This window comes from Uloborus diversus, chromosome 3 (genome assembly GCF_026930045.1).
Source record: "Uloborus diversus isolate 005 chromosome 3, Udiv.v.3.1, whole genome shotgun sequence".
Lineage (NCBI taxonomy): Eukaryota > Metazoa > Arthropoda > Arachnida > Araneae > Uloboridae > Uloborus > Uloborus diversus.
In genome coordinates, this window is record NC_072733.1 from 10515908 (window position 1) to 10720350 (window position 204443).

At 33.6% G+C, this 204443-nt stretch overlaps 1 protein-coding gene across 1 annotated transcript; it reads right to left on the minus strand.

The window, feature by feature from the left end:
* Nucleotides 1–74950: 74950 nt before the first annotated feature.
* On the minus strand, nt 74951–194971 carry LOC129218223 (ATP-dependent RNA helicase DDX3X-like). The gene is given in 15 exon segments (XM_054852444.1): nt 74951–75364; nt 78563–78734; nt 85945–86062; nt 87344–87525; nt 88994–89304; nt 102356–102615; nt 103371–103450; nt 124572–124707; nt 126638–126737; nt 146247–146426; nt 147613–147715; nt 152324–152444; nt 152446–152501; nt 168532–168583; nt 194836–194971. Coding segments are annotated over 15 exon segments (2109 nt in total). The 5' UTR covers nt 194881–194971; the 3' UTR covers nt 74951–75171.
* Between the last annotated feature and the right edge of the window lie 9472 nt (nt 194972–204443).

Genomic DNA, 204443 nt, shown 5'->3' on the forward strand with positions numbered 1-204443 from the left:
CAATTGGATTCATCATGGCAGGAAGTGGCTTGGAGGAGTTATACAGTACTGTCTATGCCAAAAACAGTGTTCAACAAATGATGAATGGGAAAGCTTATTCCAGGGTCATTCGTGCCCTATTCCTAGTGGAAGAGGCACTCATTACTATATTTTTGAAAACTAGAGAAGCTCTCATTAGTGTGGACAAAGATGAGCTTAATGTTGTCTATTCATATCTCAAGTGTGGCAATGCATCTTCCGAAAAAATTACGCAATCGGCTGCAGTGAAGAGCTTTGTAGAACTTTTGGAAAATCATCTTCAACGTGCAAAAGAATCAGGACGAACACAAAAACTGTGGATTCAGTTCATAGAAATGGTAGAGCTTGTTCGCATGTTTATTAGAGCTGAGAGAAGTGGAGACTTTCTTCTTCACCTTTACTGTATCCAGCAAATGCTCCCCATTTTCCATGCGTCTGGTCACTTAAACTACGCAAAATCTGCACATGTTTACTTGCAAGACTCGCTGGAACTTCTCAACTCAATGAGCCCAGAAAACGATTTGTTCGTTAATTGTGGTTATTTCACCATCCGACGTACAGAAAAGTTTTGGTCTGGAGTCTGGAGTGACATGACCATAGAACAAGTTTTAATGAGATCCTTAAGTAGCATTGGTGGATTGACCGGAGGCAGAGGCATTACAGCAACAACTGTTGCAACTTGGATTAACTCCATGCCTACTTGTTCTCGCGTGTGTGAAGCAATTGAAGAATTTGCAGGTGTGCGTAGCGTATCTGCAGAACAGCACATAGAGCTAAGAGAAGCAAGACAGAAAAGAAATTGCAAAGACTTGCAAACTTTTATTTCTTGGCTTGAGCAACACAATCCTTTTTCTAAAACATCGGAACTCTCTTCCTTATCAACTGGAGTTGTAGCGGATGAAAACGTGAATTGTGATAAAGCACTTCAAGTTGGACTACTAGCTTTAAAAGAGATTGAGAACAAAGCATTCAGTGATATACACTTGAAACGAAAGTTAGCCGTTAAATCTCTAGCTTCTATTACTAAGTCTATGACAATAAACAACGCCACTGTATGTGTGAACCCAAATACTCTCTTACATCGCATGGTGTGCACTGTAAGAAGTGATGAGAGACTTCAAGAAATATTTCAATTCGAATTGTGTGCATATCCTCCATCCTTGTTCGACGAATCTGGCTTAATGAGGAAGGGGAGCAAATCTTCAATAGTGTCTGTTTTGGTTCCAGATTCAAATGACTCATCAGTCACCAATAATTTAGAGAAAGTGTCCTACGTCATTGATGGAGGTCACCTCCTTCATCGTGTTGTCTGGCGACGCCCAGCTACTTTCAGACAGATTTGCGAGCAGTACTTAGATTATATAATTGGTCATTATGGGCCAGCAACTGTTGTTTTTGATGGATACGAGCAATCAACCACAAAAGATGAAGAACACTTACGCAGATCCCGTTCTACCACTAACATTGAAGTAAAAGTTGAAGACTCAATCGATGTAACTATCAACCAAAGTGAATTTTTAGCTAACGCTAAGAATAAAATGGGCCTTATTTATCTCCTTAAGATGCACTTGCAAAGAGGCGGTTGCACAGTTCACCAAGCACCGGGTGATGCTGACTTATTAATAGTTTTAACAGCGATTGATAAAGCTAAGAATGGAGTTGAAGCTTGTGTGATTGGTGATGACACGGATTTACTAGTCTTGTTGACTGTTCACGCACCAACAGAAAACAAATTGAAAATGGTGGTACCAAAGAAAGGCAATCAGCAGGAAAAGGTGTACACTATTTCTGACATTCAGCGAGGCATTGGAGATATGAAAGGTGTGCTCTTGGCGATATACGCCTTCACAGGATGTGACACAGTTTCATCTATCTACAAGAAGGGGAAAATTTCACCGTATAGGAAAGTACAAGTCAACGAAGGTCTTCGCACGAAGCTTCTAATCTTCAACGACCCCAAAGCTGACCCCAGTGCAGTGGCTGACGCAGGAAAGCATTTCCTTCTTGCAATGTTTGGAGCCAAGAATACTGAAGATCTAGATAGCTTTCGCTACCAGTCTTACTTGCAGGCTATTGCAAATCAGCCTATACATTCATTGTTCAAGTTAGCTGCACTAGCCCCCACTTCAGCAGCTGCCAGGCAGCATTCATATAGAACCTATCACCAGGTCCAGCAGTGGCTGGATGAGAAAAAGAATCCGCTCCAGTGGGGGTGGAAGAAGATTGGTGAACACCTGAAACCAGTTACAACAATGCGTTCTGCAGCTCCCCAGGAATTACTTTCCCTCATAGTGTGCGTTTGCAAAGACGAATGCGTACGTAACTGCGAGTGCAGAAATAGTGGTCTAAACTGTTCAAGCATGTGCAGTAATTGCTCAGGACTAGGATGTCATAACAGGGACACTAATATCATAGACGATCTAGAAGAGGACGGTGCCATGTTTGAAGAGGACTGAATACTGGTGAATACTTTACATCAATATGCCACATTTAACGTTCTACAGTTTTATTAAATGATGTAATTCTAAATCATAACTGTTATGCATGTGATATTCTTATATTTTAAAATCATTTATGATGAAAATATATGTATTCTTATTGCGGCATTGTCCAGAGAAAATTTGGATTTCACCGTGCCGCAGATTTATTTAGCCATGACCCATGAAAGCCTCTTTTCCCTTAAAAGTAGAGCCCCTTAAGTAGGTGGTGAGGCTTTCGTTCCTTCAAGGGCATATCACAAATACAACCACCGGCCCCTAAAATCTCAATTTGCTTTTACAAAACACAATTCATGCAAAAAATTAGTTTTCTTATTGATATTGAATATTTTTTTCGAAAAATCTAAAAAAACCCGAAAAATTTCTACTTTTACACCCTCCGTAACTCTGGAACCGTTCACTTAACAAAATAATTCTTAGGACCATTTTGTTTGTAATTTAATATAGATTATTTTGTACATTGCACTTTTTGCGATAAACACCATAGTTTTCTAAATATTTTCGAAAAACTGATAAAAACTACTAATTTACCAACTTCTTCCCCCCCTCTCTCCAAAACCCGACGCTGTAAACAGTGTAACTTTTTACCAAACAATGTGTGGACAGTATGCAACAATTTGGAGTTAACGGGAAACTTTTACTTTGGATGTTGGGGTTACGCCTTTTTTTGATCTATTTGCACCGTACTATTACTACTGATATTTCTCCAGGGTTAGTACGCCTTTGAAAAACCTTAAAAACCTTGACAGTTTTAAACGTTGAAAAAAATGTGGAAGTTTTTTTGTGCTTGAAATCGGTAGAAAATAATTGAATTGTGCTCTTTTTTTTTTTTTTTTTCAAAAATATTTCATCAGTGCAATTTTCTGAACTTGGGTGCGTTCAGAGTAACGGCACGAGGCACGAAAAATTGCTTCCTGTGCTTGTGATTTCAAACTTTTTGCATCTTGTAACAGTGGCATAGCTAGACCCGACTTTCGGGGGGGGGGGGTTACTTCTTTTATATATATATATATATATATATATATATATATATATATATATATATATATATATATATATATATATACATATATATATATATATATGTATATTTATATATATATATGTATATAATATATATATATATATATATGTATATAATATATATATATATATGTATATATGTATATAATATATACATATAATATATATATATATAATATATATATATATATATATATATATATATATATATATATATATATATATATATATATATATATATATATATATATATATATATATGTATAATCGCTTGGAATTTTTTCCTTTTCTTCTTTTTTTTTCTTTCACTTCTCTCTTCTTTTTCTCTTTTTTTTTTTTTTTTTTGAGACTAACTTTTCGGGGGGGGGTTTTGTCCCCAAACCCCCCCCCCCCTTAGCTACGCCCCTGTCTTGTAAATATTTTGATGTTTTTGGCAATCGGAAGTTATTTTGACACACGCCACAACAGATTAGCTTATTTTATGTCTAATTTCAATAGATAACAAACTACGTTTTTTCGGAACCATGTCAACATCGAACTTGCTCGGACTTCGCGGAAAAGTGCTTGAAGTATTTGAGATTTCAATCTTTTTGCATCTTGTGACTATTTTGATATTTTTGGCAATCGGAAGATAGTTTGACATACACCACAACAGATTAGCTTGTTTTTTGTTCAATTTTAATACATAATAAAGTTTCTTATTTTTGGAACCATGGCAGCGTTTCAATTACTCGAACTTCGCGAAAAATTGCTTCTCGTGTTTGAGATTTCAATCTGTGTGCATCCTGTAAATTTTTTAATGTTTGGGGTAATCGAATGTTATTTTCACATATGTTATCTTAGACTAGCATATTTTATGTTTAATTTTAGTTTTATTTCGTTTTAGTAAATAATAGATAAATTTATTTTTGGGTAATTCCATACGAAATGAGCAAAATTCGCAAAAAAGTGGTGGCCGCATGGTAACAGATTTTCATGAAATTTGGTATACAGGTTCCTTTTATTAGGGCTCGACCGATGGCATTTTTTGGCCGATGGGCCGATGCCGATTGTTGGCCGATTGTTCAAAGATGGCCGATGGCCGATTGTTTTCCTCCAAATGGCCGATTGCCGATGGCCGATGCCGTTGGCCGATGGCAAAAAAAAAAAAAATCAAACAGAAATAAATTGATAAGATTGTGTGCACTTGACCTTATTTTTGTCTTACAAGGTCGTGTGAAAATGGAAGAAAAAAGTCGATTTTTGGTTTATTTTATGGTTTTAAAAAAATAAGAAGTTAGTCTATCGACCTAAAACTTTTAAAAGATATTAACCTTACATAGAGTTAAAATTTGCACCTCTAAGCATATCCAAAATTATATATTTTAAATTTCGTACAAAAGTTCAAAAAAGATCGATTTTTTGCAATTTTTGAACTTTTTTGATGCGATTTTGGAACTTAAAGATATTATCTTAGGAAGCTAATATTTTAAGGGTACCATATTGATGCTAAAACACAACTTTTCAGACCACAGGCGTTTTGAAATTCGAAAATGTATTTTTTTTCACTCCACCCTACTGTACATGCATATGTACCTATAAGAACATATAGATGACCGAAATATTCATTTTGAACGCCTACTCAGTTAATGGGTCTTTTCCAAAATTTTAAAAGTATTTTTTTCTGAAAGAGCGTGTTTTAAAACACAGGATCTGACCATTTTTTAAATAGTTTGTTCAAGTTTAGTATTTTGAAAAAAATACTTGAATCGGTACACTTTCATTGTTTACGTTTCTGTCCGATGACATCACAAATGATGAAAGGCGATTCAGTGTTGCCATTCACAGCGCAAAATATTTAATTCGCATCTTTACTCACGTGTATTGGCAACGATATGGCTGATAGCAAGCGTAGAGTGCAATCTTTATTCGCTTCTTGATTATCATATCGTGGAAACGCAGTAGAAAGATGCGCCAAAGAGCATCATTTGTGACTTCATCAAGACCACGCCTTGTTTGAAAAATCAGATATTTTAAAAAATTAATTAAAAAATAACTGTTGGGAAAATAAAAATATTTTCTGGGTCCATGTTATTTTTATTTTTTATTTATTTTTTTTTTTTTTTGCTTATTCTATCAATTTCAGTGACAAAAAGTGCTACTTTTGACTGAAGGAAACAACCCCATTATCGCAAATGCTCTTGGGATGTCTTCATGCGCGTAACCTTGCGTCACTCAAAAACGTTATGTAATAGTAAGTTGAAAACTCATACGTACGTAGTATGATCTAAAAGTTCCAGGACTAGTTGTATAAAACGTTACTCTGAATAGTTCACATTACCGAAGCACATCTATCTACAAAATAGTCATCTTGAATGATTATGCACTCTGCCAACGTTCGTATAGCTTTTAGAAACATTCCTGGAAGACTTTTTCGCAATTTCCAGTAAGACCTCTTGCGCTACTGCTTTAACTTTGTCGTGGGGAAGAAGGCGACTTTCATGTTGAGGATGAACGGTTCGATTGGTCAATACTCTGATATGACAAACAAATAACATAACGTTTCGTCGGACTTAGCTCCGTGTGACTTTTACCTGTTCCTAGCAAAAATACATTTGCAGGGGCGCCGCTTTCTTCCGTCAGGAGAAGATAAAGCTGCATCAAAAAAGGTAGCGAAAAATGGCTTCCAGGAGTGTTTCCAAAAGTTATATAAACACTGGCAGAAGTACATAGTCCCTCAAGGTGAGCCTTTGAAGGTGGATGTGCTTCGGTAATGTGAACTATTCTGGGTAAGGTTTTATATAGCTTGTTCCCGAACTTTTGGATCGTACTACGTACAATCTGTATAGAGTGTAGTTATGCTTCTCCTTTTTTGACTGCTGTATGATGAAAGAGAAAGAACAACAGCCAAAAAAAAAGAAAGAAAGAAAGAAAAAAAAAAGAAAAAAGGGAAGAAAAACAAAGAGACTGTTTAATAACCAATTGATTTGTTTTTTTTTTTTTTTTTTTTAATTGAACATAAAACTAAGATTTCAGTAATATTGTAATAATGTATGGATTTAGGGACATTAACATAGTTAAAAAACATTAAATTATGTTGTTTAATCATTAAAAAAATAATAAGAAGAATAAAACTATGAAACCGTCAACAAATTACGCAATTAAAGTGGAAAGATTGCACCTAGACATTTTTTAGTCATCAAATTAAACAAAAAAGGTAACAGAAAAATTACAACATTAAATCAAAATAGGAATATTTTTATACTTATTTAAAATTTATGAATAGAAAAGTTTGCATTTTTCATAAAAGCTATAACAGTGACATAACTTTTGCTGAAAAAAAATAGTCATAAAAAGAGCGAAGTTTTTAAAACGCAGCTACAATAAACAAACTCAATATTTACACCAAGTTAATAACCGAATACATATACTACTTGATCTGATGTTTGCACACATAATATTGAACAATTTGATTGTTTAATCTTTTATGAAGCTTTACAAACAAGTTCAAATTAAATTTTTCAATTTAACAACAATTTTCTGAAATTTAAAAAATTGCATAATAGAAAATCCTTGAAACTTTTCTATAAAAAACGAAAATAACTTATTCATTGATTTTATATATATACATAAAAATAGATACTTACAACAGAAAAAAAAATCGATCGCAATTAATGATGCAAAAAAAAAATGGCGCATTACGAAATATAGGTGAAACAAGTATGAGAAATACGCAAAATGACATTTCTTGACCAAAATAAATAATCGCTAAATATTTAAGAAATGCTTGAAACGACGAAGGAGGGTTAGGGGGTGGGGGGTCACGCTCTTTGGAGTAACTCACACTTCGGCCTTAACTTTGGCTTCTTTTTTTTAGTACAGAACCGAACCGCTACCACCAACGCCTAGGAAGAGTTTCTGAATCTACTTCAGCACTTCGTAAGAAAAAATTCAAAACTCTCCTTGATTTCCGAATTATGTCACCATTCATAACGACTTTAATCAATTTCTTACATTAATGCTCTAAATTCTTTCTAAACAATAGATAAAGTTAGAAAAAAAAATTCTCTAATTTTATGAATGGTGTTAGTTTTAAACAACTCAGAAGTAAAACTAGAATTTAATTTCAGAAATTGAGGGAGTGGGAGGAGGGGGACGCAAGTGTTCTCGGAAATTCAAAAAAAAGTCGTAAAAAATAGAGTTCAAAATAATCATAAACATTGAGCAGAAAAACCCTTTCAAAACTTGCACTCGAGTTTGTTTTGACGTGCAGTGGCAGATTTAAAATATAGCAAATGTTGCAATTGCGCGAGAGGCCCCATAACCATAGGGGCACCGTAGGAGTTACAAAAATGCTTATGATAAATGTTCTACAACTTCTGTGATAGAGAAATAGGACCCCAAAATATATTTCGATGGGCAGCAAACTTGTAACTCCACCGAAGCGATACAGAAAAGACTGCATTACTGTGATTCATATTACAAATACCGAAAAATCAAAAATTACCGTCGGTTCAACGGGAATCTAATAAAATGACACAAAAACCGGTTTCGAAATCTCATATTTGTTTCCATGGTCTCCAATTCGGCAATATACGTACGCACACCCAACATGCGAAAATTTGTCCTTCTACAGCTTACAATTTTTGAGTTATGACTTATGAGAGATACATACGTACATCCTGCTGCAAGAAACAACGCAATAATTAACTTGTTTGGTACCTGAATGCAGTATTAAAAACTATTTCAGGGGTGATTAAAATAGAAATTCATACTGAAATTTAAGTAAAAATTTTATATGAAAAGAATTCTCCCTTTTCTTAAAAAGTAAAACAGCAAAGGTAATTTATTTTCCAAAACATCGGCCAATTCCATCGGCTTTTGGATGTTTTTGAAGGCCGATGGGCCGATGTTTCCTGCAAGTTAGCATCGGCCGCCGATGCCGATACCGATGGCAAAATTGTTGAACCATCGGCGCCGATGCATCGGTCGAGTCCTACCTTTTATGCCAATATAAAAATATCTAAAATATTTTTGCTTAAAATTTTTTATTTGAATAGTTACATGCGATTGAAAATTGGTCAAAATGAACAGCATTCTCATAAATGCTAAATGTTGCATTTTGAAGGCTTGTATCTTATTAACTATTTAATGAAAACATAAAAGTTATATGGTGTTGCAATCTATGGAGTAGGGTAATTAATCTGATGTCAGTAAAATTTTCAAAGTTATTATAGTTAACTTTTAACCGAGTTTCAAAAACTGAAAATATTTCAATTTTCTCATAATTAAGCATTTTATTTTTTAATCTCAATCATTAAGGAATGCATTAGCATTGATGAAATTAATACCCAATAATGTGCTAAGTATCATTAAAGAAATACCTTACTTTTGAAGTTGTATTTTAACTCCTTTGTCTTCAAAATCAGTTTTAAACTTAGTGACAGTTTGTAAAATGATGATTTTCCCCTTCACATAGACACAAAAATTCAAATGAGGGAAAATTCAGACAACTTTAAAATTTTACAACAATATAGAGCTGTGTTTCTACTATTTGCTTGAAGAAACTCAAAATTGGTTTTTGATTTCCAAACGTAAAATAAAATTCAGAAAAATAGCATTTTCTTTGTGTTTTATGGGTCATCCATACTGGTTCGACGGATGGGTGCGCTCGACCATTTTTAATTTTTTTGAAATTCATATCCTTAAAAGCTGGATATGAAAGATGTTTAAAACCACTTTTATTTTTTCTCTCAACTGGACCTTTGATTTTTTAGAGGTTATCAAAAGTGATTTTCGTAGTCAAAAATGGGACTTTTAGACCTTTGCATTTTGGCAAAATCTATTTGAATTACATTTATGACAGTTAATTTAATGCTTTGATGTTAAAGTGCATGAATTGATAGTCTTACATGCTGAGTTACGTAGCTGTAAGTTAATAATTAAAATAACGGCAACAGGTTAAAGTTCAGGGTAAAATGAAAATTTCATTCATTTCAAAGGGGATAACTCGCGTAGGGGACGGAAACATAAAATGAAATACGGCAAAAACTAATCACTGGAACCATGCTAAAAAGAATATGTAACTGTTGGCTGTGTGTTTGTGCACCCTTTATAGGTTACAGCCCCTCAAAAATCGGAAAAATGACATTTTTAGACCCCTGTAAACCAAAAGGGGATGGAATTAAAAATAAAATTTCTTGGCCAATTGAATATTCCATTCAAGTACTATACATGTTATACATATTATTTTTTGTATTTGGTTTGTAAAAAAGATACAGGTCTTTGAAATTGAGCAATTTTGCTAGTCAATTCACACACTAAAACAGAAATAAAAAGTGTGAAAACTTCCTTGCACCTTCTTAAATTACGTATATTGTTCCATTTCTAATACATTATACTGAAAAAACATATTGTAATTTTCATAATAATTGTTTTAATTTTATGACTTGGAAATATTTGAACATGAATGAGTAGTTTATACTGTATGGAACCTGTATGGATTGATCCTTATGTGAAATTACGAGAGTTCAAAAAACTAGATAAACGACTCAATGATGCAAAAGCAAGTAAATCTAACATTTATTTCGATTTTTAAAAATGTACATTTTAGCAAGTACTTCATAAACATGCTATTGAGAAAATGAAACACGAAAGAAATGGTTTGTTTTGCTAAACTTACAATAAAAAGAACTAACTAATGAAATTTTGCCTTAGTTCAAGTTACTCTAGTGACAAAAATACTCTGATACCAATGTTTAAAATTTAGTAGCATCTAAAAGACACTTTAATATGTTACGTAAAAAAACTTGAGTAAATTTAGAGCATTCCCTCATCTTCAAAAAAACATCTGAAATAGAAGAAAAAATGAAATTTTCGATTTTTTAAAATACGACTTCGTCATCGAGAAATTTATAAACAGTTACTAAATTAGAGCAGATAGTTATTTATATATAGTTTTTCAATCTGAATCATTTTTACTGTTATTTTTTCATTAAAAGAGCTAGAAGGGTGATTTGAAATCTGAAGTAAATTGGCAAAATTTTAATATTTGTTAATATCTCAGATTCAAAAAAAGATCCGAATAAATTTTACTTTGCTCTTTCCCCAATAGAGATTTGTTTATAGAATGAGGAAATATTTATTTTTTAAGTGTACGTTTTATAACTTACGGAGTTATTAAGTCAAAAACTGTCAGGAATGAACTCTGGAAATTTAGGTTTAGCGTAAGCATCAACTTCTAATTTCAATAACAAAGCAACAAACAGTTTTTAAACTTCCATACTTTGCATTCCCTCATAGATATGCATGGTTTACCTAAATAAAAATTTTCATTGAAATCTGTGACATGTCAGCCACAGCTGATTTGCTCATTTCACATGGAATGACCTTTTTGGGAAACATGCCAACAGTGAACGTACTTCGCGAAAATTCTCGTGTTCGAGATTTCAATCCTTTTGCATCTTGCAATTACTTTAATATCTTTGGAAACTGGAAGCTATTTTGACATGTGCTACCTCAGATTATATCATTTACTTTTATTTTAAAATAACTAAAAACTGAAATACTTTTGTATTTCTTTTTATCCTTATTTATTATTGAAAATACTCATGAGCATTTTCAATTTGAATATATCTCTATGGTTTTGAACTTGCACATTAAGCTTTTCAGTAAAAGCAGGCTCAAATTTACATTCAGTGTTTTTATCACTTAAGCAGCATTTGCATATTTTTGGGTGTGGGGACTTCAAAAAAATATTTTCTTTCTTACTAATTTTTATATATACTTCAAGACAGTTACATTACCTTGGTAATAGAACAACTAATACCTACATATGAAGAAATGATTTGGATACTTAGCATACTAATAAATGATTTGGGCTAACCTCTAATATTTTTGAACTTGGGCAGTAGCATAGTCAGAAATTACCTCCTGGGTTGGATGTTTGGTCATAAACCCTCATATGTACATAAACTACCATATTAGGATTGTAAATATGTGTTAAAACCAAGGGCTCTGGGGGGGGACTATATCTCCCTGTTCTGCAGTATCTTTTATCAAAAGCAATTCTGTTTAAACTGGTTACGTGAAAATTTTTGTAAATGACTATGTGCTAAGGTGTTACTGTAAGAACTGTATCTAAAAGGACTTAACTAGGTATGCACTGATTCATCGATCACTTCGCTGATTATTTATAATCAACCAGTTTTCACCTGTTAATTAGTAGAAAATTTTATTTTTCAATTAAAATTACTCTGTAAGATGGTTAGTTACATGCTTGCTTGTCGTCCCCCCCCCCCCATCCAAATGTTCGTGTAACTATAATAGTTCAATGAAAAAAAAAGTTCAGTTCCACAGAAGGTGATAAAGAAAGTGTATCATTAAAAATCATTATTATGGTTAATTAACGAATTTCCTTCACGTATTTAGCATCAGGCAGCTAATTTGCCTTTTGGTGCTTCCCTGGGTTTAACTATGAATGGTCCTCCCATGGTCCTCTTTTTATTCCTAGCTGGTCCTCTTTGGTCTCCTTTTTGACTGAAAATGGTCCTCTTTTAGCCTTTTCTATGGCTAAAATGTGTTGGGAGCCCTGTACAATAGATGACGAAAATGGCAAAAAAATGAAAAATTTGCAGTTACTGCCCTTTACCTGCACACGGGCAGTGCACCTTTGTAAATAGCATATTCATTTTGAAGAATAGGTAAATGTTCAGTATTATATAAATCTTATATAAATAACTAATACTTTTAATAGTAATTTTTTTTTAGGGGTTTTCTATCAATGACCAAAAAATAATGGATAGCAGCAGCTTTATGTTCTTATAATAGGTCCTGAAAAAATATTCCGGCATAGAGGAATGTGGTGTAGAGTGAAATAGCAGGGCAAAAATTAAATGTTAAAATATTTTCAGTCTGCAATTCCACTTATCTCGCAATAGTTCAACACTATGTCCTGAAACATAGTGTTGATTCCAGTTGAAAAATAAATAACTCTAAATATCAAGGGAAATAATAAGGCAAGATAGTAAAAGTCAATAAAAAGTTCACGAATTACAAAAATTATTGCTCGCCGTAATTGGAATTCAGTCTTTAAAAGTGGCCCCAATCAGAAGGGCACAGTGACAGTGCCCCTACCACAGAATGCTGAATTGATGTTTTTTCTTTTTTAAATCATTCTCTATTAAAAGAACGATGTTGGGAAAACATCTTAATTTCTTTTCGAAAGAAATCTCTAAATTTAAATTTTTCAACAGGTGCAGATTATTGGTCAGCTAATTGTGTCCCCCTCCCTCCTCCGCATGGTCTTTTGTTTTTTCCCCATTTTCTTCCTTTTTTCTAGTTCGTCTGAAAATAAGAGTCTTTAAAATGTTACGCCTCCGAAGTCTTCTCCCCCTCCAAAATCTCATCCCGGAGCATCTCATATTTCGTTTACTGCACTTCAAGTTCCCAATATTTCCAGGAAAAAGCCTCCAAACACCTAAAAACATCGAAAATCGTATAAAATTGCGTTTTTGGAACTTCAATTTCGAAAAACTGTCGTGCCCTTTACGTTACCAAATATGGTCTTATAATCATGCTTTTAAGACTTCTGTTTCGGAAAAGATTCTGGCAAAGGTTTTTAGAACTAAAATTTCGAAAAATTTAAGAGGGAGAGCTTCTGAAACCCTCCTCCTAATACCGTGGAGTCATTGCAATAGAAACTTCATTTTTAGGACTTGAATTTTGAAATTTCTCCAGGGAAGAGCCCCAGAACCTTCCTTCCAATAACATCATTAAATTTTATCTACCGTTTCGTTTTTGGAACTTCAATTACGAAAAATTGGAAAGGTCGGGAACAGATTTCAATCTGTTTTATAAAAAAATCGATCGGAGACAGCTACTGAACTTCATCCCTTGCCCTAGCATCAATAAATATACACTGGTGTGCAAAAATTAAGGACGAGCCGGTTTTTTCAATATAACTTTGTACAAAAGCTTTCCAAATCAACACATTTAATACCGTAAGATCCCCAATACGTAAGGACATGTGTAATGTAAGCAACACTTACTAAAAGAGAAATCAGAGGGATAAAAAGAAGCTTTATTGAAAAAGTCGCATGGAGCGCAATGCGACTGAAGGCCGAAACATCCCTGTGATGGGTGTCCAGCAAGAAACATCCGGTCTTTAGTAGGGGATATGATCTCCCCCGACTGCTAGGCAGGTTTCACAGCGTCTGCCCATGCTGAGAATGAGGGTGTCAATGAGTTGTTGAGGCATTGCTGCCCATTCGTCTTGCAGCGCCAATCGAAGCTCCCGAATCGTTACTGGTGGTAAGGTACGAGCTGCCAAGCGTCTGCCTAGAAAATCCCATACATACTCGATGGGATTGAGATCCGGAGATCGTGCCGGCCAATCCATACGTTCAATATCCTCACTCTCTAAGAGCTGTTCGGCAGCTACTGTGCGATGACATGGTGCATTGTCGTCCATGAAAAGGAACTGCCGACCCATAGAGCCTCTAAAAAGACGCTCATATGGAAGAAGAATCTCGTTACAATAACGGGTCCCGTTGACTGAACCTGCGTCGAAGATGTGAAGGTCTGTACGACTACCAAGCATGATGTCTTCCCCAAACGAGAACACCGCGACCTCCATACCTGTCCCTTTCAATGATGTTCAAGGGATGATTGCGGCTTCCCCGCTCTCTCCAGATGAGTATGCGATGAGAATCGCTACTCAGACTGAATCTGCTCTCATCTGTAAATAGTACTCCGTACCCATTCATTGTCTCTCCAATTCCGGTGTTCCCGGCACCACAGAGAACGCCTTCTCCGATGGGCAGGCGTTAAAGGTACACACCGTATAGGCGTTGTGCAAACATACCATCACCGTGCAGTCTTCTGGCCACGGTAAAACGCGATATCGTTCGTCCAGTCGCCTGTGTCTAGCGATTTCTCCCACTGTCTACCGCCTGTTTCTTCTGACCTGTAAGACAATATACCGGTCATCTGCGGGTGTGGTTCCTCGTGGACGACCGCTACTGAACCCCCGGATAGCTGTTCCTGTAGTTTGAAATTGTCTCCAAAGTCGTGAAACGATGCTGTGAGCAATTCCGAACTCTGCAGCCACACTTGTCACACTGCGGCCTTCCTCCAACTTCCCAATGATTCGACCTCGGGTAAAAGCATCCAGATGTCGTCTAACAGATTGATTATTCGCCATTTCTCGCTGAGGCAGCAACTCGGTGTGATTTTAAACTGCTATACGGCGTGCAATCTCTATGCCAGAAATACTGATCTTACACCGACAACATGCTTTATACTACTCAGACACTCCCCCATTACGTCTGCCTGCATATCTGCGCATGTGCTACCGTACATCACCTTACTTAATCTCCTGATTGGTCTTTCTGTCCGCTCTGCCTCTTCGTTCAGCTGATATGCTATTTTTTCGACTTCGTCCTTAATTTTTGCACACCAGTGTATAATAGCGCTTATAAGACTTCAATTCTTAAAAATTGCCTCGGGGCCCCTCGTACCTTTCTGCTCTCTAACATCCCCAAAGACTCTAAAACTTGCGTTTTTGAAATTGCAATTTCGAAAGTTTTACGGGAGAGAATCCCCGGACCCCCCTATCCGTTGAGATTTTTTCCCCCAAGTGCCCCCCCCCCCCTCCTAAAGCTATTTTCTAATTGCGCCACTGAAGCAAGTGGCGTAAATAGAAATACTTGCTTCAGTTTTTTACTATGTCAAGTCTTCCATTGACTTGACATTGTACCAAACAAGTATTTCTAATTTCGTTTCTCGTTAAATCAGGGCTCGTAAAAAAGCGAGTCCAAGAGTAAATAAATAAAAGAGAATAAGAAGTGGGAGAACAATCCTTATTCTCCCCTCCCCAGTCATAGAATTCGAAAATTTGGAGCAACTGGCTAGAAATGCTTTCTCTTGATATTTTCCTTCACGAAATATGTTTTTTTCTTTAATAAAAGGAGTTCATCGTAGCTCGAGGCGACCTTGAACAGTGAACGATGTAGGTCACCGAAAGTCGGTTTCGTTTATCACGGTCAATGGCACTAGAAGTTTTTCCTCTGATCAGTACACAGTGAGTTACCGCAATGTATACAACTTCGTCTGGATAGTGAGAAAGTTAGCACCTGTCAAAAGCGTGTCTAAGGAATTGTCGTGGACCCATCCGTACAACAGGTAAGTACCTCTGCCATTAACCCATTTGCATTCGCAAACACGTTTAACGATGATTACCATCCTGCCTGAAAAAATTAAATCTGAATAATTCACCTCCAATATATTTTAATAAAAATATTTGATCTTCACCAGGCCTATCACATGGGGGGGGGGTCAATTGCCCCCTCCATGACTTTGAAAAATTAATGGTTTTACATATAAGTCGGCCTGTTTTCTGTTGTCTTCCGAGAAATTTCGTGTTTAATATACACCCTTTAGCCCCCTTAGATAAATTAGAAACGACGGGCATGGTCATTACATTTGGCGGAAAATTTGAAATATTTACTGTTATTTTTCGAAATGAGGAAACAGTTGGGAACCGATAAACAATTTGATTAAAACGAAAACGAATAATTCAATACAAAGTAGCATTCTTCACCGGAATGTTTACCTAAAGATCAGACCTCGCAATGTAAAAGTATAAATCGAAAATTGGTTTTAAATCTCCTCTTATTCAATTTTCAACGAATATTTCCGTAGTCCCTGCGTTTTATTTAATTATTTATTCGTCAGTTTAGTACAAGCATTAGGTGTTTTTCGTGGAGCTCGAGGACAAAGAAAGTTTTTCCTTTTTACCTTCATTTCTGTTTAGAGTTACCAAACCCAAAAAAAAAAAAAAAAAAGATGAAAAAAGTAATATTTCTACTAAAAAAGTAATATAATTCCAAAATACATACATGAAGTTCCTTCCGGCAGAATATTGATCAGATTTTTATTATTTTACTTAAAGTAAATTTTATGACGATATTAAAAGCTTTTGACTGCGTTGATATTGAGTTTATCTAAAAACGCCTTCACACGCACACAAACACATACTTTTTTAAATGATGTTTCCGCCAGCCGTTTGCTGACACCAGTCTATAATTTATCAACCGCCTTTAAATTTTATTCACTTTTGGATAAATTGTGAGCCTTTATTTTAAATCGTCAAACAAATTAAAAATAACCGTCAATTAATTCAAACCGTCTGTTTTTATTTTTTCTGCACCAAATTATTTTATCGAGATTACATAGCGTCGCATTGTCTTTGCCAAGGATTTTCAACCGCTGATCCAGCGGAACGGTACCGGTCCATGGAAAAACTTGATCGGTCCTCAGGGATTTTTTGCTCATCCACATCAAAATAAATTTCCTGACTTAAAAAATACAAGACACCCTATGCGGTATTTTGTGATTAATTTTAACAACTTTTATGATTCATCTCAAAAGTTTATCAACTTATATATAATTATTACAATATTTTCTAATAGATTTTAAAAAAAAAGTGACAGTTCTATAATAATACGAAAATTTTTATTTATTTATTTTGTAAAACAAAAAAAAAAAAAAAAAATAATCCTCAACGGCCCGAAGTCCCCCCCCCCCCCCAGAAGTTTTCACCCGTCCACCGACTAAAAAAGGTTGAGAAACGGTGATCAGCTAGCATGCCAAAAGTTGACCTTTAATCAAACATGCCCGCCTATTGTAAGAAAGTTAAAAGCTCTAACAAAAGATGGAAACAAAAGTAAATAAAATAACAAAAGTTCTTCTTTTTAAATATATTTAAATATATCATTTGAATATTTTCCCTCTGAATTTCAGGTATTTATTTCGTGTTATTGGAAGTTAAAAAAAAAATATAAGGAACAGATTCAGATTTTATCTCTACACCGTGTGTGTATTATGTACAATATCATTTTTGGGTTTTTCACAGACTGAAAATAATGTTAACACAATCCACTGGTTCACTCAAAAATGTGAGATTTTTTTTCCATAGTCATGATTGCTCATTGATCTCACTTTCTCATGCCTTGACGTTAGCCCCTTTTATTTGCTTTGTGAATTACAGACAGCGAGTTATATGAAGAAGATAGTCTAAGAGCCAGTGACCGGCAGATTTACGGTATTTTAGCAAGCTTCATATTTTCTTCAGACATTATCCTACACCTACTGTTAATGAAATGGAAACTTATTAAGCTGACCTGTGGATCCTATAGGGGTACCGGGGTGCCAAAAGTGCCAAAAAAGGGCGACAATTTACGTTATTTTAGCAAGCTGATTTTTTGATATGCTAAAATAATCGATTATTGCTATGGGAAAATAACAATGGTAGACGTCCAGGCTAGTTCCAAAGTCATGGCAGACGACCTTTAAAGTGTAAAAAAAAAGTTGAAAATTTACGTCATTTTAGCAAAGCTCATTTTTTGGTACGTTGAAGTAGTCAGTTATTACTATTGAAAAGTAACAATGGCAGACGTCCAATCCGGTTCTGAAGTCATGGCACACGGCCGGTTAAGTCCCAAACATTTTTTTTTCTTTTTTTTTTTTTGACAATTTATGGTATTTTAGCAAAGCTGAAATTCATATTTTTTACTAATCTCGGTATTCTAAAGGCTATATCCAGAACGGCAGACAACTATAGCGGTTCCAACATTTTGGCAGAAGACGAAATTTTGCCGCCGTTGTGGGAACGCATCATACGGTGGGATATTTTTTTTAATTACGGACAAATTAAATTTTTAAAAATTAGTTTTTGAGAACAGACGATAAAAAAACCTTTGAAAGTAGTTATTTTTGATAGCAGACGACAAAGATTCCGTGAAATAAAAAATCTGAATCATTTTTGCTTCATGTAGAATACGGTTTTTTTTTTTTCCCCGGATGGTTAACTCCTTGAATTGGCCACGCATTTGATTTTATTAAGAATATTTTTAAAACAATAGTGCATAATGGTTTTAAGTAATATTCTAACTCATTTTCACAAGCAGATACAGAAGTATCATAGTAAGTAATAAGATATATTTAATAGTGTGAAGTTTGATTTCCTTTTGCTTTTATTTATGTATCATGCTTTCTTTGCCGATTAAATCATGTCGACTGATTTAAAATGTGCATTTTTCCCCCTTTTTCAAATATATATATATATATATATATATATATATATATATATATATATATATATATATATATATATATATATATATATTACAGTTAGACCTCGATGTAAGGTCACTTCTGTCTGATTTCTTTAAATGATTTCAGTGCTTTATAGAAAATCGCTTCTAAGAATTGGCCGCAATATACGATCCTTAAAAAAGTGAAAACCCGTATTCCTATTAACGTAGCATGTATTGCACCGAATGCAGTAGAAAGTAGGTAATACGACAGTGACGCTAAAGTATAAAGTACGATTGCATTTAGAGTGTACTTTTTTACCAATCATGAGAAGCCGAAGCTGCAAATTTTCAGAGAACATTTAGAAAACCATTGTGCTTAAATTAAATAAAAAATCTATCGGCTCAGTATTAATGATAATTTTTGAGTTAGATGAGCTGCACATTGGTTTTCTGCTTAGGTATATTTGTTGGCAGTTTTACTCTACATGAAATTTCTAAAAAATCATTTTAAAATTTCTTATCGATTCCAAAACCTGGAATCGATAGTACCTTTCAAACGTTTTTTTTTAAATTTAAGTAAATTTTATATTTCTTTGAAACCATAACATGCATACTTATTTCTTAACCAATAATTTATTTTCAAAATTTAAAAATATTGCCTACTTTTTTAAAAATTCAAAAAATTGAGGAAAATTTCAATTTTTTAAAATCCCTAAGGCTTTTTTATTTTTGCACTAATTTAAAAAAAGTTTTTTTGCTGAACGATCACTATAATCATCTCTAAAAATCTGCATTCATTTCCTTATGAATTTATTAGAAAATTTTCTGTGATTAATTGTGTAAAAAATCGAAGTTTTTTTTTTTGAGTTTTTAAAGGTTTAAAAAAAGGGGTAAAAAAATTTGGTTTTTAAAGGTTTAACATGCTCTAAACATTTGAGTAATTTATAAAATGCTTATCCAATGCACAGGTTTGTCAAATATGTTATCCCAATTGCAAAAAGTATTACTTTAAAGCTGTATCTTGAATAGAAAAAAATCCTTAGGGATTCTAGTGACATGAAAACACAAAAAAAAAACATCATCGATGAAAAGCAATTTAAAGTTTTTCTTTTTCATAAGAACACATAGCGAGCATTGCCTAAAACCACGCATAACTTTTTTTAATATTTGAGCTAAAGCAATGAAGCTTTTCCCCTGTGTTCAGAATAGTTTTTAGTTTTGAAATAAGCGAGAAATTTTTTTTTGATCGGTTCATCATTTTTAAGGTACTGTAACCCCTTAAACTATTATAACCTAATGACTGATAATTTTGAACGTTTTAAATTTGAAAAGAATTAATGTATATACATGTTTATTCCTTAAACACATGGTATAAAATGTACATTGTTCGGTTATAAGGTCACCCCGCTTATAAGGTCTGAAGTCTCGAAGGGTGACCTTATATCGAGGTTCGACTGTATATATATATATATATATATATATATATATATATATATATATATATATATATATATATATATATATATATGCACAATTATTTTCAGAAGAAGCTTTTGAAAAATGTAAGGACATCTTCTGTTTATGAACCAAAATGCAATATATAAAATTTACCGCGTGAAAAGATTTACCGCTTGATGCAAGATATCTTCGTTCTTGCCACAAGGAATTTACAGCATTGAAACGAAAATTTTAATAGTCTAATACGAAAAGAAGTTTTTTCATTATCAACTCAATTCAGCGTCCAAATTTCACAACCGTCATTAATTCAGCTGACATCCTACCTCAGAGTGAAGTCTGAGCATCCTACTGCCATGACTTTGGAATCGGCCTGAACGTCAACCATTGTTATTTTTCAATAGTAATAACTGACTACTTCAACATATCAAGAAATGAGCTTTGCGTAAATGTAATTTTTTTTTTCGCTTTAAAGGTCATCTGCTATGTCATTGGCACCGGCCTGGACTTCCGTTGTTACTTTCCTACAAAATAATTGACTATCATGGGCGGATCCAGAGGGGGCGCCATGGGGGCCATGCCCCCCCCCCCGAGAAAATTTCAAGAATAATTAAACCCCCTTTTTTGAGCAAAAATGTAAAAAACTTCCCTTATGATGCATACAAAGTCTAACAATAAGGAAACAATGAGAGGGGGGCCATCGCTACACTGAAAAAATTTCAAAAATAGTTAAAAACCTTTTTTAGAGTTGAATATTAAAAAAAATCCTTATTATTCCTCAAAGTCGAAAAACAACGCCGAGGAGTCATCCCCATAAAACCACACTGAGGAAATTTTAAGTATAGTTTTTAAGCCTCTTTCCTCGCTTAAATTGAAAAACAAAATCATTGCAATTCACGTGAAGTCTAACATGAATGGAAACAATGCCAGAGGGAGGGCATGGCCACCTCACGAAAATTTTAAAAATATCAAATGTATACCAAATATTTGAGTTCATTTAGCACTTATGACCGCGGTGTCTCCCTTAAAGCGAGCAAGAATAGCCGGATGGTTTCCAGTCTCTTTGAAAGGTACGCATATTTTTTGCTGTTAATGGCAGAAAAAAATAACCACGATTTTGAAATCTAGAGAAAATTTCTGTCTAGTTTCATATGTAATTCGATATAAAAATATAGTATTTTGAGAAATAGATAGATTCACACACCCAACAAGTCAATATCTCACTGCTGGATAAAACGAAAACTATTTTTTCAAATCCCTGATTTAGGAAATGGTAATTATTTTAGTAATTAACACCTGCACAGATTAACTATATCGTATGCAATATTAAGTTGAAACTAAAGGAAATTCCAATTTGAGAATAAAACATAAGCGCAATTAGATCCGAAGATTTTGTATGATATAACGCTTTTGTGTTGTTCTTTTTCATATTTTAAATGTGTTTCATTTCAAAAACTTAGTTTTTCTAATTTTCAAACTATAAGTATGAATTTTGCTTACAAATTTACGTTGCAAAAAACCTACGCTTATGTACATTGGAAATAAAAGCAACTCCTAGCTTAAGCTTCAAAGAAATTTGTACAGAAATTTTTAAAGTAACACTTTTTATATATATAATATTTTTAAAATATTTTTTACTAGCCTGTCAATAGATTGCAATTCTTAGACTACAATTTCGAAAAATATGCAGGGGAGCGCCACCGATTCTCTTCTCCCCTAACATTACCAGAGATCGTCTAAAATGCGTTTTTAAGACTACAAATTCAAAAAATTTTCAGGGGGAGAAACCCTTGGACCCCATTTACTTCGGAGTTTACATTATACTTACGGTTGGTTCATATCGGATTCCTCTTAAAACAGAAGTCCTATACAATCGCCTCAGAAACTAACAGTACTGATTTACAGGAATACCACTTTGAGGCGACGATATATGCACACGTTTGTTAAGAAAAGAGGAATATTATTGGAAAGGTTGAAGCCTTTATGTTCAACTTGTGTTGCCTAGTGAAAATTCCTAAAAAATGCTCTGGTTAAAAGGTATGCTCTATATTGATATTTGTAAAATTCTAAAATATCAAAAGTATTATATTTTTCAAAATAGCCCCCTCCGAAAATTCTGTCTGGATCCGCCCCTGTTGACTATTTTAACGTATCAAAAAATCAGCTTTGTTAAAATAACGTAAATGTTCACCCTTTTTTGACCTTTGGCACCCCTGTGCTACTATAGGAACCTCCGGTCAGCTAAATGAGTCTCCGTTTCATGAACGGCAGGTTAAAGATAATGTCTGAAGAAAATATGAAGTTTGCTAAAATACCCTAAATCTGCTGGTCACTGGCTGTTAGACTAAGAGCTTTAGTTGGGAGTGGACCTAAGAAAGGGCAAAGCGGTGCACAGTGGGGCCGAATGGCCAAAAAGTGGAAAAAATTCAATATCTCGAGAACGGGTTAACATAGCAGGCTGGGGCCGGTCTCATTCAAAAAAGAACAAAAAATACATAAAGTTCAACTGTTTTTATTGACATTTTGAAGTTAATTAAATAACTAATTAGGAAATGAAAGACTATTGGAAATATATATATTTTTTTTAATTTCCGAAACAGGTTGTACTTATAGAAACAAGTTGCAACAAGTATTTTGAGCATATATTTAAATTAAATATTGCTTAAAATGATTCCTTCAAGGAAGCTTAAAGACCCAGAGAGTTTTAAAAATAATAAAGTTTGAGATTCTTAGTCAATAGTTGTTTAAATTGAAAGAATACATACCAATTCAAATTCAAGGAAATTAGATTAACAGTTCCTTAGCTGCCTCACTGATTTCCAGATGCTTTTTCTTTGGTTCGGGTCTCATGTTCGTAATAAAAGGATCCGAAGTCTCCAGTAGCTTGTGGAACACGTCTTCGTTGGTGGATATACGAGACATTTTCCGCGAGTTGGTGATCCTGAATGCCTTGTAATCTTTATTCCTACTTTCTTGTGCCTCTTCCGACAATATTCCGACTGGGAGAATTGACTTCTGCACTATTTCAGCACCGTGTAACAAAATCTTATGTACTGTGGATGGCATGTAGTACCATGAATACTTCTCAATGGCCAGCTCTGCTGTTTCTTTTGAGAATAGTCGGAATTTCTCTGGGTCAATCATTGCATTGCTGTTTATGACTTCCAGAATGGTAGCGATCCGGTGGATTAGAATTTCGTCGCCTCCCGTTATTGCATTTGTGACCCTGCAATCATTGAAAAAACGTCTGGCTGTGTTGCCATTATTTGAAGATCCGCAACCCTGCTTAACAAAGTCCACTTTGATGCCGACTTTCTCAAGAAACTCTTGTTCAATACGTTTCTTTTCGTTTTCGTGCATGTCTCTTGTGTCTTTTGTAGTCCTCCATTTTTCGAATTTTTTGTTGTATGCAATGTGAAGGATGTATTCCATACACTTGATTCTGGCGTGTAATGGAGAGATACCGAATTCGAGAGCATTCACATTAAGAGGTTTCTGTTTAATTTTTGCTAAGTTGTTCATTTCCGAAGGTAAAGCATTGCATATGTACCAGGCACTTGCAGACTTTGTATTTGTGATGGCTTGAGTTACCTTGCCGTCCAACATTGTCATCACCAACGTGTGTCGAATACGGATGACGTTAATGCCGATCACTATCTTGTTTGGCGGGAAGCTTTTCAAAGTGAAGTGGTTGCTTGGTGAGCAAAAAGCTTCCCGCCTAACAAGATAAACAATTTAAAAGATCTATCCATATTTCTGAGGAGTTGAAGGTGGGAGGAGGTTCTAATGGAAGTAGCTGTGATGAAAAAGGAGAAGAGGGAGGATGATAGTTTGGCAGATACTTGGCGGGCAAACTAGATATCATAACTTTTTATGGCTGAGGGTTTTTGGGTTTAGGATGCAGGTTTTCTTTTTTGTGCGGAAAAGTTAAAGGTTTTCTTGGCGGGGAAATTTTTACAACAGGGTTGTTTTTGATGAGATTCACTTTGACCTGATGCACCGCCGAATCCCCATTTCGTTGTCAATATTAATTCATGTTCATTTAATTTTTCTAGTTTTTCTAGGGGTTTTGTTACCCAGAATTCGTTTAGCTGTATGGTCAAGCAAATTCTGCAAAGGGACAGCTGTAGATGTTTCACTAATTAACATAGTATCAGGGTAGCATTGCTTCTTTGAGATGATTAATTTTTTATAACTTGGAAAAACATGGCATCCAAGGTCTTTTAGTGTTTGTCGAATCACCTCGTACTGATATTGTGTCAGATTGGCCTGGAGAAATATTGCTAATGCTTGATCGGCTGACAAAGCTTTGGGTTTATAATGCTTTTCATGTGTCGCAGCTGCGTTAATCAAGCTTTGTTGGTACGATGCTTGAAGTTTACGTATTTTATTCTTTTTGCTTCGTTCACCAGAACCATCAAAGTCTTTACTTGGTCTCCCAACACATCCTGTAGATTCCTGCTCCGGTATGTTGAAAACGTATTCATTTTCCATCCACTCGCTGAACAATTTTTTGAACCTCTCCCGGTCTCGATTTACTTCATCTTTTTTTTTATTAAAATGAGGCAAGAAACTCTTGCTAAGAGCTGTCAGCATTAAAGATATGTTTCCTTCGTCAAGTTCAGGGTGATTTTGTCAAAGAAATACGTCGAAATTTGTACCACTACACAAGCACTCACACAAATCACGGTATTTAATTTTGATAGAGCTCATGACTAGGCAACGTTAGCAACTAGACTGAACTCAAATAAAAAAGGTTTTGACGTGGGGAAATGTTTTGTCTGAGCCAATTCTATTAACAAAATAGTGCAACAAACAAATACGTACTCTAACCCTTTCCTTTCTTTTCTGTGTTATGATCGGATAGGCAGATAAAGGCAGGTGATTTGTGTTCTAATGTTTACTAAAGCACTCCTAGTTTGATAAATAACCTTCCCCGTCGCGGAGGAAGCAGGAGCTTTTTTTGTTATCTTAGCTGTTCTCAATGCTAATTTAAAATTCGTAACTTATAACGTTGTAAAGCGCTGTAATATTTTTTTGCACTGTTTGACCGATGAGAGGTTTAATTGACCATCGTAGAACAGGGGAAAAAATTTATTATTTTTTTCTAACTATTTTACACTTTTTTATCACCCATCTTGAGTAGGGTGGAATTTGGTCAAACTTACATAATTCTGACTTTGAGCCTAAATTAATGTGAATACCCTCGATACAGCGGAAAAAATCATGCCGTTCCTTAATCCTGTATCTTATATAGTGTGAGAATCATACACCAGATAATCGAAATAAGCGCTTTCGAAAATCGAATTTTTTCCACTCTGGCACCACTGTGCGGTGTCGCGTTGGTAGGATTTGATCACTTATGTTTCTGGAACCAAGACCCGACTAACTTAGAGTGAGGCCCTATGCCCACAATAATTTGGAGGCCCCCTGAAGACTCTATAGCGGGATACGGTGGTTACAGATTTGGTCCCCGTCGAAATTCATTTTTGGGGACTCTTTGTCTATCCCAGAATTACGTAAATAATTAATCATGTGCATTTATGAATCCCTTCAGGGCCCCTCATAGTTGTGACATGATAAATTCGCTAATAGCAAAATGAATTAAAGTTCTCCTTTAAGGAAGTTTTTTGCGATTAATAAGTTATTATTTTTTTAATTATTATGCATAATTTCTGTAGGAAATTTGAGGCCCCTTAGGAAGATGGGACCTCAGGCCTAGGCCTAGTTGGCCTGTGCTATAATCAGGCCCTGTTTGGAACGAACGACTCACAAAATAAACTTCATGAAAGTTAAATTATTTGAGGAAAATAATAGCATGATAATAAATATGATTGTCTGCTTTCCTCACATGTAAAAACAGTGCTTATTTTTCCTTCTTTCTTTCATTTCTTTTTTTTTTTTCTTTTTTCCGGAATGGATATTTTTTGTACTTGTTACTATTTTTGCATATTTTTGGATCATTATTTAACTTTAAATGCTTCAATTCGATAAGCAAGAATGATTGCTCTCTAAATCATATGTAACTTAAGAATTTAGTGGAACAAATTTATTTAAATGCAATTAGATTATGCTTTCCTTTTCATTTTGTCTGTTTTAAAATGAATAGGATTTCTTTTCTTATAACTATTTATAACCTTTTTTTTTTTTTTTTTGTATCACTACAATTGGTTTATATGGATTTAAAAATCGTTGAGAAAAGGGGCACTTGGGCCACTTTTTGTTTGCACACTAGACATAAAAATGACGCCCTAACGCCTTAAGCTTGGGAGTTTCGAAGAGCAATAGTTTAGCTATAAAAAAAAAAAAATACTAATTAGAAACAAAGGTAGACTCAGGATCTCTTCTGTATCTTGTAGTGGATAGACGTAAAGATGGTATTGGCCATTCTCTACTGAAAAGGAAATAAAGCGTCGTTGTCAAGAGAGAGTTGCAAAAGATAACCGCAGACACATACTGTAATAATGCTACAAAATACTTTGTTAGGCTTGCTTTGGGCCATTCCACGAAGAATAAAGACAAATTTAACTGAAAATAAAACTATCGTGTACATGAGAAAGTATTCGGAAAAAGTAGAACTTTATGCTCGGAAATTGCTTTTTACTAATGAAAAGTACGCTAAAAAAAGGCAAGTTCATATTTTTTCCCCTTTAAAGCAGCGTCCTATTCGGAGGACGGATCAGATTTGTTTTAACATTTTATTTATTGATTTATTTATTTCAAATTTTGTTGTTATTAGCTTGTTTAGGTTTAATTTACCTTAAAAATAGCATCTTCTCAAACTTAATAAGAATAAATTAATTGGGATAAAACATCTTAATATTGCAATTGCTCATATTTCTTGATGTGATTCTCAAATTGCTCCGCGACTTCCTGGGAACCTGAAGCTGTGAAGTCTTTACTGGATCGCCCCAAAATTCTTCGGTAACTTCAAATAGTTAGATGCTTATTAATTTTGAAACTTAAGCAAGATTTCGCTGCTTCCCTGTACTATAAGTAAAGGCTATGCAATGCAGGTACACGAGTTTTATTTATTTCTGTCTATTAGTTGCAATTAATCAATTAAGATGATCTAGGCGCAAAAAGAATGGTTTTTACTGGTCCTACCAGCGGCGTAGTGTAGGTTTCTGCCGCCCGGGGCAGGCACCAAATTTTCCGCCCCTCTTACATTGTCGTGCTGTATGCCCCCGCCCCCCCCCCCCACACACACAACAAAAAACGACATGCTTAATATTTTGCAGAACGCTAACAAGATTTTATTATCTGAAACATGTTTTACATTTTGATATAATCTTACTTCAACAGGAAATACTGCTAATCAAAAAATTCAATTAAATACTTTCAAAAATTATTGCATTATGAGAGATAAGATATGAGTTTTCCCTAGATAAAAACATTTAAAACATGATCTAAAACTGTGTATACTGGTAGTATTTCTTAAACATTTTATTGAAAAGAAGAAAAAAATATGATTATAAATTACCTGATCGATACATTTTTTTATATTTGAAAAGATTTTTTTCTTCTTAACCTAAAATTTTGATTTTCTACTTTTTATCAATAGAAATTCTTTATCAACACTATCAATATCGATTGTATCAGTCGTTTCTCTAAAACGTTGTATAAAATGACTCACTGAATCCAAATATACAGGCCCGAATCTGCGTACCCGCAGACCGGGAAAGGGCACGGCCTTAAAGGACCCGACGGCCCAAGAAACTGAAAAAAAAAAAGAAAGAGAGAGAGAGAGAGAGAGAAACTAGCACTAAGACTTATTAACGTTGCAGATATACACTGCTGGCCTCTGGGGAGAGGCCCTGCAGATTTAGTTGCAGGCGGTCCAAATTTTATAGATCCGGACCTGCAAATATGACCACTGTTTCCCCCTATTACCCACCCCATTTTGGAGTTCTGAAGATCAACCTCCTCCCCCTCCCAATTTTTTCTAAGTCAATATTTTTATTTGGAGTGGGAGGGAGCGTTATATTAATCGTTAACATTCTTCTGGGGGAAAGAAAAGTTTAAAAAGATGAGCATTTGTAGCAAGGAGGGACCCTCAGAGTGTAATTCCCCCCCCCCCCCAATATTTAAAATATCATCAAAACGAACTGTTTTTTCTTTTTTCCCACAGTTTGTTTTCGATTGTACTTTTTGATGTACAATCATTTACTTTTCGATGCAAATCCAAGTATCGGCTTCACTTCTATGAGCCCCATGTCCGAAAAAAAGGTTGAGAAAAAAAAATACTAAAAATAAATATAAATAAATTACTAAAATGAAATAAATATAAATTTTAAAAAATAATAAATCTTGAAGCACCGTATGTTGCATATAAGTTGCATCACAGATTTTCAGTCACAAACCTTATATTCCCGGATTACGTATATTTATTGAAGTTACGATCACACTGAAGATTACGAATGAAATTAAGTGTGCCTATAATTTAGCATTAATACCTTCTTTAAACAAATAAAACACAAAATCCAAATGTATATGTGCGGTGTAAATTCAGAAACTACAGGACTGATTTTGTTAAAATTCCCAGTTTATCTATAGGTTAGTGCTGAGAAGGTTTATAAACATTTTCGAAAAAATTTTAATGAATAGATCCTTTTTTCTTCGAAATTTACGTTTTGAACCTACAAATGGATCTTTCTACCAAGGCCGGACTAGGTCCCCTAAAAGGGTGCCAACCTTGACTCTCAAAGGGTGCAAAAAAAAGGGGGGGAGTTCAAAGGGCCAAATAAAAATATAAAAAAGTCGCACAGGTTTGAGGGAGCAAAAAGAAACATGCGCACAGGTTCGAGAGGAGGGCACAAAGAAAAGAAAACGAAGGCGCACACGTTCGAGGGCACAAATAAAATATTTTTAAAAAAAGTTTCAGGACGCAAAAAAAAAAAAAGAAAAAAAAAAGAAGAAAAAGAAAAAAAAAACGAAGGCGCACATGTTAACGGACGCAAAAAGTGAGGAAATGCGCTCAGGTTTGAGGGAGCAAAAAAAAAAAAAAAACGAAGGCGTACAGGTTTGAGGGCGCAAAAAGAAACAGGCACACAGGTTCGAGGGGAGAGTGGCAAAAAAATTAAAAAATGGAAAAAAAACCCCGAAGGCGCACAAGTTCGATGGCACAAACAAAATAAAATTTAAAAAAAAAGGTCAGAGGACGGCGCAAAGTCAAAAAAAAAGCGCTCAGGTTTAAGAGCGAAAAAAAAAAAAAAAGATTTCGGAATCTAGGGCGCAAAAAAGAAAAAAAAATATTCCAGGGCCCACAATGTATACCCGTAAAAAAATTTAGGTCAAGAGATTTTCTCTTTAGAATCTTGATCTGTAGGTATTTTAATGGGGGAAATCTTGGGTAGACATGTTGAATCCTGCGCAAAATAATTTTACAGGCCATCAAAGATAGCGGCCATTTTGGTTCACTTGCTCATTACGTTTTTCGCAACGTACGTTTCTGTAAATTTAATTTTATTTTTGAACTGAGATTTTTGGGGCTTTGAAAGTCAATTAATGTAATACTTACGTCATAAAAGCCGCTCTGGCTATTTCCACAATTTTTACGTAAGATATCTCTGATGTTTTTTGTTTAACGTACTAGTTACTAAAAAGTGTACAAAAATTAATAACTCTTAATGAAACCAAATGATTTTAAACTGTAATCTTGTGTAAATCAATATTTTTCAAGGTCACTAGCGCAGCCAGCAATACCTTCTGGAGGGGGGTTTTTGATCAAAAATGCCTTCTGAAGCGGGCTTTTGATGAAAAGTACCTTCTGAAGGGTATTTTTTGATCAAAAATACCTTATGAAAGGGCTTTTTTGATCAAAACAGCCCTTTCATATGCATAAGCTACTGTATTAGAATTTGCATTTATATTAAAACCAATGGCTCTGGGGGGAGGGGGTTTCACCCCCTCCCCCCTTCGCTGCGCCACTGTTCAAGGTCATTTATCGTCTGCTATCAAAATAATTGTTTTCGAGAAAAAATATTCCACAGTTACAAAAACTTTTTGTATCTTATTTCCTCTGACAATAACTTTTTAAACAGTGGCTATTTCTAAACTGATTTCAGAAAGTTTTGGTGTACAATTTTGACAAACGAAAATGTATTGCATGTCAAAAGGAATCAAGAGAAATATTCTGTTCTCTGGATAAAAACGAGTTTTCGAGGTTGCTGAAATACGCAAAGACGCAATATTTAAAAACGCTGCAAGAAAATACAGTGTGTCATTGCAGCAACCAGTGCTACAAGAAATACACGCTAGAAAAAACGCTAAAATAAAAAAATGGTAGAAAAAAATGCACAGACATGTTATTTTGAAAGTGAAAACAAAGTTTTAGAAAAATCAGAAAGTACTGAAGGAGGTCCAAATCAAGACGAAGTTTTTGGCAGAGTAGTAGATCTTAACATCTATATGAATGTTTCTGCTGCGAATTTATACGCACATCTAAACTGTATAAGTTCTTATATTCGAAAGTATGAGCGAGAAACAAATACACATACTGTGCAACATTCTATCCTCAAAATTTGAACTGTTTAAAAAGGCAAATGAAATATTAAAGCCTTTTTTAAACTCTGGGCATGAATTTATTCTTTCAAAAAAAAAAAAAAGAATTGATGCTCAATGTTCAATGTAGATGAAAATATATTGGTTTATATTAATGAAATAAAACTATTTCTCGTAATAACGTATAAGAAAATGATTCTTTTCTGCGCTTCCGAAAGAAAGAATAAACTTTGTTGCTTTTTTCTAGTCATTTATCTCCAAAAGTGTTTGCTGTTGCTATTCGCTCACAAGTAGCTGTGAAGACTGCAAAATGCATCTTGAGAAAATCATTATAAGACGTTGATTTTAGACTACGAGAGAAGTTCTGCGATGTGAGTCAAGATGGTTCAGGATGCTCTTGGCTCAAAGGATGGGGAAAAAAGTCAAATAATAATTCAATCGCTACGCACAAATATCGAATGCTTGAAAACAGAGTTAAAAGTTTTTGTTGAGGGATGTAGTGACAAATCGGAACTGCGCAGGTATTGGGAAGTTTTTCGCTCACTCGTATCACTTGTAAAGCACTTGATTATTGCTGATCGTGAAGAAAATTACATTATGCGTTCAAACTGTTGAGTTACTGTTTCCAGTCTTTCGTAAATTGAATAACTCAAAAATACCAGAAACTAGAAAGTTTTTGTACACAAAGAAAAATTACTAGTAGGTATTTAAAATGCTTAAATTAACAAATTACTATCACAGCTCACCAAAGAAATATGTACCAATAGAAATAAAAGCTATTTTCCAACATGCATTTCATCGACAAAAACAATTCTCATACTCTACTAAAAAAGAGCAAAGCGATTCAATATGCGATGTTTAAAGCAGAAAACATCCCCAAAATATAACTATTTCAGCCAAAAAACGCTTAGTTATTCAAATTTCGATGTATGAAAAATAAAAATGTCTCTACAGAACATCCCAAACATAAACAATACAAAAATACCATACATTAATTTGCTATCTAAAAATGCTTTCAAAATACCTACTAAAAATATCTACTATATTTTACATAAAATAACACCTTCATATTTTTATAAAATCGTAGAGTCAACTTATTTTCAGAAATTCAGTACCTAGAGGCACGTTTACAGAATGTGCTTGAATAGTTCTTCGCATTGATAAGAATTAACTTTTAGAATAAAATAACTGTACTTTTTTGTAAAGTAAATTTACATGCAGTAAATATAAAGTTAAAAACTACAAGAAACCCTCAAGGTTTTGTAAAAACAAAGAATTTCCGAAGTGAGAGTTTTTTTTTTTTTTTTTAATTCTATAAATTACTTTTAAATAAAAAAAAACCGCCTTCAAAAAATACCAAGGAACTAAAAAGCAAAAAATAACTGATTGCACTTACATTCTATTTCCTACCCAAACATAGAAATGAAATTTATTTTACAATTCCAGTACAAAAATCAACTAAACTAAACATCGAATTTTAAAATAAACACTGATTTAAATTACTGTACGATGAATTATTTTAAATACCTAATTATATACGATCTCTTAATTTTTAATAAACTTTTGAAGTCGGGGCCTCCTATAAACAACTACGTAACGTAACAACGTAACTGACAACCCACCGAATCCTTAATTAAACACTAATTTAACTATACGCGAAATTAGTCTTTAAAACTAAACCTACTCAGCACACGTGAGCTCCATTACCCTTCATCGTCATGCTGGATTTTAATACATTATAGTTGGCGTAACAAAGCACTGCAAAAATAAATGTAATCATGAACGTGCAGCTAAATGTGTACTTTTCATAGATGTAATGAGTAAATTATCATTTGAAAATAATAGTGTACATTTACATTCAAGTAAGATGTTGTAGAATTTTATAGTAAAACAACTGAAAATTATAACGTGAAACCACAGAAACAGTTTACTTCCGACTAGACTTTTCTGGGTGTTCCGTTTTAACCTGCAAGACCTCTATTTTCGCAACGTCCTAGATGCATACTTCCAATTGCAAAAATGTTTAAAATCAGATGCAGGGTCAATATTGAAAGTTTGAAGCAAAAATAAAAATGAGTCAAAAAATACAAAATTTAACTTTTTATATTAGCTCTAGATCCTCTAACTTATATTCAGGGAAATAATCTCCATTAAAAAATAATTCCAACACAAAAAGTTTGACATTTGTAACGGTTGCAAAAATATAGGTCTTGTAGGTTAGAACGGAACACCCTATATCTCCTTACTGGATACTAACAATGATATTTTCTATGCGGGATACCGTTCGCAGGTTTTCAATGTAGTTCTGTTTAGATATATTTAAGTGAGCGGGACTGCCCGCTGGAGCATCATTACCCAACTTTCCCTTATTAGTTGAAACATAAACTGAATTTATCACATTTTTTTTCTTTTCTAGGAAAGATGAAATTAGTTAGCTTATGTCTTATGTCTACCCTAGTCCCTCTCCAGTTTTTCCTATGCAATGGATTCCAAAAAATCATCACGGAGCAAGAAACAACCTCTTTGCGTCCTGGCAGATTGTTCGTGCAAGTTGTGACTGAACCGGAAAGCCTCATTCGGTTTTTTGAAGGTTGGAATCTCTCGTTTCAAATGCTCCGCCACTGGGCAAGAACTGGTTCTGCTCTAATACGCTTGCCATTCAATCAGCAATTTCTATCGAAGGACTCCGAAGATTACACTTATTTGGACTACTGGAAAAGACCCTATTACGCCCGTATGCCAACCGTATACTCAGCTGAAGCTCCTCGATTTATCCGAATGCCATCTAGAAGTGACAATGAACCTTACATTACTTTCGATGCTTGAGACACCGCTTCCCCGTATCGGAAAATCATTTGATGTCATGATCATGAAGCTTAACTTATTTTTTCTTCGTGCAGCACAGACACTTTACTTTTCAACATTTCATGGAACTGTCAGTGCAACAATGGTTCAAATCCAAGCAATAAGGTTATCCATGATTCCCTACTAGAGAAGTGCTCTAGTGCAGTGATTCTTAACCTATACAGTTCAGTCAATAGATACATTTTACCTTGCAAAAAATGGGGTAGAATTTTTTTTTTTTTTTTTTATTTGTACACATGGTCCCAACATGAAAAAACCAAGTTATCCAACACGAAAGACCCCGGGAGAAGTTTTGGGGGCCGAAAAACCGAAAAAATTCATGACTTTTTTGAGTTTTTTCAAAATATCTCAGAAATGGTTAAACTTAGCGAAAATTCTCAAATATAAAGTTTAAAGAACATTAAACTTCCTACAACTTTTGTAGCATGAATAGCAAGCTCTCTGCAGCTCTTTGAAAATAGGCAATTTTCCTTTACTCCAAAGCAAAAAAAAAAAAAAAGCATTTCTCATTAAATAAGGCGCATTAGTCATTAAAACTTGACTAGAACCTTTAGTTTGAAAAGTTTAGCAACATTTTTAGTTACTTGATTATTTTTTTCCCCCTTTCAATGTCTGATTGTCTCAATTGTACTCCAGAGTCCCCCTTACTTACCCCATACCACACTGTTAAAACTACAGGTTCCATTTGGCACCTTTCAGGTGTGAAACGCTTGCTCACCAGCGGCACCCAATAGAGAGCCGAAATTGCACCCTTAGCTAGGGTGGAAAACTGGCTCCCTTTACCCAACGTGAACCGGAGGTGAAAGATCGTGCCTTAGGTGAGAAAATTGGCACCTTTAAGGCTTCCTATAGCGATTTTTGCCCCCCCCCTCCCCATGTTGTGTGCGTTTTTGAATACAATTGTGTTTGATTTATTTTGATTGATATATACGAAGTCTTGATACATTTTTCACATTGGATTAGATTGTGATATTAAAACTTGTAATTTAAGGCATTTGATCACATTTCAGACTTTCCAACATAGTTTAGAAGTGTTCATGACTTTAATTTGTCTGTTCGTGCACTAACTTTCGTATATCCACTTGAATTCCTCAGGAATTAATATGTTGTTGACATCTACTACAGCATGATCCTTAACGAAAATGAAGAGGGTAGGTATTTATCAATCATTTGCCGGAACAATCAGAAATATTAAGTAACATTAGAATCATGGGAAAATAAAAGCGTTTCATAAATGTTTAAAATTTTAATCGAGAGTAACATATCAATGCTTATTATAAGACTCCACATTTCAGTATCCTTATGCATACAAGATAAATAATCTAAAAGCCCTTCTTTTCAATGTCAAGTTTTTCGTCAGATTAAAAATAAAAACAAGAGTAGATACTGCATTTGCTTCATGCAATAACGCCAAACAAAAATATTCAAACCAAAACACGATGTGAAAGTCATGAGTCTAACACTGAGAGAGATTTCTTTTCAAACTTTTTTTTTTCCGTCTTTGCTTCTTTGTTCGTTTCCTAGTTACTTAATTGAGAAGAAATAGACATTTAGTACATCTGCTCACGTCGATGCGTTTTTATTCCGGAATTAGCTATTCAATTATCAGCTGATTTAAATGTTTTTATTAATAATGTTGTTGTTTTAAGATAGTACTGATAGATAGTTTTAAGTAACGGTTTTGCAGGATATAAATAGCAAGACATTAAATGTTCACTAAGGTAAACGGAACAATAAGCAGTTGTCAATATACTTTAAGCACTTTTAAATATGTTCGAAAGCCCTAAGAGCTACAATATGATCATATGCCTTTACTTACGCGAGATTTCGAAGATTAATTCACGAAATTTTCAGTTTTCTTCTTCATTCCATGTGAAAGTAAATTTCGTTGCAACTCCTTCGCCCGCCATTGAAATTGAAGTTGTCGTTGGACGATATGTCAGAGCGCATGCGCAAGCAGTCGCCCTCCTATTGAATGATCTTTTAGCACTTTTGTTGACATCGTTCACCCACTGAGGAACTAAAAGCACCTTAACGACGATCCTAGCCTCCGTTGCACTTTGAGGCACCGTTTTTTCACTCTAGGGTGAAATTCTCTACCCCTGAGGCACTTCGCTTGGTTTTGACAGTGCACTATACGGGGCTTAACCGGTTGAATGGCGCCCTGAAAGCGGCTCTGTTTTATTGTTCCTGACCAGGAGTTGAGCAACCCCTGATCGAGCTCCCCCAGAGGTATTGATTTCGACTTTGTGACCACGAACATTCCACATTTCAGTTGACCTTTTCATATATTTTGTTCTTGTTTTGTCCTTATTTACTCTCAGATTCAGTGCTGCTAATGATATACGCCTTTAATGCACACATCCAAAAGCGATCACAAAAGCAGTTTTGCCTAATGGGGCATGCTTGGGACAAACTTGGTCACTAAGTGGCGCAACATGTACAATTGGTATTCTTTACTTCCGGTCATTCCGTTAGCGTGCTTGAGCGTAAGCGAGGAAGAAATCTTATTTTTTCCAGTGCTAAATACGCGATGTTCCATACGCGAGGAAGCTAAATTAATTTTAAATTTTATGTATAACAAATAAAAAGATTGCTGTTTAAACTTTGAGAGAAGAACTAAAAGTTACGGACGTTAAAAAAGAGGTCTAAAGCTGATTTAAGGACCGGGAAGTATGGATAGTATTGAAATGATGGTTAAAATTATCAATTAAAAAAAGTTATGATATTTCAATAATTCTGCGGCAAACATAAAATGTTCTCACATTTTAGTTAAATATTTTCTCATTAAAGAACAACTATTTAGTAATTATTTGTTTTTAAAAATATTTATATCTTTATTTCAACGTTCAAAACTGCAATATTTGACACTAGAATAAATTTTTATATGCTGCAGCTTAATTCTTTAGCAGAATGTACGTTTCTCTAGTTGATGGTCAAAATGTAACGTGTAAGAAAACCTAAAACGTTACCGCTCTCATATTTTTCAAAAATTTTATTTTCTTTTTCTTTCTTTTTTTTTACATTCACATATCAAACTGTACATAATTTCCATAACTATTAATCGTTTTTATCCAAATTATAATTCTATTCCCCCATGAAATGTGAAAAATTTGACAATAGAAGAATGACAATTTTATTGTTATACCAGATTGAAAAAGAATTAGATATGAAAGCTATGTTAGATTTTTATACCTTATCAAAGACTTGTTTTTACTTTTAAAATTTGACAAAAAATAAATTATTCAAAGCAGTTATGCTGAAGAGTATTAAGCAAAGGGTCCACCGAAGTACATTCAAATTAAATACAAAAATCACGTGCTTTAAAAAAAAAACGTAATAATAACGGTAGCTAAATATAATAACATTGCACCCATTTTATAAGGATGAATTTTATATATTTTAGTTAAAACACAAAATATATTTAAAGGTTATGCAAACACTTATACAGATGTGAAACATGTACCAGTAGTACACTAACAATATAATCATGAATAATTTTATGCACTGTAGCAGACATAAATTACTTTCGGGGGGGGGGGGTCTAACAGGCATCACATGCAAGGAAAAAAAACTACTGTACTGGTACTGGCCATGCATGTTAAGATGAAAGGCTCTGTGGGATTGTTGACCCTCAAATTCACCCCTCGGTGTGCAACTAATATTATATACTTAAATACATTTCATTTTTTTAAGTTTAGTGGAAAAGGATTTTTAGCAGCTGCTCCTCAAGATGGCTAATTTATTCATTAACTTATAACTAAGACTATAAACTAAAGATAGACAAAAAGTAATTTTAACAGCTAAAAATATATTGGTAGTATTATGCATATGATTCTGATTTCAGTTGACTAATAAAAAGAACTTAATATGTACGTAACTAAAACAGAACATTTTCAGATAATAATATAAATGATAAATACTTTTTTTTTAATATAATTTGAAATTAAGTAATACAAATATTCAACATATTAATTCAAAATATTGATAAAAACTAGGCAAGACAACTTTATCTTCAAACTAAATAATGCAAATGAATAAAAAAATAAAAGTACACTACTATGATTTCAAACATACGTACACTTCTGTCAGTAAGGTGCAGTATAAATGGTATTGTTATTCATTTCATCTGCATGTTGTATAAAACAATTATAATTCTTTCCAACCCTAACTATTTAGATTTACATTCAATAGAAAACTACAAAACGGAATAGACCTTGTAAGCAGTATGCCCTTACTATCATCATAATTATTAATAATCAGTTTTTATTTTTGTTCGATGCATTTTTTTTTCTTAAAATGTTAAACATCGAAAAAGCATTAAAGGCAAAACATCGATGTTAATCTTTTCTAACCTGAATTTTTAACTTATTTCAACTCTAACAGCAAAAAACAACAGTAGGTATAAAATAATTAAGTTTCGTAATATGTAAGTCGACTCCCGCTACAACTCGATTCGACTTACGCGAAATGGTTCTAACGCGAATTTTTTTAATTTATAGCTAACGCTAATTCGTCATCCACAACACGAATAATTTTCGAAGGAAGTATCGGCTACTAAATGCTGATTTCGTGAATATTATTACATACGTTTAGCATCACTGACAGCGAAAGTTCCCACACCAAACTAGTCTACACATCGCGCTGTTAGTGCATCAAATAATTACTCAGTATCTTTCATTTATCTTTTTTTCATTCTAAATATTAAAGTTGATAAAATATAATGGCATCTAGTGCGCGGTTTCATCTAAAGTTTGTGAAGATGGGAGAAAAAACAAAGTTTTTCTGACGAGAAATGGTTAAGATTCTAGATATGCTTGAACAACTACCAAACGTCAACGGTCGCACGACACAAATATGAGTGAATCTACCATACATAGGGTAGACCGACCAGTGAATGAACAGTTAAGCACTATTTCATTTTTTAAAAATCCTAGTAATTTGAAATTCTATACTATACAGATTGTGATAGCTAAAACATTTTAATTGATCTATGTAAATATCTCTAAAAAATCGTGGGAACTTAAATGGTTCCGCTTCCGACTTTTTTAGGTGTTTAAAGAAAAAATGGCCCGAAGACCCAGTGAATGAACACCTCGAACCAGTAAATGAACACAAATTGGTCCAGTGAATGAACATGATAAATTTTGATTCAAAAAGAAACTAAGTTTCTTTGAGAACTATCTATCTATCTATCTATCTATATATAGATATATATAACTACTATATCTATTTATCTATCTATCTATCTATCTACTTATTTATCTACTTATCTATCTATCTATTTATATAGCTATCTATATCTATCTATCTATTTATATATCGTATCTATCTATCTCTATGTCTATTTACCTATTTATCAATGTACTTATCTATTTTTCTATCTATCTACTTATCTGTATCTAGCTATGTATATCTATATATCTATCTATCTATCTATCTATATAACTACTATATCTAGTTACCTATCTATCTATCTATTTATATAACTATCTATATCTATCTATCTATCTGCTTATCTATCTATATATCTATCTATCTATTTATATATCGTATATATCTATCTCTATATCTATTTACCTATTTATCAATGTACTTATCTATTTTTCTATCTATCTACTTATCTGTATCTAGCTATGTATATCTACTTATCTATTTTTCTATCTATGTATCTACTTATCTGTATCTAGCTATGTATATCTACTTATCTATCTATCTATCTACTTATCTATCTATCTATCTACTTATTTATCTACTTATCTATCTATCTATCTATTTATATAACTATCTATATCTATCTATCTATCTCTATGTCTATTTACCTATTTATCAATGTACTTATCTATTTTTCTATCTATCTATCTACTTATCTGTATCTAGCTAGCTATATATATTTATCTATATATATTTATCTATCTATCAATCTATCTACTTATCTATCGATCTATCTATCTACTTATCTATCTATATACTTATTTATCGATCTATCGATCTATCTCTCTACATATCTATCTATCTATTTATCTATCTACTTATCTCTATATATATCTACTTACCTGTCCTCTTATCTACTTATCTATCTATGTATGTATCTATATATCTAACTATCTACTTATCTATTTATCTATCTATCTACTTATCTATCTATATGTCTACTAATCTATATACTTATATACTTATCTATCTACTTATCGATCTATTTATCTACTTATCGATCTATTTATCTACTTATCTCTCTACTTATCTACTTATCTATAAACTTATCTATACATCTATCTACTTATCTATCTGTCTATCTACCTAACTATCTACCTATTTATCTGTCTGAACATCTAAATATCTACCAATCTATTACCGTTCCTCCTAATCAATCTATTTATCTATCTATCTACCTGCTTTTTTACCTGTCTATCTACCTATCTATTTATCTATCTCCTTATCAGTATATCTACCTATCTATATCTATCCACCAATCTATATCTATCGGTCTATCTACCTGTCTATATATCTACCTACTATCTATCTCTATATCAGTCTCTCTACCTAGCTATCTATCTCTATATTAGTCTCTCTATCTACCTATCTATCTGTTAACCACTATCTATTTATCTATCAATAAATCTATCGATCTATCTATCAACCTACCAATTCTATCTCTATATTTTTCTACCTATATATCTATTTACCTCTTATTTTTTATATATCTATCTCTGTATCTTCCTCTATCTATTTATCTATCTATAAACAAACATACATACATATCTACCTATCTATTCTCTCTCTTTGTATATATATTTCTATTTCTCTATCTCTCTATCTATCTGTCTATCTATCAGGAGAGATAAAGATATAGAAAGATAGATGTGTAGGTAAGTAGGTTAATATACAGATATAGATATAGATAGATAAAAGATAAAACTCAGTAAAAAGTGCATTGTTTACAAAGACAAAAATAAAGAAATTATAAAATATATAATGAAAGCTTTACTAATAATAAAGCTGAAAGTCTCTCTGTCTGTCAGGATCTCAGTGACGCGCATAGCGCCTAGACCGTTCGGCCGATTTTCATGAAATTTGGCACAAAGTTAGTTTGTAGCATGGGGGTGTGCACCTCGAAGCGATTTTTCGAAAATTCGATGCGGTTCTTTTTCTATTCCAATTTTAAGAACAAAAATATCATAATATGGACGAGTAAATTACGAAATTATCATAACGTGGAACCGTAACATGGGCACAAGCCAATTGGCGAGATACGAAATTATCATAACGTGGAACCGTAACATGAGTACAAGCCAACTGACGATAAAATTTACCATACATTATTTGTAAATATACAGGCGAACCAAAAGACCTTTTAATTTTTCTATTACGGGCAAAGCCTTGCGGGTACCACTAGTACATAAATAAATAAGCATATAAAATTATCTGCATTACAAATAAGTAAGAAAATTAAAATATCTCAAAGAAACTTCAAATTTCTTTTTAAATCAAAAGAAATTTTGCCATTGTTCATTCACTGGGTTTTCGCAATTTTTCGAACCCAGTGACTGAACACCCCTCTACCCGAAAATCTACGCATTTTGCATTGACTGAAACAATTTAAATCCATAGCCTAAATATGTATACTTAATTTTTCTTTCGTAAAGTTAAAAAATAAAATTTATCAATAAAAATAATATTCATCAAAATAATTGCTTGCGCGAAACCAGCCTTATTATTTTAAAAGAGAAAAAGAACGATTCACGGCAGTAAAACTTTCAAATTTTTTTTCAGGAAAAAAATACGTATCCAAAGTAACTAATCAGATGTCAGATAACTTAGAATATCAATAAAGAACACTTTTGTAGTGAATTTATTTAGAAAAAAAGTTTGGAAGCTTATTTTTTTTTAAAAAAATGACGCGCTGTTCATTCACTGGGTGGTGTTCACTCACTGGTCGGTCTACCCTACAATTAAAAAGTCGAAACAAAAAGATATCCGTAAAAGTTCAGAACTTAGTTTCAATATTGAAGCTTGTAGAGTAATGTCTAAGAAAGTAAATATTATGAAAATGGGAAGCTGCTCTTGTATTGTGGTTTAAAGATAATAGGAAGATGAACTGTTGCCATAAATGGAAACGTATTAAAGAAAAGGCAAAGCAACCGCATTTTAAAATGTTTAAATAATAATCTGATGATGGAAAATAAATCATCATCTTCATTTTTTACTCATAATTATTATTACTAATCCACTGTGCGTACCGTGTTGTTTTATTTAAATCTTTGATCATTCACTTTGTGCTCCTTAAAGTATTACATGTTGAATAAAACAGCTTTGTTTAATTTTTCAAATTCAGTAAAAGTTTAGTTCTTTAAGTAAGAAGCTGTATTTTACACTTGAGGAATGCTTTAAAGCAGTCTAAGGGGTGTTTATAAGTGTCTAAAAGAATTTGGTATTCTTCTAAAAAAATAAATTATACCTACATTTTTCCACAACGCGAAATTTCGACTTACGCGAGGAATCTTGGAAAGAATTCCTCGCGTAAGTCGAGACTCGACTGTATACATATTTATCTATACATAGAAAAATGCACATGTCCCCCAGAGTAGAAATCCTTATGCTATTCCTTATTTGTTTGGTAATCAGCGATTCACGCTCAAAGCTTATTGTACTAAGTGACACTTTCAGCTACAGTACCCACCACTAATAAAATCACTGGATTATAAAAATAGCCGCTTTTTAAAATCAAATTTGGAAGAACAGAATCATCGCAATATCAAAACATGTTAAAACCATCCTTTAATAAAATCATTATCGCCGTTTTATAAAATCAAACTTTTGGATATAATACGCCAAAAATTGATGAAGATGCACCAAGAAGCAGTGGCGGATCCAGCCGATTGTTTTGGGAGGGGCCATCCGAAATTTTTGATCCAACTCCCCAGGGCCAAATTTAGCTCCATCATGCCCCTAGGCAAATTTGAAATCTTCCGCCCCCCCCCCCATAAAAGAAGCAAAATATCCTTGACTCAAAAAAACGTAAAAAACTGTTCCCCAGATTCAAACTGTCAAACTTATGAAGAAATGATGGCGTTTCACATTCTGAGGCGCCCCGACGAAATGATCACAGTGATCTCCCCAAAAAAATTTTATTCGGCAAATTTTGCTGATGATTCGGCAAATACCATGATTGAAAAACATTTGACTTTCATAAGATGTGTGAAAGTAATCATTATTAAATTACAAGAAAAATTGTCTCTGTGGAAAATGAAAGAATGCTAATATTTTGCTTTCAAGAATAAAAATTTAATTCAAAAAATGTGTTTTATAATAGAAAATTTGCCACCCCTGAAAAGTTTGCCGCCCTAGGCAGTTGCCTACTCTGCCTATTGGGAAATTGGGTCCTGATAACTCCTCAGATATTTTATTAAAATGAAGTTTTAAAAACTCAGTTTGCAGGGTATCGAGACATTAGGTGAGGGGGTGGATTTAGGAATCTCCCTCGAAAATGTTTCAAAATTTAAATTTCCGAGTAATTTTTGAAAATTAGGAAACTTAAAACGCATTTTGTCTATTTTTGATGATGCACGTTTTTGGGCGCTGGCCGCAAAATACTTTTTGAAAATAAAGCTTAGAAACCAAAATATTCTGTCATTATACATTGAGAATATGGAAGAGGAGGGAAGCTCTTCTAGCTCTTCAGCTGTCCAGTCTAAAAATGCACCTTTAGGTAATGTTTGCTTACATTAAAGTGAGAAGGTGCTTAGAATCCTTCCTTCCTGGAAATATTTTTCCTTTGTATCTCTAAAAAAATTCAATTTTTAACTATATTTATACATATTTTAGAAAGGGATGGAAGATTCGTGAGCTCCTCTAAAAAACCTCCTTTTAAAGTTTTTATCACTGTATAAAATAGGGAGGGAGGGGGTCCTATCAAAACTCGTTTGTAATTGAAGTCCCAAAAAAATTCATTGAAGTTGCTTTTAAACAAGTTAAGTGATAAGGGCTGGATAAGCTAGTTTCCGTTGACATTTTTTCCAAATAAAAGACTTAAGATGCAATTTTTTGCTACGCATCAAGGCATTTGTGAAAGGGCATCGGAAAGGGGGGTTCTTCTTCTAGTTTCGAAATTAAAGCCATAAAAACGAAAATTTAGGCTTTCTTTGTTCTTGTGAACAATAGGTATACTCTGAGAACCGCAGCATTTAGAGATCGTCCAAGTTTCTGTAGTTGGAATCAAGAAATAATGTAAAAGATGGAGAAAAATGTTGGTAATAAAAGTTTTCTTTTGAGGATAGGGATATAATTTATCTCCCAATTAAGGCCTATACTCCTTTTTCAGTAAAATACATGTGTTAAATTTTGTTATCTTCTCATAATATTTTTTTTCCCTTAAAAACATTCCTACAATTACAAGGCTTTGGGAGGGGCCATGGCCCCCATGGCCCCCCTCTAGATCCGCCCCTGCCAAGAAGGGAAGGAATCGGTCTCTGAAGATGAGGAAATATCACAGCCAAATTTGCTCTCTTCATTAGATATCAGAAAAGTGCTTGAGATTATACGATGCACTTTTGAGCCAAGAGGAAAATATAATGTTAAAACTTATAAACATTTTGTAAACTTTCAAACGATATTGTTCTTGACTCTGCATCTCTGTTAAAATATTGGCTATTGTTATTTGATTAAGACCCTTGTGCAAATTTTAAAAAAAAAATGTACATCATACTCAAAATAACTGTATTTTGAAGCACTCGAAACAAAAATAAATGAAGTAATTCATTTCGTTTTTAGAGTATTTGAACTTCAAAATCTATATTTTTTTAAAGTGAGTTTGGGTATGCCGTTTTATAAAATCAGCCGCTTTATAAAACCAAATATCTTCTGAACCAATGTGATTTTAATAAGCGGCGAGCACTGTATTTCAATCGGAATTGCGACAGGGAGGGTATTAAAAATTTCGTCTATGGTTAAAAGATATTGATGTTTTGAGAAAATATTCTTATACATCTTTTAGCGAAAAAACAAATCTCGTCGAAAAAAAAAGCATCGTCCGGGCGCGCAAGGAACTATGGGAGTTTTAGCATGCCCCATATCTACATGAGATTGGGTGCAAGTTGAATACAGTGTTAAGAAATTTAAAAAGTATTTTATTGCTCAAGTTCTAGAATGTTTATATACTTGTGCTTATATTGTAAAAATTCTTAAGAAGTCTTTGATGGTAAATCTTTTGACCATCCCCAATAATGCGAAAATAGAGATTGGAGAAGAACAGATCATCACAAAACCTAAATTAGCCAATCCTGAATAATCATGGACATTATACCTTCAATTGCAGTGAAATTAGAGACTACATTGTTCAATAGATTTTTACCCTTATACAGTGGTGGACATAATTATAAACTCAAAAAAAAATTTTTTTTTGGTTTAATCATAGCTTAACTCAATTTAACTTTTTTTCACTAAAGTAAAGATGAATGGTTAAAAGAAAAGTTCTAAAACTAGTACAACTCATCAGTTAAATTAAAAAGTTAATGAAGTTAGAGAATATGAAAAATTAATATCATTACGTAATTTTATTATTACGTGAAACATGGACAAAAGTATAAACTCAAAAGTAAAAAATTCAGGATTATAAAAAAAATTTCTTCGAAAACATTGATTTAAAGCTATCGAACGAATAAATGTTGCCATCAGTGATTGCTAAATATTTTGTTTTTGAAAATTAATGAGAAACATTTAAATGTACTGCTGGACAAAATTATAAACTCAAGACCTTTTTTCATTTTTTCAATCATAACTTCACAAAGTTTAATTTAATTTTTTATTTAATAAAACAAATAATGCAATTTAAATGCTCTACTTTAATATATAAATAAACTTTAAGGGCTCTTGTGTAGTATATTCAAAGTTTTGGATTTTCTCATGATTAACTTTTTTTCTGAAGAATAAAATAAAAACATTCTTGTCATTAGCTACTGCTTATTTTCTTTATCATTATGTCAAACGAAAAAAATGCCACTGAAAAAAAAGTAATAAAAAACATTTATTTTCATTTCAGACGACATTTTCTCCTCAGATTAATTTTTCTTTATTATTCAAGTGAAACATTTTATCGTCTGGTTTTCATGTTCAGAACGATTTGAGCTTTTTTAAGTGCAAGTTTTCATTCTGTCGAGTTGTTAAGTTCTTCGTGCTTTGGTATTCATTGAGTTTTGAAATGCCTCAAGGTTTAAAACTTACAGAGCAACAAGTAGGAAAAATTGTGGCCTATAGAGATGCCGGTAAAATCCAGCGCCAAATTGCCTATTTAGTTAAATGCTCCCAAGGGGCAGTAAAAAACGTACTGAAGGATCCCCCAAGTTATGGAAAAAGAAAAAGAACGGGGAGGTATTCGAAACTAACTGAGAGAGATTGAAGATATATTTTTACGCACAGCATCAAACACTGGAGCTTCTTCCAGCAAAATTGTGAAGACTTTAAAACTCAAGGTGAGCTCTAGGACAGTTAGAAGAGTCCTACAACAAGCTCAGAATAGGAAGTGGAGAAAAATGAAAACACAGCCAAAACTGGAGGTTCAGCATATTGCTGAAAGACTACAGTTTGCACAGAGACATATGTCTTGGAAAAAAATGTGGAATACAGTTGTTTGGTCCGATGAAAAAAAATTCAACTTGGATGGTCCAGATGGCTTAAGATACTATTGGCATGACATTAGAAAAAAAGAACAACACATATTTAGCCGAAACTTTGGTGGAGGTTCTGTAATGGTTTGGGCTGGTTTCTCTCAGCATGGTAAAGCAGGATTGGCGTTTCTTAATGGAAGACAGAACGCTGAAGATTACCAATTAATCCTGGAAGATCATCTCTTACCTTTTACTCATCTAATTCCTGGAGGTAACTGGTTACTTCAGCAAGATAACGCGAGTGTACACACAGCGAAAAGTACAAAAGAATGGTTCAAGCGCTGGGGTATCAAAGTTATCAAATGGCCAGCTCGTAGTCCGGATCTTAATCCGATTGAAAATCTTTGGGGGACCATGGTTCGCAAAGTTTATCATGATGGGCACCAGTACCAAACCACAGAGGAATTAAAAAGGGCAATACTTTCAGCATGGAACCATATGCCACAGCAGCTGTTGGAAACTCTTGTGAAATCTATGCCCAGCCGCATATTCGAAGTAATTCAGAAAAATGGTGGCCCAACTCGTTTTTAAAAGTTAGTAGTTTACACGAATGGCTAGATTTAATGCAGTGTTAATTTTTAAAGCATTTCAAATATTGTTTTGTTTTTTTTTTTCAATTTATCCATGTTAATAGCAAAATTACATTTTCATAAATCTATGCTTTTGTTTTTCTACAATGATTGCAAATGTAACTTAGTTAAACTTAAAAAATTCAAATTTTGTCAGCTTATAATTGTGTTTATGCAGTATCGTAAGTTTGTCATTTTTTGATTCAGCATTGGTTCATTTTTCGATATAAAATGATTAAGTATTTGAATAAAATTCTACCAAACTTCCGAGTTTCTTACTTTTGAGTTGATACTTTTGTACAGGTTTCATGCGTTATTAAGTTTTTAAAATTGAGAATTTTTTTAATTAAATTATTTATTTTATATTTTTTATGAGTTATACTGAACTTAGGACTATTTAGTCAGTTATTTATCTTTACTGGAACAAAAATTTTTTGATTGAAAAAATGAAAAAAAAAGAAATGAGTTTATAATTTTGTCCAGCGGTGCATTTATATGTTTCTCATTAATTTCCAAAAACAAAACTGTTAGCAATCACTGATGGCAACATTTATTCATTCTATGGCGTTAAATTAACATTTTCGAACGAAACTTTCTCGTAATCCTGGATTTTTTGCCTTTGAGTTTATACTGTTGTCCAGGTTTCACGTAATAATAAAATATGAAATTAGCAAATTTTCTAATTTCATGAACTTTTTAACTTAATTGATAAGATGTACTAATTTTAGAACTATTTCTTCAACTATTCATCTTAACTTCAATGAAAATAATTTAAACTGAGTCATGCTATAACTGAAACAAAAGAAAAAAAAATTGAGTCTATAATTTTGTCCACCACTGTATTAATGTGAAAAAATAATAAATAAATTATTCATGTCTTCACTCTGAAATTTAATTTAAAACAATACTACCCATTTCACTCCGCCCCATGTGGTGGGATGGGTATCAAATCTTGGGTTATCTTGTTATAATGGTTATCTTGTTTGGCGGGAAGCTTTTTGCTCACCAAGCAACCACCTCAACTAGAAAAGCTTCCCACCAAACAAGATAAACAATTTAAAGGATCTATCCATATTTCTGAGGAGTTGAAGGTGGGAGGAGGTTTTAATGGAAGTAGGTGTGATGAAAGAGGAGAACAGGGAGGATGATAGTTTGGCAGATACTTGGCGAGCAAACTAGATATCATGACTTTTTAAAGCTGAGGGTTTTTGGTTTAGGATGAAGGCTTTTTTTTTTTTTTTTTTTTGTGGGGAAGACTTAAAGGTTTTCTTGGCGGGGAAATTTTTACAACAGGGTTGTTTTTGCTGAGATAATAATTATGGATATGTGAAGTGTATTGTTTAAATGTAAAAACTCAGTTAAGGTTTTTTAATTGTTGGATATCAAATTTGAGTAGTTTGATAATCATTTCAAAAATACCTGTTTTTATACCCATTCCACCCCATCTGACCCTATACCATTTAAAACATGAAAAAATAAAAATAAATTAACGAAACTAGGAAATATGTTAACACTAGAGGCCCGTCCCGAACTTGTTCGGGTTGAAAAATTACTTGTCTGAAATAAATACTCGTATTATGCAAATTTATTTTGTTTTAAAATATCATGGTGTATAACATTTTTTGTTCTGTTTTTATGAGGTTTTAAAAGAAATTGATTCATTTCATTTCGTAATCAAGAGGGACCAACCTTTACTTCCCCTGGAACAATATAACCTTTCTAAATATGACGTCGTACTGTGCATAATTGTACATTTGACCTTCAGTTTTGATGATGATGATGGCATAAGAAATTTTCATTGAAAATTGCAATTACTTATATTGGAAATGGAAATGTACAAGGACCATGGGGAAATTCGAGGAATATTAGCTGACTGACACGCTGCTGGTCCTGTAAGAACAATACTTTAAATCATGTTAGTCCATATTAATTTTGCTTGGGGGTTCATTTCGATTGTATACATAGAACAAAAGTTTCGCAACGAAGTTATTGGAATACCGCCTTTAATTTTAATAAAACAAATATGGGCTTTTAAAAGCGCTCTTATGATACAGAGATCGTACAGAATTCTTAAAAGGTGTTGACTTTAAAGAGGCATGAATTATATCTGCAAGAGTTCATCTAGGGAACCCTGAAATACATGAAATACACCGCCAGCTCAGTCAATTCCAGCCGAGGACTGCAGTTTCGTGCTTATTATCACTCATCAGCCCGGCATAGGAGTGACTGAGCTAGAGGTGGAGAACCTCTTAAGGAAGCCAAGAGTGCCAAACACTAATGCAGTGGTAACTAATGCAGAATTAGCACTGACCAGACGAGTGACCGAAACAATGGTTCGGTTCAACTCGAATATTGAACTCAAGGCAGGTATATTCAGTAAGGTACCGTAAAGTCACCGGCAAATGCGACGATGACACCTCTCATAATGTTGTCTTAACCTTTTAGTTCTTTTAGAGTTCTATCCACGGCTTCTATATTCAAACAGTGGCTCATTGAACATTCGTCCTGCATTATGGGCTGACCTCTTGAAGACGCTTTTCAAATGAACCATTTTTTTTCTTATGAAACGTACGGAGTCATTCTGAAGGGAGACATTCAGAGTAGTTACAATCTAGAGTGGTCAGTAAGTACGTAAAACTGCTGCAATTTAGTTTTAAAAAAAAAGCCTTGCACACACATCCTTAGTGTGCTTGTTGATCTTGACCAGTGGTAAATTTATTAAACTTTTTTCAGTTCCATCGGGTATGCCGATAAACATTATTTTGCGTTCTGGTATCATAGGCGGTTGCTAATCGGTTACTAATTGGTTGAAGCATTAGAAACGTGCTTAAATGTTTGCCATAAAGCTAAAAGATCAAAAAGTTGTTTTTATAGTAAAATTGTTACAAAAAATCCTCTTAAGAATTTTCTAAACTAAATACAACTCATGTAAATTCGTTAGCAGATGTTTTTTATTTTGATTTTAGTATGCATATAATACATAAAGTAATGTATACAAAATTGCAACTTTTAGCCGCACGGCCTCACATTTAGATAATTGCTTTTCTCTCCCTTAGCATATCGCTCTAAGAGGACTTTTTCCCAGACACAATTATTCAACCAGAATTTGTCTTTACGTGTATAAGAACGAAACAGTAAGAAATTACGACTTCTGGGGAAACCATCTTCTGGTGCCCCCTTCCCTCACGCAGAGAGGTGGGAAAAGTACCGAACATTTTCATATTAATTATTTGATAACTGAACATGTTATCCGAAGTCTATGTATATCATAAAAGACAGGGGAAAAAAATATGTATCTGCTTTTTAAAAGTTTTTTTTAAAATGTTTTTGAAGAATAAAATGTAAAAAAAAATAACTATATAATGCAACGATAGCTTAGTTTATAGCGCCCTCTCTCTCATAACTGGCTCCCAGGGCGATTGCCCCTTTTCGGATGGCGTCCATGTCGAGCATTTTTTGGTGCTGCCCCCCCCCCCTCTCCCTTTTCACAAAGAATGGTAGAAAAAGTGCTGACCATTAACACAGGAATTAAATCTAATATTGAATATGATGTATATCGTATAATTATTCTAAAAAACATTTTTTCAAAAAGAATAAAACTTAAAAAATAATAATCAATTGTTTTGCAGAAAAAGTTTAGTTTATGGCGCCCTTTCAGATCTCAGCACGTGGTGCGATTGCCCCCCCCCCCCTAACCCCTCTTCGGTCGGCCCATGGCACCACGGCGCCGATAAAAGTCTGAAGGCAGCATTATTATAGCTAATCCCCATCGTTCTTAGAAAACGTTTCAAACTGAGTGACAATTGCTTTGTTTCCTCCCTGACTTCATCAATGCTTCATATAAACTCTTAAAAAACATTTAACGTATTGTTGTTTACACCACTTTTCACTCGCTGTCAATAACACCTTTTGGGGGAAAATATAGCGATTAACAAGTGTTTAAAATTATATGTGTGCATAGAGTGTGGTTTTTCAAATTGTTCGAGGTTTTGTAGTGTATTTTTACGTATCACGGTATAACGTTTGCATTTATTTTTGAATAGCAATGAAAAATATAAATACCTTACTGAAAAATATAAATTTCTTACTTTGACGACCTGTCATTCTTCTGAAAGGGCAATAAGTTCCAATTTCATCATTCAGTATGGTCCCTTAAAATTTTGAAATTTAATATCTCCATGAGTTTTGGTCGCACAAATGTTAAGTTTTTTGTGTCAGTAATAGATTGTAATGGAGATTATTTTCTCTAAATATTAGTTAGGGGGCCTAGGGCCCGTATAAAAAGTTAAATTTTGTATTTTTTTACTCGTTTTTATTTTGGCTTCAAACTTTCAATATCTTAACTCTGCATCTGATTTTGAACATTTTTGCAATTGCAAGAAAACTTTTAGGACTAACGGTTGCGAAAATAAAGGTATTGCAGGTTAAAATGGAACACCCTGTATATTCACCAATCATTTTAAAAATCTTGGGCCCCCTTCAGGCTTGGGCCCCAGCCAACAGGTGTCCCTTCTCACACCCTGTGCAAGGCCCTGATATTGACCCCCCCCCCCCCTGTAACTAAGTTCTATATATAAGGGCTCCACATTATTATAAAGGAAAATTTGGGGCTAGTATCTCTCCCTGAGCTGCGAAAGACACATTTTTCCAAGGTCAAACAGCAGGCTTCTTTTTTTTTCTTCGCTTTCCGACGCTCCTTCTCGCATGCTGCTGTTCTGAAAAATGTCTACTTTAAAGAATTTGTAGCACGCTTACTATCTATGCTACAAAAAGTTACAGGTATGAAAGTTGCAGGAAATTTAATGATCTTTAAACTTTATATTTAAAATTTTTTGCTAAGTTTTATTATTTTTAAGATATATTTTGAAAAAAAAAAAAAAAAGTCATGAATTTTTCCGTTTTTTTCGGCCCCCAAAACTTCTCCCGAGGTCTTTCGCGCTGGATAACTTGGTTTTTCCATGTTGGGACCAATATGTGCAAATTAAAAATAAAAAAAAATCTTCTACCCCATTTTTTGTAAGTCAAGCCCGTTTTCGCCTACCTATTGACTGGACTAATAGTCCACGAGCAATTTTCATGTGGTCCGCGATCAGTTAGTAAAAATTAGCCTATATCATTTTTTTATAGCTATAATTAAATTGATTAAAGAAAACTTTTGTGTGTGGATACATTTCACTTCACCTAATATAATTTTTGGAAAATTATTATTTATATCGTATGTGGTCCACCTTGGGTACGGAAGGGTACCACGTGGTCCAGAGTAGTGAAAAGGTTGAGAACTCTTGCTATAGCGGAAAAACGGGTATTTTGTCCCGCGCGTGGCAGCTCATCCGTTTCATTAAAAATAATAGTTGAAAAGTGTGATGAACAAAATTCGTTGCTTGAGAAATCACAAACGTGTGTGTGATTAAGCAAAAAATTTTATTCATTACTTTTAACAGTTTTAGTGAAGCATATGAGCTGTTACGTGCGGGACAAAATGGTGGCTTTTTTGTGGAATGGCTCCTGATACTAAAAGTAAGACGAATACAGCAAAAAAGAACGTTTGAAAAAATACTGAGATAATTCAAGTTTTATTCTGTTCTGTGTATGTCGGGTGTTCTGTAAATGAATCCTTAGTCACACGGTATAAACCAAAGCAATAGTCCAGTTCATGCAACAACCCTTCTCAAAATAGTAACTATTAACGTATTGACAGCACCATTCACGCAGTACTACTAAATCACGCGGCAAAAGGTGTACAAAAACTTGTCTTTTACATACCCTTACAATAAAAAGTTCAAAAGATTAACAAGTGCCTTTAATAATGTTGATAAAATCATGATAAGTTGAATGTGACAGGAGCCGTATTTATCATTGATGAATCTTTGGATGGTTGAATCTATGGTCACCGTATGACCAAAGGTTCACACACACAGAACACCTAAATAAAACTTGAATTGTTTTTTATTCGCTCAAATGTACTTTTTTGACGTATTTGTCTTAATTTTTTTGCTACAGCGCTTCGAATCCCGAGAAGGGATCATGAATAACCCTGTATTTTAAAAATGTTTTTTTTTTTTTTTTTTTTTTTGTCCTTCGTTTCCTAGTTTTTCAACATGAGGAACAGCCACAGGATTAGTTGACCTCTCACAGTCAGAATGTCTTCTCACAAAATATCACTAAAATGAAATTCTTACAGAGCTCTTTACAATGCTAGAAATTTTAATTACTCATTTGTTATGAAACTGTTGGAAAAAATCTAAATCAATCTCTTTCCGACGCAACGGTTTTTTATTGTACATCGAAGACTACATTTTTTGAAAACTACACTAAATTTTTCAAGCATTATGTACATAAGTCAAATTATAAAGAACATTTCCTGTTTTGAATTCAGTGCCGATCAAAAGAGCAGTAACAAACCTGCTTTCGGCTAGAAAAAAAGATCATAGCTAGAGAGGAGTATATTCCCCTATACTGAGTCAGTAAAAAAAAGAAATTACGCATGCAACTAGAACGACTCCTGAGGAACCTGAAGTGATAGCTCTTTAAGACTGCAGTGCACGAAATGGAAAACTTTTCTTTGCTAAGAAATGAAATGAAAAAAATCTGGATGTGCATTTTTATAACATCACTTTCTTGTTCTGTTTTGTATAGCAATCGCTTTAAGAAAGAACAAAAGATTGTTTTCGTGACACTAGCTCTTTTCTTTTTTTATTTCTTTTCAACGAAGAATAAAAAAAAAATGACCAAACCAAAGTTCTAAGCAATTTTGATTGGGTTCAATGCGATCCCGGAAGCAGATTTTGTTTCAGCAGTCTGTGACGCAGATTAAAAAACCCTAAAATAGTTAGAAAATGGGACGATTAAGGAAGAGTTGGGCTATAATACGCTCAAAGATATACAAGGGAGCCCATATACAAATTTGGAAGGGGGGGGCGGGCACTCAGGACATTTTCCCCATGGAAACTGATTTCAGTGCAAATTAAGAGTTATTAAAATTTGAAATTTTTAATAAATTATTCGTTAACGGCTGGAGAAGATATGTTTTTACATATTTGCAAAGAAAAATAGTACTAAAAGCAAGGAAGTTCTAAATTCTAAGGGGCGGTTTGAGCCCCCACTCCCCCCCCCCCCATATGGGCGCTCTTGAAGTGATAATCGGGAACTCGAGATGTGATAATCGAGAACACGAGAAACGATAATCGAGAACTCGTGGTAATCGAGTTCTCGAATGATCTTGAATAATCGAATGATTCGATTATGCCCATCAGCCCATCACCAGTTTGCGGCGATGGGGAAATGTGCAAAGCATAAGCATTGCAGCGCATCACTAGCGACCGTAGCGCCACCGGCAAGCACTATATAAGGGGAGAGCAAATTAGCAATTTGAAGTACGGCTTACGGCATTAGTTTTTTCGTACATTTATTGCGTAAGCTAGTCATATATATACCAAGTGTTGCAAAGGAAGGAAAAAACCGGGTTTGTTCCCGGGATTTTCGGAAGGAAATTTTGAAAATTTCAAGTTTATTTAAAGAAAGGAAAACTGTTTATATTTTAACCTTTTTCCTACACGATTTCAAAATTGTAATGCGTTTCACTCTTGTAAATGCAAATTACGACACTTCTTTCAAAAAATAAATAAATAAATAAATAAAAAATATATACAGGGTGTCCGAAAAGTCCTTGACACATTTAAAAAATTTATAGAAAACCAAAAAATTGTCGTATGAATTTGCGGTTTGCACCATAATACTTCAAAGGTTCAAGAGTTTTTATGACATCGAAAAAAAAAAAAAGGGAAAAGGGGAAAAAAAGAAGAAAAAAGGCATTTCGAGGACAGGGTGTCGGTAGATGCTATGCTTGTAATTCTTCGTTTAGTAATTTTCATTCCTTTTTGCGTTTTCCCATGTCCAAAACGATTTAAAAGTAACTTTAAATCGTTTTTGTTGACATGGGAAAACGCAAAAAGGAATGAAAATTACTAAACGAAGAATTACAAGCATAGCATATACCCAGTGGCGGATTGGTTGAAAAAATCGGCCCTGGCATTAGGAGATGTAGCGGCCCCATAGCTCTTATAGATATTAAATTTTACCTAACGATTGGGATAGCACTTAAATATGAGGAAATTATTCTTAACAACTAAATATGTTTTATTTAAACAAAATTTAACAGATAGGAACACCTCTGCGCTTTAATGGTGAACAAATTGATACAGTTTTAGCTAAACCTTATTTTTGGGGAAAATTGTGATTGTAATTGTCCGTTTAAGTATTTTCATAATGCCCGGAACTTGATTGAATATTTCCGTAATGATAACACTGCTTGGCTAGCGTGTCCTTTTCTGCAGTAATAACAAGTAACTTAATTGCCCTGTTTTATGAAATTGATCTAGCGATGTTCATGAGTGAACGACTTAGGGCCGTCGTAGAACGTGATGGGTCCCTCGACACAAACATACATTACTGGACCCTGTCATAAACACTCCCTTTTTTATATTGTCATATCCTGACTAACCCAAGATTCGATGCAAGGTCAAAAACCTCTTGGGAGGGGTCGGGTACGAGTTTGGTAGCCCCTTAATTTTTTTAAAACGCATGTATCAATACAAAGAGAGAGAGTGGACTTAGCTTTATGGCTTATGGGGAGTCATTAAAGTATTAGCAATATTTACTTAATAGAAAGATTAGTATTGAGTCGGAAATAGGGGTGTCCGGGGGGCCTCTTCCCCGGAAATTTTTCGAAATTGTAGTCTTAAAAATTCAATTTTAGACAATATTTGGTGATGTTAGGGAAGCGTAAGTTCAGGATTTCTCCGGCTGCAATTTTTCGGAAGTGGAAATCCAAAAACAGAATTTTAAATTATCTTCGAGTATATGGTATGAAGTGCGGTTCCGGGGGCTCTCCTCTGAAATTTTTACAAAAATATTAGCTCTGAAAACGCAGTTTTAGAAGATCTTTGGTGATTTTAAGTCGGAGATAGATTCCGAGGCCATCCACCTGAAAATTTTCAAATTGAAGTCTTAAAAGCCTTTTTTGGTAAAGACTAGGGCACTAGCAGTTACTCGAAAGTTAAGTTCCAAAAACGAATTTTTTGCTGACCTTTAGTGATGTTAGGAAATGGAGTTTTCTGGAGGCTCACCCCGGAAAATTTTCCGAATTGAAGCACTAAAAACGAGTTTAAAAAGTTCTTCATTGATGGTGCCGAAAGAAAGGAGGGGACGGAGCACTTTCCCAGAAAATTTTTGATACTGTTAGTTTAAAAACACAGTTTTAGACCATTTTTGAGAATTTTATTAAAAATAGGAGGTTTGAGTACTTTCCTCCAGCAAATTTTCGAAACTGGAATTCCATGTTATGGCTGGAGTGGATTCGGCTGTTCTCTTGTGAATTTATTCAAAATTGAAGCCCCAAAAATTTACAACGATCTTCGATGATATTAGAAGGGGGGGGGGGGGCAGGTTCTGGGGACCACCGGAATTCTTCCAACATTGGTTTCTATCAACTTATTTTCTTTTTAAATTTAGTGGCCCGAAACGGTGAGTTTGTACAGCGTACAGAATACTTTATGTTTCGTCAAAAAATGTTTGAAACTCACATTTCGGCGGCCTTTGGCCTTTGATTTGATAATCTTAATAACCTAGAGTCTTTCATGCTCCTCAATGGTATTTTATAACTACATTTTTTTAAATAATTTTTACTGAAAAAAATATTTTGTCACTTTTATTCCAATTGTTATAAACAGGGTCGCCGAGAACAAAAGTGGATCCGGGAAAAAAATGACATAGGCCAATTTTTTCACAGGCCCCCCTTCTACACCTTTCACCATTAGGATATTTTACCCCAGGAGTTCAATTCCGAGCCGGGCCCCTATTTTCCAACTAAGCTGACTAAAACCTCACGTTGGCCCTTGTTGTAAGTTTCATATTATAGCAATTGTGAATTGTCATTTATAAATAAAAGCGTCCAAGAAACCAAAAGTATTTTAACTTTTTACGACCGTTAAGGTTTCCCTGTTTTTTTTTTTTTTTTAAATTTAATTTATTCATTTATTTTTTATTACACCGCTAAAAATATATTGGCAGCCCCAGGGTCCGACCAACTAAAAATGAGGCCCTAGGCCCAAATTAATTTGGAGACCCCTGAAGACTATGCAGTATTTGATTTACATTTTTAAAGCACGAATGCACTTTTGGAGGCCACTTTGTCTAATCACACAACTATTATAAATCACTTATGGGCATTTATGAATCCCCTTTGGGCCCCCTCATAATCGTGACCAAGTAAATTCGTTACTGGCAGAATGATTAAAAATTCCCCTTTAAAGAAGTTTTTTTCCAATTCATAAGTCATAATTTTTTATTTTTAAAAAAACACATGTATTTTTCATATCGTTGCAATGCTATGCATAATTCTTTAAAAAAATTGGGGCCCCAGGCCCTGAGCAGCCCCATTTCAGAAATTCTCTCCCCCCCCCCCTCTTCTTGTGACGGCCCTGCCTCCCTCCACCCGCAAGCTTTAGCCCATGCGTAAAGATGTGCTGAGGCTGTGTTTTGCGAATTTGCGTTATTCTAAACACATGCGCTCAAAATTTACATTTTCCTGTTAGTAGACAGGCCCGAAAGACTTTGCTGTTAGTTGATCGGCCCGAAGCATGACCGGCCCACCGGGCAAATGCCCGGTTGCCCGCCGGCAGTATCCGCAACTGCATATACCGACACCCTGGCTGCGAAATGCCTTTTTTTTTTCTTCTTTTTTCCCCTTTTCATTTTTTTCGATGTCATAAAAACTCTTGAACCTGTGAAGTATTATGGTGCAAACCGCAAATTCATACGACAATTTGTTGGTTTTCTATGAATTTTTTTATATGTGTCAAGGACTTTTCGGACACCCTGTATATATGCCACATACTGTTTAGCTACCCTTAACGTTTTTTTTATAGGTTCGCAAGTAACTATTGAACTGATTGATTTGAAAGTTTTTTTTTTTTTGTAGACACTACTAATCTAACATTTTTAATGATTTATATGTATATTTAGCACTCTTTGATCAGGCCCGTCATTTGGGGGATCAAGAGGAGTCAGTTGACCCACCGGGATTTTAAAAACAAAGTATTTATGCATTTTGGTGTTTCCCCCTACAAAATGTATTGAGTATATACCATTTGCCCCCCCCCCCCCTTGAAAACTTTAATGACGAGCCTGTCTTTAATAATAGCACTGAGATAATGCATCATTCATAACACTTATCACGTCAGCAAGGGTTGCTAACTTATTTTTTGACATCAACCACAGTTTGAATTTTTTTTTTTTCAGAAAAAAAAAATGTTCAACAAGCAAATTTTTAGTTTCAACTCTATTTCAATTTTAAATAGTTTGTTCTATACTAAGAACATAGATTTTTTATCCATGATATCACCTGAAAAAATCGCACATAATCGTGCTTTAGCCCAGAATTAAGGTGGAGAAACATGGAGGGTGTTTACTTCTCAAATTCCGGGTTTATTCCGAAAATTCTAAGGTTCATTCTTGTACGCCAATGGAGCGATGAATGGCGAACATGAGCAATGGGATGGAAATGGAACGACATTGTATTTTTATTGATGAATCCCGTTTCTGCATACAACATCACGATGGTCAGACTTAAGTTTGGATACACCGTGGTGAGAGGCTGCCGAACTGTTGCACATCGCCACACACTGGTCCTGCATTCGATTTGATAGGGGTGGTATTGGATTTTACTGCCCCTCCTTCAGTATGCATTGCCGGTGTCCTAAACAGCCAGCGCTATATCTCTGCGGCGTTTTTGTAAATTTGCATTTTGCTTACTTATTTAATCATTTATTAAATCACTAGCGTATTCATGTATTAATTTACATTCCTTCATTTAATAATTCACTTATTTTCTCATTTGTTCACTATTTTATTCATTCATTTATTTGTGCCATTATCTATACAAATACAAAAGTGATGACCAGCAACAGGCTCTGGGCCCAGCTAGGCTGGTCCTAGTCAATTTACAATCCCCAGTGAAGATCAATGGCCCTCATAAAACTATCTACTCCCTTGCTCATTACCACCTCTTCCGGTAAGCTGTTCCAAGGTTCCACTACCCTGCAAAAATAATAATTTTTCCTAATATCCATGTTAGCCTAAGATTTAAATAGCTTAAAACAATGACCCCTTGTCCTGTTTTTAGTGCTAAACTTTAGCCCCGTAACATCTTTCATTTTAATAAAATTAAAACAACTGAAGTATGTCCCCTCTGACTCCTTTGCTCAAGACTGTACATTTTTAGCCTTCTAAGCCTGGAACCAGTCTAAATGAGAAAGTCGATTTATTAGCCTTGTAGCCCGCCTTTGAACCCTTTCCAATACATTAATATCTTTCTTAAGATAAGGAAACCAAAACTGAACAGCATACTCCAAATGAGGTCTTACCAAACTTCTATATAAGGGCAGAAGAACTTTAGATTTGTTTGAAATAGATCTATTGATAAACCCAAGCATCTTATTGGCTTTGTTACTAGCTATGCTGCACTGTTGACTAAACTTCAAATCCCGACTTATTAAGACGCCCAAATCAGTAACTTTTTCTGCCTGACTACTGACTGAACCTTACAAATAATAACTTGTACACTTATTTCCATGCCCTAAATGTAGAACTTGACATTTCCCCAACATTAACAGCGATACAGTCCACTCCGTAATATGATCTAGATCCTCTTGCAGCCGATTTGCTTGTTCTTCATTATCTACAATCCCCATAACTTTGACATCAACAAAACAATTCATGTTCCCAGAAATATTTTTATGAATATCGTTCATAAAAACAACCAACAAAACAAGCCCTAACACTGATCCCTGAGGAACCCCGCTTAAAACCTCACTCATTTAGAAGAATTTCCCCTTACAACTACCCTTTGTTTCCTTCCGGTCAGTCAGTTTTTTTACCCAAATTAAAGTTTTCCCTCCTATTCCTATATCAGCTAATTTGCTAAGTAGAGAAACATGCGAAATCTTATCGAAAGCTTTTTGAAAATCAATGTAAACAACATCTACAGACTTCTTATTGTCTAAAGCCATGGTAACTTTGTCATAGAAATGTATTAAATTAGTTGCACAAGATTTACCTTTCTGAAACCGTACTGAAAACTAGTCAAATGATTATTAGTCTCTAAAAAATTTACTATCCTAATTTTTATCAATGTTTCAAAAATTTTGCAAACCACCGAAGTTCGACTCACAGATCTACAATTTCCCGCACTCCCTTTAGACCCTTTCTTGAAGAGCGGTGTAATGTTAGCCAGCTTCCAATCCTCTGGCACTGTCCCCGAGTTATAAGAAGCATTGAAAATATTTACAATTACATCTGCTAATTCCTCTGCACATTCAACTAAAATTTTTGGATAAATATTATCTGGTCCCGGAGCCTTAGTCTCTTTAATTTTTTTCAAATGAAATAAAACGTTATCCCTAGAAAATACAAAGTCCTCAAGCTGTACTATAGCTTGTGTTTTGCCGGTGTTAATTATTGAGATACAGTTATCGTTACAAACACTTGAAAAAAAGTTATTAAGAACATTAACAATATCACTATCGTCCTGAATTAAAATTCCGTGCTCATCAACCAGTGGCCCAATATGACTATTTCGAACTTTCCCCAAACTAGTAGGACTCGACCGATGCATCGGCGCCGATGGTTCAACAATCTAGCCATCGGCATCGGCATCGGCAGCCGATGCTAACTTGCAAGAAACATCGGCCCATCGGCCTTAAAAACATCGAAAAGCCGATGGAATTGGCCGATGTTTTTGAAAAAAAAAGACCTTTGTTGTTTTACTTTTTAATACAAAGTAAAAGGAGTTATTGTTTTCATACAAAATTGTTTACTTAAATTTCAGTATGAATTTCTATTTTAGTTACCCCTGAAAGAGATTTTAATACTGCATTCAGGTACCAAACAAGTTAATTATTGCGTTTTTTTCTTGCGGCTGGATGTACGTATGTATCTCTCATAAGTCATAACTGAAAAATAGTAAGCTGTAGAAGGCTAAATTTTCGCATGTTGGATGTGCGCACGCTCCAGTTGTGCACTTCACTTTTTGTTTTTGATCGGGTGTTCTAAAAAGCCTATTAACTGATTTTTTGTGGCTATTAATTACTTATTTCAATGCAAAACTAACATAGCGTCTCAGACTGACGATCATTTGGTGATGTATTGCAGAAATGGAGACCAAGGAAACAAATATAAGATGGCGAAACCGGTTTTGTTTCATTTTGTTAGATTCCCGTTGAACAGACGATAATTTTTTATATTTCGACATTTGTAATATGAATCACAGTAATGCAGTCTTTTCTATATCGCTTCGGCGGAGCTACAAGTTTGGGGCCCATCGAAATACATTTTGGGGCCCTATATCTCTATCACAGAAGTTGTAAACATTTACCATAAGCATTTATTTAACTCCTGCGGTGTCCCTATGGTTATGGGGCCTCTCGCGCAATTGAAACTTATGCTATATTTTAAATCCGCCACTGCACGTCAAAACAAACTCGGGTGCAAGTTTTAAAAGGGTTTTTCTGCTGAATGTTTATGATTATTTTGAACTCTATTTTTTACGACTATTTTTTGTATTTCCGAGAACACTTGCGTGCCCCTCCTCTCACTCCCTCAATTTCTGAAATTAAACTCTAGTTGTACTTCTGAGTTGTTTAAAACTAACACCATTCATAAAATTAGAGATTTTTTTCAAGCTTTGTCTATTGTTTAGGAAGAATTTAGAGCATTAATGTAAGAAATTGATAAAGACGTTTTGATTGGTGACATAATTCGGAAAACAAAGGGAGTTTTGAATTTTTTTTCTTCGGAAATGCTGAAGTAGATTCAGAAACTCTTCCGAGGCGTTGGTGGTAGCGGTTCTGTACTAAAAAAATTAAGCCGAAGTTTAACGTTGTGAGTTACTCCAAAATCAGAGGGTGCCCCCCCCCCCCTAACCCACCCTCGTCGTTTCAAGCATTTCTTAAATATTTAGCGATTCTTTAGTTTGGTCAAGAAATGTCATTTTGCGTATTTCTTATACTTGTTTCACCTATATTTTGTAATGCGCCATCTTTTTTGCATCATTAATAGCGATTGATTTTTTTTTTCTGTTGTAAGTAACTATTTTTATGTATTTATTTAAAATCAATGAATAAGTTATTTTCGTTTTCATCATATGTTTGATAATATGTTATAGAAAAGTTTCAAGGATTTTCTATTATGCAATTTTTTAAATTTCAGAAAATTATTGTTAAATTGAAAAACTTAATTTGAAGTTGTTTGTAGTGCTTCATAAAAGATTAAACAATCAAATTGTTCAATATTACGTGTGCAAACATCAGATCAAGTAGTATATGTATTCAGTTATTAAATTGGTGGTGTAAATATTGAGTTTGTTTATTGTAGCTGCGTTTTAAGAATCTCGCTGTTTTCATGCTATTTCTTTTTTCCGCAAAATTTATGTCACTGTTACGCATTTTATGAAAAATGCAAACTTTTCTACTCATAAATTTTAAATAAGTATAAAAATATTCCTATTATGATTTAATATTGTACTTTATCTGTTACATTTTTTGTTTAATTTAATGACTAAAAAATGTCTACGTGCAATCTTTCCACTTTAATTGCGTAATTTGTTGACGGTTTCATAGTTTTATTCTTAATTTTTTGTGAATGCTTAAACAACATAATTTAATACTTTTTAACTATGTTTAGTTTACCTAAATCCATACATTATTACAATATTACTGAAATCTTAGTTATATGTTCACTTAAAAAAAAATCAATTGTTTATTAAACAGTCTCTTTGTTTTTCTACCTTTTTTTGGCTGTTGTTCTTTGTCTTCCATCATACAGCAGTCAAAAAAGGAGAAGGATAACTACACCCTATACATATTGTACTTAGTACGATCCAAAAGTTCGGGGGACAAGCTGTATAAAACCTCACCCAGAATAGTTCACATTACCGAAGCACATCCACCTTCAAAAGGTCATCTTGAGGGATTATGTACTTCTGCCAGTGTTCGTATAACTTTTGGAAACACTCCTGGAAGCCATTTTTCCCTAACTTCTGTGATGCAGCTTTATCTTCTCCTAACGGAAGAAAGCGGCGTCCATGCAAATGTTTTTTTTTTTGCTGGGAACAGGTAAAAGTCACTCGGAGCTAAGTCCGACGAAACGTTATGTTATTTGTTTGTCTTATCAGAGTATTGTCCAATCGAACCGTGCATCCTCAACATGAAAGTCGCCTTCTTCCCCACGATGAAGTTAAAACAGCAGCGCAAGAGGCCTTACAGGAGGTTGCGATAAATGTCTTCCAGGAGTCCTTCTAAAAGCTATACGAACGTTGGCAGAAGTGCATAGTCGTTCAAGGTGACTATTTTGTATATAGATGTACTTCAGTAATGTGAACTATTCACGGTAAATTTTTATACAACTTGTCCTCAAACTTTTAGATCATACTACGTACGTATGAGTTTTCAACTTACTATTTTATAACGTTTTTGAGTGACGTAAGTTGACGCGCATGAAGACACCACAAGAGAATTCGCGATAATTTACTAAGGAGACGTTCAAAATGGATATTTCGGTCACCTATGTGTTCTTAGGTACATATGCATGTACATGTGCGCCGAAAAAACTTGTGAACTTTAAATTGGATGATCGTAAAATAAAAATTTAGGTCGAAATCTGATTTTTTTGGGGGGGGGGGGATTCTAATTCCTTATTCATTGAAAGGAAGTAAAGTGAAATGAATCAATGATCCTTTAAATCCCTGACAATCTTATCAATTTTTTTTTTCTGTTAGATTTTTTTTTGCCATCGGCCAACAGCATCGGCCATCGGCAATCGGCCATTTGGAGGAAAACAATCGGCCATCGGCCACCTTTGAACAATCGGCATCGGCCCATCGGCCAAAAAATGCCATCGGTCGAGCCCTACAAACTAGCGTACGCAAAAAACCTCTTAGGATTCCTGTCCATGTTATCTGCCAGTCTTTGCTCCAACTCTCTTTTCTGAATCCGTACCAAATACTTAAATTTACGCCTTGCCTTACAATATTAGAGCCTATCTGCACTGTGACCAGTTTCTTTAAACCTATGAAAAGCGGCTTGCTTGTAATTTAGAGCATGTTTAGTTTCCCTGGAGAACCACATCGGCCAAATTTCTGTGTTGGCACCCTTTATCCTAAAGGGAACATGATCCCCAACCGTTTTGGCTAGATTTTCCTTAAACTCTGCCCACTGAAGATTCACATCTCTATTGTTCAATCCGGAAGAAAAAAACTGCTTTCAAATTCTGTCTAAGTGCCACAAAATCAGTATTTCTGAAATTGGGCACAAACCAAAAATTCTCTACTTTGTGCATATCAAATTTAATCCCAAACCTATTACTGTTGTGGTCACTATCTCCAATGTATTCCCCTACACATAACCCTTGAACAGAACCTTCCATGTCACAGAAAACTAGATCCAAAATCAAGTCCTGTCTAGTACCGAGTTACAATTCGATCTAAGAAACAGTGTACCAATTACTTTCAAAAATTTATCTTCTCTGCTATTACTGTGGTAAAAATTATCCCAATCAATTCCTGGAAAATTAAAATCTCCCATTATGATGACAGACCCCTTGCTTGAAATGTCACTAATAATACTAAACATCTGTTCATCTTGATCCTGGCTTAAGTTGGGGGGGCCTATAAATGTTCCCTAAACGTAATTTTTTGCCTTATTGCTGATTAACTCCAGCCAAATCATATCAATCTCATTAGGTTTATCCTTTCTTTCCAATTCATTGCAAGTTAAAGTGTCTCTAACATAAAATAAAACCCCACCACCTCTTTTATCTACTCTATCTTGTCTAAACAAATTATACCCAGCAATAGATAATAAATCAGCATCATTTTCCGTAGCCCATGTCGCGGTAACTCCAATAATATCCAACCTCTCGTCTATTATTATACGTGCAGCATACGCTGCACATGACCCTATCCTCTATCTGACTCTCGGGTACCATATTATAAGGACACCAGAGTGCTAAGAAGGCTAACCATGGCCTTAATTGCCAACAGTCTACGTATCTAGATAATCAAATCACAGGAAAAAATGACAATACACAGCAACATTTATCTTTCGGAATTCGACAACTTCATAAATTAGGCTACAAAAACAATCAACAACTTTTTTATACTAGTAAACTACAGTGAAACATGTGAAAGCAAAACATACAGCAAAATAAGATCAGGAAAGTTTTACATCACTCTTCTGAAAAACTTTTGACACACTTTTGGCGGTTATTAAAAAACTGCTTATTGTTAATGCATAATCATCAATTACGCTTCCAGAAAACAATGAAGTCACAATCTAGCGAATTTTTACTGTGGGGGGATGGCCTTATTGGTCTGCATGACTTTATTTCTCCAACCAACCTAACATATATATTGATAACATGGTCACTTCATGGCACCCCTCTCCTCTTCCTACGGCACACCAAGGTGCCGTGGCACCCAGTTTTAGAACCCCTGTTATAATCAATTACCAAATGTACCCTCACATCAAAGTCAACTTCCTTTCTCAGAAGGGGAAAAAAATTGAAAACCTGCATAATTCCCACACATAAGTCAAGGGCATATTAAAAAAAAAATTCTTTTTAAAAAAACGTTCTAAAACAGAAAAAAAGGGGGGGGGGGGGCACAGGTGAAAAACCTTAGTCAAAAATAGCTAATTTTGAGAAAAACGAACTAGAATGTTTGACTGATGGGTTTTTTTTCTCAGTACCACATATTTTTGAAAAAATATTCCAGCTTACTTACGGAGTTTTGTCAAAAGATGACAGGCTATTGACGTGGTTTTTCCCCTGTACCCTTCAAATGTTATAAGCATGTTTATGGTTAAAAATGTGTTTTGTGTTTGAAGCTTTCGTTTTGTTTTCAAGATAGCCCATTTATTTATTTCTGGTAAAAGGTTCATTTTTGCAATAATGATTTTTGTTACCTATTGCTTTTACTCTGAAATAATATCACAAAAATTTCGCTTTTTAGTTTTTTGTAGTCTTATTATATTCAGTTTTTTAAAGATGAGCGGAAACTTCATTAGAATATCCCCAAATTCATCATTTTTCCATTTTTATATTAGTTATTCTTTCACTGTAATTAGGTAATCTTAATTAACGGTCAGACAATATAAAATATTGGAATTAGTCAGTATTTGTTTTTTTAGTACTGAATTTAAAGGGTTGGACATAAATCGGTACAGGTTTTTGAACACATTTTCTAAAGAACTGGATGAATTTTTTTTCCATGGATTAAATTGCCCCCCCCCCCCCACCAATTTCAGTCCCAATATGTGTACAAAATTGATCACATTAAAAGTCAAGTAAAAGTATGTACACTTTTACTTGACAAATTATTTCCGAAGAATTTTCTCATGCTCCATTTAAATTTATTGGTCCTGTTTAGATTTAAAACAGTGAAATAAAATAAAAAAGTAAAATTTTTATTTACAGGATATTTTGCATACCCCTGGAGCCCAGGGAGTGAAAATTACAAGAACACTTTCAATAAAAAATTACTTAGGTACCATAAAAGAAATTAATTAAAATTATAGAGAAAATTTTGCACTGAAAATCAAATGTGGCTAAATATAACAATTTAAATGTATTTAAAGCATGCTGTTTCTAATGCATATAATTGTTTAGAACAAACCATCAACCAGATTTTTTTTTGACTACTGATGTTTTGAAAGCATGATTTGAATTTCCCTCTTTTTGTATGGTATATATTTAGAAAACATTGGCTTAGAAAACACGTAATTGTGACAAAATCACCTTCATAGAAATCAAAGATGTTTTTGAATTAACTAGATTAGATTAACAAGTAAAAAAAAAAACAATGACAATTCCAAAAATAAAGATTACTTATGGACATTTCATTTATGGACTTAAATTAATATATTTTTTACTTATATTATTTTCTGAACTTATTAATAGTACCAGAAAATAAAACTGCAATAAGTCTGTCACATAAGTAAATTTGTAGATACGTTTTATAAAAAATAGCCCATGTTTGCCATTAAACAAATATTAAAAAAAAATATCTAAAACCACAACTGTCTCATTAACAAGAAAAAAATTTAAAAATAAAAAATAAAAGAAAATATAAATAAATAGAATTTTAAAAGATTGTGAAATTTTCAGTTTAATTTTACTTTATATAAATTTCAATTCATATTCACTTTAAAGAAACATGAAAATAATAAATAAAACTGCATAAACTTATGCATTGCTTTAGTTTACAAAATTACAACAGCATTATATTAGAATGTTTTATTTTACAAATTATTGCAATATGACTTTTTAAAAGTCAATCGTGTTCATAATTTATAATTCATGTCATGAATTAAAAGTTCACAATATAAAAAGACTATTATTGTACATTTTGAAAATATTAAGCATTTTGCTTACTCCTAAGCAAAACATTAAAAGCACAGCAATATTTCTTCTTGATTTTTAATTCTAAATTAGGGAAATAAGATATTGCTCTACACAAGATTTTTTTATGAACTGAGTAAGGTATTTATGATATCTGCAATGGTATTCAATCCATTCATATTGACAAAAGTTTCTCTGTAGCAGGGCGAATTTCAAAAGCTAATCAAACAAAGGAACATTTTTTAATGCCTGAAGCGAGTGCACAGTGAATTATATCACTCTTTTGTCAGTATGAACAGAGTACCTTATCAAAAAAAAGTAATATTTTGCAAGTATATTATATGAAACAAAAATATTGCATGTTGTAGTAAAAACCTGTGTTAGATATATTTTAGTTGCATAGAATAAAAAAAGGGAGGGATTTCAGAGCAGTTCACGAGTATATTCAATCTATAATAAATTGCTGTTATAAAACACCAAGAAATCGATAAAAATAATCCATGACAAATAAGATATAACAAAATTCATTGAGGTAACTGTACAATGATTGATGAGAAAGACTAAGAGAAAGAAAGAGGTACTGAATAAGATTCAAAAACGGAACCAACGGCTATGCCATGCATAAAACACTTACAAAATTTAGTTCATACAATTATATAACAATACATTAATTCATTGATAAAACAAGGATATATGAATTTTACTAAAAAAATATTTCTATAATATTTTATTATGATTAGCATTTAAAAGTAAAATTTACTATCACAGACAACTTAGAACATTTTTTACCCGATTTTACTTAAAAGAAAAAAAATAACAAATTTATATACCACAAAACATAACAATTTAAAACATAGAACTAATAAATCCCAAGAATGGAATTTGGGTAAGAAGACTAATGTTTAAATAACTGAAATAAAGTAAATTTAGAATAAGTTTAAATCTAAAATTAAAATTAGGAACAGTGCTTTTCATACATGGCTACACAAAAATAACACAATATCTTACACAGCTCTTGTTTTTTGCATAAACTTGATCGTTGAAATAATTACATGTAAGAATGTACATCACCTATATAATTCATTATATGTTTAACCATTGATTCATCACAGTATGAGCATTAGAACTAAACATAAATTGTTTTTTCTTTTGCAATGAATTGATATTAGTTACACTTACACAGGGCTACACTGAATGCATACCTGAATTGCAATGATTTCAACACACAGTAATTTGGTTTCAACTGAAAATACACGATTGAGAATACAAACCCAATTACATGCTGAGAATATACTGCAAAATCCCGAAAGTACCCCCCCCCCCCCTTATTTTCAAAACAAAACTTGTTGATTAGATTTCAGAAGGGGGGGGGGGGGGTTATAATTGAGATTTTTTTGAAAAATTAGCCTAAATAATAATTTTTAGTAGTATTGATTTTAGAGTAAAGAAAAGAAATAATAAGTAAATAAGAGTGAATGAAGAGTAAGAAATTAATTAAAACCTGTCATATTTTTCTTCTTGTAATACATTGCACGTGGGAGCCATTTTTTTTCGAAAGAAAGGATTTTGCACCTTAGTTGGCAAAACCCCATATAATTTATGGCTTGAAAATAAATCATATGCTGAATGCAATAAGGATACAATAAAAGAATCAAAATCTTAATGTTCTTGTTTCAAAATAAAAGCAAAAAGCACAATCACGACTCCAAATTTGTTACGAAAATCGTAATTTCGAAAACTGCGCATTACAAAATTTGCAAACATAAAAACAGACAAATCTCTTACTCGATTTAGTAAAATATACATTTCTGATGATCCTAAACTCGTTCAAGTACTTTATTTCTCCTTTAAAAACGGTTATTTTTAAGTTTTGTGCTACTTTTTAAGCATTGCGTTTCCAAAATGGTGTCATGTTGAAGATTGTTTATTTTCACAAGTCAGAACAAAAATGCTCCTTCCAAAGTGAATAAAAAGCAGTACAATTGCATAAATTTCTTCTGTAATACATGTGAACAAAAAAAAAAAAAAAAAAAACACTCCCTTGCATTAAAAGCTGTCTGGATATTTTCGAACGAATACACCGTGTTTAAATCATTGCTTTTTTTATTTTCTTTCTTTTTTTTTAGATTAGAAAACCTGCACTGGAGAGGGAAACTAAACCTCTGTAAAGGATTTCTAAGTAAAGCAGAAAATATTATTTTTTTTTTTTGGAACGAATGGCAAATGAAGATGAGAAATTTTTAGGTGAAAGGGGGAGGGGGTAAATTCGGGGATTATAAAATAATTTCACTTTCCACAAAAAAAGGGAGGGGGGGAGCTATAATCAATAGGAGGCTTACTTCTGGGATTTTATGGTATGTATTTTTTTTAAAACAAAACTAGTTTTAAATGTTCCAACAGTTTCCGTTCCTTCAATATTCTGCTAAATTACAATCAGGGTTCATTGATTTAAATCAAGTGATTTTTTTTTTAAAAAAGTTATTGATTTAAAACAATTTTTTTTTAAACAAGATCATTAATTAAAATCAGTTGATTTTACTTTTATTAATTCATTTTACATTGCTCTAAATTTAACTACACTGCATTTTACTATCTTAACTTCTACAGGCAAAACTACATAGATCCCTCTTTCTGTGTGAACAACAGATTTTCACTCTTGCAATATTGCTTTTATGCCAAAATTAGTTTAGAACAAAACAAAAATTTGCAGTTTTTCTTATACACTGTGACTAATATAGTCAAGAAAAGTATTTGTTCAACATATTTTACACTAAAAACGTACACGATGATGAAAACCTTATCTTTAAGCATAGCCAAAAATAAAATCACATCTTATCTATGCATTATAATGTATTTATAAATCTTAAAAATTTATTGAATAGTTAGAGAACTGATCCTAATTTTAAAAGTAAGCTGAATGGATTCATATATTGTATGAAATATACAGACATGTAATTGAAGTTTGGAATTTAGGTCTTCTAATAGTTAAAAAATGGTAGCGGTCAACATTACTGGTATACTTTCAATGGGCTTTCATGCAGTGCAGCTTAAAAATAAATCTTATAAATATTTAAACATAGAAGCACATACAGGTTAAAAAGTTGTTTCAACGTTATGAAAATATTTCGCAATAATGAATTTTCATCTCTAGCACTCCACCTTTCATTATTTTTTAGTACACAAAATGTACAGTAAAAGTACAAAGAGTTGAAAATAAATTAAAGAAATTTCTTGAAGCTATAATTTGTTTCTTTGTACTCATTCATAAATAAACTCACACATTTAATGCTATTATAAATACAAAAAACAAAGTCACATACTACGTTTGTAATTATAATAAATTATGCTTGTCAAACAGCAAACATTGACTTACATTCTAGACAATACTCATACATTACACAGACAAGAAAATAAAAACATTAAACTAATAAATATGAAGGATGTATTTATGTAATAATTATTAAAGGTGCAATGAAACTTCTCAAGAGCGATTACCCGCTGTTCAGAGAAAATCTGTTAAGAGGGATGTATGCGGAGAGACACGTTGCTAAATAGATTGTTCAAATTACTTAAACCCTTTTATGATTCAAGGATAATTTGATTGTTTCTTTCCCCTTTTTTCTTTCAGGAGTCTCTCTTATTCTAAACTCTTTTTTCCTTAGTTTCAAAAAAGAGCACTTATATCAGCATCTTACTTTGAATTTGACACAATAAAGTTTATTTGCCTGAAAGTACTAGGAACTCTTATTGTAGGCTCAATAATAGAGTTTCCAATCCTGCGCCGAATTCAGTCCCGCAGGATTTCAGGACTGTAAGAAGTCAATCCGGTGGGATTGACATTATTCCTCTAAAAATTAAATTTTTATGGCAAATAAGAAAAGTTGTGCTTTTTACAAAGGGCTGCTTTTACTACTTGAATTATTAGTCTTCTTGAATTGCGTGCAAAAATTGTAAAGCACTACAAAGTCAGATCCTAATCAGCAACTATCGTGTGGTAAGCAAAAGTGTGTCGCTCGTATGGGATGGTAAAGGACTTTAAAAAAAAAAATAATGCGCTTGATGAAACCATGTGCTGTGGCTCCACTGCAATTGGTTTTACTAACATCAAATACTTGTAGACATTTAGAAAAAGATCAGCATTAACTTCACTACTTCTAAGATAGATTTTTCTTTTCTTACGCTGAGAGTTTTTGCTCAAGAACAGCAAATTTCGGACAAAACCGATATCTATTGCATATGTGTTTTGCTGTATCCAATTTAACTTGCATTGATGAAACCCTTGTTGCTCCCTAACATTGGTCATTGTATCAGTGAATCTGATTAATTACAACAAGGGGTGAATACTGCTTGATTTCACCATTTCACCAAGTTGCGATCACAGTAAAAGTGTTGGAATAACTTATTTATGTAACTAATTTTACTTTTCACTTTAAAGAGGAATTCAAAAACATGAGCAGCTTAACTTACTGCATTGTCATGCAAGTCATTCTGTGTTTCATACAAGTTTCTGCCGCTCCTTTTAAAGTCATATAAATAATGTCAGATTTTTCATTGTTTTCTTCTTTGGAGTGCACTTTTTGTAACTTAAAGGTTTTGAGTGCATTACTAGAGCTTACAGAAGTGCTCCCACATTGCATTCAGGCTACTCCAGTGGGTTTTTGTATATGTAATACACTTGCTCTATTTTTTCTAAAAAGTAGTTTACTGAATTTTAAACTTTGGAGATGATTTTCAACAATTCTTATCAAGTTTTTTGCATTTTCTTAATTGCTGAACGCATGAAAACTGAAACCTCGAATGAGAATAACAATTCATTCTCAGAAAAATATACTCAATTCTTATTGTGTTCTTAAATGTAAATCCATGATTGGCCATACGAGACACGGTTTTTCTTCCCGCGGGATTGAGAGCAAAATCCCGCAGGATCAATCCCGCTAAATATCCTACGGGATCCCACGGGATTCAGGATTGAAAACTCTACTCAATAAGCTAAACGATATCATTCGACTGACTCTGACTAAGAGTTAAAGCATAAATATTCTAAGCCCTTTGTTTGAAAAATTTAACTATTTGTGATTAAAGTTGGAAAAAAAAAGCAAGAATTTTCAAATAAAACATCAGATGTCCCTCCCAGATTACTTTAAACATCTACTAGGAGAAAAGAATCAGAGCTTTCAAAAATTGATCATTAATGGGGGTCATTGGCAAATAGAGGTGGACCCTCATAGAAGTTTCACTGCATAATTAAAAAAAAATAAAATTTCTTTGACTCTGCATGAGCAGTTTTTGCTAAATAGAAATCATGTGCATCATTTCTACTGCGAAAAATGTTGAAATACATATTGATTTTACAAGGTTAAATGCATCAGGATGCACTAAAAAATTAATAGCAGAAAAACTTTCAATATTAAGGAAATTTCAAATTATGCTAATTAATTTATCCTTTTTTCACACAACATAGACATAAACTGAAAAAGAAACAATACATAACATTCAAATTATAACTCAAAAAGTGTATTAGGAGCATATGCATCATCATTATAATAAATTCAATATGAAGTTAAACTGGTTGTTCTTCAACAAACTTAATAAACATGCAACTAAAAATAATGATAAAACAATAGTTCTTTCGCACATATCTAGAAGACAAGGACATTATATTTTTTGTGGACATAACATAAAAGCTTCACCATTTATAAGGTAAAAAATTATAAATAAACTACAAAAACATGCCCAGATCACTCTGACAAAGTACACTAAACATCTTACAAATAATAAATGAAGGTTTTTAATTTAAAGATAAATAATGATGCAATCACAAATTGGAGAAGTAACAATCTCTTTACCGTTCTAAAAATGTCAGTATTAAAACTCTCCTCTAAATAAGATTTTTCCTCTTTAATCTAGCATCAAATTTTGACGTCAGACTAATTTACAAAACTTTGCAACAAGAGATTTGCATTTTCCTCCTCCATGTGTTCTTAAAAATAATTCAAAAATACATAAAATGCTACTTGAGCATTTAGGTAGAGCAATGGATGTTCAAATAGTACAACAAACATCTAATGAAGTACCATGCTGCCTTATTCTTACATACAAAAGATATGAAAGAGTATTTTAGGTTCAAGACAATAAAAAGAAAAGGTACACACTGAGCAAACAAGCTATTTTGAGTGATATACTTGTATCGTAAAAATAAAAACATTTTATTGGATGAAAGAATGTTCGTACAATGCAAAAACTTGAAGATAATTTGGTAGGCATTGAAAGAAACTGATCTGAAAAGCATCAAAACGTCTCTTAACTAACCATTAAAAAGATTGTTCTCTTAGCTGGCGATCAATACTTTGGGAAACCTCATTGCTTCTTTAGTGGCGTCTAGAAAACAATTAAAATTTCTTTTCCCCACACTATTTTTAGCTGTGTATCCAGGCCATACTTCCCTTGATTTATGTGAACATTGTTATACACATTATAAATGAACATATTTCTTTCAATTGATTTCTGTGTGTCATTTCTCATTTAAATGCATGGAATGATTATATTATCTTTATATATGTCTGCATGTATACAATTTGCATTGGATTTAGTGTGAAGTAAGCTGGTTAAGAGAGGTTTCATTGTATTATTTCTCACAAAACAAAAAAAATATTCTGCTCGAATATAACAGCAAGGACAAAATGAAAATTAAAGATTTTACAGTTGCTAAGAATTTCAACTTAACTTTTATTTAATATTCTACTAACACCAGTAAAATAAGATCCCTTCTATTCTATCCTCTAGGTTGATTATTTAAGATCCAACTGCATATATGCTGCAAATGAAATGTTAGCTTTTCATAAATTTTATGTGAAAAAAAAGGAAAAAATATATTATAATCAACAATTTCACGAAATGTTAGCTTTTCATAAATTTTATGTGAAAAAAAAGGAAAAAATATATTACAATCAACAATTTCACTTTCATTACTTTTCTTTTTGGGTGCAAAAGTCTTCTGAATAACTAAATATTTCACACGTAAACTGTCACCAAAGGCGAATACGAGAAAAATCGTGATAAATGTAAATGTTGGAAGTGAATGAAATCAATTTGAAAGGAAAAAAATAATCCAAAACATAAAATGAGCAAGTTCAACAAATAATTTTGTGGACAGCATCAAAACAGTTAGTTGTGAGACATACAAAATCATGAAGATTATTTTAACAGAAACATTTCAATTTATATTTATTTATTTGTTAAATTTAGATTACTTTTGAAAAAAAAAAATACTGTGACTGTAGAGAATAAACCTGAAGTGACACATTTACAAGTATTTAAAACTGAAAGCTATATTTGAATAATTAACAGTTAAAATTATTCAGTAAAATAATTTGAAATTATGATTAAAATTTTTACTAAAATATTACTTAAAATATAATTTCCTGGCTTTACTTATTATTTAATAAAAGGTCATAAGAAAACCTGAAAATATTGATCTTCCTTCTGAATAAAAGCTCTTATAAAAAAGCAGCTATGAATAGACATATCTAATTTATTAATAGAAGAGGAAAAACACCATTGAGATACATTAAAATTAAGGATGAGCAGTGTCATTTTTGTTCAGATAAAACTTAAATAGACAGTGCAAAAATAAGTCCTTGAGTAGCACTACAAACAAAATGGTAACTTTTCAGGTATGTTGATCTTTAATTTTTTACATGATCAAAAATTTCAGATACAATACAAATACCTATCTTCAGATAATTTTTCAGCCTCAAAAACTGACAAATTCAAATACAAAAGTAGTTTGATTACACAATTTAAAAATAATTTAAGGAACACCTATTTTAGTTCACACAAGTCGAGGAAAATTAAATTTAATTTTGGAGTTCAATTTCACTTGCGAATATATATATATATATTGTTTTTATAACAAAATGCCATCATATAATGAATGACAGTGTAACTAGTTTACATTAAATGACATACGCTGAATCCAGTACAATGACAATATTTGAGTTTAACCAGATGTTGGGGAAATTGAACAAAGAGCAGCTTAAAAAAGTATAAGTTAACTTCCCCACCAATCATTTGATGAAGCCCCACCATAATTACTTCTAAATTGATTTGGGTACTGACTTCCACTATATCCATAACTTTGTGATGAATAACTGTTGGAACTAGAGTTTCTTGGTCCACTATTTCTGTCACGACTGCTTCCAAACTGACGATAGTCCCTTGATCCGAATCCACCAGATCCATATCTGTAAAATACAAGAAATATTGTTGGTAGCAAGAGAGCATCCCAAAAAAGTCCAGACTATCTTTTATAAACTGCACGTCTCTTCCTCAAATATAGCTATTTGAATCATATTTTGAAAATTCAGATTTTAACAAATAAAATTTAACATGATTTATGAGATAAAATCCTCAAACAATTCTTAAGGATTTAGACTTGCAATGAATGTACTATGATGCCAAACAAATACAGTCGGAATTCCATTTATCGAAGAAGCAGATTGCGGGAAAAAAATTCGATATATCGAAAAAATTTTAGTTAATCATTAATTTCTCCTAAAACATTAAACTTACAGCTAATTTTTGTGAATGAAACCTAATTTTTAATTTATATGTTGATTGGATTAAGTGGAATTATTTAATTAAAAATTAAATGTGAAACATTTACTGAGCACTGCATAGTTTCTAAAAAAGCAACAGCATTGCAGTTTCGAAACTTTCATTACGGCTTTCTGCTTTATCATAATAGTAGACACTACGCTTGCCAGAAATATCATTTTTTGTGCCTTCAAATATCTTCATTCGTCAGCAATTCCACTTGATAAGCAAAATTAGAGGAATTTTTGTTTTGACAACGTAATTAAAAAAAAAGTTAAAACTCAATTTATTTAATTTGAATGACTAACTGAAGCTAAAAAGACTGGGAATGATAATCAACAGACAAAAGGGTAGCTTGAAACTGATTTTACTGTATTACTGGTTGCAACCAAGATTTAAAATAAACTTGAGGGAATTTAAGAATTCCAGAATGGAACAACGGCCAATCCACACACCCCTCAACTCCAATGTTCTTGTGACTTTTATAGCAACCTTTAGTTAACTTAATTTTCTCCCCTAACCTACATTTTTCATGGCACGAACAATCTAAAGTGGAACGAAATCTCTGACTGTCTGGAAAAAAATGTCGATAGAGGTTTTTTTTGATATATAGAAATTATTTTTCTATGTATCGTACATGGAACTTTGTTGGGATTTGGATGTACAGAAACTTTGTTACGTGGAAGTTCGATATATGGAGGTTCGACTGTACTCTCACTCTCCTTTTTTCTTTCACAGAAGGAAGAGAAATGAAAGCAAATAAAGAAGTCGTGCAATAGTTAGGTAACAAGTTTCAGACAAATTTCTTTATATGACATACAAAAGAAGTAAACACAAAAAAGCAACATGAAATGTGCTTTTTACAACAAAAACGTTTGAGAGACAAGTACAAGAGAAAAATGTAGATTTAATACAGGGGTACCTTTCCTCTTCTATGGTGATGGAGAACTCCCCTCAAATGACAGAGCAACCCCCATCCATAAATGGCAACAAAATACTGTAAAATCATCCCCCCCCCATAAAAAAAATTCAATAAAAAAATTAAATGGCAGTCTGTGCCATGAGCTTTCTCTTGTGGGCACATCTGCTTAACAAATAGGCTGGGCAATGCATTGCAGAAAAACGGTGTACATCCTACATCAGGGATTCTCAAACTGGGTGCCCCGGCACCCTGGGGTGTTGTAGGAAGAGGAGAAGGGTGCTGTGAAGTGTCTGTGGTATCAGTGTATATGTAAGGTGAGTGCGCTAAATAATTCCCAGTAAGGAAATACTGTTTTTCAATACAGCATAACAAAAATTCCCTAGATCCTCTTTTATCCTCATCAAAATGCCTAACTGATGATAAAACGTTATCAAAAAGCCATTTTTGACTACCAGATATACAACAAAGGAGAAAGTGATCTTAGTTTACGGTAAATTTTGTTTTTACATGGTTCCCTGAAGTTTAACTGGAATAAAAAAAAAAGTTGCATACTGTTCTTAAAACCTAAATTACGTAGTTGACGAATTTCGAAAACAAAACTGCCCTTGTGTGCTGTCATTTTTCCTGTTAAGATTTGGTAACCTAGAAATGTAGATTGTAGTAGGGTAGGACCATGGTTTGCACTATTAACACCAGCCCTTATAATGTAACACCAGATTATTTCTGGAGGAGGATATGATCCTGTGCTGCATATGCTGCACATATGTGCACCAACTGTATGCAGGTATGGGAAATTCCCCGTGAAAATAATGACTAATTAGTTGTTTACATGATAGAGATGGACTAGGGTGCCGTAAGAAAATTTTAAATCTTCAAAGAGTGCCGAGAGTCGAAAAAGTTTGAGAACCCCTGTCCTACATCATTAAACAGATTTAGAATTTTTCTCTAAAACAATGCATCGATACTACAAATCCAACCACCGAAGTAGATACCAGAATTTTATCAAGCGGTAAAATTCAGAGTGCCATTCGTCAAATTAAAAAATCTTCCCCTCCTAAAGGTTTAAGTTCAGGGCATCTTTGAGGAAATATCATAAGAAAACAAAGATTTTCACTTTTCTCAAAACTTGCAGGAAATACCAATATTTCTTCAACGGAGGATATATTGATGTACAAAGTTCATCATATAATCACTAGTCAAAACAAAAAAAGAAAAAAAAACAATGCTTAACTTGCAAAATAGCAACAAAGATTGCATACACGAATTTTGTGGTGCTTTCAGTTATCCCTTTTTTAAATGCAAGATGAGATTGCTCCCATCTTTTTGGATTGAAAAGATAGGTTCTTTATTATAATTTCATCACACATGGTGGTAATATTTATTGCTATCTTGCACTTTCAATACTAGTGTTGCTTTTTTTCCCTCTTGATCTGTTTGTAGTATTTATATTTTTCATCTTGAACCAGGGATATTAGTGATCTGAAATTTTCGAAAATTTTGGGGTTGCTGTTTCTGAAAAGTTTGGGCTGGCAAGACATTCTAAAACTGAAAAATTATTATAAAAAAAAATTACAATAATACTTTTATGCATATTTAAGAAGAGTTTTTATGGGGGGGGGGGGGGGAGCAGCGGCAAACTTCTTCATAGTTTCTGAAAATTTCAGTCTTCAGAAAATTTTATTAAAACATACAATGCTCTTTCTCTTTGCACTGTAATTTTCAAAACAAATTTCCAAGTTGTTCCTTTTGAAAAAGTTCAGTCATCTTGACTATTTCACTTTGCCCCACATTCTTCTATACATATATGTACATCATGATGCATCACAATGTAGAAATTCCTACATTGTCCAGCCCTATTAACAAATGCATTAAACCATGGATTTTTAGAGCACTAATTAATATATCACATTTAAGGAACACTGACTTTTTTCCACTTGAATATTTCCTTGAGCCAGAGCTGCAGCGCTGTTCCATTTGAACTTCTTTTGCTAAAACAGACAGCCATTCAGGAAGTTCTTGCTTTGTTTCAGTAATAAGTTCCACAAGGTCTAGGGCCATATTTCTATTTCGTTCATTAAAAAATGATGTAGCAAGCCCTGCAAAGCAAGATGATTTTCTTAGAAAGCATAAAACTTAAAGCAGAACCAGAAATAAACAAATGACTTGATTAAATTCAAAAAGAAGTATTAAAACAAATTATAATTATGGATCTCTCAAAAGTATTATCCAGAATGGTGGCTTTAAAATTAAATGATGCTATTTCTGAAGTCATGGAACAAAAACCAAAAATATTGCACTTTTTGAAAGCTCAGTTTAAAAGGAAAAGCTTAATGAGAACAACACTTTCAGACATTCTCCAACTACCAATTACTTATAAAAGGCCTGCACATTTACACATTGATTTTGTTTTGATAAAGTAATGTGTCAATCATGTCATTGGTAACTTAAGAATGATTACCATAAAGCAAACTTGACTAAATATACTGGAAGCTCTCAATAAGGGACACTAAGGGGACTGGAAAATTTGTCCCTTAAATTGAGGTGTCCCTTCTTCGGAGGTAGATGAATTCATGCATGTAGTGTAAACCCAGTATAATTTCATAATAAACGTAAACTAATAACATTTATGATCAATTATTGAAAACATTTCTTTTATTTATATGTATGTACATATATACATCATACACACACAAAACTATCCAAAGTAGAAAAAAATATTAAAATAGTATGAAAAATTTTGTAGTATCAAAGTTTTGTAACAGATTTTCTTTTATTACAATTTTGAATTAATCTGTTACATGGATTTTTTTTTGACGTCATGCAATTTACATTGTGAAAACTAGTGTGATCATGTTTCAAGCTTTCTGTGCAAAGCTTGTCATGGGTGGCACACTATCTGCTGGGATTCAGCCAATTTGAAAAATTGATGAAAGGGAAAAGCACGAATTTTAGAATACTGATTTGCTTATTTGCCTGTTAAGGCTTTTCTATACTGTCCATCTTGGTTTTCGATGCTAATGCTTTCTCTACCGGAAAATCTGCTACCTATTCGAAGCATAAAACGAGAAATTACTGGAATATTTTCATGCGGTTTGTTTTAAACAATGGCTATGACACAGAACTAGAGATGTGCTTCTTTATTTTTCTGTGGTTATTTTGAAATTTTTTTATAACATTTTAAAACTTTAAACGACTATTTTCACACGTTTGAAAAATGATATGGAAAAACTGAAAAAGGTGCGGGGGAGATTGAACATTTCTCTTTAAAAACATATTTTAAGTTTATTCCTGAGACAATTTGCTCGTTTAATATTCGCCGTGTAGTAAACGCTGTTTTCAAAAAAATGTCGAAAAACTCTAAAAATCACGCCTTTCATCTAGCCACACCTTTAACCTTCCACTTTCTCCCAGGACTTTCTCCCCTCAGCCCTGAAGGGGGCAGGGTGGGGTTGCTTAATGAGAAGTGACAAGCAATACAATACTGGGATCTCGGCGACAGTAATGACCAGAAGGCTCATTCTTTGACGTTTTGCGGCATCCGTTCTTACTAAATAATTTCGTTTCTGGAGCTCAACTCTGGTGTCTAGTTGATACGTTTTCCAAACAATATATGTCGAGTAATCTTATTTGCATTGCTGATTAAAATGTAAATACTCCTTTAAAAGTTCGTAGTCTTTTATATTATGACAAATTAAGGAAAAAATCCTTTGCAAATGAGCATATTTTTTTAATGAAAAAAAAGGGGGGGGGATACCTAGGATCCTTTGAAATTTGCAATAAAGAGCTATATCGGATTGAATAATCTTGTTAATTTTTAGGTGTTTCGCATTTTATCTGACTTCTGTTACTGCTGCGATGCGTACCAAACATGCATTTTTTTTTCTTTTTGGAATTATGTTTAATAAGTTTTCGAAATTATTTATATCGTGTTATCTTAATTTCAATGTTGATTAAAATGTAAACACTCCATTAATAAATAGAATTCATTTATGTTATGAAACATAAACGAAAAGTAAAAAAAAACGCCATGAAAAAAAAAGCAAATTTTATGAGGGAAAAGAACATTAGACTAACAGCATCTAGATCTGGTGGTTTGAAACTTACTACAAACAAAAATGAATAAATAAAATAAATCCGAAGATAAAACCAGAGAGCATAGCTAAGCGTTATTTTTATCTTTTTTTTTTTGTCATAAGTTTCGTTGATTAGTTTATTAATGAAAGTCAAGATTCAATAATTTGATCAGAGTTAACGGGTTAATTTAAAATAACAAATACAGTGAAGCACCGTTTATACGTTTTTGAAGGGACTGTATGAAAAAGCGTACAAACGAAAAAACGTATAATTGGTATAGGTTAATGTGTATTAGACTTTGCAGGGACCAATTTTAAAAACGTATAATTGATAAAAACACATAAAAGAAAAACGTATAAACGGTGCTTCACTGTACTATAAACCCTTTACTTTTATGAAGAAAACTTTAAAATTGTGTTACTTCGGTTTTGTTTTTAAATTGCTACTTTTATCTGGTCAGGCCCGACGAGAGGTCATGTCAGCCTAATCAGAAACTAGGGGCCCGGGCCTTGGGGGGGGGGGGGGGCATCGGCAACACAGTCAAAAGACAAATTTGCAATATCACCTTTCACGGGAGGGGGGGGGGGGCAGAAATATGGGAAGTGACTGCTTGTAAAGAACATTTGTATGAAGTTTCTTGTAAACTGCAATATTTTGTAGAAAGAGTGATAGATGGTAATAGGGGAAAGGCTGAGGGGAAATTCTTGAAAAAAGGACACTTGTTCAATCACATGAGCGGCTAAGATGATGTATAAAGGAAATAGAAATAGTTCACTTTTAAAAGCCCAATAATTTTGCAAAGATGAGTCATTCCATGTCAAGTGTCCTAGATTCAGACAAGGTCCCCACTCAACCCTCTCCAATTTTAATGAAATTTTTATTGGATTTACATATAAGACTTACATGAAGCTATGCCAAATTACAACTCTATATGTCGTAAGGTTTCATAAAATATCCAAAGTTTTGTAAAAGCCTCTTTTTTCGTGTCGCGACTGCAATGACAAAATCACCAAATTTGTGCGTTCATAGCTCGCGACCTAAGATGGTTACAATACTGATATTTGGTGATCCTGATCAACTTTTGGTGTAGAAGAGCCTAGTAGTATAGCAAAAGCTCTATGCACGGTGGAATTTTCTCGATTTGCTGCCAAAGCAGGCTTAAAATAACATTTTTGCGAATTTCAACCATACATCACCGGCTTGTATCTGCAAGGAGAATAGTTTTCTAAAGTTAACTTTTTCCTCGCTTGTAGCCTGTTGTTGTGTCCAAAAGGTATGCAAGTGGCATCTTGATAGCTCAAATAATTGCTGAATTATCCAAGGTTAAAATCGACACAAAAACATTTTTGCGACCATTTTGTCCCAATTTCAAAGAGCAATATCTCAAAAGGGTCATCTTTAATTTGGTTTTTCTTCAAATCATTAAAAAAAAAAGACACCTGTATGAACTAAAAAATGTTTGTTTCCTTTTTGAGACACACGTGATTAAATTGGAAAATGTAGTTCAAAAACATGTGCGTCATTCCATGTGAAATAAATGAAAAATATTAGACCTTACAAATTCATGTGAAACAATTCAAATAAAATTTATGGGATCTACTGTATTTGGATTTTGACAGAACAAAAAACTGTTTTGGGGCCATTCCAGCGTTACATGTGTGACTTCTCGCCAGGAAATTGGAAAAAATCTTTGACCCCCTACTTGAACCTAGAGCTACTCAGCCATGCAGCATATATTCACTGCATTTTTTATTTTATATCATGTTAAGTCATAATCTAAGACCACCTACAGCTACTAATTTTACTTATAGATTGAAAAATAAATAAATTAAACCACTAAAAATAAAATAAAAATAAAATTGAAACTTTACATCATAACGCTCATGAAATGCAAAGGAAATGACGAATTCGGTTTCAAGAGCAAGTGTCAGGAATTGTCCCGGAGAAAATCAACACTTTCCGAGAATGTAAAAAGTAGTAAGAGAAAAGAAAGGGAAGGAAGAAAGAACGATCCCCCCCCTAATATCCTCGTAAGTTGAGCACGTTATCCCCGTGGGTTGCTGGGGGAAACTTGTTTTGAAAGCGATACTCTCTTCTGCCCTCTGGAAACGGAAACCCCGAAAAGGACACTTTAGATTTATAGCTGTCCATTCAGCAACTCAGTGATCGACGCTGTCCATCATGAAATTAGACCAATTAGCAGTGTAAAAAAAATCATGTTAGACCCGCCCAGATACACCCTCTGTGTTGCCACCAATTTCGTGTTTTCTGAATCAGAATTTGCGGAGCGGTAAAGAAGAGCCTTAATGTCAAGACAAAGTCTTACCAGTTAATTTTTGGACAAAAAGGGAACCTTGAATTCCTATAAGTTCAATATTTTAATGCATAATTTGTGTAATTTTTCTCTGTAAGAGTCACTTAATGAGAGGCAAATGCAAGGAGGTCCCTTTTCAAAGGGACTGGGGCCAAAAAAAATGTCCCTCATTGAGAGGTGTCCCTTAAAAGAGGTACTAACTGTAGTTGCCAACTTTCAAAAATCTCAATATGTAAAAAAGTTACGCTGTTTTGATAATAAATACATAAATTACATCTTATAAATTTTGCTAACTACAAGCAATATGCTCACATACTAAATTTTTAAAACACTATTCTTTTCTCAAGTTTTCTTGCATTATTTGTTTGTTTATTATTATACCTATTTTTTACAATCACAGGGAAAACGTCGCCCTTTGCTAATACCCAAACAGATTTTTTGAGGAAAACATTTTGCGATCTACAATTATTAATTAAGTGGCCATATTTTGTAGTTACGAAGGTTATTCGTAAAGTAAGGTCCGATTTCTTATAAAAAATAAACAAACAGATCTTCCCAAAAACTTTTTTTATTTAATTTGTTACATGTTTATCTATTTTTCTACATAACAACCATATTTGTTTTAACATTTATTATAATGTTCTACAAGCTTTTGTATGCCCAAGTCATAGAAGTCTGCCGACTGTGAGGATAACCAGTCTTGAACTGCTTCTTTCACCTCGTCATCTGTAGTGAAATGCTTGCATCTAAGAAACTCCTTTAAGTAGCGGAACAAGTGAAAATCATTCGGCGCCAAGTCTGGACTGTACGGTGGGTGGTCGATCTGTTCCCATCCAAAAGATCTGATCATATTTTGAGTGCCAATAGCAGAATGGGGTCTGGCATTGTCATGCAGTAACAAAACCCCAGACGACAGCTCACATTGCTTATTCTGTATTGCACGTCTAAATCAAAAACCGGATCGATCGTTTTTCACACGGCGAGCCGATCAATTGTTTTAAACATTCTAAACTGACACTGTACAAAGAACACTGCATCATTACCAATGCAAATGGCGTCGTTAGATGAACAAGGCATGCCGGGAGTCAGTATGCATGCGCGTTTCAATGTAGGCGAGATATTCAATTGGATACAGCAATTTGGACCTTACTTTATGAATAACCCTTTTACAATAACCGATTTTTTCCTGCAGGTCATTCCATGTCAAGTGATCCTAAGTTTTTTCATCACATTTTTGGATTTCTTTGAAATTTGGCTCATCGATTGTCAGTAGCGTAAGTATGGGGTCTTGCTCCCGTGGCGAACTAAAGGAATTGTGCCCCCCCAGGGGCCCCCATATGGAAAGTCACCAGAGGTCATTGTGACCTCCCTTTTTTTGGAACATTTCGATTAATTAAGTCGACAAATGGGAGGCAGCACTGTAAATTTTTTTCTTATTTTCTTTTTTAGAATTGTTTTCAATAATGCCCAAAGTTCCTTCTCAGTAAATAAATTATATATACCCCCTGTAGCTCTTTTTCTTCAGAGTTTTTTTAAATTTTTTAAAAAGCATTTTTCAAATTCTGTAATTAAAAAAAACACCTTTTAAAAAAAAAAAAAATTTAATCAATCGAAATGCTGCCCCCCTGGCGAGAGCCACTACCGCCAACCCCTAGTTATGCTACTGTCGATTGTACCCTTCAAGGTAATTAAAAGTCCAAATTTTTAGATTTTTATCTCTTTTATTTTTTTATTTATGAGACTTTGATTTTTGGAAAAACCCTGTTTTTTTCATGGCTGATGAACATAAAATGGACAATAACTCAGCATCAAATATAGATAGAAAGATTTGGTAAAAAGCATTTTAAAGTACATTAGTTGCTGTTTAATATGTTATGCAACAAAACTAATTTTGTAAAAATTTTAATTTTTAAAAATTCAAATTTGAATTTAAAATCTAAATTTCTCAGAAAACATATGATTTTTTAAAAAAATTCCCAAAAACTTGTGTATTTTACATTCATTTGTACAAAATTTTATGTTGGGATCTCAATGGGATCATATTTTCATGAATTTTTAAATAAAATTTGACTTAAAAAATAATGATATTTTCCAGATTCTATTTAGTTAAATATGGGGCTCTCTTACTGGTGATGCTCCAGTGAGTAGTAAGTAAACATGACTATGCTTGATATGAGCTGGGATGAACTTGTAGATTGGTAAGCCCCCCCCCCCCCCCCCAGTATGCTGCAACTATATCTTATGTGTTGCAATCAAAACCAAAACACTGTATCTTATAAACAAAAAAGATACCAATGTTTTTAAAAACTTTTAATCAGGTTTTGGAACATTTTTATAACTTTATACCTGTTGTTTTCCTAAATTTTTGTGCACTAAAGAAAACCCACAAATCTTAAAAATAACTGAAGCCTTTCAAAATTAATGATTTCATTTATGGAAATATGCAGAAGATAAAGCACATTGAACAAGATCTGCATAAATTTCTTTTCCCAAAATGTGCTTTTAGCAGGAAATTTCTCTGATTTTTCTATTCTGCTTTTCTGAATGTATTAAACTAGCTTTAAGGTAAGAATATTAAATTATTAGTCAAATGATTTAATTATAAGTGAAACATGTACAAATGTAAAAAATTCTTTTAACTCTACTAGTCAGGTCAGGGTTCACATTCGAGGAAAAATTGTGGGTGAGATAATATCACCCACTGTTGAAATTAGAGTGAAATTTAAATTTTTTTTTTTTTTTTTTTTTTAAATCTTGTTATTCAATTTAACAGATATGACAAAACTGCAAAAAAGTCCCACATCAAAATATTTCTTGAGTGAGATTTCCTTTGAAAGTCTCTCGCTCTATCGGAAACCCTGAATTAGGTATTTCCATAAAATTCCCCAATATCAGGGGAAAAATGCATAAGTTCTTACCCACTGTCCCGACTCTGCCAGTACGACCAATTCTGTGCACATATTCTTCAACATCACTTGGCAAGTCAAAATTGATGACATGTTTAACATTGGGAATATCCAGTCCACGCGCTGCAACCTACAAACAAGAAATTTTTCAAGATAGAAGAAAAAGCACCAAAAACTATTCTGGGAAATACAGATTACTTCTCTACAAACCTTGAATTTAAAAAATTCACTCTTGCAGTGTTATTTACTTTGATATTCGTAATTTAATATGAAGATAATATAAATAAGTAAACTAACAAAACTTCTATGTTTGTAAACAGATAAATCTTTTAAAACAACTTACCTGTTGCTCAGACAATGATTGGCCATTAAGGTAGGTGGTTACTCAATGGCTGTTGCTTAGATTTATCATGAAACTATCAATATTATCATGAAACTTAAAGTATCAAAACAAGTAGGGGAATGTGGGGAAAATGAAATAGAGGGGCAAAGTGAAAAAGTAAAATATTTTCAGTTTGCAGCACCACCTATCAAGCAATATTTCACCAATGTCATCAAGAACAGAATAAAGAACTTCCTTAATCTCAATCTATACTTGGTTAAGTTAAGGAAAGTTCCTTTACAATTAAAGCTAGTAGTTAAAGTTTTGTGGAATTCTGTATGTAACATTATATTTGCTAGAACTACTTATGGTCTGACTCAAAGTTTTCTTGCCATATATTTATTAAAATACATTGCAGAACATGTATTCTCTGCAAAATAAATAAAAAATTGCAAAAAAGATTTTTAAAACCGTTCATGAATTTATCAAAAAATTGCAAAAAAAAAAAAAAAAAAAACCTGTCCTACATTATTTGCTGTAATTATTGAATAGTTCATTGTCCTACTCTGAAAATTTTGGATGCATTCATTAAAACTGATTTAAAACCACATATACATTTTCAATATTAATACCTCTAAATATTATGAAATTGGAAAGTTCTGTGAACAAAGATTTCTTTATGAAAAGTATTGAAGTTACGTATAAAATTGCGTGTGATTCCTTTCATAATGAGCTATTTCACAACTTCAGCCCTTATAGAGCTTGAGTTATAACATTTTAAAGCATTGCTACCAAATTAAAAGAAATAAAAAATTTCTTTTTTAATAAGTTTCAAATATCAATAACTCATCAACCATGAATAATATTTTTTTTATTTACAAAAAAAAAAAAAAAAAATTAAGCTATCAAAGAGTAAGATTTTTGAAAGTTTCATGAAAATCCGAGATGATCAGGTTAAGTGCCTTGTTGGTTTCAATGATTCAATGTATAAAACATTAACTGTATAATCGCTCTTAGAAAAAATGTCACAGCTATATTGCTTCAGTTACATATTAAAAGAAAAGAAAGGAATACATAAAAGGTACTCACAGCTGTAGCAACTAAAACGCATGTATTTCCAGTTCGGAAATTCCATAAAGCTTCTTCCCTTTCTCTTTGCGATCGATCACCATGTATACTAGTAACTTGATAACCTTCAGACAACAAGAAGTGTTCCAAAGCATCAGCTCCCTTTTTCGTTTCAACGAAGGTGAGTGTTAAAGAGTCTCGTGCTGAAAAATCATAATATTGCACTGTAGCTTATCACTTTTGGGTTATACAATATAAAAATATAAATAGTCATTTGAGTTTAAGAGTTAGGGGTACATCAAACTGAAGGGTTCACATAATTATGTTGTTATTCATTTAGTCAATAGGATCACTGAAAAGTACTTCTAAACTAAGCAAACAATATATGTTGTTTCACATTCCATTCTAAATTTTTATAGCATTTGCTCCTGGTATCATTTCAAAACAATTCGCATAACAGACACAAAACTTGCATTATTATCATAACGAAAGCATCTCTTTTTGTTTCAGTCACCTTATCTTAGAATATTATCTTCTTAGAAAAGGTTGAAACAATGGTTATCAAATTTGTAAATTTAGCTAGCTAATCTAGATACTTCTAGACTTAAAATGCTAAATATGTATTGTTTCAATCACAGAAATTTTAAGGATAGATAACTCATTAGTTTAAATAGAGTTTCCCAAAGTGAGCAATGCACTTCACTCTTGTGGTTAACAGGAGGTTGATAGTATAGCAAAAAAAAGGAGCAAATTCAAATTAAATGAACACTAGAAAACATTCTGCAAAATTTTTGACCTTTGCTTTAGCTGCTTTAAATTAGCCCAAATTAAGGTTGTGCCACATTTCCTATTCAACAGTCGCCTATGAACATTCTTTCACCTATTTATTCCCGCAATAAGAAAGCTAACATGGAACAAATGCGCAAAATAGAAGACCCTCCTTGAACTGGGGTGAGAGGCGGTATGCCTGATTTTGTAGCAATACTTACATGTTGACCACTTGAGTAGTTTGGAAAAAGCTTGGGGCAAATGTATTTTCTGGGATTGGAAAACAAATTCCAGAGAACAGTGGAGTTTTTATGCAGTGTGATACTTTTATACACTTTAATGTTCAACCATTTTCCTGTGATTAGTAAAGGCTATGTACCTCTCATCTTTAGTGTTAACACCTTCTTTATTATGTCCTTTCCAAGTTTAATAAGCAAATTTTAAAAAAATTCTACTTTTCTAGAATTTCAGTAAACCAGAGGCAAATAAAAGGCACTGAAATTACACCAATAAGAAAATATACCTTGTTTACCCTATACTTTTATAGCCCATCAAAATTAAGAAAAATGATTTTTAGGCCCCTGTAAGCCAAAAGGGGATTCAATTACAAATAAAATTTCTCAACCAATTGAGCATTCCACTCAAGTACTATGCATGTTGCATATACTGTTTTGTATGTTTGGTTTGTAAAAAAGATACAATTGCTTGAAATTGAGTCTTTTCTAGTTAACACACATACCAAAATAGAAACAAAAAGTATGAAAACCTCATCACGCATTCTTAAATATTTGGACATGAATGAGTAGTTTATAGATCAGGATATAAAATGTGCACAAAATAATATGATTTTGCATTTGTGAGTTGAGATTACTTTTCATCACAAGTAACAATTAATTTACTTACCAGCATTACCATTTCTTAATCCTGCAGCATTTAACAAGTCAAGTAAAAACGATCGCTTGTCATGCTCTTCGACCCACACAACTTTTTGGGTTATATTTTCTGATGTCGAGCCAACTCTACCAACAGCAAGAAAAATATAATTATCTAAGAACTTTCTTGCAAGTTCCTGGACCTTTTTTGGAAATGTTGCTGAAAACATCAGTGTTTGCCTTTCACCAATTCCAGGCATTTTGTCTTCCAGTACGATTCGACGAATTTGAGGTTCAAATCCCATATCCAGCATCCGGTCAGCTTCATCTAAGACTAGATACCTGAAATACAAGTTTATTGTGAACAAAAAATATTGGCAAACATGGTTCATACTGAACTTTTAAAATTAAAAGTAAGGAGTTTTTAAGGAGTTTTTCAGGAGTTCATTTTACTTTTTAAGGACAAGTTTCTTGTTTAAAGATGCATTTTTTAAAACGTATTTCAGAAAAAATATGTAAATATGTAACATACTAAATTTATAGCATAGCAAAAATATGCAATTTCTGCTTCTTAGACTTGAACCGTCACAGAATCAAATTCAAATACGACCGGGGGGGGGGGGGGTAACCATTGAAATACGTTTTTTGAAAATTAATTTAAAAAATAAGTGATATTGATTGAAAATTAGTATTTTCTCAAAAACAAAACACACACTAACAATTTCCTAACTTCCTAACCAAAAAAAAAAAGACTTTAAAAAATAAAATAATTGCAAGGGTATAAGTGACTGACTTGTCACATATAGGACATTTTCCACAAAAAATATAGGACATATATAGGACACATTATATGAATAATTTTGCTATGAAAAAAGAAATAATACATATCATATATTATTTAGTTATTCTTATCAATGATTTTGTTTTTAAAAAAACCTCAAACAAAATTATAACTTACATCTGAAATGAATTTCCAGCAGTTGAAAGAATAATTTTTGAAAAAACAGTGTACTTAACAGACTAAATATCTAAACAAAATTTGAACAAAGATAATTTTTATTTATTCTTTCCCACTCATGACCCAAGAACTAATTCCACTGTTCTTTGATTTTATATCTAAACTGAACCCTTTACCACTTGTATTAAGAACAAACAGAGCTTGAGAAGGATCCTTCTGACGTTTTTCAGAGTTTTCTTTATGCTTGAATGTTTTAGCATGCAGCCTCAATTGCGAAAATGCACTATTGCTTATGAGCACTGAACAGTTGCAAAAATAGCAAAAAGCGGTAAAATCTTTTCTTTTAGTGCACCATGCACCAAAATTTGTACAATTAATGTCCACCTGGTTCAACCACTCCACACGAAATTTTGTTAAGCAATGCAATTTTGCCATTATAATTCCACTTATTACAACAAACTACGCTTTAACATCATAAGGAACTAACATTCCACGATCCCAAAATTCCACAAAAAGAACATTAGAACATTCCGATCAGAAAATGCACTGAACACAAAATATACCAGCGAAAACAAAAACTATGATGGAAAACAAAACAAACGGCTGTTGCCAAATGCAAAATTCTAAAACCAATTACAAATTTAGTTCACTACTTCAACCCCTGTAATTGCTAAAATAAGAACTATAATAAGCAGTAGCGGCCAAAATAATTTCCAAATATCACAATAATTGAAAGAATTACAGGATACAAAAGGACAAACTTCAAACACAACTAACTATTTTCGGCAAAACTTGTTTGATTTTGGCATAGAAACATAGGGTTACTCATACGAGATTGAAATACAGAAAATTCGATTTAAGCATCAGGGATCCTTTTGAAAAACTGTACAAAATATTTTAATTTTCAAAATCGATCAAAGGTAGACCATTTCAAAACTTCTGTGTGACTCTACACTGATAAACAGAGAAAACCGACTAATTTTAAGCAGCGGCGTAGCGTAGGTTTTTGCCTCCCGGGACAGGCACCAAATTTGCCACCCCTCTTAGATTGTCCTGCTATATGTCCCCCCCCCCCCATACACAACAAAAAAACCGACATGCTTAATATTTTACAGAACAGAAACAAATATTTATTATCTAAAACATGTTTTACATTTTAATATAATCTTACTTCAACAGGAAATACTGTTGATCGAAAAATTCTAATAAATATTTTTCAAAAATTATTGCATTACGAGAGATAATATTTTCCCCAAGATAAAAACATTTAAAACATGATCTAAAACTGTGTATACTAATGGTATTTCTTAAACCTTTTATTGAAAAGAAGAAAAAAATATGATTATAAAGTATGTGATCGATAAAAATTTTTATACTTGAAAAGATTTTTTCTTCTTCAAACTAAAATTTTAATTTTCTACTTTTGATCAATGGAAATTCTTTAACAACACAATCAATATCAATTGTATCAGTCGTTTCTGTAAAATGAAGTATAAAATGTCATTTTTTAAAATGACCCCCTGAATTCAAATATGCAGGGCCGGATCTGCATACCCGCAGACCCTGCAGTGCGGAGTGGGGGGGGGGGGGGGTACGGCCTTAAGGGGACCCGACGGCCCAAGAAACTGAAAAAAAAAAAAATGTAAAAACTAGCATTAAAACTTATTAACGTTGCAAATATACACTGCTGGCTCTAGGGATAGGCCTTGCAGATTTAGTTGCAATGGGTCCAAAATTTATTAGATCCCGACCTACAAATATAACCACTATTTCCCCCTATAACCCACCCAGTTTTGGAGCGCTGGAGATCAACCTCCTCCCCTTCCCATTTTTTTCTAAGCCAATATTTTTATTTGGAGAGGGAGGGAGCATTATATTAATCGTTAACATTCTTCTGGGGGAGAGAAGAAAAGTTTAAAAAGATGAGCATTTGTAGCAAGGAGGGACCCTCAGGGTGGTACTCAACCCCCCCCCCCCCCTAAAATATTTAAAAAATCATCAAAACGAACTTTTTTTCCCACAGTTTGTTTTTCATTTAAAATCCAAGTATCGGCTTCACTTCTATGAGCCCCATGTCCGACTAAAATGAAATAAATATAAATTAAAAAAATCTTTATATATTAATAGGCAAGTTGGTTTCTTTCGGTACCGATTTCTCCTGTTTGTGAACCGATTTCCTTTATTCTTTTTTTGTTCGGTAGCTATTGCCCGAGTTTTAGTGTCATCAATTAAATCTTTATATATTAATAGGCAAGCTGTTTTCTTTCGGTACTGATTGCTCCTCTATTTAAGAATCGATTTTCTTCATTCTTTTTTTGTTCAGTAGTTATTGCCGAGTTTTAGTGTCATCAATAAAATTTTTTAAATCGAATGCTAATTAACGGAGATATTAGTTAAAAACGCATTTTCGTCCTAAATGGGTCTTTCTATGTGCAAATGGATGGTCCAATTTTTTCAAATTTGATATGGTTGGAAAGGTTTTTAAAAAAAATTGAAACAAAAGAATTGTCAGGGCGCCCAAGGTCCAATAACTTAAATTCGCTAGAAAATGAGCTGATGTGTGCATCACATGACTTCCTTTTACTCCAATTTAATGTCATTTTCCCATTATTGGCAATTTTAATGTGATTCAATAGTTTACTTTCTAAATATTTCGCCAACAGTGGCCAAATCGATACCAGATTTTTAAAAAAAAATCCTCCAAATTTGTTGCCAAGTTGGCGACAAAACTTGGCGACCAAAAGACTGTCAATATATCGCCAAGTGTCCGCCAAATTATAACACAACTTGAGTTTACATCGAAATTAAAAATGATTTCCCTCCAAAAAGGGGCAAAAGACCCCCTTAGAAACACCCGAATGCAACCAAAAGGTAAGGTGCACAACTAGACCCCACTAGTCCACGTACCAAATTTAAACTTTTTAGGACATACCTTTTTTAAGTTATGCGAGATACATACACATACGCACAAATGGTCATTATGTCAAAATGGATATTTCGGGTGTCTGTACGTTCCTAGGCATATATCCACGTGTGGTCGAGTCGAAAAAAACCCAACATTCATTCGGGTGCGAGCAAAATAGAAATTAAGGAAGATTTTGGGGTGAAATTTTTTTCGCGAATACAATACTTTCTTTTTTGTAAAAGGAAGTAAAAAGTTATAAGCGTTTTTAGTTAGCGAAACTCAAAAATTTTAATTTTATCTCTTTTCCATTGTTGAAATTCATTGTTGGAAGCATGAAACATTAAGTTTTAATTAATTTTTAAACCGCTTTTAATGCATGAAAAATGCATTTTAATGCTTTGAGCTTGGTATGGTTGGAAAGCTTGTGAAAAATACTTTGAAACATGTTCTACCTGGTTTTACAGAGCGAAAATGCCAACCCGCTAGAAGCGTTAGAAGCAAATAAAAGTTGGTGATAATTCATTTTTATTTGCTTTTTCACGCGACATAGTTAGTGTGAAGAAATTGCTAGATAATATTACGTGTTGCCATTTCTTGCTTGAGTGTTAAGAAATAAAATTCGTTTATACAAAGGTTTCGTTTAAACTGAGTTTTGCTCTTATCATTTCATTCAGTAAGATTTTGATTTTTCTGGGAATTTGGCAATTTTTATTCATTGGAGTCAAACTTTTGGCAGCAATGCCAGCGCGACAATAGTTTTTCCTTTGCATACGCAAACAAATAGTAGGGAAATATCTATTTGCACAGGGTTATTGCAAAGCAGGGTGTTGTTCAAGAATGAAGTCACGTTTTAAGGTGGGATTCATGATATTGTAAGTTTGTGACAAGGGGGAGGAGAGAAATTAATGATAAGAGAGACATACAGTAGGAGAATGTGCCATCGCAATTTTTTTCTAATCAAAATGGCATTTGTCACGCTGTTTTTCGTAAACAAAGAGAGGAGGGGTATGGTGAAGAGTGCAACTTTGTGACAAAGGGGGAAGGGGGTCAAATATGTCGAAAAAAAATAGCTATGCACAGCCCTTAACCATTATAAAATCACAAAGACCAACTTTTTAAAACTGTACTATTATTGCGACATCCACTGTTTTTGAATGGACAATTTTTGATGCAGCAAGTAGGATTGGTTCATTTGACCATTTGAAATTTTATACCTCTAATGCCAAAGATCAAGGTAACTTAATTAATGATAGTCGACTTTTTGTAAGAAGTTTTTTTATACAGAAGTTTTACGTATAACTGAGTTTTGGGGTATCTTTTCATGCAGAATATTTTGATCATTGGGAAATTGGAGATCTTCATCCATTGGCGTCAATTTTTTGGCATCAATGCCAGCGCGAGAAATGTTTTCCCTTCGCACACGTAAACAAAGAGTAGAGAAATATATATTTGCTTAGGGTTATCGCAAGGATAACATATCGCCATATGTTATCCGAAACAAAATTAGTCACGCCAAGAACTTGACGATCACGCCAATTTCCCAATCATCAAAAAATCCTCTTCCATTCATTTATCTTGAGATTAACACACAAAAAGCTTTGATTGTATTGTTTTTTTTTTTGGTGCAAAAGCGTTATTAATAGGCTATGCTACACCACATACAGAAAGTAAAATCGAATAAATTATTACTGTTTGGTATTGTGAGCCCACGCAAAAATTATATGTTCCCAGATGTACACTAAACAAATGTATAAGAATAAAAATAAAACTGTTAGAAACAGGGAAATTCATATGTAAGTTTTCTCAAATATTCAGTAATGAATATGGTCTAATTTCGACCGCTGGGTGAACCCTAGTAATAATAAATCTTGAAGCACCGTATGTTGTATATAAGTCGCATTACAGATCTGCAGTCACAAACCTTCCCGGATTATGTATATTTATTGAAGTTGCAATCACAATGAAGATTACGAAATTAAGTGTGCCAATAATTTTAGCATTAACCATCTTCTTTATATAAATAAAACACAAAATCCAAATGCATATGTACGGGGTAAATTCAGAATCTACCGGACCGATTTTGTTAAAATTTTCAGTTTATCTAGGTTAGTGCTGGGAAGGTTTATAGACATTTTCAAAAAAATTTCAATGAATAGTTCTTTTTTTATTCGAAATTTACGTTTTGGACACAAAAATGGATCTTTCTACCAGGGCCGGACTAGGTCCTCTTAAAAGGGCGCCAACCGACGTTTACAAATTGTAGCTTTCCGATCCGCGACTCGTAACAAGCGTCCATAACGGGACAAGATAAACTGCTCATTCATTAATAAACAAATGGGTAAATACATTTTACACTTAGCTTTTAAAATGAATTGGTGAGAATAAAACCTGAATAGACATTTTGTGGCTATCAAGAAGGCGCTCAGGTTTGAGGGCGCAAAAAAAAGGGAAAAAAAAGGGCGCACACGTTTGATGACACAAATAAAATAAAATGGGGAAAAAAAATGATCAGGTTTGAGAGCAAAAAAAAGAAGAAAAAACGAGCTCAGGATCAAGGAGGCAGAAAAACCAAAGCCACACACGTTCAAAAAAGGCACAAATAAAATAAAATGAAAAAAAAAAAAGGTTCGAGGGCGCAAAAAAAAAAAAAAAAAGCAGCGCAGGAACAAGTGTGCAAAAAAAAAAAAAAAAAAAACAAGGGCGCATAAGGTCTTTAAGTCCCCTCAAGGGAAACACGTGGAGGGCGCAATCACCTTAGTTAAGGCAGTGACTGCTTGCAAGGGCGGACTGGCCCACAGGCCGGTGCGCCCTTGAATGTCCTCTGTGTTCCTTCATTTTTTTCTTTTTTTTTGGCTCCCCCAAACCTGTGCGAATTCGCTTTTGATGGACCATAATACTTCAGCATATTGCATAAGTAGTAATAGTCCAAGTTTTGCTAAGAATACTAATATTTCAAAGCTAATAAATTAGCAAAGTGTGATGCGTAAATAGAGTAGAAAACTATTAATTTGAAATTCATTTTTCTGTTTTGTGAATCATCTTAAACTAAGTGATGAAAAAGTCCTATTATAAACAATAACAAGTTTATTAATGAATAACAATTGTATAAATTAAAATTAAAGAAAAAGTTACTAACTCAAAGCCATATTCAAAATTAAACTTCATTTTAAAACATTTCTAAATTCAATCTTATTTCTAGTTACTAATTCTAATTCACTATTAACAAAGATCGTATCGAAAAAAATTCCATGATCTGCATTCCTAAATACTAACATCAGTTCAAGATATTCAACGAATACTAAGTTCGGATCATACTTGATGATTCAATCATATCTATCGACGATCAAAAACTAAGCTTCAATTAATACATCCTAAAAAATATGAACGTGGAACTCGATGGCTTGATAATGCCAGAGAGTCAAAAAACCCCTACTGCAATCTAACAGCAGGCAAACTAAAGCCAAACATGAGAAAGAGAGAGCAATCCAACAGTTGAAGTCTCTATAAATACTTTGTACCTGATTAGCATAACTGTGTCGTCACATGTCTGCCACGTGAGGAAAGAGACGTGTGCAAATCATTCGAGAACTTCATGGAACATGAGAGAACAATCACGACGTCATCATATCTTCTTCTGCTTCATCAATGATCCGGAAGGCGAAATGAGAAATTTCCGGTTGTTTTCATTCATACCGGAAGTTGTTTTATCTCGAGATTGCTTAGTAAAGTGAATTCCTTAGGTTATCATTACACCGCGAACATTCCCAGTAAGTTTATGTTTACATGATTATAGTTGTTTGTAAATTATGAGATACATATAATAAATTGATAATATATTTAGGATAAACTTATGTTTATCAGTTCTTTCACGCCCTCAAACCTGTGCGCTTTCGTTTATTTTTGCACCTTTAAAACCTTTGCGCCCTTGAACCTCAGTTCTTTTGTGCCCTTTGGTAGTTAAGGTTGGGGCTCTCTTGGAGAACCCAGTCCGCCCCTGCCTGCTTGTTGATCTTTGTGATTTATAATCCTCTCCAATGAGATTGTTCTTTGGCTTCTCGTCTTTTTATGTCAGCGCCAGTGATAATGGTCCGCATGCATGTCTTTATCCAGTATTTCGTGCTGGTGCCTCAACAAGAATTTTCTGAGACAAGTTAAAACTGAAGAATAAAAAAAAAAACATTGATGTTGATTTAATGATACATTCCTTGCAAAGCGCCATCTTAACAAAAAAAAAAACCTCTTTTAGATATTAATGTAATGTTGCAGAATTTGATGCCCCTAGCAAAGTGTTGCCCAGGGCGAGTGCCCCCTTTGCCCCCCCCCCCAGGCTATGCCACTGATTTTAAGAATTTTTCTTCTAAAAAGTATGAAAATATTAATTCTAGGAAATAGTGGTACCACTATTTAGCTATTAAGTTGCTCTTTCATCTGTTATGTTTATTCATGTTTTATAATTAATATCTACAAAATTTTAAAATTAGAAAAAAAAATGATTTAGGTTAAAAAAAGTCTTTTTTTTAATTCAAAAAATTACAAATTTTGCCAAATACTGATATTACGTCTGGAATAAAACACTTAAGATCTTGAAACAAAAATAATTTTCAACCAGCAATTCCGTACTTAACTTTCTGACATTTGATACTCTTAAAGAGTGAAATTCATTAAAACCTTTTCAATTTAATGATTTTAATAAAAATACAAATGAACTTAATTTCTCTGCCTCTTCACAAGGCATCGTAAGCATCATAAATGCAAAAAATCTTATACCCATGGTGGATGCAAAGAGGTTGCGATTTTCAAAGTGAAAGCGTTAAAAGTATAGAGAACGGCACATAAAAGAATTTATTTAAATAAATTATTTTAGAATTGCATTTTAGAGCTTTGCAATAAAAGTATTACTAATAACAATCGAAGTAATTGAAGCAAAAATCTAATTAATCCAGCGATATAAATTTTAACTTTTTGACTCTCATGAAGGATACAGAATTTGGTTTGAATATTTTAACTTTTTGATTTTTATAGGAATAAAAAAAATTCATTTATTTGCCCTCTAAAAAACCATAATAAGCATCAAAAATTAGAAAAATTCGATTCTCATATCGGATACAGAGATTGCTTCCATGAAAAGAGTAAAAACGGCAAGTAAAAAAATATATTAAAGCAAAAAAAACCTTCAGAATGGTACTTTAACAAGTTTACACGATGTTATATTATTATTAACTATCAAAATAATTGTCAGAAATTTGGGAAAAAATTCGGATGTGAGGAAGAAAATAGTCTAAAGAAAAAATCGGATACCCGGTATTAACAGACGAAAAAATAGTGGAATTACGGTAAAATTTGATACAACGTAAGCACTCGTATCGGATTGGCGATAGAGGAATATTTTTAAGGTCATGCAGAATAAAAAAATAAGGAGTTGTAAGGAGATAATAGCAAAATTCAGGAGTTTTAAGGGCCCTTATTTTCTTTTCTTAAAAAGCAGGAATTTATAAGAAGTTTGTAAGGAGCGTACGAACCCTGGCAAAAATTAACTAGCAATTTTAATAAGAATGTTAAAAATGAAAGCAAATTTTATATGTTATTCAAGGTCAAATTCAAATAGTTTCAGGAAAGTTTTTTTCCACAACAGATGGTGCTTCAAAAGAGTAAGTGTCTTAGTTTTCAGCCACTTTACCGCACAGATATCACTTTATTAAAAAGGGTTCAACTGATGGCAATCAAGTTAGCAAAACTTAGGATTAAAATAATTAAAACATTCTTAAAAAGTTAAATATATAGTAAAGGGTGTTATTTTAGAGGTATAGAACTTTAGGTTCAAATAAAACATCGTTAAATGATGTAAATTGCAACGAGTTTGGCTTTATTCGAAAGATGATTCTTTGCCATTTTTATTTAAATGTGATTTTTGGTATATGGCCACTTCGGCTGGCTTTGAGAAAGTCTAATCGGGAAGTCCAATTTTCTATTACTTTTTGCAGTAATGGGGGCCGTATGTGAGTGATATGTTGCGAATGTTCTCGTCCAAGGCGTCAGTCCTCTGTGGCTTATCGGTGTAGACCTGAGACTTCACACAGCCCCACAAAAAATAGTCCAGCGTAGTTAAATCGCATGATCTTGCAGGCCAATTCACAGGTCAATTAAGCAAAATTATTCGTTCACCGAAAGTTTCTTTCAATAAATCAATTGTGACACGCGCTGTGTGGCATGTTACACTGTCCTGTTGTCTATTCATGATGAAATGGCAAACCAAACTAAACACAAAACAAATGACAACTATCAAAATGGCCCACAGATCAAACAGTGTTCCCGACTTAAAGTTTTATACCTCTAAAAAAACACCCTTTACTAAGAAAAAGAAGTGCAATATGTTTCACTAGTTTAAATTTATTAAAATGAATGATGTGGAGAGTCATATACAATTTAAACACAATATTCTGGAAACTGAGAAAAAATGATTTGAATAGGGCTACTTGAAATTATTTTGCAAAATTTGTGAGAGTTTGCATTGGGATAAATTGCTTCAAAAGGGCAATTGACGAGCATATTAGAGGTTGACTAATACATGAGACTCAGTCCACTTGGACTCAAGAGTTGATTGCAGGCTATCTTTGTGTGTATACTTTTCTGCTGGAAAGATCTTACTGAGATTTTGATAATGGCCAAGTGAGAAATAAAAACAAACTTTTCAGTATTAGTTCTGCAACAACAGATACTGTAAACTTTAATACAATTTAATATAGGATAAACACAAGCAAAGAAATATTTTCTATCATAAATTCATTAGAAGATATTCAAAATACAACATATAGAACTGACTGAATAGTATGGCTCGAAACACAAAATTTGCAAAGACAAATTGCATTTACTTTCTCGCCACTAGTGTTCCCGCTAGGTCGTTTTTGAAGGGCGCAGCGCCCTGCCCTTTCCTTATCAGCAGAATGCGCCCTGCCCTTCTTTTAGGTCGTGAAATGCGCCCCTCCCTTTTCAAAAATAAGAAATTGCACCCTGTGTTTTTAAAAAGATGCCTCAAGCATCCTTTGGACCTGCCGCGAGATCGGGGCAATTTTATTTGTCTAACGATCGTCTGCAAAAACGCCCATGTCTTATCATTGTTCCCAGAATTTCACCCTGAAAACGGCTCCATAATCAAAAGGGGAAGCAAATACCTAGGCAAAGAGGGGATGAGATTCTCAGAATTCAAACAGGCTTATCAGTAGAAAACAAAGGCATGTTCTTTCTTCTACTGAGGGTGGGTTTTTGAAAGGTTGTGGGAAGGAGTAGGGTCCTCTATTAATGGAGAGATCATTGTTTCATTCCTTCCCATTCTTGGTCTTCTGAGAATCAACAATCAGAGAGGGAATAGGACATTTTCCTAACATTTCAGCCCTTTGTGTCCGTTTTTCGTATGCACCTGGAAATTAGGCTTAGCTATTTTTAGCGCATTGCTATTGATTGTGTAGCAATCGTTTCACATCTGTTTCTGGAAAGTTAACTTTCTGATTGTTACCTAGGAAGAACATAGTACAAAGCTTACTGAGCTAAAAGGCAACGGTATTTTTTAAATATCTTAAATTTTTTACCCCTGCCTCCTCCCCCCAAATAGTGTTTGATGTGGAAACATATTGCTTTGACAGGGCGTTCATACAATTCTTTCCTTTTTGCTAAGCATTTTTATTATCTTTGTATATGATTCATATAACAGATTCTTTAAAACACTTATTAACATAATAAAAAGCATACTTTTGACATGCTTGTGCTTTTTCCAACTAAAATGATCTTGCACTGCTTCTTTTTCTTTTATAAATATTATAAAATTGATTTTTAAAGAAATCACAAAATTAAAATGCCGGTATATTAAATTTTCATAAAATATTGTCTGAGATAAAAATCTTTCCTTGGCCCAAGCTGCTTATGCCATTGCATTTAGCAACGCATACATCTGCAAACACATTTGTGTTATGAATTTGAACGACTCCAAGACTAGGAAATAGAACTCTAATAAAGTCTTTTTTGTTTTGCACATTGCTACAACTGCATTTATGAAGCACTGCACACAGTGTTTTAATTTAATTATTCTATTTGAAGTGTAATATATTTAAAGAAAGAGAAATTACACTCATGATGATTTTGATGTCTACTAAAATAATTAATGGCACAATGCACATTACTAGGCAGTTTCTTAGGTAGGAAGGGGTGATCAGTAATTAAATAGTGTTCTTCTTAAATTAAAATTCAAAGGGTTTTGAAATGCCTAGATTTTTTTTACTCTTCTAGGTAGTTAAAATTATGGCCTAAAAAGTATTGGAAAACATCTAAAGCCCGGTAGTCAAAATTATGTCCTGAAAAGTGTTGAAAAACACCAAAAGCCAAGTTTCAGCATAAGCTAAATGTTCCTATGGAGTGTGGAAAATGTGCTTAGATTATTTGGCTTTTGTGGGGGGGGGAGTGGGGGAGCTAACCCTATTCTGAAGACAAGTGCATTTTCTGGATAAAATCATATTTAATACTAAAGTCAGTGGTGACGGCGATTGAGGGGGAGGGTGCATGGTGCAGACTAGACTGTTTGAATTTTTGCAAGGTGTTTTAAGTGTTATTTCTCCTCTTTTTTTTTAGGGGGTGGGGCTCAGTGCTTTTTGAGTGGTGCATCATTGGTCTTGGGTGGGGGGACACCACGTTGAAATAGTGCCCTTTTTTAAAAAATAGTACCCCTTTCAAATGCCAGCACCCTGTCCTTTTTTTTTCTAGAGTGAACACTACTCGCCACTCTGCAGTGAGGCAATTTTATAGTTAAGTGTTCAATAGACAAGATATCAAGTAATGAACTCAAAAATTTTACTGATCAAGCTGTCTTCATTTAAAAAGTTTTTATCCATTATCTTAAACTGGGTTGACTCAAGCGTTCATTTAGCATTTGTCATTTAACTGAACATTTATTACACAACTGATTGTAATAAACTTCATTGTTCACAATTAATGTTTCAAAATATGTAAAGGAGAAGAAAAAATAAATTGGATGATGTATTTATAGAAATTTTAGATTTTTCAGATATTATTTCAAGTTTTTAAATTTTTTAATGAAAGGATTTTAGGTTTCAGAGGTCTTAACTTTTATAACTGTACATCTGATATGAAACAACATTTGCAAGATTTATAGTAATGAAAGGATAAAAGTCTTTTATAGTGTAAATATTAAATCTAGACTTCATGCGCATTCAAAAAATAAGATTCAACATTAAAATGTAGATCAAGTAATTGGTACAGTATGCATCAGATTATAACAGTTGTTACAAACCAACCTTATACACAACCATAAATATTATAATCACCATTAATGAAGTCAGATCTACTGCAATATTTCCACACTAACATTTTCTCTTCAGTGTGACAAAAGTATAACTTGAAACTTAAAAAAACTTAAAATTTGGGGGTTTTTTTTAGACACACTATTTATACAAGAAAAGAAATAATCAACAGCACACAGTTAACTCTATAAAAAGAAGATAAGAGGAATAAGTCTGAAAATTTACCTAACCATCTCCAAACTAATTTTGCCACGTTCCATCATGTCAACCAACCTTCCTGGAGTAGCAACTAATAAATGACAGCCACGATCCAAATCTTTCATTTGCAGGGCAGGATCAGCACCTCCGTACACAACACATGGACGAACCCTTGAACGATATGCAAACTTGCATGCTTCATCATAAATCTGGCAAGCTAACTCTCTTGTTGGAGAAAGAACCAGAGACAATGGATACTGTTTCACTCTTGACGAGTGGCGCATAGGCTATATCCAAAGAAAATTGTAAAAATTTGCAACAACAAGTATGAAAATTCAGATATGCAGTAAAAATTATACACAGATGAAAAAAAAAATCAAATTGAAAATAATAACATGATGACCATGACAAATTTAATTACAAATATAGTTACAAGACACATGGTACATAATATAAAAAAAAAGTATGAAATTCATAAATTTATTAACTATTCATCAGAGGATTAGGAGCTTTAAGATGTTAAAAGAAACAGATAACTACATTAATATTTCAAAATGTGTATTAAAAAATTATGCTTAGAAATGATGGTACATAATGGAATGTTACATAATCAGGAAAAATATTGCATTAGCCAAAATGTAGCAAAACCAAAACCAGAAGCATTGGGTTTTCAATTGCTTCCTTCTACGGAATTTAAGTAAACTGAACAATATTTTCTACTTCACCTTTGAAAAAAATACTTCATGTAAAATCTTCAGCTATTTTCCGACTTTTTTTTTATATATAAAAATTCACTTCTTTTTTACAGTAAAATATGATGAATCAGTAACTTACCATCTTATCTGGTCATTACTATAATTTTAGCTCAAATTTAGATTTTATGCCTCGCGTGAGCAACTATTAAGCAACACCATATTGAGAATGATTACATTGCAACTATTATCTATAATCTGATTGCCCTTTCTTCTTTCAAATGATCATGAAATTTATTAGTGTAGCTAATTATTAAAAAAATAAAAGACACATTTTATTATTTATTTACCATGGGAACATTTTTTGGTGGTCCATTTTCAAAAATTTGATTTAATATCGGAATGAGGAAAGCAGCTGTTTTCCCAGATCCTGTAATGAAATTTAGAAAATTCTTTATATTTATTAAATTGGGACATTATATAGCAACACTTTAATATCAAACACCTTTATAAAAATACCTGTTGTAAAATAATATACTGTCAGTACTTAAGAAATTACAGTTGAACTTTGATATCTCGAACCTTCTTATCTCGAAACCCTTGATGTCTCAAAAAAACATTTTCCCCCTGCATTTTCTATAAAACCCTTATGTATTTTCCAGTTATCTCGAAATTTACTTTTCGAAACCCTTGATATGTCGAAATTTTTGCACAGAAGCAAGTTTCAGTTGTCGTTTTTCTTTGGCAATTTTCTTAGTAAAACCAGTTCCAGGGACAAGTTTTCATCTCTCTTCTTGGAAACTTGGTGATTAGGGGATTGAAGCAAGATAATAGGGTATGAAAGGGGTGCTGTGTTTTCCCCAGAGTTTAGAATCTTTGTGCATTTCTCTCGAATATGTTGTCCACTTTGAGGAAAGGGGGTTGCTTTTTCGCCAGTCAGTTTTCAAGTGAAAACGGAAAATGCGTTCCTCATTTTCATCATTCTGCTATTTTAACTCCTACAAAATGGCTGCTGAAAACTTTTTTGAATGTGGGGAACTACTAGTTGAAGATAAGAATTTTTAAATTTTTAGGTGAAAAACTAAGTTTAAATTGTTGTTCATTTCAAAATCTCTTCCTGTGCACTTTCGACAATTATAAAATTTCAAATCTAGTAAAATATTGAAGACTACTTTATTGATCGTAATTCAAAGTGGTCTCATAGTACATATATAAATGCATATAGCATACGTGTGTGTAATTGTGAGAGATTCCAGTGCAATTTTTTAAAAACCTTGATAACTCAAAAACTTGATATCTCGAATTTTTTCCCGTCCCGAGAGATTTGAGATATCGAGGTTGTACTGTATATAAAATTAAGTACTTTTTAATGTCAGACAAATTGAATTGAAATATTAGTGTGACGAGTATCATAAGAAAAATAACTCAATAGCAGACAGTGGCCCTTCTCTTTCTCTTATTTTCCTTGTTATTGTTCTTAGACACAGCTGGAAAACACACTAATGCTTAAAAATAATTCAGAGTAGTTGGATGTTCAGAAATTCACTTTTTTTTTCAACATTTTTGATGTCTATATGGGGAGATAACATTTCCGGGCTTATTGGCCGTGGTCTAATTGGAGTAGAAATTCCAGACGTTTCGGCTTGCTTTGCTGCAGCCATCATCAGTGGTATGAGTCGGGTGAGTGATTCCTGGCTCCGGTATTTAAGCAAACTGCTGCTGGTCTTGATTGGGAGGCGTTCTCAAGCCGCTGGGTGATCCTGGTACCTGCTTGGATGGGATTCACAAGTCGTGGTGGCTACCGGTTTCTGATTGGATGGGACCACAGTATGTTCTAGACTGTTGTGGCGAGCGGATCTAAGGACAGGGTGCCATGTTTTTTTGTAAATTGAAATTCTTTTCTTTTCTGTTGAAATTAAAGGGGCGTTTAAAAATTTCTATAGCTTCGCGATGAAGACAGGCAAAGTAATGAGATGTTGTAGCCAAGATTTCTGTGTCTTTAAATTTGATGTTGTGGACTCCTTCTTGTTGGCTGTGTTCGGCTACGGCTGACTTATCATAGTTTAATAAACGGCAATGACGAACATGCTCAGAAAGGCGTGTCTTGATGCTGCGCTTCGTAGTTCCGATTTAAACTGATCCACAGGAGCACAGAATTTTGTAAACTCCAGATGTGGAGAAAGGGTCACGGGGGTCCTTCACCGGGCGATAACAATTCCTAAGTTGAGTGGTGGGCTTGAAAATGGTCTTGATGTTGTGTTTTTCAAGGAGTTTTCCAATTCGGTCAGTAACTGTGTAGGTAGGGTAAGAATATTTTCCCTAATGGTTCAGATGGGGTAGACTTCTGTTCGTTATTTTGGTACCTCCTGGGATGAAGGGGTCTTCTATTTTTTCCTCTAGTGAATCCATTGGCTTGAAATGCTAGCTCAAGGTGTTTCAGTTCCTCCTTCAAATGTGTCGTTTCGCAGATTCTTTCTGCTCGGTGCATAAGGGTATTGTTGACAGCCATTTTTTGTCTTGGGTGGTTGTTTGAGTTCTTATGAAATTAACGGTCTGTGTGTGTGGCTTGCAGTACACTTGGTGGCCGAGCGTCCCGTCTGCCTTTTTCGTCACAAGAACGTCGAGGAAAGGCAGCTGATTATTGCTCTCCTTCTCCAAGGTGAACCGAATGCTGGGATGAATGCTATTCAGATGTTGAAGAAACAACTGCAGGTCTTCTTTTCCATGGCTCCACACCGCAAAAGTGTCATCAACGTATCGGAACCAAACCTCGGGCTTTCTGTTTGAAGAACTCCATGTAGAATATTATCGGAATTTTATATCGGAACTACGAAGCGCAGCATCAAGACACACCTTTCTGAGCATGTTCGTCATTGCCGTTTAGGAAACTATGATAAGTCAGCCGTAGGTGAACACAGCCAACAAGGAGTCCAGAACATCAAATTTAAAGACACAGAAATCTTGGCTACAACATCTCATTACTTTGCCCGTCTTCATCGCGAAGCTATAGAAATTTTCAAACACCCCTTTAATTTCAACAGAAAAGAGGAGAATTTCAAATTACCAAAAACATGGCACCCTGCCCTTAGATCCGCTCGCCACAACCGTCTAGAACATACTGTGGTCCCATCAGAATCCGGTAGCCACTACGGCTTGTGAATCCCATCCAATCAGGTACCAGGATCACCCAGCGGCTTGAATCTCATCCAATCAGGAACCTTATTCCACCAGCGGCTTAAGAACGCCTCCCAATCAGGACCAGCAGCCCAGCAGCAGTTTGCTTAAATACCGGAGCCACCGGAGCCAGGAATCAGTCTCACTCAACTCATACCACTGACGATGGCTGCAGCAAAGCAAGCCGAAACGTCTGGAATTTCTACTTCAATTAGACCACGGCCAATAAGCCTGGAAATGTTATCTCCCCATATTGACACCGGCCGTGAAAGCCTTAAATAGTATTTTTGATGTCATTTCCCACTTGTCAAAGTGTCACATGCAAAGCTATATTTCAAAAACATTTTCTTTTTTGAAAAAGTGATGTCACACTTCTTGTTACCCCTCCCCCATGTCACTAACTCAATTTCATGAACCTTCTTTCCCTTAAAGCATGACATCATGACAGCCACTAGGCAAAATGCAAAGGGATAGATTCCAAATACAGTCAGACCGATATAAAGTCACCCCTTAGGACTTTGCGAAACTGATTCGGTTAATTCAGTTATAAAAGTTTGATCGATTTAAATCAATTACAATTTTGGAATCAATAAGAAATTTTGTGATAAAAATATTCATGTAAAACAATGCTACATACAGATATGTCCAAGCAAAATACTCATGCACAACTAACCTTACTTGTAATTACCAGTAATACAGAACTGCTGTGATTTTTCTTTAATTTAAGCACAATAACTTTTAGTATTTTCCAAGAATTTACTTTAGCTCTCTCATAGCTAGTAAAAAATGTCTCAAAATGTGCATACTTGAGTTACTGCTTCATTTTTTAATATCACTGTCGTTATACTCACGTTTTACTGCTTTATCTACACGTCATGCTACGTTAGTAGGAGAAATGACTTTTCACTTTTTCAGGATCGTATAATGTGGAAAATTCTTTGGAAGTGAATCTGTTAGGCACTAAAATCATTCAGCGAAAGTCGGACTAAAGTGATCTTATTAGCGATTACTGCATTACGACCTGACCGATCCAATAATACATAACATAGAATCCTATTCAGTGAGACAGGGTTTTAGAAAAGTGACTTTATATGCGAGGTGACCTTATAAGCGGGTGACCTTATATCAAGGTCTGACTGTAGTTGAATGAAGATGGGAAATTAAATTGATAAACATTTTTGACTCCCCACCCTTACCAATTTCGGCTTGCATCACTGCTCAAAGTAGCAATTATTTGCAGCGCCTTTTAAAAGATGTTTTAAGTTTACTTCAAATCATTTCAATTAAGATTGTTATTTAACATGAAAACCACTGTTCATAACAGTCAACCAAGTTAATCAGAGAATTTTCAGACTAATGTAAAGCAGAATCTTGAGAACTATATACAGTAAATCTTCTCTGAACACTGTTTCAGACAAAAGTAGTCATTAATGGAGGTTGGTCACTTAAAAATTGTTTCTGAACTTGCAAAAGACAATAATGGCTCCAAGACAAAATATTTACATCACGGGACGAGGGAGTGTCCCGCTGCTAAGAAAACCAAACGTCAACAGCCAACAAAAGCAAATCCACCGCCAAAGACGAAAGAAAATAAAAGCGACCAAGAACAGTTTACACGACAGGAACAACTTGGGGTTTTCACCCCTCTGTATCTCAGCCCCATAAAGATCCTCAGAGTTGATTTTTGGTATATTCAATCTCTAGTGGCCCCTGAAAACATAAAACCAATCCCCAGGATCATTAGGGGAAGGAGGAATTTAAGTTAGAAAATCGCTGTTCAAAAAAGTTTTCGTTTCTTTGACAGGGCTACAGCCTAGACGAGAAGAAGAATCGAGCTGAAATTTTGCAAACAAATTCCTTATGCCCTACTGATGTGCCTCTTTTGTGCCATATGACCCCCCTCCCCTTCCCCCTTGTTTTTACCCCCCAAATAGTATCTTCCAAGGGTTCTGCAGCAGCCCCCGGGGGGGGGGGGGCTATGGTAATGATTTTTTGTATACATATTCTTGGGAGGCATTGAGGACATTCACAAAAATTCAAACCGCAAGGGCGTCATGGGCCGGAGTAATTAAAGTTTGAAAATCACTAATTTCCCCTCAATTCATATGCACTTACTCTCAGCTTATAGGGTTTGTTAATCTCTGACAGGCAATTGCAAGGCTAGAACAGATCTAAGATCTAACGGTTATTCAAAAGCTGTCTTTGGAAATGAAATTCAATCAAGACTAATAAAACAGATCCAACTGTTGCGACTAGACGTTAAATCGCAGATATCACAAATGCTACAGCGACTGCTCTTGCGCACAGACTAAGCTCGTTGGGCTTTCTGTTTTAAGATTCTATATGATACATCTAACTTTATAATTGAAAGCGAAAAATAGCACTTATTTATTGGTTTGCTTATTTTCTAAATTAATGCATTTTTCACAAACAAACCACATTATGAATAGGGAAGTTGCAACCTATTAGATGTTCACATTTTGGCTATTGGTTATTGTTAATTGACCCTCAAAACTAAAAAATTCACCATCGCCGAGTTTTAAAACACTGTGATTGATTTTTAATGAATTTTTAAAAATCCACGAGCAAAAGTGCGCTCTTCTGAAACGTCACGAGCTTACTGTTAGAAATAGAATTTCTACAAATATCTCTACACTTACTTTTGCCCAGGTAACTGAACTTCACGATAATCAACCGACGCCTGTTCGGACCAACGATCCGAGTGAATCGGAAGTGAGTGATCGGATCGGAAGGGTGACGTAACAGACTCCCGCCATTGGCTTAGCAGGGAGGCGTCTCTGCCACTTGGTGCATTCTCATTGGTTGCGTGGACGTAAGGGCATTGATGTGAATAATGATGAGGACAGACTATTTAATAGCGATCGGAGCTGAGATTCGCTCTCTCTTTTTTAAGACTCGTTCGGTGATGTCTGTCCTGTAAAAGGTAGCTAGGGTAGAGCTCGTATTGTTCGACGGATTGCCGACTGTGCTTGGCTGATCGTAGTAATAGATTAGCGAGCCGTATTAGGATGAGCTTAACTAACTTGCTAGTCATATTTAATTAATCTTTTTTTACCTTTGGCTTCAGTTATGTTTATACAATTATATTTACCTTTTTTCCACGTGTTAATAAATTTTAGTTATTTTTAAAGAAGTCTCTTCATCAGTTATTCACAGAAAGTAGATGAAATGTTAGTTCTTTCACTAACTCTGCAAGAAGTATTACAGTTAACAGGTGGTATCATTCATCAATGGTATCAAGATGGTTATGGGCGATTCCTGCCATAACTGACATTTCACGCGCAAATTTTTTTTCAAAACCTTGCTTTCTGTGAGAAATTGAGAGACTGTTGGTGAAGGAGGGGCCGAAGATTTTTGGAATTATATTTTTAGAGAATGGCGTGCTCTAGCATAATGATAGAAAAATTGAAAGACGACAACTACTCTTCTTGGTGCAGTGATATGAAGTTTGTTCTCATCGACCGGAATCTATGGAATATCGTCACTGGAAAAGAGACCAAGCCCGAAATTAGCACGGATAGAGGGGTTACCGCGAAAGACGTCGCAAATTTCGAAGCTAGGAGACAATCTGCTGTTGCCGTGATATATCTACACGTCGGAGATGAATTCAGGAAAATTATTGAGAATACCGAAGATCCCCACGAAGCGTGGAACCAATTGAGGGAAAACTACTTTCCAGACAACAGAAGTATCAAGATGAAGCTCTTTTCGGAGTTAACCTCATCTAGAATGGAAGAAAACGAGAAAATCAACGTATTCGCAGCCAGATTGAGGAGAATTTACGATCGTATGAAGGAGTTCAAGACCCCATTTTCGGAGGAATTTCTGTCATTCCAACTGCTCCGGTACCTCCCATCCTGTTTCGACGGAATTGTCCAGAGTATACTGCGGAGAAGTGATGAAGATTTCATTTTTTCAAAGATTGTGTCCGACCTGGTAGCTGAGGAAAATCGTCTATCTTTGAGAAATGATGATTTTGACATTCAAGCCAAGACAACTTTCGCAGTGAACAAGGACTACAACAAAAGCGTAACGTGTTTCCGTTGTCGAAAGACTGGTCATATCAAGAGGCATTGTCCTGAAGCAAAGAGTCGTCCCTTAAGTCCAAGGAGAGGTCGTTCGAGATGGAAAAGGCGCGGTTCTCAACGGCGAAGTGATGACCACCACTGTTCTCCATCGGCTGACTTTTGTGAGTATGAAGATTTCTTTTTAAGTGAGGCAAACTGTCTAATGGATAGATCCAGTTCATATATCTTTGATTGTGCCGCCACCCACCACTTCTCAAAGGACAGAGACATTTTTCAGAACTTTGTAGAATTAAGTAACAAAGAAATGGCTATAGCCATTGAAGGTAAAACATTCCCGATTGAGGGAAAGGGGGATATTTATTTAAGATTTGGTAAAAGAAAAATTGTTTTAAAAGATGTACTTTACTCCTCCAAATTGAGACGAAATTTAATTTCGGGATCTAAATTTGATAAAGGTGGGGCAAAATTTGAAGCTAAAAATGGTATTTTGACGGTATCAGACCAGAAAGGTGTTATTTTTAAAGCATTTTTAAATAATGGTATATATTATGTAAAACCCCAAAATGTTGATAAATGTTTTCAAAAGTCTAGTCACGATAACGTAAATTTGAAGGATAAACAAAACTCTAGTCATTTTTCTTGTAATATCGTTAATGTTGAATCTTCAAATGTTGAATCCTTAGAAATTTGGCATAAAAGATTAGCCCACGTAAATGCTGATTGTATAAAGAAAACCAGCAACTTAGAAAGTGTACGGGGTTTGCCGAAATTCAAAGGGGGGAAATTTAATTGTGAAGATTGTAAATTGGGAAAATTTAAGAGGGTATCCTTCAAACTCATTAATAAAGTTAAATCTGAAAAACCTCTTGATTTAATTTATTCTGATGTTTGGGGACCATATCCCGTAAAAGGAAGAAATGGGGAGAGATACTACGTGTCAGTCATTGATGACTATTCCAAACGAGTTTCGCTGTATCCGATCAGAGAAAAGAGGCAAGTAACTGGTATCCTTATTCAGCATATCAGGAGGGCTGAAAGATTTTTAGGAAGTAAAGTGAAAGCTATAAGAACTGATAACGGAGGGGAATATGTCAATAATGAATTTCAACACTTTTGTAAGAATTCTGGTATTTCTCACGAATTAACAAACTCTTTTTGTCCAGAACAGAACGGTGTCAGTGAAGTATTTAACAGGGTAGTTGCTAATGGGGCCACTGTATTGCTTGAAGAAAGCGGTCTAGATAAAAAGTTTTGGCCAGATGCAATGTTGCACTTCGTTTACACCTGGAACAGAGTTTGCCATTCGGGTCAAAGAAAAACCCCATTTGAGCTTTATGGGGGAAATATTCCTTCAGTAAAACACCTTAAACCATTCGGAATCGTGTCTTACGTCGGAATTCCGAAGCAGAAACGTAATAAACTAGACTTAAAAGCTAGAAAAGGTGTTCTCATCGGATATGCCTTTAAGACGAAGGGTTATCGTGTTTATTTCCCAGAAACTGATAAGGTTGTAGAAAGCATTAATATTTCCTTTAATGAGAATTTATTCTATAAAAATGAATTTAAAAGTAATCGCAGTGGAGCGGTGATGGGCCATTGTCATTTTGACGATAAATCTAATTTTTCTTCAGACGATGAAAGTTCCGTGTACGAAGATGCGAGCCAATCCCAGAACGTAGAAAATTCTACGGGTTCAGATCGCGAAATCGACACTACGTCGGAAGATGAAAGTTCCATTGATGAAGAAGTTAGACCCCTAAAAGAAACAACTTGGTTTAGAAAAATAGCACCGCGGAAAGATGGATCGCGAACGGATGTGTATTATTACGAAAAAAATAGTTCGAAACGGTTAAGATCCATTCATGATATCAGAAAGTATTGTAACAGAAATGCTATAGTTTTTGAACCGCATATTTTTAATTTCCAAGGTAAAAATACGTATGAAGGGGAAGTTAATGGTCAATCCACGAGCGCGAATTTTTCTCAATTATGACTAGATGAAGAAGAGATAATTATTCCAAATACTTACAAACAATTTTTAAAGTCAAAACAGAGGGAAAACTGGGAAAATTCCATGAAGGAAGAAATGAAAGTTTTTCGGGAAAGAAAGGTATGGACTTTGACACCACTTCCAGAAAACGCGAATGTAATAGGATGTAGATGGGTATATACTGTTAAACGAAACGAACAGGGCCAAATCGTAAGGTGGAAATCAAGGTTGTGTGCACAAGGTCACAAACAAGTTCAATTTGATTCGTACGATTTAACATTCAGCCCAGTTGTATCATTTAGTGTAATCCGTTTCTTTTTCGCATTTCTTGTAATTTTTCAAAAGTGGGAAAATGTCCAGTGCGATGTAAAATGTGCATACCTTTATGCTCCCTTAAAAGAAGATGTGTTTATGCAACAACCTCCCGATTTTGTTGAAAAAGGGAAGGAAAACTATGTGTGTAAACTTCAAAAGGCAATTTACGGACTTCATCAAAGTGGTCGAAATTGGTATTATGAAATAGACAGCGTTTTAGCAAATATGGGTTTTAACAAATTTCAAAGGTGTAATTGTGTTTATATTTTTCAATCCAAAGTAATACTTTTATTATATGTTGATGATATTGTGTTATTCGGGAAAAATAGTAAAAATATTGAATTTGTTTTAAACTTGTTGAATAAACATTTTGACCTTAAAATTTTGGGAAAAACCAAGACACTACTTGGTGTAAATTTTGAAGAATATGAAAATGAAATTAAAATGCATCAAACAAATTATATTACAGAAATTTGTGACCGTTTTAGGCATTTTAACTTTCCAATTTCTTCATTACCTATAAGTAAAGGTATAGTTTATTCCAATTCAAATTGTCCTCAATCAGAAAGTGAAAAACTTGAAATGTCTAAAATTCCTTATAGAAATTTGTTAGGTTGTCTCGCATTTATTGCAAACCGGACCAGACCGGATATTTGCTACGCCGTAAACATATTCAGCCAATTTCAGTCAAATCCTGGAATGTTTCATTGGGGAGGATTACTTAAATTATTAGGTTACGTGTCTCACACTAAAGATTTCAAACTCAGTCTAAAATGTAACAAATTACAAATCGTGGGATTTAGCGATGCTGATTTCGCCAGTAACAAAGATGATAGAACTTCCTTAGGGGGACAAATAATTTCACTTGATAATGCTCCGATTTCTTGGCGTACGTTCAAAGAAAAAAGCATATGCTTGTCAACCATGGAATCAGAATTCGTTGCACTTACGGAAGCAGCAAAAGAATTGCTATGGTTTGACAGAATTTTAGATGAGTGCATTAACTTTGGAATTACCAATAGCCAGAAAGTAAAATCAATATTGTATGCGGATAATCAGGCCACGATAGATTTCTGTAAATCCCCAATTGAAAATTATAGAACGAAGCACATCGATGTTAAATTATTTTTTGTGAGGGACTTAATTTATCAAGAAATTTTCTGCATTAATTTTGTAAGAAGTAAAGAAAACCAAGCTGACGTATTTACAAAACCACTTTCTGGAACTGAACTTGCAAAATTTTGTGAAACAGTTTTTCATTAATCACTTTTGCTAACGATGAATATTCAATTTTAAAGATGTAATTTCGACATTGTATCAGGAAATTTTATGTATTTGGAAATACTTTTCTGTATTGTGTAATTTTCTCAAAAATGAAATATTCGCGAAATTTTATTATACAATCGAATTTAAATGAGAAATTTTAGGGTGTTGAATTTTCATGTTAGAATTTTTTTTGCAAATTACAGCTCTAATATACACTGTAGTAATTAGCTAAAAATTTAATATGTACACTTTTTTTGCATACTTTATTACGAATGTGTTTATACTGGTGTCTTTGCAAATGTTTTTTTTCTTCTCGAGTTTTAGATTAAAGTCTGGATTGTAATTTGCGATTGGATGCATGTATTTTCGTCCTGATGGAATGTGTTATATCGCCGAACGATGTTTTGTATTATGCTTAATTATTGTTATATTTTCACTTTTCTATAAAGTTATAGAATGGATTTGTGAAACTAGAAGCCAAAGATGTTTTTTTTTGAAAAAAATTTTATTAGCTGTTTCTTGTAAGATGTAGAGAGGAGGGGCATTGTTAGAAATAGAATTTCTACAAATATCTCTACACTTACTTTTGCCCAGGTAACTGAACTTCACGATAATCAACCGACGCCTGTTCGGACCAACGATCCGAGTGAATCGGAAGTGAGTGATCGGATCGGAAGGGTGACGTAACAGACTCCCGCCATTGGCTTAGCAGGGAGGCGTCTCTGCCACTTGGTGCATTCTCATTGGTTGCGTGGACGTAAGGGCATTGATGTGAATAATGATGAGGACAGACTATTTAATAGCGATCGGAGCTGAGATTCGCTCTCTCTTTTTTAAGACTCGTTCGGTGATGTCTGTCCTGTAAAAGGTAGCTAGGGTAGAGCTCGTATTGTTCGACGGATTGCCGACTGTGCTTGGCTGATCGTAGTAATAGATTAGCGAGCCGTATTAGGATGAGCTTAACTAACTTGCTAGTCATATTTAATTAATCTTTTTTTACCTTTGGCTTCAGTTATGTTTATACAATTATATTTACCTTTTTTCCACGTGTTAATAAATTTTAGTTATTTTTAAAGAAGTCTCTTCATCAGTTATTCACAGAAAGTAGATGAAATGTTAGTTCTTTCACTAACTCTGCAAGAAGTATTACAGTTAACAGGTGGTATCATTCATCAATGGTATCACTTACGCCACAGGGCACTAATGGGCAGCCTTCCACCGAAGATCCCTTGTTTTCGCTAGGGACATTTTGAGCGCGCTGATATTTTTATTTTTCAGAAATTCAATAATCCTTTTGAACACACTATGTAGGCCGGATTCGTTAACGTACAATCTAAATAATCTTCCTCAAGTAACATCAATGATGATATTCAAATATTTCCAAGAGGATGAGAGGTTTAATGTTCTAGAAACGCGAGGAGATAAGCCTTTTATGTTTCGTCTTCGAAGTCGAATGCCCGTCCTTCGGTTTCTCCACTATCGGAAGAGCGCATGACGTCACTTCCTATGCCATTTGACGTCACAAGCGCTTGAACTTTAAAAATTAATTTTAAAAAAACTACTTATCGTATCGCAAAATTTTTTTTCACCTATGATGTTCATACATGTTACTCTATCATATAAAAATAAAATTGAAAAATCGAAAACTTCCCTATTGAAATATATGAAATATGTGTGTGGATATCCGTGTTTTGCAGTTTATTTTTGGAAACTAAGCGTTTTAAATAATTTTGTCATTGTGAAAAAAAAAATTTTTTTTGTAAAATCATTGTGCCCATCTATTTCAACGATACTGTTTCGAGTATTTTTGTCAATTACAGTTTGACAAGATAGTTTGCAGTGGAAATGTTAATCTTGGACTTACTACTAGTTCCTTGGACTTTGGATCATCTATAGGCAAGAAGGACTTTTTTGAGAAAGGACTTCAATCAAATAAGCGGTGATGTATTGAGCTGCAGCTGCTGATGGATGATGTATTATGATGGATATATATCCATATTTGTTTATTGTTGAATTGTTAAATTTTTTGTAAAAGATTAAGCCTGGCCCTTTGTGGATTTTTTTTGGGTTATTTTTGAATCTATTAAAATTGTATAAAAATTTAAAGTTTAATAACATTACTGAATGAGAAGGGGGATATGATAGACATCGGTAAACGATATTTATCCGCGTTCTCATTCCTAATGTAATGTAATATAAAATTAGCTTTATTCAAATTAGATTAACTTCTCAACTCTTTCGGCACGTGTAAAGTTTCAGTTTTAGGTTGGCATCCTTTGATGCCCAATCGTATGCAAATGAGGCAAGTATAAATAGTGAACGATTCCAATCGTTCTCTCTCTCTTCTTTTGTGTTCGTCAGCCTCTTGTGAGTTAGGTCCGATAGGTGTTGGGGAGTTGCGAACTCCGCCTCCACTTATGGCCGGGTTTTATTCTTAAGAACTTATTTTTGTTAGTTATATTTATTTTAGTTACTATGGACCAATAAATTTTTGGTAAGATTTTAACAAGTTTCCAATGTTCATTTCTTCACATTAATATTTGATTCTGCACCTTCCACTGTGTGATATTATCTCTGCTTGTATAAGCATGTAACATTGTTGACTGACTTACGAAATTTAGCCCTTCGGCTTTTCGTTTAAACATCGTAAGTTATCATAAGGGTTATGGGCCCAGCCCTACCCAATTGTATCATAACAATTACGTGTTCAGTATCATGATGTACTAAGATGTTTTCGAATTGTCAGCAGAGTAGAGTATTAGACTTCGTGTTTTTGTGATGAAATGGAATGTTGTAACTGACTTGTCTTTTTGCTGAATCGGTAGATGACAAGTGTTTGGAAATCTTTTCAAATTGTTTTCCCCGCATCGGCGTTGAATGAAAACTGTGAAAATAGAAGTTTTTCTTTTGCTTTTTGGAAATTTGTATCGAATCTTTAAGCCATGTGTAGTGTAAACTTTTCTCAGACGTTTCGTTTGCATTTTATGGGGGGATATAGTTGGTTTGGTGTTAGGCGGAATAGTGGCTGCTAAATTCAGCGGAAGACCTGGACTTGTTCCAGGGGGGAAGCTGTAACAGTTGCACTATTTAGGTTTTTTTTCGGGGATATTTTGAGATTTTGTTGGTTTTTTTTTTTTGGCGTTTTTCATATTCTTATCATGGCATCCCAGAGTGGTCCTATCGAAAAATTAAGGTCTGACAACTATGTGAGTTGGTCATCTGATATCAAATTTGTCCTAATGGAACGAGGTTTATGGAAGATAGTTAATGGCATTGAAAAGGAACCTTTTTCTAATGATGGAAAAAAGGCTACTGAGCAAGAGATTCGTAATTTTCAAAATCGACAAGATGTGGCTCTATCCATAATTTATTTAAATTTGGAGAAAAATTTCAAAAAGATAATCGAAAATCAGGTCAACGCGGCTGATGCCTGGAAGGCTTTGAAAGATCACTTCTTTCCTGACAATCGTTGTCAGCACATGACATTGTTTTCAGAGTTATCCCAATGTCGTATAAAAGAGGAAGAGTCGATAAATCTTTTCGCTGCCCGTACTCGGCAAATTTTCGAAAGAATTAAGGCTATAGACGCGAATTTCTCTGAAAATTATTTGATTTTTCAAATTTTGCGTCATTTGCCCTCAGAATTTGACAATATTTGTCAAGTTATTCTTAGAACTACTGCACAGGAATTCACATTTAATAAAGTAGTCAGAGAACTTATTGCCGAGGAATCGCGAATTCGACTAAAAGATGAGGACGATAAAATTATCGGCAGAGCTAACTTTGTAAAGAAACCGGGTAATTTTGACAAGAAAGGAGTAAAAGGGAAACTAATTTGTTTTAACTGTAATAAACCCGGCCATAAAAGAAATGTGTGTCAACATAGAGTTGACAAGGACCTCGAACAACGTAACAGAAAGTCAAGATCACCAATCCGGAACAAGAGGAAGGCGAACAAGAAAACTGCGAGGTGCAGTTCCCCATCAGTGGAAAAGGAAACATGTGAGTACCAGAACTTTTTCATTTCCGAAGTACATCTAAATGAAGTATCAGAAGACCCAAATGAATTTATTTTCGACACTGGTTCCACCCATCATTTCGTCAACATTCGTAGTGCGTTTGAGGACTTTAAACCATTGCGAAACAAAGAAATGGCTGTAGCCGTTAGAAATGAAACTTTCCCCATTTTGGGGATGGGAACTGTGAAATTAAAGTTTGATGATACTATCATTGTTTTAAAAGATGTAATGTACTCTCCTAATCTACGTCAAAATTTGTTATCGGGTACTAAATTCGATAAGGGGGGTGCTAAGTTTGAAGGGGGAAACGGCTCCGTGGCGATATCTGGTCGAAATGGATTTATATTTAGAGCAATTTTAAGAAATGGCATTTATTTTGTAAAACCTCAAATTTTGTATAATAAATCGTATCAAGAAAGTATAAAACCAAATAAAAGCAATGATCATTTCGAAAATGAGAAAATTGAATGCTCTAATGTAGAAAAATTAGAATTGTGGCATAGAAGGCTGGCACATATTAACACCGATAGTATCAGAAAGAGCGGTGAATTTGAGTGTGTCCATGGCCTGCCTAAATTCAAAAATGTAAAAATAGATTGTGAAAATTGTAAAATTGGTAAATTTAAACGTGTTTCATTTAAACCAATAGGTAAAATACGGTCTAAATGTCCCCTTGAATTACTTCATGCTGATGTGTGGGGTCCATGTAATATTAAGGGAAATAAGGGGGAACGTTTTTATTTATCAATCATTGATGATTTTTCACGTAAATCTGCTTTGTATCCAATTAGTGAAAAGAGCAAAGTACCAGAAATTTTCATAAGGCACATAAAGCGTGCTGAAAGATTTTTAAATCTTAAAGTAAAAGCTGTTAGAACTGACAACGGGGGAGAATTCGTAAATAAAGTTTTTGACAATTATTGTTTGGATAACGGTATAAAACATGAGTTAACCAATATTTTCAGTCCAGAGATGAACGGTTTGGCCGAAGTGTACAATCGCTCAGCCGCTAATGCTGCAACAGTATTATTGGAAGAAAGCGGGCTAAGTAAAAGATTTTGGCCGGATGCTATGCTTTATTTCAATTATACTTGGAATAGGATTTGTCACTCAGGACAAACTAAAACACCTTTTGAGTTATATGGTGGACGTAAGCCAAGTGCTAGGCACGTCAAACCTTTCGGTGTTTTGTGTTATCTTGGAACACCCCGTCAGCAAAGACACAAACTTGATGTTAAAGCCAAAAAAGGTATATTTTTGGGCTATGCATTTAACACTAAGGGTTTTCGTATCTGGATTCCCGAAAGCGGAAAAATTTTTGAAAGTATAAATGTAAATTTTAATGAAAATGTTTATTACAAAGAAGCTTTTAAAAATATATCAGAGAGTGACTCTAGTGGAGCTGTGCTGGGTCCCTGTCTCAAATGGTCAAATATTCAATCAGATTCTCAAAATTCAGAAAATGAATCGAATTCCGAATCTGATAACGGAAGTGAAAGCCCGAGTACGCCGTCTAAATTCTTATCTTCTGATGAGAGTGAAAGCGAGACGAGCAGGGATGAATCAGATTCGAATTCTGACTTGAGTGAAAATGGGGAAAACCCACCACGCGCACAGCTGCGTGAAACAGAATGGGTGAGGAAAGCAATCCCAAGGTCAGATAAATCTCGTACTGATATTTATTTTTATGAGAAACATTCTTCTAAACGATTGCGTTCTTTAAATAATGTTGAAAAATATTGTTCTAAAAATGCTATTTTGTTTAAGCCACATTTATTTGATTTTAATGGTAAAAATTTATATCAAGGTGAAATTTCTGATCAAACTGTTCATTTAAATTTATGTAACTTATGACTAGATGATGAAATTGTAATTCCTAAGAATTACAAACAGGTTCTTAAATCTAAGCAAAAGGACCAGTGGTTAGATTCAATGAGGGATGAATTAGAGGTTATGCATTCTAGAAAAGTGTGGGATTTAACACCTTTGCCTGCAAATGAAAAACCAATCGGATCAAGATGGGTTTTCAATGTTAAAAGAGATGAATCGGGAAAAATTGTTAGATATCGCGGGAGACTTGTTGCTCAGGGATATGCACAATCCCCTGAATCGTACGATCAGACTTTTAGTCCGACGATTCATTTTTCATTGGTTCGATTTTTCTTTTCCTTGAAAATATCAGAAGGTTGGTTCGATTTGCAGTGCGATGTGAAAAATGCTTATTTATATGCACCTCTAAAAGAATGCATCTTTATGAGACAACCACCGGGTTTTGCAATAGAAGGGAAAGAAAATCTAGTTTGTAAGCTTAATAAAGCAATTTACGGTTTGCACCAGAGTGGCCGTATGTGGTTTTTTGAGATAAACAGTGTTTTATTGAAAATTGGTTTTCAGAAATTTGAAGAATGTAATTGTGTTTATATTTATAATTCATGTGTCATTTTATTGTTGTATGTTGACGATATTGTTTTGCTCGCACGGAAAGAAAAGAATTTAAATCATGTTTTAAATTTACTTAGGAAAAATTTTGACTTAAAAGTTCTCGGAAAAACGAAAAAACTGTTAGGTGTTGAATTTGAAAGAACTGAAAATGGTTTGAATTTGTTTCAAACTAAATATATCATTGAAGTTTTTGAAAAGTTCAAACATTTTAATTTTCCGGTTTCATCATTGCCGATTTGTAAAGGTACTGTTTTTTCGAAATCGAATTGTCCTAATACAGAAAATGAAAAATTTGAAATGTCAAAGATTCCTTATCGTAATTTGTTGGGTTGTCTTTCTTTCATTGCGAGCAGAACGAGACCGGACATTTGTTATGCGGTCAATATCTTCAGTCAATTTCAAAGCAATCCTGGTGTCATTCATTGGAACGGTCTTTTAAAACTTCTGGGTTATGTTTTTCAAACAAAAGATTTAAAACTTAAATTAAATTGTAATAGAACCCAATTAATAGCTTTTTCTGACGCCGATTATGCAGCTAATCGAGATGATTGAACTTCACTCGGGGGGCAGTTAATTTTGTTGGATAATGCGCCGATTGAATGGCGAACCTTCAAGGAACGTTGTATTAGCCTTTCCACTATGGAAAGTGAGTTTGTGGCCCTTTGTGAAGTGTCTAAAGAGCTTATGTGGTTTGACCGTGTATTAAACGAATGTTTACGCTGGGGAATTGTTAGAAAAAGTAAAATTAAATCTGTAATGTGCGTTGATAATCAATCGGCCATTGACTTTGTTAAATCTCCGATTGAAAATCACCGTACAAAACATATTGATGTAAAATTATTTTTTGTTCGTGATTTGATTCAACGGGACATTTTTACCGTAAAACATGTAGGCAGTAAATCCAATAGGGCCGATATTTTTACGAAGCCGCAGACCCGTTTTGAACTGAATCGTTTTTGTGAACAAATATTTTGTTAATTTTTAATGGTATGAAATTGTTTAGTATAATAAATATAATGGGGTATTAAAGTATAAATATTTTTGTAACAACTGAAATTCTTTTCAAATTTCTCGTTGGTGTAATCTTTGAGATGGAGGAATTTGATTCAATGACAAGAGTTTATTTTTGGAAACTAAGCGTTTTAAATAATTTTGTCATTGTGAAAAAAAAAATTTTTTTTGTAAAATCATTGTGCCCATCTATTTCAACGATACTGTTTCGAGTATTTTTGTCAATTACAGTTTGACAAGATAGTTTGCAGTGGAAATGTTAATCTTGGACTTACTACTAGTTCCTTGGACTTTGGATCATCTATAGGCAAGAAGGACTTTTTTGAGAAAGGACTTCAATCAAATAAGCGGTGATGTATTGAGCTGCAGCTGCTGATGGATGATGTATTATGATGGATATATATCCATATTTGTTTATTGTTGAATTGTTAAATTTTTTGTAAAAGATTAAGCCTGGCCCTTTGTGGATTTTTTTTTGGGTTATTTTTGAATCTATTAAAATTGTATAAAAATTTAAAGTTTAATAACATTACTGAATGAGAAGGGGGATATGATAGACATCGGTAAACGATATTTATCCGCGTTCTCATTCCTAATGTAATGTAATATAAAATTAGCTTTATTCAAATTAGATTAACTTCTCAACTCTTTCGGCACGTGTAAAGTTTCAGTTTTAGGTTGGCATCCTTTGATGCCCAATCATATGCAAATGAGGCAAGTATAAATAGTGAACGATTCCAATCGTTCTCTCTCTCTTCTTTTGTGTTCGTCAGCCTCTTGTGAGTTAGGTCCGATAGGTGTTGGGGAGTTGCGAACTCCGCCTCCACTTATGGCCGGGTTTTATTCTTAAGAACTTATTTTTGTTAGTTATATTTATTTTAGTTACTATGGACCAATAAATTTTTGGTAAGATTTTAACAAGTTTCCAATGTTCATTTCTTCACATTAATATTTGATTCTGCACCTTCCACTGTGTGATATTATCTCTGCTTGTATAAGCATGTAACATTGTTGACTGACTTACGAAATTTAGCCCTTCGGCTTTTCGTTTAAACATCGTAAGTTATCAAAACTGTTATATAATTTAATGCGAACTTGTAAAATACTTGAAAACAATGTAATTTAAAATATAGTATTTTATTATCCAAGCAGTTTTCTTTGCAACAGAGAGGATACAAGGATTGCAATAAAATTTAAAAGGCCCCATTCTCACCAAAAGAACATAGAATCTTTCTGGTCAGAAAATAACATGATGTAAAATAAAGCTTGCCATTATTGTTCCTTAAAAACACAAAACAACGTTGTTTTAATATTTATGACTTAGTTTGGCAGGAAAGCTTTTTGCTCACCAAGCAACCACCTCAACTAGAAAAGTTTCCCACCAAACAAGATGAATAATTTAAAGGATCTATCCATATTTCTGAGGAGTTGAAGGTGGGAGGAGGTTCTAACAGAAGTAGGTGTGATGAAAGAGGAGAACAGGGAGGATGATAGTTTGGCAGATACTTGGCCGGCAAACTAGATATCATGACTTTTTAAGGCTGAGGTTTTTCGGCTTAGGATGTAGGCTTTCTTTTTTGTGAGGAAGAGTTAAAGGTTTTCTTGGCGAAGAAGTTTTTACAACAGGGTTGTTTTTGCTGAGATTCACCTTAGAGTACAAGGACATTATGATAAAAAAGAATATATTAAAATAGAGAAACTAAAATTTTTCCTTTCAAATTTTTAGTACAAAGTATATTTATACTAATTTATTGTAAAATATGACAAGGAGATTTGCCTGGTTCAAACATTTTGCTTTTCTAAAATAATTTTAGTTACTAGTTTATCTTTTACCTGCAAAAATAAACTATGACTGCAATCTGAGTACAAAATGAGCCTTTCTATTTTGTGTCCGTTTAAATGTAGTAAAAAATGAATCCCATCACTAAAATGACCTAACAATGGTACCATTATATTTCGAGAAACAACTTTTTGAGAAACTACTGAACTTATTAGCCTCCCACAATTCAACACATGCCTGATTTGCTACGAGATATAGGGGAGGGTGGCCCAAAGCGGGTAGGTTTTTGAAGAATGCTCAAAAATTGTAGTTTTTGGATTTTAACCACAACAATTTTGGTTTTATTTCCTAGCAGGATTCTTGAACTTCAACATAAAAAGTGTTTTTTGTATTATTTCAAACCCAATATTTATTTATTATCAAACATGTGAAAAACTCACTTTGCCCTACCAGGTAGCCCAAAGCAGGTAAGCTTAACTAATTGTGGTTTGGTACATTTGCCAATCAAATATGAAGTTATAAATGCATAAAATAGTTGACAGGCTACCTGCCATTATATAACAAAATATAAAACAGTTGTACTTATCCAATTTGAAGTCGGCACATTTGTTTATAAAACATAAAGAAATAACTGAGTTTAATAAATAGGCTAATTAATTGTGTGACATCCTAAAAAATAACTTTTTAAAGTTACATTTATCCTATTGTAAAAGAAAATCTAAGCCAGCACACGAGTGAAGAAATTTTAAATAAATATATGATTAAACCCCATACCTGCTTTGCCCAAAAGGCACGTTTTTATTTCAATAATTATAACCTTAAATTAATAATTAAAAAAACGGAATGACCATCGTAGTTCATAGGTGGATTGTGCCAGAATAAGTTAATATTATTGACGATCAAAAAAATAAGCTGGTCAACTAATCAAAAGTTACAAAATGAAGGCCTACCCACTTTGGGCCACCCTCCCCTACATGTGTCACCTTCGTTTCCCAAAGTGTGCGAAAACTACGCTCTCTTCTTTTTATTTTTTGGGGCGGCTCTAAACATAGGAGGCATTGGGCATGAAAGGAATTGATTTGAAACCTCCAGAAGAATACATTTTACCTCTTTCCTCCCAGGACCATTTTATAGTTTTCTTTTCCACTATCTTAATAATGAAAACACTAATCTGCATTCCTTTCTTTCGTTATTTTTCATTTGGTTTCATTGAAAATTCATTCATCTGCTGATGCGGATTTTTGTGATTTGCCGATCATTGTGAGTTTTTGAAGATTTCTTCTAGAGGATTTTAACACTGAGAAGACAGAGGAGATAATAGTTGCCTTGGAAAATTGATTGTTAATGGAGGTGGTCGCACATAGAAGTTTCACTGTAATTAAAATGTAACACATGATAACTACAATACTTATCAAAAGAAAATGCATGTTGCAAGTTATTACAGGTTAGGTTACTAAAGCAAATTATTATGCAACAGAAACATAAAATTGAGCTAAAATTCTAACCTGTTTGAGCACATGCCATCAAATCTCTCTTTGAAAGAATAATTGGCATAGCATACTTCTGCACGGGAGTAGGACATGTGTATCTTGTTAGTTCAATGTTCAAGCTAATAATTTCAGTCAAAGGCAATTCTGAAAACTATCAAAAAAGATTAATAAAAGATTTTGATAAGAAGGAAAATGGTTTGTAGTACACATGTTTGTAATTGAAAATGTGCTATTTTTATCATGAAAATAATGTTTCAATGATCCTGATTTTTGCAGAGTTCATTTAAACAATAGTTTTGTATTAATTGTTTTTATTCTGAGCTAACAAAGTTTTTAATTTTAATTTCTTGTTCTTATTATTCATTTTTCAGAAAAAATCACCAAGTTTCACTTGATCAACTACATAGAAAATCGTGAATTTGGCATTTCCCGCACTTTTTATATTGTGATGCTTTTATTCCAATAAGTGCTTGGTGAGGGTTAATGTTTTTTTCTTAAGTAGTTCAGGTGAAAATTTTTGTCATGCATGGCAAGTATTTTTTGAAATTTCTACAGTAAGTAACAAAATGGAACACATTCATAAGTCATAAGTGATAAATGACTTGTCTCCAGAAATTTCATAGCTCATCACTAAAGAAGCTCTTTATTAATAAACTTAAAATTATAGTTAGACACTTCTAATGCTGAAAAAAAAGCATAAACTCATATTGATCCTTAAATAACAACAATTTTAGTCCTGCTCAACAATAGCAGTATATACATGCTTGAAATAATGAGAAACTAATTAATCATTTACCTAGTATGGCAGTTACTACTACTACTGAGTTTTCAAGCACAAGTTGCAGGCAACACTCTAATTGAATCATATATCTAATTAAATAATTAGAAAAGTCTTGAATGCGTTGAATGAATAGGATAATCGTTGAATATATAAGAGAATGAGTGATAGAATAAGCACAGTGAAAATGAATAAATTAATGAGTAAAACAGCGTTTCTTAACTTGCATTCCCGGGAACCCAGGGTTCCATGAAGATCACTCAGGGGCTCTGCGATATTTGTATTATTTTGCTAGATTCAAATTTTTCATTTACAAAAGCAGTAGAAACAAGCTTGAGTGAAGATTTTATAATAATTTTTTTTTTTGAATCACCTGAGAAAATATCAAAATAGAGTGAGAATTAAAAACTCATTTATTGTCCATGTAGGACAGTCAACCAAGTCGGTACAAAAACACGAAACTTTCATTAAAAAATCCAATTCATTCTTGCAGTAGAAAAAAGTCCACTATTAGAATTCTGGTGCATTCATTTAAAAGATTAATATTTTTAACTGTCACAAAAGCGGTGTTGGTAGCATATTATAGCAGCAATTATATAGCATTTGCAACTATATGTGTGAAAAAGACTTTTCAACTTATGTGACAACAAAAAAATTAATCTCTTTAGAGATTTGATGCAAAACCTGACATGATAGTTCAACTTTAATCTACAAACCAAATATTAAAAATATCTGATTGTAAAACAAGTACCACTCATCTCATTAAAATTTTGTTTTCACAACTTGCTTTTAGTTATTTCAGGAACTTTTGTGTTAATTTTTGGAGTTATTTTTTTGAGACAATATTATTTAAAATAATTTTTTTTTTTTTTTTTGCAAATAAATCATTTTCAGAATGACCCATTCAAACTACACTATTGAAGAAAAACTTGACTGTTCCGCAAAAAACGTTGGCATTGAAATGGGTTCCACTTATTGAAGAAATTAAGAAACACTGGAGTAAAAGACTGAATGGTCGAAGACTGAATAAGTGAATCAATGATCGATTGAATGAATGAGAGATACAATAAATGAGTAAGTGAAAATATGTATAGCATAAGTGAATGAAAGAATTATGAACTAGATTGAATACATTAACTGGATAAAAGATTAGGGTTCAAAGAAGGATACCACATAACAGTACCGAGTCTGGAAATTGCAATAAGTACTTGCAAAGATAATGAAAAGAGTCTAAATTAAATATTTGCTCACCATTTGATTTGAAAAAAATATCAAAATTAGCACTGTTTCAATGCATGCTTACTGAATTGATGTGAAGGGGACAATCTTCACCACTTGCCTCCACGGGGATGTCTTCATATTTTTCAAAATTGATTCCTGTATGCCCTTGTGAAAATAACTGCCTAAATAAAACAAATTGATTGACGATTTCAGAAAATATAATCTTAATATTCATCTACAAATAGGGGAGACCAAAGGTGCATTGGCGACCTTTCTAAACTTCATTATTTTACAGGTTGTAAATGAAGTAGAAAACTTTCTCTCATTGCTATGATAATCTGTATAGTATCAGCAATAGTCTTATTTTTTCTTTGAAACTACTATGCTTTGTGTACTTTTTACCTATTTTTTTGTGATCCTTTGCAGAGTTTGTACTTTCCCTGTCACAGGGTAAGTTGGCGAGCAGTATGGGATAAGTTAGTGAATTGGAATAATTCATAATCGACATATGAAATCAGGGATGTTTTAAATAAGCAAGTAAAACTTACCAATGGGTAAAATAAAACAAAGTTAGTATTATAATTGTTTTAAAATTAAGTGTTACACCACAGAAAAAATCCACTGCAGCGATCCCTTCCAATTCCTCGGTTGTAGCGAACCTTTTAAACAGGGTGTCTACTCAAAAAAAAAAAAAAAATTCAACTTCCTTGACTTTTCCAGGCTTTCTATACCCCAAACAAAATTTTTCCAGATGCTTTTTTAAAGGTTAGTTTAGCTACTTTTTCAATGGTTTGGCTGAGCTTACGTGACATTTTATCCAACTTATGTTTGTATCACTGTTAATTGTAAATTTCAAACTATTACACCTATCTATCCCTAAAACACTGTTTTTTGAAAAACTTTTAAGTTTTTGTTTTCTGAGAAACGTTGAGAACTTTTAGGAAATCACTTCATTAAATTGTCAAACATCAAACATATTTCTTCACATAGGAAAGGGGCCATCGGTTTACCAGCCTGGAATCTTATTAAAAAAAACTTGCAATTCTGACGCCACTGAAATAAAGAAACCCAACTTTGCTTCCAAAAGTTCACTGCACTTCAACATCGATTTTACTGTGTCATAGGTATTTGTATTCGCTAAAACATTTGCAATCACTGCCTTTTGAACAAAGAGTTTTAAATGTGGAAAAATATTTAAAGCCTTTTGCATAACGACTGAGCTCTCTACCCACCAAATCGAACAAAATGTCAGTGGAAAAACACTTTTCTTTGATGCCATTTATAGTTTGTTTGGCTCTGATTCAAGAGGAATTGTTTCAAAACATTTAAACATAAATTAACAAACACATCTCCACAGAGATAAAGAACTACACAAACACCTATGTAATACTGAAATTGAACAACAATCTATAAACTAGTTTACTCTTACTTTGGACAGCTTACTGATAACTGGTATGGGAAAACTAAAGTTTTTCCTTGGTAGTTGCAGAAGCAACCAAACTACTATTGTTAGGATGTGTAAACATTTCAACCCCTATAGGAAACTGGAATGTGCAAAACTAAAGAACAAAAGGTGGGGTTGAAGAATTAGTTTAAGGAAAGAAATATTTTCTTCTAGTAAATTTCAAGTTGAAGGAATTTCTCCAAATTAATTTTACAAAACTGCAAAAAAGGAAATATCTTTTGAAACTGGTTATAATTTTAAAACATTTCCTGGTTTTCTTCATACAAAAGTAAATTTCTCCGACTTTCCCTGACATTTCCAGTACAAAAAATTTCTCTGACATTTCCAGATTTTCCAGGTAGGTAGACACTAGGGCTCGACCAATGGCATTTTTTGGCCGATGGGCCGATGCCGATTGTTTAAACATGGCCGATTGTTTTTTTCCAAATAGTCGATGGCAAAAAATATATATAGAGAGAGAGAAATACATTACTAAGATTGTCAGGGATTTGAAGGATCATTTATTCATTTCACTTTACTTCCTTTCTACGAATAGAGAATTGTAATCACAAAAAAAAAAAAATCAAATTTCCACCTCAATTTCTATTTTACGATTACCCAACTTGAAGTTCACAAGTTTTTTCGGCACATCTGTACGTTGCATGTGTACCTAAGAACATATAGATGACCGAAATATCCATTTTGTACACATCCTCAGTTAATTATCGCAAGTTCTTTTGTCCCCGAACCTTTGGATCGTACTACGTACAATCTGTATGGGGTGTAGTTATGCTCCTCCTTTTTTGACTGCTGTATGATGAAAAAGAAAGAACAGCCAAAAAAAAAGGAAGAAAAACAAAGACACTATTTAATAACCAATTGATTTTATTTTTTTAAATTGAACATATAACTAAGACTTCAGTAATAATGTATGGATTTAGGTACACTATACATAGTTAAAAAATATTAAATTAGGTTGTTTAATTATCCAAAAAAATTAATAAAAAAACAATGAAACCGTCAGTAAATTACAAAATGAAAGTGGAAAGGGTACAATAAATTAAACAAAAAGGGTAACAGATAAATTACAATATTAAATCATAATAGGAATATTTTTATACTTATTTAAAATTTATGAATAGAAATATTTGCATTTTTCATAAAACCTATAACAGTGACATAACTTTCTTGCTGAAAAAAGAAATAGTCATGAAAAGAGCGAGGTTCTTAAAACGCAGCTCCTATAAACAAACTAGATATTTATACCAAGTTAATAATAACTTAATACCTTGGAGAAAAGGGGGCACATGTGAGCACGGGACACACGTGAACATGGTATGTTTTACTAGAATAATGTCAAGCAAAAAATCTGTTAACATTCTCAAGTAATTGGAGTACCAGCCCTACTTCTTTACCAAATTTCAGAGCAAGGAACCAGTTTATGTTCCTATAGTGACAGCTTCTTTCTTTTAGCAGATACTGATGTACTTTTATCAGTCTTCTTTGTGTAAAAACTTTTTAACTAATGAGCTAAATTTAATTATTGCAAATTATTGCATGAACATTCACGTAAATTTATGTCAAAGTTTAAATTTTGTAATTAAATATAAAATTCTTTATTTTTGAAAATTAGTTCTAAGGTAGATTACGAGGCACTTGTGAACACAACATGTAGGGGCACATGTGAACAGATCCCATATCCTCTCCGCAAGTATAAACGAGTATAAATATTAGTGTAGGCTTATGATAACTGTTAAAAGAGATGTAGAGATTTATAATTATTTTGTTGCAATCAGTTTGTAAATTTACTGTTAATTATTATTACATAATTATTAATTCTTTATTTTATTATTTTTTATTTTTTATATTCTTTAATTACTAAATAGTTGATCAAAAATTTAGTGCTATATAATATTTGCAAGGAAAATAAAGACAAAATATTTTCCTTTAACTAAAAACTGAAGTTTAGAATAATTTTAAAATTTATCATCATATTCTGTATGAAGCTTAACCGCACTATACAAGAGTAACAAGATTGAACTTTATACAATAAAATGTTCTTTGTACTGTTTAGTCTTATAAGATTTTTTCTTGTCGATCCAGTGATTAGAACATGCTATGAAACTTTAAAATTAGACTGTGAGCAGAGTTATATAATTCAGAGAAAAATATTTTCTTAATGACAGTTACTGTGCAATTTATACTGTACAGTTCAGTTTTAACTGACACAGTATAGGTTACAAACTCTCAATTGTAATTTTTATATACGTATATGCTTCATTATAACGAGTTTTACGTTGAAATATGATGCTTGTCCTGCATTTTTCAATCAAGTTCACATGTGCTCCAAGCTTGTTCACATGTACCTCCCTATAGGGGCACATGTGAACAATTGAAGACATTTTTTAAAAGTAAAGAAATAATTTTTTAAAAAATCTAAAAAAAATCCATGCCACAAAGAAAAGACTTCAATCATGGGGGCCCTTTTTCTGCGAGAAATTGATAATATTTTCTGAGAAATTAAGAAATGAAAAAAAAAAATGTTCACATGTGCTCCCTTTTCCCCTACTACTTGATCTGATGTTTGCACACATAATATTAAACAGTTTGATTGTTTAATCTTTTATGAAGTACTATAAACAAGTTCAAACTAACTTTTCCAATTTAACAATAATTTTCTGAAATTTAAAAAGTTGTGCATAATAGAAAATCTATGAAACTTTTCTATGTCTTATTATTAAAAATATGATGAAAACAAAAATAACTTTATTCATTGATTTCATAAAAATACATAAAAATAGTTACTTACAATAGAAAAAATCAATCGCTATAAATGCTGCAAAAAAGATGCACATTACGAACTATAGGTGAAACAAGTATGAGAAACAACGCAAAATGACATTTCTTGAGGAAAATAAATAATTGCTAAATATTTAAGAAATGCTTGAAACGACGAAGGAAGGGGGGGGGGGGTCACCCTCTGATTTTGAGTAAATCGCAACATTTAACTTTGGCCTTATTTTTTCAATACAGAATCGCTACCATCAACGCCTTGAAAGAGTTTCTGAATCTACTTCAGCACTTCCAAAGAAAAAATTCAAAAGTCTTCTTGATTTACGAATTATGTCACCATCCAAAACAACTTTAATCAAGTTCTTACATTAATGCTCTAAATTCTTCTAAACAACAGATAAAGCTTGAAAGAAAAATCTCTAATTTTATGAATGGTGTTAGTTTTAAACCACTCGGAAGTAGAGGTGTAGACTGGTATTTTTCTTTGGTAGCCAGTGGCTACCAACACCAAAAACTTTGGTAGCCACTTCAAATTTTTGGTAGCCAAACATACACCCACACATATATATATATACAGAAAAGCACAGTTTATACATCTCTTTGGTACGTTTTTTGAAGTGGTCCCTGCAGAATCCAATACATTTTAATGCATACCTATTGTACGTTTTTCCCCTTATACTTTTTTCATACAGTCCCTTCAAAAACGTATAAACTCTGCTTCACTGTACATATATTTTATATATCTATGTATTAAAAATCTTAGCACAATAAAAATCAGTACCAATGAAGATTGGTAAGTATTTTCCTTCTCTCATTGAAGAAATCTGAGAATGATTTGGATTGAAATAGGATGTCACTAATAATCAATGCCACTTAAAATGCATACAGATCCATTCAAAAAAGAAAAAAAAATCATCATATATTAGTGCAGTATACAGATGTTAATTTATTTAGTGATCTTTTGGAAAATATTTTGCTGTGATTAGTCACAGCTTATATGTGATAATATATTGTCGCCTCAAAGCAACAGTAAGATATCATAATATTATTTCTAGGATTAGAGATATCTTATTGATGCTCTGAGGCGGTGATATATATATGTGTGTGAAAAAATATATTGTGGACGTAAAGGAATAACTTGAAACTAGAAATAGATATGGTGGGGACATTTCACTATGGATATTAAAATACTTTGCTCAATGTGATATTTAGAAAAATCTGTTGTATTTTCTTAGATAGTTTTAAAGCATGGATTCAATAGATGTTATTCATCATTTAAAAAGCATCTACTCAAGTGATTAAAGCTGTCCAAAGAAACTTTTTCTTTTAAAATGAAAATCATCATTATGAGGTTTGCTTGTAAACCTAGTAATTTAACATTCGTATTTTCAAAAACTATTTTAACATTCATGTTTTGATCTTGAATAACTTTTTTCCATGTCATTATTGTATATGAAGAATTTCTTTTTTAAAACATTGAAAGAACAAAAATCCAAGATTTAAAGCAATGTTTTAATAGTTTAGCTTTAAAGAAGAAAAAATTAAGTCAAAAACATGAGGCAATATTTTACCACTTTTACAAAAATAATTATTAAATTTTGAACAAATATTACTCTCCAAAATCTTGGCGTCTTGTGCGACCAGATTTAATTGAGGCTTGCCACCATAAGTTAATGGCATTACAGAAGTCTTTGCTAGCCGTTTTTTGTCCATTTAACTTTACTCTTAATCTAGACTCAAGAGTGTCTCGTTTCAGAGATGTGCTCTTAAGGCCTATTATATCCTTCATGGCATTCCAAACCCTCTCTACCTCAGCGTTACTAGACAGAATGCAAAGCATTATGTCCAGCAATTTTGTCATTACTTTCAAGTGACCCAGCTGGTCACTGCAAAGCATTTTTCTTAAATGCAAGAAGTCAGTCTTTTTGAAATGGCACTTTATAATGCCTTTCAATTCCCTCCATTCCTGAAGGCCTGCTTCATTTGGCAACTCAAACATTTTACAAGCATTTGTAATGGCTGAGTTGCCATAATCAGCAGGCATATTATCTTCAGGTGGCATTAAGCTAGCATCCATTACCTGAAACATTTTTAGCAGGGTGTCAGAAGAGTCGGACACATCGCTTATCTTTTTGTTGAAGATTTCAACAAAACTGTCAAAAAAAATGACACAGTCTTTCCACGGATCTTGATTATTGCTCCCTCGCTTTACAAGGACGCATAACCTATGACCCCTGAATCTATATTCATCCTCCTCCAAGTCTTCACACTCCGTAAGAAGCTCCATCAAATTGTGACAACTTTCCTTTTCTTTTAGCTTACTCACATTTACTGCAGAATTTTTCATTACAGACATTGCAACATGCAACAAAATTTCCCTTGTTTCCAAGGTTTTGGATGTATTTGAAGCAATATGCAAAAAATCTGCAAAGGCAAATAAAAAAAATACAGTACGATAAGAGGTCAAACTCTTGAGAAAACCTTTTGCAGTTGCTTTCACTTCCGATTTGTAATTTGTGTTGTGAGGTGACACTATTTGCTCCAAATGGCTCACTATTACTTCGTAATTTCGAAGAAATGGGTCGACAGAATTTTTGAGAGAATCGGCCCAGCGTGTGTCACATACTGGTTTGAAAGATAAAATTTCAACTTTTAGGGCTTCTGCTGTTTTTTTTAGCTCCCGTAAAAGCTTAGGGGAAGACCTATAAAAGGTATTTATATTTCTTACCTAGAGAGAGAATGTCACTCATTACTTTACTAGTCCTAATTGAATCTTTCACAATTAAATCAAACACATGATTTAAACAATGTATGTACGAGGGAGAGTCTATTTTTGACACCAAACCCCCCTTTTTCCCAACATTCACACTTGTGCCATCTACTGTTAGGCAAAAGAGTTTCTCTTGCCAATTATCTGCTACATTAGCATTTGAAACAACTGTTTCGATGGCAGATAAAATACCTTCTGCATTTGCATGAAGATCAATTTCTCCTAGTCCCAAAAACCGTACTGCTATCTTGGGTTCATTGTCTCGTACAAAAACATATCGAATGCAGACCGCTTCGTACTCAGTAATGGCTTTGCTAGTTGAACCGTCGCACAGTGGGGCAGCCTAATGTTAATTTTGGACATTGGGCGGAAAATTAAACCATTTAGTTTTGCATTTTTACTGTTGTATTGATAAACTAAGAACATATTCCCACTAATCTTACTAGTTTTTAACATTATTACCCGAAGATAATACCTTGAAGTCGAAGAATTAACTAGCCTCTTTCGTTAGAAGACAATTTAGTAAACAGTAGATAACTTGTTTAAGAACTGTTCAAATTTAATAGTGTGATGTGCTGGGCTTTATGTACTCCTAATAAATAAGAAAAACACCCAAAAACGTTTCTTAGAAAATACGAAAATTTTGGAGATAATTTTCAAAGTATTTTGAATGTATTTTTGAATTACGAAAATCGCTAACAAACGCTAACAAAACTATTATATCCCAAGCATTGTAGAGAGTTTCAGCTTTCATAATCCGGTTTCAGTTTTTGCCTAAACCTGCCTATTCAAAAGATATTGAAAATTAAAGATAAGTAGATATTTTACTACGAGGACGACGAAACGAATACGAAATGAACGTTGCACGAAACGTATTATTTAGGTTGGTTTTTTCACTTTAATCAAGTAAACATGTTTACAGTTTTCAGTTTGTTAACTTTTTATTGAAAATTATTTCAATTAAATACTTCGAGGAATCAGTTTCACTGTGTCATTTGTCGACTGTGGGACAAAATCATATGAGATGCTTAGAAGCATGGTTTCGTTTGCTTATTTCGGGGACTACAAAAATTGGTACTATTTTGAGTTATAAGTGACAGCAGACGAAAAAGACACAATAATCTCCCAAAAATACTTCTCATAAATTGTATGTACACAATAACAAACACATCACAAAATGAGTAAAAATGAAAACCAGGAGCAGGCACATTTTGAAAAGATCAAAATAGTATACATGTATATCAAGAAAAGTGTTTTTCTTCAAAAAGCAAACGTTTGTCCTTAATAAACATCTAATTTCTTTTATTACATTCTATATTAGGAGAACTTACAGCAAGCTATTTACTTTTTAGAGCATTAAAAGTTATTTACTTTTGATTTTAGTCCAGCAAGTTGTCTAACAAACAAAAGTAAACACTTTTTAATTTAAATATCCATTTAATACTTCACCAGATTTATCCAAAATAAATTCTGAAGGAATTATCATGCCTTAAAATTTCATCTTTTATTCTGAAGTATCATCGTCAGAATCCCCGAGTTCAGCCATCCAATGTCTGAAAGTAATCAGTGACGCTTCGGATTTTTTTTTTTTTTTCGTGTATGCCAAGTTGTAAAAAGTCATTAAAAAAATAATTTAAAATATCGTCTGTTATTAAACAGCCATAAATGAAAAAAAATAAAACATTGTGATAAAAAATGAATTTAACTTTAATTTTTAATCTATCAACAATAAAAGAATTTTGTGAAAACCTCTCTAAACCTAATCATATTCCTGGTTACAATGAAAAAATGTTAGTTATGTATGCAACTGCTGAACTTACGAGGTTTCAATATGATGCTCTCAGAAAAAATGCGAAAGATTTGAGCAGTAACATTTATCCGAGTTATAAAAAAAATCAAATTACTAAAAAAGAGTGCTATCCTGATAATGTAAAAGTTACAGATTCCGGAGTTAACGTAGGTTTACAAAATTTATTAGATCTTACTTCTTCCCGATTCATAAAATTGTTATCTGATAAAATTGAAAAAAGCTCCCCTCAGAACCTCACTATGATATTAAAATGGGGATGTGACGGTGCTTCCAACCAGTCGCAGTACAAACAATCTTCTAGCACTGAAATAGATGACTCAACGGTATTTATTATTACTGTAGTCCCCCTTAAAAGTATCAAGAAAGATGAAGATATGTTGGTTTAGATCAATGAAAAGCCTTCTTCAACTAGATTTTGTCGACCAATAAGTTTCGAATTTGCAAAGGAAACGAAAGAAACCGCGACAAATTTCGTAGAAAAAGTGCAATCGCAAATAGATACCCTTCAGCCATACAGACTCGTAGATCAAGATCATGTTATTACCATAAATTATGAATTGCATTTAACTATGGTGGATAGCAAAATTTGCAACTACTTAACGAAAACTACTTCCTCGATGCGTTGTTATATTTGCGACGCGTTACCTAAAGAAATGAGTAATTTAAGTGTGGTGAACAAAAAAGAAATTAAAGAAGACCATTTTCGTTTTGGTTTATCACCTCTGCATTGTTGGATACGTTGTTTTGAATGCCTCATACACATTGCTTATAGGCTTGACTTCAAAGAGTGGAGTCCGAAGTCACCTGTCCAACAAAGAATTCTTACAACAAAGAAAGGCAAGAATACAAAACGACTTTAAATTTAAGCTGGGGTTGATGGTAGATTATGTAAAACAAGGCCATGGAACATCCAACGACGGAAATACGTCACGAAAATTCTTTGCGAATGGAGAATTATCAGCTTCCATAACCGGAATAAATCTTGACATGATAAAACGATTTTCAACGATTTTGCAAGTTATTTCATCTGGATTCACGATTAAATTTAAAAAATTTGAAACATATACGAAAGAGACAGCTCAGATGTATGTGAATTTATATGGTTGGTATTTTATGCCCGTTACAGTGCATAAATTACTTATACACGGACCCGAAATAGCTAAGTATGCTATAGTACCAATCGGTCAACTCTCCGAAGACGCTCAAGAGGCAAACCATAAGTATTTTCGATCGTATAGGGAATTCCATTCAAGGAAAACGTCCAGAATAGATAACAATAGAGACGTTTTTAATAATTTATTAATCTATTCTGATCCTTTTATCTCAAATTTGCGTCCAAAGATTTGCAGTTTGCACCACAAAATGTCACAACAAGTGAAGAATTTGCTTGAAGATGATGGAATGGAAATTGGCTAAAATACTGTTACATATTTCTTAAAAAATTGTTTTTAAATGTTAACTAAATATTTCATTTTGCACTAATGACTTAGTATTTGATTATCTTTACATTTTAAATAACAAAATATTATCACATTTTTAAATAGAAATTGGTTTTACTGAAATGTCCAAGCTCTCCGTACACTTGCCCCACTGTGCGTCGGTCAAAATTGCAAAAGCATTGCACTCGTTTATTTCCGAAGAAATTTCCTGTTTAATGTCTTCTGCAAGGTGATGCAAGAAGGTTGTAAATGAAAATCGATTCCTGTATGTTCTCCCCAACTGGACTCTTGCAACTCACATTCAGCATCAAAATGTATTGAAGCTCTATTTTCTTGGACCATGCTATACACAATGCGAAACAATTTTATCATCTTGTCTTGAACCTCGGGTGGCAACTTAGTCAACTGCTCTACAACACTGCAATTTGAAGAAATCCCTAATGCAGCTTTCGACTTAGCATAACACGCTTGATAAGATTTGGAGGTAAAATGCAGATTTACGGTTTGCTTTTTTCTGTTTGGTGGGTTGAAACTCTTGCTATCTTTCACAAAGCAAGTTGCTAATCCGAGTGATGTGGCAAATTCTGTGCAGCATTTGCACCACATTCCCCAATTACTGGAATCATCAAAAATTAAATTCTCTTTCCTGTCAGTGGTAGCTCTGGGGTCACCTGGCACTATTTTCCAGTCTTCTCTCAGAAGGCGCTTCTTTCCTTTCTGTGGCATAAGTGGTAATGAAGGTGAGTCCTCGCTAAAAGTTGAAGGTTCAGGAGACAAACATTCAGGTGATAAATTATTCACAATTTCCAATTCTTCAGTAGTTACAGATATTGGAGTTGGAAGAACATCCACATTTGCAGAGTGGCTATCAGGTAGCGGTAATGAAGTTGAGCTCTCGATACCCTGCACCTCTCTAAAAATCGAAGGTTCAGCAGACGAACACCCTGACGAAGAATTATTCACACTTTCCAATTCTTCAGTAGTGTCGTATATTTGAGCTAGAGGATCATCCACATTTGCTGAGTGGCTATCAAGTTTAGTAATCCTTATTTGCATGAAAAAATAAAAAACTGAGTAAAAAGAAAAAAAAAAAAACTAAGTTTTGATTTATTTTCATAATTTACAATTACAGAATTTTAATCTAGAAAATCAAATCCTTCTTTTCGTAATAATGTTTGTGAGTTGTAACTTGTTTTCTTAAAAAAAAAAAATCTAAACGCAAGAATACCAACAATATCTTTATTTTTATGGCAGTGGTGCTTTTAATCCCAAATATTCATTTTAATGTTAGCTGAAAATGGTTAGTCAATTTAAAACTCACCAAAGCTGAATGAAGTTTAGTGAATACGAGAAGCTGCAAAAAGTTAAGTAACAAATTACCTTTTTTTTCCTCTACAAAATATTTTGAGTTAACCTCTAATCTTACTACTCCCCCCCCCCCCTTTTTCCCACACACTAAATACTCCCTAATAATACTATTGAGTAATTCCACCGTAACAGCCATTCTCAGATTTTAAACACACATCATTACAATTTGGTTTCATAAAAAAACTTCTTTCTTTTGTTCTATAATTTAATGTTATTTATGTCATGCTATCTTAAATTTGGGTGCAGATTCCTTGATTGCAAAAAAAAAAAAAAAACATTTTTTTTCTTTTTGAAATTTTCAGGCCTTTTACATTTATGGAAAAGAAATTCATCATAACTTTGAAATGGTAAGCGTTGCAGGAATTTAGCTTAGGTATATATTTCTGTTCAGCATGCCAACTTCATATAAATCAGCAATTTAACTCCATGCCAAAAGAAGAAAAAAAATATTGGGAGGGGGGGGGGCGATCCAATTTAGGAACTAAAGTTAGAAATTATACAAAAATCAGAAACGTCAAAATCTTCAGAACATAGTTGAAGGGATAAGTGGATAAAGGTGTTAACTGACATTTTTTTGAAAAACGGTTTTTGTTGATTGACGTTAATAAATGATTATTTTTCATATTAGCTACCATTGCTAACATTGAAAGTCCTATTCTATGTATTTCCAAAGATCCTGCGTGATAAAAGTGTTGTCTAACAGAAAACCGTAAGTTTTCTAGTGGTTTAAAGTGTTTAAGTAAGTTAACATTTGATTTGTCAGTTGTTTTTGCCAGCAAAATTTGTCATATTCTCCCCTCTTTTTTTTTGCTGCTGCTTTATTGTCGTTTTTTTTTTGCCCCCCCCCCCTCTTCACTTTAGTTTCAATCACCGCCTCTGCAAGCATGCTTGGTACTGATTTTATCAACCCACTGAAGGGATGAATGGCTGAGTCGACCATACTGTGCTACCACTAAGCCACAATGGCACCTCCCCCTGCTCTTCAAATAAAGTGCACTGATGAAGCTGAGTTTGCGGAATTAAAGAACTTTTTTCTAGAATACTTATAAGCAAGTTATTAAGCATTTTATTTGCTAGTATACATTTATTAACACTAATTGGATTTGTTGCATTATTTGGTGGATAAAAATCTTACATTCGGAGGAACATATTAAGTTAAAAATCTAATATTTGTTTGACCTACTGGTTTCACTTTTCATGGAATCCCCCTAGCAACATATTTGCAAATTTAAATTTGTAGGACCAAATTTTAAAATTCAAAACCACATAATAAAAACAAACTAGAAAAATATTTGTAGTTTGCGAACAAATGGTTATTTTAAAAGTCTGAATTAGAATTGAACTTATAATAAAGTAGCTATCCACTACTCTAGAAATCTGCCTATCAACATACGACATTTAGTATCGTTTATAGAAATAATACATTTCAAATTCAACAGCAAAAAAAAATATGTTTAGATTTAATATTTTAGGATAAAATTAAATTGATTAAAATAAAGCTTGTAAAAATAAATATATGAACAGGATTTATTCCTTTTTAGTTATTAAAATATAACTTTCAATTATCAAAACTTCTGAAGTATTTCAAAAATGCAAAAAGATTAGCAAAACTGGTGTGCAATGTCGGCACGTTTCCCGAAAATAATTGCATTTATTATTTATTAAAATAAAACTTAAAATAAGCTGACAACTTTCGACTGCCAAAAAAATTAAAATATGTTGGTACAAGATGCAAAAGGAAATCTAAAGCACAAGATGCAATTATCCTCAAAGTGCGATTCCAAAGTTAGCATGGCTCCAAAAATAAATTCTTTTATTAAAATGGAACATGAAACAAGCTAATCTACGGTAGCACACATCAAAATAACTTTTGCTTATCAAAAATATGAAGACAATTGTACAAGATGCAAAAAGATTGAAAATTCAACCACGAGGTGCAAGTCCCCGCGAAGTGCGGTTACAAAGGAAGCATGGCTTCAAAAATAAATTTTTATAAAAATAGAACATAAAACAACTAATATAAGGTTGCATTCGTCTAAATAACTTTCGTCTGTCAAAAATATTAAGATATGTATAAGATGCAAAAGGATTTAAAACTCAACCACGTGGTTATAGTTATCCGCGAAGTACGATTACAAAGAAAGCACGATTCCAAAAATAAATCAAGTCTCTAAAATAAACATAAAAATAAGCTAATTTAAGGCAGCCTGTGCCAAAATAACTTCCAATTATCAAAAATATTAAAATCTCTACAAGATCCAAAGGGATTGAAAACTCAACCACGAGGTGCAATTCCCCGCAAAGTACGATTACAAAGGAAGCGTGGCTTCAAAAATTAATTCTTTTATTAAAATGGAACATAGACCAAGCTAATCTAAGGTAGTATACGTCAAAATAACTTTCATTTGTCAAAAATATTAAGAAATGAACAAGATGCAAAACTATTGAAAACTCAACCACGAGGTGCAGTTCCCCGCGAAGTACGATTACAAAGGAAGCATGGATCCAAAAATCAATCCATTCATTAAAATCAAACACGAAATAAGCTAATTAAATTTAGCCTGCGCAAAATAACTTCCGATTTAACAAAAATATTTTTAATATTTACAAGGTGTAAAAGGATTGAAATCTAAATCACGAAGTGCAATTTTTCGCACGAAGTACGATTTCAAATTTAATATGGCTCCCTAAATAAAAAGTCATGAAAATTAAACATTAAATAAGCTAATTTAACGCTGCATCTGTCAAAATATTTTCAGATTGAAAAAAAAATATTATATTAAAATATTCGCAAGATGTAAAAGGAACAAGGGAAGCAGATTTTCGCGAAGCAAGTCGTGAAAAGTTTCATGACACCGGTGTGAGTCGGCCACTTTAAAGTAATTTGGTACTTCTAAAAATTGATTTTTAAATCGATAGCGTATTATACAGCAGAAAAATAATGTATTTGGTGCCATGTTTAGTTTGTTACACACGTTACAGTAATCTTTCCAACAAAAAAAAAAATCTATAATAATGAAAAATGAACTTACTTGCTGCTGGTTGTCTTCGTTTTGAAGAACTGAAATTAAGTCTTGGAAGATGCATCCAATTTTATTCTCTTAGAGCTACCTCTACTCGTCATTATCAATCTTTTAAAAAGTCATCAAAATGAGCTACGCCGCCGTATTTACGTTTCCCCTCCTCAGGCACTGCAGATGCTGTGGTGTTGACCTTGATTGGGTTCGGGGATCATGTCTGCTGGACCGCGGGGGGGGGGGGGGGGGGGGGGGGGGTTCAGTTTTCACCCCCCCCCCTCCCCGAACAATACTCTAAGCCCCGAACGCAGTGTAGGTGTAGCAAACGGGAAGTGGTCAACGAATCAGCGATGAGAGGGGCAACATTTCAACTTTTCTTGAAGGTCAGTAAGTGACGTCGCGTCTAGATGAGTGACTACCACAGCATGAAAAACTGGATCCGAAAGCACAGTGCAATCGATAACTTCAACTTGGGGGGATTTTTTTCCCCTTTGGTCACCCGGTGGCGATCGGCGCTGAAATCTTTGGTAGCCATTGAAAATTTTTGGTCGCCAATTGGCGAGTGGCGACCGCTAATCTGCACCTCTACTCGGAAGTACAACTAGAGCTTAATTTCAGAATTAGAGGGAGGGGCACACTAGTGTACTTGGAAATAATAGCCATGAAAAATAGAGTTCAAAATACCCATACATTAGTTTCCAATTCAGCAATATATCACCAAATGATCGTCGGTCTAAGACACTATATTATTTTTGCATTGAAATAAGTAATTAATAGCCACACAAAAATGAGTAAATAGGCCTTTTAGAACACCCGATTGAAAATAAAAAAGGGGAATCGCACAACTGGAACGTACGCAGATCCCACATACGAAATTTTAGCCTTCTACAGCTTCCCATTTTTGAGTTATGACTTTTGAGAGATACATACGTACATCCAGCCGCAAAAAACAACGCAATAATTAGCTTGTTTGTACCTGAATGCAGTATTAAAATTTCTTTCAGGGGTGACTAAAATAGAAATTCATACTGAAATTTCAGTAAAAAAATTTATATGGTTTACTCCCTTTACTTTGTATTAAAAAGTAAAACAGCAAAGGCCCTTTTTTTTCGAAAACTTTGGCAAATTCCATTGGCTTTTCGATGTTTTTTAAGGCAGATGGGCCGATGTCTCCTCCAAGTTAGCATTGGCAGCCAATGCCAATATTGTTGAACCATCCGCGCTGATACACTGGTCGAGTCCTAGTAGACACCCTGTTTAAATGATCCCAATTCAAGTACCATGTCATAATTGGATTTTCAAACACTTGAAATGAGCACAAAACGCTGGAGAATCTGCAATAGCGATTCAAAAATTTCTAAAATTTTCAACTTTTGATAACATTTGTCCCAGCTACGTTTCTTACCAATTTTTCTATATATATATATATATATATATATATATATATATATATATATATATATATATATATATATATATAAGCAAACCCTTTTTCATCAGAAAACTACTTTTCAAACCACATTCCTCTGATTAATACTGTAAACTCAAAACGAAACCCAATGATCCTTCCCCCCAAAAAAAGAAAAACTTTTAAAATGTTTAATGTAAATATGAAACTTATATAATTTTCAGAAACAACTCTGTTCTATTTTTGTGGCATAACAAAAATTTGGAAGACAAATATAAACTGCAAATCCATTTTACGCAAAACTTGTCCTAGATGATATATGTAACCTTCCCCTCTCCCTGCAATATTGGGCACTTCATTAAAAAAAAAAATTGCAGGATTAAATATAATTTAAAATATATTGGTGGAAATTTTCAGAATTAAAGTATTTATATATTTTTTTATAAACTATGAAATCCTCTTTGGGTGTTACTCGGTGCGACCCCTTTCTTCCGCTACTGATTACAAGGAAACTTTTTTAATGCAACAATATGTGAGCTTTTGAATAGAATACAATGAACGGTTTTAAAAAATTAAAAATAAAAAACCTTACATCTTGATGCATCACTACATCGCAATGTAAGGTTGGCGATACGTTACGATGAAGAAATTTCTACATTCCCAGCCTTAGTACACATTATACAAATTTCAAGTTTTATCCATTTGGAGAAAGGTATAATTATAGCTTTGTCTATATAATTAATAGAATAAATGGAAAATTTAAAATGTTGGCTAAAAGGCTTTTGCACTACTAATATTACACATTCAGAGTTCTTAACTATAAGTCTGAATTTATTACAACAAAATAAGCAGAGTTAAGGTAGCATATGTCACATAATTTTTAACTTCCGCAATAATTGAAATAGTAGCAAGAAGCAAAAGAATTAAATCTCAATCATCACATGTAATGTTTGGTGACACACCTGTTTGATAGTGGCATTCATCCAAAAAAAAAGGGGGGGGGGGTACTTTTTGTGTTAGAAGTTGTGAAAATTCATTTCAACTACAAGAGATCTCTCTCAAAAGTTCACGAAATGTTTTTGAACTTCAAAATATACACAGTCCAGTCACATTAATGTGACCACCACATACTTTCCACGTCAGAGTTAAATAGCCAATCACAGAAGACAGGTGGCAGCACAGTGCAGTTGAGCGTATATAAAGGGTGTGTGAGGGCTTTGGAAAACATTTCACGCGTTGGCGTAATGCAGAAACAAAGTGATTTATCCGACGTCCAAAAGGGCATGATCATTGGCTTTCGGGCCAAGGGTGGAAGCATTTCCGAAACGGCTGAGTTTGTGAACTGTTTGTGTGCCACCGTGGTAAAAGTGTACATTGCATGGCAAAATGGGACTGCCAAAAATCAGCGACGTGGCAAATGTGGTGCACCATGGCCCATAGATGACAGAGGCGAACGACGGTTGCGGAGATGCGTTCGGGCAGATAGACGGGCTTCAGTTGGCAACTGACCACCAAAATGAACCAAGGGACTACCAAAAGTGTTTCCCAAACTACTATCAGCGAACATTGCTGCGTCTGGGCCTCCAAAGCAGATGCCTGGTTCGTGCACCTATGCTGACTGCTGTTCATCGACGACGAAGGCTAGAATTTGCACGCCAGTACAGCAGCTGGACGTCCACTTAGTGGCGACAGGTAGCGTTTTCAGATGAATCGCGTTTTATGCTCCATCAGACAGGTGTATAAGGCGTGAAACCTCTGAAAGGAACCACCCTGCAACCATTGCCAGAACGGTCCAAGCTGGAGGCGGGAGCATTATGGTCTGGGGAATGTTTTCCTGGCATTTTCTGGGTTCACTGATCATTGTGGAAGGAACGATGAATCAATACAAGTACGCATCTGTCCTTGCGAACCATGTCCACCCCTACATGCGCATTGTTTTTCCTCAGGATGATGGCATCTTCCAGCAGGACAATGCGAGGTGCCATACAGCTGCCAGTGTACGTGCGTGGTTCGAAGAGCACCAGGATGAGTTTACCGTCCTCCCCTGGCCGCAAACTCACCTGACTTAAACCCAATCGAGCATCTGTGGGACCATCTCGATCGAGTTGTTCGCGCCATGGATCCTCAACCGCGTAATCTAGCGCAGCTAGCCACGGCATTAGAGTCGGCATGGCTCAACATCCCAGAGAACACCTTCAGGGACCTAAGTGACTCTCTTCCTGCACGTTTCGCAGCAGTCCGCTCTGCGAAAGGTGGTTATTCTGGCTTTTGACAGATGGTCACATTAATGTGACTGGACTGTATATCTGAAAATTTTTTGTTCAGTGAAAGTAATCACCAGAAAAGCCCCCCTCCCTCCCATTGGCAATTGCTTCCCAAAACATAAATACCTCATTTCAACTACTACTACTTCTATTACTATCTTTATTATCTCTCTCTAAGCTATGAAAGTCAAAATAACTTGGAATGTTTAAAATGGATCCAATTTCTTTCTTCTACAACCAAATTAGCTATGTTACTGTTTGATTTAGAGAAATTCAAAAACTTTTGCTGTTGAAAAGGCTATCATCATTCTTTTAATGACATTAAGAGCTACTATTTAATACTTCTTACTCATCCGTGAGTAAGATTTTTTTTTACTATTTTTACCTTTTAGAAAAAGTTCAAAATAAGAGTTGAATTCCTTCAATCTACTAATGTTTATGTCAGTTCGTGCAAAAGTAAGTTTCACCAGATATGAATTTTGATTAATGCAGATATTGGTAAAGAAGGAGGATGACTAAAACCTACTCCAATGTTAAACAGTTTTCAGTTAAGTAAATACAACTATACAGTAAGATATTAAAATTTTCACAAGTGACTTTGAGAAAAGATCAATAGAATATAATGTTGGTACAATTCTCTCCCCTCCATGTTTTTGGTCTCACTATTTCTTGAGACATTTTGATTGACCTCCAAAACAGCCATTACACCTTTAAAATAAAAAGCTGATCTCTGCAAAACAGTAGAACACTTTCATGCCTGCAAATTGATTTGAAATAGAAACATTTTATCAAAAAAAAAATTAAAGAAGAACTAATAGATGAAATACTCAAAACTATACCAATGAACACTCAACATAAAACAAAAATCTCACAAGCATAAATTGAATGAAATTAAAAAGCATTAAACACTAAGCTGTTCTTTGAAATGTATTACAAGTACTTTTTACCCCTACAATTTATATACATAAACCTTTTTTTTTAATTCCTGTGGTCTATTAAGTGACCAGAAAAACTGAAAATTTATGATCAGATTCCTCAACACACTTAAATCAACGCACTTTACTCTGATAAGAATGAAAAACAATGCATCCTAAAACACATCAAGAAAAAGACCAAACAGTAACTTTTCACCATAACTCTGTAATTTGACAATTTCTGCAACAATAATGGAAATTCCATAGCTGTTTGAGAGTGCGCATAGATGCCAAATACAGTGTAAAATCTTGATTTTATACCATTTTACTTGAAATGTACATTTTTTTTTTTACAAAAAAAAGGCTGAAACTATGGAATAACATTTGATTACATGAATCGTAAAAACACTCTGAAAAATAATTTTGATAATCTTTCTTTAAAATCAATTGAAAGACATACTGACCTTTCTAGGCGATCATCACGAGGTAATGGTCTACTCCAATCTTCATCTTCTCTATCACGTTTACCACCATTTCTTCTTTCATAAGAATTGTTTCGGCCAATTCTGTTTTCCTCTTTTTTGGGTTTATCTTCAAAATTTTCTTTCACATAAGAGGGATCTCTCCAGTTTCCCACTCGTTCACTATAACAATATGGATAAAACTTAACAAGATACATTTGTTTTATAAAATTTAAAAAAATCTCAATGGTATAAGGGGATTGAAAAAGGCCATTTTGTTATGTTTGTAACACTAAGGCTAGTTGAGTACTTGAAAAAATGCCTTAAAATATTAAATTATAACCTAATGCATACTATTACTATCTTCATTATCTCTATCTAAGCTATGAAAGTCAAAAGAACAGATAAGAATTTTTAGAATACAGCCTAAAATTTTCTTCTACAACTAAATTATGTTACTGTTTTATTTGGGGAGAAATTCAAAAGCTATTGCTGTTAAAATAAGACTATTATTATTCTTTTATGACACAAGTAGCTACTACTCATTGCTTTTAACTCATCCATGATTGTATGATACCAGAGGTCTGTTGTACGAATCCTCAAACAGAAATTTTAAAAAATATCCCTGCAGCCGAAGCAAAATTCAGCAAGCCCCAATCGGGAATGTCATGAATCTCCCTAGGTTCAAGAAAATGATGGCCAAGGTGTTAACACCCATAGACAGAAAACATTTTGTAATTTCATAAGATGTGTGGCCAGATCAGATATCAGGTATTTATTGCGGTAGTAAGACATCCAATAGTTCCTGAATATCTTATGCCTAACAAATGCATAAAAAAGTTAATATATGCCAGCATTTTTTTTGGTTTTATAATTGTTATCAACAGGAGGAAAAAACCTTATAAAAAAATTGTCTTTCCTTTACGAATGAGAAAACTTTTTCGATTTAAAGTTGCATCAAATTAGATTTGCAAAACCTTTAGTATTCAAGAATATTTTAACTGAAGGAGAATGCTTTATTTTTACAGAAAAAAAAAAACCTAAAAGACATTTCATTTCACATGCAAGTGATTATTTATAGAGAGGGTTTTTCTTTCCCATAACATTTTCTAATACAGTTGGCTCTGTTTAACGACTTTCAAGGGACCACAAAAAATCGTCCTTAAATAGGATGCTTTTAACACTATACTGGACCATCTGGGACTGTGAAAAGCCGTTTTTAAATAGAGAAAGTCGTTAAATAGAGCATCGTTAAACAGAGAGCCTGCTGTATCTACCTTTCTAGTTTTGACTACAGGCCTGAAAAAAGTGATAAAAAAGATTTCTTGTCATCACATATTGTTCAGAGAAGAACATGATAACTACTTACCAATCACCTTTCCTCAGAGCAAAGGCAGTATTATTAGAGTATTCCCTCTCAGTACCATTTTTTCTACCACCACGGTTTCCAAAATTTGAAAAATCTCCACGAGCTAATTAATAAATAAGAACATAATTTTAATACTTTAGAGCTACATTAAGACTATTCATAACAAAAATAACTTAGCATCTTTAATTACAGAACATACACATACATTTATACATATATACACACACACATATATCCTCGCCTCAGAGCAGCAGTAGGATACCTTAGTGTTATTTCTGGGATTAGATATCTTGCTGCTGCTCTGAGGCGACGATATATACACACCAGATTTGTATGGAAAGACGTTAATTATTTTACCGTGAAATAAATGCATACCAAAGAGTGTTCAGAGTGATAGGGATCTGTAGAAGAAGGAGTTGGTTTATGAATGCAAAGTCTCTTAGTTGTCTGACCATTCGTAGAGTAAGGGTAGGAATTTTTGGGAACCTTGTTTTTGTCTCCTATGCAAGCTGAACTTTATTGAGTAAAAGATTGCTAACATGTTTTGTGTGGAACTCTGCAGGGGAAACATTTCTCATGATTATGAGAGCCTTTGGTTGGATCTCCTTAAATGGAATAACAAGTCTGCCATAGATACAAGGTGTTTTTGAAGCCCATGAAGAGGTCAGTGATGAAGCCCATACTGGCAGATTTCATACACACTGTATTTTCCTGTATATAATCCACGGATTATCTGTTAAAAATGTGTAAAGTTAATAAGGTGCAAATTAAACGCTGCCATGGGTTATCTGATTTTTTTTCTCTCAATATTTACAGTAGGATTCACCAGGAGACCATTACCGCTGCCAGCAGGGGTCTGTCCAGGATTTTCCACAGGGTCCGTTTTTTTTGTCAAAAATCAAATAATTTTGCAAAAAAAAAAATGTTAAAACGAAATTTTAGAATTTAGAGATGGTACGAACTGCATCATTCAAACTTAAAGTTGAGGGTTTTCCTTTTCTATGTTGAAAATATCTTTCTGGGGTGTTTATCTAGTATTTGGCGGGGGGGGGGGGGGCAGCATCGCTCTCTCAAGTATCAATATTTATCTACCATTCCACATTATGTTAAGTTATACTAGAAATATTTATGTACAGTATTTAAAATAACTGTAACAAAAAATAATAATAACAAATACAATTCAGGCAAGGGTTTAGCATTTAACTTTTTGACCCAAGACACTTTTAAAAAGCACAGAATTTCAAAATTACTGTACATAAAGAAAGAACATTGTATTTTATGATAAAACTTGGTTGAAATAGTATTTTTTATTTTTTGGCAGTAAATTTGAGACTTCAAAAACAAGTGGAAAATTCTCTTTTTTTCATAGGGCAAAGTGAAAAATAAAATATTTTTCTAAATGAAATATTTTCTATTTGATTATAAAATATATTTTTGATCAAAAGAATCAGTAAATAAAAGGTTGAATGAATTAATCGAAAAGATAATGAAACAATAAACGAATAATTAAATGAAGAAATCAATTAATGTATGAAGAAAAACAAATGAGCAAGTAAAAGAACAAATAAGAAAATAAGTGAACAAATAAATAAGTGAATTATTAGATGAAAAAACGTAAATGAATTAATAAATGAAAACGTAAGTAATTTATATTAATGAGTGAGTAAATGAAACATACTATTTCTCTTTGCCCCGTATGTACTTGACTGATCGTACATTTATTTAAAATACAAATAAGCTTAATATTAACAAAACTAATATTGAATTGAATATTAGAAGGTCTCAATTAATATTAAAAATGTTAAAAACAAGAACTTTACTATTTTATAGTAACAAAAATAATTTTTGATTAACAACAAAATACAGTCAATTTGCAAATAACTCGAATATTATTACAACTCAAAGACTTTTATCAAGTCCAGATTCCTTTGTTTGTAATTCCATGCTAATTATGCTCAATATCTCGAAGTTAACTTCCTTTAACTCGAAACTTTTCCAAAGATGACTTGAAATTTATTTTGAGAGAACGAAAAAATAAATATATATGAGTCATTCTTCAAAAAGTGTAACTTTTCTGTCACATGCCTTTTACTGTAAAAACGTTAAGGAACAAATTAATTTAATAATGATTTTTAATTTCATCAAAAATATATTGATTTAACTCTGCCAACAATTTTTTAAAAATAATTTTTATTTTTAAAGAATTATTTTTACCATTTTTGGTTCACAACATGTGAATTCTCACCTCCGTGTCATGTCACACACCTTGTGTGACTGTTTATGTTGTTTAATAACTTGTTTAATTAAAAGCATATCGGTATTTACTTATTACTTTCACAAGTGTCTCAAATACTAATTGTCTAAGCATATTTAATTTTTTGATATTGTGTTGCAGTTTGTTTTATTAGGACAAGGAGTCATGTCACACAATAAATTCTCACCTTCGTTACATAAACACAAAATGCCATTCCTCATTAACACATGGCAGTAATGACATCAAATTTTATTTTCCATAATACAAGGGAGCTCCCTAGTTTACTTTCAGCCATAGTTGTTTTGTCGAAGAACAAGAAGATAGATTTTGCTTTAAAAACTTAGTGTGGTTATTCTGACTTCTCATCTCCGTGAACTCGAATTTCAGGGATGTAAATTAATGTATAAAAAAAGAAGTGAACATGTTTTCATTTGCTTAACATGTGCAGATTGTAGCAATGAAGACAAAAAATTCCCTGAAAAATGTATTTATTAGGCCTATATTAATGGAAAATTCCTCACCTCTGTGAATCTCACCTCCGTGACAGACCTTATCAATGTCATTCTTTCTCAGGTGAAAATAAATGATGGAGAAGAAATACATCAATAATAGGCATTCTACCAAAATTATAAATTGCCAGTATATTCTCAAATTTACTAAATACTATTTTTTAACATACATTTCAAACTACTAACTAAGCCGTACTTTAATTAAGAGAGCTTAATATTATATTCCGACTAATCCTCAAAATAGCCGATTGTTTGCACAATTAACAAAATTACTTTGATATTAAATTGGCCTCGATTTTTAAATATTAAAAGTTTTTTCTTTTCTTTTTTATTTCCATGAACAAGGCATTTTTTAATTTTTTTATTTATGAGTAAAATATTTGAAACTTAACCTCGCCATTGTTTATGGGACCTTCTAGAAGGTAACATTTTCATGCAAAAAAAAATCTTTGCATTCAAAAATTACGTTTTCTGGAGAATGACCCATATATATATATATATATATATATATATATATATATATATAGATAGATAGATATATAGATATATAATAACTTTGAGAGAGAAATCCTTTCACCTTCACTTGCAATCGCTGCATAATAGACCTCTAAAGCAAGGAGCACACCTGTTGAGGCAATGTGTGATAAAGAAGTTACACGTGCGGAAATGAGTATAGCTTGTTGTACTGTACTGTTTACACTTAAGACATGTTGCTGGACAACGAATCTGCTTTTAAGCTGCCAAACTGCCTAGTCTGCTTTATTCAAAGGCTGACCAAAGTTAAGAGGCGTTCCCCTTCATTCTTTAGTTCGATCATTTGCTGTTAAGTTCCCGAGAGAGAGAGAGTTTTCTTTAGATGTCTAAGCAAAAGTTAAAAACCTTGGATTTAGAAAGTAAAGTGAATCTTATTTATAACATTGAAAGGAAGCCAACAATCAAAAAGAAAGATAATGCATTGAAATTTGGCTCCAAACACTCTGTCAACGATATTAGAAGAGAAACTTCAAAAGCATTACGAATCCATAAATCCGAATTTGAAACAAATGAAGATGTACACCTCTCTTGAAGTAGAACCATCTCTATTCAAGTGGTTTCAGCAGTATTGAATTCTATGCAATCCCTATAAGCAGATGTTTGCTGCATGAAAAAGCAACGAATTTTGCTATATTACTGAACATAGAAAATTTCCACTCCAGTGCTGGATGACTGGAGAAGTTCAAGACCAGACACAGCTTTGTCTTCACGGAGAAATTGCATATTGTGCCTAAAAACTTTCAAGTTCTGTAATTTTGAATGTTATATGTTTATATTAATTAAAATATCTGACTAAAATGTAAAAAAATCCGAAACTACCGGTAAGTCGAACTTCCAATAAATTGAAGGTTTTCGTTGGTCCCTTTAGATTTGAGTTATCGACAATTTACTGTATTACAATATGAGCATCAATTTTTTTTAAAGTACCTGTATTACCAAATGCTTTAATCTTGGGCAGTATTTTTTTCCTGACTGGAGTAGACTACATATGGTACTACATAGTGAAAATAATAACAGAGAGGTTGAGCTAAAAGCAGAGTAAATATTTTCACCATTTCGTTTTGCCCCACTATTTCACTTCGCCCCATGTTCCTCTACTTATGACATCTAAACTATGCTTTTAATTGTGTTATCAGTTGAAAAAAAAAAAAAAGACAATAGTTTTAAAGCAGTAAAATTTGAAATTTGGAACAAAATATTAAGTTAAGCTAAAACCAACTTGGTTCTAAACGAATGATAATTTTTGATACAAATATGTCAATATCACCCATTTGAAGGCTCACTTTAGTTTCGGATAATATATTTTTAAAATGTCAATTTTTAAGTGCTTATTTATAGACAAACTGCACATTGTTTTATACATAACACCATTCACACAAAATTTCCTAAAAATTAATATAAAAAAATTCCTTACCTTTGTAAGAATCACGTTCAAAATCCCGCACACTTGATTTATCATTTACAACTTCATATCTGTCATTTGCTTCATTGGTGTAATTAGATTTAATATCTTGATTATTTTTTCTTGGTGTGTGTGATTTCACAGTCTTGCGAATTCTGTCGATTTCGCAAATGAGGAGGAACGTACCTTTCTAAAAGAAACACAGAAATGTTGCAATTTTAGCAAACATGCAACTTAAAAGTGTTTCAACAATGGATATAAAATACTGTAGAACAGCGGTAAACGGAACTAATTTGGACAAGTGCCTGTTCAGTTTACGAAAAAAAGATTACCTGAAATATCAATACAAATTTAACACAAAAAGATGCATGTTTTTAAAAAAAGTTTTAAGTGTTCAATGCTACGATCTACTAAATTCTTTGATTCAAAAGCAATAGAGTAAGGTGCCTCTGGATGAGATAACCGGGCCGTCAGTATGTAGAGCATTAATAATAGATGGAATAGATGGAGAGAGTGCAACCCTACTATCCCGATACGGCAACAATATCATGTGACCTGGGTAGCAATTTGGAGTTGACCGTAACCGCTGAAGAAGTTTTCATTAGCTGAAGCGATGAATGTTGAAAACATTTAACTGTATAAAGGAAAAATAAGATTTATAGCAATAATGCAGTATTGTAGCATGATAAACTGTGAAGAAAAAGCCACAACAGGAGGTCCATTCACTTTTCATAAGTATGTACGAATGTTTTTTACTTCTAAATAAAGAAAAAATAACCTATATATGCATTCAATGAGTACATATCCCACAGTTGCCTATATTTTTTAAAATTTTTGTACTGATTTTACTTATAAATGTAATAAAACATTGTATATCATGAGTGCGAATAACATTTTAGTTCCATTAAAACACCTTTTACTTAACTAGTAATTATTTTAACGGCTTTTAAGTATTTTGTGTACGTTTGCTTTGTTGGCGAGTAGCTTCTCTAGTTGGAGCCCGACTGATTAGTAATTTTATTTCACACACTATTCAATCAGAAAAAAAAAATTTGCACTTTAACTGGATTAATAAAAAGAATACACAAAATATTGACTAAGTCAAATGAAATACAGATTCAGTGTTAACTGTTCTTACAGAGTTTTTATTTTGGCACTTAATTGATTAAGGTCTATTTCAACCTTTTTAAGTTCATCACATTTTTCCTTGGCTTTGCGCCTCAAAGCATTACTTTTAGAGATACAAAAAAGGTCATTTTCCTTTTCTGCTTTTCCAGAGTATTCATCTGAAGATTTATTCAGTTCATGAATGTCAATTTCCAAGCACTTTCTTTTTTTTCTTAGATCATCGATTTGATTTTCTAATATTTTTCTTTTCTCATTACAAATAAGCTTCTGCTTGTTTCTTTTCTGCTCATCTAAATAAGCTAAGTATTTTTGTCGAGCTCCAGCAACAGATGCCATTAATTCTTTGGTGATGATTACTTCTTTAATTCCACCCACAGATCTTATGTGATCATCAATTATTCTTCGCGCCATGATTGATTCATTTGATAAATTTTCCATCATTAGCCTCTTATTAAGCGAAAAACCTCTTTCAACACTGGCTTGTCCGTGAGAAAGAACCAAAAGCATTTTTACAATGCTCCATAACTGAGCATATCTGGGCTCTTTTGAAAAAAAATCATGATAAAAAACATCTACACGATCATTTAAAGGATCAAAATGATCCTTCTCGCAACTTGTGTACTTTGCAGTTGAGTCAAAAGTGCTGAATTCAGCAATAAAATTACTGTATTCTTTTAATACAATATCACATTCACTTTCTTTGAATCTTCCTGCATTGTTCAACAAGAGTAATATAATTATTGATTAACGTTTGAGGATCAAAACAAGACATATCTCGTACCAAGCCGAAGTTCAACGGACATTTATCTATAGTCAGGGTGCCATTTCGAAAAGCTTGTTCCGAGGTATGAATAAAATGTTTCGACTGTTTTTGATAGCTTATGTTATGTACATTTCAGATCCGATTGATGCCATTTTGCCAGAGTTGAGCATTTTGAGTAATTCAAGCTGGCATCCAATATGGCGCCCCAAAACATTGAAAATTTTGTTATGAAGCAACAATAACTTTTAATACATTATTAAACGGTCAAACCCGCTATAGTGGACCGTCTGCGTACCCAGGGTTGTCCTAAAAATGGTTGTGACTGGGCGAATATTCTTCGACCCCCCCCCCCCCCCCCCCCCGCCAAACACTTTTTTATATAGAGTAGGATAAACATTTCAAGACCTTCTTTTAAAACTTCGAAAATCGCATTGACAAACTGTTTAGGGCTTGTAATCGTGTGATAGAAAAGTACCGAACGTTATCATAACTTAATTTTTAAACATAGTTGAACAAGTAATCTTAAATGTATGTGTATCTTACGAAAGCAAATCTAATGTTTGAGCATTTAAAAATTATTTTTGATTAAAAAAAAATAATGATAATAATATTTTAGAAACTAAATTACAATGCATCCAAAATTTAGTTTATGGCCTCTTCTCATATTTTAGTGCCCCGGGGGCATCGCCCCGCTCGCCCATCTCTTCCGACGGCGCCGTGTGTGCACCCAGCTGTAAGTCCACTAAAACAGATGGTTTACCATAACCAAATCAGTATTTCCTTGTATAGTTTTCGACTGACTGCTGCCATCTTCAATTTATTTGATAATTCTAACCTTATTCTCAATGAAAAATGTTTTGCGTTTTACAGAATTCAAAATTTATACATATATTGTCTGAAATCGGTTGTAAAATAATGAAAAGAGTTACTGTAAAAACGGAAAAAATCATAGACTGTTCGACTTTCCGATTTTCAAGGGTTGATTTGAGGGAACAAAAGGGTTCTGACAAATTGCCTTTGCACAAAGAAGAAAGTAACAGAAGAATCAGTCGTGATGTTGTAGATAGGGATAAGTTAAGGAGAAAAAAACTGGAATTGTGTATACAGCCTTGAAATCCATCAGAGCATCCTCAAGGATTGGTAAACATTGTATTTGGAAAAATTGTAGCAGCTAAATCAGTTAATGTGGACAAGGCTTATCAGGGTTCATACCCTTTAGGCAGAAAAAAATTCAAGCACTTTTCAAGTACTTTTCAAGGTAAAAAATTTTGTTTTCAAGGCAATATCATAAATTTGTACTAAAAATATTGTATGCAGATTTCATTTACTACAAACACATGGAAATAAGGCAATAATACAAAAAAGTATAGGAAAACAAAATTGCTTTTTCTACAACGAGAGACGCTTTGATGAAAGATCTACTGCGTTGAAAGTTTTTCTGAAAATGTTTGACAAGTATACCAAGAGGTTTAATTTTGAGGTTTTTCAAAGGTTGCAGCAGTCAGAGGTTTGTAGATTTTCTAGTATCAGCAAATTAATACTTAAAAAAAAACCTTTCACAAGTGCTTTTAACTTTTATGGGAAGAAACTAAAATACCCAAGTTCAATGGCATTGCCAGAGATGAGTTTTTGAAGTCACCCCCCCCCCCCCCGGTTTGAACATTTATTTCCAATATCTATACAGTGGTACAATATAAGGGCGGTTATGACAAAAACACTACCCAGAAAGTTATTTCAGTTTGCACTATTAAGTTCTAAAAATATTAGGTTTGCAAATCATTTATAAGTATGCAAATCAATTATTCGTATGTATTTATTAGCTGTTCAGCCAATAAGGCATTTCAACTGTCCGAGTAAATTTAAAAATTAGGAAGTAAGAAAAGTTTATGAAAGTCCACAGTCCAGTCTCTTCACCTCAAAATATACAAAAGCAGCTTAAGCAGTGATAAATACTCTGAATGCAAACTTGAGTCTATTCAGCTTTCATTGATTAACTTGCAATCAGGGCCGGATTACTAAATAGGCAAAGTAGGCAGTAGCCTAGGGGCCCCGAGGTTCTGAGGGGCCCCGGAGAAATATATTAGTTGAAAATACGTTAAAAAAAGTTAAATTTTCCTCAAAAAAGGCCCCTCCCCCTTCCCTGTTTCTATGCAATAAAAGTATATGCGTGTGCACGTTTGCGAGTGAAAAATTTAGACACTGCAGATCCCCCCCATACCTCTCCCCCCCGTTTTTTGACCTTGCCATGGCTCTAGGGGGCCCCATCACTTCTAATGCCTATGGGCTTCCGAATCCTTAATCCGGCCTTGCTTGCAATCGACAATAAATGTGCAAGTTGAGATTTATAGAGCCATATTTCGAAATTGAAAAGATTCACAAGAAGTTGACATATATTATGACATAAGTAGTTGGGAAAAAAAGGGTTATTGTTGAAATTAGAATTTAAATTTAGAAAGGCAATAATATTCAGGTGTAATTGTGATTTGTGAATTCATAAAAAATCACCTGAAAGTTTCAAAGAGCAAAATGGAGCGAGGGGGGGGGGGAATAATTTTTAAAACTAAGACCCCTATTACTTGAATATACATATGTACAACAATAACTTTTGCTATGCATACAATTCATAAAATAGTTTATTAAGCCAAAATATTCTGCATAGAAATACCATGCCCAGGGCCTGTTGATAACCAGCAACAGGCACTGGGCCTAGCTAGGCTGGTACTGGTCAATTTATTAGATCCAAATGAAGATGAATGACCCTCCTTAAGCTATCTACCCCTTTGCTGATTAAAGCCTCTTTCAGTAAGCTCCAAGTACCCACAACCTTAATAAAGTAGTAACTTTGAACATTTGAGGAAAAGGGGAAAATTGGAGATATAGGGAGGTAAAAGCATAAAAACGAACACTATTAAATTTCAAGTGAATAATCATAACACAACCACCCCTGTTATACACCTTATTTATTTTAGCAGACATAAAAAAATGATGTACTTATAAATAAAATTATATAAATCAACTTTATATTTAAAATACAAACTTTAAGTTAATTTGTTAGATGCTCAACTGCTGAAATTTAAATTTTTTTAAAAAAAATCTGTAATGACCAAAAATTAGGTAAAGATAATCATTCAAAATTGCAAAAATAAATAAGCAAATAATTAAACAAGACCAAGATAATAAATTTTTATTAACTCTTTAGTTATTAAAATAAAAAATAAAATAAGCTAATCTGATGTAGCAGTATCAAAATAACTACTAATTGCCAAAAATATAAAAATATTACAAAATGCAAAAGGATTGAGATCTTAAACAAGGGAAGCAAATTTTCGCGAATTAAGTTTAATGTTGTCATGTTTCCCATAAAATAAACTTATATTTTACTGAAATTAAACATAAAATATGCTAATCTACGGTAGCAAATATGAAAATAACATCCGATTAGTGAATATGTTTAAATATTTGCAAGATGCAAAAAGATTGAAATTTCAAACACGAGAAGCAATTTTTCGCAAAGTCCGAGTTCGTTCGACGTGGCATGTTTCCCATGAAATAAATTTATTTGTTTTTGATTAAAATTAAACAAAAAATATACTAATCTAAGGTAGCATATGCGAAACTAACATTTGATTAGCCAAAATATGTAAATATTTGCATGATGCAAAAAGATTGAAATTTCAAACACAACAGCAATTTTCCGCGAAACCCGAGTAAGTTCAATGTTGTCATGGTTTCCAAATTAATTACTTTGTTAATTAATGAAATTAAACAAAAAATAAACTAATCTAAGGTACCATATGTCAAAATATCTTTCGGTTGTAAAAAACATCAAAATATTTACAAGATGCAAAAGGATTGAAATCCCAAACACGGAAGCAATTTTTCGCGATGTTGCATACTGAACACATGTTCAGAAAATTGCATTGGTGAAATACTTTTTTAAAAATTCTAAGCACAATTCGTTGATTTTTGAGAGAATTTAAGCACTAAGAAACTTTTTCAAGGTTTTAAAACTTTTTCAAGGTTTTCAAGCACTTGAAAATGAACTTTTTTTTTTCAAGCACTTTTCAAGGTTTTTCAAGGGCGTGCGAACCCTGCTTATGAAATGGCTAAGATAGTTGTACATAATTTTCAAGACAGTCTCCCAAGTGGATTTCATGTCAGTCAAAAAAAAAAAATTGTTGTACGCATGGATGAGGGTAAAGAGAGTGGCAAAATTCCAATCGCGTTACAGATGGACGCTTCTCTTTTTTATTCCAAAATCATTGCTCTCCAAGCAAACAGAGATATAAAAATGACTGATGTATTAAAATACGAACTTTCTTCTGTGCCTTCTTAAGTTTAAAGACGATGGAAACATGAGAGAGGTTGTTGGTTTGGTTGTTGGTCTACTTTAATGAACACTGTGAGTGTATTGCAATCTAATAGAAGAAGTAAGCCACCGACGCTAATAATCGTTGACGGTTGTGCTTTACTGTGGGTTGTGCATTGGCCTGTAGGAGGGTCTGTGTGTGATTTCCTGAAAAATTTCCTTGAAAAAAGCGCTGACATGTTGAAAGATGCTCATATGCTCATGTCCACCTAGTATTTAACAGATACTATGACTACAGCATCAAGAGTGCAACAAGGGCCAGTCGTGGGAAGAATGTATCAAGGAAGTTTGTGCTAACTGAAACACGACACCACTTCCCTCACAAAATATAACGCTGTCCAATTACGACTCCAAGCGCCAATTGATATACAGCTTTTATGTAACTTCATTTCTACAAATGTTTGTAATGTCCCATTTGAGAATCGTTTGGTTGTTACTGGACAAAATACTAAACCATTTCAAGTACATAGGGGCAACCCCAGTCAGAGAACTGATTTAAAAACAAAACACGAAGAAGCAGACATTATAATGATCCAGCAGCTAGCATCTGAAACTAAAATGAAAAAAAAAATTAAACTGTTAGTTATATATAACGACACTGATGTATTCGTGTTACTGTTATACTTCTACCATCGACTAGGTATGAAAAATGAAGTCTGTATGGTATCGTTAAAACCAGGAAGGGCATCAGTAGACATCAAAGAAACAGTTTAAAAATACAAGGATATAATTTTAAGTTTGCCGGCTGCTCATGCCCTGTCTGGCTGTGATTCTGTTGCTCCATTCTATGGGATAGGAAAGAAAATAGTTCTGAAGTGTCTTCAGACTGGTAAACTGTTACGAAAATTGGGCCATAAAGAGAGTTGTATGAATGACAGAGGTGATTAAAGAATGCACATCATTTATTGCTTCTTGTTATGGTGTTGAAGGTGCTACTACTATGAAAGATGTAAGAATTTCTCTTTGGGCAAAAAAAAAAAAATTGGTCAAGCACAGCTACGAGCTCCTTCATTTGCTTCATTACCACCCACTAGGGACTGCTATGCCGAAAATGTAAAACGGGCTCACTCTTAAACTATTTTGTGGTTATCTGCAAACAGTCCATTATTTCTTCACCCAGATCCAACATCATTTGGTTGACCAAAAGACGAAATCAACAAAGAGATTTTTTTCTGATTGCCATTCCACAAAATACTCCAATTGCTCCAGACTACATTATAGCAATGACGAAGTGTTCATGCCGATCTTAACAATCCTGCATAACTGAGATGTAGCTGTAGGACAAATAATATTTCATGTAGTATAATGTGTCAATGCTTACGTGAAGGGGAAAGGTGCTGCAATCCAAATACCAATATAGCTCGCATTGTAAGTGAAAGTGACTCTGAAGAAGAATTTTAGCTTGATTTGTACTTTACAACTATGTAACCTTGAGCTCAGGTAACAATATCATATATATCTTTTTTATATCAACTTCAGTACTATCTTTTAAACTGCAACTTTAGAAACTAATCCTTAATGTTAACATTTGAAACATAGTTTCTTGATTTCTTATTCAAAGCATTACAATATATTTTTGTCAACTTGATTCAATAAAGCTTTAATTCAATACGCTTACATGCATTTTTTACCAAAAATGAAGTTGTATTCTTATTCCTCGACCTAAAAAACATATAAAAAGATATATCACATGATAAAATCGCTCAAAAACTAAATTTTCACCTTTTTGAGCGCCATCTTGGACGCCATCTTGAATTACTCAAATTGCTCAAATCTGACAGAGTGGCATCAACCGGATATAAAATCTACACAATATAAGCATTCAAAAACAGTGAAAAAATTTTATTCATACCTCAAAACAAGGTTACCCTTTTTTTGAGCATTTGGCGCCTAGACTACTATCAGCTTCTTGATCATCTTTACCAAAAACAACTTACAGTTGCAAAGGAATTCCATTATTTTTTTTCGCTATTAAATTGCTGTTTCTTTTTGCTACTAATTAGCTTTTTCAGGGTTCATACCCTTTAGGCAGAAAAAAATTCAAGCACTTTTCAAGTACTTTTCAAGGTAAAAAATTTTGTTTTCAAGGCAATATCATAAATTTGTACTAAAACTATTGTATGCAGATTTCATTTACTACAAACACATAGAAATAAGGCAATAATACAAAAAAGTATAGAAAAACAAAATTGTTTTTTCTACAATGAGAGACGCTTTGATGAAAGATCTACTGCGTTGAAAGTCTTTCTGAAAATGTTTGAAAAGTTCGGTCATAAAGAGAAGTAGATACCAAGAGGTTTAATTTTGAGGTTTTTCAAAGGTTGCAGCAGTCAGAGGTTTGTATATTTTCTAGAATCAGCAAATTAATACTTAAAAAAACCCCTTTCATAAGTGCTTTTAACTTTTATGGGAAGAAACTAAAATACCCAAGTTCAATGGCATTGCCAGAGAGGAGTTTTTGAAGTCACTCCCCCCCCCCCCCCGGTTTCAACATTTATTTCCAATAGCTATACAGTGTTTTATTACAATATAAGGGCGGTTAGGATAAAAACACTACCCAGAAAGTTATTTCAGTTTGCACTATTAAGTTCTAAAAATATTAGGTTTGCAAATCATTTATAAGTATGCAAATCAATTATTCGTATGTATTTATTAGCTGTTCAGCCAATTAAGGCATTTCAACTGTCCTCGAGTAAATTTAAAAATTAGGAAGTAAGAAAAGTTTATGAAAGTCCACAGTCCAGTCTCTACACCTCAAAATATACAAAAGCAGCTTAAGCAGTGATAAATACTCTGAATGCAAACTTGAGCCTATTCAGCTTTCATTGATTAACTTGCAAAAGACAATTAATGTGCAAGTTCAGATTTATAGAGCCATATTTCGAAATTGAAAAGATTCAAAAGAAGTTCACATGTATTATGACAAAAGTAGTTTTATTTTGGGAAAAAATCGGTTATTGTTGAAATTAGAATTTAAATTTAGAAAGGCAATAATATTCAGGTGTAATTGTGATTTGTGAGTTCATAAAAAATTACCTGAAAGTTTCAAAGAGCAAAATGGGGCGGGGGGGGGGGAATAATTTTTAAAACTAAGACCCCTATTACTTGAATATACAAATGTACAACAATAACTTTTGCTATGCATACAATTCATAAAATAGTTTATTAAGTCAAAATATTCTGCAGAGAAATACCATGCCCAGTGCCTGTTGATAACCAGCAACAGGCACTGGGCCTAGCTAGGCTGGTACTGGTCAATTTATTAGATCCAAATGAAGATGAAAGACCCTCCTTAAGCTATCTACCCCTTTGCTGATTAAAGCCTCTTTCAGTAAGTTCCAAGTACCCACAACCTTAATAAAGTAGTAATTTTGAACATTTGAGGAAAAGGGGAAAATTGGAGATATAAGGAGGTAAAAGCATAAAAACGAACACTACTGGATTTCAAGTGAATAATCATAACACAACCACCCCTGTTATACACCTTATTTATTTTAGCAGACATAAAAAAATGATGTACTTATAAATAAAATTATATAAATCAACTTTATATTTAAAATACAAACTTTAAGTCAATTTGTTAGGTGCTCAACTGCTGAAATTTAAATTTTTTTTAAAAAAATCTGTTATGACCAAAAATTAGGTAAAGATAATCATTCAAAATTGCAAAAATAAATAAGCACATAATTAAGGTAATAAATTCTTTAACTCTTTAGTTATTAAAATAAAAAAATAAAATAAGCTAATCTGATGTAGCAGTGTCAAAATAACTACTAATTGCCAAAAATATAAAAATATTTACAAAATGCAAAAGGATTGAAATCTCAAACAAGGGAAGCAAATTTTCGCGAATTAAGTTTAATGTTGTCATGTTTCCCATAAATTAAACTTAAATTTTACTGAAATTAAACATAAAATATGCTAATCTACGGTAGCAAATATGAAAATAACATCCGATTAGTGAATATATTTAAATATTTGCAAGATGCAAAAAGATTGAAATTACAAACACGAGAAGCAATTTTTCGCAAAGTCTGAGTTCGTTCGACGTGGCATGTTTCCCATGAAATAAATTTATTTGTTTTTCATTAAAATTAAACAAAAAATATACTAATCTAAGGTAGCATATGCGAAACTAACACTTGATTAGCCAAAATATTTAAATATTTGCAGGATGCAAAAAGATTGAAATTTCAAACACAAGAGCAATTTTCCGCGAAACCCGAGTAAGTTCAATGTTGTCATGGTTTCGAAATTAATTTCTTTGTTAATTAATGAAATTAAACAAAAAATAAACTAATCTAAGGTACCATATGTCAAAATATCTTTCGGTTGTAAAAAACATCAAAATATTTACAAGATGCAAAAGGATTGAAATCCCAAACACGGAAGCAATTTTTCGCGATGTTGCATACTGAACACATGTTCAGAAAATTGCATTGGTGAAATACTTTTTTAAAACTTCTAAGCACAATTCGTTGATTTTTGAGAGAATTTAAGCACTAAGAAACTTTTTCAAGGTTTTAAAACTTTTTCAAGGTTTTCAAGCACTTGAAAATGAACTTTCTTTTTTCAAGCACTTTTCAAGGTTTTTCAAGGGCGTACGAACCCTGTTTTTAGCCACAAAACCTATGTCAACTTTGCTTGCATCTTTGTGCAAGGATATATTCCCCACATCAGTCGCTAATAGGCTCACAGCAGATGTAGCAATGCTTTCCTCTTTGATTAATCGATGCAACAGTTCTTGTATGATTCTAACAAGATCAGCTGCTAGAAATGGTATCATAGGTTTGTCTGTCTGGTACATCTTCAGAAAGGGCTCGATATCTTTTATAATTGAAATAACAAAATTAATCTTGGCTGGAAGCAATTCATCTTTTAAAAGTTTTTTTAGATTCTCAAATGATTTGTTGTCAGGGTCAGGGTATTCTTTTTCAGCAACTTTCTTAATGAAAGAGTTCACAGCAGATATAATTTTCAAGAAACGCTCCAGCACAGGTCTGTTTTCAAGCCATCTGAATTTACAGAGTTTAAGTGGAAATTTTGTTTCTGTGTTCAAGGATGCAAAATCCTTCCGACGAGCAGGAGAGTCTTTAAATAAGTGGTAGCATGAAGAAGCCGCCAATTCTACCTCTGGAAATAAAGTACAACCAGCTCTATATGCATTATGCAAAATATGCAGTCCACAAGTTCCAACATTTAATGGAACTGTATCATAATCATTCTTCATTATTTCAACCATTTTGTTAAATAACTTCAAATTAACATTAGGTCCATCCATTGATAGCTGAATTAGGTTAGTGGCACCTAGACTCGTGCATTTCTCATTAATTTTGTCGAACAATATCTCTGCAGTTGCGTGGCCTAAAAAATCTGAATGAAGAAAGTGAGTGGCAACTTTGTTGTCATCCCAAAACCTGACATGACAGTCTAGTTGCTTTGCTTGATTTACACCATTCAAACTTTCATCAAACAACAGAACATATCCATCGCAATTTTTCACTCTGGTTTTCAAAAGAGAAGAAAAATATGGAGCAATCCCAAATGTCGTTACATAGGCTGTTTTTTTTTCTCCACGATTAAATTTCTTTGCTATACTGCTGTCTGGGAACATACTTTGAAAGAGGCTAGATATATTTTCACAGGATTTAAAAGATTCGAGTCCAAAACTTACTGACTTAGAACTGCAAATATTCATATTTGTAGACTGTTCAATAGAACATACTCTTGGTGGCAAAATATTCAGCTGTGAAGAACTTTCAGCTGTGACGAACTGTGAACCAGCAGAATCATCCAGGCGAGAAATAGGCATTTACTTGATTTCCAACAGCATTAATCACTGCATCTTTGTGTTTTTTGCCTCTTATGTGATATTTAAGAGCAAACTCTCCCATGTTCGAAACATAGAAAACTCGATTGCATGGCGAACAGCGAGCTTTGAAACGAGATTCGGGAACTTTCAAAATCCAATCTTTGTACTTCGCATCCCAGAAGCCAATTATCATTAAACACACATTTACCACCCGGGATATTATTAATGCTTAATATACTACTAAATAACAATAGTAATACTAGTTAACATTAGAGAAAGCACGCTTAATAACTGTTACCACAAAACCTTGCACATGCTTTTGGACGTTATGATTTCTCTAGTTGCAGTTACGATCAGTAAACAAAATGGGCAAGTTCGAACAGAGTAACCAACCAGGCTGTTCGAACACACCCCATGTCTTTACGAAAAGCATTGATCATTAAAAACTAATTTTGGGAACGAACAATGCAAAATCCCAAAAAGAAAGGAAAAAAAAAACAAAACATACTTGCAGCATGTTTTCAATTAGTACACAAAACTTAAAGCAAAAAAAAAGGGGGAGCTCTTCAGTTTTATAGCTCAGTGACAACGCAACTCTCATTCACAAGCGACTTGTGTGAATGATTCTCATTCGCAAGAAGGTTTTCTGTATAATACGAGAATTTTGATTGGCTGCCAGCAATTCAATATGGCCGCCTAAGCGTAGTCCACGTTGAATAAAAATTAGCGATTGTTTATGTTTTATTTTGAGATTAACGAAGCACTTTTACTATTAAAAATTATTTTCAGGAGAAGTGGGAGAAAATCAGGAGGTTAAAACAAAAATTCAGGAGTTTTAAGGGCCCTTAGAAGAAAAAATTAAATTTCAGGAGTTTTTCAGGATTTTCAGGAGGCATACGAACCCTGCACTCAGCCTTCAATATTAACTGCTATTTGGCCTTTTAGGGGTGGCTAGTCGTTCCTCACCCCCGTATTCACCCAACTTAGCCCCGTGATTTTTTTCAGTCCCCGAGGATGAAAAAAAAAATCTAAAAGGGAAGCATTTTGATGATGTAGAGGCTGTTAAAACTGCTTCGCAGAGGGCACTGTACGGGATCAAAGTTGAGGAGTTCCAGACGAGTTTCAACAATGGAAAAAAAGAATTGACTAGTGCATTGCTTTAAATCGCAAATACTTTGAAGGAGACTAAAAAATTTTGTAAATAAACATAAAAATAAATATTTCATAACAAAAATCCGTTTTTTTTTTTTTTTGGGAGGGGGGGGGGGGTCCGCCCTCTTAAGTGTAGGTCAAAATAAAATTTTGTTTTTAGAAATTAAATTTTGAAAATATTATGGAGGAAAGCCCCAAAACCTCATCATTAACCCTTAACTACATTGAAGATTGTATAAAGCTGCATTTTCCAAAGGTCGACCTAGAAAAAATTATAGGAGAAAACCCTCAAATCCCATCTCTTCCCCTAAAATCAGGGTTCATACCCTTTAGGCAGAAAAAAATTCAAGCACTTTTCAAGTACTTTTCAAGGTAAAAAATTTTGTTTTCAAGGCAATATCATAAATTTGTACTAAAAATATTGTATGCAGATTTCATTTACTACAAACACATGGAAATAAGGCAATAATACAAAAAAGTATATTAAAACAAAAATGCTTTTTCTACAACAAGAGACGCTTTGATGAAACATCTACTGCGTTGAAAGTTTTTCTGAAAATGTTTGAAAAGTTTGGTCATAAAGAGAAGCAGATACCAAGAGGTTTAATTTTGAGGTTTTTCAAAGCTTGCAGCAGTCAGAGGTTTGTATATTTTCTAGAATCAGCAAATTAAAAAAACCTTTCATAACTGCTTTTAACTTTTATGGGAAGAAACTAAAATACCCAAGTTCAATGGCATTGCCAGAGAGGAGTTTTTGAAGTCACTCCCCCCCCCCCCCCCCGCCCGGTTCCAACATTTATTTCCAATATCTATACAGTGGATTATTACAATATAAGGGCGTTTAGGACAAAAACACTACCCAGAAAGTTATTTCAGTTTGCACTATTAAGTTCTAAAAATATTAGGTTTGCAAACCATTTATAAGTATGCAAATCAATTATTCGTATGTATTTATTAGCTGTTCAGCCAATAAGGCATTTCAACTGTCCTCGAGTAAATTTAAAAATTAGGAAGTAAGAAAAGTTTATGAAGTCCACAGTCCAGTCTCTACACCTCGAAATATACAAAAGCAGCTTAAGCAGTGATAAATACTCTGAATGCAAACTTGAGCCTATTCAGCTTTCATTGATTAACTTGCAATAGAGAATAAATGTGCAAGTTCAGATTTATAGAGCCATATTTCGAAATTGAAAAGATTCACAAGAATTTGACATATATTATGACAAAAGTAGTTTTATTTTGGGAAAAAATGGGTTATTGTTGAAATTAGAATTTAAATTTAGAAAGGCAATAATATTCAGGTTCATTACCTGAAAGTTTCAAAGAGCAAAATGGGGCGAGGGGGGGGGAATAATTTTTAAAACTAAGACCCCTATTACTTGAATATACATATGTACAACAATAACTTTTGCTATGCATACAATTCATAAAATAGTTTAAGTCAAAATATTCTGCATAGAAATACCATGCCCAGTGTCTGTTGATAACCAGCAACAGGCACTGGGCCTAGCTAGGCTGGTACTGGTCAATTTATTAGATCCAAATGAAGATGAATGACCCTCCTTAAGCTATCTACCCCTTTGCTGATTAAAGCCTCTTTCAGTAAGCTCCAAATATCCACAACCTTAATAAAGTAGTAATTTTGAATATTTGAGGAAAAGGGGAAAATTGGAGATATACGGAGGTAAAAGCATAAAAACGAACACTATTGGATTTCAAGTGAATAATCATAACACAACCACCCCTGTTATACACCTTATTTTAGCAGACATAAAAAAAATGATGTACTTATAAATAAAATTATATAAATCAACTTTATATTTAAAATACAAACTTCAAGTTAATTTGTTAGGTGCTCAACTGCTGAAATTTAAATTTTTTTAAAAAAAATCTGTTATGACCAAAAATTAGGTAAAGATAATGATTCAAAATTGCAAAAATAAATAAGCAAATAATTAAACAAGACCAAGGTAATAAATTCTTTAACTCTTTAGTTATTAAAATAAAAAATAAAATAGGCTAATCAGATGTAGCAGTGTCAAAATAACTACTAATTGCCAAAAATATAAAAATATTTACAAAATGCAAAAGGATTGAAATCTCGAACAAGGGAAGCAAATTTTCGCGAAGTTGAGTTAAGTTTAATGTTGTCATGTTTCCCATAAAATAAACTTATATTTTACCGAAATTAAACATAAAATATGCTAATCTACGGTAGCAAATATGAAAATTACATCCGATTAGTGAATATATTTAAATATTTGCAATATGCAAAAAGATTGAAATTTCAAACACGAGAAGCAATTTTTCGCAAAGTCTGAGTTCGTTCGACGTGGCATGTTTCCCATGAAATAAATTTATTTGTTTTTTATTAAAATTAAACAAAAAATATACTAATCTAAGGTAGCATATGCGAAACTAACATTTGATTTGCCAAAATATTTAAATATTTGCAGGATGCAAAAAGATTGAAATTTCAAACACAAGAGCAATTTTCCGCGAAACCCGAGTAAGTTCAATGTTGTCATGGTTTAAAAATTAATTTCTTTGTTAATTAATGAAATCAAACAAAAATAAACTAATCTAAGGTACCATATGTCAAAATATCTTTCGGTTGTAAAAAACATCAAAAGATTTACAAGATGCAAAAGGATTGGAATCCCAAACACGGAAGCAATTTTTCGCGATGTTGCATACTGAACACATGTTCAGAAAATTGCATTGGTGAAATACTTTTTTAAAACTTCTAAGCACAATTCGTTGATTTTTGAGAGAATTTAAGCACTAAGAAACTTTTTCAAGGTTTTAAAACTTTTTCAAGGTTTTCAAGCACTTGAAAATGAACTTTTTTTTTTCAAGCACTTTTCAAGGTTTTTCAAGGGCGTACGAACCCTGAAAATGATCAAAGGTAGCCTACATTCTATGCATTTTTGATACAATAAAAAACTAAGCAGTCTTTGAATTGAAAAGATTGATGAAAAAAAGTGTTTATTTACCTGAAGGTTTAGCTCCACTAACACGGGTGGAGTTCAAGTCTAGACCAGCAAACTATGGAAAAGAAAAAATTTTTCAAAGTTACTTTTACAATAAAATCAAGTTTTTGAAAACAAGAAATAGTAGAAATTAAATAAATGCCTTCGTGCAGAATAGTAAAAGAAAATATAACATTAAATTGCACAATTTTGCAGATAGCTGCAGACACTTGTTTTAGGGTTTCAAAGAACCCCCTTTTTCAATGCCAAAGAAGGGAGTTTTTTTATCTTAAGATACAGTATAAAATTAACGAGCCCCTTGGCACATTCTGTAATCAGCTATGACATGTAACGTTTTTAATGCATATAAATATGTGTGTAACTATACTGCTGTGGGCAGGTACAGGGCAGTAACAGCAAATTTTTCATTTTTTTTGCATTTTTCTCATCTATTGTACGTTATATTTATTGAACAAGCTCCCTTATTTGGTTTCCGCAGAAAAAAAGTGCGAAAAAAACATTGAATTTAAACATTTGTCTATTGTTAGTATTGAATGCACCACATACACCTCTTCAAATATCTCAAAAACTCATTTCTGCAGATACTGCCATTTACCTGCCCACAGCAGTATACTACTGTAACAAAAGATTGTACTTAACAAATTTAGAACACTTAAAATACTGTTACAAATTCTGTAAATTGTAATTATTTTTGTGATTAATTTGTCGTAATCTAGCTAAATTTGGCGTTTATTAAATTATCTTTCATCTAAAATTATTGTAGTAACGTAACCTGTAAATAGTTTCTTGTAATGAATATACAGCCCCCATACATTCGGCTGAAGTATACAGACCCCTCATTTCTGAATGATAAAATTTGTGAATGGAAAGAAGAGGTAGAACGGTCTATGAATTTCTGGAATATTTGAGAGCTCTCTTCAGGGTTTTATAAATAGCCGCGCCACGGAATAAAAAGTTAATCTCGACTGTTAGTATTTTAGTCAAATTTTCATTTAGATAAATAAAATTTAAAAAAAAAAAAAACCTACTGTTATTTCTTCTAAAATACGTTTTTGCCCCATGCAGATAGTGTTCGGACAAATTGCTCCGATGTAAACAACATTGAATAGGTAGCGACGTTATTCGGGCGATTCACTCATCTGAACTGGATTGGGTTTTGGTTAGTTCGTGCATGTGATAACCGTGAGATGTTTTCTAAAGTTTTCGTGAGTGGCAACAGTGCTTGTTATTTTGCATAAGTGATTGAAATTTCGAATGTTGGTTGTTCCACCATGTGTTTTCACGGTATTTAATGCTGCACGTTTGAGAGCTCGCTCCCTCTCCCTTATTTTTGTTGTGTGTGTTGTCTGCACGTTCGTGTTGTCCTATCCAGTTCAAATGAAAATGGTGTAATTATTTAGAATGTCTTTTTTCCGGGGTGGACAAGACAGGATAACCCTCAGGGGTCTGGCCAGAGCAAATTTGGGTTCGTTAAAGGACCCTTCACAAAAATCCGATCAACCAAAATGGACCCTTCACAAAATTCTGGTAAACAAAAACGGATATTTCACAAATTGTTTATTGAAAGAGCAAATTTCAAATTAAAATAATACAGCATATTTAAAGTTAAATTAGAGGAATCAACTTATACAAAATCAGCTATAATTTTGCAAAAGAAAAAAAAATCGGCACTCTTGTGATGCTCCTGTAAGCCATAAATAATTACTACCGCCAAATAAATATAATACAGTGACCTCTCACTTATACGCGACCAAAGGGGACAACGAAATTTTCGCGCACAAGTTAAATTCGCGTATAAGCGAAAAACCCAAAAATAAGCTTAAATGCAATAAGTTTACATCAGTTATATAGTAATACTAATAGTACACTACTAATGCTAATGAATAAATATGCACATAATTTCGGTTTATGCATTGTAATTAAATAAAATGAAGTTGTACATTCTGTCATTTTTTATACACTGTACAGTACGTAAGCGAATCCCCCAAAACCTAAAAAATGTCGCGTGATCAGAGCTATAGTCTACGAGGATGCAAAAGATCCTCAAAAGGCAACGTCAATGCTTACCGTTTGACCACGACTTTTAATGACGACAACCTTTTCGTAGTAACCCTTTCTCCCCTCTCGATGTCAATCACAAGACTAATTCCACCCACAATTGCTCACTTGTGCAAAAAAGAACGGGTGTTTGGAAGAATTCGAACAATGGAATAAAGGCGTGCGATACATTCCAAGAGACAGAACAAGAAGGGTACAAATCTTCTGGTAAGCAAAGCGCAAATCTGCGATTTAACCAAAACTTGAAAATTTTTTATAGCGCATAAGTGAAAGGTGCATTTTAGGTTTCGCGCATAAATGAACAAGAGTTAATATTGTTTCCCTATATCGCTGGCCGGGCCCGTGAAAAAAACGTGTATAAGTGAAAAACGCGTATAACAGAGGTCGCGTATAAGCGAGAGACCACTGTACCTGTTGTTGGTTTCTTTGAAAGAAATTAACAGCTGAAAGTCAGTTTGGTTTTTAATTTTGCATGTTTGTTTTATGCAGCGGTGTTGTTGTAAACTTCTTTGGAAAAGCGTCAACATTCTCTGAATAGGCGTAGTAAGCACTTTTCTCCCCACTCATGATTTAATCATCAATAATATACAGCGAAATGAATTTAGAACTGCAAAGGATAGTATGGGTGGGGCGGATGTGATCGCTTCAGATAGGGTTACAAAATTCAAACTTATCGCCACTTAGTGTCTGGTGGTGCGATGTTAAACTGTTATTTTGGGAGAAAGTTATATGGGTTTGGTTTTTCGATACTAAAAAGGATAATTAACTTCAAATAAACTTTTATTTACCGTTATTTTTTTCTATAGATGCCTACATTTTGAAAAACGCAGTCTTTTTACATCCGATATGAGAATCATATTTTATTCTTTTTTTCAAGCTAACTTCACTTTATTAGGATGCAAATAAATGAAAAGTCTCTTTATTTTTGTAACAAAGCTTATTTCAAGTTTTTAAAGGTGAATTCCATTTTCTTTTATGAGTCAATAATTAAAATGCTGAATCAATGGTTTATTTTTTATTTTATTGATTTATTTATTTATTTTTGCTTCAACTGTGTCCAGATATTAATGATATGTTTATCATAGGACTCTAAAATGCAATTCAAAAGTATTTTTTTCAAAAATATTTATTTTACAAGCCGTTTTTATACTTTTGATTCCTTCACTTTGAGGATTGCAATCTCTTTGCATCCGCTGTGGAAATCTGATTTTTCGAATTTTCAATGTTTAGTACGCTTAGTTAAGAGGTAAACAAATAAAATATTTTTTTTATTTTTGTGAAAATCACGGAGTTTATAAGGTTTGAACGAAACTCTGTGCTCTTAAACAGTGTCTTGGGTTAAAAAATTAAATGCTGAACCCCTGCCTAATTTCTTTTCCTTACACACAGTTATTTTAATATACAAAAAACATTTCTAGTATAATTTAACATGATGTAGAATGGTAGATAAATATTGATACTTGAGGGGTGCCCATCTCCCAGGGAGCAATGCCTCCCCCCTGTCCCCAAATACTAGAAAAACACTCAAGAATGATATTCTCAACAGAAAAGAGAGAAAGCACTCAACTTTAAGTGTCAATGATGCAGTTTTCACCATCTCAAGAGTCTAAACTTTCGTTTTTAAAAGAAAAAAATTTTTTTTTTAAATTATTTGATTTTTCACAAAAATAATTGATTTTTCACAAAATTATTTTATTTTTCACAAAAAACGGACCCTGTGAAAAATCCTGGACAGACCCCTGACCCTGGTTTGAGTTATGCAGTCCAACGTGCCCCACTCGTTGGGCATGTTAGTCCACTTTATGAGGTTCCCATTAAAAAATTAATGTAAAAAAAATTATAAATTCAACCCTCCCAAACAAATCTGGTGTCGAGAAGTGTTTAGTGAAACTTATTGTAGAAAATCGAACTGCTCATTAAATTTTTTGTCGAGATAAAAAATGAAAAGTAAGAAAAAGCGGACCAACGTGCGTCACATCCCCTTAAAACTTGAACTTAAGACTTAACACAGATAAAAATAATAATCATCAAATATTATGTTAATTTCATTAGAAACTTAATGAATCTATAAATTATATGCAAAATAGTAATTCAATCTTATGACTGCATCGTGTGGCTTTGTCACTTTAAAAAAAGATTTTTTAAATGCATCAGTAATAAAATTCTTTTTTTGTTTTTGTTTGTTCAATGCTTGGTTGAATCACGCAAAAATTATAATTGTAGATTTAGCTGAAGCTTCAGTCTGTAAATTCTGTACCTCAGAGCCAGAGGAATGTAAGTCACATTATGATAATTTTACAGCAGAGAGGGAAAAAAAAATTTCTGGCTCATGCAACGGATGGGACAAGCGGTCTTTTGACCCTGGTAAAAAATTGAAAAGCATTTTTTTTTAAAAAGAATTACATTCACATAGCTTGATGCGGGATAAGCTTCTAATAAACAGAAAATCGCAATTTTTGGACTTATGTTCTTTCGGCTCTGAGGTACAGAATTAAGGTTAGTGGATTGAAGACTTTTAGATATAACAAACTATTTTTCAAAAAGTCTCCACAATACAAACAAAGTGAATAAAAATTCAAACAAAGTAATACATGTCAAAGCACATCAGCTTTTCTACCACTGAAGGGAGTCACTTATCAATATTTCTTAAATTAACAAGAAGCTCTTAATTTTGCTAATTCAAGAGCAGGGCCACGCTGTCCCTATGTGCGAGGTCGTGCAAAGCATGACGGCGCCAGAGTCAAAAAGGCACTGAGCTCTATCAATAAAAAATGCTCCAAAACAATAGAGAAAATCTCTTACTGAAACAATAAAACTGAACTTTTCATTAAATCCAGAGCCTGATCAAGCCAAAGCGATGCCCAGGCCCTGGCAAAATTTGATGCCCCTCTGGCAAGAAAATCTCCACGTTTTTCATGCGGAAGTTTCCAAAAAAAGGGAAGAAGAAATGTACCCTATTTTGTTTATCCCTAAAATTGTGGTGCCCAGGTTCATGGACCTGCTGGATCATACGTTTACCAGGCCCTAATTATATCCAATTGTTGCGGTGAAATTACACTGCTCATTGAAACAAGCAACCTACTCGCTGCCTATCCAAAAGGAAAAATTAATGCCTTGTTGTGTCTATACAGTGAAGCACCGTTTATACGTTTTTACCATTTATACGATTTTTAATTTGGTCCCTGCAGAGTTTAATACATATTAATGTATCCTGCTATACATTTTTTTCATTTGTACGCTTTTTTCATACAGACCCTTCAGAAACGTATAAACGATACTTCACTGTATATGCTATTCAAAAGCACAATATTTTGCAATAAAAACACATGATGCTAATTCAAGGATGGATACAAGGGAGAGGCGATTGCCCCCCCCCCCCCCTTGAGCCGAGATATAGGAACATTTTTTCATGTATACTTTTGATATTAATGTTTCAAAAAGGAAATTCTATATAATATTCGATAGTGTTAGAAAAAAGAGAGCTCTTCCCCGGAATTATTCTGTAATTGAAGTCTTGAAAACACAATCGTGGCCCCATCTTTTATTGCTCGGGAGATAAAAATCAGAACTCTCCAAAGGATTTTTTTCGAAATTGAAGTTCCAAAATCTCAATTTTAGACGGTCTTGGATGATATCAAGGGCAGGTTCAAAGGCTCACCCCGGATATTTTTCAAAAGAAACACAACTGTACAGCGCCTTTAATTACATAAGGGTAAGCGATGGGGTTCAGTACTCTCCAGATAAAGTTTTTAGAAATTGAGTTCTAAAGAGTAACAAGTAAAAAACAATCGCCCTTTCCTTGAACATTTTCTGGATCCGCCTTTGTGCTAATTATTGTATACATTAGCTATTTTCTTTCTAATGTGGAGCAGTGAATGTTATTTCGGTATGTTTATAGTACACAAGTCTGAGTGAGCATATGAGGCGCAAGAAATTTTCATTCCCCATTTTGGTTCTTGAGGTGATTATGTTGTATTGTAATTTGAGAAATATGTCCTTTTTTGATTTCAAACTATTGTTCATGGTAGTTTGAACAAAGTTACCATACATGGAAAAACACTGTAAGCCCATTTGCATATATTTTACTTGTGCATAATATTTGTATATTGTAGACATCAATTTTTGGAAAACTTTTTAGTTCCAAAAAGTAGCGACTTGACCATAATTACTTAATTTCCTACCTCCCCCCTCCCCGCCCTCTCTTTTTCTCTTTAATTTTTTATGTATTGAAAGAGCTATGGACAATGAATTTGTTTTATATATCATCTTCAATGCCTTTTTAATGATTCCGTATTTTAGAAATATTGGTTTTACTGGAAAAGATTTCAGTTTCAGATTTTAAAGTGGAATACCCTCGAGTTAGAAACATAATGAGTACCCTGTTGTTATGTTTTAACAGGTGTAAAAGTGTTTAATTATTCATCAATTAGATATTAGAGAGATATTTAGAGTGGCGTCAAATACACAACATTGATATTTAAAATGTTTTCTTTTTCCGAAACGCATTAGCATATCAAAGGAGCTACTAAACTCGAAATAACTTCGAAGTATGAAGTAAAAACATAAACTGTAATCCGAAATTTAGTACACATCTCTACACATTGTTTTCTTTTTCTTTTAAGAAATTAAATGGCAAACTTTTTTTCCCCACGTTATATTAATCTAAAAAACCTTATTCAGGATATTAACTATATTTTCGCCGAACGCCACTGCATCAAGGCGCTCAAAAGACATTGCACACCGGCAGCGATCAGGCTTGGCACGGGCCTGTTCAAGAGTTATAGCTTTAACTCTTGAAGACTTGGTTTTCGATTTTCGGCTGGGATGTGGAAGCAGTGTTTGATGGTGGCGCTGACATTAGTTTTCTCATTTCTATCTTGCGTATTAATGAGTGAGAAAGTTACGTGAATTAGTTTTTAGGAGTGCGAGTGTACTTCGTCGCTTCAATTTTCTTTTTGTTTTCGGTTTTCGTCGACTAGTTTATTTGGTTATTTAGTACTCTGGACTCTTGGAATGCTTTCGAGCTAGGCCTAACTCGAAAAATGCGTTCGTCGTTCGCTACTGAGCGAGGTGGTCTCGTCGTCTGTCCGCGTATGGTGTATTAGACTCTGCTCGGCCCTGGCCTTTTTCTTCTATTGGCTTTGTCGTTCTTGGGAACTGGACGGTTTCTCACGTATGTGTTTTCTTCTTGCTCTGGTGAGCAAGCAAGTCTCTTTTCGGTGGTGAGTTTGCCGCTTCATGGTTTCGTCTCCTAGGTAAGGTGCCTTTTACTTTTTGCTTGCTTTGTCCTTTCTATGCATGCTCTCCCATCCTCATGGAGCCTCACAAGCACACTAAAAGAGTACCTATTGCGGACATTGTAAAAACAGCATTTGAAAATGATGTCACTATGTTCCCCATATTTTTATCGGGTATTGACACAGAAAAAATCCCCCCTAACAAACCAAAGCTTATCAAGGCTGAATTAATGGCAAAAATTAAATGCTCCAAAGAAATAACTAGTATCAACTTCACCAGAACAGACAGCCTTTTGATTATCACTGATAGTTTTGAATGTGCTAAAGAAATCACATCCATAACCACCATACTTAATATAAAACGTCCAAGCCCATCTAATCATTAAAAACTACACCTCACGCTTTCTCCTTAGGGACATCAATAATAATATAGGATTAACTGACCTAACATCTGAACTAAAACTTGAAAATAAAATTAACATATTGGAAGCACGTCGCTTTCAAAAAAATACCCCGCAGGGGCAGATACCGACAGAAATGATCTTAATCACGATCATAGGGCACAAAGTGCCTGAGTATGTGAAAACGTTCATGATGAGAAAGAAAATCTCTCTTCATTGACAAGCGTAGGCAGTGCAGCAACTGTTTCTCATTTTTCCATATCACTAGCAAATGCACCGAGGTAAGCAAATGCATAAACTGTGGCGAGAGACACAAAGAGATATGTACTTTCCCTCCAAAATGTACTAACTGCGAAAATGCACATCCAGCAAACTTCAATTTATGCCCAAAGAGGATAAAAGAAGCTGAAATCATGGAGTTCAAATGCGTCAATCACTTAAGTTTAAGTGAAGCTAGAAGAAGAATTAAAAGTAACAATACCACTTATGCTAAGATTACTGCTAAGCAGTGCCGCACAAAAGGGAGGGGTCCAGGGTGTCCGGACCCCTCCCATAGCTCTTGCATTTTTCTTATTTCAACTGATTATGATTTTATGTACTTGATACACAAAATATTTCCAAACAAAAAAAACAAGAATTTCAGTTCTAATAATAGGGAAAAAAATCCTCTTGTTAAAAGATTTTTTAGAAAATGTGTACATTTCTTGTAAAGAATTGCACAAGCGAGAGATCTTTCTCGACTTTGAGAAGGCTAAAAACATACTTAAATAGTACTATGTATAATAGGACTCGACCGATGGTTCAATAATTTAGCCATCGGCATCGGCGGCCGATGCTAACTTGCAGGAAACATCGGCCCATCGGCCTCAAAAAACATGGAAAAGCCGATGGAGTTGGCCGATGTTTTTGAAAAAAAAAAAAAAAGGACAATTGTTGTTTTACTTTTTAATACAAAGTAAAGGAAGTTACTGTTTTCATATAAAATTGTTTACTTAAATTTCAGTATGAATGAATTTCTATTTTAGTCACCCCTGAAAGAGTTTTTAATACTGCATTCAGGTACCAAACAAGTTAATTGTTGCGTTGTTTCTTGCGACTGGATGTACGTAAGTTTCTCTTATAAGTCATAACTCAAAAATGGTAAGCTGTAGATGGCTAAATTTTCGCATGTGGGGTATGCGTACGTTCCAGTTGTGCACTTCCCTTTTTGTATTCGTTTGGGTGTTCTAAAAAGCCTATTTACTCATTTTTGTGGATATTAATTACTTATTTCAATGCAAAACTAATATAGCGTCTCAGACTGACGATCATTTAGTGATATATTGCCGAATTGGAGACTATGGAAACAAATATGAGATGGCGAAACGGGTTTTGTTTCATTTTGTTAGGTTTCCGTTGAATCGACAGTAATTTTTAATTTTTCGATATTTGTAATATGAATCACAGTAATGCAATCTTTTCTGTATCGCTTCGGCGGAGTTACAAGTTTGAGGCCGTCGAAATACATTTTAGGGCCCTATTTCTCTATCACAAAAGTTGTAAAACATTTATCATAGGCATTTTTGTAACTCCTACGGTTATGGGGCCTCTCGCGCAGTTGGAACATTTGCTATATTTTAAATCCGCCACTGCACGTCAAAACAAACTCATGTGCAAGTTTTAAAAAGGTTTTTCTGATCAATGTTTATGATTATTTTGAACTCTATTTTTTACGACCATTTTTTGTATTTCCGAGATTACTTGCGTGCCCCTCCTCCAAATCCATCAATTTCTGAAATTAAACTCTAGTTGTACTTCTGAGTTGTTTAAAACTAACACCATTCATAAAATAAGAGATTTTTTTCAAACTTTATCTATTGTTTAGGAAGAATTTAGAGCATTAATGTAAGAAATTGATTAATAATGTGTTGAATGGTGACATAATTCAGAATTCAAAAGGACTTTTGAATTTTTTCTTCGGAAGTGCTGAAGTAGATTCAGAAACTTTTCCGAGACGTTGATGGTAGCGGTTCTGTACTAAAAAAATGAGACCGAAGTTGGGGCCGAAGTTTAATGTTGTGAGTTACTCCAAAGTCAGAGGGTGACCCCCTAACCCGCCCTCGTCGTCTTAAGCATTTTTTAAATATTTAGCGATTATTTATTTTGGTCAAGAAATATCATTTTGCATATTTCTTACACTTGTTTCACCTACTACATTTCGTAATGCGCCATCTTTTTTGCATCATTAATAGCGATCGATTTTTTTTCTGTTGTAAGTAGCTATTTTTATGTATTTATATAAAATCAATGATTTTCGTTTCCATCATATTATTAATAATTTCAAGCATTTTCTATCATGCAATTTTTTAAATTTCAGAAAATTATTGTTAAATTGAAAAATTTAATTTGAACTTGTTTGTAATGCTTCATAAGAGATAAAACAATCAAATTGTTCAATATTACGTGTGCAAACATCAGATCAAGTAGTATATATATTCAGTTTTTAAATTGGTGTAAATATTGAGTTTATTTATTGCGAATGCGTTTTAAGAACCTCGCTCTTTTCATGGCTGTTTTTTCGCAAAATTTATGTCACTGTTATAGCTTTTATGAAAAGTGCAAACTTTTCCGTTCATAAATTTTAAATAAATATAAAAATATTCCTATTATGATTTAATATTGTAATTCATCTGTTACCTTTTTGTTTAATTTGATGACTAAAAATGTCTTGTGCAATCTTTACACTTTAATTGCGTAATTTGTTGACGGTTTCATAGTTTTATTCTTAATTTTTTTTGAATGATTAAACAACATAATTTAATGTTTTTTAACTATGTTTAGTGTACCCAAATCCATACATTATTATAATATTACTGAAATCTTAGTTATATGTTTAATTGAAAAACAAATCAATTGGTTATTAAACACTCTTAGCTTTTCTTCCTTTATTTTTTTTTCTTTCTTTATTTATTTTTTTTTTTTTTTGCTCTTGTTATTTGTCTTCCATCATACAGCAGTCAAAAAAGGAGAAGCATAACTACACCCCATACAGATTGTACGTAATACGATCCAAAAGTTCGGGGGACAAGCTGTATAAAACCTTACCCAGAATAGTTAACATTACCGAAGTACATCCACCATCAAAAGGTCACCTTGAGACACTATGTACTTCTGCCAGTGTTCATATAACTTTTGGAAGCACTCCTGCAAGCCATTTTTCGCTACCTTCTGTGATACAGTTTTGTCTTCTCCTGACGGAAGAAAGCGTCAGGTCCATGCAAATGTTTTTTACTCGGAAGAAATAAAAACCACACGGAGCAAAGTCCGACGAATCGTCATGTTATTTGTTTGTCATATCAGAGTATTGACCAATCGAACCGTGCATCCTCAACATGAAAGTCGCCTTCTTCCCCACGATGAAGTTAAAGCAGCAGCGCAAGAGACCTTACAGGAGGTTGCGATAAATGACTTCCAGGAGTGCATCTCAAAGCTATACGAACGTTGGCAGAAGTGCCTAGTCGTTCAAGGTGACTATTTTGTAGATGGGTGTACTTCGGTATTGTGAACTATTCAGGGTAAGGCTATATACAATTTGTCCTCGAACTTTTAGATCATACTACGTACGTATGAGTTTTCAACTTACTATTTCATAACGTTTTTGAGTGACGCAAGTTTACGCGCATGAAGACATCACAAGAGAATTTGCGATAGTTAATTAAGGAGACGTTCAAAATGGATATTTCGGTCATCTATACTTGTGAAGTTTAAATTGGGTGATCGTAAAATAGAAATTTAGGTCAAAATCTGATTTTTTTTTTTTGTGATTACAGTTCCTTATTCGTAGAAAGGAAGTAAAGTGAACTGAATCAATGATCCTTTAAATCCCTAACAATCTTATCAATTTATTTCTGTTACTTTTTTTTTTTTTGCCATCGGCCAACGGCATCGGCCATTTGGAGGAAAACAATCGGCCATCGGCCATCTTTGAACAATCGGCCAACAATCGGCATCGGCCCATCGGCCAAAAAATGCCATCGGTCGAGCCCTAATGTATAATGAACGTTTAATGTGTTCTTGTACTGCTGAATTCAAGCAATGTCACCATCCCACACTGAGGAAGTTATAAATAAAATCGAAAAATGAACTAGAAAACTAAATTTTATTCTACGATGTTTTGTAAACCTATAGAGGCAGACTAAGGGTGACTGTAAATGAAAACAGAGTAATAATAATGTTTTTAGTTTTGTAATTACAGGTTAAAATGAGATTTTTCTTGTTCTTCAGACTTGATGCTTCTTATACTTGAATTTGGGCATCTGTTTTCATTTATGAACAATGATAAAAGTAAATACATTGCATAAATTTGTTTGCTTTCTGGTAATTAAGTATTTGTTATTAATTTTTTTTTATTAATTAGTGCTAATTATTTATTCAATAATTTATTTTTTACTGTTTTTGTTCTCAAGAATCAATAAAATCAAGTCAATGTGTTTGACGGCATATTGGAGTATGATATGAAAATGGGACTTTTAACTATGGACCCTCCCTTTGCAAAATTTCTGTGTGCGCCACTGCTGCTAAGGGTGAGAAAAATAAATTTGTAACCAAAGAGGTTATGGACAAAGCCATTCAAGAAAGAATGGAAAAATTCGAATCCAAAATCATGGCTGAATTCATCAGCCAAATCAGCCAGTTACAAGCATCGATTGAAATGGTGATGAAAAATTGTATACTTCAAATGAACACCAACATGGTGAAAATGCTACAAAATTTAGTTACCAACTCTGGTAATTAAAAAAAAATATCCTTTCAGAACACGGACTCCAAGATCGACTGGAACAGCTTTAAGAGGCAAAAAGGAGACACGGCTTGTTTGGAGGACGAAAATCAGATGGATCACGAGGCTTTCGGGCCGGTTTCTGCTCATGTGGAATGTTAGTTTTCTCGGCCTTTTTCTGGTGCGCTTGAGCTTTTCCTTTTTTCGTCTTGTTTTCTCATTTGTTTTACATGGCAGGTTGCTACTTCTTACAGATGGAATGCTAGAAGCATCACTAACAAGCGCACCTGGTTTAACTCAGGATTTTTTTTTTTTTTGGGTGCTGATTTAATCGCCATTCAAGAACTTTTTTAAATAATCAAATTAATTTTCATCTGAAAGATAAGATCATCTTTCGTAAGGACAGGGGAACCGTCCTGGGGGCGGGCTCATTACTGCTGTTAATGCTAAATATTCTGCTAAAATTATCAATGTCATCCCCCCTATCTCCAATATTGAAGTACTTGGAATTGAAATTTTTTACAAAGGAAAAAACCTAAAAAATTTTAATATCTACTCTCCATCTGGTTCATGGAATAAAAACTGGCTCACTGCCTTTCAACAATATTTGACCCCTCCTTTTTTAATTATAGGGGACTTCAATATTCACCACACCTTCCTTGGCAGTGATAATGACTCCCGGGATGCTGAAACATTAATTGGATAATTAAGAACAACCTGGCTCTTTTGAACTGTAGCACTCCCACTTACTACTCAAACAACAATAAACCTGCTCTACTGGACTTAACTATTACATCATTAGACCTACACAATCTTTCATACGAAGTAATTTCCGATACCTTTGATAGTGACCATCACCCTACCAAAATAAATATTCCGCATCTTGGGAGTCATTACCAAAATAGATGGAAAATTAACTGGAAGAACTTCAACTTAAACATTACCTTAATGATACCAACAACATTAATATTAACGAATTTAATATCATAGAAAAAACCCTTTTTAGAAACAGCAAGACTGAACGTATAAAAACAAGTGGCAATAATCCTTGGTGGAACAGGGAATGCAGCTTTCTCCTTGGCCAAAAAAGAAAATATCATTGACTTTCTAGAAACTGTCTGGACCGTGATGCATGGAAAAAATACAAACAAATAGGGGCAAAACTGAGAAGATTATGTAATTGTTTAAGAAGAAATTTTTGGAGTAAGACCATGAACATGGCAAAGGAAAACCACAGCATTTATAAAATTCTAAAGAGTCTTAATAACAGAACAAACGAAGATACCAAATCTCACTTTATTCTTAGTATACCTGCTGGAGAGCTACATACACCTGTTGCTCAAGCAAATGCGTTCGGCAAATTCTTTATGCATCAGAAAATCAAAAAATTTATTCCTCTAGACCTCAGTGGAAACTGATTTAGATGCGCCTTTCACTTTAAACGATCTAAAGGATGCAATCAATAAAAACAGGAATTCTGCCCCCGGACCTGATAAAATTACTGCAAAAGCATTTAAAGTATTTCAGCAGATAACCTGAATAAAATTCTTAATACGATAAACCATCTCTGGAACACCGGAGAGGTCCCAAATTCCTTCAAAAACGCTTATATAGTTCCAATTCACAAAAAAGAAAAGAATTAAGAAGACATTAATTCGTACAGACCAATTTCACTCTCATCTACTCTCGCTAAAACTGTCGAACGCATCATCTTAACCAGGCTGACAAACCATAGTATTCAACAAAATCTTTTCCTTCCCAATCAATACGGCTTTATACCATTTAGGGGCTGCGATGTGATTTTGGCAGAAATCCATCATGAATTGTTCCGAGCAAGAAATGAAGGTCGGTTCACTTTCCTTGTCGCCCTGGATCTCAAGGGCACCTATGATGCAGTTTGGCATGACGGTCTAATATGGAAATTGCTACAAAATGGAATACAAGGTAAAACCGCACAATGGATTTACAATTTTATCAGCCACAGAACTGCCCAGGTCAGATGGAGAGAACATTTCTCAACCAATATTACATCACACAGAGGAGTCCCCCAAGGCGCGGTATTGAGCCCGTTTCTATTTCAAATTAACATCAAAGATCTTTGCCTCCTACATCTTAAAAATGTAAAAATAATCATTTACGCTGATGATATTTTTATCCTAGGCTCAGGTGTGGACATTGACAACACACTTAATGGTGTTCAAAATTCGCTAAATAAAGTTTATTCCTGGTGTTAAAACTTGGCATATGGGCAATTCCATGATAAGGTCAACCAGATGAGCAAATTTTCAAAATTAAAATTTGTAAACAAATGAGGTGTCATTTTAAAGGTAAAGAGTTGTATATTTTGAAATGCCTGTCTAAAATTTGATCACTTCTGTTAGCATAAAATATTATTTTATTTTATTTTTATTCTCGGTCTACAGCCGATAATTTAAAGAAAATAATTTAAAGTTAAGTGTACCTACTTTAAGCCCAGTCTGGTAAAAGTAAGACCTTGTCAACTAGTTGGTGCTAACACTTCAATCGACGATTCCTCCACGCCATAATTAATGGCGACTGTTTACTGAAATCATTGAAGATTGCATGTCTCGATGTGTCGATTCAGAAGAGTTGAGTTGTCACCTGATCGACTCGAATTAATTCCACTCGTTGACCGCACGTGCTATGGAGAGGAGTACGAATATTCGCGGCAGTGGAATATGCAAATGAGTGATGGTCGAAGTAGAAGTTAGTGTGGTGACGTCATCGAGGCATGGAATCTCATTGGTTGATAAAACATATATATTGTGGCGAGTGGCAGCGATCACTCTCTCGTCTTCTCTTCTCTCAACGATCCCCAGTTGTTGTGTTTGATTGTGAAGCCTAGTCCGGCTCACGTGTGGGGGGGGTTTTTCCCCGCGATGCTAGCGGGGGTTTTTTTGGTATGTCATATTTAATCTTCCAAGTCCTGGAATTAGTGAGTCCAGGTGAAGAACCAGTTGTGTTGTGTCCGGCCAATTAAAATGTCGGGGAAGTGTGTTCCACGTGTCTACCTGTGATGCTCACCGATCTACGAATTGTGTAATGTTGCCTGTTCAGCATGGACATTCCTGAAGTGTGATTCGGCGGACCTTTTGTGAGTCTTCAAGCTGATCCTTTGGAGTGGCAAGCGATTGCATCGACATTTTGGTGACATTTTTCTTTATTTTCTGGAACCACTTTTGTTATGATATTTTGGGGGTGTATTTTATGGGGATGTTATTCTAGTCATATTTAATAAATGTATTTTTCTGAAACATGTTTTTTGCTTGTCTCCAACTTGACATTACACGGCCAGTTAATGTTGGCTTAGTTTAAATATCTTAATTTTTGGATTTTAAACTTAACTTTAATTTATGCCAACAGAGTGGTAGCAGAGCTCGGTCGAATGTCATTTTAGTTGGAGACAAATTTGCAAAAGTTTTCAGAATAATGGAACGGGATTATCGAAACATTAAGAAACTTAACTCCTGCAATTGGGCAACATGGTCGAAAAATATGAAAATGGTACTGATAGAAAGAGATTTATGGGAATTAACCCAAACAAAATTAGAAGAAGGTATTTCGGCAGAAATAAAGAAACGGAGGGGCCAAGCAGTGGCGATTATTTACCTCAACATAGAGGATGAGTTAAAACAACTAATAGATGATTTAGACGATCCATATGCTGTATGGACGTCATTGAAATTGAATTTTGAACCTCCGTCTTTAGCCCGTGTTGCCGGATTGTGGGAGGAGTTTTTTTCTAGTAGAATTAATGAAAAGGAAACTATTGGAATGTTCGCGGCTCGATTGAAGTGTTTGCTCCGACAGTTGGAGGAGAATGGCTATAAAATGGATGAGAAATTAAAGGGATTTCAACTAATACGTAGTTTAGATCAAAATTTTAGGGGAATAGTACAAAATATTTATAGATGGGATGAAAGTAAATTTAACTTTTCAAATGTTTTGAATGAACTTTTGGCAGAAGAGGGAAGATTGAAATTTTTAGGAAATGAAAATTTTGGAAATAGTAGTTCAGGTGTCGATGCTTTTTCAGTTCAGAATAAACACCAGACTGGGCGGAAAGTTGAAAATGTAAATAAATTTGAAACGAGAGTTTGCTTCACATGTGGCAAAAAGGGGCATATTTCGGCTCGGTGTTGGAGCAGAAAACCAACTAATCAAAATAAAGGTAATCGTAATTTTTTCAAACAAAGTAATCCCCCTAAGGCTGGAATGTTTTGCACCATGAGTAAAGTATCAGGGGTACAGGCCAACAACACAAATTTGAAGGAGGAAATACCAGTATTTTTACTGGATACAGGTGCCACGGCACATTTCTGTAAAGATAGGGACCTATTTTGTGAATTGAGGCCTGTTAAAAATACAAAAATGGAAGTAGCTGTGGGCAATGTAAATAGTCAAGTCGAGGGGGTAGGGAAAATTGTTTTCGAAATTAAAACAGATGGTAAGCTAGTAACCATCACATTGAATGAGGTCTATTATGCTCCAACACTTAGACGAAATTTGCTTTCCGGATCCAGGATAGACAGTCTTGGTTTTTCATTAAGGTGGTATCCTGGTAAAATATGTATTTTTAATAATAATGGTATCAAACTTTTTTCTGCATTTTTAATTGATAAATTGTACTTTGTAAAACCCACCTCATTTTTAAGTAATCAAAGTAGTGACTCACCACCAAATGTAAATGTAACCGAGGTCAAAGGATTAGACCTGGAGTTGTGGCATGAACGGTTTTGCCATATTAATTATGACAGTATCTTGGAAACTGAAAAGAAAAACTGTGTCAAAGGACTTAATATAAAAGGAAGAAACCGGCCAGATTGTGAGCCTTGTATTATTGCAAAGAAAAGAAGGTGTTCATTTAAGCCCACTCCAGGGATAAGGTCTAAAAGACAACTTGAGCTTCTTTTCATGGATCTAGCAGGGCCATTTCCGGTGGAGTCACTAGGGGGGAAAAGATATATTTTTTCCATAATTGATGATTTCTCAAGGAAGTCCACTATTTACTTTCTAAAGTCAAAAGATGAAGCTTTTGAATATTTCCTTAGATACCAGAGGCATGTAGAGAGAGCCCTCAACAAGAAAATTTTGGCCATAAGGTCTGATAATGGGAGGGAATTCACAAATTCTAATTTTGAGACCCACTTAATTAAAGAAGGCATCAGCATAGAAAGAACCAACCCTTATACTCCCGAACAGAACGGGGTAGTAGAAAGATACAATTTGACATTAATGAATGGGGTTAGGGCAATGCTGAAAGACTCTGGACTAAGGGAAGAATTTTGGGCGGAAGCCGCCTTATGCTTCGATTATGTCAGGAATAGAACAGTCCTAAAAGAAAGGGGGAAAACCCCATTTGAGCTGTTCTGGGGAAACAAGCCCTCAGTAAGGCATTTTCGGAGGTTTGGATGTATTGCCTACAGAGGCATGCCAAAACAAAATCTAAAGAAATTTGACTCAAGGAGTAAGAAGGGCATAATGGTGGGCTACGCAACCCAAGCAAAAGGGTACAGAATTTGGGACCCAGAGCTAAAGAAAATTTTTGAAACTATCAATGTGGACTTCAGGGAAAATTTAATTTGGGGGAAATCAAACTTGAATGAGAATGTAGACAATGATGATGATTATTCTTTTATTAAACCTATGAGTGAAGTTCTCTTAGATAAAGAGATAGATGAACTAAAGGCTCCCACCCCTTGTGAGGAAATTGAATGGGTGAGGGATGCAGTAAAAAGAAAGAAAGGGGACCGTACTGATATCTACTACTATGAAAAGGGAAATAAAACCAGGTTAAGGTCACCCAATGATGTAGAAAAATATTGTAAGAAGAATAACATTGTTTACAATCCTGAACTATTTGATTTCAAAAGTAAAAATGTACCTTATAATCCTTTGTTTGATATTTTTAATTCCCCTAAGGAACAAATGGAACCCGAGCCAGAGGCAAATTTGTCGGAAGTGCTAATTCCCCAAAACTATAATCAATGCTTGAAAACCCCAGAAGTAAAACATTGGCAAGAAGCCATGTCAGAAGAAATGAAAGTGATTCAAGAAAGGGGGGTGTGGCAGTTAGTTCCCCAGCCAGTTGGTAAACCAGTACTTGGTAATAAGTGGGTCTATGACTTGAAGAGAAATGCTAAAGGGGAAATTGCCAGGTTTAAAAGCAGATTGGTTGCGATGGGAAACAGGCAGGTGGCAGGAGAATCGTATTCTCAGGTTTTCTCCCCAGTTATCAATTTCTCCCTGATCAGAATGTTTTTCTCAATTCTGGTGATATTCCTGGGTTGGAGCCATTTTCAATTAGACGTAAAAAACGCATATCTTTATGCTGATTTGCATGAAGAAATCTATATGCGACAACCACAGGGTTTTGTAATCCCGGGAAAAGAAGACTGGGTATGCCGTCTAAAGAAATCGCTATATGGTCTCCATCAATCGGGGAGAAATTGGTACCTGGAAATTGATAGGGTTCTCCAAGGTCTGAATTTTTTGAAATTTAAATGTAGTAACTGTGTTTATACAAGAAACAGAAATGTGTTTTTATTGATGTATGTAGATGATATAATAATTTTTGGAAAAAATGAAATCATAATTCAGGAAACAATTCAGGATTTATCAAAACATTACGATATTAAAGAATTAGGGAGAACTAAAAAACTATTGGGGGTAGAATTTGAAGAAATCAATGGGGGAATTTTTATACACCAAAATTCTTACATTAAGACAGTTTGTGAAAATTTTGAAAAGTATCAATACCCATACTCGACCCTCCCAATAGCGAAAGGTACAATTTTGTCTTTAGGTGATTGTCCAAAAACGGACCAAGAAATAAAAGAAATGGAGAAAGTACCTTATCGCAATTTATTGGGATGTTTGTCCTATATAGCAGGGAAAACTAGACCGGATATTGCCTATACAGTTAATCTATTATCACAATTTCAAGCAAATCCGGGTAAAAGACATTGGCAGTGTTTATTAAGACTTTTAGGTTATTTAAAATATACAAATTATTATAAATTAAGTCTATCTGCAATAAATGAAATTAAAATCAATGGTTTTTCTGACTCAGACTATGCTGCAAATAGGGACGATAGGATTTCGATGGGGGGAATTATTATTTACATTGACAGAGTACCTATTATCTGGCGAACATTTAAACAAAAGTGTGTTTCATACTCAGCTTCCATGGTGGACAATATCTCTTTGACAGAAGCAGCAAAAGAGGTGGTGTGGTTAAAAAGGATTTTAGAAGAAACATCACACTTTGAAATAGCTGGATATAAATTTACCGGGTCTGTAATTAATTGTGACAATATAGCTGCAATAGAATTTTCAAATTCCCCTATAGAAAATTCCAGAACAAAGCATATTGATGTCAGATATCATTTTTTGAGAAACTTAGTAGAGGAGAATACATTTGAATTAAAATATGTGAAAAGCGCAGAAAATCCTGCGGATACGTTTACCAAGCCTCTGACTCGGGGTACATTGAAAAAAATGTGCAAACTCATTTTTGGTAATTATGAAAATGTAAAAGTTTAATATTCAAGTGTGTAAATTTTTCAATGTTTCTCAAAAGTGTTTAAAATTTTTTAATTGTTGTTTGAAATATGTCAGTTTTCATGTCGTTTTGAAGTGTATCGTGCTGTGTAACCGAGAAGGGGGGAATTTGTTAGCATAAAATATTATTTTATTTTATTTTTATTCTCGGTCCACAGCCGATAATTCAAAGAAAATAATTTAAAGTTAAGTGTACCTACTTTAAGCCCAGTCTGGTAAAAGTAAGACCTTGTCAACTAGTTGGTGCTAACACTTCAATCGACGATTCCCCCACGCCATAATTAATGGCGACTGTTTACTGAAATCATTGAAGATTGCATGTCTCGATGTGTCGATTCAGAAGAGTTGAGTTGTCACCTGATCGACTCGAATTAATTCCACTCGTTGACCGCACGTGCTATGGAGAGGAGTACGAATATTCGCGGCAGTGGAATATGCAAATGAGTGATGGTCGAAGTAGAAGTTAGTGTGGTGACGTCATCGAGGCATGGAATCTCATTGGTTGATAAAACATATATATTGTGGCGAGTGGCAGCGATCACTCTCTCGTCTTCTCTTCTCTCAACGATCCCCAGTTGTTGTGTTTGATCGTGAAGCCTAGTCCGGCTCACGTGTGGGGGGGTTTTTTCCCCGCGATGCTAGCGGGGGTTTTTTTGGTATGTGATATTTAATCTTCCAAGTCCTGGAATTAGTGAGTCCAGGTGAAGAACCAGTTGTGTTGTGTCCGGCCAATTAAAATGTCGGGGAAGTGTGTTCCACGTGTCTACCTGTGATGCTCACCGATCTACGAATTGTGTAATGTTGCCTGTTCAGCATGGACATTCCTGAAGTGTGATTCGGCGGACCTTTTGTGAGTCTTCAAGCTGATCCTTTGGAGTGGCAAGCGATTGCATCGACATTTTGGTGACATTTTTCTTTATTTTCTGGAACCACTTTTGTTATGATATTTTGGGGGTGTATTTTATGGGGATGTTATTCTAGTCATATTTAATAAATGTATTTTTCTGAAACATGTTTTTTGCTTGTCTCCAACTTGACATTACACGGCCAGTTAATGTTGGCTTAGTTTAAATATCTTAATTTTTGGATTTTAAACTTAACTTTAATTTATGCCAACAACTTCAGTTATAAATAAGTTACAGCAGGTTAAACCAAGGTCAACATCTTGAGTATTTTCTAGCCATATTTGGAGACTCTCGAAGAAATTCTATTTTTTCCAAAAAATACATGCTAATATTATGAATTGAGATGAATAACCATTTAAAGATACAGAGTGTCGCTAGTGATGTTGCAAAAATGTATCAAAATATAATTCATTTTGATTTGTAAAAGAATTCCTCTGGGGTACATTAAGTGTTTTACGTCTGACACCAAAATGGGCAGTTAATTATGCTGAGCCAATAATTTTAAAGCTACATACATGTATTTTTGGGTACAAAGTAAGAATTTCAATCTCTTCGATGTAACCTATTTTAATTTTGTAACAAGTAAATATTTTTTACTAAAATCTAAGCGTCTACTAAGCGTCTAATTTTCTACTAAAATCTAAAACGTAAAAAAAATTTTACTTCCGACACTTTTACATTTCTTTAAATAACATATGCTTTCAACTGTGTTCCTCCTTTTTTTGCCTATAATTTCAAAGTTAAAGTGAAACATGCATAAAAAAAACAACTTAGTGAATTTATTGTATATACATTTAGGGTTGATAGGGGTAAGTAGGACCCCTTTTGACAAAAGGTGTGTTGAATGAACGTAATACAGTTGATTAAGATCAATTTTAACAAATTTGCCATAACTATACGTGTAAAAAGAAATTAGAAACACTAAATGACTGCATCTATGTAAAGTTGACTAAGGAAGAACCATTATCAACATTCAACCCATATAAATCTTGATGGTTTTCTTTCATGTAAGTTTCACAAATAACTAATCACCAGCTTTTGTAGCTGAACTATCAATTCCTACTAAGTCATCATAGTTGTCTTATATTTCACTAATACAAATATTTCATCAAAGTTGCTTTTGATTTTCAAATCCTCACTGTTAGGGGGGGGGACTACTTACCCCATAGTGTGGGGACGTCTTATAGCAAAATTTTACGGGGTAAGTGGGGCCCCTCCTCTAAAAGTTTTTAATATTTTATTTAAAAATTCTGACTGCAGTATGCACTTTAAGTTAAACTGTACATGAATGTTTAATGATCATAAAAAAATAAATGCTAACCGGGAAACACTTCTTTGAAAAATGCTGCTTAAACTCGCCAAAAAATATTGTTCAGATTTTTTTTTTTTTTTTTTTGACTAAGTTCTCTGACCTAGAAAAAAATTCCACTTAACCCAAATATATGCAAAACTAATCACTATGATGAACCATGACATGATCAATGTAAAAAAGTATAAAAACCATATGGATATTTCAGTTTTGGGGGGATGACCCACTTACCCAGTGTCCCACTTCCCCCATTCAACCCTACTTTTGAATTTACTTTGTAAATTTTGTTTCAGTATATGTAACCTATAATTTACATATTTATAACTGCAATCATTATTATGTATTTACATTTAAGAGCAATAGTTTACATCCAACATGAACAATTTACGTCCGACACCAAGCTAAAAATATTTTTTTAAATAATTTTATTCCTTATAATATCATTTGAAAACTGATATATGCTTCAATCATAAGTGTACTTTAGAATTATGCTGTTTTTAAAATTAAAATGTAAGCCAATTCACAGACTATTAATAATTTTTAAGTGAACCATCAATTTTACTATTTGTGTGTTTACGTCCGACACCAACTCTTTAAATTTTTGTAATTTATACTTTAGGGATCTATTTTGAAAAACTAACATGATTTTTATTCAATGGGATGTAGTAAGTATCTTGTAAATAAATTTGATCATTTTGAAGCAGTTTATATTTGGTAAATGGAATTAAAACTGAGAAATTTTTCTTCATTTTTTACCTCCGACACCATGGAATTGCCCATATGACGATTGTAACAGAGAAATGTGTGACAGTTAATTTTTCAAGTAAAAGAAAGAAGAAAGATCGAAATTTATCTATAAACCACGATACCATCAAAAGGAGGGAAGATATCAGAATATTAGGCATTTATTTTAATAATAACCTCACCTTCAAATCATACATAAATTATTTAGCCAAAAAAGTTTTTAAATATCCCAACATTCTAAAAGTTGTTGCCTCGAACAAATGGGGAGCAAGAACAAAAGATCGTCTCAACATTGCGAATAGTTGCATCAAGAGCAAGATTAATTTTGGCAGCCACATCTACTCATCTTCTTCCCAGACAAATAGAAATAAAATTGAAATAATATACCATGCTGCTCTACGAGTAGCTACTGGTCTTGCAAAATTCACCACTATTCTGCTTAGAGAAGCAAAAGAGACTTCATGTAGCCAAACACATGATCTTAAATCTGAGATGTTTTTTTATCAGACAAGTCGCCTTGGGCAAGTTCTCGCCAATCAGGAGAATGTTTCTCTCTTATGAGATTAAAAAAATCCCTACCATATTAGAAAGAACTCCTTTAGGAATTCGGAACAAAAATTTATTGACCGACCTAAACATCTACCCCAGCCAATGCATACCTATTTATGTACCTTCAAATATGAATCCAAACAGAACTAAAATTTCCCTCAAGTCTCTTCCTTTCCAAAAAGAAGATATTCCAAGGCAACTAATTAGCAAAGCTTTCGATGACTACAGTGCCACCCACTGGAAAGACTGCCGTATTATTGCAACTGATGCATCCAAAACTCAATATTCTACAGCAATAGGGGTCCACAATTTGAGTTCAAACGAAAATATAAAGGGGAAAATATCAAACATGAACTCCATCTTCACTGCTGAAGGGCTCGCTCTTTGGCTCGCCGTTAGTCGATTCAGAAACACAGGACCAAAGATAGTTTTCTGCCCCGACAGTCAGTCAGTCCTCTCTGCCCTCGAAGGAGCGAACAATAAGTCTCCCCATATCATCACGATGATTACAAAAAGTATTGCCAATCACACTTCTAATGATCATATACTCGAATTTGCTTGGACCCCTGCTTACGTGGGTATCAAAGCAAAACAGCAGACGGATTGGCTAGCATGGGATACGGGGAAAATATCATTCTTCATTGGATTGCCCCTGAAGACATTATACAAAATCTGAAACAAAAGTACAGAAATAAAGCTACAGCCTCCTGGAACAGATCTAAATACTCTACCGGATACAGCCACTTAAATGATCCAGGTAATAGCAAACACAATTTAACAAAAAAACGATACGAAGAAGTCCTGCTATCAAGAGCTCAGACCCGTACCACTCTCACTCAATTCAACTTACACTGTATCAAACATAGTAACTCCCCTCTGTGCTCAACTTGCAAAACTCTTGACACAGTGGATCATGCCATCTTTGTCTGCAATAAGTTTAATAAGGAAAGAGACAGAATTCGTGCGTGTATGGGATGTGTCCCCTTGTCCTTCTCTCGTTTTCTCGACCACTCATGCTTCTCGCCGCTTGTTGTCCCTTCTCATGGACTTGCTCAAGGCTATTAACTCGTAATTTCCTTTTCCCTTTTGGTGTTCTCCTGCCTAGGCTGTCCCCCAGTTGGGATTTAGCTTTTGCTTTTCATTTTGTATTTTCCTTACTCTTTGCTCTCAGCCTCTCGTTCTTAAATGTTTTGTCGAATTATCTGTTTACTGAGGTCTGTCCTTCCATTTGTGTTTCTAGTAGAAACGGGACAGTTTTTGGAGTAATAGAGGTGAAGCCACTGGGTTAGAGTGAAGCATATACCTCAAGATTGATAAGAAGAAGAACTCTTGAAGACCATTTTGTGCCACTAAGTTAAAGAGCATTTAGGAAAAATATTTGTTGATGCATGAATTCTCTCAAAAATATTATGTTTTTAGTGAAAAGCTTCCACTAAAGTATACAATGTATTGAGTTGCTGAAATCTGTTTCTAACAGAAAGAATCAATGTTCACTCAGAAACTGAACATACAGTGAAGCACCGTTTATATGTTTTAGAAGGGACTGTATAAAAAAAGCGTACAAATGAAAACGTATAATAGGTATAGGTTAACGTGTATTAGACTTCGCAGGGACCAATTTAAAAAATGTATAGTTGATAAAAACGTATAAGAGAGAAATGTATAAACGATGCTTCACTGTATATTTAAAAATATGAGTGTAACAATGTATGCAAAATACAAAGGAATTTCTTGTAAAAACCTTGCAGTCACACCATTGCAGTCCTTTCACATTGCAAGCATCATGATAACACTGAACATATAGGTATGAGATATTTAGCCCATACTCTTTAGTTGAAAGAAACTGATTTTCTATAGAGTTTTTTTCTGTTCTGAAAACCTCTAAAAATGATTCATGAATTTCCAAGTTATAATCCAACTAGCAAAAAACACAAACTTTTATTGAGAACCAGCAAGAGATTCATTTTTAAATTTCTTTTTGTATATGATCATTGACTTGAGCATTACAAAAATTAAATTTCCCATTTTTTCATCATGATGCACAAGATATTTAGGAGTGCAACCGGGGCGGTTGCTCTTGCTTACACTCCCTTATTAACCACCCCTGCTTCTAACTTACAATAAAATAAGCATGTTCAATACAATTGTTCATAAAACAAACAAGTTTAACATGTATATTATTTTAACTACAAATATCTTCACTACAACAAATCATAAGAACACCTAATTTTATAAATATTTTTTTTAATGTCAATCCTATTCAAGAAAAAATAAAGCAATTTTGTAGGCTATTTTCCTGGAAAACTATATTTGCACATTAACCTACCAAAATAAGTTACGTAACAGCCAAATGTTATGTACGCTGTTGTTGAATATCCAGGTATCACGGGGGGGGGGGGGGGATTCTTTGTACTGGTGATATAAGTACCGAGAGAAATAACAATCCAACTTTCAATAAGTTAATACATTTTTTCTGAAAATTATTATAGCATCAGAGATTAAACACAGCATAAAAAACCTAAAATAGATCGGAAACACTAAAATAATGTGCTCATGTTTACTACGAGAGAAAGTCATAAATTTAATTTAATTAGCACATTGTTGCAATGAAAACCATTAGCATTTAACCGTAAGTCGTTCCATAAGAAAAAAACTTAAAACAATTTTAAAACACAGCAACTACAAATTAGTTTTAGTAAACATAATGGGAATTATGAAAAGAAAAGCGTTATAACTTATTTTGCAATCTGAACTTTGAAATTACCTGCAGATCTAGACCCTTGCCATTTTCGTTGGATTCATTAATCATATTACACTAAAAGAGTATTTTGGTAGCAATTTTACGACACAACCACAATCAATATAATAACAAAAAAGAAAACTCAGTACGGAAAAATTTTTGCTCACAGTACAAGTACTTGCACCCACGACTTCCATAAAAGCTATGACGTCATGAAATCTACTTTTCTTTCACTTCATGTCGTCAAAGCTTGCATTTGACGAACCTCACCGGTCGACCGGTGAGTAACCGGTGGCTAACCGCAGCGTTCTTGAGAGCTAGCGGTTAACCGGTTGCTTCTGATTTCGTTTTATGAGCCTCACCGGTTGATCTACCGGTAGACCGCAACTCTAGCTAGTTGATTGGTTGATAGAACCACGTGACATTTTTGACCAATTATATGTATTTTTCAAATGCGTGTTATTCGTCTCTGTCATGTCTGCGCAAGTAACCGGTGATCAACCGAAAGGGTTGGATGAAAAATTGGTTCGTGAACAAGCGGTTAGTAACCGCTAACGTCATTGCTGTCACATGATTAACTAACCGGTCGCTACCGGTCGTGCTCATCAAACGTAAGCAAATATATGTAAAAATTAATTACTAAGATACAGTTCATTTCGGGCATTCAAGAAACAAAATTATTCTTATAATTGTTTTTTATCATTCTTCTTTCCTTTAAATTTTCTCTCTAGTAAAATACGTGTCAAATGCTTGTTTTAAAAAAATCGGAACTGAAGGTGGCCCCGCACTATTACCCTAAACTTATTTTTTATTTCGTTTGTTTTCTGTTGTGTCAAAAAAAGCAGATTTTAAAACTAAACTCTGCTTTCTGCAACAAGGTATTTTTATTAGAGTAATTCCCCATTACTGCATCCTGTGATTTCCTCATAATTTATTTCCAACTTTTAACTTCTAACTGCACTCTCGGTATTATTCATGCGTAGCTTTTTACCCTTTTTACGCGTGACACATTTATGCAGACGAAAATAATCGCTTTGATTTCAATAACGAAAAAAGAAAATGTTTTTGAAATCCATTCAAATAGAAAAATATGGTTTTTCGAAAAGTAATTCGCTTCTTCTGTGTGTGAGAACATGAACATTGATACGATATTATATGGGGAAGGATAAATTACGATGGTTTCGTCATACTACTTGATACTTTATTCTTTGGAAAAAAGCTCGATCTTTCTTAAATTTCCTTGTTTATTATGATTTAAAAATTACGTAGTTTGTGTGAACATGAAAACTAAAAAGAAGTTTCCCAAATGTATCGTTATAGCTTACAGTTGGGTAACAGAAAATGAGCTATGTGTCATGAGGCAAAAAGTATTAATTTTCTAACTTTTCAATCAAAGATACAATGCATTTGTGTTGAAACAAAAGTATTAAAATATCAAAAAATAAAAATAACTGGGGCCCATCAACTTAATATTTAAATAACAGCACAGCGCTTGTTGCTCCTGCAAATATTTAATAGGACTCTCTTGCAGCGGGGTTCCTTCCGGACCCGGAGAATTTTACCAGCCAAAGGAATGAAAACAAAAAAGTAGCTCATTTAATTTATTTAATTAAAATAAGCATGAAAAGTATTCTCGCTACAGCATTCCCGGGCAGCAGTGTTTTAAAATCCCCTAGTAGAGAGCCATAAAAATGCATGTGTTAATAAACGTCGGAGAATCGATTTTTTCGTCTGCTACAGAAACAGTATACTCAATGCCGTTTAATACCCGCAGTAACGTATAGGTAAAAATAGAGTCCATTTCAGGGGCAGATGCCTTCCATCCCCTCGAACCACAGCGCCTTTTTTTTTTGAGCAATCACGATTGCTTATTGCTTTCATTTGACTGTTTTTTTTTTTTTTTTTGTTTTTTTGCTGTCCTATGATTTAATCCCCCCCCCCCACGCCACCCTCTGCAGCATCTCCGTGGACCGGCTCATCACGATGCTGCTCCTCTAGCGAAAGCCGTCTCGAGGTTGCGTCCATATCCTACACTTACACGCATACATGCACGCACCTACAAACACACACACACATATATACATACAAACACAAACACACATATATACATACACACACATACACACACCTACACACACAAACACATACGCACACCTGCACATACACACACAAACACATACACACAACTACTCAGACATACACATCCCCCCACACAAACAAACACACACACAACTACTCAGACATACACATCCCCCCACACAAACAAACACACACACAACTACTCAGACATACACATCCCCCCACACAAACAAACACACACACAACTACCCACACACACACATACACATACCCTACACACAAACAAACGTAACCCCCACACACAAACACACACGCCTACATACACACACATATACTCGTGATTGCGAAAAACATGAATTCAAGATGTCAAAGTTCAAATTATTATTTTTTTTTTTTTTTCGTCCTTAAATCTATGTGCCTTTTAGGTTTGTTTTTTAGCCCTAGAAACTGTGCGCCTTCGGTTTTGTTTTTCGTGCCCTTAAACCTGCGTACCTTTTTTTCCCCCGCCCAGAAACCTGTTCCCCTTGGGCTTTTTATTTATTTATTTATTTTTTTTTCACTCTTAAATCTGCGTGCCTTTTTATTTTTTGCTTCCTCAAACTTGTGCGCCCTCGATTTTTTGCGCCTTGTGCCTGAGTACCTTCCTTTTTTTTCTGTACCTTCGAACCTATGCTCTTTTTCTTCGCCCTCAAACCTGCACGCCCCTTCGGAGCAAAGATTGGCACCCTCTTACCGGATCCAGTCCGCCCCTGGTCCATTTCCTTTTTTAGGTTTTTTTTTTTTTTTTTTTTTTTTTTTTTCTCTCTTAGGAACATTGCAAAACGTAAGAAAATGCAGCTTTTAGTGACTTTTTAAGACAAAGCTGGAAAATGAAACCGTTTTGCTCCAGAGTGCTCCTGTCAGAAATCCTCAATTAATTGAACTTGCGTTGTGACTATAGTGTCTTGCTTCATTCAAACATGCTTCAGAATTCTGCTAGATATATTCGGAAAAAAAATTGTAACATTAGTGAGTTGTTTCAATGTAAAATTTAGAAAAATGTTCCCAAACGAAATCCAACAAGACTGAGTTTCCCTAACTTCTGAGGAGAATCTGATCCTCCTGATACCATATTGAAACAATATTGCAATACAGTCGAATCTTGAAGCTTATAACTCGAATATTCCTTTTATGGGCGCCCATATGCAACATTTTAAGGGGAAGGGGGGCTCAGAAATTTTCCCCATAATTTAGAAGGATATTTTCCCCATGGAAACCGATTTCATTACAGATTAGTTATTAAAACTTGACATTTTTAATAACTTATTCATTAATGGCTGGAGAAGAAATGTTTTTACATTTTTGCAAAGAAAAAATTACTAAAAGCAAGAAAGTTCTAATTTCCAAGGGGGGATTTGAGCCCCACTTGCCCCCATGTGAGCACCCATCATTCCTTTATCTCGAAGTTTTCATCGGGTCGCAAATTCTTGAGGCAATTGCGGGAACTTCCCATAACTCGAACTACTAATAACTCGAACTATCCGATCAATTGGGACTTAGAGTAATCGAGAGTTGACTCTTAATTAGCTTCTGAACTGGCATTGAAAAAATACACAAAGAACTTGCAGATCTGCTAGTTTTTTTAATTATCTTTGACATGGCTGTGAAGAACCTATTGGGATTTGAGAGATTGCTTGTGCGAAAACGATTTTACAAATTTAACTTACCTAAAGAACAACGGTAAAAGCAAACTTAATGTTGAGAATTACCCTTGTAGACTATGTTGGAACGCTGGAACCATGGGTTGAAGAACTCGGCAAGCTAAGTCCATCCCAGCGTGACTGAAAATCCTGGCCTCAAGTCCAAAATTAAAAGTTTACCCGATTTTTATGAAAATTTATTCTATGATAGTTGCCTAACTGGTGCATCGATCGGCACCTGTTTTGGAAACTTGAGTCACGTACCATTGCTCATAGCCTCGGTAAAAGATGAGATTTCTATAAGAATTTTTGCTTTTTTGTTACGTTTCAGCTTAATTATTACGTTTCAATATAGATTTTTTTGTGGCTTTATAAAGAAATGGAATTCAACCAAACCAATTTTACGGGATAAAGAAATGTCAAGGTTTTGTGCTAATTATAAATCAAAGTAAATATTTTTATTTTCTTTTTGTGAAAAAAAAAACTTGGTACGTGAGATTTTTAAAAGCTTTTCGCCTTAATTTATAACTAGAGAAAGCTTTTTAAATGGGTGTCGGGGTAGGTCGGGCTGTTTTGAAAGCTGCATCGTATTTGGCAAAGTCTCTAGTGCTAATTTCAGCAAAAAAATCTTCCGCCTACAACTGCCCTTTTTTTAAAATGATTTTTTTTTAAAGTGCATAATCCGATCGTTTTGTGACAAGTCATGATTTTAAACTGAATTTACCTACAAATATTTAATAAACTTGGTAAAAGTTATCTTAAGTACTACGGAATGAAAAGATCGACATATTTGAGTGCACAAACAACAATAAAATTTAAGACACGAGTTTCAGGGTTACGAGAAACCGCTTCATCAGTGTATAAAGATGTAAGTTTTGGAATGAGAATCATCCAATTAGTTTCGAAACGCTTACCTTTATGCATCCCTAAAGAGATTTATTGCACCCCTAAAACATGTGTTTGCGTTCAATTATGTTAGTTTTCTCATGTACGTTAATGAGTTAATAAAATAAATTATTTTGTGATCTCGCTAAGAAAATTCGCTCTTCCTTAAAATTGAGATAAATTTTTAGATAAAATAAATATATATATATATTTATATTTTTTCAGATCATTGCTGAAAATAATGTGCCGGGGGAGGGGGTCTTTTCCCCCTTATACGTAGCATAAGGGGGAAAGACCCCCCTCCCCTCCCCACACTCGCTAGCGTTAAGAGACAATTGTAATTGTCTCCTAACGCTAGCGAGCCATCCGCATTTAAGACATTTTACCTACTGATTGTGAAATTGAAGTTATTTAAAATTTTAGTTTCAAGTTTTGTTTGTTCAATTTTTAGCGGGACACATCACGCTATGTAAAACTAAGGATCGACCCAAGGTACGAATACAATATATACATTTAAAAAACAATGAGCTTTTGAATATCCATTTTCGAGTATTTTTACAGTTATAACATCCTTGTTCATTTATTGATTTATTTTTTTTACAATAGAATTAGGTTTAAAATTTCAGGTCTTACTTAACATTTCAGGATTTAATAGACTTACGGTCTAAAAATCAAGTTTTCAGAAACGCCCCTTGCTGTTGCAAAACCTTGATGCAGCCTGTAGCTCTTATGCATTTTTTTTTTTTTTTTTTTTAATTTTATTTAATAAAGCTTAATAGCACTGGACTTAGTTGTTCGGTTAAATTGATATTTTTTTTCCGTAGAGCCTGCGGCTATAAACTATCTAAACTTCGGGCAAGCTCAGGCTGTCCGACATAATAGCAAATTTACATTAATATTACGCATTACATGTACTCATAACATACAACACATAACACACGTTATAAAATAAATGCAGTGAGAATGCTACTTGGTGATTCGAATACTTTATGCAGGGTACAGTTATCATTCAGATAAGTTGACTGTTAATCGAAGGGTGTTCTTCCTTTTTTTTTTTAAAGCTTTGTCTCCGTCCAGACCACTAAGCATAATGTAAGCATAAAAAAAGTATTAGATTTTCCTCAAGGGAATCTTTTTTGTGCAAAAGAACATTTTCATTGTGTGCTGAAATGTACACTTTTCTAATGCAGTGTTCGAACTTTTGTACAAATGAAAAAATACTACGCCAAATTGTAATTGCGAGTTTCATCCAGTAAACCTTTAAGAGCCACAATCTGTAAGAATCAGGCAGTTTACGGCATTTGTGATTGTTGACATTTTTAATTTTTTCTTATTTTCACATATATTGTTCCTTATCATGAATGTAATGTTTGTGCAAAATATGAGCTTTGTCTGCCTTACCGTTTTTGGGAAATTAAATTTTTAAATTTAGGGGGCGTGGCACATTTTTGCGTGTTTTTCAAATTTGCAGATTTTAAAGTTCTTATTGCCTTAAGCGCCCCTATAATGACATGGATTTTTAAATTCTATCTATCTATATATATATATAAATGAATGTTTGTCTGTATGTCATCCATGAACTCAAAAACTACCCGGCTGATTCCCAGACAACCACAAATATCTGTTAGACATCCAAAAAGATCCACCACATATCGAGATATCTGCTGGATGTTTTGGTTATCTGGCAGACATCCAGGAATATCCAAGTCATGGATTTGGAGTTTCTAATATCTACCAGATATCCAGATTGTTACATGTTTTAGATATGGATATTCGGATATCCATTGGACATCTGGGTATATCCAAATCGTGGGTTTGGATTTTTTTCATATCTGTGAGATATCTAGACTTTTACATGTTTCAGATATAGATATTTGGATATCCTGTAGATAACTATACGATAACCTCCATGTTACATAGCAAATGTCTAGGACATATCTTTTTCAAGATATCTCTTAGATATTTGACTTATAGATATTGTTGGATTTATTTACATTCAGACATCTGCATGAAATTGTTTTATTTTTCATGTTTTATTAAAAAACAATATTTTTTTACTGCATTGAAATGTGTGACATAGTGTTAATTAACTGTAACTTAAACGCTTGAGGCCTCGTGCTCTCCACATTTTACAAAACGTTGTTAATCAGTCCAGCCACGCCATTTCTCTCGCTTCTTGTGTTCTGTTTTGAACGCAAGCGGTCGCTGAGCTCAATACTTTGAGTTTGTATTATGTATTAATTTGTATTAGTTTATTTCTTCGTGTTATAGTGCATATATTTTTATATACGTTGGTTTAATTTGCATTCTAATTATTTTGAATTTTAGCTGTGATTTTATGCTTTGTTTTGCTTAATAATTCGTATTAATAAAATTTGTAGGTGAACAATTATTTAGCATTATTTCTTTTCAATCGTTATAGTATGTTTTTGACATAACTATGTTCTTTTTTAGAAAAACTAACTTAATGGTTTAACAGTTGAAATTCTTTTTCTAGCATGCTTCCCAATCTATTATTTAATTTTTTTATGTACAGTACTTGATTTTGTGTATGTAAATAAAGATCTTTGAGCTATTTCTGTGGGTTTCTCTAAATTTTCAATAAAAAGATTAATTTCACTAAAATATTTGTCATAAGATATAATTTTTATATATTATAATTGTTATGAGATATAATTTTTCAGCTTCTCAAAAAGTGGAATGAAGTCAAGATTACAGTTCCAAACAGAAAAAGCAGGGAGAGTACAGGAAATTTTGATATTTTTTTTTTACAACTCTGGAAAATGCAGGGAATTTTGTTTTTAATTGAAGTGGCAAAAACCAATGCCCAAATATGTGAACTTCCAAAAAAGAAAATAATAATTGAAAAAAGAGAGATCAATAACAAAATAAAATTAAGAGATGGTAATTTTTACTTTGAATTTTTTTTTTTTTAATTTTGCTTTAGTACGTTTTTAACTGTCTAGCATAAAAGCAAACATTGTTTATTACTTTGTTCGACATAAATCTTGAATTTCATGCTAAAAGACCTTTTTTTTAAAAAGTAAAATAAACATTACCTAAATTCAGTCACAATGCTATTATTTCAGTTATGATTACTTTTTCTTTATATTATTGGAGGAGAAATGAGGGAAAACTCATCCTTTGTATGAAAGAAAAAAAAAAGGAAATCTGTAAGTAATTACTACAAAGTTTGTAAGACGAATATAAAAACTCAATTTTTTGTATTAATAAATAAGTTATTTATAAATAACTATCAGTAACATGGCTGTTAGACCGCATTGAGCCTGTAAAATTGTATACATTTATAAATAACTTATTCATAAGTTTAAAAAAACTTCGATTTCTAAAGCCCTAAATCTTTACAACTTCATACTATTTGAACAATAAGATATCGTTTATAATATTATGGAAATTAAAACTTTTCGTAAGAGTTATACAGTGAAAGACATGTTACTAATTTGTTTAATATTTTAAAGCTGTAAGAAAATTTACAGGTTTAAAAATCATAACTTTTTGTATTAACAGATGAGTTAGTTATAAATATCAACACTTTTACTCATATTATCAGTAAATGGGCTGTTATAACTGCATTGGGCCTTGAAAATAAAGATATTTATAAATAATTTATCTTTTAATACAAAAAATGCGATTTTTAGACCTGTAAATTTGCTTACAGCTTTAAAGTATATTTAAAACTACATCAAATCCAGAAAAAATAGCTTTTGATATCTCATATACATCTAAGAGATTTAAAATGCATATCTATTTCATAACTATACGATATCCTAGAGCTATCTGGATATAATATCGCTTGAACATGAAAGAGATATCTATAGCATATCCAACAGCTAACCAAAACCTCCCTTCCATATCTCCAGCATATCCAAGGGAGATCGAGATATCTCGACGTCGCTTGGAATCCAGACGTTGCAACCTTTTTACCTCTGGTGGATATTCTCTTGGACATTCGGATATGCTATAGATATCTGTTGGATAAGGTCGATGTCCAGCTTGTTATCCCTTAGATATCTATAGGAAGTAGTTTGGAAATATGTGGCTGTCTGGGATTTGGCTGAAACTTTCACCGTTTGTTATTTTTGGTACTGGGAATGTTTATAGACCAGTTCGAAAAAAATCCGATCGATAGTTCCTTTTTTATTCCAATTTAAGTCACAATCCATTAGATAAATACGAATAAAATTATCGGCTGCAGAAATTAATTCGCGTGAAAGATCTCATTGATAAGAAGTTAGCTGTTGCCATTTTTCTTGAGTTTGAACAAATAAATTCTTTCTTTATTGTTTTATGGCTTTTCATGCAACGGGGGGATTTAAAAATTTTTCTATTTGATATTTTTAGCGATTGATTGATCTTGCAAACTGCGTGAGTACAAAATTTGAGTATAGTCACGGCTTCACTTGATACCTGGACCGATTATTATGAAAATTGCTATATATATGTATTTTTCCACGGAGAAGGTGCATAATATGCTCATTGAAGCCACTCGCCACCAGGTGGCACTGCAGAGTAGCAACTTCTGCCCCGTTCTACCGATTGTCATGAAAATCAGTATAATGATGTATTTTTTGTTGGCATAGCAACGCGCGTCGGGTACAGCTAGTACTATTATATGTTCTTCTTAGATACTATTACAGCTGTCAAATCGGTGTCACTACGAGGACAACGGGCACAAACTCCGGTTAAAAAGGACCGAAAATGATTTTTTTTACTACATTCAATGCCAATTTTCTCAAAGCGCCTTCATGATGACACCAACGTTTTTACATAAATTCCTAGCTACACTTGCATACATCAAAAATATGTAATAAAATTGGTGTCACTATAAGGGCGCCAGAAGATATTGGAACTTTTATGTGATAAATTTCACAAAAATGCAAATGTTTAAAATCTAACTACTACTCTCGCCCTCATAGCAGAGATCTGAAACTAATTAAGTTTGATAACCAGCATGTTCGTCTAACATAT